Source organism: Nylanderia fulva, unplaced genomic scaffold (assembly GCF_048542155.1).
Source record: "Nylanderia fulva isolate GAGA-0341 unplaced genomic scaffold, ASM4854215v1 Scaffold12, whole genome shotgun sequence".
Taxonomy (NCBI): Eukaryota; Metazoa; Arthropoda; class Insecta; order Hymenoptera; family Formicidae; genus Nylanderia; species Nylanderia fulva.
Window position 1 is genome coordinate 3,007,737 of NW_028189409.1, and position 288,358 is coordinate 3,296,094.

Consider the following 288,358-nt stretch of genomic DNA (forward strand, 5'->3'; position numbering starts at 1 on the left):
TTTGCAAATGGAAGGAGAGCGATTGACTCGACGCGTCATAGACGCCATGAGAAAACTGAATGATTCTGTGTTCTCTGGTTACTGAACATTCCCCGGAATCGTTAAAAGGTAAATAATGCTCGTGTATAAGTTTATAAACTAACGCTAAAATCATTCCATCGGCAAAGTAATAAGGAGACAGATTATCATATTTCTGATCAATTTATTATAAATCAAGTCTTTATATTTATATATAAGTCTTTATAATAAGTCTTTATATTTATTATAATGTAAAATTTTGTTAACTTATATTAATTATAATTAATGCGAAAAACATTATGTTTTTGAATTCCTCATGTTCCACTGCATGAAAAAACAAAATTATATTAATTATAATTAATGAGAAAACAAATTCCTCATGTTTAAAACATTATGTTAATTATAATTAATTTGACAAAAATTACGTCTTTAACAAATTCCTCATGTACTGCATGAAAAAAACAAATGCAAATACAATCTGCAACATAAGGATTTTTTCTTATATATAAATTTACTTTTCCTCAAATGTAATGCAAATAGCAGACATTTTTGTTACTATGTTACAATGTATGTTTTAACAGAAATTGAAGGGCAATAAACGATATCGACAGTTTCCAAATCGCACTATCTCGATTCAATCTCATTAACAAGGATGCTTGATCGCTGAAAATATCTCTCGCGAATAATACTAGTTTAAATCATTATTCGAGGAGAATTACAGAAAGAAAGTGAAGAAGAGGTTTATCATTTTAAGTGGAACATCGATCGAAGAGAAACGTTCCGTCTGATTTCTGGAATTCCAATTCAATTACTTTAATTCCCCGCATTGACGAGACAGTTGACGCGACAGCAAAAAGAACAGACACGTGAATGGCGACGACCGCAATGGCACAGTCATATAAATATAAAATGGACAAAACGAGGGATCCGTATTTCACAATCGACACGTGTTCCGACACGTAAACCCGGAGACAGTCTATTATAGGAGCGGTCGTGAAACTACAGAATTATCGATGCCGCGGTAACATCAAGGGACCATGTCCATTAATTCAACGTTAGCCTAAGGGGTTTAAATAATTAATCTGGGAATCCCACCCATCGCGATTAAACGCTACAATTAAAGCCGAAAATTCGCCCAAGATATCCTTGCCGGTCACCGCATCGTCTTTCTATATTCCGGCTGCTCTAAGGAGATATCAGCGAATCAACGAACACTGCAACGCGAATCCTCTGTAGAATCCCCGTGATTACAGCTATATCTAAATTATATGTAAACAGAGAACCTGCAATCTGTATATTACATTTGTAAAATGCATTAATATTGTCTCTGGGATATATTTCAGAGTTTATATACAATTCGAGTTTATATACATATGTATATATATATGAATGATAAATTCGTATAAAAGTTGCACGTTCATTCATTCCATTTTTTTTTTTTTTTTTTGGAAATTATATTATATACTTGCGAGACGCATTCCTAACATTTATGATAATTAACAAAAGACTATGTACTCCGGGGCCTAACGCTTACACGAGCTAAACTGCATTACCTTGCTTGGGCTATCACACGTGCCGTAGTCAAAGGGCCGACCTGTTTATACTGACTGAGTGTCGCGATTGTTGGCAAATTGGCGGTGGACGGATCTGTCGACGATGGCCGGGGTTTGATGAAGTAATGGACGTTCTCTGTCGTCGTGTTGACTTAGCCAAGCCATATACATCGTAATGGTACGTACACAATTCCAACGGGCAACGTAGCGACTGCCAATACGGGTTCAGCTTTGTACAGTATAAGCCCTCGTGTATATACGTGCACACGTATCAGTACACAATGCGTTACGTATGTGAGATGTAACGTAAGCTATCGACTGTTCTTGCCGCGTCTCTCGTCGCCCATTTATACGAAGCACGCAATTCCTGTTAACGTTTTTCCGATACGCGACTCTCTCTTGCACGTCAAATATATGGTACATACTATATCTCGAATTCATAAATATTTCGCGACATATTTTATTTTGTAAAATTCGAATATCTCTCTCTCTCTCTCTCTCTCTCTCTCTTTCTACTTTCTTTGTGTATGCGCATACAGGGAACATCGATATGTATGTATAAGAATTATTAATCCATTATTAAACTCTTCTGTCAACGTAATTTTTCACCTTCTTATCAGTGGATACTCGGGTACCAACTGCGTGTCTTTTTTTTTCTTTTTTTTTTTTTAACACATTTCACTGCCACAATGGATATCGACATTTTTCCTGTTATATTTTAGGTTTTCAAGTATAAAGATTCTGCTTTGGCTACCCCATTCATTAAGGATTAGTTTCATTGTAAATAAAAGCTTGGCTTTATAAACTTCGTTTGATCTATGAAACTAATAAAAAATTACATTTAATGAATAATTACAATATAAATTTAGAACATTTTACATCACAGTATAGCTAAAAATATAACACGATGCAAATCTACGGAGAAGTTTGCAACACTTTTAACTTTTCAATCTAATTTGCATACACTTATACATATAGATTATATATATTATATTTTAATTAATATAGTTGAATATGGCTGTAACGAGAAAATAATGTATACACAGTTAAAAGTTTCGAGAAGAAAAAAGTTGCTAATCTTGAATTTTAAATAAGAGCTCAATTTAAGTACTTCTTAAATGAAACTGCTCCAATTTTTTATATATTTTATTTCGGGCGGAAAAACGTTCGATAATTGGATACCCGTTGATTGACAAGAAGAATTAATTTTTTCGACGCCTAGCAATATCGACAAAGAAATGATTAGGGCTGAAAATCAAAACAGGCAACGGCGGCGTGATTTTTATGAGCGAGCGTTCTCCGAGCGTGTTCCTTTTTTCGAACATGCGCAACTTGACTGCGTCGAGATGATGCATGGCGTGCACCGACAGTATGCACCGCAAGATTCCACGCGTCGCGTATCCACTACTACGTGCCGCCGCAGTGCGAAATTATGACAAAGGGTTTATGTCTTTCTCTGCTCTGCCACTTCGCAAAAAAGAGAAACGCACCACCAGTGTACGCGAACGGATAGGACAATGGCGGTGGTATGTGCAACAGCACGGCCTCGAGAGCTATCCCGAAATAAAGCGGTTTGTTTCGGCGACGTTGTTTTACGAATATCTGCATCAAGCCCGACCGGTTCCCTTAAACAAAGGTTATATCACTGCGAAAGTTGACAAAAGGCGGAGCAGCGTGTTTAACACTGTTATTTCGAAACCCGCGATTGTTTTACGAGTAATTACACAGCTTTTAATGTCACCTCTGCTCTGAAAATCAAAATCCAATTTCTGTAATTTCGTTACATATTGGCAAGATTTCATTACGACCGATTTATAGCTGATTGGTTTCTTTTCGACGATAGCTCATTAAATCTTAATCACCAGATATTGCTCTTACATATACTGAAAAAATTATATTCTCATTTTAGATCTTTTTATTTATTCTTAAAATATCTTGTTTTAAAATTGACGCCAAAAGGATCTTCTTACCTTTAAAAGGGAAATCCTTTTAAAATAAGTATTAGATATTCCTAATTATAAAATAAAACTAATGTCTTCTCTGCTCTAAAATTAATGTCTCCTCTGCTCTGAAAATCAAAATCAAATTTCTATAATTTTGTTACATATTGGCAAGATTTCATTACGACCGATTTATAGCTGATTGGTTTCTTTTCGACGATAGCTCATTAAATCTTAATCACCAGATATTGCTCTTACATATACTGAAAAAATTATATTCTCATTTTAGATCTTTTCATTTATTCTTAAAATATCTTGTTTTAAAATCGATGCCAAAAGGATCTTCTTACCTTTAAAAGGAAAACTTTTAAAACGAGTATCAGATATTCTTAATTATAAAATAAATAGTTGTTTCGACGACGTTGTTTACGATATTGCATCAAGCCCGCGGTTCCCTTAAACAAAGGTTATATCACTGCGAAGTTGACAAAGGCGGAGCATGTTTAACACTGTTATTTCAACCCGCGATTGTTTTTCGAGTAATTATACACAGTTTTTAATGTCACCTGTATTAAAATAAATAATTTTGTATTTCTTACATATTCAATTTATTACGAAGATTTATGCTGATTGTTTTCTTTTCAATACATTAAATCTTTAATCACCAAATGCTCTTACTTACTGAAAATATTCTCATTTTAGATTTTTTATTATTCTAAAATATCTTGTTAAAATACGCAAAGGATTTTACCTTAAAGGAATCCTTAAAATAGTATGATATCATTAAAAAATATGTCTTCTCGCCTAAATTAATGTTCCTCTCTAATCAATCAATTCTTATTTTGTACTATTGGCAGATTTCTTACGACGATTATAGCTGATTGGTTTCTTTCGACGATATCATAAATCTTAATCACCATATCTTACATATACTGAAAATTTATTATTTTAATCTTTTTATTCTAAATATCTTTTACGTGCAAAAGGACTTTTACCTTAAAAGAAAACTTTAAAAAGTATGTTTCTAATTTAAAATATTTGTCGACGACGTTGTTAAATTCATCCATCGACGTTCCAAATAAAGACTTTCTGCAATTGACAAGCGAGCAGGTTTAACGGTATTTTCGAACCCGATTGTTTACATAATTAACAGTTTAATTTACCTTTCTGAATAAAATTTTCTGTATTCTTAATTTGGCAAAAGTATAGACCTTTAGACTATTTTCTTTTCGAGATACTATTTAACTTAATATCAGATATTGCTCTTTAAAATGAAATAATTCATTTTAGACCTTTAGATTTTTAAAATATCTTGTTTTAAAATTACGAAAAGGATTTTTACTTTAAAAGAAAACTTTAAAGTACATTCTTAATTATAAATAAAATAGTTGTTTCGGGACGTGTTTTACGAATCTGATACTGACGTTCCCTTATAAGCTATACACTGAAGTTACAAAACGAACCAATTTAACTTTTTTAACATTGTTTTAAGTATTACACAGTTTTATGTCACTTTCCGAAAATCAATAATTTCTGTAATTTCTTACATATTGGAAATTTATTACGACCGATTTTAGCTGATTGGATTCTTTTAATACTCAAAATCTTATCACCAAATTGATCTTATATACAAATAATATTTTATTTTAATTTTTTTCATTTTTATAAATATCTGTTTAAATGACGCCAAAAATTTCTTACTTAAAAGGAATAGGAAAACTTTTAAAACGAGTATCAGATATTCTTAATTATAAAATAAAATAGTTTTGTTTCGGCGACGTTGTTTATTTTACGATATCTGCATCCAGCTCGACCGGTTTCCTTAAATAAAGGCTATATCACTGCGAAAGTTGACAAAGACGAGCAGCGTGGTTAACGCTGTTATTCGAAACCCGCGATTGTTTTACGAGTAATTACACAGCTTTTAATGTCACCTCTGCTCTGAAAATCAAAATCAAATTTCTGTAATTTTTGTTACATATTTCTTCGACTACCTAAATCTACACGATTTGCTTACTATACTAAAATATATTCATTTAATCTTTTATTATTTAAATATCTTGTTTAAATGACCAAGGATCTTCTTACCTTAAGAAACTTTTAACGAGATCAGATATTCTATATAAATAAGTTGTTCGGCACGTTGTTTACGAATACTGCATCCAGCCGACCGGTTCCTAATAAGGCTATACACTGCGAAAGTTACAAAGCGGACAGCGTTTACGCTGTATTTGAAACCCGCGATTTTTACGAGTAATAACACTTTTAAGTACCTTCTCTGAAATCAAATCAATTTTGTAATTTACATATGGCAAGATTCATACGACGATTATAGCTGATTGTTTTTCGACGATAGTCATAATCTATCCAGATATGCTCTTACATATCTAAAATTATATTTATTTAATTTTTTATTTAAATATCTGTTAATTGCGCCAAGATTCTACTTTAAGAACTTTAAAATTAGATATTCTATTATAAAGATTTCATTACGACCGATTTATAGCTGATTGGTTTCTTTTCGACGATAGCTCATTAAATCTTAATCACCAGATATTGCTCTTACATATACTGAAAAAATTATATTCTCATTTTAGATCTTTTCATTTATTCTTAAAATATCTTGTTTTAAAATCGATGCCAAAAGGATCTTCTTACCTTTAAAAGGAAAACTTTTAAAACGAGTATCAGATATTCTTAATTATAAAATAAAATAGTTTGTTTCGGCAACGTTGTTTTACGAATATCTGCATCCAGCTCGACCGGTTCCCTTAAATAAAGGCTATATCACTGCGAAAGTTGACAAAAGGCGGAGCAGCGTGTTTAACGCTGTTATTTCGAAACCCGCGATTGTTTTACGAGTAATTACACAGCTTTTAATGTCACCTCTGCTCTGAAAATCAAAATCAAATTTCTGTAATTTCGTTACATATTGGCAAGATTTCATTACGACCGATTTATAGCTGATTGGTTTCTTTTCGACGATAGCTCATTAAATCTTAATCACCAGATATTGCTCTTACATATACTAAAAAAATTATATTTTTATTTTTAATTTTTTTCATTTATTTATAAAATATCTTGTTTTGAAATTGACGCCAAAAGGATCTTCTTACCTTTAAAAGGGAAATCCCTTTAAAATAAGTATTAGATATTCCTAATTATAAAATAAAACGGTTTGTTTCGGCGACGTTGTTTTACGAATACCTGCATCAAGCCCGACCGGTTCCCTTAAATAAAGGCTATATCACTGCGAAAGTTGACAAAAGGCGGAGCAGCGTGTTTAACGCTGTTATTTCGAAACCCGCGATTGTTTTACGAGTAATTACACAGCTTTTAATGTCTCCTCTGCTCTGAAAATCAAAATCAAATTTTATTAATTTCGTTACATATTGACATGATTTCATTACGATCGATTTACAGCTGATCGTTTCTTTTCGACGATAGCTCATTAAATCTTAATCACCAGATATTGCTCTTACCTATACTAAAATAATTATATTCTTATTTTTAATTTTTTCATTTATTTTTAAAATATTTTGTTTTAAAATTAACGTCAAAATGATCTTCTTACCTTTAAAAGGAAAACTTTTAAAACGAGTATCAGATATTTCTAATTATAAAATTATAGAAATGTAGACGAATAGTAATTTATTTTTACATTAACAAAAAAGCACATCATACAATATGCAGATAAAGAAAGCATAAATATAGATTGATCATGAGACTTAAGTTTTGAACGATTAAATAAAATTATGTTATTTACTCATGACTATTTCTCTTAAATTGCTCAAGTCTTTTTTTTTGAGCCACTTATTAACTTCATCCATTCTTCTAATAAACTAAAATTATTTAATGACCAACATTGCATTGCATTGTAAATTGTGCGACTGTATAATTATGTACGTAGCTGCAACAATATGACCATATAACTCCAAATGAAAAATAGTCCGCGTAAAAAAAAACCTACGACCTATTGTGTTACGTCTAGACTCAATTAAAGTAAGAGTCGAAGGAAGGACGCAACAATACTTATTCCTCAAACAAGCTTGGCGATGCGTTTGTTTGAGCCGAGTGAACGTGCGAAAGCCCAAATAGGTCAGTGATCGGGAGTGTCACTTTACACTATTTAGAGGCTGTTCTCTCGGTAGTCCCTTTTTGGCAAGAGAATTAAATTTCTTTTGCTCAGGATGGGACCTAGTGCGATTATTGGGAGGAGAAGAATGAGAGAGGAGAGGATTAATTAAGTAAAAGTAGAAGGTTCATGAGATAATTAATTTATTTTAGAATAAAAAACGTTCTTAAATTCGCTAATCCTAGTAAATGGATGTGTGTGGGTGTGTGTGTGCGTGTGTGTTTCGCGGGTGATACATGTGTACAAAGGGCTTCAATTAGGACTAGTGGGGAGAGAGTTAGTGTTAAAAATGTATAAGGGTCCCGATTGGATATTACAAAAATAGATGCATTAAATAGCCTACTTCTCTACGTGTATGTGTGTGTGTGTGTTTGTGTGCGTCGGAGTCATGGGATGTTGGTGATTCTGGTGGAGGGGGAAGGAAGGAAAGCTTGAAGGATCTTCACAGGGAATCCTACCGGGTGTTCGTAGCCAGGAAGGAACATAGAGATAGCGCGAACAATAATAATAATGATAATAATAGTAATAAGAGTAATAATAATTCTTGGATTATCGGAACTAAAGGAAAGCTAGAAAATATATATATATGTATATTTTTGTAAAAGAGGGAAAAAGAGGATAGGGGGAGAAAATCGCGAGTCTCTTGCTAATGCGAGAAATTCTCATCGATTTTCAGAAGGGAGAAAATCGTGAATCTCTCGCTGGTGCGAGAAATTCTCACAGGTTTTCAAGGGAGAGAAAACCGCGAATCTCTTGCTGATGCGAGAAATTCTCACAGGTTTTCAAGGGAGAGAAAACCGCGAATCTCTTGCTGATGCGAGAAATTCTCACAGGTTTTCAAGGGAGAGAAAACCGCGAATCTCTTGCTGACGCGAGAAATTCTCACAGGTTTTCAGGGAAGAGGAGAAAAAGATACTGGCGTTATATATATATAATAAAAAAAGGCAAAAACACATTTGAGTGTCTAGATCCAAGAATTATTGAATTATTCAGATGTGACTTACTGTTTGTTGAGCTCGTTGTTGCTCGTAGCTCTAAGGACGTTGATTGGGACGGACTCGCACTGGTTTTTAAATAGCGTTCGTGGTCACTAGGTGTTGCGCAAATTTATATTTGAATCCGCACTCACCGAGCACTTTGCACAACTCTGAATAATTTTTCGTACCACTCCGAATAGGGTGACAATCTCTGCGTAACTCTCTTTGCCCGCTCGAGCGATGTCATGCTAATATAAACCTCCTCTCCATTGATTGTCGAATTTTTCCCACGAATAGGAAGATTTTTTAATGATGCCCTTTAGATCTCGAGCGCTTCTTTAAGTTGAAAATTACTCTGATTGATTAGGGCTTTTGTTTGAAGCTCTAAATTTCGGTCAATGGAGAGTTTGTTGCTATCGAGTGAGGTTCATATTTTTATTACCCTCGCGGGTTTTATCTAGAGCGGATGTCGCGTACCAACGATCTGACAGGCGCAGGTGGTTAGTTTCCAGAGATTTTATTATTTTTCAAATGGAGATTTCCTTTCAAATTTTATTACTTTCCGAGAGTAAGATGGCTCCGACTGTCAACTAGTTCTTTTTTCTTTCCCGAAGGACCGTAAGTTGTGACTCACGATTTATACATTGGTCGGTTTGTCCCTCGGGATTGTATATTTCTCCTAATTTTACAATTTAGACCTCTCGGGTTATCTTTACTTCGCCTGCTTACGCGAGCTTCTTTATCCGCCTGCGATATTTCAAATATTGCCTTGCGATTTCCGAAAGAAAAGAATCGTGGAGACCGCAGGACGTAACAGTTGTTGCACGGCAAAAAATATTATCTACCATAACTAAATTTAGGTACCTCTATATGACACTTGAAATTTAGTTACCAAATATTAAATTTTAGTTATGCTAATTATTTTTAACTGTAATATTTTTAACTAAATAATTTAACGGAGAATTTTCCTAAATCTCTAAATTATAGTTTAAAAATATTAGCTCTCATACCTAAATTTAGGCATGGTTAATTAATTAAATTTTAATTGTAACTATAGAGACACCTAAAATTTAACTGTGATAACTAATATTGTTTTCATGGGACAAAAATGTATTCTTAATTTTAGAATAGAGATTCTTAACCAAGGGAGAATAGAACCATGAAATAATTCTACAATTTTACCGGCACATTCTATTGATTTATTTATTGAAATAAAATCGATTGTAAAAATAATTTAAGTAAATGTAATTAATATACATAGAACAAATAAAATATTTTTAACTTTACATGCATATTATTAAATCAATATTATATAGAGAAGGGGAAGAATGATATTCTGATGAATGGTGAAAGGAGTTCATGTTATGTGTAAGGCAAATAGGTTGAAAAGCACTGTTTTAGATGATGTTCGAGGAACAACAAAAATATCTTAAGAGGGATTTTATGAGTATTTACTTTCATACTCCGAGAATACTTCGACAGTAATTTTTTTTCGATGTAGAAATCTACAAAAAGAAACTTATTTTCAGGGAAAAAGAGAGAGAGAGAGACAGAGAGGTATTTCGGGCGGAAAGAGATAGTCGCGCGGAAAGAAATTACGAGCAGATAAAATAACTTGTCTATTCGCATCCGAAAAACACACACACACACACACACATCCATGGTGTTGTGCCGTGTCGTTTACGTCAACAACGCGACGGGAATATACTTGTCCTCTCTCCCTCTTTCACAGCGGCGAACGTCAGTACCATCATTCTGATTTAGTATTTTTCCAGAACAGTGTATTGCTGGAAAGGGAGCTTTTAAAAACCGCGACGCTTAACGTACCCGGGATATGGGAACGGGTGTGCTCTTTTTTCTGTCGGGGCTCTCGGTCGTTTCGTTTTTTTCAATTTTTGCGCCCGAGCACTCGGCCGAAACCTCTTCCGGCCGGCTTTTATCGTGGCTCGACTCGTCCGGCAGAGTTTATCATTGTGTCGCTTCCCTGGACCATCATGAGATGGTTTTCGAATAAGTCGTCTCGACCGGCGCGTCGAAGGAAATAATTATCGCGCACTTTCATTTCTTTCTTCCTTTTATAAAAATCTCTCCTCAAAGTTAAAAGTCGACCAAACTGGCAATCATTTATTATAAATAATTAGTTGAAATACAACGTTTCGGCTGTCATTGCAGCCCTTTTCAAGTAAATCAAATTAATACATATAAATGCAAACTAAAAGGAAGAAAACAAATAATAATCCTTAAGGTTCGTCAGTAATAATTAATAAAAATCTCTTCTCAAAGTTAAAAGTCGACCAAACTGGCAATCCTTTATTATAAATAATACATATTGTATTAATTTGATTTACTTGAAAAGGGCTGCAATGACAGCCGAAACGTTGTAATTCTATTAATTATTTATAATAAAGGATTGCCAGTTTGGTCGACTTTTAACTTTGAGAATAGATTTTTATTAATTATTACTGGCGAACCTTAAGGATTATTATTTGTTTTCTTCCTTTTAGTTTGCATTTTTAGGGACGTTGCAAAGATGAAGAGTAAAGACGCGTCCCTCGTAAAGATCGATCAACTATGTACCGCGGTATCGATTTCCATGATGATAGCAGGGAATGTCCGTGCTTTTTTCGCCGAGGAGTTTCTCTTTTCGATGAATAAGATGGCTATAAAGAATGCAATGGGGTAGAATTAATGGGACATCTCTCCTGGTAATGGATGCTGAGTAACGTCCTCCCGATAATTTTTCTTCATCGGATTCCTCTCTGGAAACGTAATTCAAAACTAATAAAAGTTCATCAAATTTGCACAATGGAATTAACACGCACGGTAGAAGAACAGACTTATAGGGAGCCAATTAGGCTACTTGAATTCTCCTTGGAAACCAGTACACCTTCATTTCTTACTGAGAGGTATCATTATCGCTAAAGAGAAGGAAGATGAATAAAGAGGACAGACATGTTTCAATTTAAGTACTATATATATATTTTTTTTATTGTATCCTGCATTCGAGCCTTTATATAAATAATGAACAATGAATACCGACATATTAAATGAGCTTCTATTTCACTCTCTTTCTCTCTCTCTCTCTCTCTCTCTTTCTTTTTCTCCACCTGTTGTATTAACTGGACGACGATCGAGCATTATAAGTTCGCGTTTTCTCACTTTAATTGCATTAATGATGATATAATAGTACCAATAACTTACAGACTTGCTTACAGACTTGCTTTAACCATAATCGTGTATACATTAGTATGTGGATGCATGGGGGATGAAATATGATTAATGATGATAGAGTATATTGAAGAGAGCGTGCATTTATATATATATACACACACACACACACACATGCGAATAAACACACATGTACACCACGCATTCTCTGTCGCTCGTTCTGCAGTTTTTTTTTTTTTTTTTCAGAAATAACACTTTTCCCGCGCGGCTTAACTTCTAATTTCGAGTTATATTATCGAACACACGTAGATTATTTTGCTTGTAATCTCGCGCACTCTCTCTCTCTCTCTCTGTCTCTATTTCTCTCTCACGCACAAACACGTATACATACCCACGTGATATTATCCAGAGCGGTAATCGTCACGTCGCACGGTGGACAATAGCGGCATATTGCTTGGACAAAATAAAGAAAAAAAAACATAAGGCATTAAAAACGAAACGACGCTTTTATTCTCCGGAGGGCGGTTTTTAATTAGAGTTAATCTCCCCAAGATTAGCAAGGCCAAATGTAAAACTGTTCTAGAGCAAAAATTGTCGAAAAAAACTGCCGTACAGAGATAAACGTATATATATATATAAATTTGCTATATCAAAATCCAACAATTGTATCACAAATAAAAATTATCGAGTGTTGGGCAGTTTATATATTTAAATATATATATATATATATATATATATTGTATATTTTATATATATTATATATATAATATTTATAATATATATAATATATATATTATATAATTGCTTTACATTAATTTTTGATGTAATGAAATTTCCCACAATAGAAGTTTTACGAGCCTTAGCTCCATTAAAAAGATCATCTCTCTCGTAATAAATAAATTTCTTATTGAATCTTATTTTACTATCACTTCGATGACACATGAAATATTTTCGGGACTCGCTTGGGCCGATAGAAATTAACACGATCTAATTACTTTTATAGCTTACAGTTTGTAATTTCTTTCGTTATTTTTTAACTGAAAAATTAAATAAGAGAATAACTGAAAAAGTTGATTAAAGCAGATTAATTCTGTGATAAAAAAAAAAAAAGTCTTTTCTAATCTTATAAAATAACATATAAGCGATATTCGCCGTCTGTGCAGCGAGAATGCAGACGGAAAAACTTTTCCTATCTTTCTCGAAAATGAATTTCCCTGTGAGCGAAACCGTCGGGACAAGCAAACAATCGAAACTGATGACATTCGGGTTCTATTGCCTCCGGTCGGGACAAGCGAGAGAATATTCTGCGAGAGAAAATTTACGCTTACCTTATCCCGAGACGTAGTTATAAAACTGGCCGTTGAAGTTTGCGCGCGCTTGACATTAATTCGCAAATTGGCCTCTCGCGGATTAAAGCCACCTGAATCTTACGCCTTTTGCGAAACGAAACAAGAAAGGGAACGGCGTAGACGACGGACGTCTCCCTCGCGAAAACTTCTCTTCAAGAGAACAACGGAACGATAAACCTACCCCGAAGAAGCGAGAGAGTGAGGAGAAAAGCCCGATAGCGAATAAAGTTTACCCGCGAAACATCCGGAAAACGTCATTCGTTGCGATTCAATGCATTCCCGATGCACTCCCTCATCATCCCCAGCTCTCTCTCTCTCTCAATCTTTTTTTTCGCGCTCGGAATAATAATTAAATTTATCGCGGGCTACCAATTATACGGGCGCGGATGTGGTTTTTGCGTAACGCGGATCGCGCACGCGTCTCGTTGAAATATTTTGCACCTGCTCGTGCAATAATGCCTCTGTTAAATTATCACATTACGCAGTCGGTGAGCGCGAAGGGGTAGCATTGCCGCGCGAGTAGAAGCTACTGATTTACACCAAACTAACCGTACGTCATTGTCAGGGTAGGGTACTGCTTAACGGTTCATTTTCCATCGGTACGATCGGCAATTTGTTGCCCCCGATCGATCTCGTCGTCCGAATGTCGCGCTTTTACCCGGGATGTGTCGCACGGATGTGTATGGATCCCACCCTCTCTCTCTCTCTGCTTTGCCCGAGTACATCCCTAATGCAATCGTACACTCACCGCTACACATTGTGCGCGCGCTATAAAATTTCTAAAATGCAAATGCTAACTCGCATACGTTATTTCCGCGCACGCGGATTTAATTCGATATATTTTCGGGATTTATTTGGATCCTTGCGGCTCGATCTCATTTTCTCGACGATTTTCTCTCTCTCTCTCTCTCTTTTTTTTTTTTTTTTTTTTTTTTTTGAATAATTCTAGGTGATGTTTTATGTAAATCGATCTGTGATATATTTAAAACGTTTTTAAATTATAGAAATTATTACTTATTTTTATAAAGCTGCACATATAGTTTCGATAATCTAATTTAATTTTGCGATACCTTTATTTTTTTTCAGTTAAACTGAGAAATTATATTATTATTAATTGTATCAGTTGGTTTGAAAAACCCGTTGTAATATTCACATTTCAATAGTTTTAAAAGGAAATAATTTTATATAAAAATTGACTCTACTATATCTTTTAATTGCAAAAATCGTTATAATCAAATATGACGATATGCAGACACATATATGGCGTAATCGAAGAGTTTATTTCACTTTACAAAATCCATTATGATATTCACAATATTTCAATAATTTTACAAAAAAAAATTTTATAAAACTCGACTACTAGATCTTTTAATGCAATCAACGCGGATTCCATTTGGTATTCGTTAACGGCAGGCATATTTTAAACGGACGAACGAACGAACGAACGAACGAACAAATGAATCTTCATCGTCCGTGTTCATCGTGTATTGGTAGTCACCGGGCTCTATCGAGCATGAAGATTAACACTGAACATTGATGATACATCGTAATCATTGTTTCATGCTCGAATAATTTCTTCGTCCCATTACGAGCCTCGAAAATATTGCCTCTGCCAAATGAAATTAACAATGACACTTTTTTATGTGTCAGGAGAGAATCAATGTTTAACAGTTACTTTATCAATTTTTTTTTTATCAACAATGATTATCGTCGAGCGTTTCAATGTGTAAAATTGCTACGTAGCCAATCGTTTGTTAATAGCACGATAAATTTCGATTTGTTCACAGAGAATTGCGTTTTCAACGCAAACTGCTGGAGATGTAGGGGATGATATGTAGATCTGTGTGGACTTTGTATAGTCTGTAATTATCAAAAATCGATGAATATCAGACGGAGAGAATGGGAATGTTTTTATTATTATATGTATACAACAGAGAGAGTGTAATTGTATAATTGTATTGTAGACCGATCGAAATGAAACAGTTTTTTTTTTTTAGTAATAAACTGACAAATTTTCCGTTTTCCCGAATATCGAAAAAAGCTACTTGTTACATCGTCAACGATCAACCAAATTCTGTACACAGAAATTCTTTGGACGGTGTCATTCGAAACAAATTTACTACAAATTTAGTTTGACGTTTCGACATATACTTCTTTCATATAATATTAGAATTCTCATACTAAAAATACATAACAGTGTACAGACGTAAAGTTCAACAAACATATACATATATATGTACAAAAGTGAATATATATATATACAAAAGTATATATATATACACATTCCAAATTTTGCAACTTTACAAAAACTCGCAAGATTCGTCTTCTCCGATCGATAAAAAATTGTTCGTTGTTATACATTACATATATACCCTCCGTGAAGAATTATATATTATACAGAGTGTATCTAAATAAGTGCGAAAAATTTTAGATGACTCTTTGTCGAAAATTAAAAAAGGTTTCTTATATAGACATATACTCTTATATCTCTCCCTGAGAAGTTACACTTTTCTAAAGAGGGAGGTAAAAAGTAAGTTTTAATTTTTTCTAATTTCAGACAAATTTAAAAAATGAAACGGAAAATTCATCAAGTTTCATTTTTAATTTGGCTGAAATTTGAGAGAAAAAATGAAAACTTAATTAAGATATAAGAGTATATATGTTTATATAAAAAACCCCCCTTATAATTTTCAACAAAGAATCATTTCCTGAAATTTTTCGCTATTATTTAGAGATACACCCTGTATATTAAAATTTATATATATTGGTGAATTTTCAATTTGCTTTTAATTATGTTTCCGGAACAAAAGACTGTATTTTACGTCGGTATACCTTGAATACGCAGATAAAATGAAAAAAATAAAGAAATAAAATAAAAAAAAATGTCCATTATATAGTTAGTCACACCATTTCTCCGGCAACGATTTATACGAGCGTATATCATATAGTCGCGCATTATATATCACATGAACGGAATCTCTTAATTAACGGATCCGCATTTGAACATTGTGGGGAACGCGCAATAACAACGTGTCAACATGCCAGTACCAGGAGCTCGAACACACGCACACACACACACACACACACACACACACACACGAAGGGGAAGGAGAGATGAAAAGTTTTCTCTCCCTCTCTTCCAACCTCCCAGAAATTCGCGAAACACCATCCGACACTCGTCCGAATGCAAATCCCGCATCGATCGCCACCGGAAGCGATTAGTCAAGTTTCTCGTGAAATGTCTGTCGAAACTGATACGCGTCGTCGTCTCGCCGAATCCGCGAAGATCTCGAAGCTAGAGAGCTCGTTCGAGAGTTGAGTTCTCGAAATCGCGGATTCGCTCTTGATACCCATCCTCTAGTTGTCACGCGTATATATACATGTACATATATATATATATATATATATATATATAACCGCGACATTTCCCATGTGAGGCCAGATATCCCGTTTCGTATACGTACTTCGCACAACCAATTGCTGCATGTGGTTTCCTGCGAAAGTGGCAGAGTGGTAGGGAGCCTAATAATGCCTCCAAAGTTCTCGTCTCCGCTTCGTGAGAGAGGACATTCCGGACGCGCGAGAGGATCCTCCCGTGGGGAGAGAGAAAGTTAGCACCATTCGAATCGCAGGTTCAAAATGCACCGGGGTCATCACGGTCACCTTAAGAGCGACGATAGTGATATCACAACGGTGAAAATAAAGGTCGCCCTCGGGGTTGAGGAACCCCCGTGTTGCATAGCAGCTGGATTCTCCCCTGCAACAGTACGAAAAAGAGAGAATATTTGAATTAATTATACTCTATTTTTTTCTCATTTTTAATACTTTTTTATAATGTTGATTGTAAATTAAAATAACGATTAATTAATATTTTTATAAAATATTTTGTTAGATTTTTATTATATAATATTATTATATATTTTTATTTTTGCATCAAATTATCTTCAAACTTTATATTTGCTCTTTTTATTCAAGTCACATTTTTTATTCTTAATATTTTAACATCTTATTTCAATCAAAATTTTTATACTAAATTTAATATTTTCTTATACATCAAATATATCTTTATATATATCTATATATCTTTTAATTTCTCACTTACCTTAAAATAAAGATAATTAAAAACTTTTAGATTCATACATTATACATTTTTTAAATTAAGAGAGAAATTGTTTTAATTTCTTTTTACTTACTTATTATTTTTCTCTGTCATTTTTTATACAATAATATTCATATTTTTAACCAATTTCATCATTTATTATTATCTTATTTAAATTCTTATGGACCCCGTAGTATATTTATCTATATCAATTATCGAATACTATTAATTTCATGTGCACTTCTCTTCTCTTTTGAGATCTATTTTTGTGTTTACAATGCATCGAATATTTTCGAGAGACCGCAAGTTGAATTTTTGGAAAAATAACTTCGCCGGAGATGTTTACGAAAAATCGTCGCCCACATCCTGATATTTCGCTGATATTGCACCATAGACAAAACGTGACAGATTAAAGTCGAATATTATTTTTCCAACAAACACGATATTTTTACGAATATTGTATTTCACGCGAGAATTGCGGCCTAGAAATTAAATATTAAATGTTTGCAAAATTTACGTTTTTAAATTATTATTCTGTCGGATGAATCAAACATAAATCATGTTATATCTTATGATTACAATAATACCTTTAGTTTGAACGGCAAGAAAACGGAAGACGTGTTTCCGGTTTAAAAATTTAGTAGTAGAAAAGATATATTATTCTAAAGAATTGAGAAAGAAAGAGGGAGAGAAAGTAGATTTTAAAAGAAGTATATATGAGTTATATACGTGAAATCTCCGCTAATAATCGAGAGCGATATTTCTATCTTTGGAACTTGGTCGAAAGTAGAAATGTCTTGTTATTATAACGTTTCATTTATCCGTTTCTTATCATACCTTTTAATATAAATTACATTTCTATTTTTACGTTTATGTCTCGATATTATTGATCTATCGTTTCGCGATTTTATTGGCTCCTATAATATTTATTCGTCTAGTTATCAATGTCTCAATTTATTAACGCTGGATGAGGAAATCTAAGGAGAAACCTGGATGATAAATCATCTCTCGCTGAATTCAAAGCTGAATCAGAATAGGAAAGAAAAACTTGGCGTGTTATGTACACTATATATGTATGCGTTGTGTAATAAATAATCTGTTATACAACAAAGTACATAAAAAGCGAAACATATTCCGCATCTATCAAACGAAATGGCGTTTCAATCCTTCTATTTGATTCGTCACGGTACTCCCTGACAAAAGCGTAGGGATTGGTATAGTGATTGCGACCAGTATATTTGGCTTTTGAATCGTCCCCGAAAATTCAAGATATAAACGCAAATCCGACCATCCATAAAATTCGTGGCAAAATATCAAATTTGACGTGATTCCGCGGGCCACTGACTGTCGCATTCAAAAGTGACAAGAGACTGCGGCTTGCGCGAGTTTAGTAAATGGCCGATGGAAATCGCTTTTCGCACAATTGCGGAAAAAGTATCACTTTTATCGCTTAAAACGAGCCGATCGTGATTGAAAATAAGCTGTTTCATATATCAATTGATTAAACGCTGAAATGATTCCTAATGGATTGTAATGTATCATTTTGTGACGCTTCGTTTCCGATTGACCTTTCTGTCAATAAATATTCGAATAACCAGTTCCCAAAACAACTTTAATGATCGCGCGATTAATACAATATCAGTCGTCCACGTGCGCAAATCTGCAATTTTTTTTATTTTTCTTATGCGTTTCAATACCTAATCTTTTTAAAATTGTAGTTTAATGGTCAATCAAAAAAAATAATATACTCAGAACATGTCTTTATATTTTAATTCGTTTTTTAAAAATGTCATTTATGCGACTCTAACATTGTATTTAACAATCGAGGTTGTTAAATGTTAAAAATGTGTATACAGAATTTTTTTCCACCCGAAACAAAATACAAAGAGCTTTTATCCTCGAAAAACTCCTAAAATATAAAAGGAAAGAATATTTGATGCTATAAAGAAATTGTTGCAGTGCAATGTGTCAAAAACAGCTGATGTGTCAAATAATGTAAACTGTGATATGTCAAACGCAGTTGATACTCAAGTATCTACTATTATGTATATTGGAAAAGTGAAAAATTATGCATCGACGGAAAGGATTAAATGGAATGATTTATAATGGAAAGAAGCGTAATATTTATTTGTTTACGACGCTTCGTCCAGTTAATAAACTGATAGGCTTGTTTATAATTAGTTTTAACGTACTCTGCAATCTTCTATACACGCGTATGTAAACACTATATCGGCATGTAAATTTTCCAGAAATTCCGTAATTCGATGATGCGACTATAACTTTCTATATAAGCACGGATACAACGTTAAGTTAATAATATTTGTTTTAGCAAAGTCTCGATATTATATAATGCGTAATATTATATACTGCGTTTTGTTGACAATTACATAATACATGAAGCACATGTATTTGCCGATAGAATCATGTGAAATATAGATTTGAATTTTGCATTATTCGAATTAATCGCATTGTCGTACATTCGCGTTTTCACCTTCATTATTATATTTACACTCTCTAAGTCATCTTTACCCTTTCCTGGCACAATCAAACATTTAGCTCGATCGATTTGAAAGTTTTCCCGAAGTCGAAAACATGCTGTCCGCGTGGCGGACTTTTAGCGGCCAGTCGCAGAAAGGGTCAGGTCCTCTCCCCAGGGATTCAATTAAACGTTCTCGCTCTGAGAAAAATTTACAACTCTGTTTACGCCCTTCTGGTGAACCGGGCTCTTAATCCCGGATCTTCGTCCCGTTAATTGAATCGTCCGAATCCTCACCGGACTAAGACGTTCCGTCTTCTTATTGAAAATCCTTTCATTAATCCAGGAAACGGAAATGAAAGCTAGATTCTCTAACGCGAAAAATCGATCGACTGATTTAACGTTGTGTTGATTTTCCGGATAAAAGGAGTCACAAACCAGACACACGTCATTAGCTAAACATAAATTTTGTAATCGGATATATGTGCGGTATATTTAACGGGTTATCTAGTCGGCAGAAATTTGTTCATTTGACAAGAATTATACCGAGTATTTCCCCGTTCGACCTCCGCTTAATTACGAATTAATTGGCCGATCACTCATGCGCCGCTCCCATACATATGCGATGCCTTGTAATATCAAATGCAAATACGTCATAATTTCGTCGACTTCATTAATCACATAGTATCACCGTTAAAGCGTTAAAGGTGTTATACACTCGCTAAAGAGACTAGATATATTCGATCTTCCGAATAAATTTCTCCCAATTCCGAGTCCGCGTGTAAGTCTCATGTTTATTTCATCTCCCTAATTACGCCTAATCATCTACCCAATTATTCGATATCCCTCAAATTCCAACACCTCCAAACTGCATCCAAATTCCGGTCTGCCCAGAACGGAGCAAAATTGATCGCGTGGCTTATCCTATATAAGGCGAGAAACACGAGCGTGAATTTTAATTCTCCCGCTACACCGAGAGTTACACGGAAAATTGTATAATATTCCACGTAACCGCGCGATTAATCACACACTCGGCAACTCGGAGATACGATTTTCTTCTTACTTCCGCCGCTCTCTCTCTCTCTTTCGGAGAAAACCCGGACTCGGACTTAAAGAATCGCCGCAGTAGAAAAAGGCGGATGCGAAATGAGCTGTCAAGCGCTCTCCGGAGATTCTCTCTGTGTATTATACATGATCGTGTGCGCGCGAGCGGACCTGTTAACTACGTCTTGCGACGAGAGAGCTTTGCAAACTCCTCACGCCTGGCCTTACGTCGACAATCTAAGGAGACGAGAGAGAGAGAGAGAACAAGAGAAGAGAGGCTTCCCGACGCAGAGACAGAGAGAGAGAGAGCAGTGATGCCGAAGAGGCAGACTTCCACCGTGTCATAGAAGGGATAGAGGCGGGTCGACGTGTAGTCCTCCTGGAGCCTGCGGCTACGATTATTAATGGGCAGGGCGTGACACCCCGCGAAATAACCTCTCTAACCCCGGCTTCCATGCCAGGACCAAACCGGCCAACCAGCCACCCTCCGGGTGTTCCAACTCCCGTATAGTCGCTTGTCTCCTCATAGGCATTAACTAGGCCAAGAACCGCTCGTTTGCCCGAACGAATTCTTCCTTCCGCATTCCACGATTTTTTTTTTTGCCAGTGACTGACTAGACTTTCTGTTGTCGTTTTCTCTTTCTCATCAGGTTGATGAAGCTCTTCGCTCAATTTTTTAGCGATACATTTGTTTTAGTCTACGAGGCGAGACTCGTACTATACGAGGTGTTGAAAAAGAGGTAAAATATTTTAAGAGGATTTAGTAACAAGTCGAAAAGTTTTAATAAACGTGGGTAATAAATAAGCCGTTTTATTTGCAATATCTTCAAACTTATGCTGTCGTTTTGCTTGCATACGTTATAATAAATATAAAAATTTTAAACGAAATATAAAAATTATAAAAATAAAATATATTAAAAAGAAATAGAAATAAAAATTGCTTTTGATACAAAATGCGGTATTCGAGAATAAGCCCAGAATGAGAATATGGCAAAATCGCAAATTAAGAGCGCAAGGGAAATAAAAACGAAAATATGTAAGTGTCACGCGAGACAGCTTTTCAAGTCCCAAACACGTCAAGATAGTGTCGAGTAATATGCTTCGCCTCGAGCTAGGTACGCGCTTAATTAATAATCACAACATCTCAAGAATTAATTGCGCCAAGGGTTGTCCTCTAGTATATTGTTGGAGAATATTTTAATTGGGGGAAAAAAAATAACGAAAGTTGCATAACTACGTCACGCGCTTCGTTGAAGAAGAACTAAAATCGTATCACCTTTTTTTGTTTTTTTTTGTTTTCCTAGCTTTTACGTCGGAGGCAGTGGCTTCCACTGTTTTGTATATAACTGCGCGCATTTGCCAACAAGCGTGGTTTCTCATTTACATAATAAACTAGAGAACTTTAAAATATATTTAAATATTAACGAGTGTTGCAGAGCGCGATGCATTGTGTGATGTTTAGCTGAAATATTATTCTACTTGTTTTATGAAAGGTGTTCATATTTTTTATATCTATTTTATCTTTTACAGATATACATACACATATATACATATATATATATGTGTGTATATGCAGAGTGGTTCTTATAATGCTATGATTTTTAAAGCATTTACGATAATCTGATAAAAAAGTAATTAGAAATTTATTAATTTCTAATTGATAACAAACTGCAATGATAAAATTTGATCGAACTCTTTTTATTTAATTTAAAAAAAAGAAGATTATCTTGATTTTTTTAAATGGATTATTGTGTTTTTTTAATAATGTAGAGAACAGCAAAACAAATTCAATAATTATACATAATGTCATTTTAAATTACATTGCAACTCAATAAACCATGTTAAACTTGTTAAAGCATAATTCTACGTTATCGAGGAAGTTCAGTGGAAGCGTAAATAGTAAATAGATTCAAGAATTTGCTCTTATGTTGTCTATAATACAAAGTTTAGCTAATAACCTGATCAACAAACTTATCAGTTTATCGTGTGTCAGAGAGTGTCTAATATTAATGTGTGAATCGCTATTATACGAAAAGATAAGTATTATTAGTGTTTAGCGACAGGATCAAATTTATCAAAATAATTGAAATGTCAAAAGAATTTAAATATGAACAAAAAAATAATCAAATGACATAATATTATATTATAGTATATATAATGAAATTTTCTAATACCGTTGAGAAAAGAAAGCTGATTATACGTTTTCAAAATTATTAAAAATGAGGAGAGAATTTGAATCTTGGAATTGAACAATTCGAAGTAAAATATGGCGCTCTCGAGGATCGATTTTAAACTGGTCACGACATTAGAATGCGACTCAAGCCGCGATGGTCAAAGATGGTCACGAGTCCCGTTTTGCAAATTGCTCACTCCGACGGACGATCGTTAGCGTCCAATCTCATGCATAAACGGATAGACGAACTGAACGGAAGTACGAAACATTTCACGATGCATACAGCGCTAGACGAAATTTCAGGACGTGGATCGACTCCCACCGCGGCAAACTACTTTCGAATGCGGGCTTCGAGCGTCCGACTACTTGTCAAGCAAATTCGCATTACTTCCAGTATTATGATCGCTCTTGTAGTTACCGGCATACAACACCCGTGGTAATAACTCTCCGACTTGCGCATCTCGCATAGTCATCGCGACAATAACGGTAGCTCACTCTAATTCTCTCTCTGGCCCATATCTCGCGTACAAGATAATAAGATGCTCTTGTTTTGCAGATGATGTATGTTTTCGAAGGTGGAATTCATAGTCGTGAATTTCTCGTAGTTATCAACCTCGGTCGCGAGTATATTTTCGAATAAAGAATTAAACGTGCCAAAGAAATGCATAAGTGGAAATTTAATGCATAATTCTATCAGTGCATAATTATTTCATCTTTCTACAAATGTATGGATATCCGAGTGCCAACTGCGTTTGACATATCATTTGACATATATCAGCTGTTTTTGACATATCAGCTGGTTTTGACAATCAGCTGTTTGTGACACATTGCACTGCGACGATTTCTTTATAGCATCGAACATTCTTTCCAGTTATATTTTTGAAAGTTTCTTAATACAAAGGCTCTTTATATTTATATTTTGTTTTGAGAGAAGCAAAATTTTGTACATAATTTTAACTTTTAGCAATCTTAGAACTGTCAACGCTGTTAAGTAGAATGTTAAAAGTCGCATGAATGACATTTGTCAACCATTTTTAAAAGTCAAATTAAAATATAAAGACACACGCTCTGAGCATATTATTTATTCAAATACATGTATTAGCCATTAAACTAAAATTTTTTTAAAATTGTCGACACGAAAAAAATTTTTTAAATTGTACATTTTTAATATTACCCGCGCAATCATTTCAGGATTAAAGTTACATTAAATATCCGAATATCCGTTCATAGTCAGAAAGATTAAAGGATACATTCAACTATAAATTGCGAAAACTTAGTCTTCTGATAATCACGAATAATCATTGATACACACGCACAATAAAAAAGAGACTCGATTATACATTATATGAGCAAACATTTCGCCACTTCTTCGTCAAACTTTACCGGGAAGAGATCGAACTCTCGTATTGGACCGCCACGACTTAAGGTAATCCGCCGTAAATAATGCACATCACCTAGATGCGGCTCTGGCCTCGAGCGCGAAAAGCCGCCGTGAAAACTCGTTGAGCTCCTTCGCTATAAGTTCGAAAGACGTTCCCCAACCTACCATGATATCGACCGCATTTTGCAGCAGCATTACCCATCCACTGCTATAAAGCCTGCGTTTAGCGGTATTTCCCACAAGAGTACGCGTCATCGACTCAGCGTACGTGCTATTTTGTCGCGATACCAAAAGTTTCGCGGTTTACGTCATCCTGAGGATGAAGAAAGGGGAAAAAGCATTAGGGAGCAAAAGAACAAAAATGCCATCTTGCAATAGATCAAAAGAGAGAAACACGGACCGAAACACCGAGAGAATTGCTCATCGGGCGGGAAAACGGATCTCGAGCTAAACATATATATATATCTCGAACCGGAAGTTTTTCCCGCAGATACAAAATATATATCAATAGGAGCGTGACATATTCAGTCCGTTTTATCGAACTCGACTGAAATCACATCTATCATTATTCATGCTAATTTCAACTTGATATATTGAGTTTTATGTGACTACTGGGATATGAAATAAATTATCTATCAAGCCAGATTATAAATTAATTCTATTATTTCGTCTGTTTTTCATAATAAAACTTCCCTTTTCACTTACATTATTTCCCTAACAGAATTGAAAATATGAGAATTAACGTACTGTCTCTCTCTCTTTCTCTCAAAAAAGAAAGAGAGAATAACGTACATTTTCAACGTTAATTTGATTATGCAGTGAGAATGAGAAAAATTACAAAATGAAGAATAGTTTTACGACAGCTCGACTTGCTAAAGGAGAAAATGGGTCATGCACTGGCATTAAATGGCGATCCAAGTACAAAACACTGTTACCCGCAAAAAACATTCGAAAAAAGAAATTCGAATAAGTAACGATACAAAAATTCAAGCAGTAGCTTAATGAAAGAAAGGGAGTTTTAATGTATTATTTAACACATATATAAAATTACGTGCAACCATCGAAAACCATTCCCGTCTGATTTGTAGTATCCTACAAAACCGACTATTTTCCATCAATATCAAGAATATCTTAAAAATATATTTAGAGAGAAACTCGTTGACGAAACGGAAATGGAGAGCAGACAAAGATTACGAAGAACGATCGAGTGGCGACCCGTCAACGACAGCTTCGTCTCGGCTCCGGTTATTTACCCTTGATGAAATCACAGCTTTGTACTCCTAAACGATCGATTGGCTAGAAGATGCACGGAAGACAAGAGCGACTGACCTCTTGAGAAGTCGGAGGGAAGACGGAAAACGGTGAAGGAAAGAAAAAGCGGGACCCGGTAATAGGCATCGACGCGCCGTGTTGAAAAGCCATGGAAAATCAATTATCGATCGTGCAAAGGGGTGGAAAATTATATCGATAGGCGCCGAACGCCGAAGGTGGCTGGCATCCCTCTGGATCTCGCCTCCTTTGAGTCCTTCCAAATACCGTTATCAGTACCGAACAGAGGAGTGATCCTTTAACTGTGTGATTTCGAGCGTAGCTGATTCTCCTCAGAGAGCAAGTGAATGCCCTCTCCTATCTCTTCGATACATAATTAAGGAAATGACAAATTATCGCCTCAAAATGTTTAAACTGTGTATTAAAAATGATTTTAGTACGTCAGAAGAAAGGTAATATATTATATATAAAAATATATTAAATAATAAATATTGTATATAAAAATATATTATTTCCTAATTATTTTTTGTTCAATTAATAATGTTTATCAATTTGTTTTTAACTTTTCCGTGATTTTGAGAGAAATTCATTCTCCTAGAAGCAAAAAAAAAATAATCCAATGTTCAAACTGTGTTTCAGAAATTATTTTCGTATATCAAATTAAAAAATCGTAGTTTTGGGCATTTATTTATTTTTTTTTTTTTTCTATTAGAGTTCTCGTGAAAAATTTAATAAATAACATTTGTAGATTTTTGCAAAAAATTCCGCGGAAAATAAAGTTTCTCTTGTTTCTTGCTCGTGTGGAGCGCGAAGGATAAACGTATCGAAAAAATACGAAAGCGTATGTTGGCGGTGAAAACATACCATTTAACACGTGGACGGACACCATAGTGGCTGCTGCTACATTCGCCAGGGCGCAGCTGTAGTTCCCGCTATCTTTTTTATTCGCATTTGCTATGTAGAGCCTAGATACCGCACCGGCTGCACCCATGTCCGTCTTGACGCTAGAACAGAAAGCAGAAACTCCGTACAAATCTTGACAATGGCGACCATTATCGCGCGTGTTTCCGCGAAATAAAGAACGGACGCTCACTCGACAGTTATTTGTGCGAAAGGGATGGATAAAGGATTTTACTTCGCAAAAAACAGATACGAGAGCAACGATACAATTGTCTTGAACAAATAATGTAATGTCAGACAAAAGAGCGCATGGTTGAAGATAAAACTGTCTGACGCAAAAACGTATGACAATACACGAAAAAATACACGCTGTTGCCGACAATTGTGTATATGTCCTTGTATTTTATTTAATAAAATTGTAAATTCTTATTATTTCGCATGACGGATATGGCGTACTCAGAAGTTTGCAGCGCTAAAAAATAATGCTGCAATCTATGACGGATAACGTTAACTTATGACTTATGACGATAGCAGGTGGCTGCTGTAAGAATGCCCTTGAGGAGCCTTTCGAAGGAAGGGACGTGAAAACGAGAGCACTTTATATCCAAAATTTATCACCCATGCATGGATAAGACTTTTTTTTATGCCACTGGATAATAAACAGATTCGCTCCGCAGTTCGCAACCGCAAACAAAATAACCATCCATCCTAACCCTCTAAAAATTGTAAAACAAGCCCTAAAAAATTGTAAAACGCGCACACCTTTTCGTGAAAATAGATTTGTCAGAAACATATATCGAAAAAAATATCCCCTTAAACAATATATATGATAAATTTATATCACAAGTTTATTTATTATCTTGCGCATATATAAAGTAAAACAATATTAAAAGTATGTAAATATATAATATAAATATAACTCAAGAAAAAAAATATATATTTTTGAAAAAAAAATATATATATATATAATATGCTTCTTGAAAATGTAAAGATATACATATTTTAGTTTGTTAAAACACAATTTGCAGAGAAACTTTAAGATAATTAGTTTTTCTTGCCTTTACTCGAAATACCTTATAGTGAATTAACGAGTTTTGCAACTGGAAGCCTCGAATATAATCATTTCTGAAGAATTTTCTAAGAATTAGAAACTCATTAAGGCTTCGCACAGAGAAATATGTTTGAAAGGCGAAAGTTACACGAACAACGAATTAGTCGAGGTTTCCTTATTTCGAGTCGGATCTTATACTCTTACTTTAAAAATTAAATTGGTAAAAAATTACCAATCGACGATACGAACTGTCATATTTAAACTTGTTTATGAGCAAAAGTAAGAATATAGAAGCTAAGCTTAACACTTGAGACCACTCGCGTTTCTGGCGAATTAAGCTGATGAAATAGAGCATTCAAGAGAAGAATAAGAGAAAGGCGGGGAAAGGCGAGGAGGATGTTCTGCGAGCAGAAGATGGAAGAAAGGCGTAAATCAAGTAGTTCGCCCTCCAGCAGCTGCCCTTGACAGATCGAGCGCTCCTCCCAAGCTTTCTTACCCCTCGATCTCGGGCAAAAGGAAAGGGAATAGAACGTTAACGTAGGTTGCATACGTCTTCACGTATATGTATAGCATCGTATTAATTTCGCACATTATCTCATTCGTGTGTTACATTCGAAGCATCGCTTGCATACCTAATACATCCATATAGCGCGAAATTAAATTTTTACTCGGCGCAGCCGGCGAAGAATTTCCTATTCCGAGTTTTGTGTTATGTTAAAGAAAAATTGAATCTTAAAAATAATAAAAGAGACGAGGAAAACTAGCATGGTGAATATAAAGAAAATAGGCGAAAAAAGAAACGTGCTGTCTCGCTTGAAATTTTTGAAATTCTTGAATATTTAAATATGCGTGATGGTTTAGATATACTGTATGTTACGTAAGTCGGTTGTGTAGAAAGATCTCGTGAAGAAAATGGAATAAAAAGATATGTAGATATTTGACATATTTGACTTTTTTATCTCATTTTATATATTGCATACAATTTATTTTTTCCATCATGTATTATATGTATAAATATAAATAAATAAAAACAAATAAATTTTATATAAAAGAATGCGAAAGACGCCGAGTAAAAGAAGAAATAGAAGAAAGCTGGATTTTAAAATATCGAGCTCAAGAGAGAGACGACAAGCCGATGACGCCAAAAAAGATGGAAAAGAAAGATACGAAGAATAGGAAAATGTTACAGAGGTTAAAGAATTCACATTCGAATAACCCGGATGCCGCAAAAGACGCATCTCCTTGTCCCTTCCTGTCTCGCCGACGACCGCACGGATGCTTCATCATTCCGCCAAACCTTTGCGGCAAAGGTTCTTTGAGAGCAACACGTCGAGTACGCTTTCAAGAATGCGGCGAACGTTACTGTTACAACGTTAAAAGCACTTGTTGCCAACATCGTTATCGTTACCGTTGACGCCGCCCGTTGGTGTTTCCGGCTCTTTCGCGTTTGTCGTCACGGCACGTGTAAGCAGATACTCGAATTCCGCCCCTCGAATCGAGTATATATCTTTGCGTCGCGCGTGAAAGGCATCAATAACCCTTAACTCTGTCAACGAACGAGGTACGCGGTTACTCAGAACAACTTTTTAAATGTCCAAAAATTTGCGTGGCACTTTTCACCGCTCGAAAAACGAAACGCATAGCTGTTAATGTTCAGCGCAAGGACATCAGACAACGAATTCCGCGTAGCGTGAAATCGAAATAATGACTCTGGCACACCAATCGGTAAACTGGAACGAGCCAGAGTGGACTCTAATGGTGAATACATTTCATGGTCCGTGTTTTTAGTAAAATGCATTAACCTTTCTATCAATAAATGGTACCCCGATAACCAAGCACAACGAAGTGGTCGCTTAAATGACATTAATCATCCACGTGCACAAATACCTATGTATTTTTTTATTTTTTTTTTTTGTGTGTCAATAATCTTTTTAAAATTTAAAGTTTAATAGTTAATACATGTATAAGTATATAAATAAAAAAATTAATAAATGACAGATATGTTATTAGTCTCATTTAACCACTGGAATTAAATGTTATATACGAAATTTTTCTCTGCTCAAACCAAAATGCAAAGAAAAATGTTAATTATATTCAAAAACCTCTAAAATATAACGAGAAAAAATGTTTAAATGCTATAAAAAATTGTTGCAGTGCAATCTGTCAAAAACAGCTGATATATCTGTCAAATGATGTGTCAAACAGAATTGGTACCCATTGATGAAAAAGTGAAGAAAGTTAAGCATTGGCAGAAAGGTTAACGACATCAACGCAAACCTAGATCTTGAGTTTTCTCCATATTGAAAAAAATGGAATATTGAGACGCGGAAAAAAGTGGTGATCGTGGAGAAAAAAGAGCTCACGTTCACGTCGAAGCGAACGAGCGGAATGTCCAGGGCGACTCGTGTACTGCATGCGCAAGAGATTGCTTTATCCATCAGGAGGTCAATGCAGCAACTCGCGTAACATTGATCCGGCCGTTCTACCACGACCGAAATTTTCCGACGATTGGCATCCGGGGACAGATCACATGCCATTTGCCGTTCCAACAACCACTCGCGCACGCGGGGATAGACATCCGTCACGCATGTACATAGAGAAAGAGGGAGAGAGATAGTCGTATGAACACTTGTTTTATTATATTTCATTTAACCGGAAATGCGCGTTTTCGGATTTGTCCCCGATATCCGTTGACATGTCACCGTTTAATCCCCGACCGTTGAATCGCTCGCGGCGAGAATTTGTATGCGGAAAGGGCAAAATCTCGCTCTCTATCTATCTATCTCTCGCGGTGACACGGTAGATTAAATACGTATCGCGCGAAAATCAAAAGCTATACGCATCAACGTAAATTTTTCTAATTTTTAACGCACGCGTTGAATTTTCATACTTTACTTATCGCGCAAGAAAATAAAATCAAATGATATTCTCTCTCTCCGTTCTTAATCCGCGTTCGTATAGTGTATAATATCCGTTCTTCCATGCGCGAAAGAATTTAATTTCATGCATTGTTCTTAGTCTGTATTGCACGAGAAAATATCAGGATATATATGAAATATCCGTGAACGGGAAATCCCTTTAAAAATATGTATCTCAAATATACGACATCAATGCTTAATAAACGAATTTTCAGTACAATTGTTCCTTCTCTCCAGCTTCATTTTATGAAACTTCCTTTAACGCACTTTATGAAATTTTTTGCACGCGCGTAGCTAAATATATGAAAAATTATTAAAATATTCGCATATGTCTTGCGTGTGTTGCCGGTGCAACTCATTTGAATTTCAAGAAGCAATGAGGTTTTCTCGTTAAGCCGGTAAAGTTGAAGTATTATTTTGCGATATACGGACTAACAAGAAGAATGTATTACTTCGTGCGTACCTGTATGTGTGTGTCTGTACAACACATATAATTCATTTTCTCAATCAACGTATCTTTTCGACTCATTATTTTTAGTTCACACGCTCACAACCTAACGTACTTAACTATTCCGCTAGAAAACAATTCCGGCTTTCTCTATCTCTTTCTCTCAAATATAGCTTTTTTTTTACTACGCCGTGGAATTTAATTCGGACATAAAGCGCAAAATTTATCCTCAAATTTTTCCGCACGCAACTTCGTCCACTCGCGAGAGCTCCACCTCCTTCGCGTTCGACCTAGAAACTTTTTTTCCTCTTATGGATTCGCAGTGAATTTCGCGGCAGCGCGGCAGTGTGTAGAGAAATTTAAGAGAGCTTTCACAGTCCATTTTTTGTTTCCTCTCTTATTGATTATTCTCTTTTCTTCTCTTTTTCCCCATCTTTTTTTCTCCCACCAGAAACGGAGTTGTATGAGTGAAGCGATACGCATATGCGGTTCACACACTCCCGCGAGTACGTGCATCTTTTAACGTCAGAACCGAGAAACAGTTGGTAACGGCGTGGTTTTACGAAGATCGTAAAAGGATTGTGGCGTGAAATTTACCCATCGGAATGCGCACGAGATAGAAAAAAAAGAGAGACTCGGAACATGCACTTTTGCGAGCCATTACGCAAACATAAACGCTGTGTCATAATGATTCTATGATTATTCAGAGAAATTTTTTCATCTCTAACGAGGAAACCTAGAACGAACCACTTTTTACTTTTCTCCATGTATCTCAAAAAGCATTTCAAATGCCAAAAAACGTTTCATGGTAATAGAATACCTCTATTTAACCACGTCGACACATTATATTTAAAACAAATTATTTTTTTCTAAGATTAAAAAAACTTTTTTTTTTATTTTATATACAATTAAATAGAGATATTTTTATCATAAAACTTGTATAAAATATTTTTTAATAACTCGAATGCTTTTTGAGGAAAGCAAAAAGTCGCTCATGAAGGGTTTCACCTCTTAGAATCGTTTTTGGGCAGCAATAGAAAATTTCTGAATTCATCTATTTATCCTCCTTACACAGGTGTGTAAAGTTTCATCAAAATCTGAATTTTCGCGAAATTCCCTTGTAAGCATTATTTTCTCGTATGTAAAAAAAAGTACTACAGTATCGTACAAAATTTCTTACATTCAACGAGAAATTTTTATTGCCACAGAATCGTGAATTATATTTATTCAATCAAAATGGAAGAACAAAAGGAGCAACGTTTCTTGATGTACACATTACGGAAGTATCCTCAAACTGAATTCATTATACGACGAAAAGCTTTGTCTACTATTCCTCTTCTGTTCTTCATTCCAAGCAATAAGTACTCTTTTCATCAGCTTGCTTTTTATCGGAGAAAAGAGCTTGCTCCCAGATCCAACAGAATCGGGCAATTTTATCAAAGCTCAAAAGATTTTCGCCTTTGCGAATTTTACTTATTTCATTTGAGAACTTATATTCTGTCCACAAGTATATTTACAAGTTTCTGGTAAGAGAAGAACCGAGAGGAAAAGAGAGAGCAAGAGAGTACAGAGTTCGGTTATTAACTGTATAACAAAAAAATTTTTTGCTAATATTTCCTGCCTGCAAGAATATCCTACACATCGTATTTTTCATATTTCCCTGTAATAGCACGACAAAAGACTTCCTTAGACGCTTACATTTAAAAAAAGACCCCATTTCAATTGTATTCCGACTTGTCTTCTTGAACGGATCGCGTCATAGAAAAAAAGTTAAGCGTTTTCTATCTTTCTTTCGTGACTGGTGCATAAACGAAAGAAATCGCTTATGGCGAACAGATTTTTTGCACCTTCTTTTGTGAAAAATACGTCACTCGACGGACTTCTTAATGGTCAGAAATCTGAGCGGAGCTGTACTTTAGCCCGTAGATCTTGAGCAAGGAACCTTCGTCGCAGCTCCTCGTTTCCTGACTTAAAGGGAGTTGCGAAGTTTCTTTGTTATTCCCTTCCTGCCGACCTCCGTCGGGATTTTGCCGGCGAATCGGCCGGACAGACATCCAGCAAACTTTTGCTTGGAACTTTTCATCAGACTAGTCGAATGTAAAGCGCCGCCCGCTATAAACAGAGCTTTCACGATACCCGCAATGACAATGCACGGAGATGCGTCAACTTGTTAAATGGATTTATCAAAATTATTTGCACAAACTTGATAATATTTAGAAAAACTTTTGTAAAACATAAATATAAATCATATTATATTCAACCGATTTTTTATGCGATTTAATTATAAATATTAAATACGCGAATTAAAAAACTGAATGAAGAAGACGTTCTTGAAGGCTTCGATTAAAATATTTTTTAATCGGTATTTTGATTGAACTTATACGACAAATGCATTATTTTTTTAAAGGAATTAAAGAGATTACAGATTGAATTGTTATAGGGACTATAATTTTATACATCACTTCTCGCTATATTAAAAGTATTAGTGCGACTTCGCCGATTAATTCTCGGAGAGGTATAAAAGGCGAGGAGCATAAAATGAAGATTAAACGTGCCCTCGACGAGAGCTTTTTCATTATCTCCAAGATTTCGCATTCGGCCAACCCGGCGGTTTACGGTTCGTAAATTTAAACGCACTCAAGTTCTTCTCTTCACACGAGAAAGAAGAGAGGCGAACCGGTATATGGGTCCTCCTTTCTTTCCTTTTTTTTTCCACCGAGTTTAGCGGGTTTGTTGAGCAGGTTTTACGCGACGTAAACCTAAATACGAGACGAGGCCGAGGTGAGACTGTATAAGGAGAGAACCCCACGCGAATACGAGCGGCTACACATACTCCCCTAGAAACGAAACTATGTCTCCGGTTGTCTCCGCAAGAATTCTCCACGGATTATCCCGGATTTGCCGTACGACGCAATACCTTATCGTACCCGTGACTTCTTTTTCCGATTGAGGCGCGTAAAAAAAAAAAAAAAGATCGGAGAACATACTATCGGAGGAACTTTCTGACATAACATCGCAAAGATTCAGGTCAGATGATTTCCACGTCTCTCTTTTTTCTAACAAAAAAGAGAAGAGGCTTACTTTTTCCCGGAAATAAGTATCAATCTGTAATAATTTGTACTGCGCAACGTAAAAGTTTCTCTATACATCATGGAGAGAAAAATATTATTAAATGAGAATATAAGAGAGTAGTCAAACTAATACGTTTATTTCTCGGAAACTCACATCTCTCATACTATTTTTTGACGAAAGATTTTTTCGTTACTAATTGTAAATAATAAACTAGATGGAAGTTGTTGCGTAATTGCATTCAGAAATCCCGGATAATTAATTCCTTTGAAAAAAGAAATTACAAAGCGTAGCGATAGAAATTGAAAGCATACCACAGACGAAGAGAGAAAATGCGCGTTAAATTTAAGCTTGCAAAAAGTGCATATTCAACCGGCTACGCACGATTGTACATATATCGAGTCATTATAACACATGTAAAAATAATCATACACCAGAAATTTGCTGAAATAATTAATAAAAAATTATAATCGCCAAATTAAGACGACCACAAAATTTAAAAAATAATTGCCATAGCATAAGAACATAGCATCAGAATTTTTTTAAGTTTCGTGCATCATAGACATAAATAAGGCGCCGAAATAATCAATCTAGTGCTACATCTATAAAATATTATTAATAATATTAATCAACAATATAATATTATTTTAAACTCTTATACTATTATGTATACTTATAATATTAACATTTATTGATGATAAAAATATTCATAATAATGCAATTTTATATTATTATAAATATTATTAATTATATATATATATATAATTAAAATATTAAAATTATTATAATTAAAATATTTAGAACACTACTAATTTTGTAATAATTATAGATTATTTATAATTATTACTTATTTAGTGTAGATATAAACTGATTAGAGACGTCCGAGAACTCGCGTCGGAGACTTCGTTGACCTATACTACTTATGTTCCTTAACGTCACACGCTCTAATGAAATTTGACGAGTGTAATAGAGGACCACAAACGTGATAATCTTCAACAAGATTTCAAATGGAGAAAAAATCATAGAGTATCCTGTTGTTATCCTGTTGTCGGAGACATTCTGTTCTTTGTTTCACGGGACTCAATTTTCTTGTCGCGCGGGATTTAATTCCGCGTCTCCTTTTTAGCGTACCTAAGAATTCGAATTACAGAGCTCCTTTGTTACAGTCGACTCAGGGGTTACCCTAGCAATGGCATGCCTCGAAGTAGCAGTTCCAGCCAATTACAATCCGATACAAGAAGCACGAGGGAGAAGAGAAAGAGAGAGAGAGAGAGAGGAAGTAATCGCGGAATGCACGACAAACAGCCGAGCGAGCCCGGGCCTTTCATCCAACGTAATGTCGGAATCGAAAGGACCGAAATGGAAACGGAAAAGGGATCAGAGTCCGGTCTCGTACGTTGTGAGTGGTTCTGAGGGTGAGTGCTTCAGATGGCCCGGGTCAGGTGTGAGCCAATATGCGGCATCTGGCGTTACATGCTTCAAGCTTCGCATAACAAGCTCGGGGCTTGCTGTGCGCTGATGGGAAAAGTTGCAGGCTTGCAAGCTCAGATGTGTCGTTCTGCGGGAGGACGAAGAGAAAGCGGGGAAAGAAGGGGAGGAGGGTTGAGAGCGCATATTCTTCCTTCTTTCCTTCCTTCTGGATTCCTTATACCCTTATATCTCCATTCCCTCTCTACTCTCGCCCTCTTCTTCTTTCTCTATCTTTATTTTAGCGCGTTCGCCGATTATATAACGCACTTATACCGTATCTTGCGACAAAGATGAAACGTATTGTGCTAAGCCACGCTCATGCTCCGTCTCTATCTTGAAGCGTCTCGTCTTCTTTGATCTCTTTCTTCAATAACCGTAAACGTTGCGTTCGTATATCGCGTACCGCTCTCGTGTATAGCCAATTTTTGTAAAAAAGATGCAAGGTTTGCCGATACTGTTAGAATTTTTTTATAACACAAATCAAATAATTTATATATATTGCACTTTGAGATATTGAGAATAATTATACCAAATCAGATTTATTTTATATAAGCCATTATATAATCATATATAAATTAAATAAATATATATTTATTATATATTATATATTAATATATATATAACAATTTTATAATTTATATACTAATATATATGATAAATATATTTACAATTTATATATTAATTAATAATTTTATATATATTGTTTAAAAACCTCAGTTACACTTGTCAAATTTTATTAGAATAAACGTAAGTAATATAAATCAACAAAATCTCCAACGCAAGCTCTCAGATGGCTTTAATCAGTCCCTATTATAATTATACCTACACTAAATAAGTAATAATTATACATATTATACACACAAATATCACTTTTTGAATTTCTAGTCCTCTATTACACTCCCCAAACTGCATTAGAGCGAATATAAGTAGTATAGATCGACAAAATCTCCAACGCAAGCTCTCAGATGGCTTTAACCAATCATTATACCTACACTAAATAAGTAATAATTATATATATTATATATACAAATATCACTTTGTAGACTTCTAGTTTTCTATTACACACGCCAAACTGCATTAGAGCAAATGTAAGTAGTATAGATCAACGAAATCTTCAACGCGAGCTCTCAGATGGTTCTAATCAGATTATACCTACACTATATAAGTAATAATTGTACAAATTATATATATAAATATCACTTTTTGAACCTCTAGGCCTTTATTATACTCGTCAAATTTCACTAGAATAAACGTAAGTAGTATAGGTCGACAAAGTCTCCAATGCAAGCTCTCAGATTGCTTTAATCAGATTATACGTACGCTAAACAAGTACTAATTATACGTATTAAATATACAAATATCACTTTTTAGACTTCTAGTCCTCTATTACACTCGCCAAACTGCATTAGAGCGAATATAAGTAGTATAGATCAATAAAATCTACAACGCGAGCTCTCAGATGGTTATAATCAGATTATACCTACACTAAATAAATAATAATTGTACAAATTATATATACAAATATCACTTTTTGAATCTCTAGTTTTCTATTATACTTGTCAAATTTCATTACAATGAATATAAGTAGTATAGCACAACAAAATCTGCAACGCGAGCTCTCAGATGGTTCTAATCAGATTATACCTACACTAAATAAGTAATAATTATACAATTTATATATATAAATATCACTTTTTAAACCTCTATACCTTTATTATACTCGTCAAATTTCACTAGAATAAATGTAAGTAGTATAGATCAACGAAATCTCCAACGCGAGCTCTCAGATGATTCTAATCAAATTATACCTACACTAAATAAGTAATAATTGTACAATTTATATATATAAATATCACTTTTTGAACCTCTAGACCTTTATTATACTCGTCAAATTTCATTAGAATAAACTTAAGTAGTATAGATCAACGAAATCTCCAACTCGAGCTCTCAGATGTTTCTAATCAGATTATACCTACACTATATAAGTAATAATTGTACAAATTATATATATAAATATCACTTTTTGAACCTCTAGGCCTTTATTATACTCGTCAAATTTCACTAGAATGAACGTAAGTAGTATAGGTCGACAAAGTCTCCAATGCAAGCTCTCAGATTGCTTTAATCAGATTATACGTACGCTAAACAAGTACTAATTATACGTATTAAATATACAAATATCACTTTTTAGACTTCTAGTCCTCTATTACACTCGCCAAACTGCATTAGAGCGAATATAAGTAGTATAGCACAACAAAATCTGCAACGCGAGCTCTCAGATGGTTCTAATCAAATTATACCTACACTAAATAAATAATAATTGTACAAATTATATATACAAATATCACTTTTTGAATCTCTAGTTTTCTATTATACTTGTCAAATTTCATTACAATGAATATAAGTAGTATAGCACAACAAAATCTGCAACGCGAGCTCTCAGATGGTTCTAATCAGATTATACCTACACTAAATAAGTAATAATTATACAATTTATATATATAAATATCACTTTTTGAACCTGTAGGCCTTTATTATACTCGTCAAATTTCACTAAAATGAACGTAAGTAGTATAGGTCGACAAAGTCTCCAATGCAAGCTCTCAGATTGCTTTAATCAGATTATACGTACGCTAAACAAGTACTAATTATACGTATTAACTATACAAATATCACTTTTTAGACTTCTAGTCCTCTATTACACTCGCCAAACTGCATTAGAGCAAATATAAGTAGTATAGCACAACAAAATCTGCAACGCGAGCTCTCAGATGGTTCTAATCAAATTATACCTACACTAAATAAGTAATAATTGTACAATATATATATACAAATATCACTTTTTAAACCTCTATACCTTTATTATACTCGTCAAATTTCACTAGAATAAATGTAAGTAGTATAGATCAACAAAATCTCCAACGCGAGCTCTCAGATGATTCTAATCAGATTATACCTACACTAAATAAGTAATAATTATACAATTTATATATATAAATATCACTTTTTGAACCTCTAGACCTTTATTATACTCGTCAAATTTCATTAGAATAAACTTAAGTAGTATAGATCAACGAAATCTCCAACTCGAGCTCTCAGATGTTTCTAATCAGATTATACCTACACTAAATAAGTAATAATTATACAAATTATGTATACAAATATCACTTTTTAAACCTCTAGACCTTTATTATACTCGTCAACTTTCACTAGAATAAACTTAAGTAGTATAGATCAACAAACTCTCCAACTCGAGCTCTCAGATGGTTCATAATCAGATTATACCAGCACTAAATAAGTAATAACTATACAAAGTATATATACAAATATCACTTTTTGGACTTCCAGACCTTTATTATACTCGTCAAATTTCACTAGAATAAATGTAAGTAGTATAGATCAACAAAATCTCCAACGCGAGCTCTCAGATGATTCTAATCAGATTATACCTACACTAAATAAGTAATAATTGTACAAATCATATATATAAATATCACTTTTTGAACCTCTAGACCTTTATTATACTCGTCAAATTTCATTAGAATAAACTTAAGTAGTATAGATCAACGAAATCTCCAACTCGAGCTCTCAGATGATTCTAATCAGATTATACCTACACTAAATAAGTAATAATTGTACAAATTATATATATAAATATCACTTTTTGAACCTCTAGACCTTTATTATACTCGTCAAATTTCATTAGAATAAACTTAAGTAGTATAGATCAACGAAATCTCCAACTCGAGCTCTCAGATGGTTCTAATCAGATTATACCTACACTAAATAAGTAATAATTGTACAAATTATATATACAAATATCACTTTTTGAATCTCTAGTTTTCTATTATACTTGTCAAATTTCATTACAATGAATATAAGTAGTATAGCACAACAAAATCTGCAACGCGAGCTCTCATATGGTTCTAATCAGATTATACCTACACTAAATAAGTAATAATTGTACAAATTATATATACAAATATCACTTTTTAAACCTCTATACCTTTATTATACTCGTCAAATTTCACTAGAATAAACTTAAGTAGTATAGATCAACAAACTCTCCAACGCGAGCTCTCAAATAGTTCTAATCATATTATACCTGCACTAAATAAGTAATAACTATACAAAGTATATATACAAATATCACTTTTTGGACTTCCAGACCTTTATTATACTCGTCAAATTTCACTAGAATAAATGTAAGTAGTATAGATCAACGAAATCTCCAACGCGAGCTCTCAGATGATTCTAATCAGATTATACCTACACTAAATAAATAATAATTGTACAAATTATATATACAAATATCACTTTTTGAATCTCTAGTTTTCTATTATACTTGTCAAATTTCATTACAATGAATATAAGTAGTATAGGACTACGAAATCTGCAACGCGAGCTCTCAGATGGTTCTAATCAAATTATACCTACACTAAATAGGTAATAATTGTACAAATTATATATACAAATATCACTTTTTGAATCTCTAGTTTTCTATTATACTTGTCAAATTTCATTACAATGAATATAAGTAGTATAGCACAACAAAATCTGCAACGCGAGCTCTCAGATGGTTCTAATCAAATTATACCTACACTAAATAGGTAATAATTGTACAAATTATATATATAAATATCACTTTTTGAACCTCTAGACCTTTATTATACTCGTCAAATTTCACTAGAATAAACTTAAGTAGTATAGATCAACAAACTCTCCAACTCGAGCTCTCCGATGGTTCTAATCAGATTATACCTACACTAAATAAGTAATAATTGTACAATTTATATATACAAATATCACTTTTTGAACCTCTAGATCTTTATTATACTCGTCAAATTTCACTAGAATAAACTTAAGTAGTATAGATCAACGAAATCTCCAACTCGAGCTCTCAGATGGTTCTAATCAGATTATACCTACACTAAATAAATAATAATTATACAAATTATGTATACAAATATCACTTTTTAAACCTCTAGACCTTTATTATAATCGTCAAATTTCACTAGAATAAACGTAAGTAGTATAGATCAACAAACTCTCAACGCGAGCTCTCAGATTGCTTTAATCAGATTATACCTACACTAAATAAGTAATAATTATACATATTATAAATACAAATATCACTTTTTGGACTTCTAGTCCTCTATTACACTCGCCAAACTGCATTAGAGCAAATGTAAGTAGTATAGATCAACGAAATCTACAACGCGAGCTCTCAGATGGTTATAATCAGATTATTCCTACACTATATAAGTAATAATTGTACAAATTATATATACAAATAACACTTTTTGAATCTCTAGTTCTCTATTATACTTGTCAAATTTCATTACAATGAATATAAGTAGTATAGAACAACGAAATCTGCAACACGAGCTCTCAGATGATTCTAATCAGATTATACCTACACTAAATAAGTAATAATTGTAGAAATTATATATACAAATATCACTTTTTGGACTTCTAGACCTTTATTATACTCGTCAAATTTCACTAGAATGAACGTAAGTAGTATAGGTCAACAAAATCTCCAACGCGAGCTCTCAGATGATTCTAATCAGATTATACCTACACTAAATAAATAATAATTGTACAAATTATATATACAAATATCACTTTTTGAATCTCTAGTTTTCTATTATACTTGTCAAATTTCATTACAATAAATATAAGTAGTATAGCACAACGAAATCTGCAACGCGAGCTCTCAGATGGTTCTAATCAGATTATACCTACACTAAATAAATAATAATTGTACAATTTATATATACAAATATCACTTTTTGAACCTCTAAACCTTTATTATACTCGTCAAATTTTACTAGAATAAACTTAAGTAGTATAGGTCAACAAACTCTCAACGCGAGCTCTCAGATTGCTTTAATCAGATTATACCTACACTAAATAAGTAATAATTATACATATTATAAATACAAATATCACTTTTTGGACTTTTAGTCCTCTATTACACTCGCCAAACTGCATTAGAGCGAATATAAGTAGTATGGATCAACAAAATCTACAACGCGAGCTTTCAGATGGTTATAATCAGATTATACCTACACTAAATAAGTAATAATTGTACAAATTATATATACAAATATCACTTTTTGAATCTCTAGTTCACTATTATACTTGTCAAATTTTATTATAATGAATATAAGTAGTATAGGACTACGAAATCTGCAACGCGAGCTCTCAAATAGTTCTAATCAGATTATACCTATACTAAATAAGTAATAATTGTACAATATATATATACAAATATCACTTCTTGAACCTCTAGTCCTTTATTATACTCGTCAAATTTCACTAGAATGAACGTAAGTAGTATAGGTCAACAAAGTCTCCAATGCGAGCGCTCAGATTGCTTTAATCACATTATACCTACGCTAAATAAGTAATAATTATACATATTATATATACAAATATCACTTTTTGAATTTCTAGTTCTCTATTATACTTGTCAAATTTCATTACAATAAATATAAGTAGTATAGGTCAACGAAATCTTCAACATGAGCTCTCAGATGGTTCTAATCAGATTATACCTACACTAAATAAGTAATAATTGTATAAATTATATATACAAATATCACTTTTTGAACCTCTAGACCTTTATTATACTCGTCTAATTTCACTAGAATAAACGTAAGTAGTATAGATCAACGAAATCTCCAACGCGAATTCTTAGACGGCACTAATCAGATAATGCCTACACTGAGTAAGTAATAATTGTACATATTATATATACAAATATCACTCTTTGAATCTCTAGTCCTATATTATACTTGTCCAATTTTATTACAATCAATATAAGTAGTATAGCACTACGAAATCTGCAACGCGAGCTCTCAGTTGGTTCTAATCAGATTATATCTACACTAAATAGGTAATAATTGTACAAATTATATATACAAATATCACTTTTTGATCCTCTAGACTTTTATTATACTCGTCAAATTTCATTAGAATAAACGTTAGTAGTATAGATCAACAAAATCTCCAACGCGAATTCTTAGACGGCCCTAATCAGATAATGCCTATACTAAGGAAGTAATAATTATACATATTATATATACAAATATTACTTTTTAATTTTCTAATCTTTTATTATACTTGTCAAATTTCACTAGAATAAACATAAGTAATATAGGTCAACAAAGTGTCCAATGCGAGCTCTCAGATGGCTTTAATCAGATTATACCTACACTAAATAAATAATAATTATACATATTATATATATAAATATTACTTTTTCGACTTCTAATCTTCTATTACATTCGTCAAATTGCATTAGAGCGAACGTAAGTAGTATAGGTCAACGAGTCTCCGACGCGAGCTCCTAGACACCTTTAATCAGATTATACCTATACTGAATAAGTAATAATTAATACATAATCATTAATATATACATAATATTACATAATTATTATATTTATAATTATAAATAATAGTAATTATAAATATTTTAATTATAATTAGTAATAATTATAATAACATATAATAATATACTTTATATATTATATTTATATAATTGTTTATATATATGTGTGTATATATGTGTGTATACATACGTATATATATATATATAAATATTTTTGTAGTAAATTTTATATTTAACAAAAAATATATAATACAAAATTATTGATACAATGCAATATATTATAGTAAATTATATATGTATAACTACTTCCAAAAATCTATCAAAGTTTTTCGCACAAATGTGCCCTGTCAATATTCTGTCATTTTTTAACACGTTCAAAATCTACTTGTAGACGGAAATAGACTCTTGTGCGATCTCTCGGCACTTCTATTCCGAACGAGGAAAATTGACGTAACTGATTATCGGCGAGAAGCACTATAGAAACACGAAATATTGAGTACGCAGAATTTTATTTAGCTCACGTCCCCACCAAGTGATCTAAACTAAAAGCAAAATATTTCGTTTAACGTTTGACGATTACGGTTTGAACGAATTTGATTGAAATGCGGCTCAATATCAACAGGACCATGCACTCGTCCCAAAAACACGACGCGAATAATCCACCAAACCATTATCTCGAAGCCGATTGGCCGAACTTTTACCTCGTGGCTCTGCGCGATTTAATGCGCAAAACTTTTGAATGAGAACAAATGTACCGAATATATGATTACGACATTCCGCGAATTATTCCCGCAGGATGTGGTTTTAAATGAGTAACCCCCCCCCCCCCCATACGTTATACGAAAAATTCGTTCTCGCATACAAGAATTTTATAACAAATTAAAAACTGCGCATAGTTTACGAGTTTGAATCACATATTTAGACGCATTTAGCACATTTTTCAACTAAACTGAAATATATATATAAAACAAAAAAAGAGCAGTGGAAACGATAAATTTTGTAGGAAGTTAGAAAGTCACATTCGTTTGTATCATATGCTGGAGTACACAATTTTATAAATTTATTTTAAACATTAATTGATAATAATAATAATAATGTTATAAGTATATATTATGGAGTAAAATAATTTTATTTACCGCACAGAATCTTATTAACGCAGCAATTATTACAAAAATAATATCTTTTACAAGTTTTGAGAAAGCAAAAAGCTTTCGTTAATATGAAGCCTTCGAAATATCCTCTCGCTTTTATCGTTTTACACTTTTCCTCCCATCTCTTTGCAGCTTTCGTCATCAGAAAGCGATTCAGTGCATCTCTGTATGCCAATCTCTCCCCTGTCTGCTTATTTCTGTTTGCGCAAACGTCAAAATATAAGCACTAAAACTTTCTCATACCGACGGCGACCTCTTCATAAAGTCTTAACTACAGACGTAATCTCGTACCGCGCGCTTCTGATCCCAGCATTTATATTTTACCACTGCATTCGACATTTCTATCAAAATTACTCTTTGAATTCGTTGCGAAAATAGAGAGTCAACGCGGTCCCGACGGCACATTTCACTATCTTTAAATAGATCTGTCATATTTCAGTGATTAATTTAAACGTCAATGTTTCTTTAATAATAAAAAAATTATAATTCTCTATAAAGAGACCGAATAATTATATCTCGTTCTCGTGAGTCGTTTTGCTAAATAAACAAAAATTAGAAAATATTCATAGAAAGAAAGAGAGAGAGATATTATGTAATATTTTATGTAAAATTAAACTTGTTTATTGAAATATATTTACGATAATTGTATGTAATTAAAAGCATTGAAATGCTGTAAAATGTTTATTATAAAACATTTCGGTTTACATAATACTGTATAAGATAAATTAATACGAAAAATGTCAATATATCTTCAATGATAAAAAATGCATTTCTGTGCAAGAGTAAAGAGAATAATTATATCTCTCATTCCCCGTGACTTGTTTTGATAAATAAACGAAGATAAGAAAATGTTCAGAGAAGGAAAGAGAGAAATAATATTTTTTTTAATTTTATGCAAAATTAACTTATACGATAATCATATATATTTATGATAAAGAGCATTCGCTAAAATGTGTATGTATAAAATATTCCATTTTGCATGTAAACATATAATATTGCACGATATAAATAAATAAAATAAATGAACGATCGCGTTTATATAAACATGTAAACAACACTTGTCTGAATTCAAATGGTTAATGAGCAGGTGCAACGATCATTCATATATTCATTGAAGCTTTCTATATCTCCAAACACTTTATTCATAAAAAACTATATTTTCCCAACGGAGAAAACAGTGACTATGATATGACTGATTGAAATACGTCAGCGACGTGCAAATGCGCTCGCGAATCTGCGGGTACATTTTTCATGCAATTCCGAATTTCCGCTTTGACGTGCAAATAATGCCCGCATTGCGATTATTATTTTCTAATGCTAGTCTCGCCACATCTCGGCGATAAAGTGCGAACGCGAGGAGGGACGGAAATGAGCTTTAAATTGCGTTAAATCGTTTTATCGAAAATTCGCTCGGCGTTATGGCTCGCGTGTCTGTCGCACAAGCGTGGCCGGATAACGAGAACGCGCTTATGATATCCGCCTTCTCTCTCTCTCTCTCTAGCTGAGCGGTTTGGTCGGAATATTATGCATTCACAGAATTCGAATTAATTTAACGCGCATAACCCGTTGCACACGGGCGCACTAATAACGCAGTGGAGATCATGTCACGCGATGCCACGGCAGTCCCTGCCATGCCTGCCTAACCCTGCCTGCCTGCCTGGGCAGCTCGAGAATTAAGGGTATTGTTTAAAGTGGCGGCATCTGTTGTAGCCGTTATCTCGGCATACCAATTTGACAGGCGCCCGCAATTGCCGCGCCGCCCCAGAAATGTCGGGAGAAAAACGGGTTTCCGGTCGATTTTTCAGTCTGACAGCTCCACGGAGGGCGTCTCTTTCTCGTTTCTCGGACGCATCTCGCATCGCAATAAAGAGTCGAGAGGAGATCGCGAGAACGTTACTTGCCAGACCCCCATGCCTTCGTGATCTCCTTCTGCGAGCGTAAACAACCTCAGGCGCGATTAAGTAATCCGTTCTCGTCTCTCTTTAATTTCATAGGAACAAATTATTTTTTCTCAATTTTTCTGTCACTTTATAACATTAATTTCAATTTGTATTTATTTTATCAATAAATAAATATATTTGATATATTTATGCAATTATATTAATTATTATTATCTAAACTTGTTTTATAAAATCAATCCCTTTACGAAAAAATAAATAATTTATATGCAAAAATTAATCTACAATTAACCCTAATTACGAATAAGAATTTAATACTTTTAATTAATAATTCTCTTCTACAATTATCCAATCAATATCTCTTAACTGACGAAATTTTTGATTATTATTATTAAGAATAATCTTAATAATTCAGATTAGTAACGGATTTGTTTTAATCAATATATTTCTGTCCTAGTGTTAATTGCGCCTTTAATGGAATTATTCACATTATTCTCAAAATGTGAAATTGGGTTGATTAACACATAATGTTCATATGAGATGCAAAATTGGCGTCCGGCCATAATGAGAGATAAGGTATCGTGTAAAGCAACGTATATTCAGTTGTAATTTCACCGTGTGTATGGAGGAAAGTTTACACTAACGCGCTCGCTCTTCGTACTTGGAAGAATATTACTTGGTAAATCGCGTTCGAATGAATATTTCACGATGAATATCGTCCCGAGATGCTAATTCATTATTCTACTCCGCGTAGTCCCACTATATCGTTCCTTTAACGCATTATGCATCGAGTACAATCCGCTCTTTAAGAGAATTTACATTCTGAATAAATTACGAGAGAGAAGGGTATATAAGACCGTGATATTTTTACGTTACAACTTCTCCGGGCACAATTTTCCAAAAATTATGTGAGTTCTTGTTTATCTAAAGTCTACACGTCTAATAAACACGTCTAATAATAATGTTCATTCCTTCGCGTGAAATTCATTATTGCTTCCTTTCGTGTGTAATTCCGTGAAATACATCAGTCTCACTCTCTCTCTCTTTCTCAATGACTAACAGAAACATAATTTATAGGATTTAACGAGATTACGTAACGCAATAAACCGTAATAGCCCGCGGAGAAAGTACCGAGTCACGGATTCGTTCGTTGGCGTCGTAATCCTCCGCAACACGCGACAACAACAATTGTGAAGCAAAAAAAGGAGAGGGAGAAAGCTTACGAGACATCCGTCACTCTGTCAGTGCAACACAATACAATACATAGCTGCAGCACGCAAACAGCTCACTCGTTTACTTCCTTATTAAGGAGGGGGAAGCCCGAAGAGATTTATCAGGCTATTATTTTCCACCGAGGAATCATACATCTTTCTCAATGTCACTCAGCATATTCCGTCGAAAACGTGTCATTAAAGTGTCAACCGTATATAGCGAACTGTTACAAAATCCATGTAAAAAATCTGACGTTAACGTTCAAGTTATGTAAATATTATAATTTCAGATGGAGAGGATAATTGCTGGAGGGAACTTTTTCTCGTGGAAATTTAATCTTTTTTATTTCTCCCGAATCTTCAGGCAAAAGGTCAGAAGTAATCTTTATTGCGCGTTAAATCCTCCGCTTCAGCTTCAGCGAACTCGAGATGTATCGCTTATCTTGACTTAAAGGCACTGTGTCATCGTCGTCGCCTTTCAACGGACCATTAGACCGACGTAGACACGTAGACGCAATCTTCCTTACATTATTAGAGACCTCTGGTATACGTGACTGCTCACTTGAATGAATAATCTCGGGACGCATCATCATCATCTCCCGCGAACACATATAATGCGTTTTTTGTAGCGTCTCGCATTCTTAGATATGCCACTGATGCATGTACGCGAAATAAGCTGTAATGAACTCTTTGCGACTCTATTTCCATCTTCCCATCTTACTGCCGATCTCATTTTTTCCTATCTTCCAGTTAACGCTTCATTAACGCGTAACCTCTCTCTCTCTCTTTGTCTTCATGCGGTTTCTTAATTTCTCTCTTTCTCTCGATTTCTCCATGAAAATCAGAATGTCTTTCTCTGATATCGTTTTCGCGATATCTTATGACAAGTCGTAACTTTCGCCATCTGCAATTTCCACCAGTCGCGTTTATCTTCGTGTAATATAATATCTTCCTTTTTTTCAGTTAAAGCAATCTCCATCTCCGCTTCACCGACGATCTACGACTGCTATAATCTGCTTCCATTCTTCTAGAGATCCTCTAAAGAGAGTTGGATCAACGAATAGTTTGTTTCTGATCCGCTGCTATTAGTAGAACAACCGGAAATGAAGGAGACGGAAAAATGAAGGAAAAAGAGCTCGACATATGTGAGTTATTTTTATATAAAAAAATTATTTAATAAAACATTTAAAAAAATTATTTTCGTTTTTATAGAGTAATTGTAAGATGAGTTATAATTAAAAGAAATTTTTTTTATTTTAACGCACGAAGAAGATAATACTTGTATCTAAAATAATCTACAGAATTAATAATAATGTAACTTTATAATAAAGTTTATACATATTATTTTCAAAGAATGTTCTTGATCAATCTATGCTATAATACAATTATTTTCAATTCAAAATAGTATTTTATTATTATTTTTATATTCTTTGTTATTATAATTTTAAATCACATCTTATTATATTTTAACATTAAAAATGATACATTTCTATATTTTAAGCATATTTTTAATTTTCGCCGCGTAAAGTCTCCTATTTCCAGGTTTCATACTAATGGCGGATCGGTGCCTCTTTCTCTAGAGGATCTCTATTCTGTTCCTAGCGAAAGTTTTGTTTTATATTACCAAAATGATAGCGATCCTTTGTGAAACATTGTACTACTACATGGAATAAAGCCTTGTAAATTAGCACCCGCATAAAGGGATGCGAGCTTGTGAAGAAGAAACTGTTACATTGTTGCGTTACATCCCCTGCAAATAATTCGGTAAGCCGCTACACTAAACGCTATTTTTCAGTCCTTCGATGTATGCACAATTTTATTTATCATTATCTTTCAATTCGAATACATTGCGGAATATTTTGGATGTAAAATACAAAGCATATCGAAAATACACAAAAGCAAAAATCCTTGTATGGCTGAAAAATAGCTAGAATATTTGCGATCCATTTTGCTTAAATCTACGCAAAATCTATTCCCGCAGTTAACAAATAATCGCAAATAATGTCGGGCGACGATTCGGGACACGTAAACGCGCGATTCCGCAGCATCCACGTCGCATATCACTTTTATATGATAAGCAAAATTGTCAGATTTGTTTGCCGCGAATCCGCAATGACCGGCATCCCGAGGAAAATGGCAATTTACACGGAAACGGCATCCCAAATCCCGAATATGTATACAAGTATATACGCGACATACGTTGCAACTTGCGTTCCGAGGATGATATTAGAAGTCTTTTGTATGCAATTCGATACGTATGCTCCGTACCGCGGATATCGAAGTTTTCTCTCGTCTGTACCACCGTCTTTTTTCGAATCGATCGACGAACATCCATGGAAAACAGCCATGGCTCTCGAGAGATGGTCGCGACTGTAAATCGTTGCATACGCAGGATTATCTCTTCAACTCCAAGCATTTATGAGAGAGATAGAGAGAGAAAAAGAAAGAGAGGGCACATATATGCACATACTCATATGCACACACACACATTCCAACGGGAGCTGGAATTTTTCTGACCGCACGTGCGACGAATTATCCTTGCCCTTTTTTCGTTCCGAAACGCACCACCTCTGGCGCTTCCGTGTCGGACCGATAAAGTGGACGACGACAGCTTGGACGACCAGCGAAATTGAAATATCGCAGACAGCGGCCGGCTACGTGCAAGAATAATAATTAATGCCGCGACTTATCGCAGCAGCGGAGAGAATAATTGAATCGTTAAGTGCGATGGGGGCCACCGTACATGCGCTTCTCATCCGAAATTGCGATGAAAATAAGGGAACGATTTCTCCAAGTTCAAAGGGGGATGCCAATCATATTAAAAATTTACAACGCCTCGCTGTTATACTACAAAAAAATTGTATTCCCGTTTTAAGAATTTTTTTACTTATTTTGATACTGAAAAAAATATTAAATTAATAAATGTTTATTTCAATAATCATCTAATCGAGCATTTATTTGAAACAAATAAATATTTATCTGTTTTGAAAAAAAGATCTTATATTAAATAAAAAATAATGCATCTGCAAGAATCTTGACAAATGTCCGCAAAAATGAATGCATTCAATCATATTAAAAATTTACAACCCCTTGCTATTATACTTAAAAAAATTGTATTCCTGTTTTAAGAATTTTTTTACTTATTTATACACTGAAAAAAAATTATTAAACTAATATTTATTTTAATGCTGCCTAATCAATCATTTATTTGAAACAAATAAATATTTATCTGCTTTGGAAAGGATTTTCTCATATTAAATAAATATTTTTCCTATATTATTAGTTTCAAATAAATGATTTATTAGGCAGTACTAAAATAAATATTTATTCGAATTCAATACATTTTTTTTCAGTGTAGCAACGATTTTATAGATACAATCCTTCGAGACAACACAATTTTTTTAGTTTATTCTCTCTATAAAAATTTTATAAATAATGCATCTGCAAGAATCTTGACAAACGTTCGCAAAAAATGAATGCGTTCGGTTTCTCGCGGCGGTCATCCGGGAACAAGCAATTTTTTTCTTCTTTCTGTCTATACCCTGATTTGCAATCGCATCCTTTGATGCAAGGATACCACACATTGCGTCAGAAAAAAAGTACGAAAGGGAATAAATATATATATATATATATGTACATACCTATATAAGAAAATGGCGAGATATAACGCGGACTTCTCTCTGTCAAAGCAATAAACTCGTTCTCTTTTCGCGATGTCCATCCTTTGCCTTTGATCCCAACTTTTATTCTGCGCGAGAATTTCCACGATATTCGAACCGTTGGGTCAACTACAGTGCCTAAAGTAATGACGCCCGAGGAACCCTCGAAGAAATCGCGTCGTTATTCACGACGGAAAGTCGAGGAAACAGTTGAAACTTTCGCCAAGTAGAGATCCAGGTTTTCCTCCGGTGCACAAAAATGAAAAGGAATTTGATATCACCTCATTAAAAGTGGATAAAAAGAAGCCAGAGAGAGAGAGAGATGCATTGCAGTTTCGTTTTATCCCCCGGTCTGTGTCGGATATCCAATAATACGGATGCTTATCTTCGTAGCGATAAGAAATTGCGTGAGAGAATTTCTCGACCGTAAGTGGAAAATCTCGCGAGGTAGTTTCACGCACAAAATTAGATATACACGGCTTTTTCTTCCTTTCGAAAAATAAAATAACAAAATGTATGTATAAAGTAACGGGAAGCCTCGCGAAATGTATGTAAGGCCGAACCCGCGTTTTCTTATACATGTGGAAGAATATCCCGCGAAAACTTTGAGTTATGGCCCATAAAAACTTTGCGGAGCCCCGGACGATTAAGTCGCCGCATAATATAGCGGTCCAGGGAACCTCCGGTGTGCTATGCGAAACTACTATTGTGTAAGTTACACTCGTGTCCACTAAATGCTTCGCTCTTTCATATCTATATATCTACAATATACGCGGAATATCTTATTTAACCTCTGGCCGAAAAGGGAGATTAACGGTATTTTATTTCGGAATTAAAGGAACAAGAATTAAAAAGAAAGAATTTTTAAAAAACAATTTTTTTCATCTTTTTATATTTTTTTTATAAAGGAATCGGTTGTACTTTTTTTTTCATCGCAATTTTAGTCGCTGCAATTTTTATTACGCGGTGTCGTGCAAAAAAAATTGTGACAAAAATGTTCGTATTCCACTCACAGAAATGAGATAAAAAATTCATATAAACATATGATCAAAAATACGTCGTTTTTACATTACATTATCGTTTAGGTTGTAACTGAAAATAATCATTTTATTAAGCGTTTATTTCCAACAATGCGAAAAATTAAAAAAGAATTCTCATCTCTCCAAATAATTCATTCTCGTACAAAATAGAACAAATTATTTTCCAAAAATTATTCGTATAAGCAGGATCTGTCAAACGTCAGCTGACCGAGCGAATTAAAAAATAATTTTTCGACACATATGTCTATATAAACTTTTTCACTCACTTCTATGAGTGGAAAACGCTCGTGAAGTAACGACCCATTTTTCGTTACACCCTGCAATCGTAAAAAAAAAAATTATAGGTAACGGTTATGTGAATTATAACGTTACACGTGAATGATCCATAAAACAAGAAGCAGGCCGATAGCGCGGAAAGCAGCGCATTCATTGTTTACGAACGGCATTAACGTCAGGGTTGCAACGAGAAACAATTAAGATACAAGCTGACACAATCAGCCTCCTCGCGCTACCCCGTTTAGAAGAAGAAGAAGAGAAGAGTCAGCGTATTTTCTCCAATTTAATCCGTCCTGTCGCGGCAGAGGAAAGCTAGGCACGGAGGAAAATTGTCTCCAACAAGTACCGACAATTTCGATAAAGCACATCCCCGTGTCACAATTATGCGCGCGACCCTTTGTCGCGTTATCAGCGAGGAATCATCTCGCGCCAGAACCCATTTCAAATGAATTTGTTTGTTCAGGCGAGCGTAGTCGGATATTTATCGAGGAGACGGAACACAAAGCACCGGCGAACGAGGACCGGGAGAAGCAGTTGGAGAGTGTTTCTCTCGAATCCCCCTATCATATCTTTCGCTGTCCTTTCATTAAGGAGGCGCGCAAAAACATGGGTGATAGAGCGAATGAAGTTCCTGGATTTGAAGTCTCGTTAAAACGTCTCCGGCGCCGATGGCACCGCGCCAGCGGCTCTATCGCCCCAGGGTGATGGATGGCTTTCGTGTGTGTACCTCTCTCTCTCTCTACCTCCGCTCTTTTAATAACTCCGGCAGAGAACGGACCGCGGCTAAATTACGTAAATTAAAAGTCGCCGTAACTTGTTCCTCGCATTCATATAACCGCATTCGTATACCGTTGTAACTATTTTAACAAAGAGTTACAACGTACGCATTTTTTCATATATCATACATATATGTATATGCACATATACCGAGTGACCTAGTTTAAATTATGCACTGCTGGTTTTCGAAAACCGAGGCTTCCCTCGCAAATTGTTTTACGTAAAGTTATGTAAGATTTTGATGTCGTAAACGTAATCTTATATTAATATACGACTTTGGTATGAAACAATTTTTTATAAAAGCGTGGTCGATGTGTTATTTAAAAATTGGACACTCTGTGTACAAAACTGTATTAATTTATTGCGCAGTTCTGTTTTTCCCACGATTAACAAACGATCGCTGGAGCATGAATGAGAGTTATCGGGAGGAGATTTATATTTCGATTGCGGCTCGCGCTTTTTGTCCAATATTTTCCATCCCATTTTCGCACTGGTCTCGGAAAATATCTGCGGAAGCGACTTCCGCGATGCCGCAATTAAGTGTCGTCCGATGAAGTCGCATGCAAGACCGCTACCGAAGCCAAAAGACCACGGAAAAAAGGCGATCGAGAATCGGTGAATGCGAGGAGAGAAGCGAACCCCAGGGCTGGTGAAGATGGTGGAAAATCGACGATGAGGGGATAAATTGAGGAGGAAGGGGGAGGGTTGGGGGGGAGGAACGAGTATCGCTTTAAGAGCTTTTAAGCCCGGCGTTAAGCCGGGATTTATTTCTGACCTGTTTACACCGGGAAAACAATTGACCCACGGCACAGAGATACCTAGGCCGGTCTCAAGTGTCTACTCCAAGCAGTCCGGACGAGACTCATTCTATCTGACTAACGATCCCGGCATAGCGAACCACTCGCGAAAGAAACAGTTTATTCCCGCTAAATGGACCCACTCGATGTCATTTTGGTTTAAAGCACGATGGACGGATATATCGGTCCGTTCGATTAAACTATCGGCGATATTGCTGGAATGTGTAATGTTAAAGATACTGTTTCAATTCGAGTTAACTGCCTGTTAAATAAACTTTAAAGAAATTTCTTTCCTAATCCTTTTATCTATGAACGGATGCTCAAGTATCGAAAGCTATTTTAAAAATGTGTCGAAACATTTATCAGCCCGAAACAAAATAAAAGAGCTTTAGTATTCGGAAACCTCCGAAAATGTAACGAGAAAGAATATTCGATGCCCAGCAACTGATATAAAAAAATTGTCACAGGGCAATGTGTCAAAAAAAGAAAAAACGCAATTGGTATCCATATTGTTAGATTGGTGTAAAATTATACATCGACAAAAAAGCTTAAATTGCGCTTGATTTTTACTAAAAAAAATAACATACAATGTATATAAAATATTTTCTATTTATATAGAAAAATATGAATCTATTAATTTTCTATAATAAAAATACATTAAATCAATTTTGTCTATATAAATTCTATTAAAAAATTAATCTATATAAAAAACATTAATTTTGAAAAATTGCGAAAAAAAATAAAATTGTTAAACAATAAAATTACATGTAATATGCATTGACAGAAAAATTCAGAAGGGGTTTTCAAATTTCGCCCTAATCTAAATCTTTCGAGAGACTCGAACAGATCTCGAGTGAACAATAATTCAGATTTGTCATCTAAATTGTAACTCGTTTGCATCGCACAGTTAGTTTTTTTTAAATAAAATAAAAGTATGAGAAAAATAAAACGTAAAACAATTTCAAATAAAATTACATATAACACGCATTGACGGAAGATTTTTCCAAATTATTTCCTTATTCCAAATTTTTCAAGCGAATCGAACGATTCTTCAAATTCCCAAAAATATATAAAGTACAATGAATCGAAATATACGATTGAATCTCGACTGGAATAATAATTCAGACTTGCTATTTAAATTTCAAACTTAGTTGCAGGTCAGCCATATGTATGTATGCATGCATAACGTCGTAGATTACACAACTGAACGCTAGGAATTTTAACTACTCGACAGCTCGCATTCGGCATTTAATCTCATAGTTCATACTCGCCTAATCTCGCTGTTGTCGCAACCTCCCTAAACGCGAACTGCAATAAAACTTATCCCGCTGCAGCCACGTTGGCCGTAATGGCCGTTGAGTTCCCGGTCAAACTTTCTAATATAATGCAACACGATCGTGTTGTAAGTGCGATTACCTCTCCTGAAAATACCTCTCCGAGTTTTTATCGCGCTCGTACACACAAAGATGTTTGTTGCGGAATAAAAAAGGGAATAAAAAAAGAAAAATCTCCTACGTCGAGAGAGAGAGAGAATCCTCTTACTCCTCTATTATCAAATCCCACAATTCGTATAATCAGAATCATAGAGACTTTTATGAATATTTATGAACGCGTATAAAAAAAAAAGAAGAGCGAAGACGCGATTGTGAAAAAAGAGAGAGAGAGAGAGAGAGAGAGAAACAAATAAAATTGCGTACGACAAACGTAATAAAAAGATTACGGCGCGCCATAGAATATCATTTTTACTGACATTTATCGCATAATATTTATATCGCTTGACAATCCGAAAAGTAGTTCATGTTTTGACGCGCGAGAGAAGTAGGGAGAGAATCAAAAATCCAACGGGAGACTTTTTTTATTCGCGCGCGTTGTGAATTTATTTTGCTCTCGCTACGCGTCTCGGGGGCGCTGACATTTGTATTTATATATCATCGTGCCCTTTTCAGGGTGGGATGCAATAAACGGCCCGCGAGTAAAAATACTACTTCGCCACCGAAACGAAATTCCGCGAATGACCGCGTTAAACATTCTTGACAGGAAGCGTGCCCGACTCTGGAAAATTCCGAGGCCATTAATGGCTTAAAAGAACTATATGTTTCTATCCGCTCGACGCAATAATAGCCTCGATATCGTATCTCGGTGTAACGAGTTTAACCGTGGAATATATCCGTTACAATTTACGAAAAAGTTTTTTTGCTCGCTTCTGGGAGAAAGAGAAAAGTCCAAAACGATGCGTCTGTCGCGCGATTTCCTTCCCTCTCGCGAATTTATCGAGAGCGTTGTTCCCCAACTCTCTCTCTCTCTCTCGTCTCGCAAACTCGGCTATAAATCCCATCCTTACGGTTAGTGTACGCGTTTGTTACAGATCACGTAGCGTCCGTCCGACTACTACGTGTACGCCATTACGCGTTCTCGTATAAAGGGAAGACTTGTTCCTGCTTCTCTCGACGAGATAGAGAGAGAGAGAGAGAGAACTCCCTTTAAATCTATCAGCCGACGAGTCTCTTGAAAATCCTAAGCGAGACACGAGACGGTTTCCCGCGCCGGAGTCGAGCGAGTGCGGCTCTTCCTTGCGAGAAACTGCTACGTTGGTGTTGGTGGTAACGTGCTCGTCGTGCGTGTCGGGAGCCTCGCGTGGGGCACTTAACCCCTTCGAAGGGGCTGTCGAGGACCTGTTAGATTTGTCGACGTTCCCGAGTAATCGCGCGCATGTGTTAACTTCCCCGCAACTAACAACAGTGTAATTAATGAGAAACGTTAGCTCTATCCACGTAATAGAACTCGCGATTATTAAGCAAATTATTTGGGAAATGCGCAGGACAAAAAGAACTGTCGATCGCCGAGATGTATGACGCGATCGTCATTGATGTGATAAAAAGAAAAACCGCGATTCAATCGAAATAATTAGCGATTGAAAAAAAATAATACTTGACCAAAGCTTTATGATAAAAACCTAAACTTAAATACATTAATATTTTGACATTTTTTTTAATTTCTGGAAAAATTCCCTGCAACTAACAACAGTGTAATTAACGAGGAACGTTAGCTCTATCCACGTAATAGAACTCGCGATTATTAAGCAAATTGTTTGGGAAATGCGCAGGACAAAAAGAACTGTCGATCGCCGAGATGTATGACGCGATCGTCATTGATGTGATAAAAAGAAAAACCGCGATTCAATCGAAGGGATGGAAATAATTAGCGATGGAAAAAAAATAATACTCAACCAAAGCTTTATGATAAAAACCTAAACTTAAATACATTAATATTTTGACATTTTTTTTAATTTCTGGAAAAATTCCCCGCAACTAACAACAGTGTAATTAACGAGGAACGTTAGCTCTATCCACGTAATAGAACTCGCGATTATTAAGCAAATTATTTGGGAATTGCGCAGGACAAAAAGAACTGTCGATCGCCGAGATGTATGACGCGATCGTCATTGATGTGATAAAAAGAAAAACCGCGATTCAATCGAAGGGATAGAAATAATTAGCGATGGAAAAAAAATAATACTCGACCAAAGCTTTATGATAAAAACCTAAACTTAAATACATTAATATTTTGACATTTTTTTAATTTCTGGAAAAATTCCCCGCAACTAACAACAGTGTAATTAACGAGGAACGTTAGCTCTATCCACGTAATAGAACTCGCGATTATTAAGCAAATTATTTGGGAAATGCGCAGGACAAAAGAACTGTCGATCGCCGAGATGTATGACGCGATCGTCATTGATGTGATAAAAAGAAAAACCGCGATTCAATCGAAGGATGAATAATTAGCGATTGAAAAAAAATAATACTCGACCAAAGCTTTATGATAAAAACCTAAACTTAAATACATTAATATTTTGACATTTTTTTTAATTTCTGGAAAAATTCCCCGCAACTAACAACAGTGTAATTAACGAGGAACGTTAGCTCTATCCACGTAATAGAACTCGCGATTATTAAGCAAATTGTTTGGGAAATGCGCAGGACAAAAAGAACTGTCGATCGCCGAGATGTATGACGCGATCGTCATTGATGTGATAAAAAGAAAAACCGCGATTCAATCGAAGGGATGGAAATAATTAGCGATTAAAAAAAATAATACTCGACCAAAGCTTTATGATAAAAACCTAAACTTAAATACATTAATATTTTGACATTTTTTTTAATTTCTGGAAAAATTTACCTTTTCAAACTTTTATTAAATAATGGTTAAGTAGAAATGTTTTACCGTGAAACTTTTGCATGAAATATTTATTGATATCGCAAATGCTTTTCGAGATATATAAAAAAAATATAATAAAGTTTTCATCTCTTATTATTAGAAATTAAAATCCTTAATTAAGGCGCAATTAAAAATTTTTAAATTAATTCCCCTTATATATAAAGTTTCCTTAAAATCAGAATTTTCGAGTTCGCGATGTTCCCTTGTTAGGAGGAACTCCTCGAAAGATTTCTATATGTAAAAGTTAAAAACCAAATGGCCCTCCCGCCTGCCTCCCGTTTCTTCCCGGTCGATTCTCCTTTCTCAGGGGCTTTATTCAAGACTCTCCCGAAGACTCCGCGATGCAACATTCGTAAAGGAGAGGCAAGAAGTGGCGGAAACGTGTGCCTCCTTTCACTCAACGAACTCGAATGGGGTAGGAAACTGTGCCACGGTGGAAGAACGGATAAGAGAGGGATGTGCACAGGACGAAAGGTACGCAGGAAAGAAAAAGTCCAAAAGAGAAAGAGAGAGCGAAAGGGAGAGAATACTCGACGGTAGCGGAGTTTGCGCGTAAAGGGGTTTAGGTAAATTGAAAATGGAATTAAATTCCCTGGGCGCTACTCGAGAGAGGATACACACGGTATGCCCGGAAAGTCGAGAGAGGAAAGATGTACTTGTTGTTTCTTTTTTTTTTTTGTTTTTTCGTTCAAACCCTCCTCGTCTTTCGGAAGTCATCCACGAACGCGCGCCAACGCGAGCAGGTACAAACTCAACGTAGGCATACAACGAGCTCAACCGGTGTAAATGGGCGTGCGACGTGGAATACCGTGTTCTCTTTTCTCCCAGTAAATGTGCTCGCGTAAATATACATACATACATATATATGCTTTTAGCGCCGAAATATGCATGTAACTTACAACGATGGAACCGTTGCACGTGTGAAGAAAAAATAGACGTAAGAAATCCGCGTAAACAATGTTATCGCGAGGTTCTACACTCGAACGACATCAAATTCGCGATACGCGTCGACGTAAAAGGAAACAGTATTACATATATTTATGTTTCTAAAATGATATGATATTAATATTAAAATAAAATAAAATAATTTTATTTTATAGTTTATTTCGAGTTGAGAAAAATGTGCATTTTTCCACGATACCAACTTTTTAACCCTTCTGTTAAAATGTAACTTTTCACTTTTATAAATTATAATTTAATTTTACATTTATTATTTATTTTATCATGAATTTCGAAATGAAATATGTATTACGGAAAAATTTGCATTTTCGATGATACATATTTCAAAATTCAGAACTCATTACAAACTCTTTAACTCTTCTGCCAAAATGCATAGTTTTTCTTTAATTAATTTTATATTTATTAATTTATTAATTTTATCATGAATTTTTCGGAATAGAATATATATCATCCAAAATGCCATCCATGATACACATTCCATTCTGACGTTCATAACAAACTCTTTAATTAATTTATAATTAATTTATTAATAAGCAATAAAATAAATTTATTTAGAAATTTATTTATTTTTTATTTTGAGTTAGAAAAAATTGCATTTTTTATGATACATATTTCCATTTTGAAATTCATGACAAACTTTAATCTTTCATCACATGATGCACATATTTCATCTTTTCATCAATATAGGATACTCGAGGATCAACCGTGCGTTCTTTTTTTACATATTGCACTATGCTACAATTTTTTCTACAGAAATTACTGGGCATCAAACATTCTTTCCCTCCATTTTAGGAGATTTCCGAGAACAAAAATGCTCTTTGTGTTTTGTTTCGGGCGGAGAGAAAAATTCCGATACATTTTTAACATTTAAAGTTGCTTTGGGAAGCCGCTTTGGATATCCGTTCATCGACAGAAGGGTTAAGTTAAATGCAAAGAGGATTTTTTTGCACCCTCCGTTCCGTCGAAATATTCATCGAGTATATAATAAACTCTGTCTCTCTCTCTCGACTTAATATGCCAACGTAAAAGAAAATCGATGATGGCCGAGCGCTTTATTCCGACTACATCATGATTAAGTTGCGGTCCTGCATCATGCAACGTATCGATCCGCTAAAACCCGTTGAGTAACGATCAATCAAATGGATACGGAGCTGACTTACAGCTATAGAAGGTAACACGTTTCCCGTGGCAAATCCTCTGGCAATGTTGAACTCGAGTCCATAATTGAATGCTGCGTGCATATACAGTAATAGAAGATCTTACTGTGATCACATAAGCGAGATAGATACTTCACGTAAATGTATGCGTAACCCGTTTTCAAATCCCTTCGTTTCTCACATATATTTATTACGTTTCCTTCTACTTTTGTAAAATGATGATGCGTAGAGAAAAAAGTTTGAAAATTCGTTCATCGCATATCAATGAATTATATAAGAGGGAGCGAAGCTAGATGACTTGGGGTACTTTGTCGACAATTCGATAACACGATTACTCAATAGAGCTATGTAAATTTTGTTAATTACTACCGTCTTCTCGAGAATTTCGGAAGGCGATGGCAGTCTGACTTCTCGAGAAATTTCAGCTAATTCCATGGAGACACAAAGCGTTTAAAATTAGCTAGAAATGCAGCATGAATAATAATATTACGTGAATAAGGAGGTGAGACACCTTCGTTCGTTAAAGCTACAACTAATAACGTTTACAGAGCGGTTGAATATTTCATTAAATAGTGTTATAATAAATTATTTAATACGCGAAGGTCGAAGAATATCTTGTTCACAGCACAAACATCGACAAATTTCTCTGCTATACATAAAGTAGTCCATTTTAATATCCTATCATAAATATCTTTTTTTTCTACGCCTTTTACAAAAAAAAATGTCTCGCAGCGAAAGTTGTTTGACATTAAAGGGACACAAGCCAGGGATAATATAAATTTGTTCACTCGAGAAATTCATTAATTATTATTTTTAAAAAAAAATTTTAATTAAAAAATTATGTAACTTAGAAAAAAATCAAGAAATCTCCTTAACTATAATATGTACAGTTGAATCTATTTCGACAAAACCTACAACTTTTGTTTGAAAAAAATTCAGTTCTAATTTACAAATATCAAGATTAATGAATTTCTTAAAGCCACTTCTTAAAGTAACTTTTATGCAAAACTTTTTTTTGTAAAAGATGTAGGAAAAACGATATTAAAAGTAGGACACATTAAAATTACCCACCCTGTACAAAGAGCGCCGCGTAATAAAATTATGTAAAAATTAAAACACGAGAATCGATATATCACTCAGAGTGCGTTTATGTCATAATTATAATTAATTGTGAGAGTCACTTGCAATACACGCAACACAGAGTAAAAGTAAAGCCGTGAGTGCGCCATATGTTAATCATGTCGTTCGTAATGCCGCTCGTTAACACGATTATTACGCAGTACAATTTAACCGCACTGTAATTTGTTTATCGGAATTTGCTAATGTATGGAGTAAAATATGTTTCGATTGAATTTTATGCTCCTCATCACGCAACTTAATGTATCTCGATCGATTTGCTGACATGACACACCCGCATGCACTTCCAAAGATCATTTATTATGAAATGCGTTAACAAGTGAAAGATTAATCGCGAATCAAAACAAAAGTATCGTTGCTTCCGTAATAATTTGTACGCGTTAATTATTTTTACGTAATTTACTAATTACGCCGAAAAACCAATCAATCACACAATATTTGTAATTTACTTTACAAATTTAATTCCATTTTCCGTATTGATTATGAAATGATTGGAAAGGACTCGTATCACTTTATCATCCACGGTGCCAAAATTGGAAAGATAAACATAAAGAATATATTTGTGATGTTGTTGGAAATCATTTCTTGTGCGAAAATACTGCTAATTAGTTTGGTGTTCTGCCAAAACATTCTCAGTTACATTGAAAATGTTTTTGAGATCGTTTTACTTTATTATCATAACTATATATTAATATTTAAATTAGGACAATATTAAAATTTTCAGAAATTAAATTAAAGATTCAAGTTAAAGTTAGAGGAGTTTATTTTCGCGACAAAAATTGAGTGTAAGAAAACTCTCGGTTCAATTTAGCGAATTTCTCTAAAAAGCCGACTGCTTTGCATAATGATGCACCGATGCAAAGAGACAAAAAGGAAAGAATTCAATAACACAATGAAGTAACGTGACATACGTGCGTGTATGTGTTTGTGTTTTCGCCTACAACTATTTAAATCTATACTCACGTAGGCAATTTGCATATTACTACATATGCATTATATCCATCATAAATTAACTGATGTTATGAAGGGTTTTCGTTATCCATTCGATATGCATGCATCGTGCAGTACGCAGTATACCGCGTTATATAGGTAATTACTCACACACATACACACACACGTGGATAAAATTTATTACGTGATTACTTTATTACTGGACACAGTCGTCTAAATGAGAGATTCGCCCAGGAATACTTTTCCACATTTCCATCCGGCTGTGCCAAATGCAAAAAAAAAAACGTTAACGAAACAACGTTGCTTTTTCTTCTTCTATTTTTTCTTGAAAATATATAAAATTAAAATATTTACAAGCACCATGAATATTCATTCGTGTTTTCATTAATGGCTCATTGCGCTGCGAATGATCTGCCAACGTGAGGATACGATACCGCACGCGTTAAGGAGAGTAAGAAAAACAGACACACACAGGAACGATGTTACTACCGGGATTATCCATAAAAATGCAAAAGAGAATGCATAACAATTCCAATAAACACCGGCCTTAATGAGAAGCGGCTCTGACTTTAGAAAAGCGCCTGTTCCACCTTAATCGTACTTTGTAGAAAAGTTTTATAAAATTATGGAAAAGTTTCTCTCTCTCGCGCGACCGTAATTATCACCTGAGGACGAAGGCGTCGCCACTAACAACACGATAAATTCATTTTCTTTTCTTCTTTTTAGGCAGAGTCATAATCCATTTTTTCATATCAAATGTCATAATATTTGAACGTGTGTGCAATTTTCTCTAATTATATATATATATATCGATATTCTTAAAAAATTCGATATTTCTCTTTTTACCTTTATCTATCTCCATAGCTACTTTTTTTCAGGAAAAATTGTACCAGATAAGGAATGAGAGAAGAGTGCACACGTGCAATCGTCACTGGTCAGTAAGTTGGTATAACTTTTTTCATCATCATCTTTTTGTAGTTTAGAAATCGATAAGTTCGAACATATACACGTAAGATTTATTTTCATTTTCCAAGAGATTCTTCTTATATTTTCGAACGTAACGCGGAATATAGGATCGTGGAAAATAGGGGCAATTTAAAAGTTAAATCGCGCCATTGGACGCCAGCGGGGAAAAAACTTCGCGAACACACAAATACACACACACACACACACACACTTACACGTATGGCATTTATTTATAACGTATTCTATGCAGTCACCTCTGTGTTTCGTTGTAAAACCGCAACATCTCGCGCGATGCATATACAGTGAAGCACTTTAGAAAGAGAGAGGGGTCGAAGAAGTCATCTCGTAAGTTTCATAAAAGTTTACAGTGGGCGACAAACTTTTGACAAGAGCATCGTACGTTGCATCTCCTTCATTTCACTCTTATTCAATTTTCCGTGGACGAAACGATTATTACAATACGATTATACAAATTCTATTTGCACGTGATTTATACTAGATTCAGTCTATAGAAAAAAAAATTCTAATTAAACACTATTTTTTTTATTCGACAAAGGATAAGGGACATCACAAAATATTTTTTTACAAATAGAAAAATTTCTCTACATAGACACGGGATATAGTTGGGGCTTACACACCGCTTTTTCTTTAAATCTTTCAGGTATCGCGCAGAAGGCCTAGTAATAACGTCGACATTTCGGAAAGAGGATAACAAAAAAAAAAAAAGCCGTGACCGGAATAGAATTTTGAAATATGGGACCTATTTTATCGCGAACACTGATATAAAAAAAAAAAGAAGCATGTCCCCCTTGTTGCCCATGAAATATTTGCCGTCGTGGGTTCAGCGTGTACGGCCGATAAAACAAAATCCGATTAAATGCTTTGTTTTCGTCACGCTTTTTTCCCGCACTACGACGACGCTGGTCGCGCTTGTGTCCTAATTGATTTGCCGAGTAATGGATCAGAGCCCGCATGTTACGAGCAAGCATCAGGGCGCCGATCAGTAGTGTAATACGACACTTCTGTGTACAATCGAGCAATATATTTCACACTATATTTATCAGCGATCTTATTAACGCGCTAACTCGAAATGTCTATCAGTCCGATGGATGAGATCTTAGGAAATTCAGTCGCTCTCTTATTTTTACCGAAAACGAAATGATTGATTGATTTCACGAAACCTTTTAACTCTTCTGTCAATAAACGAATATCCAGGCAACGTTAAAAATCCATCGAAAATCTTCTTTGCCCGAAATAAAATGTATATACAAAAATTAGAGTGAGGCCACTAAAAGAAAATTGGGTTGGTTGATCTTCGAGAATGACCCAAAAAATAATCTTAGTAAAAATTCAAGATTATGTTAACTTTTTTCTCCCTCGAAACTTTTGTAGAAAATATTTTCCCATAACATTTCTATTTCAGCAATATTCGACTGTATTAATTAAAATGAAACCCCCTGTGTATATATGTATGACTGTATGTAAATTAGATTGAAAAGTTGCAAAAAATGTTAGTAGATTTGCATCGCGTTATAATATTTTTATGCAATGTAAGATGTTTTAAATTTTATGAAAAAATATTAAAAAATAACGAATGTAAATATAAATACATATTAATGTATCGATTTTCCCGGCCGATTCAGAAAGACTTATTTATTTGTTAATTTTATTGCCTACGAATTTAAAAATTAATGAATTAATGCATCTGCACTATACAAGCAATGATACTAATACTGGACGATATCAGTTGTGAGCATGTCAGTTACACATTAATTCCTTCGCGATCCTTTCGCACGTGGCGGATTAAAAGCTGATATATGCGAATGCTCCGCGGATTATTTTGCATCGCATTGATATGTCGTACAGGACAAACTAAGCATCTGGTAATATATTGCACTCTATCCAGTTACTATTATATCAGTATTACGGCTAAAACAAAAGGGTTGTTGAGGGACGAACTTGCTACAGAGCGTTTAAAAACTTTTCTAATTGCGTGCCGCGAGATGAAAGTCCGACGGTATTTCATTAGCATCGGCTTCCCTTTTATCAGAACTGCTTGATTATGTTAAGCCTAGCATCGGGTTGGTCGTGCACGCTCGAGGCATGCACTCATGGACTTGACCAACTTAAGGGTTAGTCTTCGTCCAAGATGAAGAGTAATAGACAGAGGGGTTGGCTACGTACGAGGTACTAGAGATAGTGAAGTGTAATACCGTGCATGGAGAGAATATAATAACATTATACCGCTAACTAACTTCTCGCCCGACGAACTGCCTACTATATCAACCTTGCATCCTTAGTCGTTTAACATGAAGCCAGTGAAAGTTTTCACATCAACAAGTAGATAGAAATGCATAATTCATAGAATTATGGATAAGAAATAATTAATACGTTTTGGCTTATATTAATAATGCTCGGTAATTGGGACCAATTTTATTTGAAAAATATACTGTAGGAAATTTCAACGCAGTTGACAAATTTGTTTTTTCTTGTGAAAATTTTTGTGTTAACTATTTAAATTTAACACATTCATATATTAATTTAACTTAATTGATTAAAAACAAGATTTAATCCGTTAAAATTTACAGAAAGAAGTGTTGATTTTCTATTTTACATAAGTGGGGATTGTTACACAAAATTTATTTTAAATTACTTGAAGTTTTGCATTTATTTTAATATGTTAAAAATATTAACACAGTTCGCGTGTCTCCATTTAACATATTATGTTAAATTAACACAAAAATTTTTGTGGACTGTTTAGGACATGCGATCAAATTTAAGACAAATTTGTCAACTATAAATATTCCAAACTATATTTCACGTAAAGTTTGATTAATTTTCCGGCTATAATATATTCTATGAAAAAAAAACTATATTGCCGGAGTCGATGACAAGGGTAATTTTCAAGTTGCAATAATGCAGTGTCTTTCCGAGATGGAATCGTCGAGAGAGAAAAGAGACAATGCGTAGCAGGTTGATAGAATCTGGTGAATCGGTAATCAGAGAGGAACGACGATAGCGCGATCGAACGCGTCCTTTATTTGCGACAACGCCGTGTTTGATGCGTTCGGTTAAACGATCTCGGCAAGACGCCTCGCGGGAGCAATCAAAGTGTAATAGAATGTTCTCTCTATAAATTGTGCGCGTATATCCTGCACATGTTGGCCTGATTCCCCACATAATGTCACGTCGCATAATATCAGTTCGAGCGAATAAAAAGTCGCTACGTCACGGTGTCGCTTCTAAGCATAAAAGCTTCATTAATTCATAAACGCATTTTTATGCAAAAATATCAGAATTTATATTATTATTCAAAATATTATATTAATTTTATATACCTATATAATATTATATACATATATAACTTTATGGAAAATGTTTAAATAATCGCGTTACGTATTTGCAAGATTTATAAATACAAGACAAGGTTCTACAAAAGAATTTAAATTTCGTTAATTAAATTAATTGAACAATTTAGCTTCTCAACGTATAGCTTGGATATCCTGTTGATATATTTATTTACAGCCGTCTATCGATCATTTTACTCGTAACGAAATCGGGCTTGTTAATATGGTTCGAAATAATAATTTCACAGCTAATCCGTACTAATCGGCCTTTAATCGTATACCTTCGATCCAGTTTGATTGAAAGTTTTATATATGTTTTATTCAAAACCCTGACTCTGCCTGCGCTTGGCACCAGCAACTCGCTCGTTCATCATGTGTCGGACCATTATAATCGAGCATTTTCGAGGGTGATTAAATTGTCAACAGTTCACCTGATACCTCGCCACATCCTTTCCCTCAACCTCAATATCGTTCAGCCTCGATATTGCTAATTTCCCGTAGATTTTTCAAGCACCACTATTATTTGGAACATTGTGGAAACTGTCAAGTACGTGAAAAGCGAAATAACCGAACGGGGCTAAAACGAGATAAAGCGGATACACATTTGAAATATAGAGAGCGAGGCGAAGAGAGAGAGAGAGAGAGTACGTCAGAAAAAGAAAAAAGTATACAAAATTATTTTATATCGATGGATCGCGCTTGATTGGAAAATTCGATAAAAAAGAAAGAAATAAAGAAAAAGTAAACCGAACAAAATCAAACACCGCGCTGTCCGAAATTCTGCTTGAGATTCACGAATACCGTATCATATCTATCTATAACCAATTAGGTCACAGAAAGCCGCCGCGAATGTTGACCGTCGACTGCCGGAGAGCTTTTAATGAAAGCCTTTCAAAATTCACGAGACGTATCCTTTATCGACGATCGTTCTTTATCGAAGCAATTAGAGTAACCTGCGGTTTGCATAAACCGTCCATCCAGTCAGTCCTCGACCAAAAATTATTAACGGAATGTTAATTGGCTATATTTAAGCCATATTGTGTTTTCCATTACATCGCGTTCAGGAATAGGCGATGCATAAAACAAAGGATATGAATTAAAACACGAAAACTCCTCTATGGTACTAATTAACGTATCGTGTATCGGTTATCGCATTACTTAAGATTCTCTCGCGGTATCTAGATAATTGCGTCGTCTATAGATAGCCTTACCTGATGCCACCACGAGTCGTGTCGTAATTCAACGTACGAGATCCGTGTCGCCACGTGACATAGCCGGTGGGTTGCGGTATATTGCTGACTACACACTTCAGCTCTATTGTGCTACCTGCTTTGTAGAACTTGTCGGCGGCCGTAGCACCATGCTCGTCGACTATTTCCACCCTCGGCACTGCACAAAAATCAATTGATATCGTTAGTTTCATGATACATCGAAAAAAAGATTGTGGTACACAAATACAAATGCAAGAGAAAATATTACGTACTGACAAAAGAGTCGATCGTGTATAGAATTGTATATATAATCGATGCTCTGTATTAATTCAACGCAAAATTAAATCTAACAATTTATATATATTGAAATATACACTTGAAATTATATACTGAATTTAAGATAGAGCGCAATTAGAGACAGAGAGAACAATCTTGTTTTCAAATACTATTATATTTAAATTGAGAAATTAATTATTTATTAAATATTACAATTTCAATAGATTTTTCAATGTACAGAAATGATTAAATTTAATTTTTTTTTTTTTTTTTTTTTTTTTTAATAAATATCGATTACAGACGAATACAATCAAGGCTTTTGTCAATGCATAATGTCATTCAATTTTTACAAGACGAATTAGAATATAAAGACATTTTATACGTCAAAATGATGATGAGAAAAATTAACAATATCGAGGAATGACAATGTTAGTTTAGGATTAAAGTTACTTCGTTCATCGACAGAAGGTTTAAGAATTGCAAAACTTCTTTAGATCGAATCTAATAAAATTGTCATAAGAGTGCTTTTTATCTCTAAGCAACGCGCATTCCGGCGAATCGATGGAAATAAATGTAAATCATAGATCGAGCGATCTCGCTAAGTGCTCGATCCGAGATCAAAGTGGCATGGTACGTCATTGGACGTGCGAGCAAATGAGGCTTCGGGATCGAATAGAGGCAAGCATTAGTTGCGGTTTCCGAAGCGAAGTCAAGCTTAATTACTATCGTAAAGCAACGGAAAATCGTTGCTTTTTCCTTTTAGTGGCCCGTCGCTCGTTTCTCGATCACGTAACGTTCAATTGAGAGCTGCGAAAGTTTTACCTCGTTTAAGAATTTTCGTATTCCATGCGAGATCTCTATTCTCGATTGTGAAGTAAGTGAAATGAAAAGCGAGTAATCGTTTCGTAATAATTTTTATATACATATAACGTTTAGAGCCATTTAAGAGCACGAATTGTTTTCGCTCTCGAATATCGTACAGTCGGATCTCCTTGCTCAGCAACTTTCCTCTAAATAGGTAACATGCAATATAGATGATAAGTACACGATTAATTGTACCTATCGTCTTAAGTGTGGCGTTACAAAGATAAGAGCTGCAGTGAGCAAACGGCGCGGCGCGTGACCTATCTACAATCAACAATAAACAACATAGCCGAACCAACACAGCGATTCTCACCTCGATGCAAACAAGGGGGAAAATTAGTAGAGAGCAACTTGCGAGAGAAAGAGACCGGGAGAAAAATAAAGAATCCAGAATGGAGAGAGGAATTTTTCGAACTTGTTTAGACCATCAACGAGTTTTTTAATGGAAATCGTAAGGTGACAGCGCCAAGTAATAAGATGGAATACTGTCTCATTACGTTTCACGCGCGCGAGGATAGCAGTGTCGCATTGCGAGACGCAGAAAGTGAAATAAAAGAAGAAAAATACGATGAAAATAGAGGAGGAAGAAGAACTACAATTGCCGGGTGAAGAACGAGAGCGCGGGAACCAACTATAAATACCACGGGCGAACAATCGGGCAGGATAGAAAGAAGCCTTTGCTTGGTGGCGCCAGCTAATCAAAGCCTTGGCGGACCGATTTCCTCGCGTCCTGCCCTTTCCCTTTCCTTTATTTTCCCGCGCTGGCGAACCGGCCAAACAATGCCTGACAGCGGCAAACTTTTGCAACGTCCATTTAGAAAAAAAAAAAAAAAAGAAAAACTCCATTTGCACCCAAATGAAGGTAACCGACTGCTCGGTGCTCCTGCCTGCATCTCTTGTGGGGGCATCTCTCTTTTCTTCTCCACGCTACAATTCAACGCTTCGCTTCCCGACCCCTGTCGTCGTCGCTATTCAATCTGTATCGCGACCGACAATGTTCGTCGTGTCGTCGTTATAGGACAAACCCGGCCCGCAGCCAACGCATCTACGTGTTAACTATCTGTTATTGTGTCGCCATGTCATTACTGACCGCTTTCCTATCGCTTTTCCCCAGTATGAAACTCGGAACAACGTCCACTGGGAACAGGGAAAAAAAAAACAACAACCCGTTAGAGTGGATCGAAACACAACCACTGGGCTTACAAAAAGCTTAGCGAGAAATTTTATTTTTTTTTTCCTCTCTCTTTCTCTCTTTTTATTTTTTTTTTTTTTTTTTTTGGATGACGGAGTCGTTTGGCTCCGACTCGCGCGTTCCGATTTATCCATTTTTGCTTCTTTATTTTATCGAGTTACCGGTTTGTGTCTCTCTCACTCTCTCGCCCCTTGCGGTCGGTATACTTCGGATACATCCTTTGAGGCTGTGACTTGTAGCGCACGTCCTTTGAGAGTTGCTTTCTTTTGCGTGCGACGTCGCCGTGTACCCTCGCTCTTTGCTCTTTCTCCGCGTTGTTTTTATGCGATGTACAAAGAGATATTCGTGGCGAATTCTCTTTCGCTACTTTTAACCCCAGCCCACGTACCATGTCAATATATAAAAGCGAAAAGAAGAAATCCGTCAAAGCGCAAGAAATATTTGAATACCTTCAGTTTTTATATACACAAACATATATATATATATATATATATATATATGTACTCTCGATATTTTTTAACGACCGCAATCTCCCTCTCTTGCCACTTTGTGCATATGCTTTGTTTAAAAAAAAAAAAGGATAATTACATCGCCAACAGTAAGTGTATTCTGTGGAAAATATGCGTCGGCGTGTAAAAGTTTTGTAGTTTAAGCCATATAATTGCGAGTCTGTGTTTAACTAGAAGGTTGATATAAACCGCGAGACTTGAATGTAAAAAATGAACATATTATAAACAAATAGAAAATGTTGCCGTATATATTTGTTCGCGGTTACGGAGAGAACTCTGTTTTCGCGGATGTAATTACTGCATTCGTTTCACGGCACTTTAACGTAGAACTAAATTCGAATTTTTATTCACGGAATGAGCATATAACTAGTGATAAAAATGAGATTGTGTATTTTTCACTTATTATTAAATATTATAAATAGATATTGAATATTATATGTTAAATATTATACTATATTACAATATTAAATATTACATATTTAAAAGGATATTCTCGAAATACTTTATGAAAAGAATGATTAAATATTATAACATTTTATAAATAATATAAAATTTTCGATATAAAAATAATTTACATCGTTTTAAGAAAATATTTTCAGATATACCATATAACAGATGTGTGTCAAATTTTTTACTTAAATATTACATAAAGGATATTCTCGAAATACTTTATGAAAAGAATTATTAAATATTATAATACTATATAAATAATATAAAACTTTTGATATGAAAATAATTCACATCGTATTAAGAAAATATTTGATCGAATATATAATAGGTGTGTGTTAAATTTTTTTAATAAAGTATTTCGAATAGCTTTTTTAGCACACTCAATAAATATTATATATAAGTAGGCGGTATCAATATTCTAAATTATATAAATACAAAATCAGGTATGAGAAGGGATAATAAGATCGAGATGCAGATATTAGACGCGACAAACTTGTTCTTACTTATTTGTGTTTTTCCAATTATTTTGCAAACTAAATTTAATGTTGTATTTATATATATAAATCTCTTCAATTTATTATTATAGTTGAAAATTATATATATTTTTGGTTATACATATTTAATACTATTAAACATTATATGAAGCTATTTTCAAGTTTATTTTATGAAAAAATTACACAGCTATACACAGAAAATATTCTCTTAAAACTCATTAAAATGATTTTCATATCGAAAGTTTACCGCGATAAACGAACACGAACAAATTGTATTACAGAACGTAATTAAGCAATGAGATTAACGCCGCGTTCCATGAACGTTTCGTCTAGGGGGTGTGTGTCCTCTGTATTTCGTATCCCGAGGGCTAGCGTATGTTCCCTTGTGCGCCCGCAAACGGCCGCGTGCAATTACAAGCAGACACTTTGAACACGAGAGCCATCGTTGATACGTGGTTTACTGCGAGTAACCCGTACGACATGCTCGACAAAATTACCACGAAGGATATACGAATGGCGACATGGAGTGGGAGCCGGAGCGAGAGAAACCGGAAAAAAAGGAAACGCAAAGGATACGCGAGAGCAAAATCAAATGGAATCGAAAAGTTCGACGTGAAACTCCGAGATGTATTAGGAATTCCTATATCGGGGGACCGCGGCAAGCTACCAATCTCAAGTTTACGCGTCTAACTTTTATCCTTCTCGCCGTGTATACATATATATTGCTCGCGTAACGTCGCAGAACATATATCAGAAATCACTGAAACATTAATGCGATTCAAAATACGGTGTTCGTAAAACGCGATCGAGAGTAGGCGGTATCAATATTCTAAATTATATAAATATAAAATTAGGTATGAGAAGGGATAATAAGGGCCAGATGCAGATATTAGACGCGACAAACTTGTTCTTACTTATTTGTGTTTTTCCAATTATTTTGCAAACTAAATTTAATGTTGTATTTATATATATAAATCTCCTCAATTTATTATTATAGTTGAAAATTATATATATTTTTAGTTATATTACATTATGTACATTTTATTATATAATGTTACTGCAAGTAATACATTTGGGGGAACGATTAATTAGACTTAATTAGACTTCTATCTCTTTCATACTTACACAAGATAAATTCTTGGAAAATCTCGAAAGGCTGTAACAGTCATGTTCTTATCGAGATCAAAGAGCAACCTAACCTTCTTTGAATATAATATTACTTTAATAAATCAAGTCGAGCTGATCTAAAGATAGATTTGACATTTCCGTTATCGTATAACATACAAAATTTGTCACATCCATAAATATATAAATCTGATTTATAATTTTAACCAATTTTGACAAATATTTGTCACAATCAAAAATAAAAGCAATCTCTTCTCTGACATAAATCAATAAAACAAAAAAAAACGCTCGGAATAAATAATAAGGAGCTAATAATAAAAGTTAAACGCAGAGAAAAACTCTTAATAAATAATTTAAGCAAATTACATCTAAAGTAATAAAAGTTCTTTATTCAAGCCCTTTAAATTAAATTATAATAAAATTAATTATCTACACACACACAGTGAAAAAAAGCTACCAATTTCAAATAAATATCTATTTCAATAGTGTCATTAACACCATTTGTTTGAAACTAATAATACTTATTTGCCGTGAAAAAATACTTATTTGACATAAGAAATCCTTTCTCAAAACAGAGAGATAAATATTTATTTGTTTCAAATAAATGGTGTTAATGGCACTATTGAAATACATATTTATTTGAAATCAATAGCTTTTTTTCAGTGTAGTAAAAAAATACTTAAATAACTTCGGGAATTATACTGTTCAATAAAAAAATAATTTTTTCAAACATCGAAAAGAGATTAATCGTTTCTTATAGTTTTTTGGATGCTGAATACGAATCCGATTTCCAAATTACTCCATCACGTCAATCGACATAAAAAAAATCCTTTTGAGAGTTGAAAGTCCTAACAATATACTTTATTTTGATTGCAATAAAAGTTCTCTATAAAACGTTCTGTAAAAAATTTCTTTAGAACTTCTCTATAGAACTTTCAAATAGAACGTCACACATATTGTAGCTATAATATAACACTTATAACATTCGTGAAAAATCCCTTCTTGTGACGTGATGAAATAACTTGGAAACCAGATTCGTATTCAGCATCCAAAAAACTATTCAGGCAAATAGTCTAAAATATTTAAAGTTCTTTATTCGTACCCTTTAAATTAAATAAATAAAATTAATTGTCTACACTGAAAACAGTTATCAACTTCAAATAAATATCTACTTCAATAGTGCCATTAACACCATTTGTTTGAAACTAATAAATACTGATTTGAAAAAATGGAAACGACTAATCTCGTTATGATTAATATTTTTATTAAACAGTGTAATTTAGATAATTTATTGTCGCGAATTATTTAAAACTGTCTCGCTCGTATCTCTTTTTTTACTTAACCTTCCGAATGACACATAGACGACGTAATGCCGACCTCGAACCTCGGAATTTAGGAGAGTGCACAAACACGTGCGTCCTGACAGAGGTTCGAGATTCGCGCACCCCTCTAGGCGAGAGAGAAACGATGAGCGTGCATGCACGCGTGTATACATATGCATCCCCGGGACTCAGGGCGATGCACAAGCGGCGAGATTGCGAAGCAGTATGCATGGGAATCACGTTGTTGTGATGTACGATTGGAGCGTCGCCATATGCCGCCTCTTTCCAACCCCCTGGCTCACCCTCAACCCCAGGATCTCGTCAGAGTCGTTTCGCCCATCGGCGCGACCGCGAGTATATGTATGTAGTCTTACGACCCTCTACTTTCGCATTTCGAGAGGAGAAGGAGGCGGAGAAAACGCATTTCCCGCCACATTTTACTACGAGGGGATAAACCGCCCCGTGTCGCTATTCCCGAAACGTGGTTCGGGGTTCAACCGCATTCACGGCAAGAATAATCCTCTCCGACGTTGTTTCCGATCTTTCGCTTTCCCTTTTTCCACCCATAACACACGCGCTTATCTCCTTCTCCCTTTCCAGAGCTATCTTTTTCTCTCCATTTTCTCTTCATTCACCTTTTTATTTCCTTCGTTCTCCCTCTCTCCCGATATACATATATATATACATCCCCTCGATTATACTGCATACCATCGCGTGCCCAAAGTTGACTCTGCTATCCGCCTTTGTGTTGCGCCGCGCGATAATGGACAGACAAATTGCTCTCTTTAGCCGCGAGATAGGGATGTGACTGCATGGCAGAGTTAACGGACCTTCGCGGATGGTAGAAAAGAGACACACATCTAGTTAAATGCATTTGTATGGACAAGGAACAAATGCATTAGCGGATGACCAGCGTGAGTACTACTGCGTGGATTAACGGTATAAAATAATGTTATTATATATTTTTTCGTACGAAAATGTAAATGTAAGCTTGCATTTTTTTAAATGATAGCATATACATCGTGTATAATACTATTTTAAGTTTGACTGACTAAAATAATTATTTCATACGTTATATAATGTAGATTTAGGTATACGTCATATAGACGTTATATAAGGAAGATTATGTTCGCCAGGGAGAGATATATTTTCGCGTAGCGTGCAACTATATTATGAATGTGATGATATCGCGAATTGACATCTAGACTGGCGAGACGTATACGTATCTAATGTCAAGAGCTTTTAATTAAAATATGGAGATCAGAGCGCGCAAAGCCGGCCATTGTGGCTTCGAGTGGAACTGCAATAATAACAGATAATATATCGTTCGTGAAAAGCCGCTGTAACTGGCTCTTTGAAACAATGAATTCAAATCCGAGACTCGTTACTGTTGGCGGAACAATAACGTCTCAAATCCAGGGTCCTCGGCGATTGCCAAAGCTATATTTATCGCAAATATTATCCTACACACCTTTTCTCCTCCGAAATGGCTAATGCGCTCATTGTATTTATGTATATTACCGTCCGCTCTTTTGGCTATTTTTGAAAAAAAAAAATGTCCGAATCTGCGCGATACATCTACGACATTCAATTCGTTTCCCGTCATCGTATACGTAATAAATCGCGCGCACGTGATCCTTCCCGGCGACGGCATTTTAATAGGGCCGTTAATCAAATAGATAATCTTAACCGTACTTTAGCCGTTAGAGCGCTATATCGGACTAGTCATTGTTCGATTTTTGCCAGAATTTTACGGCTCGCTTATTACAGATGGCCGTGTCACCGTTGAACGACGCACACACACATTCGCGTACACGCGAAAAAAGCCAGATGTAATAATAATTACACGCGAAAAATGTTTAGCGATCCTCGCTCTCCGACTCTCGTGGAATTCTCGCAATTTCAGCCGTGACTGTTTTTAATTTTTAATTTCTCTTAACCCTTCTGTCAATGCATATAAATTTCTTCATCTTACCACTTTAATGTATCGGTAACTGGATATCAACTGCGTTTGACAAATCAATTATTCACATCATTTGACAATCAGCTGTTTTTGACACATCAGCTGTTTTTGACATATCAGCTAATTTTGACATATTGCACTGCGACAATTTCTTTAAGTATTGAACATTCTTTCTCGTTATATTTTAGAAGGTTTTCAAATGCAAAGGTTTTTTAATATTTTGTTTCGAGCGGAGAAAAGTACCGTGCTTATACATTTTTTAACATTTGACTCTTAGAGTGATCCCGCTTTCAAATTAGAGATCGTATGAAGATTTGTCATTTATTTTTAAAATACAAATTAAAATACAAAGCCATATATTATGAGTAGATTATTTATTTAAATACATGCATTAAAACCCTTCAATTTAAAAAGATTATTGACGTATAAGAAAGAAATGAAAAAATTGCAAATTCGCGCACGTGGACCACAAATGTCATCCTAACGTTCATTGACAGAAAAGATAATGCATTTTACTAAAAGCGCGCACCGTGAGACGTGTCCGTTAAAGTCCATTCTGGCTCGTTCCAGTTTACTGATTGTGAGCCAGAGTCATTATCTCGATTTCACGCTACGCAGAATTCGGTGTCTGGTGTCCTTTCGCCGAACATTAACGGATATTGCAAATTCGATGCGTTTCGATGTAACCGCAAACACACAATTCCCTCGATTCGAGATTCGGCAACGTCTCAATCGTTGAAAATGTACGATCAGAGGCGAATCATATATACGTACGTATATGGACCATTCAGAGAACGCAGTTCCTTGGATCAAAGGGAGAAAGCGACAAGCTTTACTTAAACATGCTATTATTCAGTAAACCGCAGGGATTTCGCGGCTCAACTGTAATAACGCTTAACTGAGAACGACAGAATCGATTCTTCTGATCCTAATAGAGAAGTAAAAAAAAACCTCCCTTTATAGACTTATTTCTTGGATTTTTGAAATTTATTCGTCCCTCTCTTTCTACCTGCTCTACTTTTTCTTTCATATATACATATACGCGTTTTAGAATTATTTTTATCTTGTCAGTTTTTTCTTTGTCATATTTAATCATTTAATCTAGCGAGAAAGCAGTTAAATTATATACATTAGTAAAATTACAAATGTACCGTGATGAATATTATGACAATTTCATAATCCCATGTTATATCTATCATTATAATAATATCGCTACATTCTTTCTATAATATTAAACTTCGTACGGATGTCTCTCTGAATGTGGAGAAATGCACTTTAAGCACGTAGACAAAAGGAAAGTAGGAAATACAAAGAAGAAAGGAAAAGAAAAAAAACACAAAAGAATAAAACCGAGGGACAAGCCACAGAAGAAGAGAGGAAGGTTACGGTTTTATGAGAGAACGTATAAATTTCTATTCCGATGCTGAGAATCGGGCAAGGGGAGAAGATGACTTTATCGATCTCGCTTCTCTCTCTCTCTAAAACTTACTGTTATCTAGATACGGTCGGCTGATGTTTCAGCGAATGGAAAAAAAATCCGAATTTAACCGACTCGAAAAGAATCGAATAGCATCGAGCAAAGCCGCCAACTCTATCCAATAGAAGGATATTGGAGCTTAATCGGCAGCATCGCGAGCACGTATCTCCGATAAAAGTATTTCTCTTGTCGTCCACAAAACTAAATGTTATTAACATTTAACGTCATTAAATTCGTTCGATAGTTTGGAAGTCAACGCAAACAAAATTTCAAGAGAGCACGATCGGCGATTTATTTCTTTTTCTTCTTACGTATAATATAATTGACGACTTGTATCTTGAGAAATTTAGATTCGCAAAAGTGCATCTGTAAACGAGCAAACAATCTTTATGCAAAAATTAATGCATCACATTTCCACACATTTGAATTGATAATAACTATCGTGACTACGAGCTTAGCTCAATCGTATACGATGTAATAATCCATTGTTTATCGTTTCAATGTAGACATCCAACAATGCAATATGGTTAGAGCTAAACCAAACGCTACTATCTATCATATACTTGGATCAACATCTTAGGTATGCATTAAGTGATTTATCCAGGTGCGTGCTTATTGTGTGTGTAGTAATCGTGGGAGAGCGAATGAAATAATGCTAATTTAGATCACATCACAAATTAATAGCTTATATGTTCGAATAACGCGATATATATTATTGCGTGTTGTTATGTAAAATGAGAGTACAATTTTACCATTTTTTTAGGAAAAAAAATGATAAAACAAAATAGTATACATGTATTTTACATATGCATACACAAGAGATAATGGAGAAACGCATAAACGAACTATTTAATCCCGATCTTCCAATTATCGTGCTCAGTAGCGTTTCTCCATTTAATTAGACGCAAATCATACGGGAGACAACGAAATGCTGTTCATATAATCGATTGCTGATAACGTGACGAATAATCCACTGTATTGGAAGCTCGAGTAAATGAGAGCGTAAAATGCAATGTATGCGAAACCGAGGATTATTGGGAAATAAGCCAAGTGCGCTGCAATGGAATACCATTTATACTTGGAAATGATGCTTTGACCGGCCATGGGAATTACATTCATATGTATTGAACTTTTACTAATAAGATTAATATTATAATGAACGTTACAAGGTAAAATATCTCTAAAATCTCAAATTTATTTTATCAATTCTTAATAAATATATACAATATATAAATATATATTAAGACATTATGTATTTATATATTCCTACATGTATATGTTTATTAAAAAATTTAGTTATAAGAAATTCAATTCAAAAATTAATTTCAATAAATTTAACCAATGAGATAAAGTACTTTAGATATCACAAATATTTTTATCAATTTTTAATAAATATATATAATATATGTGTATATATATAAATTAAAAGATTATTTATATATATGTATATTAAAAAATTTAGTTATACTAAATTCAATTCAAAAATGAATTTCAATAAATTCAACCAATGAGACAAAATATCTCAAATATCTCGAATTTCTTTTGAACAATTTTTTAATAAATATTTATTAAAAAATATTTATTAAAAATTAATTAAATTAAATTCAAAATATTCAAAATATATATATATATATATGTATATAGCGCAATAATTTAACGACTGTTCATTAAACCCGAACGAAATTCATGATAATCAAATCAGACTTTAAGATAATTTTAAGTTGGCGTGCTATTTATCTACCGGTGAAAACATCGTCTGTTCGCGGAAATTGATCGGCCCATCTCGAATTAAATGAAAACGCAATTACTGCATTGGTTTAATCGCGCATCGTCGATCACCCTGACGTTGTACGAGTGACTAACGAACCAGTGGCAGACATTTCCCGACTCATGTTGATTAATACTTGCGCACTGGCCTTTCACGCGTTTATCGATTAAGTGCATCGACTAATTTACTACACAACACAAAGATAAATTTACGATCAAATAAAATAATGTATCGCTCGTCGGGGGGCTAATAAATGTACATTCGGACAAACTAGGCATTCGCGTTCAAATTAAACAAAAAATAAAAAAAGAATCGATAATAATTTATTTCACTAATCCGAGATAAAATAAACTGTCTCGCTGAATTGCCACTGAATTTCATGAAATTATTCTCGAATGAATGAATAAATGCGCGCTCGATCTGGAAATTTTCAAGTGTCCGCGCAAACTCCGATACGACTACTGGACGCGACGGACGTAAGTACGACGATTGGAGAACGCCTCATTAAAACTTAATCCCGCGATTCCGAAAGGTTTTCAGGGAAATGGAAACGCAATCTCATATACGGACGAAATCCCGACGAAATTATCTCGTCCTTTTCCGCGATAACTAGTAGTAGAGTCAACGTTTGATGACACTTTGTCGCGTACGCGCCGATCCAACAGGGAGAGAGAGAGAGAGCTTCTATATCCCCTGAGTTCTTCTCGACGATATTACACGGAGTAAGTTGCGCCGCAGCCTTACGTTACCTCTCTCGCCCTCGCTTCGCCTCGCCTCGGGATATAAATTCAAAATTATGCGAGTAATACATAGTTTCTGTCCTCGTACATACCAAGCGCCCAACGTGAAAGAATGGCCGGCCGGGATGAGCTGGCGATAATAGACCTTCAGTGATAAAACGCGGTCTTATATTGAAACGGCTTACGTCGGCGCGAAAACTATTACCGGACCGGTTGACGAGATATAACTCAGCCGTGTAAGGCTGCGCCGGCAGAAAAAAAAAAGAGAGAAAAAGAAAAACGAAAGCGCGACGATAATTTTCGATGGAATGAGGCGGCGGATAAACTGCTATGGAGGAGAGAATGAAACTTTTTAGCGTCACGGGGAAAATTTGTGCAGAGAAAAGCGTATCTGCATAATCTCTTTCCGTGTAAAAAGGTAAGAAGACACTTGTGATCAACTTTGCTGAAAGAGGGAGAGAAAGAGAGAATCGCTTTCACTCTGTTAATATGATATTATATGTATAACGATATTTTAACAAAATTCTTCAATAATGTTATTTGAATCGAATCAAATAATACATTGTTTAATTCTTTTGTCAATACAGAATTTTACCCTCAATCAAAGGGTGTGTTTTTTTCGACACATTGCACTCTGCAATTTTTTTATAATATATAAATGTATATGAAATAATGATTATATATAATAATATATTTAATTATAATAATAGATTGAATATATTATAAGTAAATTAAATTAAATTAATTAAAATATAATAATAATAATAACGAAAATAATCAATTGAAAAGGCTCTCATATATAAATCAGGTGTGAAAAGGGCTAATACAAGTTAGATACATAAAATAATTTTGTTACATCTGGCTCTTATTAATCCTTTCATACCTGATTTATAAATTTCTTTATAGTAATTGTTGAGCATTGAACATTTGTTCCTATTATATTTTAGGTTTCCGAATACAAATGCCCTTTGTATTTCATTTCGGGCGGAGAAAAATCCCGACACACATTTTGAACATTGAAATTATTGCTTTGTAATATTCAGGTACCCCAGGTTCATTGACAGAAGAGTTAAAAATACACAATATGATATTGGTATAGTAGAGAAATGTGTAACGCGAGAAAAATATCGCGGCAAAATTTGCGATGTAATACACGTCAACGTGGGAAAATACGCAATAAGAAGAGAGAAAACGCATTCGGACGTGTACTATATGTCGATGGATCGTAAAGGTATATTGAAGATGAGAATTCCACTTTATCCCTATCTCTTTCGCTCGCTAGAACGGGTCAGCACGCGAGTTTCGGAAAGAGGAAGGAAGGAATTTAGGTTTCCGTCTGCTGTGAAACAAGCTTCGCGAAACCACTTATTTGTTCAATAGCGGGCCGCAAGACGATACTTAAGGTATGACTCCTCGAGGGGTGATCTTGCCGCCGTCTGTGCGAGCCTTCGCTTGACTCCGCGTCGACAACTCACGGAAGGCGAGGGTAAATATTAGCAAAGAGAAGGGCGGGTTTGTTTATGGAGAGCGATTTAATAGCGCGGGCCCCCTCTTCGTGCAATTTGAATCACAAATTCCGGCACGCTTACACGGAATGCCGCACGGCTAGAAAATAATTAAGGATTTATGGTTTCCGTATAAATTTGCCTAATTCCGGTGCACCTTCCTTCGCGACGAAATCCGCGCGACGACGTATCTCGCGCATTTCATTATTGTCGAATGCATGTCGCGGCCGGGATCATTCCAACGCGTCGCTGCAACGTAGAGACTTAAAGTGCAGTATTTCAGGAGGATTCTAAACATCTCGTAAAACGTCGTCGGATTTCGCGAAATGTTCACGTTTCACGAGACACCATCAATCTTCTTCATGTAATGACATCATTCTTTTACTTTAAATAATCGACAAAACTTTTTCATAATTATGGATATTAAGACCGATCTCATAGATTTCAGTGATCTTGATGGTCTATATATTATTAAGAATCTGATGACATATATATTATATTAATATACATAACATACATATTATATATATTAATAATTTATTAATCATATGTATTTATATACAATAAATAATATTTTAAATACATATCACACGGATCTGAATAACTTTTAAAAATTTTAGCTATCACTCGTAGTTTAAAACATTATTAATAAAATTAATTTAATACAAATAAAACGTAATTTGTTGACATTAATATACTAAGAAGTATATACATACAATATAGTGTATATGTATATATGTATGTATTATAAAGTAAAAGCGTGGGCTTCTTCAAAAAAGTTCAAACTTAACCCAAACCTAATTTTAATTTAAAATTAGTAATAGATTTGGGTTAGATTAGAATTTTAAATTGAAATTTGGGTTAGATTAGAATTTTTTTTACGCGGCTAAAACTTTTTAAAAATTATTCAAGACCATGTTCGTGATAATATATATCAAGGCAATTGAAATCTGTAAGATTGGCCGTAATACACATAATTATTAAATTTTTATGTATCCGAAGAAATAATAAAAGAGGAGATTTCTGTATGAAATTCTCTCCTCTCTCTCTCTCTCTCTCTCTCTCTCTCGAGTGTGATATGTCTCAAAGATGAATCGCTAGTTGACAGCAACTTGTTTAGAACTTTTTACATAAATGTAAAATGTTAAAAAATGTTTTTATTAAATATGCAAAATCAAAGTTGAAACGTTCTCAGAGATTGCACAAAACTTTTTTTTCCAACTATAAAAATGCAATTATCGTAAACGTGAAATGATACCTATATAAAATAGTTGTTTGTTTCAACACTTATCTAGTTACACTGACGATAAAACGTTGATCGTCTCTGAAAGAGTGAGTAAGTGACGCGATACTTTGTAACTTCCGACGCGGAGGAAGTCATCAAGGTAGCGTACGGAAATAAGACATTATCGATCAGTGTATAAAGCTGGCACTTTATAGGCCCCGGCATAGCGTACCATGATATAACAAGTAGAAGTAGAAGTAGTTGAAGAAGGTAGAGAGATGCAATCGATCATTGTGACAGAGCTGATGTTAAAGAAAAATTATCGTATATATTTGAAAGTAAACTGGACACCAAGATGCATCGCAGAAAATAATTCAAATAGGACAAGCAAAAGAAATCGCTAATATCAATCTCAAAAATGTTAATTAAAAAAATTGCATATTATATTTCTAAATAAGAAAAATATTAATCGAGATCGTTAAACGACAGTTGGACTATTCCAGTGTTTGTAATTGCATTTGCAACCTTTCCTCAGATTAAGCTCCAAGCGTGTCGAGAGGAAATTGGCTTGTAACGCCACGAAGGCAGGGTAAACAAGTTTTGTGCTGTTTTGAGTAGTAACTTGTTATACGGCCGCTCTACATCGCGCGCGAGATCTGGGCCACGTTCCGTATGAAACCGAGCCTCTCAGCTATTTTTCTCCAGCACTGTTCTCGTCGCCTTCGTCTCTCTTTTTATGCACATCACACGCCTCGTTTCAGATCTTTCGCCGACAGCTTGCCGCTACCTCTCTTACAGGTCTGCGTTTCTCCTCTTATACGAGCGGTCTATCTCTCGCACAGCTGTGCGCGCATCTAGGATGCGAGCCGCCTCGCAATAGAGGAGACTAACACAGGGTTAGTTTACAAACCGAGGAGGGTAATAGAAAACACCCTCCGTGTCGTACCTGTCGATATAGCCCAACGTAAATGAGCCGCGCCAGTTCTTCTTGTGCATTTCATCTCCGCGACACATGTTCGAAAGAGAGAAACAGAGACAAAAGGAGAGATATTGAAATATTTTTAAACTTTCGTTCCTACGTATACAAACTTTTGTGTAAGAAGCATGTCGCGCGACAGATTGTCTTATAAGGAAACCTCGTGAGCTCTCTATTTCATCGCATTAATAAAGGAAAAATAATATTTTTAACACATTTTTTTTTTATAAAGTACCTTTTCAAAATTTTATCAACATGGATAAATGAAGATATTTTTATTATGAAATTTTTGTATAAAACATTTTTTGATATCTCAAATGCTTTTCGAAAAGAGCTAAATTTCACTTTACATATAAGGGCTTATTTTTCTTTAGTATCATTTTTGTGCAGCGACTGAGAATTTATAAATTCTATTTATCTATTTTTATTGTATATTAAAGCTTCATCAAAATTAGAATTTTCAAGTTTGCGAGGTTTTCTTTGTTAAAAATCCATTTTTACCAAATCCACTTTAATATTGCATTCCATTTAATCATCGATCATTAATTTGGTCTTCTGTCAGTAAACTGTCAATGATCCTTCTGTCCATGAACAGGTACTCAAAGTAATAATTCAAATGTTAAAAATGTGTTAAAACTCTTCTCGACCCTAAATACAATTTACGAAGGGCTTTTATATGTGGAAATCGCCTACAATATAACGAAGAAGAATTTTTGATGTCAAACAGCTATTACAGAGAAATTCATTAAATATAAAAAGAGCTAATAAAAGGCAGACCCCATTAGCAACAAAATAATTTTTAAATGTCTTTCTAGTTCAATGATTCAATTATTTAAAGAGAAATTAAAAAATAATTTTGTTACGCTCAATATTTGCGTTTGGCTCTTATTAGCTCTTTTATATTGGATTTTGCATTTATTTATCGGAGCCTTTTCAATTTATTAAAAAAAATTTCAATGTAATATATCAAACACACGCAACTAGTATTCGAAAACCCATACAATAAAAAATGAAAAATTATTTATATGAATAATAAAATTAATACATTTACACAGTAAAATTATACAGAAAATTATTAAATTGTGTAATCTGCGAAACTATGTATGTTATTCCATACATTTGTACCTTTTCGTTTCATACGAGCCATATAATTTAAAGCATGTAAGATAGAACAAAAGATAAACAAGAAAAAGATTATATATACAGGATATAAGTATGCAGAGAGAACTCGCAGATAACACTATGATTATCGTATGCGTTATACAGCTCCTTAACAAATTTTCCGAGCTCTCTTGGCTACCTGCATTTTTTCTGCTTTGTCTGCTCGTTAACGACGGTCCTAATTTTCGCAGTAAGGCGGATAACGCCGCGCAACTTATTGGACTTTTTCTCCACTCGAGAGAGAAGGTACGGAAAGAAGAAATGGAAAATACTGCAAGGGGCAGGAGACGGAAAGTTAGAAAAATAGAGAAGAGAGCGCCGGTAGATCGGCGGTAATTTTGAAGTCACGCACGATCGTTAATCTAAATTCCGGAGCTCTATTCCTGACGCTCTCGGGCGAACATACCGACGTCGGCACGACGAAAATGCATCTGCACCGAAGTCCGCGTACATCGACGAGGTGAACTGCTAATGCGAACTGCGAATTGATTTCGATACTAAAGATATTTCGCTTTAACCATCCTGCAGCTGTTCCATGTATTTTGTTTCACTGTAATATATTCGTTTTTCATAATTATTATAATCAAATTGATAAATATAATATATTTATAAATATATTATATTTATTAATACATCACATATTTATAAATGAAAACAATTATAAAGGTTATTCTGCATTGTTAAATCGAGATAAAAAAATGGCAAAAACAGCCAAGTGTAGTTAATAAAACGCGAATATTTTATTGTAAATATAAAATTATTATGTAAATATAAAATACGCATCAGCAATATATAAATAGCGTATATTTTGATCCCTTTTTCTAGCCATCTTCGACTCAATTAAAAAATAATTTTAAACGTGGATTACATTAAAAAAAATCTCAACGCGTAGTCAACAGATAAAATAGATAAAAAATAATAAATAAATAAATTGTCGTTAATATAAAATTCAAACAAGTTCTCTCGCATTATCCGAGCAGACAAATTCAAAATATAATATTTATCTTACGTTATGTGTGGGCAATATGCGTAAGAGAAAAAGAGATATATATATCAAATATAAATCAAGTTAATGTTTAAATATTTTGTTAAAACTAGTTTAAATCCGTTGCAAGCAAAGTTTATCGAAAAGTACTTGTAAATAATAAATTTTATCGACAATAGAATTAGAATAAGTAAGTGTACATGTATTATAAAATTAATCAGAACTTTAAACGCAATTGATATTTCGACAAATATTATATAGCGGCACTAATTAAAGCCCGTACTAAAGCCTCCAACAAAATCACAATATCCAAAATCCCTTTATCAATAATAACGTATCAACGATATTAATTACAATTTATTTATATTAAAAACGGATAATATTAGTAAAGCGAGAGTCTCATCCTCAATATAAATCCAATAATTTATATTATAATTTTTAATAAAAATGATGGGAATATTTGAAAAATATTTAACAGTCATTTATTTCACCTTTAATTTCGCGTATTTTTCAAGAATTAAAATTCTGAAATAAATAATCTGATACAGAGTCTCTGCAATACAGTCTCTTCTTGAAATTAATGACTCGGGAAAAGAAAACCGGAACTCTCTTTAAGTTTACAGACGGAATTCTTTAAAAACTGCTTTTATCCGTAATTCCGACTATCCTTCGAGAGATCGAAGTAAGCGCTTTTATTATTTAATTAATACGTGAAATCCCGCACGTGTGGACTTACACACACGAACGTCGCCGATTGACATTACGAAACGTCAGAGATAAATAATTGATTGTAACGTCGCTACGCGTTTATATATCGTATAGCTACAACTTTTAGCGAGCAATACGTACATCCACGTATGCCTCGTAGATGCTTAAAGTCACTTTGCTCGACGGTGGAAAGCGAACGAATGGAGTAAGAGAGATAAGGCGAGTCGCACAAAGGAAACTGTCAATGTCCCTTGTTTGAATCGCGCGAATGCCGCGCTATGCGCGAAACGTAACGATGCAAGAGAAACGATCATTCCCAATAGGGACATAAATTTCAGAGGCACTTGCACTCATACCCGGTTAAATGCGCAAGGGCGTATGTAGTACAGATCTGCAATGAAGTATCCATCGTCTGAACTCCGCACGCGAACAGACAGAATTATCAACCCCCGAAGGGTCGTAATTCCCGCAGCTGCCTCATACGATATATCGCCCGGATAAGGTATATGTACAGTTAGCATACAGAGCTGCGTTCGGTGTACCACGTACACCTGACGCACAGACCGCGTTATAATGTACAATACTTTCATTTCTTCCGCAAACAAAAATAATTCATCTTCACAATTAAAGGATTATCTTTGCAATGCTTTGCGCGCAAAAATGGCCTATTTACATTTTTTTCTCGCAATAAACAACAATGCAGAATTTTTTATTTTATTCGTTATATATACGAGTGCGTATATGTAACAAATTATTAAGTTTTATAAAAAATTGTAATTTTTATAGCAAGAGTACGTACCAGTGATGGTTTCAGTATTTGCAGTAATTTTATACCGTATTGTTAGTTTGAGCTAAAAAATAAAAATATTTTCTTTTAAAGAAATACTCTGAACTGTATAGTTATGGCTGTCGAGAGCTTTTTTCAATTTTCCATCTGGCTTCTGTTTTAAACAAAAAAGTTGAAGGCAAAATTGTAACTTTTTTTTTTAAAGTTACCTAGTTTTTTGGATTCTATAAATTAAAAAATCTTCGTCCAATAATTCATTTTATTTTTCAGATTGAATCAACTAATAGTACAAAATCGTGCAATGTATCATAAAACTTACAATTTTCAATCAAATTTAATAATTTTTTATGTATATATACACACTCAAATACATAATGAATAAAATTTTAAAAAACTGCATTGATTTTTTATACTGTGTTATTTACCGAAAGAAAATTGTCGAAAATATTTTTACAGCATTTTCGCAGAAGGAACATGTAACCCCTTAAACATATATGTATATGTAACCGGTCGCATATAATGCTCGCGTTTGCATTCGCGACGCATGAATTTCACCGATAACAAACGGAACAGTTCGATACGAAGCGATTCGTGCGAACTGAGACAAAGAGACACGTCTTGGTAGACTCCATTACCTCTGGAGACCGTATCTGTTTTTCATCCTCGTCTCGCACGGGACGTGGACGCGAGAAAAATGCCTCGGGATAAAATAAAAGTCGCGCTTAAGGGAGAAAGGGAGAGAAGAGTGACAGCGCTCACGAGGGATGCTCGATTTAACCTCGCTACGGTAAGGAAGAGGAATCGATGGCTCGCACACATTCAGAAGATAAATCCTCGATAACCAAGAGGACAACCTCCGTTTGAGCCAATAAGAGAGGAACGAAAATACGCTCTCTCGCCCTTAGCGATTTAACTCTTGTTTCCATTGTAGCGCACGTGATCGTGATAAGATCAGCATTTCATTCGGAAAACGACGCGTTTATCTCAATAGAGCGTAACGTTTATCACGTAACTAAAAGATGATCAATGTCGTGTTAAACACGAAATAACTCTATATTTCGAGAATTTATATTTCTCGATACAATTATGTGCTCAGCTATTGAAAGAAAAAAATTTAGAAAATGATTAATAGTGTCAAGAGTAACATCGATTATATATAAGAGTCTCTCTCTCTCTCGATTAAAAGTGCCAATATTTTTCAAAAGAATATAAATTTAAACTCTCGCATTCGCGTTATATACAGCAAATGAAATTGTGCAAAGATCGGAAAAGTCGTAAGAAGAAATACAAAGATTGAGAGTTGGAATAGACCGTTTCATCTCAAGAAGGGGTAAATCCACCGAAAAAGATTTTCTGTCCTCTATCCGGGGCACGCACAGCATCGCCAGACATTTTTCGTACGAATCACGTAGAAGCGTATATAAATGTTAACGGATAAAACTAAGCATGAAGCAAATACCCTACAGGTGCAATTCAATTTCGTTGGAATAAACCCCATGTTTGAGCCCGCATTTCAGGTCACTTCTATTTGCGTACACGTAGGTAATGTAACATTTTCCAGAATGTTGGACACAACTCACAATGTTTACCAAAAACTCTACTCTTTTCGAAGTATAAGTATAACACGAATATAATTTCAAAGTTTAATGCTCTCGGTTCTTAATGAAAATTTGATTTGAAATTGCATATATAATGCCATAAAGAGTGGCAGAAAATCCTCCTTTTGCGCAGAATTAAAAGAAAAGAGATTAAAAAAAAATAGCAGATTAGTGTTAGTTTTTCACTAATTATAAATATATATTATTTTATTATAAACCTTATGGACCAATAAAATAATAAAAATTTATTATTTCATGACTAAAAACTAGTGAAGCCCTTTGTATAATATTTTGTTTCAAGCAGAGAAAAAGTTTCGATATATTTTTAACAATTAAATTGCTTTGGATATTCGAATATTCGTTGATTGATTTGTAAAAGTTAAAGAGAGCTTTGATAAAAAATCGAATTAATAATCGATGATTAGGAATGTAATATAAAATTTGTGAATTTGCAAAAAAATTAAAATGTTTGTAAATTTATTAATTTGACAATTTAGAGAATAAATCAGTTTGAAACTAATTTTTTACTGATTACAAATATACTTTATTATGTTATCATAAATCTTATAAATAAAATAATAAAAGTCGACTATTTTATAACTAAAATCTATTCAATCCAATTGTAGATAGCAATAAAAAACGAGTCTTATTTCACTTCTGTTGAATTTTGCAAATAATGATCTACTTTTAAAAATCATTCCAGTGATACCTTACTCCATTTAAACAAAATTTTCATATTTTTGCTCAAAAGAAGCTTTCAAACGTCGCTCTTTTTAATGCTATAGATGTTTCAACAAACGTTGGTTGTCATGAGAAAGTAAAAAAAAAAAATAGCAAAAAAATTAAAATGTTTGTAAATTTATTAATTTGACAATTTAGAGAATAAATCAGTTTGAAGCTAATTTTTTACTGATTACAAATATACTTTATTATGTTATCATAAATCTTATAAATAAAATAATAAAAGTCGACTATTTTATAACTAAAGTCGACAGTGAAATTGATTATAAAATCCGTCTCTGAGTCTCGCGACTCGACAAAAATCAGTAGAGTTAAGGCGAGATGCTGTACCGAAACGATCTCATCCATTTGGCTACTGGATGCCGTACAACGACGAGGCCGAGACGGCCTCGGAAATGCGAGGAAGGCAGAAAGCGAAATGGATAGCGCTCCATCTTACACCGCGAAGACAATATTGCTCAAAGACGCTTTAAAAGTTCGGTAATAGGAGGCACTATCCTTTCGAACAACTGTGTGTGTGCGCGCCTCTTTTCTCCCATTTCTACCTCCTCTATCTTTTTTCGTTCGTTTTCTCTCTCTCTCTCTCTTTCCATCTCGAAAATCTCGTAAGCTCCGCTTTCTATCTCAAAGCATTCGCCGATTCGCGAATTCTCCTCGGCTCTCGTTCTAAAGATGCCAAATCGCCGATGCTCTACCACCCCGAGAGATGAATCTTAAAAATTGGCCGTAAGCGCATCGTTCCGTAATCAGTTTCTACGTCACGTACAATATGGATCGTCCCCTTTCCATATCCATTCCTCTTACTTTCGAATTTAATCGAATTATCTGACATGATCCTTTCATCTTTGACCTCGTGCAAAAAATATATTATGCAAAGTTACTGACGAAAAAATTTTCGAACGTTTGTAATTAATAAAATATCAAAGAAATAACTGGCGTATGATCGCATGCATCAAATGTATAAATTTGCATAAATAATTGGGAATATAATATCCTCTCCGTACAACGTACGTTGAAGCAGTATTAGGTCATACTATATATAAATAATAGGCATTAAATGCATAATATTGCTTGATCAAACATATGCACCAGCTAATAACGTAATTAACCCGATGTCATAATTATTCCATTAAATATGCTTCAAAATTTTAATAAAGGAGCGTCAAAAATAAATTATTTACCAAGAAAATAACGCGCTATCGGGTGTTGATATCAATAAATAATATTCGCATCTGTTCAGCGTTGCATATTAACGAACTCGACTCGAAGATATTTATATATAAAATTACGTATAAAATTTTAATTATCAGACATACATAAATATATACACATATACATATGCATATTGCATATATGCATACAGAATGTCCGCGATAATAATTGCTCCACCCATCAAGTAGAAAGTTAAACTGACAGTAGGAAAGTTCTCTACTATATTGCGATCTTCGCGATAATGAAAAATTGATTTAAAAAAGTCGGTCAATCCGCACGAGTACTATATAGTACATCGCGAAAAGAAAGAATCCAATGTTACGCAATTACTAGGCGAGTGACAAAGCGTTGAAATTAATAATCAAAGTTAATTATATATTACGCCTAGCGTGTGATATTGGAATCGTTCTGCGCTTATATTCGTGCGAATTGGCCGATTTTTTCTAATTAATTCTTTTTAATTATTGCGAAGATTGCAAAACGGATTTTCCTATTCGGTTTAATTCGCTCTATCTGCATACGAGAAGCGATATCTGGCAATTATCAGATATTTTCAACGTTGATGATTTCAAAATTAGCTAGATAAAGACGAGATAAAATATGCAAATGCATCTTTGATACATTGAAGATAATTTCGTTTTAAATATATCTAGAAAAATGATAAAATTATATGGCGACTCATCTAGATAATTTCTAAATAATATTATTTTTAAGACCGCTTATGTAAACACAGTTTAAAAAAAAATGTAAATTATAAAAGAGATATAAAAATATATTCATATTTTTATTTATAAGTTTTTTATCACTTACTGCTTAAGTTTTACTACTAAAGTATTTTTATGCCCTATAACTCTAAACCAAATTATTTGAACATTATTCTAGATAATTTAGTAAAGATAATACTTTTTTTCATCTAATTGTAAGATGCAGATATAGATAATACATATTTTTATTATCTATATGAAGATAAGATGACGCTAAAATTCCATCTAGATGATCATCTAAATAATTTTATTTAATCAGCAAACACCGAATATCTAGTATACAGAATATTAAATTATATTATGTATAATTAAGTATTTTAAGCTAAAGTTTAATGAGCGCCCTACTCTCGTATGTAGATAGAGCGAATTAAACTGAATAGGAAAGTCCGTTTTGCTTCGCAATTAAGAAGGAATTAATTTTTAAAAATCGGCCCAATTCGGACGAAAAGAGACATTCCAATATCACACAGTTGCTAGGCGTAATATATAATTAAATTTGATTATTAGTCCCAACGCTTTGTGTCACACGCCTAAAAATCGCATATAACATTGGATTCTCTCTTCTCGTGCACTAGTACTCGTTCAGATTGATCGGCATTTTTTAATTAATTTCTCATTCATTATTGCGAAGATCGCAATCTAGTAGAAAACTGTCCTACTTATTAATGTATCACGTTACTTATTTTCTATTTACTCTATTTACTATTTTCTATTCGAATACAATTCGAATTATATTTAGAAATTTATATTGTCAAAGAACAAACGATAAAGCATCGGACAAAATATATTCGACTTTCAATATTACGGAAATATTTTACGAAGCTATGCGTACACATACGCGAAATATTAAATTATACAGTCGTTTTAAAATTAACAATCACGCGAGCCGTTAATTATAATAATTATACGGGATGATTGCAATTTGCATTATACATTATGCACGATAATATGATAATATATAGAGCTCTTACTTTCTCGCTCGAGTCTCACTGTGCGAATGACAACAAGGCTACGTCGAAAATCAAATCGCAGAATCGAATAAATAAAGATAAGGATATAAGCTCTATCAAATATTTAATAAATAATTAATCTCTATAGTCTAAAATACTTGAATAATTTAATATTTCGTGTATACAGAGAGAATCCAGTAATATATATGTATAATCACCAAATCTCTCGTGTGAGCAATTATTATATACCCTGTATACTCTCTATGTATAAATAAAATACATATTTAAAATTTTAATAATCAGTATATAAATCAGATATATATATGGTAAAATTTTAATTATCACATATATATATATATAATTATTACATACATATATATCAATTAATTACATTGAAAATTTTAATTATCAGACATATACCTATATAAAAAATCAAATATATATATATACATACATACATTTAAAATTTTAATTATCAGACTTGGTTCGATGAACTTTGTTAATATCGAGGATGATTGCGTAATATGGCGCAGTTTGTTCGCGGTATGCAATAATGCCAATTCTAATTATTAAAAAGAAGCTTGGAGAGTCCTAGGCCTGGGGCGGCGTGGGCATTAATTTTTCTCGCCGCGCGGCCAAACCAATTCCGACGTTATTTACCGGAGCGAAACCCGAGAAAAACGAGGTAGCGGACCCCGTCGGTTGCTGCATCGTGAACAACCCCGGTCGGCCAACCGCGAGACGAGAGCGAGCCGTTGTTAGAAGAGGGGCCTTCTGCCATTTCGTAAATCAGTCCGGCGCGAGCTAAAAGCCTCGCCTGCAAGTCGCCGCACCGTGAAAAGATCTAATACACGTGTCGCCGTTTCAATAATACACCATCAGACTCGCACGAGGAGAACACGAGGATCTACGGGAGGTTGGAAAAACATTTTGGCGGATAGTTTTTAAGCCGATTTTTCCCTTTTTTTTTTTTTTACATGATAACGAGATACTCGCATTACAACGATGTGCGTACACAAGAGCACAAAGCGGATGCATTCGATATGGGCGTTAATATACGTACGAGAGAAAATTCGAATTTCCAATCTCTCTAATCTAAAATTGCGATTTCGCCGTGATATTATCGCGAATTTTTTCGCGCACTGCTTTCGCACTTAATTTTCGCGTCGGCGCATCTTCCTTGAGAATATTAATTGTCTGTGTGTCTCTCTCTCTCTCTCTCTCGCTTTCGAGGTGAAATAATAAAGAAAGTTGCCTTTTCTACTATCCTGTTATAGCCAACCAGGTGTGGCTAATAAGAGAGTTAAATAGAATTAAAACTCATATTAAATGTTGAAAGTTGGTTAACTTTTAATTTAACTGTATTAACCCCTTTTTATGCTTGTAACTTTCAATTTTATTTCGTTAGAATGTAAGAAACTTGGACCAAAGTCCGCGCTATTACGCGCAATTATTCACTTAAATTTACATATGTTACGGTAACCGCGAGCCGCGAATTTTATTTCAGAATTTTTCGCAGTAAATTGATTCGCGAATCTCTCTCTCTCTCTCAGTCAGCATTTCTCTCTCTCTTTCTCTATCTCTCGCCCGCCTAATTTATCTCGCATTCTCCCTCCCGATAACTTATCTATATTCGTGTTCTCGTTATTGAGAAACATAATCTTCCTCGCAACAAATAGCTAGAATATTTCCGCAAGCTTCACCAGCAGATCACGGCCGATTATTCTCCCCGACTATTGTTCTTCGCAGTTTCTCTGCATATTGTTTTCGTTTATACCTTGGAGAGTATTAACAATGCACTCGGTATATAGTTGCACATCCCCCACGAGAATCGATCGTAGTTTCAACGCTGTAAGCAAATACCGTACACACCCGTACAGTAGTATACTGATTGTTTCCACCGTGTTTAAATGAAATATTTCAAACGTACACACAGTTTAAGGGATACGATTCGTCGATTCTCATGTACCTGTGCCATTTGATATTTTAATAAAAAAACAGATTTCATTTGTGATCGAAAACAAATACGCATTATTTATTTTTCTATCGCTCGGCACTTTGTTATCAAGTTAAATTAAAGATTGAACTAAAACGCGCAAATCTGCGATTCTGTATATGTAACAACTCTCGACAAATCCGTTTTAAAAACAATGCACGCGAATGTTATTATGTGTGTGTGTGTGTGTGTGTATAAAAATATGAATACAAGGTGTAACAAAACTGCATCATTTTCACGTTTACAGTCATGTTTGGGTTGAAACTTAAGATAATTACTTTGTAATTAAAGCGTATTATTTTATTTCCAACAATACAGAACGGTGGAGAAAATAATTTTCACATCTCAAAGTAATTTATTCTCAAACGAAATTGTTTTCCACAAACTGTCTGTAAGCAGCATCTGTCAAACAGATCCTGGCAGGGCGAAGGGGTGCCAATTAAAAAATCATTTTCGGACACACGTTTATACAAACTTTTTTCCTCATTCCGATGAGTGGAAGTAGCGACCTATATTTTTTATACCCTATACATATATAACAACATATACATACATATATGACTCGATTCGAATTAATATACATATGCATGCGTATGTATACGCGGGCGCCTCTCGTATAATGTCGGAAAATAAAAAACAGAATATGAAACAAGAAGATACGAGTAATTGTTGTGGCAATTCGAAAATCAGTCCAGTAAAAACGTCCGCAACGAGCGATTGACGAACGAATAACCTCAGGTTACATCCGTATATATATGTATATGCACATGTACGAGTGACATTTCCGCGCCTTGTAACGCATGCATATATATACATACACACATATATATATATATATATATGTATGTATGTATATGTGCTCTCATGCATTTATTTATGGAAGATTCCGGAGAGTCGACAGACCAGATGCAACGTCATGACGAGATCGCGCGTTGGTTTCGCACGACACGGCTATCGCCACGGGAGAAGACTCTCACCTGATTTACATACGCAACTTTTGCAGTTTAACGGCAAATATACGCGCGAGCCACATATATAGTATGCGTATATGGTGAATTCTCTCTCTCTCTCACAGTCCTGCGGTTGCTGTTTGCATTTGAGGAAGTACCCTTCGTGCGACTCTCTCGGACCGCACTAACCCCTGCACTTATTGCATTACAAATCCTCAATTTTCTTCAAATTAATCCAAATAGAGGGAAAGCAAGAGAAATCCATCGCAATGCATATGTATGTGTGCATCATCGCATAGTGAGTTTGGAAATCTCATTAATGATATGAGGTCAAATTCAATATGTATTTAAAAGTTAAATCCAATAATCAAATTTGCTAAAGGATTCGAATAATAATTTTAAAAAACAATATTTCATACGCTTGAGAAAGAGTTTAGAACAGTTATTGTAACTGACTATATGTGATATATAAATTCAGGTATAAAAAAGCTAATAAAAACCCGACACAGATATTAGTGCAACAAAATTATTTTTATATTTATTTTGTATAAATGAAAGAATTATTTTTTAATTCCTCTATATTTATTTTGTAGTTTATACAAAATAAATGTAGAAAAATTTAAAAATAATTTTGTTGCGCCAGATAGGTACAATATATGTATTCGAGGTTATAGATTTGATCTGACAACACTGGCCTCAATTAAAATTGTTAATATATATTTATTTTGACGTTTCGACCATGTGGGTTGTGGTCCTTTTCAAAAATACAATTAGAACTTTCTAAAACATATAGATACAATCAGACACTTTAATTAAAACGAAACAGGAACTGCAAATTAGAGATTTACAACAAGTTTTTCATTCCTGGCGAACGAAATTAATTTTTATCGTTATATGTATTTGACTTCTACTCATTTTTATACATTCGAATTCGAGTCGATTCTATTTAAAATTTTTTCGTTTATTTAACGTAATTATAGAAAATTCGAAACTATGTGAACCTGCTTGCGAGATATTTAATCTCATCATTAAATTTAATGTACAATAATTACAATTTTTCAACTTAGTAGAAAGATCACTCCGTCATTACGTGAATAGCTTACTTTCATCTTTTTCCAACTATGTCACTGCTATAGAACGACAAATGGCAATCAATAAAGAAAAATTAATTAATAGTCATATAGTAATTACAGAGATGTCCGAGGAAAGCCCTCGAAATCGAAATCCAAAGTAACGCATCGGTAATATCGGAGTAAAATCCGTTCATCGCGCACATCTTGTTATTGTCAATTAATGGATGCTGAGAGAGAGAGAGAGGAGAGAGAGAAATGACTGATAATTCGTATTGCTGGAGCGAGCACTTGCAACACCGGTGCTCATAATCGGCGCCGCTAATGGATGGTTGTTATTTGGCGCGATGCGATCAAGCGCCTCCACGTGCGACAACGTTAACGAGATATCAAATGATAGCGGTCGCACGCAAAGCTGTCGCCGGTGTGAATGCGGTCATTACATCGATGTATTTCAACCGTCATAATTGCGATCGGTTTGTTTCCCTATCTGACATGTGTGTTGGCCACGTTCCTTACAATCCTTTAATCTTATTTCCAGGGATGGGAGTTCAAACTTCGATATGTACTACTTAAAATCCGACTTGAATTCGATAATCAAGCCAGATCATTTTCTAGAATTTAAGGGGTTAGGCCACTGTAGAAATTTCAAAAAATCGTTTTTTTTTTTTTTTGCTTAAATGATGCTTTAAGATCTTAGAAATAAGAAAAAAAAGGTTTTATAACGGAAACAAATTCCTAAGTGTCATTTTTGGAAGTTACATAAAACTTTAAACGCGTTTTTCTCGAAATCACTTTTTTCAAACTGGGACCTCATAACTCCCACAAATCTTGACCGATTTACTTCAAATTTAAACTGTAGCTTCTAAGATACATTTGTCAGCGAACTACGTACGGATTTTACGTTCCGTTGTAAACTTTTTTTTTTACAAACAATTTTGTGCAAAATTTTTCGTCAAAAAATGAAACTTTTTCTTCAAACTTGTGTCATTTTTACAAAAACAATTATTTTTTAATTTCCGTACGTAGTCCGCTAGCTAATGATATAAAGAATTAAAAAAAATTTGGTTTTTTGTTCTACAGCAAAAATTGGAGCAGCTAGTAGGTCGCCCGTAAGGCACTGTCCGAAACGAGTGGTCATCGTTGCAGAGCTCTGTCACCGCCATTTTGTAAAAAAAAAATGCAAAAAAATTTTTTTTATATATTTCGAAGTATGTAAGATTAAGTACTTAAAAAGGATTTTCTATCACTGTTTTTGTTTTATAGTAAAAAATTATCAAAAATAGGCCTTTTTTGGGCGCTCTACAGTGGCCTAACCCCTTAAATATTTATAAAAAATAACATTTCATAAAATAATATTTCGAAATAGTACTTGTAAGTACTATCTATCATTAAGAATCAAATCTTTTATATCTTTTATATCGATATGTACTACTTAAAAATCCGACTTAAGTTCGATAATCAAGCCAGATCATTTTCTAGAATTTAAATATTTATAAAAAATAATATTTCATAAAATAATATTTCGAAATAGTACTTGTAAGTACTTTCTGTCATTAAGAATCAAATCTTTTATATCTTTTCATCATATCTTTTATACCGATATGTACTACTTAAAAATCTGACTTAAATTCGATAATCAAGCCAGATCATTTTCTAGAATTTAAACATTTATCAAAAATAATATTTCGAAATAGTACTTGTAAGTACTTTCTATCGTTAAGAATCGAATCTTTTATAAGTTCTCTGAAAGATTTATTTATAATATTTATTACACATCCACTCTCTATTCTATCCCTACTTTATTTTTCTGCTAAGTACTTATAAAAAATTCGAACAAACTTAATCCAGATTTGAATGTACTTGGAAGTAATATTTTTTTTAATCCTATCTACTACTTATTTCCATTCCCAGTTGTTATTTTTAAAAAACTTGTCAAAACATTTTACATTGTAGAAAACTCTTCCATCCCGTTTTAAATCTCTTTGAGGGATAATCACACAATATGACGACTTTATTATACTAAAAAGCTTCGCAAAGCTCGGAATATAATATAAGACGAAAGAGAGAGAAGAGTAACTAGAGACGAAATCTCGTTTCAGTATCCACGAGTCAGCGAATTAGGGTGTATTTTAACGTTTGCCCCTGAGAAATTAGGATCCTCGGCACTGCTATAGGAATCCCTTCGAGGCAGCCAGTTCGATGTTAAACGCTTGCGCGCGATAATTATACGCTTCTGGGACGCTGCGTGTCCCGTGAATGCGATTAACTCCTGGTATTTCGGCGTCGGATTTAATCTGCACGTTATCATCCAGATTACGCAGCTCGAGGACCAGCCGTGCATTTCGAAGCTCGATCTTCCGTGATTTGCCACCTCGATTGCGAGTGATTCGAATATAGCTTGGACGCCTAATGCGACTTGCAAGAGATGAACGATTGAATTAACGAATCTTTCCAGGAAGGAAAATTAATTCAAGAGTCTTCCTTTCTCCGCCACAAATAAATTAATTCAATGCAAATCAAGCGCTTGAATATATAACACGTATGCAAAATTTTTATTTATCGGATACACATTCGTTATTTAACAATATCATTTATAAAGATATATACGTATACATATATATCTTTGAGTAATGCTATTAAATAATTTTTTTCATTGACAGATTCAGGTAGGTTTCATGCCTAGGATTTTTTATTTTTATTTTTATCTACTAGATACACAGATATATTTATTATACATTATAAATCCGGTACTTATATCCGATTTTCAAAATCCCAGGCATGTAACCTGATCCGCTAATAAAAAAAAAGTATTTAATAGCATTACTTAAAAGTATATATATAAAGTAATGCTGTTAAATGAATGTGGTATCTGATAAATAAAAATTATATATATATATATATATATATATATATATTTTATACATATATAAATATTTTAAAAAATATAAAAAATTATATATATATAATTGCCCTGCTTTTATTTTAATCTTTATGTGTATATATATATATATATATATATATACACACAAAGGATTGTGTAAAAGCAGGGCAATTTTTACGCACACAAAGAACCACGGCATGAAATGCTCGTCAACCGAAAAGGTACTCTGATAAAATTACGACGACACAAAAACTCCTCGAACTCGTCAGGACCACGTCTCGTCGCGCCACGTCCTTTCCAATGTTCTCGCATTGCTATTTCCGCCGGAACGCTGATGCACCTATAACCGTCTCCCACGGAGAATTACGGCGCAGTCGAACAAAATTTTCCACGGAAAATCGCAAGCTTGCGTGCTCGGCAGCAACGTTTGCCATTTTAATGGACGCTCGGCGTTAATAATGCCGCTCGGCGCTAGCACGATTTCGCGTAAGAATCCCTAACATCGAATACGATAAGAGGCAGAGAACGATAACGGCTATTAGCGAAGATAAAGCGTGGGCGTCGCGGTGTAACATCTAAGGCATCCGAAATTATACAGAGTAACAAGGGCGATTAAAACCATTACAGCGAACGCTATTTATTTCATCCGAATTTCTCTCTTCGCGAAAATCGTATATCAGCTGTTTAACTGTCAATGAACTCGAATAACCCAGGACCCAGGGTATGTACATATTAATTAAGTCATCCACGTACACAAGTCTGTAATTTTTTTTTATTTTTTCTTATCCGTCAATATTCTTCCTAAAATTTAAGTTTCTTTGTATTTTAATTCGTTTTTAAAAATGAATGACAGATGTCATCAATTTAACAGCGCGATCTCATTCCAGAGTTGAATATTAAAAATAGTGTACAAAATTTTTTTCTTCGTCCAAAATAAAATATAAAGAGTCTTTGTATTCGAAAACTTCCTCAAATATAATCGGAAAGAATACTTGATGCCAAAAAAATTATCGCAGTTTGATATGTCAAAAACAGCTGATATGTGTCAAACGCAATTGTTGCATGGATACCATACATTAACGGAAATTATGCATTGACGGAAGAGTTAAAACGTCTGATTTTATCTCTCACGATCGACCGAAGATGAAAATTTATCCCGTCCAATATATTTTCGCGGTTTAACTCGTTTTATGATTTACGAAGCATTAGTCATTTATATACACAAATCTGCAATTTTTTTATTTTTTTTCTTATGCATCAACAATAATTCTAAAATTTAAGATTAACAATTAATTCGTGTAAAGAATGTTCGATGCCAAAAAATTGTCGCAGTTTGATATGTCAAAAACAGCTGATATGTGTCAAACGCAATTGTTACCATACATTAATAGAAATTATGTATTGACAGAAGGATTAAAACGTCTGATCTTGTCTCTCGCAATCGACCGGGGATGGAAATTTCACTGTCCGATAAATTTTCGCGGTTCAACTCGTTTTATACATTACACCATTACAGCGTTACGAAGCATAATCTAATGCGAAACGCCATTACAAGGGAAGGAGTAAGAAAAACGTCGCGTTGCGCTTGATGCGAAGGAGGATCTCATTGTTTCATCAAGATAATGTCCTCGGTTTACCCCCGTCCTCTTCTTTTCCCTTCCGGCACACCCGGAGAGATCCTCCTTGCCAGGAATTTGTCGATGTAATTTCGCGCGAACGCGATAGAACGACACGTTGGAATTTACGTTCTTTTGTCGTCGGCAATATTACTATACGACGAACGATAAACGCAGCCGAGCTATTTCCCAGCGATAAGAGAACCTCGAGAGATGGTGTGATTGCTGCATGATCGATCACACTCGCCATTCAAACCTCACACGCGAATATAACATATATAATACTAAAAAATCGATATTATAATAATTCTCTAATATCTTCCGCACGCGATCGCATTTCTTCGGGTGCTCCAATGTACTTTTAACACCGATCAAAACTTGCCACGTCAGTTTTAAACATTCGTAACAATCTTACAATTCTCATTCGAAACGTGTCGCGAATTAAGAAACATGATGAAACATCGAAGTTCCTCCCCAACTCAAGCGCAATCAGCTGTCCAATCTAATAAAAGAGTTATAATATTTTTCATACATATAAGTATATATATATATATGTTTATATTTCCGAAGAATGAAAACTTGGGAGACGAAGAGAGAGAATAATCGACTGTATTGAGGAAGTAAACTTTCTCTTTATATAAATAAGCGTGACGAGGTTGCCTACAGATCGGTTGGGACTCCATAATAGGACTTCGCAAGTCCCTGATTTATTCCGACCGACCGAGACGGTAGCGTCAGAAGAGAGTGTAGGTATACGAGAGAGAAGGAAAGAAACGCCGGAATGGGGAAGAAAAGCGCGAGACTGTACTCGGGAGTACACATTTCCTCTTCTCGCTCTTTCTCTCTTCCTCTTCCGGATGGGATTGCATAAGACGCCGTTAGAGAGTTCCTATGTTCTCCACCCGAGTCTTTCGGCTTTATAACTGTGAACGAAACGGTTTGTCTGCGAATATGGCCATCCCCCTCCCTTTTTCTTTCGAAAAATTCCATCACACGTCGCGCATCGGAAGTGCGAAATTTTATCGATACTTCGTTCCCGACATCTGAGAATCGCTTGAATATTCTTCTCTCGACGATCTTCTGCTGTAGAGTGTGGAGTCGCGCGCAAAGTATTATATCGCATCCACGTGAAAATTTTGACATTCCTAAGCCGCCCTCGAAGGGTCGAAAAGGTGGCCTCCCTTCTTGAATATTAACTGAATATAAAATCGCGTCCTTTCTCCAAAAAGAAAAAAGTTATTCGGCGCAGATTTCTCGAGGGTCGGTTAGGTATAAATACAACAACTCATTTAATAATATATATATATATAATAAATAAAATATATACTAGAAATAAATACCTATATATAAATATATAAAAAAATAGCGCCAAAAAGAAGAAAGGAAAAACTTTGAAAGAGCTTTTTTCTTTTAAAAGCATTTTATTTTCGACGGGCCCGGTACCGAATATTCTACAATATATATCCATTATATAAAACAAGAATGGGGCGAAACTCGCGTTCGCGCTAATCCTGCATTCTTTTTGTACAGGGACCGACAACAATTGACGGGCCATTATGGTAACCCGATTAGAATCTGTCACGTAAAAATTCACGAAAACTCGGATATGAACTGGCGGTGGTGAAAACGAGAGACCGCGGCGCTCTAGCACAAAAGTAGTTTACACCGAAAAAGCCGCCGTCGCGCGCGGAATTTAAGTTCCTAACTATTTGAACGGCTGCCAGAAATAAAGTCCCCTGCGAAGTAGTGACGCCGACCGGAAATTATTTCTTAAGTTCCGCAACGCAACTTTATTTCGACGATAAACGGTCCGGTTCTCGCCGGCGCTTAAAACGCCGACGTTCAAAACCTGTAGCAATGAACAACGGACTGTTTAAAGTGTTCAAAGTGTAAAGCAATGAACAGTGTTGCGTCGTTTTTGGCGCACGATAACGTAAACAGTTTATGGAAGAACGAGCGACAGCCTCTTTTGATTAATGGAACGATAAGAGCGAAAAAATGTAAAGTCGTAATAATAAATGATGCTAGCAACTATCTATTGCAACTTTTACAGATCATAATAGAAATCTTTAACGCGCGATAAGGGCAAACGTGTTAGACAGTGCGAGAAAAGGCTAGGAAAAACAAGTAAAACTTGCGAATTCTCGACGTTAACAAATCCGATGTGTTTTCTCACAGGAAATCATTAATCAAGATTTTTTTTCGTTTTTCCAAAAATTGAATAATAAATTTCAAACAGACCCGAGATGTGCTATATGAATATACGTAATTTGGCACAAAGTGTGTTTTACAACGCGTATATATAATAATATATTATCAAAATTAAATACAAAAAATATATGCATATACTATACGCGAGTTATTAAATTGTGCGAGTATAGAGATTAGTTATTTATTAGACGATTGATGTATCATAGACTTTATCTCTATTATTCAATTCTGTAATTTGATTGTTTCATTGCAATATATGAAATGTATTAACTAATGAATAAATAAATTACATAAAAGACGTTTCGAAATCATTGTAATACATATTAATTACACATTAATTATATACAAATTAATTAATCATTAATTATATTATCGTAACAATCGAAATTCTTTTTTAAGCGATCGCAATTATCGAAAAATTATTTGCTATATACAATTAAAGTGTATATATATTTCCTAACGATAGATCTAGAAACGGATTTTTTGCGCAATTTATATTCATTTAATTAAGTAAGATTCGAAGAATAACAAGAATACAAATTAAATCGTTGCAATTTTTACAGACAATAATTATTTTGTTAAAAATATTTAGAATCAATTGATATAATATAATCTATCAATTGATAGAATATAATTATATTTCGTTCGATGCTCTATCGTTCGACTTTTCGACGATTTAAATATAATTCGAATTGAGAACACGCCCGTAAACAATAGAATCGCAAAATCCAGTTATGAAGATAAGCTTTGTGATACTTTCATAGTTTAATCAATAATGTTTTAAAATATTCACATAAAATTTAATATACGCACGTCAAATATTTCGAGCCAAAAATACTTAAAATCAAAAGCTTTATATTATTCAAGTTTTATCGGCGATCTAAATATAATTTACTAAAAATAAACGCGCAATAAAGCAATCGAATCGTATAATCGAATGAATAAAATAAAATGATATATTAATCGTTTAGTAAATAATTAAAATCTTTATATCTTAAAAATATTAATATATATCAGATATCCTGTATAAATAATACATATGTATTATAGACGCGTAATCAAATTTATTTGAAGAAATCATATATTAGCAAAAGGAGCCGAAATATTGTACATACCTCGGTCAAGCTGTTCCGGCGGATGTTCGTGTATCTCATTCCTAGAAATTTTTAATGTATAAGAAAGATCTCTTCACTAGCTGTATCGACATTCAGCTTCGAAGGGTTATGGAAAAATGATACGCTTGAACGGACTTTATAAGTTAAAACGAAAGTCGAATGATATGTAGGGGAATAATATACCACGATCGTTCGTTCCACCATTTGGATCCACGAAATATTCCGTTTATTTCACAGAGCATGGAATTTATCCCGACCTGTACCTCTCTCTGGTATTTCGGTCAGATATTTCATAACCCTCTATTGCAGCTACGGTGACTAAAAAATATTTCGATATCTGCATACTTATTGATTTTACTTCTTGAGCACTACTACTTTCTCCTCTGCTCTCTTTCTCTCTCTCTTATCTTCATTTATTCTCTTATTTTCTTTTCGTAATATCCTTTTAGTTTTCTTATCAAATTATGTTTTCTTTCCCTACGCGATGCAATTTCAACAGACCTGAATATCTGTATTCGTCAAATCGAGAAATCAGAAAGATTATGTAAACAGACTTGCGAGAAAAGTTTCATAAAAATAACATGTAAATTTTAGATTATATATGTGTTTTAAAAATTACAGAACTTCACACGAGAGAGAAAGAGAGAGAAATGATGTACATACATATCTCGTATCCAACTAGATACATTTTTTTGCATATGTCAGTGACTGCATCCGTCGTCCCGCGCGGAAAATAAATGAGTTCAAGTAACTCGAGAAAAAAAAGAAGAGTATATATATATATATATATGAGAAAGGAAAAGTTGAAAAAGAGTATCGTTTTCGTATCGACCAATAGCGATGCGAGACTTAACTATTTTCTCCAACGAGAAAGATTGCATCCTCTCGAAATGAAGTTTTGCTGCCTCTCTTTTTGAAGCCCTCGTCATCATCGTAAATTTATACTTCACTCGAAACACGTCACTCGTGCTCGCGGCACCGTGATTAATTCAGTTATCCTATGCGCATAATTATAATCGCTCGCCGTTCAAATATATACATACATATAAATTCCGAAACTGCAAGTGTTTCTCAGTTTCTCTTTTCGACGCCGGTCTCATTAATCTCGGACGGAATTATTTGCTCGAACACGAAGCCTATATGTATCTGTATATATTTATATATGTATAACTTACAGTGCCATTCGTTAATGGAAGATTTTTGAGGCAATTTAGAGATGATTTTTCCTCAGTGAAAGTGTCCAGGCACCAATAAATAATTTTCAAGTTATAAACGATTGAAAATAAAAGCCTTTTTGTAAACTGAGCCCTGTGAAAATAAATTATTAATAAGACTATATTTTTCAGTTAATTTCAGGTAAAGTTTACTTTAATAGAATTTTAATTTAAGGCTTAGTTACGAAGATGATTTCCAAAATTGGAAACATTAAAAAATGATGATTTTTCTCGACATTTTTGCCGAGGAAAAATCATCTCCAAATAACTTTAGGAGTCTCTCATAAACAATATATATATATATATATATATATATACCCTGTCAAACATCCTAGATGAAAGCTCGATTTTGATCTTCAAAGTGTCTATCAGTCTTACGTCTGTCATTAATCAAATATAATCGACAACTGCGATATTGCCGGCTATCAATCATTCATTTGGTAGCTCTGGCTAGGTCAGTCGCGAATTATCCGGCAGCGCATACCGGTTATGCATCGATGATAGATGCTAATGCGATTACTATGTGCGTTGGAACACGATAGATCCATCAAAGGTAAATATTGGTGCTATATATTAGAATTTTCTACGTCTTCCTCTCTATTTTCTCTGTTTGGCATGCATCTTTTAATTAGTGTACGGACATAGTGCAACTCATACGTCGGCCATGTATATCGTCCGCGACGAGGGAAACATCGCGCCGGAGAAAACATGAATAAGAAGAGACCGAAACGGGGACGGAGAGGCGAGAGAAACTGGGGGAAACTGCAATTAAGTGGCGTGGAACGCGAGTGTCACGAGAACATCGTTACGGCATCGAGATCGCCATTATGCCGCGAAGAGGACGATTCTAACGACGTTGGCGGCGACCAGCCGTGATTTATGGTTGAGCGAAAACACGCCGCGAGACACCGTGGATTATGTATCTCCGACGCGGAGAGCAAGTTTTCGAAAGTACTTTATACGAGAGAATAGATTAAGAGAATAATGCATGTGGCTTTTGTCATTAGCGAAATTAGCCTCATTTTCGCGTTAATACGCGAACGAACTAGGAAACTTCGGCGTAACACAAGACCGAAACAAGCACCGTGTGGTAATTACATGAAGAGAAGGAAGCAGCTCTTCAAAATTGATTGTACAGAGTGCCGCGGATTTATCTAGTTCGGGAAAGTTGATCGATGGCTCCGCCATCGAGAAAATTGTCCGACTTTGAATAATTCTCGCGCTTAAAGGTGAAATCCGCTGTCGAGATGTTAAGCACTGTCTCTCTTCCCTTCGACCATTAATAATATCCGCGGATCCCGATAATGACGACGATTCCGAGACACCCTATACAAACCCCGTTGATTTACGAGCCGCATTGCGGTCGTCAGATCAAAGTGCATATCGTTGGGTCGCTGGCGGTAGTGGGAAATAGCAGCTCTCTTGATTGCTTCGAGTTGCCAAGTCCCGGACGGTCAAATGAACATACGCGCAATGACGCGCTCACTTACCTGACACCGCTAGATGGACAGTTCTGATTAATGGTGGGTGGGCGCTGACTTGACACTCGTAAAGGCCGGCATCGCGTTCCGTGGCAGAGCGCAGGAGCAATCGCCAGTCATTAGGCTTCTCAAAGGCCAGGGAGAATCTGGAGTCGCTCGCGTACGTGTCCAAGCCGATGGTCAGCAAATGAAGCTCGTCTCCTCGTCTACGCACCCAGGATACCTGGAATGAGAGAATAATAGTGCGTGACATCTCCCGTTCGTTCTACAATTTTTCAATTTAAATCGAAAAGGTTCTGACATTACAAATATAATTAATATTTATATTATATTTATATATATATATATTATATAGACATGTGAATTATTAAAATTTATTCCTCTCTATACTTATTTTGAACTTTTCGGTCCTATCTTTGGATCTTCAGCACATCCATTAGTAAAGAAATCCACGTATATAATTTATATGCTGACGATGATCTAAAGGATCGAAACGTTCGAAATAAATTTAAAAATAATTCTGTTGCATCTAATATAAGCGTCTAGTTTTTATTAGAGCTCTTTTCAATTTTTAATTAATCAGGGAATTAAAAAAAGTAATAGAAAGAATATATATAAATAATAATAATCTCATAATTATAATATTAAATAAATAATAAAAATATATATCAATAAGTGAATATATACATATATAATAAAAATAATAATAGAGCATTTTATAATTAATAATAGATCCACGTATATAATTTATATGCTGACGATGATCTAAAGGATCGAAACGTTCAAAATAAATTTAAAAATAATTCTGTTGCATCTAATATAAGCGTCTAGTTTTTATTAGAGCTCTTTTCAATTTTTAATTAATCAGGGAATTAAAAAAAGTAATAGAGAGAATATATATAAATAATATAATAATCTCATAATTATAATATTAAATAAATAATAAAAATATATATCAATAAGTGAATATATACATATATAATAAAAATAATAATAGAGCATTTTATAATTAATAATAGAGGGATTGGAATGTCTCAACAATCACTTAAAACTGAGAAAAATGCACATATATTTCTCGTCTCCTTTCGGTCACCTGCTGATGATCTCCGAAAATTATTAGCTTTGGGGATTTTCTCAAAAGTCGCTATTCACCCCCTGAGACTTTACGTACAAGCGAGAGTGCAGACAGAGCACATTTATATGCGGTCGAGTTCTGAGTGGACGTGCAAGAATAGTCTTGTTCCTTTCGCGAAAGCGCCAAGAACACTTTGCATAAATCATGCTCATCGAAGCTAATGGAACAACGTGCCATAAAAATACGACCGTATTACCCGTAAATCACGCAAAGTTATACCGTTAACGGCTGTTATCCGACGCAAATATATACGTCCGCAATTTTAAAATCGATTGTATCGTCCCCATTTTTCTGTGAAGCGTTGCGCGTAAACAAAAAACTTCTGACAATTTCCGACAAATTTCACCGTAGGAGAGATAAATTCGCGGAGAATCATTTTCAGCATTAATTTCCCTCGCTCTTAATTTCTATCGCGTTAAGATGGGGAGGAACGGAAATCGATATATCACCGTTTCCGCAAGAAAAAACATTTTTTGAACTTTTTTGTTTGTAACGCATTCTCGAAATTCACCGCCACATTTTAATTAACACTACGAATTATGAAAAGATAATTTTTGCGTCGATGTTACAAGTTACGTCTTCCGCGAGTAGCAGCAAATTGAGGCCAGATGCGAATATCGTGAAACTTCTCTTCCGATAATATCATTGAAACAATTTATTCCGATACTTATGATCCGACACACAAAAGTTTAATAACGGAGAGAGAAGTTAAAGAATCGTTAGGCATCGCGTTGCAAGAGCTGCCATTACACCTGTCTCTCTCTCTCTCTCTCTCCCTTTTTCCTCCTTCTATTTCTCTCCCTTTCTCTCCTTCTCACTCTATTTCTCTGGAAGCGTATCCTCCAAATAGAGAACAGAGCGAGAACGGAAGGAATAGTCATTTGTCATTATTATAAAGGACTCAGGAGTGAATAATTACGTCTTAGTAAGTTTATGTCTAAGTCGTCTGCGCAACATTTAACTTGATTTCCATGTGACGCTCCGCAAGCATATCATTTACAACCGGGTACGTTGAATTACGCGTTATTAATTAGATCCTACAAAGACTCTCTCTCTCTCTCTCTCTCTATTTCTTTTTCCCTCTCGCGCGCCGCATAATTTTCAAGAATTATTTATATAAATTAAATACCGGGGCACGCGCGCGTACACCCAAACGCCATTCGCTCTCGCGTTCATAATTAGCATAGTTATACGTATCGTTTCGCATGTTAAGTGTAATAAGCGTGCTTACCCCGGTGTAAAATATGCGGTAAAGTTATGCCGCGAAACGGCCATCCGGCTTGACCATGGGGGGACCGAAGCCACCGCAAGGGGGTGAAAGGTCACCAAAGTTTCGATTTTGCATTTATGCGTGCAGAATACCGCGTTTCCTCTGTGCCAACCCCGCGAAAGCCGGGCGACGCGACAGGCCGCGCGCTCGCGCATTTATCACATGCAAATTGAGCCGCAAACCAAACGTCAAAGCAGCACGTGGGTCTGTCCACGTCACGACGAGTATACAAGGCCGCGTTATTTTAGAAACTCCTCTTGCCACACCCGGTTGTCGACCGATTTATTCGTTACAACTGCATTATTCCGTGCATCGAAAAAATGGTGCACTCTTAAAATGCATACTTTATTAGTCCTCTTATAACAGATACTCTTAATAAATATTTCCTTCTTTACTTCGTCATGCTTTTTAGAATATCCTCTTAAATCAAAAATATATTCTTCATCTTCTTTTTGCAACTGTAATTCAGCAATAAATAAATATAACAAATTTATAAGTTATCAATTAATATTAAAAATAATAATATAATATAAAATATGTGTATTTAATGTCAGTAAATATTGAATATTATATGTTTAACGATTTTAAATATCTATGTAATAAGTAAATAATAAATGTCCATTTGTAAGACTGTTTTTTTGTTATCACGATTAATAATTTTAAATAATACATTGATAAAAAAAACATCCTATTAAGTATATATTTTTGTTAAAAATATTTAATAAGAATATCTATATAGAGAATTTTCCTCTCTTAAATTAAGAGGATCCTTTCGGCGCTTATTTTAATGGAAGATATTAAGATAAGTGGCATATATTTAAGATATAAGAATACATTTTGTTCGGTGCATCAATATTCGATTACGTCAAGATTAATTGCTAAGATCGTCAAAATTGTAAATAATAATCTATTTCAAATGTACTTGATTTAATTTTGTGTCGCACGAATATTTTAGATTGACTTTACTTTTCGGATTAGAAAGTTCTTGCTCAGGCTCAATAATTTATGTGTGTTGAAATATAATATAATATATGAGTAGTAAATATTAACACTAAGCTTATATATGATACTTCAGATAATCTATTAATGTAAATGTTCAATACTTAACTAAAGTGTTATCGTATACACTCTGTGTTTGATGTATATAGATACAGATCGTATTTGATGATACAATGGATTATTCATAAAATATTTATAGATATGCGCACGCGAGCATACGCGGACATTCGTCAAATTAACGATTTATACATTCAATGTTTCGGTTGTTGATCAATACATGGCAATATGCTGTTTGTTTATTTACTTCATTTTAAGTAAACATTTATCCCGGATATACCACACACGGGCGACTTCCCCTTTTATATTCCATCAGCCAGTGTTCACATTTTACGTTTGGAAGTATATAAAAAAAATGTAATGGAAATGTTTATGCGTCAATCAATTCCCATTCAAGTTAAGCGCAAAACCGTCCAATAAATCTGCGAAAACACATGCTATATGTCTACGTAACTCGATGTATTATTAACTGTTTTCAAAATATTGGCAAACACAACCATTCAACGTTGATATTGGATATCTAAACGTTTCGTATCTTTTTACAATTCTATATTACCTACTATTGCCTGATGGGACAATTATTTTGTTATTAACAAAAATCAAAATTTTGCAAAAATATTTTAATTTGAAGTGGAAATCCATCGCCGCTTCTAAAAAATTTTCCAAAAGAAGTTACACCCTTAAAAATCCCCTTTCTCAGCAAAGAGAAAAAATTTGAATTGAATAAGGTACCAGTCGAAAGTAATCTTGCAAATTTGTGACGCACACACATACCGATAATGCTGAACAGCGCATAGTATTAAAATACTTAAAGTTCCGGAATCCTCTCTGGTTAAGTGCGAAGCCTCTTAAATCACCGCGAAACGCGCGAGAGTTACGTGGTTACAACTTCAACGGCGGGGATCTCGTTTCGGGCAACCGTGATCTCTAACGCTTGTCGAAATCCAGTAAAGTCAGTTCTAACTGGAATTCGGGACCGCCGGGCACAAAGGTAAGAAAATTGGATTCGCCGATAGTGGTTCATCGATAGAGACCGGCAAGATGGGAACCGCAATCGTGTCTATATCCGTGTCGTCGAACGATTGTGCGCGAGAAGATTTGAAAAGAAAAAAAAAAGGGAAAAAATCGTCGCGTAAACTCGCGCGCGCGAGTAGCTTGAAAACGACGGGAAACGAGGAGAAATAACTTCATTGTCCGACGCGACGGAAAAGCGTCGTCGAGAGGGAGTCACGTTTGCAAAACTTTAATTAGTCTTTGAACCTCTTATTTGACGAGCCGCGCGACAAAACTTCGGCCCTATGGCTGAAGAAAGCTGCTAAGGCTCATCAGTGATGACGCTAGGTGAACTAAATACTAAAGATAATAGACGGAGCAGACCGAAGCGAGCCGGAGAAGGTGAAGAATAATTAATTAAAAATAATTTAAACGCCAAATAGTACGAGATTATCTTTGAGGAAAGAGAAACAAAGTATATCATCAGGAGGGAGCTCTGACTGAAAACGCGCCGAGTAAAATTGCTGGCGTAATTGTACGTTTGTACTGGACTCGTAGATACATTTTTCTCGCGATCTCGTATTACATATAATGATGAAGCAATTGTTCAGATTGTTAATTAAAACGCAGCGACGCGAAAAACATAATGCATCACACATTTGCGCTCACAGACATATCCATACATAAACTCCATATAATTAAATGTTTAATTAATGTATTTAATATATTAAATTTATTGTATGTTAAATAAAATATACTAAATATATTAAATTATAAATTGCATAACTGCACTGAAAAAAAATGTATTAACGTGACTAAGTCTTTCAATTAAAATACTATTTTATTAATTGAATATATATTAGTATTGAAGTCAAATATACGCTTTGATAGATTTAATGTCTTATTATTATTAGGTATTTATTTAATGGAAATATGTTATTTTGTATGTTCAATTAACAAAATAATATTTAGTTGAAGGTTGGAAGGTTTAGTGAAGCTAACAAATTTTTTAATGTATAAATATTTAATATAAATGTATAATTATGAATATTAAATTCTTTATATAATATAAATAAAGAATTATTAACATTTATATATATTTTTAAAGGATGAGATATGTTAAAAGATTTTCGCCAGGCATTTCCTTTTCTCTCTTTTCCGTTCCTCTCGTTTCATAATTTTCATGTTATGGTAGACTATAACAATCTCGTACACAAGCGCGCAGCTGCGGCATTTATAGTATACGAAGGCACACATTCTCCTAACCACATGCGTATCGGCGCATGCAGCTGCAGATACCTGCAATCTTGAACTATGAGTCATAGCTCGAGACTCGCGTATATGGAGATTGTGATATAATAGCTCGTAACACTTAATAATTCAATCCTCTCAGCAAATCGAATTTACGATAATATGATGATTGTGTTATTTAACAGAAAAAGAGGAATATTTGAACATCGGGATATACAGTATTTCAGGTTTGAAGTTCTTTTTTACATAATAATAATAGTAGAAAGTTTTCACAATAAAAAGATGAATACAGCACCACAAAATAAAAACACGGTAAAATTCAATCAAATATTTTAATCAAACTGTTAAAAAATGTAAGATTTTATTTTGTTCGTTAATTATGACTACAGAATTACATGAATTGATTTTAATTAACTCGGTTAAATCAAAAATAAAGAGCAAAAAAACATGTAATTTATTTGGAGCATGCAATTTTAGTTAAAAATTTCAATTTCAAAATTCGTCATTGTTTTTTTTTGTTTTTTTTTTGTTTTTTTTTTAAGAAATATTATATTCTCAATAATTATTATCAATATTTATGTATTAATTATACATGAATATTTTAATTGCATGTTATATAAATTAATATGAGAAATTCATTTTTCTTATTTTTGTGTATAATATCTCTAACATTATTGGAAAAGCAGTTTATTTTGCTTCCAACATTATTTTAAGGCAAGTATCTCTCGATTAAACATAAAAAAAGCAATATCACAATATTGTACCACTAGAAAGACGATCTAGCATGCAATTCCCTTTGGAATTGATGCGCACAACGAATCAGTGCGGCTGGACAATCGAGAAGCACTTATACATCTATTCCATTTACATACTAATCCCATGCAACTTCTATCGAATGACACAGAAAAAAAGAAATAGAACATACGAAACCCGAGAGAGTTAGCTTTTAATCGTAAAGCAAGAATTCTATACTCTAATTAATTAAAAACATTCGCTAAAAAAACTACGCTTTCGAAAAAACAACATGTGTTAGAATCTTATTTAGAAAAAATAAAAAAAATAAATTATTTTATAAGTAACATTTAATTTTTTAGAATGTACACATTATTCTATAATGCAACAAGTTTTCTTTAATATTTCTTGACGTATTAAATGTACACAGCACTGTATATAGACTACCATTAATATATATTCAAAGTGACATGCGTATAATTTAATATTCGACTAAGTAAACACTGTAAAATGTATAAACAGTCATAAACTGTTGCCACATGAAACACGCCAGATGTCTTGACTCAAAGAGCGTGATATATTATTTGCATAATATATGACTGTAAGTAAATTATTTATATATATATATATATATATATATATAAATAATTTACTTACAGTCATATATATATAAAATTTACTTACATATTTAATTTATATATTGAATTTGATGTTTTTTTCCTACAACTCACATATTAAGCAATCCGTTAGTTTGTATAATATCATATATTAACCGCAGAGAAAGTCTTGGTTCGCTCATAATTAATGTAGTAGCAACCCTTCCGTCGAGCTAATTATAAACTTGAGTATAACGCGAGACGAGGATGCCGTTAAAAGTTTGGTCAACGCACGCGTTTATATGCGCAGAAAGTCGCGAAAATGGGAAGAAGTTCGAAACGACTTCGAGACAATTCACAAAGTATGGAAGTCCTCTGCTTATAGGAACCGCAGCTATTTGCATTGCAGCTAGTAACTTCAAGTTATATATAACCTTTTATTTTATTCTCTCTCCCTCTCTTGTTTGCAATTCTTATACACTTAATAATGTAAATCTCATTAACGACAAATATTGAAGTGATATTGTATGCAGCAGATTTATGAAGTATTATTAATTATGAATAAAAAAAATGTTGAAAATATCGTTTCAACTCGAGTACAGTTTTCCCTCTCGATCGTATACATGTGCGAATATAAAACTTTAAAACCAGAGTGAAATTGTAGTGGTAGTTTAAAATAACTATATTCATAATATGCCGATAAAATATGCACGCTGAAATATTTTACATAAATTGATTATTTCATCAGCCGAGGGAGATGGGAGCTTTACGAACGTGGGCTGTCTTTAAGTAGTTTTAGTCAATCATTCTTCGTACTTGCTCGACACTGGGCGACTGAGAATAAACAGCTGGAACAGCAAACTCATGGATCCTGCATTAGAGAGCAGCGACCGTCTTATTAACATTATTGATCGTAAGGGAAGAAACGCGTCTTTGTTACTATTAACGAACTTGCCGTTCCATATTTTTTCTCAGCATCAAACAGAATAAAATTAACAATTTACTGTTTTTTGTTATCACGCGGAAAAAAATGTTTTATCTACTATACACTTCAATTAATTATTAATATAAACAAATGTTTCTAAACTCTCTCGTTGTATTATTTAATATAATAATAAGGAATAATTAGCTTTTGTTAAGATGGGAAAGCCTCTATATACATGTAATGTTGATTTATAATAAATCTTCTATTAATGTTCATTTATAACACAATTTACATTATATAAAATTTATAATATTATATATATATAATTTTTCTATTTAATATTATAAATTTAAATTTAATATTATAAATCTTAAATAATATAAATTATACTATAAATAAACACATTATAGAGAAGAATTTTCCATCTTAACAAAAGCTAATTATTCTTAATATTTATGAGGCGGTAGTTTATATATATAAACTAAAACGCCTAGAATATATAATAACGCCTCATAAATATCAGGAATAATTAGCCATTGTTAAGATGGAAAATTTCCTATGACGAAGATACCGAATATTTCGATCATCGTAAATTCCTTCTAAGGCATGTTCTCGAAAATATTTGGCGAATATGATTTGATAAAGAAGAGCACAATTAAATCCATCTATCAAAGATACATATATGTGTATAGGAATTTTAATTTAATATTATTTATTTCGCAATCTTAATTGCATATTAGCGTATAAAATCGATATTTGACATGTTATCCAATTTATATTCTTAATATGTGTAAATTGAAAGAAACGACAAATCGATTCTTAAATAAATAAAAATTAAAAAATGCATTCGTAACGATGCAGATACAAATGCATACAATTCTCATCCCACTATATGAAACAACTTGCTTTACCCAACCCATCGCACTCTCACTTAGAAAGATTGAATTCCAAGCACTCGCAAACCAACGAGCGAGATGTTCCACTACACTATTTGTGAATGCTTCCTATGCGACTCGAGCTTTGCTCGAGAGATTGGTAAGTTCAGCAACGATTTATAGATCACGATACATCGTAAATGTAACGGTGCACTTACGCTATTCTTTTTTATGATAAACGATGTATCGACAATCGTGCATCTCCCATATAAAGTAGTTTGAAATAGATGGATGCGCGAGATAAATGTTTTCGTCTCGCGCGTTAATGTGAATTTTTAATAAGTATGTATATGTCACTTCTAAAGAAAAGAAGCAAAAATGAAGGGGCAACAAACTATTAATAATAATAATAGTTTTCAAAAAAAGTAGTGTATGCAAAAGTTCACGGATATACAAAGTTATAATAACAATAATAATTAATATTTTTTTCCTCCGAAAACCGAATCTGAAATTATCTATCACATTGTGTCAATATTGGTATTTGCTGACATCGAAGTGCTACTTGTTCTAAGAGCCTCGGCAATATCAAGTTTGAAACTGTTTCAAAGGTTCATGACTACCAGTTCCAGCTGAATGCTCTCGTTACGTCTATATGTCAGGGATTAGATAGCTTTAAGCTCGATGGGTATATACCGATTCGAAATAGTAGCATATGCGAAGAAACATTACGTGCAAATGTATTTGCCTTCTGGAATTAGTAAACCGCAGAGCTTCGAGTGAAAATTTGAAAACTATTCGTAGATATTACATACTGAAAGTTCTAAATCCATACTTTGATAAAATTGCTGTTTGTGCGTAAATCGTGCAATTTTCACAAGTAATGCTATTATAAATGCCAAGAAAGAGAGAGAATCTCCATTAAAATATATTTATAAATATATTTCGATCATTTTTATGCGCTTTTTTAATTTATTATAAATAATTACGAAATAAATTTTAAAAAATATTTAAATAAAGAAATTTGCTCATTTTTGAATATAACTGAATTTTCGATTATCTACATACAAAATTAAATTGATTTCAACTTGTTAGAGTATTAATAAAACATCACTGGAAATTTTACAAACGTAAAATCGTATGTGATCAAAAATCGTTCAATTTAAGAATCTCAATAATTGGTTTAGAAGAAATTGATTTTGTTATCTATTTATGCTCACAGATCGATTTATTAAGTTGATTTTTATTTTTTAAATAAAACTGACACTAAATAAAAACCATATAATCGCTTCGTTATTCTGTCAATCCCGAAAATATACTCGATTCTTTTTTAGTTTCTGATATCCCAAAAAATATAAATCTTTTTTTTCACAAATGTATCAACTTCTATCAAAATAGACTTCCTCTTTTATTTAATAACGAGTACATAAATAAAACATAGTATCATGTTTGCACTGTAAAATAACGTAATAAAACGGTGTAAAAGAGCAGATAAAATTAACCAACATATTATTGTATTTGTGAGAATTTTTTTCTGATACTTCGAATATACATTGTTTAATTTAGTACGATGCTATATATATGCGAATCATATTAATCTCTTTAAAACTGTTCGATTTCCCGATTTGAATGTTTTGCTTTAATTATATCTTATCATCATTTTCGGATTGAGAGCACGGAATAATAAACATATATGTAAATGCATAAAACAAATCGAATGATTCAAGTAACAACTAGACGTGATATTTTGATCGTTTAATAGTAAGTATATTTTGTGAAATTTTATGTATATATCTGATTTATCCGAAATCCGAAACCTATCTTGCGAATAGTAAATAACGTATATCAGAGTAATGATGTATTTTTAGATATTACATTTTGAATTTTAATTTTAATTTACATATTTATTTTTATGTATTATAATATAATATAATTATTTCAAAAAATGGAAAATATATATTATTTGCTCACGGTAGTTATAAAATCGTTGCGATCCGTAAATTTGGTCGTGCGATTTCCGAATATTGAGCGAATTTCGTAATGTTTGTGCAATCGTAGTTTCCGCCTAGTTTCCACGTCGTTCTCCCCATCGCAATATAATAAGATTTGTGTCGTATACGATCAATATTGAGAGTACTGTGTAAAGTGCCGCGCAACCATCGTATTCTGCTAATTAGTGTACGTGATAGGGTAATTAAGCATGTTTTCGCGAATGAATATGGTTTAAGTTTCGTGACGCAACAGCGAAGACGAACAAGTAAGAAGGAAAAGCTTTGAGGAAAGACATCAAGCAATAGCGGAATAATTACCATGATGTAATTTATAACTGTGCGTAATTTATAATTTATTTAATTTATTACACATTATTTGCAAAATTAATTAGTTTCAATATTTCCACGGAACCTTTTTTATTCATATTATATTAAATTTCATATAATCGAATTTTCTATTTTTTTTATAATCAATTTATATTCATCGATCATTATTTTTAGTATCTTCGCAAAATGGTTTATTAATATTAATATTAATATTAATATTAATATTAATATTATATTAAATTTCGCGTAATGCAGTTTTCTAAATTTTCATAGCCTATTCATAGTCATTGGTAACTAGAGCTTATGAAATTAATATTTAATTTATTACATTATAACTTAAAATTTAAAACGAATTAAAATGACATGAGAGTCAATAATATATTTAGTTAAAATATCTAAATTAAATGAAGTCTTTTCATATATTCCTTTTAATTTTTTATCTTAATGCGACATCCTAAAATATGCAATAAAAATTTGTTTTTAAATAAATAACTTCTCTTGTGGAAAAATTTAAATAAATACATACGAGATCTGTTTGTTGAAAAAATGGAAGATCGCGTGTATTATAACTGCCATTTATATCATAGTGATAGAGCAGCACTGTCACAAAATTGGGAGGAAAATATCCCACCGCTATCCGCGGAATTTCCTTTGGGAGAATTAGGATGAGCTAAGTGCCGCATAGTAGCTGCACATGAGAAAGGAGATGGGAAAACCAACAAGATCTCTTCATAAAACAATGTAGAAAGCTTAAATTTTAGAAAGCAACGTAACGTTCGCAAACGTTGAAAATACGTTGTTATGTTTATTCGTTTATGTATGTACACACACTCACACACACATCAAATTTATATTCGAACGTTATTACGAAAAAGAGAGCGTTTTTTGAATAGATTTTAATAAATAAAATATTTTATTTTTCTGCATATATTATTTTTTATGATATTATTCATAGAATAATATTATAAAAATTTATATGTGAAAAGGAGTTTTAGAATATCAATCAGAAAAATTTATATTTGATGTACGCGATAAAAACACGCATGAATCGAATTTATAGGCAAATTCATTACATTATGTTAAATATATTCTCGCAAAAGTATAAAAACATATAACTTACCTTAAGATTATTTTGTAAATTTTGTATCCTGCAGTGCATGTAAACTTGAGTACCAAGCTGTACGGTAATGTTACTTTCGGGATCCTCGAAAAATGGCCTCGGTTCAGGAGTGCCGCCTGTTTCAGTCACGAAACTCTCCACCTCATACACCTACGATAAAAAAAATATACACTGAAATCTGCATCCGCGTCTTCTATTATTTTACATGTTTGTAATATAATTAAGGAAACCACAGTTTGCTTTTAAAGCGACACAAACTATGTGTATATGCACAACCACTATGTAGTTAATCCTAAATACACATAATGCTGCATGTTAAATGCAGTAAACAGTAAATATGAACGTTCGCTGTTCGAGCGTAAAGTATAATTATTGTCATTTTAATGATATTTGTATTTATATAAAAATAATATATATAAAATACAAATATTTAATGCGGCAGAAATAAATGTATTTATAAATAAACACGCGATTTTGTACGGCAAAAATTATTCCAAAAATATATAATAATAAAGGCTGATATATTAAATATAAAAAAATACATATTAATATGGTATTATACCAGTCGCTTATTTTTTTAAATATAATTCCTCTCGACAATCTTATTAAAATCAGTGGATTATATTTATCTCTTATTGTGTGGATTATTTTAAAAAAAACTTACAGTATTTTAAAAAGTAGATAATATACACATTCAACATTGGAAATAAAATGAGATTTTCTTTAGAGAGGATTTAAATATTATACATTGTGAAACTAACTCAAGCAACTACAAAAGTCTGACTATAAATGCGACTTACCTCTGTGAAAGGTGAGCTAAGTTCATGCCAAATTGAGCGTGGTAAGTTCAAATCTTTTTCAAATCTTGGAAACGGTTTCGTATCTGCAACAAAATTTGCAGGAAAAAATTTAATATAAATTATTATATAACAACAAAATAATAATATCGTAAATTAAGTTAATTTCAAAATTAATGCCATATATTTTAGGTTGTAATTTTATAATCAGTTTATAAAATTAAATTTTGCATAAAATAAATAGATGCGTAACTTAATACGTATAAAATAAATAAAATATTTCCGCTTGTTTTCGTAAAAAGAGAAAAATTGGTGAAATCTGCGAAAAATAGGTAGTAAAAATCGAGATGGATATCGAGATGGAAGTTCAATCAAAAACAGACGAAGCGAAACGTCAAAAATGTCTGAAATCAGCAACTAGAGGAAATTTTTCTCCGATAAAAAGAGAGATTAGATTTCTGATAAAGGTTTTCCGGGCTATTTTTTTTTTTTTTTTCGTTTCGGGTACCAAACTGTAATTTCGTAATGTAAGGCGTCTCGCCCTTTAATACTAACGCGTATGTTTTCCTTTCAGGAACAGTTAAGTCTACGCTTTTTGCCTGCCGGATTGGTTCTTTGCGGGTATTTCTACCGTGTGCATTTTTCGCAGCATGAGCTAATAGAACGAACCCTTAGTATCTATTACATCCCTCGGTACCGGTCTGTACATTCTGAAGAAAAACAGGCCATAGCACATCGAGTGATCATCTTGGTGAAAAATCCCCTGATATCCATTAATTGCTCGATGTTGACACAGGGTTGCGCGTCTATTTCCCGCCACGTCAGAAATGAATCAGAGCGAAACAATGTTGGCTTTAATTATCGCGCTTACTAAATTATAATTTTGTTTTGGTTACATGCATGGAGATGTTTATTTCGCATTAACAGAAATTTACATTTTAATAAAAAAACAAAAAGAAAGAAAGAAAATAGACTATAAGAATATACAAAAATATATATATATATTTTTTTTTCTCTTATTCATTTTAATGTATAATTAATTAATTATTTTTTTCATTTTATATAAATACAATCTTTTTTATTAACAATTTCATTATAATAATATATATATTTTAGTATATGTATTATATACCTAAAATATATACATTAGATAGATAAATAAATAGATATTATATATATATCAAAAATATACATTAGATAGATATATATTATACATATATAGTATATACAATATATACGTTTGCGTTTTAAAAAATAATGTCTTTGAAAGATTCAGTTTACATTCGAAAAATAATAATAGTTTGTAGATGATATTGAAAAAGATTTCACTTTCCACTCTGATGCAACGCATGACGAAGCGAATCCCTTTACTTGCTGACACGTTGAATGGCCTTATCAGTGGGAAACACACGCGACTATATATAACTTCCTGAGATGGCACGCGCAAATATATTCCCTTATGAAGCTGCGTAATGGCAAATTTCTCAATAGACGCCACACGTTTCATAGAAACAAGAAGATTATATAATTCGTATATTAAAATAAATTCATATATATATATTTATAGAAAGAAATATTTATTTATAAGAAAAATTAAATGAGAGAAATATCATTTTATTAAAATATTTTATTTATAATATGCGGCAGAGAAAATAAAATAAATAAAATCGTATTTGCCAAAATCTAACATATTATAAATTCGCAACGGCACACATGTGTTTTCTCATTTAAATGCAAAAGCGCGAAATAATTTCGACGCGCTAGAACGCATACGGGACCATCTGTTTGTTTTTATTACATTGCACTGAATAAATATTTTCGTGAAAATTCAGACAGATGCATATAACAAAAGTAAACGTCCCGTTACGAGATATGTTGCAAACAATGGCCGTATTATGCGTGTATACCTATCGAAATAGGAATTACTCGTGATGCCAGAAAAAATAAAAAAAAATTATTCTCCAAGAGAAAAAAAAAATGTATTCCGAAAATCTTTTTTCCCGAAATTACTCGACAATTACGCGCACGCGAAAAAAAAAACCACAAAATTTATCGCAGAAAAATTAGCTGAAATTTAAATTGTATAAGCAATATGCCACAAAAATCAAGCGATAATATGATAATGTTACATGGTACATTTCAACGCTGTATTCTGCGGAGAGAATTTTCGCAGCCGCAGTCTCATCTTCCTCTATTCTCACCCGCGATCGAAGACACCGGGCGTCTCTTATAAGCATAGCTTTACATAGCTTGGCACGATATGCGCACGGATCGAACAGAAAGAGGTAATAAAGCCAGTTTCCCGGCGTGTCGTTTCTTTTTTTTTTTTTCCTTTTTTTCGTGAAACGATACCGGAAAACCGTGCAATCTCGTCTCTTATAAAGCTCGCGCCGCGCTGAAGGAGACACAAGCGCGAGGAGTGGTAGAAAAATAAAGAAAACCGCGATGGAGAATTCGCGGGGATAGGAAAAATGGCAATATATTCTCTCCATCAAACTCGACGATTCTCAAAATGGTTGCTTCCGCGCACAAACTCGGTTTGACAGTCGGAGAAAGAGAGAGAGAGCTTTTTCTCAATTTCCACGAAGATCGGAGAAATCTCGACTATGTGCAAAAGATGCACTTGGAAATTATTTTCTCAGCTGATCGCCCTCACACGCGACAAGCGAGCCTTCTTCCTCCGTCTTTCACCCTGCCTTGACGAATCGTTTCTCCCTCCTCGTTCCTCAAGGTCTCGACCTAACTATTTCTTGTAGAACGATGGGATAATCCTCGAGAGATATATCAGCCCCGGTAACTGCAAAAGGACCCTCTCTACCTCCCTCCCTCCCCACGCTTACACCAATCTAACAAGTTGAATTCTCTCGCTGCAGAGAGAGAGAGAGAGAGAGAGAGAGAGAGAGAGAAACGATCCCGGAAAAGGAATGAGGCGAACGGACTTCTAATATCCGCCAGAAAGACGGGGACACATAATCTCTACGGCAGAGATAAACTCTGAGAAAGGATTTCGAAATACGCTTTAGATACTTTCGCAGACGCGAAGAAAATAAAATGAATAAAATATAAAATAGCATGTGTTTTTTTTGGGGGACTCGTCGACGAATGATGGATATAAATCTTGAAAGAACAATGTGAAGAAAAGAAGTTACAGTCGAAATCAGATTGCAATAAAAAGTTACAAAAAATAGATTCATCAAACACAAAGTTTGACAAATGTTGACAATAAAATTGGCTCGGAGATGCGATATTTTTGTGCCGTATGTACATTAAAAATAAGGCATTTTTCGACGAGTTCTCTCAAGTCGCTCCTGTTGTAATATATTTTCGAGTTGCATGGAGAGAGAAAAAGAGAGAGAGAGAGAGACAACGAATACTCGCGCCCAGAGATATCCAATACATTCCGGAAGTGCCCTATATTATTTCTGCCAAAGGAAAACAGACCTTCCGTACCGTTTTCAGAAGTATCGCGACCAATTGCACGATTCTCGTCGTTCTTCTTTCCCTTCAATTTCAGCATTTCAACCAACCGTTGTAAGAGCCGCCACGAAAATCTAAAAGTACGTCGGTTCGAACCGTGGTTTGTCGCACGATGCGGCGTCAAATTTATGGAAGCCGTCCCTCCTCATGGATTTATGAGAATCCAATGCCTTAATTGGAAAATTATAGGACAATGTCTGGATATCGATCCCTCAGCCTTCGGCTCTCTCTCGTGGCTCTCGTTATTCAGCGAATATAATCTGATTTTCCCTTTTCCGCCAATTGCGTCTGGATATTTTTCACTGATCAAAAAAAATTGACTCGCCTCCTCCCAGGAGTAAAAGCAATCCGGTGTAAGGACATCGTGCACAAAATTTACTTTCCCATTTTATTCCATATCTTTTTATCCTTAATTCTAGTAGGTTTACTCGCTATTCGATATACAAGAATGATTATTGTCAACTCTCTCCGATATTATAATCAAATGGTTTTTTCCAACTCACCCAAAGTATTGGCGGCGCACAAGAAACGTATCTGGTGAACCAAAATGGAGGCCACCACGGCCGAGAGACAGCTCAACATCGTAGTCAATCCTCAACTCATCTCCATTCTCAAAGTTCTCACTGGTACTACTGCAATCAGAAGAAACAAATGTTCGCTTTGAATCTTCAATGAAAATGTTGCGGGACACAAATAAATCATTAACGCACGCAAGCAGTGTCTAATGTTAACCGAGTTACATGTCGACTCTCTTTGTGTTATACGTATATTTGAAGAAAAAGCATGGGTAAATACGCTCGAGCATGTGGTAATTAACATCGTGACACAGAGTAAGATTGTCAAACATCAGTAAATATCGGTTTGCTTGAACGAGAAATGCTCCTGCCAAATCAAACGATTCCCCCCGGATGCCTTGTGAAGTCAACTTCCCGTTTTCTGCCTCCGTTCTCTACCTGAGTTTGCGGTACACAGAACATTCCACGATAGGGAAATCAATGCCATACAAGTGTAGACTGTATGTGCCAGAGAATCGCGCCTTTTCAAGCGAGCTATGATATGAAACTTCCACGACGTGTGTACCACGAAATGTCTGAAATTTCAAGTCGCACAAAAGGCACACGACGGTAAATTTGAGCGAAATGTATGTAAATTTTTTTTAATCGGACTGTACAAACACACGAAAGTAGGACAAATTGAAAAATCCACATGAATGCTTTAACTAGGGGACGTTTTCGCGAAGAGACGTCTGACAAATCCTAAGGTAATTTAATCCAAAAATATGCACCGTCGTGCACTTGTGAATAATTCATTCGTGCATTGTTATTTATAACGTCATATATGCATCGCGTGGATTACATGATGATAGTTTTTTATTATTCAATTAACAAAACAATTTTACTTCGAAAGAAGCAATCCAGAACAATAACTCCCATTGTTTATACTATAGATATTATAAATTAATATTCTAAAATAAATGCAAAAAGAGCTTGTAAAAGTCAAGCACAAAAATATCAGGTGCAACAAAATTGTTTTTAAATTCCTCTTACGTGTTTGTTTGAAAAATAAATATAAGGAAATTTAAGGATAATTTTGTTATTTATAACATCATAAATGCGTTGCGTAGATCACACCATTGACGTTTTCTTAACAATTCTTCAATTAACAAAACAATCTAATAAAACCTCGCATTATTATATCATATTATATACAAATCATAAATTAATATTCTAGAACAAAAAATGCAAAAGACTTTTCTATACAAATACAAATTCAGGTATAAAACGGATTAATTAAGAATCTGGCCGAAAATTAATTTTAAACTCCTCCATCCTCGTTTTGTATAAATAACTTATTGTTGATTGAAATGAATATTCCTCCGCAGTCTAGACAAAGATATTTCGCACGTATAAAGAAACTCAATTATTTGAGGAAATGGCGTCAATAGCGCACTCGCGAAAATTCACTAACAAGAAGTTATCCCCCGGGCATTGAAATGGCCTCTGCGATCTTCACGATCCAGCCAGGTGATCGAGTTACTTCGCCGAAGAAGCTCGAACCTGTTCACAATGAGAGGAATGAAATCGCCAGGCTTGAGGATCTCACGCGGTTCCTGAGTACGAAGTAAATCAACCGGTCGCTCTCGAAGTCAAACAGAAGATTGTTACCGCGAAATTCCGCGTGATTCAATTTGGCCGGAAATTCTGGGTGGAAAACATGGGGCGGGAACGCGCATCTTCGATTCTCCACCCGGAGAAACGAACCATCCCCCCCAGGGTTTCGCCCTAACGAATCTATCGACACAAGTTTTGGAGTTTCCACCCTCCGCAATCCCCGTGGCAGCTCTATCACCAAGCTGTCACCTACCATCGCGTATATATATATATATATATATAGGGTTTTCTCCTTCTTCCTTTCGATCCGCTTCACGCGCGCCGGCAAAGGGTGCCTTTGTGCTTTCCTCCTCCTTTTCCCGCTTCTCTTCGTGGAACTTAAGAAGGGACAAGCAATTTTCAGTTTTCCTACGCGATAACCGAAGACCTGTCGTTTACCCGCAAGTTTCAAATTATTTCACCATCTGGCGCAGACGGTGGCGTTGATAACGAGTTGCGGCTTCGAATAAAAGTCTCTCGTATCTCTCCCGCCGTTGTTTGAACTGAACAAACTGCGCGAAGCTAGGTACAAATCAACGAGACAGAGCGAGAATCGGGGAGAGATGACCGTGTGGGTGAGATTCGGTAACCGGAAAACCGAAAGGTAAATGCTGTCGCGTAGCTGAAAAACGAAGTAGACGGAAAAGTCAGCAAAAATGGCCAGGCAGATATTTTCCCTTCCCAATTCGATTATTCAATCGAATTTTAAAATATTCTTTATACATATATTACTTTTCGCGTATTTCATCCACATTGACTGTATAGACACTAATTTATTTTCAAATTTTGTTTAAATCAATCTTTAACAGTGTGCTGAAAAAAGAGCCGCGAAAATTGTCCCGTTTGTTTTAATTTTCAAGTTAAATTTTCGCATTATTTTTAATAAATTTATATGCGCGCGTTATTTACTGCATCGCGACTCTTTTTGCCGTTTATTCCTATATTTGAAAATATTCTCTTTATCGCGTAACTTTTATTTTTCTCGATAATAGTCAATTACTGCTGAAAAATCGCGCGCACTCGTGCGATATCGGCAACAATCATAAATTGCAATTCGCAAGGCTCATACATGGGTATATATGCGAAAATTCGATCACAGTCGAAACCGGGTCTCTATTCCGAGATACGGTTCTGTTCAGCATCCTCTTGTCCGCGGGCCGATAAACAAATCCTCACCTAGGCCGGGTGAGGTTTGCACAAATTGTATGGTGTGACGTGTACTTTATGGTTGTGTAGAACATGCCCTCGGTACGTTGTAACGTACTTGTTCCGAGTGCTTGTTACCGATAACTAATGTTCCATCCGCCCATTCGATAACGCGATCGGGGGCCGATTGGCAGAGGAAGACTACCGGGCCGGAAAGAGATCGAACGATTGAGCAAATTACGACACGTAGATTGCGAGCCACCACCGGCGGGAGGGAAGCTAAAAACGATCAGTATCCGCTTTCGCGGGTATCGCTATATATGTGGTATACGAAATGCGAACGAGGCGGACTGAAAATTTTCTCGTTTTCCGCTCGGCGTGGACGAGTGTGCAATCGAGATGATCGCGACAAACCAATCGACCAAAACGGAAGTAACGCGACACGTTGTAAACACTTCAAGTTCTTTCAATCTGCGCATTCGATGGAATTTCTTGTACTAATATTTTCGTATCGCATGCAGATATAAAGTTACGAGAATTCCAATACTAATAAAGAACAGCGATGAGTTTTCCATATCTTGATAAATATTTCGTCCAATAGTAATCGTATAAGTTATAAATAACATGATATATATATATGTATAATGTATTATACTAAATATAAATTGTATAAATAATATAATACAAGTATATATTAAATTAATAATATAATTTGTAACAGCTCTTTAAAAATTAATATACATATAAAAGGCAATAAGAGCTAATTAAGTTCTGTTATTAATATTTATTTGTGGAACAAAATTTTTAACATAAAATATTAGACAAAAAATTAAATTAATAAATTATATAAAATAATTTCATATTAGTTTGAATAATTTTCTTGCACTCGTATTCTATTTTATTAATTATATAACAGTATATATAACTTTCATATTTGCGTCTATATTACAATTTAATTTTATGAAGAGTACACAAGTTTCGAACTTTATTAAGGCATGCAAGTAATCAATCGATCGCGAGAATTATCTGATAACATCGATGCTACGAGGTAACTTGGCAAACAAGAGTTCGCGAGTGTTTCCTTGGATCATCCTAAACTAACGGTAACCAACTTCCTACGCTTAACTTTTCAATGTAATCTGTCGTATATACGTACATAAAACACTTGTTTCGCAAATAGAATAAAACATTGATTAATATTTCACGCGCTAGCTTCGCGTATAAAAAACATTCGAGGAAGAATCAAATAAGAAAAATCAAAAAGTGCGACCTACAATCATATATGTATGTGTGTATTATCATATTGACTATTCCCTTTTCAGCAGCCTGTCGTAAAGCGATCGATTTTGGCAATACGACGTTCCGCAATCGCAACTTCAGCCAATGTTTGCTCAATAAACCTCGCGAAAGCCGACGAACCAACTACCCAGTTAACCCGTTAGCCCTCGATCTGGAAGTTATTAATCGTGCTGATTGCAGAAGTTTGGTAGAAACCGACAAATTCGATTTGCGAATTGCATTTTTTAAATAAAAAAACATGTGGAAAATAAAATACACTTTAGCGATTTGATATCAAAACATAAAGCGTCAAAATACATATTTTGATATAATATTATATTTATCATATATTACATAAATAAATTATATATACTAATATTTATATAAATAAGTCATATATAAATAATTAATTAATATACATCACATCTCATACATCAAAATTAATTTCGACGCAGAAAAACAAAAATCTAACTTTCTCGCGAATTTATTTTATTTGTACAAACAATCATTCAAACATATATTGTAATAGCATCGAGTTCCGATCAAAGGAGAAAGGTAGATGAAAAATAAGGGGCGCGTTTGATCGATAGGGCGAGGAGTTTGACGGCAGATAAAAGTTTCCTCAGATCGCAACATGCTGTTTACTGCTGACGCTTTGATGTCGAAATGACAACAATCAAGTAGCTGCGGCTACAATGACCATGATAAAGGCGACAGTTGCATGTCGTGGTTTAGGACAACAGCGGCCACGTTTGTAGCACACAACCACACTCGCACCAACAATGGCATAGCGAAGAGATTTATACAATCGCACAGATTTGTACAAAATTCATAGAGAAACATTATTAACCCTTCTGCCAATGAACATATACCCGAGTATACAAAGCAAATTAAAAATATGTCGAAATAAAATACAAAGCGCCTTTATATTCGAGAATCTAAAATTTAACAGAAAAAATATTCGATCCCAACAACTGCTATAAAAAAAAATTGTTGCAATGCAATATATAAAAAAATGCAGTTGATTTCTATAAAAAAGATAAAATTGATAAAAAAAAATTAAAAAGAATTTAAAAAAAAAAAATTAAAAAGAACAAGTTCTCATTTTACTGCTCCGCTGCATACGAAAGATCTTCGCAAAAATTATAAATAGCGATTATAATTTTATAATTATAATTTTTTATAAAACTTATTTTTGTTAAGACGCTCATGCAAATTTATAGCGGTATAAACTTACCGCTACTTTGTATCTCAAAAATTTTTACAATGATCGCTTCTAACGCGACTCTGACAATACATTGCAGGGGGTAGCGTGTAACACTATAATCAACAAAATGCATATACGCGTATTATGTACTACGGCAATATCCTATCGTTGAGCGCGTTCGCAAAAGCGGGTCCCGTCTCTCCATTTGGCTACCGACCATCGCGTTTCGAATGCACAAACTGTACTCTAGCTCGACAAATGCCCGTTACCGCCGTTATGCCATAAAGGCATCCTAACGACAGTTTGATGGAACACGGTAGAATTTTTATATCCTCTTCGCGCCAGCTATATATATTTATTATACGCATTTTTGCTCTACGAGTATATAAAGTCCCTCGTGCGTGTTTTAGGAAGCAACTATAATAACATACAATAAAATAACAATATATATTTATCTATTTATATTTATATATATTTATATGTGTGATCTGTATTAAAGCTACGCTAAAATCATGGAAGTTCTCAATATCGATTTCTTGCGCCGTTCTTTTTATGTGCTATGAGATCAGAATATATTGTTAATCCTTCTGTCGATACACGGGTATTCAAAGCAACTTTAATCCTAAAATGGTCGCGCGAATAGCATTAGTCATCCACATGCATAAATCTGCAATTTTTCATTTTTTTCATGTGTCAACAGTCTTTTTAAAAAATTAAAGTTTGACGTCTATACATGTATTTAAATAAATAATACGTTCATAACGTGTCTTTATATTTTTGACAGATTATATTGACAGATGTCATCCGCATGTAATTTCTAACGTCCCATTTTACAGCGCAATGACTCTAAGATTAGATGTTAAAACAAAAATGGCCTTTATATTCAAAAAAAATCGAAAAATAATGAAAAAATGTACTATGCTCTAAAAATATTGTCGCAATATTTAACATGCCAAAAAACAGCTGGTATGTCAAATAATATGATGCAGTTAATATCTACGCGTTGATGTAAAGATGAGAAATGACGGCTTGACAGAAGGATTAAAGATATATTCTATTAATAAAAATCTATGAGACCGTACACAGGATCGTATATATATTATTAACGCGGATCACAGTTCATTACATGTACAGAGGTATGGTTGAACAGTGTAAGACCCAAGCACCCTGAAGGAAGCTTAAATTCATTAAACGCGCCATTGAACCGGCAGCTACTCAACAAGAAGACTCCGTGCAACAGCACTCTCTCTCTCCTTCCTCTCTCTCTCTCTCTCTCTGTCGTCTAATACCGAAATGGAATTGTCAATTTACAATTCCATTGATGCGTTTACGTTGCGCGTGTACGGTTGGCGCCCCTTTAACACCAATGTGTTAACGACCGCGATAACAATTACCGTTCCGATTACCTCCGGTTGCATTGTCTCTCGATATAGATTAGCGTTCGGGGGAAGAAGAGAAGAGAGAGGATGGTTTTGCGGTGAAAGAATTAAAATTCATAAAACGCGATACCCCGTTGCCCTGTCAATTCTCCGGATCTGTTCATCCATAACGGTGTGCAATTAACATTTGCGAAGCGGTTTGTCGCGAAAATGAGGAAAACCGCAGAGCTTTCTCTCTTGATATTTCTTGGAAAATTTCGCGTGAATAATTTCGAGACTCTTATACGCGTCTCCTCGCAAAAGTTCAATTCCCGTCCCTTTGAGTCGCGCACGAGCTCTTCCTGCAACATCTTATTATTATGCATCCGCGTTTCTAACGCACAGTCTCCATCCCTTATGCACAATGCGTCAGCCATAGCTGGGTAAACTGCGCCGGAAACACGTGGGATACGCATCTCCGTATATGCATATCCGTGTGTATACACACGTACTCGTGTGTATACACACGTATACATCCTTGTGTAAAACAGATATACGTGATACACCTATATATACGATGCCTCTATACTCACGTTTACTTCTATTAAACTGACGCGCGTGTCGTTCAATTCGTACTTGCGATTACCTAGCTGATCCGCGCTGCGTGTTTGCGACAGAAATGGGGAGACATTTCGCTTTAGCCCGCAATCGTTTACACGTATATTATACAGAACGACGCACACATATACACACTTTTAACACCTGCCAGAGATTTTGCGCGAATTATTTCGTTACGCGACGTCGTTTTACGCACGTGTTTGATCACGAATTTTACTTAATGCAATGATAAACACTCAATTCCACTGCATTTACCGCATTTACTCATCTCTTCCTCGATGAATTCGATAATCAATTTGCCGGAGAGAGCGAAAGGGAGAGAGAGAGAAGAGTTCATATTTCGAAAATGAAAATTTTATTGGACATTGGTATTGCGAAAGCGCTTGTCAAAGAGAAAATTATATATGTTTTGGATGCGCACAGAGAGAAAGAGAGAGCGAGCGAGCAGCAGCAGCAGCAGCAGCAGCAAATGTTGTTACTCGATTATCAGGCCGACTGTAATTTTCGACCGTATAATTTAATGCCCATAAACGCTACGCATGCAAAATCTATTGATACAATTGATAAATAAATATTTTCAACGGTGACGCATAGCGAATATATATATACTATATATATATATATATATATATATATATATATATATATATGAGAGTACAAGCAATTACGCATTAGACTGCAATTTAATTTGCCAATTATACGTGCGCAAAAATATAAACTACAATATAATTTTATATCTCTTTTAGCTCGCTTTCTCTCGTGTGTTATTTCTCTTTTCTGATCAAACATACAGACGAATGTTTTCTCTTGTAAACGTACTAGTCAATTGCATTGGTCCATCCGGACATGTTTCAAGCAAGGAAAATAAATGTATATGCTATCTTTTTATATCGATATTATATCAATACAGTTTGAACAGATTGTTCTCATTTCCATGATGCAAAAAAGAAAATGATCAGAATACATGCGTGTGCATTGCTAGATATACACTTTAGCATACAAAACCAGTTTTCAAGATACAGTCGTTGTAAAAATATCTTTCCTTCTATTATATATTCTGTACAATATTATTCAAGGTGTATCTAAATAAGTGCAAAAATTTTGGGAGATAATTCTTTGTCGAAAAGTTTTTATTTTTTTCTCAAATTTCAGACAAATTAAAAAAATAAAACTTGGTGGATATTTTCCACTCATAAAAAGGATATTTATTATATTAAAAATTAAAAACTTAATTTTTATCTCCCTCTTTAAAAAAGTGCAACTCCTCAGGGAGAGATATAAAAGTATATGTATGTTTATATATATAAGAAGCCTCCCTTAATTTTCGACAAAGAATCATCCCCTAAAATTATTCGCACTTATTTAGATGCACCCTGTATATGTACAATATACACATTTATATTTATATGTACATATTTATAAATACAATCTGCGTATATATAAATGTAAAATATATGCATATGTATAATTCTCTTCACATGAAACGTAATTATTTTGGTTTGCATTTTTTGTCCAACGATCGAGTTAACGAAAAAAAGTACACAATGTATAACTGCAAGCAGTAATTATCCGAGATAAGCAAGATTATAATGGTACGCGCATTGCATTCATAGATACGCATTATTCGAATACAATGTGACCGCCGTCCGATTACCTTACGTTCATTAACGTAACGAAGAAAGGAGAATATAGGTATGCGCATGTTGTTTCGCGAGAAACTACGTAATCGCCATCGAGTTTCCGAATTTCTAGAGACCTCCAGTCCTCTTGATTCCGAGTTTCGACTTAGCCAAGCATTTCCTCGGATGCTAATGCGATTTCGCATTACGTGTGTAATGGAAGAACTCATTAAGTGATGTATATATTATATATGTATGTCGCGAGAAACTATGCACAAGATTTTCCCTCGATAGAGAATATCTTCAGCATCGACCTGAGAATCCGCGCGCGATTTATTACTTTTTTTTCCACGTCCCCAAAATCGTGCGAAATCGTTCGATTTTAAAAACCGCGGAAGAAAGTAAGGAACGAAAAGAAGGAGGCGACTCCAACAAAAGTTTTGCGGCCCGTAAATTCGTCTCCTAGAAATATTGTTTGGTCCATAGACAGCATGACTAATGTACACCGAGTAGGGGATCAATAATTTCATTATGTATTCAACGTCGATACATGCCGGCAATAAATCGCTTTCCACCGAACTACGGTGAATCTGTAAATCTTGTCCGGACTTCCATATTCTCTAAACGTGCGCGATGCAAAAAGTCACGTCAGTGCAGGGAATCAGAAGGCATTACATTGCCATATTTTGTTGTCGTATCACGAAATTCGTCGATTAATCATCGTACTTGTCCTATGACGGCCAACAATATCGCGATATTCCGCTCGCGATAACGAACGAACGGGATGAGCGATCATTTTTCTTTACGATGCGCGTCTAAAAATGCTTAAATATAATAGATTATCGACATTTTTACTGATTCCGATAGCAACAAGTGTCTCCACATTACTCCAAAATTGCCGATACTTTGCCGTATATTGCTTGTAATAAAACAAAATCAGATGCCATTATTGCACGCGAAATTAGCAAGACTTAACCAAAATTGAAAGTCAATAATACGTATAATTTAAGAAATATTATAATTAAATAACAAGTATTGGAAGAGAATATATATTCTAGAATTATCGTATTATCTGCAAGATATCTGCAAGATATTATCGACATCTAGTTTGTTATATATTAAATAGCACTATCCACATAATTATATTATTACCTATTTAATTAAGTATGAATATCTAGCCCTTGCAATATCGGAGCTTAAACGTGGATGTAAAAATAGAATGGCAGAATAATGGAAAGCATATTACCAGTGCTTCGATATTATCGGAATATCGCGATATTGCTCAACGTGCATCATGTGAATACTGAGCACAGCATCCAATAATATTCAATAAGAGAGAGAGAAAAAGAGAGCGAGAAAAGCGAAGAAAGAAGTACTTTTATACGTGTTACATGAAATGCATTACATTCGATCCGATAAGTGGTAAAACAGGCAAAGAAGTTTGTCACATCTCGCAAAAACTATATTCCACATGACAGTAAATAATACAACACGCTGATATTTCTCACGACTTTGCAGATTATATCCGCGGATGTGTGTACATGTGAATGTATGTGTATACATATGTATATACGTGTGTTTTGTACGTTGACTAAATAAAATTTATGCGTGGCGTGTTCCGTCAATATTTACAATTGTTGAAAATATAACAGACGCAAATACGCCGAATAAAATATCGTCGACGTATAATCAACTGATAAAAATTATGCAAAGTGATTGAAGAAAAATTGCGTAAATTTAATAAATCAAAGAAATATGAAATTAAATCCCCACCATTTCTTACGACTTATTTAATCTCACCTTTGGATTTATTAAAAAGAATCACAAGAATTATCGATTTTATTGAAAACCACACAATTTTATTCCTCTCGAGACGTGGAAAAAACTTGGAAAAGTATGGTAATAATGGTATAAGAAGTTAATTTATTATCTAACTTATTTTACGTATTTTTTTACTCGATTATACACCACGAAAGTAAATTTTTAATCTTCAGGAAAACGTTGAAATTAAACATGTTACAGCTTATTCATCGAAGGGTTAATTTAAAATGCATATAAAATATTCAACTGTTCTATATTACAAGGCGATCTACAACGAATATAAGAAACTTCGATAGCTTCTTCGAGAAGTCGTTTTAAATAAAAATTGGTATATGCACATAAGCCCTATTTTAAAGTTATACAAAGAACTACAAGAAATTAAAGTTTTATTAAACTAAATCTAATAATGAATAATATCTTTAATATCTAATTACAATTAAAAAAGAAACAAAAAATATATTTATAAATTAACAATTATTATTGGAAAATAACAATCTAGTGCATAAGCTAGAACAAGTGCTCCTTGACCTATACTATATACATATAATCATTTTTACTTAAAAGTATCTTCCAAAAAAATGTTTTCTCGAAATTTTTATACTCGTAAAATATCATCACTTTATATTGTAGAACAATTACATATTAAATATTTGAAATATTTCGTAGCATCACATATACTCACACAAAACGTATACGTAATTATCTGCGCAAAAGCTAAATTGCGCGCACCCTTATTTTTTGTGCATCATAGCGCATCTTACAAAGTAAACACACACGTCAAAGCAGTTTTATCATTCACGTGGCGAGAGTCGAGTCGAGTTGACAAGTAGCAGTACGTTTCATCGTATATTACCTCTCGTTATTATCTCTCTCAAAATACGATCCTTACAAATGATTATAATCATTATTACTCAACGGTGATTAATTATTTCTCAATTAGCAACCTATAAGCACAGGCGATAATTATTTTACTGACAGTTATTTTCGTGCGTTTTATTCGTCGCAAGTAGAAATCGAAGCAATAAAGCACAGAATTATACAAATCGTTTCTCAATAATTTACAGTTAATAATTATGTTTATTGTTATTTTATATAAAATATTATATATTTATATAGATACAAATACATCGCGCTTTCGAACTTGTCGTTAATGTAAATGATAAATTATTGGTAAGTTTAGATTGAGAGAGTAAAATAATTGGCGAATCGAATTAAATAATAAAAATAGTGATATTATAAATATGTTTATTAATAATATGTATGTTCAAAAAATATACCGTGTGTATTACATGGAATTCTTATAGATATCTTTTTGGACGAGTCATCATGTAAGTAGCTTTTAATTCAACTTAATCAGTGAAATAAAAATGCGCGTTATATCGCATAATATCTCATAATCAAATTATCGATACTGTTTCCAAATATTTAATTTTAAGGAAGATCGCGACTATGAAACTGATGGATCCAAGATAAGTAAGTGTTGCGATGTATTTAATTAGTAAATACGATCGTCATATTAAATCTGTAATTTTAGTATTAGTAGACGTTTTTTTAGTAGACGTCAATCGCGTCGAATAAATACACGGTATTTATATATCATAGATTTGTTGAAAAGCATATTTTATAAAATTTATTCGAAATTTATCACGCGTGAAACACAGCCGACAAAGTGACCACCATATTTTTGCATCACGCAAAGATCGTATTTTCTCTGTTATTCGAGAATCAGTCATTGATTTGTAAAATATCGTTACTTGTAACTTCACATAATTGCATTCTTTCGCGCATTATATTCTCGCCGCGCGATAATCAATAAAGTGCGCATCGCGTGTGATAATATTGGATATTTCGCGCAAAGTATCATTCAATATTTTGATCAGTGCATGTTCAATTGTAATTAATCGGTGTTTTCATGAGTGAATACTGGATGAATGCTAAAAAGAGGGAATAATGAAAAAACAAGAGAGAAGGAGACTCGGAAAAACATTCAAACGCTGACAAAGCAACCGTGGGGCAGGAAATTAAATAATTTATTTTCTTTGATTGTGTGCCATTTAATTAATCGTCTATTTCTATTTTAATACGCCATTTTATGTATCAATAGCGCGTGATAGATAATGAGTATGAAATATTTTAGATTTTATTTCGTGATACTAAAAATTAATTGTCTATAAAAATAATTATAAAATATATGTATTCGTGTGTGCAATAGTTGGCTAAAATTATATTATTATATAATTTGTATTTTTACAATTTTTTATTTTATAAATTAACGATGTAGTCCTGCTGCTGCGCATCGTGCCGATGAGTTAAATTACTTATGTTAATCTTGAGATAATGGACTTTTAAAAACTAGATCAAAGAATTTGTAAGATTTCGTTAAAATAAAGAATCAAATAATTTTTTTCAAAGAAGATAAAAATATACAAAATTATACGTAACATAAATAGAACTTTAGAATAATAATGAAACAATGTATTACTTAAAAAGTTAGCGGCTTAAAAAATTAAAATATGAAAGAAATGTCGAAAAAAGAAACGAAAAGAAGAGAGAAGAAAAAGAAAAAAAGGAAAGAATAATCGAGCAAAAATATAGAAGGAAGGGAAGGCTACGCTTTATTAATTTTAAATTATTAGAGTTCAGAAACAGATCACAGTTTCGCAAAACAATGCCAAAAAACTTTTCAACATATTAATTATAGAAGTAATATTAATCTTGAAATAATGGACTTTTAAAAACAAGATCAAAGAATTTTTAACATTTCGTTAAAATAAAGAATCAAATAATTTTTTTTAGAAGAAGATAAAAATACGTTAAATATACACATAAAGAAATATGCAAAATTATACGTCACATAAATAAAATTTTAGAATAATAATAAAATATTGTTAAAAAGCTAGGGGTTTAAAAAATTAAAATAAATATGAAAGAAACGTGGAAAAGAGAAAAGAAGAGAAGGGAGAAACAGAAAAAGAAGAGAAAATATGTAATCAAACAAGAATTTAGAAAGATAAAAAGGCCATTTAATTTTCTATTAATGTTAAATTATTAAAGAGTCGAAAAATTACAATTTCTCGTAAAACAATATCGAGAAAAAGTTTTTCAACATTATTATATATTCAAAAATAAAATATATATATATATATATATATTCAGAAATTATTATATATAATTATTCTTTTTAAAAGCGTTAAAAGCACACATATATGTTTTTTGTTTTTCCTTATCTTATCCAAGTCTGAAAGACTTACGAAAGACGCGAATACATAATAAATAATTGCGCGTCTCTCAGTGTAATTATTTTATAAAGTTGACGAGTTTCTCTCTCAACGATTTCGTCATCCGTAACGTAAAAGTTCACATACAGGGGAAAGGCTAGCTTAATTAAAGTTCGATACTAAAACAAACAGGTAAGTCAACTGCGGCATCGCCGCTTCTCTGTTATGTATTTCGTAAGAGAAAGAGAGCGCGAAATCCGTGAGTGACACGAAATTGGCCTTTGGCACTGTTTTCGAAGCGCTTCTAAAACTTTATAACGCTGATGATACTTTAACTCCAGATTTAACTTTCCGCGTTAATTTATCGTATTTTTCGAGCGTTCAACAGGAAGTGTACAATTGACATTTGTACTTATGAGGTAAAAATACGTTTTTTCGCATAACAAAAACCAATTATTATTATTTTCTTCTAATACAATCGTCTTATCCTCGATATTATTCAACGATGAAGCCGAAAATATCCGACTGATTTTCTGCCGGAGAGCGAATGGCGTCCAGTAATATCCGAAAGATTACCTAAACGAGTGACAAAAAGGGAACGTCGTTAACGTTAATTAGTAAGATTTCACTTAGAAATTTAACTTTCGTAATTACACGATAATGACATCGTGTTATCAAGCGCCTACACACGTACACCTCTTTAATGCCGTCTCTCGACACAATCTCCTTTAGTTTATAAAGTAAATTCAAAGGAAACCGATATCTTCCTCCTCTCTCTCTCTCTCTCTCTCTCTCTCTCTCTCGCACAGACACATAGACAGATACTTGGATCTTTACGATAACTCGGATTTACGTTTATACCCCTATTTTGATGACAATGCAAATGTCAGACAGTAGTATAGCTCGTAAGATGCATCGAATCACCACCGTAACAGTAAATAGCCACATCCTCTGTTGTTACGAGCAATACTATTTTATTTGTTCGGTCGAGAGTACCTCCAAGAAATCCCGCACGCATTTCTTTTTTTTTTTTTTTTTTTTTTTTTTGACAAATATAATTTTATTTCATGACATAAGCCTTGTTTTATACTCTGTCTTATTTTTGAAAAAATATAATTGCATTGTTTTACGCAAACAAAGATAGAAGCGTGTCCTTTTATATAAACGTAGAAAAAAAGAGATAGAAATAAATGCGGTAACTTTTCAAATGTTTTATAACGGGAAAATGTCAGCGAAAGAAATCACGCTATATTGTCCGTATTATAACAAGCTCGTTATGTCAACTAGCGATTACAAACACAGCGGGTACCCAGCCATTGCCTCCGTTGCCGTCGAAACATGCAGAGAAGAAACTAGGCTAACAAAAAGAAGAGGAGACAGTGATAGATACGGGATGAAGGATGCAGTAACGAATCATATGACCGCGAGAAAAAGAGAAGGACAGGGACAAAAAGAGGGAGGACGCGAAAGAGTTATGTCTCCGGTATAGATTAGGGATATTTATGGACCGGTAAATCAGATATATCACGTCTCCTCTACTCACGCAATGCAAAAGTAAATCTTCGTTCGAGAATTTTTTAATATTTTTTAAGTATTTTTTTTTTTTTAATTTTTTTAAGTATAAGAAGAAAGATTCGGGGAAGGAAGTTAATTGCAATAAAATAGCCAATAAAAACTCTAGCGCAACGGAAGATGAAGCTAATAAAACGAGTCATCAGGATCGCTAATGTCTTACAGGTATTAGCGGATCCTATTCCGTAAAATGTCCGCGTTCCTCTCGAAGCAAAAGATTTTAATTACGCGCGTAAGGATCGCGTCTCCGTCTTCCTATTTTTTCTTTTTTTTTTTTATATTCGACTTCGTTCTTCTCGGAAAAGTTCCGCTCACGCGCGCGACATCCTTTCTCTCTCTCTTTCCTTCTCGACTGCAAATTCCTATTTCACAGATAACTTCCATAACGTCACGCGCTATCGTGCGCCCTTTCTCTTACTTTACCTCTCTCTCGCTGTCAGGACGAACGAAGAAATCGAAAAAGAAAGGAAGAAAGTCGAGGTGGAGGGAGAAAAATAAACGCAGAGAAGAGAGAAGAAGTCCAAGAAAAAACCGAGGGGATGAAAAAGAAGAACGCGATGGGGAAGAAAAGAAATTTTTCTGTGCGGCAGACGCGGGTTGACAGGAGCGGCAGATATAGAGAGCGACGAAGAAAGCGATAGGGGAGGACTTTAGGGGAGAAAAAAAGCGAGCGGTTCGCTTATTATGTAAAGAGAACGCAGTTTTTTCTTCTCCCTCTCTCTCGCGCGCGCGCGCGCGCGTTCTCTTCGCTTTATGTCGCCCATTCAAAAAGCTCTTTGAATTAATATTGCATAATGCGATAACACCGCGAGAGCCGACCGGTAACATTCGGCTTATTGCGCTCGTTTTGCAAAATGTCCGCTAATAAAGGAACGCGCGTTGTTAATTCGTACGCGCGTTGCGCATTAAAGTTAATATGCGTATCGTCGGTCCGACACGCACTCGCGGCTTTATAACGCGATATAAATTCTACCCTCCCTCACTGTTTGACTTTTATAGAAATTAGTACGAAATCGGGTATGAAAAGAATTGATAAGAACCGGGCTGCAAATTTAAAAAAAAAATTTTTTCTAATTATTTTGAACGTTTCCGTTTGTGAAAAAAAAATATAATTACATTTTATACACGCGGGCTTATACTGCCTCATTTTTAAAAAAAAATAATTGCATTGTTTCATACAAATATTAAAAAAGAGATAGAAATGCATTATTTTATATATTTAGCATAGAAAACGAGATAGAAATATTATGAATAACTTTTCAAATATTTTATAACAGAAAAATATGCGAAAGAAAACGTGTTACATTGTCCGTACTTATAACAAGCTCGTTATGTCAACGAGCGAATCAAAATAAAATTGGAAAAGAATTGAAAAAAAGAAAAAAAAACAAGATTGCTGCACCTGACTCTATTAATTCTTTTCATACCTTTTTTTATATTTATATATATCGGTGCCTTTTCGAATTTATTATTATAAAAGTTAATACACACACAAAGCTACAAATACAATTCTACATACATATAACTTTACAAAACATTTATAATATAATAGCCGTATATCATCTCAAACTAATTGATTTGGTGCATAGGTTAGAAAAAAAAAAAGACAAAGAGGGAAATAAAAGTTGCGGAAAAAAACGAGAACATTCGACAATAGCGCAAAACACGAACCGAATACACGAGAGAACTCTTTAAACAATATCATTCAGTACGCAATATCTACGCTTGCGGCGAAATCGTATAATCTGCATGCGTGCAAACGGAAAGGCAAAATAACGCCGCAACAATGGCGTATAAATATAGACGACAGCCTCACGTAAATTGTCCGGAATTTGAGAGCATACGCGCAATTAAAATTTAATCCGCGCAAGTTCGATCTCGAAAGCCACATCCACGTGAAGCCGTACCCACGCATAATCCACCCCCGGAAAGGAGGACAGAGAGAGAGAGAGAGAGAGAGAGAGAGAGAGAGAGAGAGAGAGAGAGAGAGAGATTCATCGTCGAACACAATAAAAAGAATATCGTGCTGCGATATGAATAAATGATATATCCAGATTCGCTTGAAACTCTTTTTCCTTGAAACATCGAAGAGAGTCGGGGGCGAAACGAAAAGACAGGAAACAATATCGAAGCTACTTTTTCTTCCGTTACAAACAAGGAGGATGTATAAAAAAAAGATGAGAAAAGAAAAGAGAAAAAATAGAGAGAAAAGTCTTGTCTAATATTACTACAAATATATACATATATAAATAATATAATATAGTAAATAAAATAAACATGCGCATACTTATTTGCAGTAATTATTCCCTTCATGTCAACCGTGATTTTACGAAAAACTTGATTACAAGACTCAAGTTGATTTAGGCTGAATTCCGTTAGCTAATATGATAAGAGATTGCTGTCTCTCAATGGCAGATGATTAAATGGAACCTAATTCGAGTGTCTGTGCTATTGAAGAGTGACGTCTATCAATCGATTCTCGACATCGCTTCAAATGCAATTCCTGTGTGACAAGCAGATAATTGACGTATTATCTTTTCGTGCTTGTCTTGAATTCTGTTTGCGATGCATATAATCGTCGCATACAATAATACGACAAAGTTCTTATACGATGGAGAGATGTTTGTGTACGCTTAATTTCATTTTCGTGATCTATTACGATCAATTTACATTAGGAAATCTCGGGAACAAACACGCGCACATGTTTCGCGCGTCAGCTTGTTTCAGAACAATTTGTTACATCGCGTTGAGTAATATTATGTCAGATTCATGGTTCTCTGCCCCTAAGAACCGATCCATATAGAAACTAACGACACTTCAGGCTCAGACATCCAATCATCGCGGGAACAATGCACGGCACGAAAGGATAATTTTCTCAAGTTATATATGTATATATGGTATAATGCATAGTATTTTCTCTTAAATTGAATCAATGAAAACACCATTTTCCTGCTCCCTCTTTTATATATGCGCGTTTCATTAGTTATGGCAGCAAGATTTCACTGATAATTTAAATTCTGATTCTCAAATGCTGAATTATATTATACTTTATTATTCTTAAGATTAATATATGTTAAACTTACAAAAAATGAACAAGATTTTTATAAAACTGTCAGATATTTACAAAATATTTTGCTGTGAAAAATTCATCTCATATACATATATTATATAACATAAGATGCATTTAAAAATATCACTGATTAAGACAACCATTAAATGAAATTTCATCGCTTTACAGTGCTACACTTATATAATTTAAGTCATTACTTATCAACGATAATATACTGATTCCATTCAAGAGGGTATAAAATAAAAAGCAAGAGAGGATAAAGAAGATTCGTTTCCCTTATGATGGCTCTTTACCCGGTTATTTTCTCTTACTGAATTTCCCGAAATAAAAAAAAATATTACCTCTAAATCCTGCTAAAAAAATTATCAAAAATACTCTCCTGCTTCCCGGTCTCTTATTCTTTAGTAAAAATTTATTTGTTTTAGAGTGCTTATAATTGAAATCACTGCTTATGAATAATAATATATCAATTCTATATTTAAAAAATAAAATGGAAAACAAGCGCGAAATATGTTTTTTCTCCCTTGTGCCAGCTCTTTACTCGATTTTCTCTCCCTAAAATTCCCGAAATATAAAAAATATATTAACTCTAAATCCCGGTAAAAAAATGATCGAAATACTCTCCCAGGATTTCGCATGACAAACAAAATCCGGCATTAATCTAACAATAATCCTCGCGTTTTCGCCGTGTTCGCCGCCATTGTCGTCGTTGGCAGCAACCACCGACGACGACATCGTCGTGCAACGTCAAAGGGAACCCTTCTAACGGCCTCCGTTCATCGATCTGTTCATTAACGACCTAATTAGCCACACGGCCTGATTACTCAACCTCGAACCATCAGCCGAAGTTTGCCGACTAAGCAGCCGCGTGACACGACGCGGTGCTGGGCGTCGTTAAGGTACGCGGATGACTAAGCTTCGTGAAAAGAAGGCAGTCGGTCGACTCGGATTGTCACCCAGACGGAGATATCATTATCGGGAATGCAGACTATCCGATATTTCAATTCTTCCTCTCATCATCCTCTTTCCCTTTCTACCCTTTCTCTCTCCTTTATTACTGCTAGGATATTTCATTATTGTAAGATCTGTCTGACATTCGAGCTCTCTCTCCTCTCTCTCGTTCCTCGAAAACATTTCATTATTTAGAATCTCTTTCTCCTTCTCGTCTTTCTTTCTCCCCCGATGTTCGGATAACTTTTAGAAAATTCGCCGTTTACGTGATGCAAATTTAATCATCTTTGATAGATCCATTTTAATCGCTGAAAGACTTTGAAATCGGAAAAGCAGTAAATCGTATTTTTTAAATTATTTTCCTATCCGGGAAGATCGGGAATAAATAGTAATCGACATCACACACCACGCATTATTTTCTATATAAATGTATCGGATTTATTGTTACATTTTAACCTTATATTTGAGATATAAACGGTATTATATGAAATAATATCCTTTTAGCGTGCCCGCTGATACGGAATACGGGACTATATTTGTTCCTCAACAAAAGGAATCAATAAAAGTATCGGAGAAACGTACCGATAATGTCGCACCATTGCTTACACAAACGCTCTTTCTCCACATTTTCTCATATTATCCGACCGAAGTTTTACATCGACCGAAAGCAACAACATGTATTTCTCATAACGGATAAAAATCCCGCGAGACTGTTAATACCACTTGTGGACTTCCTGAACAGAGTCAATTCTGCTTTTCTCTCTCTCTCTCTCTTTCGCTCTGTCTCTCTCTACATTTAAATTTTAATATCGATAACTTCCCCATAAAAATTTCATAGATATTTATAAGAATCCTCTCCTTCTTCAAATATTTCATGATTGCATTTTAAAAAAGTCTGTATAATTTCACAGCAGTCGCTCTCATTATAATTTCGTTATACTGACATCAAGGAATCTTGTGAATCCGAAAATTATAATTTTGATGAAACTTTACACACTTAGGAGGGATAAATAAATGAATTCAAGAATTTTTAGTTGCAAAGATTTAAACAAATTTTATTTTAAAAAATTCTTTCACAATATTATTGTTGCAATGAAATGGAGATGCTTTTATTGTGAAACTATTGTATAAAACATTTTTTATTTAATATTTCAAATACTTTGCAATAATTAACAATAGGCCTATTGTTGTATGTATATCGAAAAAAACTACATAGGAGTAAGTGGTTACACCTTAATATTTCGTTTTTGACAGCAACTGAAAATTTCTAAATTCACCTAAATTTAACCCCACTACACGTGGCTAGAGTTTCACTAAAATCAAAATTTTCGGGTTCGCGTGATTCACTTGTGAATTTTGTAAGCGAAGTAACTCCATTAATCGCGTCATGGGAACATGAAATATGAGTTGACCGAAATGAAATCGACGTCAGACACTGAAACAAGTCACGATCAGCGTCGAGAATACGTATGTATAGTAATACCTTCATTTTTATAAGGCTGAAAAAATTTCATCCCGCGATTCAGCGTTAAAGATTCGAAAGTTTGTTAGATAGAGACGCTAATTTCGTGCTACGATGTTAATTTACTATGATGCAGCTACCACACCAGGTTGTTACCCGTCATTGTTGTGCCGGAGATACGGCACGAAAGCTTTTAGAAAATGCTCCGCTTGCAACACGACACAGTTTCTAGGGGGTTGATTCTCATGAACCGCAAGTGCTTTGTCAGAGATCGATAGTAATATTCTACGGTTATGTTATCTCTGAATAAAAAAAAAAAATCCGATTTAATTTTCTCGTTGTGCATGCAAGCCAACAACAAAATTGCAACGTACGTATAAAAAAGTTGGAAACAAGTGTCTTCGCATATTAGCTTTGAGCTCCTTCTAAATTATTTTTTTTTAACCAACTGTTTCCGCAAGGAAGAAAGAATCGTAGCCCTTTCTCTCTTTTTTCCCCGAGAGCGTTGATATAAATATGCCAAGCAAAGGTTTAATTATATTTGTGCTGAAAAAAATATCAAAAGAGTAGAAAATGAGAGATTTTTAATCGGTCGAAAAGCACATTTTAATTGCGTAACCTGGAATATTTCTCTCACCTTTCATTTTTATCTGCCAGCATATTTATAGATCAATGATGGAGCGATATTTACAACGTTTTTCGCTCGTGCAAATATCGCTTGCAATGGCTAACCATCGTCTATCGTTTTTCGAGGCGAAATATTACTACCGCGAAAACAAAACGCTCGTAAATATTAGTTTTATATATATATCAAACTACTCGTCGAGAGAGGCGCGCACACAAAAATCAAAAAATTTCCTAATATTAATACTGCAAATTTTTGAAGACTGTTATCTAAACAATCGGCCCAACTGAAGTATCAAGCATTAATGCCTCTCGATTTATTGCGCAAAATTTTTTTCACATCTTTCCCGTCTTTGCATTTATTCTTTTTTTTCCGAACATAATTATTATAGATGATCGCTCTTGCTATAAAAGTGCTGATTCGATTATGAGTAGAGCCGCGACACAAGCGATGTATTTTGCGGCTAAAATTAAAAGCGCTCCGAAAATTAGTAAAGTGAAATATTGAGGTCAATCGCGAGGCGCAGCCTATAATTTCCCGCATAAAAAATAATTTATGGTCCAACGAAAAGAAAAAAAATAATAATAGAAGAATCGAACTATCGCCTTGACATGAACAAATGTTCTGATGAGATCTGAAATGATCGTTATTTCGCAGGTTTTTTTTCTCGTTCTAGAACAATTCTCCATTTTTAATGCGACTCGCAAATATAATTAATGTTGGCGATTTGTCATGCATCACCTCGCTAACGTTTTTCCTGTCGCGATACAACAATCCCATTACACTTGTATATATCAGCGAAATAATATCCCGATTCTCGTCTCTTTTCTATTATGATGATTGTAAATCATAATGATACTTAATATTAGGTTTGGCAAATTTGTACGCGATTTCGTGCGCGTAAAATATATATGCATAAATTATGATGCGTTATATATCGTCGTTTAATAATAATTCGCGCTGCGCGGTAAAAGTAATCCAGCGCAAGAGCAGGATATAAAATATATATATATATATATATATATATATATATATATATATATATATTTTCCAGTTTATAAACGCAGAATATAAAATATATTTTCTACTGTATAAAACCAGGTATATGTGTATTGAAAAATGTGTAAAAAAATCGCGCGGTGAACAATGTGTACATGCGTCGTGCTACATGTGGAACTGTATATTCAGAAATAAATCCTATATAATATGCGTGCGCCTGTGCCGCAGAATCTAACGTAACATTATTTTAAACGCAAAACGTTCTATGATAAAATGCGTATGTGTCCGCACGCATAGCAAAAAAAAGAGGTCAAAAGCGAAAGAAATCTGTCAGAGTTGACAGCATTCTAATTAGTCAGAGATGTGACATACAGCTGCTGCGCGTGATGTAACAGGAAAAAAATAAAATGATATTTGATATATTACGAGGAAGAGAGCATTTGTAACTGAATCTTCTTTTTTTCGTTAAAAAAAAGCAATCTCATGAAGCATTACGACAGCTGTTTCGAATCTAGCGATTCGCGTTACGCTAATTTTTTTTTCCGGAATTAATTAAGCAGCGCCAGCGACCGCATGGAAATAACTCCGCGTTATCTACACGAACCGGTGATTTTATAATTAAGGTACATTATACATATCCAAGTGTTCGCGGAAGTCAACAAAACGATATGCATACGTCGCGTATGCATTAATAGAAAATTGAAAATATATTGATTGGCACTTTTGTCCGGAAATTTATACATCACGCGCGCACAAATAAATTTACATTATTCATATTCCAGAAATGGAAGAAAAATGAGGGAGAAATTACAACGTCAAGTAAGAAAGAGAGAGAGAGAGAGAGAACCGTCTCGCGCGATAGCTGATACATTTGTGAATAGGCGGCAGTTCCGCTTTCAAAGTGGATTTCACGCGTTCCTACTCGCATTTAATGTAAACGGATTAAGTCGTTTCGGTCGCGAGGTCGGACTTTCGTGCGAACGATTAAATCTCGCACGAAAGGAGTGGAAAATGAAGGGGAGCCGGGGAGAGGCAGGGGAGAAAGCAAGTGTGCCAGCAAGGGGGATGAAGAAGAACGAAGTGTTGCGAGATAGAGAGACTGCTGGTTACAAGACTTGCGAGAGGGTGGCAAGAGGGAGAGAGAGCAAAGACTCGAGCGGAAGGAGAGACAAAGTGCGACGCGCGACTACCTTCGGGCGTTTCGAGGATAATTTGCATTATTCGCGTGGAAAGTTTCTCCCTTGGCGCGTTAATGGGTCTCCGGGACCCCGAGATTCGGATATACTATTTTCTTTTTTCTTTTTCTTTTTACCTTTTCTTTCTTTCTATCTCTCTTCCACCGAACCGCCCGCGAACGAGCGGAAAGGAACTGAAAATACGAATCGCCGCGAGTATCCTTTATTTTGTCATTAACGACGCTATAGACTAATGGATAATGACTCTTCGCTCGTCGAAAGACAGTATCGAAGGGTGGAAACTTGGGGAAATTTATATCGTCTGTTCATTAATTTTTATCTGACCGTGTAAGCGTTAACGCGCACGAACGTAATAAAGTGCTTAGCTGCCGATTTTAAGCAAAGTCTAACGTTGGATTTGATTACGAGGGAACTTTCGGAAGATTTGTGAGAATAAAAATTTAAAAAAAAATTTTTTTCATTAAAATTTCTTTGTTATAATTCTATTTAATATATAATTTTTATTATAATTATACTCGAAATTAGTTGTAATACGATAATTAACATGGTTGCTCGGTTTTACTTGACACGCCACGAAAAAGAGGCTGTCGAGCGATTATCTCTCTTTCATGGAGATCTAGAAAAATGCAAGAAATCTACATCCGTCTTTGCAGCTATTCGAGAAATGTACGCACGCTGACGTATCGGTTAGCAGTTAATCTCGGGTTAAAAGTTAAGCTCCGACTCCTTAATCTGACAGCATAAAGCCGTATTCTGAGATAAACTCCGCCTCTCTTCGACCTCGCGCCCGCACCGAATGGTCGGATCTCAAGGGGGCACATTTTTATGTAAATTTAATGGCTTTACCAGTGTAACGAGGGAGTCAACTCGCGCTTTTGTACGAGCGCGAATGTAATACAACCAAGGACATTGCTAATATATACTCCCTGCTTCAACTTCTTCGCGTAAAGTTTCCACGATATAAGAAATCAAGCATAAAATGTACTTGGTAATAAGCTTCTTGTTCCGATTTTTTTCACAGAGATTTTTCCACCATTTTTCCCTTGTTCTTCTTTGCTTTGCGGATTTATTTTGAATTTTTTCTCGCACACATGTAAAGTTGGTAAAATAAAATCTTTTTTTATATTAAAAATGTATCGCGTAACATTTTGATTGATAAATGGATTATGCGCGAAGTTGTAAAAAAAACGTGTTCCATCTCCTGTTTCCGGGGATGAAATTTTATATTATTCAATTCTTATCTGATACATCGCAAAATAATTCAATCGCAAGAGCGATTCTATGGAAAACACGTCGGCTATGCAGATATCAGAGATGCAAATGAAAGGAAGAATTCCGTTCCATTACTGCGCCCTTCCTTCAAACACATCGACAACTAGACCTAATAACATTAAACGACTAGAAATCAGGGAGTTGATTGCGACGCATTCTAAAACGCCTTCTGATCTTTTTAGAACGAGCATTCAGGAGAAACGTCGGAGAGATCGTAAAACGAACCCCGCCAAGAAACGAACATAATCGAATCGGTACGATGGGAATAAGCTATTCGGAACGGCTCCTACAGTCAATATATCGATCGGTGCAACTGATTTCTATCAGAAAGAAACGCGGAAGAGATTCTCGAGGAGCGAAAACTCGAAAGAAGCAAAACTAATGGAACAAGAATTATCGTGAGGATATAGCTGATTAACTTTGCGAGTGTACTACTTCAAGACTGATGACAGGATTTTCTGTTGGAACTACATTATCCCAAGCGATGGGATGCGATCGATTCCGAATTCAAATATCGAAACAATATCGCGGCAATATTTTTAAATTGCTGTCAAAAGCAAGTAACAGTCGTGACGAGAGGAAAGGAAGTAGAAATAATCGCGAGAGAATAAGAGTGTACAACCACTTCGGGATTTTGCGTTGGAATTTCCTTCTTTATTGTGATGCTTTCTGGAATATCTTCCTAAAAGTATATTCTTAATCTTTTTTTGGCAATTTTAATTCCGCAATAAATAAATGCAATAAATTAATAAAACAAAATAATTGAAATTATTTAAATTTATAATAAATTTATAAGTTTATCAAATTAATATTAATATATGTTCAAATATCTATGTAATAATGAGTAAATAATAAATGTCCTTCTTTTTTCAACGAGGGAAAATAATGTTTGATGAAAAACGCTCATTTAAGCTTGAGTACTCATCATGTTGCAATTTTAAACGCACAATCACTTGACGTCATATTGACATCATTTTGACTTTCTACATATTTCCATACCCCTTCTCTCGATAATGTAAAACCAGTCCAATAGGTGATTTAAGCCCTAAGCTTTAAGAAATTGACTAATCACAGTCGACTATTCTTCTCATACTTGATTGTAATTGATCAATTTCTTAAGGCTTATCAAAGGTTATTAAAAAAAAAGGTTATTTGAAATGCTTGTCTTTTGCACCCCTGATATGTATTTTTCCAAGTTGGTGCCACTGGTTATATCAGGATTAATAATTTCAAATAATACATTACCCTATTAAATATATATTGTATATTTTAAATATCTAATAAAAACATCAGTTTAGAGAATTTTCCTCTCTCTTAAATTAAGAGGATCCTTTTGGCGCCTACTTTAGTGGAATTATAAAGATAAGTGACTTAAGATGAGAATACATTTTTCTCGATGACGGGATGCAATCGATTCCGCATTCAAACATCGAAACAATATCGCGGCAATATTGATAAATTGCTGTGAAAAGCAAAAAGGTAACAGTCGTGACGAGAGCAAGGAAGCGAAAATAATCGCGAGAAAATGATGAGAGAAAAAAAAGTGGATCGACCTTTCACGGAGACGCGAGAGCGTAAAATCGAATTTCTTCCAAATTGTGTTACTGACAACCCCGTACACCATCCATCACGCTATGGAAAATACGACGATATGCGTCGCTTGTGTGTCGCGTCCCATTATCCCGCCTTGTTGCAGTATCATTTCCTATACCTCTGTATCACGATGAGCCGCGCGATTTGCTGGAACATAAGTAGGCTACACACGAGGAATATATACATATCGCATATCCACGAGAGAGTGAGAGAGAGAGAGAGAAAGAGGAAATCACTCTCAAAGGTATAACGTGGCAATCCTGGATCTCGTGGTCGATAACTGCGCGCGATATGGCGGCTCAATTACGGCGACTGCGAACTTTCGCCCCCAAGACGACATTTCGCGGCAACTTACGAGCGTATCGAGGGATGAGACGTTGCTGCAATACGGGAGACAGAGAGGGGACGAGAATTCGCTTAACGCTTGTGCAATGTAGAATATGGGATGTATGAAGTACAAGGGGGTGGAGAGAGCAACAACGGGGGCGGAAAAGCAGCAGGATGATGAAGAGACGAAGACGCTCCCGCCCTCTGCAGGACGAATCGTGAAAATCAGACGCATAGGCGCGCGTACACAGCCCCCTCTATTGTGCCACTCCATTAAACATCCGTCGCAGTTACAGCGTTATACAGCAAAATATAATATTACTCGCAATGCAGTAAACACGCCAAGCGAGTTAAACGAATGCGCGGATTGCGTCTTCTAGGGGATGCTTTAGGGGATGGTGGGAGTGAGAGGGAAGAGAGACAAGTATAAACGTTTCGCCGCCACGAGCAATGCTCGCGGGCGTGGAAAGTAATTTAAGGAGCGATCAAGCTGTCGTCGGCAATGCGGCTTACATCCAAGCTTCGGCCCCTAACCTCTCCCTCGCCACCCTCCCCTCGTGTTACGGCCACGCGGGAGAAGAGACGAAGATCATGTACATATTTCTTCCCGGCGAATAAATCGACGGTACACTGAGGGTAATAAGCCTCTCTTAGCGCGAGAGGTAGGATTTTTTGCGGGAATATCCGCTGCGAGCTCTATAAATATATATCGGAAAAAAGTCGCGTATTGTTCGACTGTATAATTCCGACAAACCTGAATATTAAATCCCACGTTTGAGAGCATCCGTGCATATTTCCCGAGTGTTTGAGGTAGTTAAAATGAGGAGAGACAAAGCAAATGGAAAATAAGGAGAAAAGTGAGAGAGAGAGAATTCTGGGAAAATCAAAATTGTACGATTAAATCGACGATAATAACAGATACTAGAGAAGAGATCCAGACATAGGATGAAGATCCCTCTCGAGTGTTTCGTAACTGTAACCTTCTGGCGCCAAGCGCAGCTCGAGAGAGATAGCTCTTTCTCTCTCTCTCTCTCTCTCTCTCTCCGCGCACTTTACAATTTATATTACACAGCCTTGTAACGCAAGCCCTTCCTCGCAAGCCATGAGATTTCTCTCCCCGCAAGATTTACTGGTAAAGTTGTTACTGCTACGCTATAAAATATTTAATTAGTTGTCTTAATGTCACTTATTTCTCGCGCGCTCTACTTGCTATTTATTTCTCTCTGTCTCGCGGAATACAAGAAGATTATGCCGGAATTTTTATATATATCAAATAATAACGAAATAATTGTAGTGATTAATGTATGATGAAGATGTATGAATTATTTCTTATATAAACAGGGTGTCCGGTAACTAACGAATGGATTCTTTGGTCAATTTGGGAACAATTTTTCCTCAGCGAAAATGTCGAAAAAGTTCATCATTTTTTACAAGTTTCCAATATTTGTCATTATGTATCTTTATAACTAAGCCTCAAATTAAAATTTTATTATAGTAAATTCTACCTGAAATTAACTGAAGAATGTAATTATGTTAGACTTTTAACTCCAAAACGTTTAGTTTTCAAAAAACCCATTTTTTTCAATCGCTTATAACTCGAAAATTATTGACTTCTCAATATTTTTGCTAAGGAAAAATCGTCTCCAAATTGGCCAGAGAATCCGCCCTTAATCATTGGTCCGTTAGTTACCGGACACCCTGTATATACATATATATATGTATATAAAAGAAATAATGTATACTTCTACATCGTACATTATACCATATATATATGGCGTGCTAAAAAGAAATAATTTATATTTCCTACATCATACATTATTATCCCACTGCAATTATTTCGGCATTATTTCATCGTAAATCATTTTTTACATCCATAAGAATTATTCCTTCACGTCAGCCGTAATTAATCGAGCGTATCGAGGTAATTAAATCAAATAGTCGATTAATTTTGTTGATATTTCGAGAATTGTAATTTCCTGTCGTAGACACTTTTACCGATAACGTCGCGATGCAATTATTCTAATCGCGTTCTACTTGCTATTTATTTCTCTACGCCGGAATATAGATAGCGTGCTAAAAAGAAATAATTTATATTTCCTCGGTCATACATTAATATCTCACTGCAATTATTTCGTTATTATAATATCGTAAATCTTTTTTTACAATCCATGATAACTTTACTTCACGTCAGCCGTAATTAATCGAGCGTATCTAGTTAATTAAATCAAACGTTCAATTAATTTTATTGATATTTGTCCTTTCTAGAATTATAATTTCCTGTCGTAGACGCACACTTTTGCCGATAACGTCGCAATACAATTACTATAATCCTCCGGAACGTTAAAGTGCGGATATCGCCGCAAGCTATACGATATCGTGACATGTATATCATGTTTAGCAAAATATCAACGATACGTATTCACGCGTTTAACGCGAACGTGCAATATTGCAGAATGTAAAATGCAAAGCTTACTACAAGGAATAATTTCTTATTCCGTTACCAGAAATAGGAGATTGATTATAGAATCAAATATCGCAAATAACTCCGCATCGAAAAAATTACTTTCTTGAAATGCATATTTTATAAATCCTCTTAATAGATATCCTTAATAAATAAGGATATTTCTCTCTTTACGTAATGCTTTATGGAATGTCCTCTAAAAATATATTCTTAATTTTCTTATTGCAACTTTAGTTCCGCAATAAATGAATATAATAAATTAATAATAAATTAATAGAATTAAATTATTTAAATTATTTTTTATAATAAATTTATTAGTTTTAATTAATATTAAAAATAATAATACACTGATAAAAAAACATCCCATCCCATTAATATATATATATATATATCCTATTATATATACTTGCATGTTAAAAATATCTAATAAAAATATCTTTTTAGAGAATTTTCCACTTAAACGAAAAGGATCCTTTTGGCGCTTATTTTAATGATAGAGATTATAGATATAAGCATATACTTGAGATAAGAATACAATTTTTTCTGTGCGTGAGAGAATGTCATCGCGATTAAAACTTATTTAAAATGATAGAGAAACGCGTCTCTTCGACTTTTCCAATTAAACCTGGATGTAAATCGGGTTAAAGGAATCATACAGTCGTGCGACGAAGCGAATTCATTTGTGTAGGGGAAACACAAACGACAATTCATTGTTGAAAGAGGGAGAGAGCCGTTAATATCAGTAAGAGACCTTTAAATTAAAGTCACATCTGGTAGACGTTTTGCTGGAAACGTAACATTAACTGAAATGTATCATAGCAGCGGAATTGTTAGCGCACGTATTAAATGAATTTCTCTCCTCGTACTGAGCAACCCCTAATATACAAGAGGCATATATATATATATATATCGGTATTAACAAAGATTGGATGCGTCGCAAAAAAATTGAGCGTGACAAAGATTAAACCTGTCAGGATTAAGGGCGCGCGTAAGACGCGCGAGACCCTTCCTTTTCCACCCCTTCGTTTCACCTGAGAAGGGGTGTAGACGACGCCGCATGGCGGATAAAAACTCATCAAAGTTCGCGCCAGCCAGCAAACTGACGCCATTAGAAGTAATTTATCATTTAAAAGTGGCCCCTTCTTGCCGACACTCTCAGCAAGCTGCGACATATGCGGTATTAACTTTCTTATGACGGTAGAGGGATCCTCTTGACCCGTTTTCACCCTTACGTGGGATGTGCATAGCGCGGCATCCTGTGCAAGCCCGCGCATCACGTACATAGGTAACGACCATATTATAATACAGGCATTTATCTGACACCTCATCTCGTCGCAAATAAGCTATATATGTGTGCATGTGTGTGTGTACGATATAATTCTCATCTAATCACCCGAAAATGCAGTCACGGTAGCGTTAATGTTCGCGGAAAGCCGCTGAATAATTGATCGCTTAAAATTTATCATTTAATTTAACAATATGCCGTGTCAGCCGATTATCCACCGATGCGATTCCATCCCCCGCCTTCTCCCTCCCCGTCAAAGTGCATAAAGAAACAATTGCGCGAGCGGTTACACGCAATGAATAAATTCAATCCGAATTCGCGATATAGAGTGTGCTCGCAACCGGTTATTACACGCTCGGTTCTCGCCGAAACGAATGGCTCTCACAAATCTCGTTTATTAATGCAGATAGAAAAGTGTTCTCCCCTCTCTAATGTGGGTGGGCAAAACGTGAAAATGCAAATCACGGGGATATAATACGGGATATCCGCGCGCGCGTCTTACGTTTCCCGCACTTAAAATATTTTCACGAGTAAGAGAGATGTAATGAAAATCGGAAGATGAGCGATAAAACTACGAGTATGCTAAAGCGCGAACTTATTCTTCCTCCTCCCGGATGCCATATTGCGGAATCGCGATTACAGATTTTATATCTCAATTGACGACGAATATTCCATTGTTAGTGATAATTCGAATAAATGTCAGTATATCGAGTTGTAATTTTTACGAAATAGGTGTTCGCACAATTTTCGTCATTCAATTTTTATGCATAATTTATATCCTGAACGAAATAAAATAATTTTAGCATATTAATAGAATTTTCTTTAACAACCTGCAATTATAATATATGTCATTATTAGAGTATAGTGTATTTTTGTGCAATAATATAATACAATTAATTTCAATTGAAATAAAATAACTAGAATGTTAATAAAATTTTTTTAACAATTAATAATTATATATGTAACAATAGGTTGAAAATTAGACTATTAATGATACGAATAAATATCAGTATCGAGTTGTAATTTTTACGAAACAGGTGTTCGCACAATTTTCGTCATTCAATTTTTATGCATAATTTATATCCTGAACGAAATAAAATAATTTTAGCATATTAATAGAATTTTTTTAACAAGCTATAATTACATATGTAACAATGTATTTAAAGACAAGACTAGTAATGAAATGTCATTCTTGAATCGTGATTTTTATGAAATAAATGTTCTTGCACAAAGAGTTTTTGCCATCCAATTTTTGCGCATAATTTAATACTATTTATTCTGAACGAAATAAAATAATTAGAATGTTAATAAAATTTTTTAACAATCTATAATTGTATATGTAACAGTAGATTGAAAGCAAAACTATTAATGATGCGAATAAATGTCACTATTGAATTATAGTTATATAATTTTCACGAAATAGATATTCGCACATACAATTTATTCTGAACGAAATAAAATAACTATAGAATATTGGAAAAATTTTTTGAACAATATGTAATTACATATGTAACAATAGATTGAAAGAGAGACTGCTATAATAATACAAACTACAATAATACGAATAAACGTTACTATATTGAGTTCTACTTTTTAGAAATAAATGTTCGTACAATATACACCAAATTTTATTATTTAATTCTTATAATAATTGAACAAAATTTATATTCTAAATAAAGTAGAAAAAACTAAAATATTAATAGAATATTTTTTTTTTAAACACGGCATATAATTACATATGCAACAGTGTATTCGAATAAGGCAGGCGCAGTATAAGCAGCGTAATAAAATATTCACGCCTATGGATTTAATTAACGCGAAACGTACGCGCGGTTCTCATCAGATGATATGTACTGACGAGTAATTGCACGCTCGTTCGCCGGTGAAATTAACGTGTCGAAATGCTGTGCCTTAAATCGGAGGAGGGGAGCAGCAGGAAGAGCAAATTAAAAGCATTGAAATTGTGAATCAGGTAGCGATCCCCCGAGCTTGTTACACGCATGCAGGATAATTACATGCGATTACGGAGCTCTAACGCGCCATGCGCTGAAGTATGCGGCGTTATCGGAAAATATGTAAATCACGGTGTTATCGATTACGCGCGGACGAGGGAAACGCAAACGTGCTAATAAAGAGTGCGCGCAGATAATTATATATCGATCAATGCGTTATCGATATACTTACTCGTCTCCCTTTCCGTTCTCTTTCTCTCTCTCTCTAGCGGGACTAGAAATTTCTTCTCCGATTTTCCACCTCTTTAATTTTCACCCCTCGATTTCTCTCTCTTTCTCTCTCTTTTTCTGCCGTTTTATCACTCGTTCATTCGTTCGTCTTCATGCGATTTCACTGTAAAACTCTCCGACTCGGTCGAAAAAAAATTATCACAACCTTCTCCCTTGTATTGACACTTATTTTCCTTCCGCTACGGAGAGAAGACTCCTCGATTTAGAGACTATTAACGCGACTGCTCTTCTCCCACCCTCTTCATCATCGCTTAACCGGCTAAATCGTACAATTATTTACTTCCTCCGTCATCGTCACTTATGATTCGTCCGCTGTCATCGCTGTGAAATAGAATCTGTCCCGCGGCATTACGTGAAATCGCTTCAAGTGGATATCCAGGAGGCGTATCCTGTATCAGACATCACGGGATACATCAAGGATATCGTCATCCATAACCGAGAATAATCGGGCGAAACCACGGTCCGATCTGTCGAAACAATTCCCGACGCATCATCGATTTACAATTTCGCGAACGGATCAGGCATTTGCGAAAATTCCTTGGAATTTTTCGAACAAATATATTATTCTTATCTACAAAAATATTGTATAAAATAGAGACAGAATATTGCATTCATACGTCTCGTGTTTCATTTTTTTTTTTTTTACGTGCAAATATTCTTGGAACTTAGAGAGGAGAAAGACTGTATATACGATTGTATGTAAACGCGTTTCGAATATTTACAAAAAAGTAACGATCAAAGTGGAAAATATAAATAGAGAGGAAGGAAATTTCTCCATCTATCTATCCAATTGCGCGAATAGAAGCCTTCGTTCACGTTCGAGGCGGAACACGTTAAATATACCGAAAGCTGATGTTTGCAACATCAACGTTTTGCAAACTAACTGTAATCGAATTTGGCTTACAATTAAATCAATATAAGCAAATCAAATAGCAGTGAAAACATTGTAAAAAACATAAAAAAATACCGGTACACTCGCCCGTTAATTTATTTATTTAAATTCCAATTTCCGATATATAAATAATTTCGTTATCAATAATAATAATTGCACGCGGGATCTAAATAACAACCCCATAAATTCGGGCTCTTTGGCATTTTTGCTCGTCCCAAAAAAAAAAAAAAAAAAAAAAAAAAAAACAAGGTTCTCGATGAAAGTCATAAAAAAATCTATCGCCGTCTGGCGCAGAAAATTTCTGCATTCGTAATGTCAATCCCATTGCACAATCGACATGGTGCGAGTCATGTCACGGAGCTCACATATGATCTCTCTCCGCGTAATTTCATGTGCATTTTTTTCGAATTTTTTTTCTTTATTTCTTTTTTTTCTATCCATCTCCTCTCTTGGCTCCTCGACCAAACCAGATAATGCCACGTAGGGCGGGACCGGACGTGTCCTACTTTTGCGATGACCGGTATACAGTTTTTAATCCGCGACTAACAACGTGACGCGGGTTAATCGTGCGGTAAGATTATGTGACACGCCGAAAAGAGGACTCACGTACGTACGTGGTGCATCCGTCATCGCAGAAATTTCAAACGCGCGACGCTTTCGATCGTCTTTTATACCGCAGTTTTATTTCTCGCGAGCAAATATTTACGCGAGACATCGTTAATTATTTCGCGCATTTTAATCTAGCGATTTTCCGCATCGATGACGCGCCATCGGGCTTTACGTAAAGAATATAAAATTCATTGGGCATTAAAAGTTGAGAGTGCGCGAGCACCAAGTAACAAATTCATCGAAATTACGAAGTTTAAGATTGTCTTTTGAAAAGATAATTCTTTCGAATTTATTTTTAATACTTGCCTATTATTATTATTATTTTTTTTAATATAATAATTCTTACGTTTACGTAATGAAGGGAGAAGAGAGAAACGGAAGAGCGACATCCAACTGAGCTATCCAATTTTTACACGATCACTCCGCGAAATCACGACGATCGATAATACGAAAAGGGATTAGTTTCGAAATCGGGCGTGCAAATCACGCGCGATTTATCTTCCTTTCTCTCGTATACGTATCACATGTCGTCGACAGACGACGATTTCGTGGTCCAGAAGCACTAAAATTTCACGATGCTCGTACGTCAAAAAGAGGAGAGAGAACACGCTTTTTTTTCTTTTTTTTTTTCAAATTTTCCGTCCAAATGACATACAGAAATCACGCGAATCACTTTTTCACAAGCGCTGTCTCTCAAGAATCCCCCTGTGTTTACGTACTTCGGCTGCTACGCTTTATTTATATCACGACGCGACGCGAAAATATATCGAAAGCACACCGGGATGGCTCGTCGCCGGGGAACTGGAGCGGGCGATGTATCGAAAAAAAAAAAAGAAAGAGAGCGAGGAAAAGAAAAAAAGAACGGATCGAGGCGCGCGCGCGAGAAAGAGGGAAAAAAAAGTCCACACGTTCACACTTTCGCTCGCTCGAGTTCTTATGAATCCTTCCGTGGGAATGCTCCGATCTCGCCCGCTGCTCGTTAGGGCTTCGCCAATGGACTGCCAGGCGCCGCGGCAAAAGCTACGGCGCAACACGCCGACGCATCCACCCCCTTGCAACCCCCGAGAGCGGGACTACCCTCTCTTTCGCCCCGATTTTGCGGCACCGACACCAACCCATATACCGACGAGTTTTCTACTCGTTCTCCACGCGCGAGAGGCCTTTCACGACTCCGTAAAAAACACGAACGAACGCTTCTACGACACACACACACACACATATATATATATACACATGGATACAGACGCGCGAAGGTACGTATGCATTTCTGTGCGGATGTGCACGCGGTTTTCGCGATCATTTCACACAACGGATCGGCGCGCGATTAATTTTTCTCTATCGGTTGAACGCGAAGAAAATGCATAATATAAATCGATTAAGTTTTTAGTTAATTATTTATTTTTTAATTTATAATAACAGAAAAATGCCGATAGGAAATGTCAAATTGCGACGAGAGAAAATATTTGTCGTCGCACCGCGAATCCAATTTTTTTTGCTCGTAAAAGTTTCTGTTTTTCCTCTTATTAATTAATACAAAAAGAGACAAAAAGAGAGAGAGAGAGAGAGAGAGAGAGAGATGATATTGATTTTGTGAAAATCGATTAAAAATCGAGATCGCCATTGTCAAATTTTGAATTGCTCATATGTAAAATATTTAGAACAAGGTTTGGCCATTTGTAAAAAAACCGAAAAGAGCAACGGGATCAAGCAAGGGCTTTGAAGCCGAAATTAAATGCCGACCAAATGTTCTGACACTCGATAGCCTATCGCTGTATGAATATGACGCATTTTGATTCGAGCCCTTGCAAAACTGGCGCGGCATGCCACAGACTCGGGATATGACAGGTAATGTTGCAGCACAGAGGGAGAAGAGAATAAATTTGATTTAACCCGTTTCATATATATTTTTCCCGATATTCAAATATATATCGAATACTTTTGCGCCAATCGAAATACATCCGTATACGATTGTCGAGCGGTGGGGGATTTTGTAATTTGCATAATTATGCAATAACGGCGATGTCAGGTATCCTTCATTCAGCCACATCGATGGCAGATTCCAAGCATCGGCGAACAAATGAACGTATCGGGATACAAAATTCGGCCAAACCAAAATTATACGGCAACACCATTACAGAATCCTTCCGATATTTTCAGAATCCTGTCTCTCTCTTTCCGCGTGTCTTTTAAACGATTCGTTTTATTTTAAAAGCGACTACAATTTTACAGCGACAGAAAGTGATAAAATTTCACCGGATTTACGTTTATTCGTGACAATCGTGGCATAAAACTTTTCTTGTATTTTTTCGCACAAGTTTTATTGATAATTTTATACGATTGTATATTGATATAATTCTAAAGCAGCAGTTTGTTTTTTTATATTTGCATGTTGCACCTCAAAAAGTTGTGAAACACAGTGTGGGATCAATGACTGCACATTTGCCCAAGATATAGAGCTGATTGATGACCAGCATCGATCAAGTCTTCCGTCCTCGTGAGCTACATTAACTTTATATTAAATACTTCATCATTTTTCCACGACACGTCACGCTTCACCGATTTACTATCGATTCTCCGACCGAACGAGCTGCGAACGTGTTAGAGATCTTTTCTTATTCGATATGAATTTTCACGTACTGTGATTCGTTTTTCCCTGTTTCTGTATCTTGTTCCTTTTCAGTCTAAAGTACAATATTTACAATGTAATATTCTTTTTATACTTATATCATACATAATTACGTATATATTTTGACGTATTTCTAATAATAGACCGATCGCAATAAAATATCTAATAAAAAGTAAATCCGATAAAAAAATATATTCACGAAAAATATGAAGAGTAGAACCGATAAATAATATCAAAAAGATTAAACTTAGAGGGAATCTCGCAAATCCGAGAATTCTGATTTTGCGTGAAACTTTACGCATACACACATGAAGATAAATAGAAAGAATTAGACATTTTTAATTCCATTTTTAATTTTAAATCCCAGAAACGATTCTCGAATAGTATTCGAGATATCAAAAAATATTTTATACTAAAGTTTTATGATGAAAAATGTTTCTATTTAATCACATTAATAATATTTGTAAAAAATAATTTTAAAAAATTCTTTTAAAAATCTTTGAAAAGTTATTTTGTCAAAATTGTATTAATATAGTTAAACAGAGGTAACATTTTTATATCAAACATTTTTTGATATCACAAATACTATTCGAGATATATAAAAAAAAAAATAAACAATTGCTCTATATTTATTAGATGGTCCTTTCGGTCGCAACCAATTTCTAAATTTATCTGTTTATTCCCTCTACATGGTTGTAAAGTATACTCAAAATCTAAATTTTCAGGTTTGCGAAGTTTCTCTTGTTATTAGACCCTTCGCATAAAGGTGCACGTGACCGAAGGAGTTTAATATCTGCATTAATTCAGAATGCTTGGCGAGACAATAAATCGATGCAAATGTTAATGGAATAGGCCGCGAGCGTATACAACTTGGTGCACAATGTCGGAACAATGTCGAGTATACTCGCGATGAAGTTCAACTTGATTTTGAAAGTACAATACAATTATAACAGAGCGGGGGCAGCGTGCTGTTTTACATGCCAATTGTCTCTCTGAAATACATAAACCGTGCGATAATCCCCGTCTCTTCCACCCCTCTCTGTACATTACTATATCATCAGCCACTGCTGTCGGCAATGAGACCATCAACATATCGTTACCTGTCTGTCGATAATCATCCCGGCGTTGCACGTGTTGGGCGGCCCGGCTCGGACTTCCGTAATAATTGCGTAATGTGCTAATAGCGCTCGTAAAATGATTACGCGTCATATGAAATGATTATACTTTGGCACTAGTGGCAATCGGTCCGGCAAAACGATATAGGGATGCGCGCATATTACACGTTAATATATAGATAATACGTCGTAAGTATATCATACATTATTATTATTATTATTATTATATCTCGCGTGTAATAGCTTTCTGTATTTCCGTCATTTCGGTCAGAAAGGGGGTTGGGAGGGTGCGTGCCATTTTCATGCCCGACATAACGCTCAAGCGACTGCAATTTTACCAACATATTACGTTCTTTCTCTCTCCTCGCGCGCGAAACTATGCTGGACACGTAGTGGTGAAAAGCACGAATCGGAACTACGAATGCCTCACGAATCATCGGGAAGATGTAATGGACTGCAGGTGTGAGAAAACGTGACAGCGGCAAGCTGCAATAGCATAGCATGGCATATCTGCAGCGCGATGTAAGATAGAGAAACGCTCTCTCTCTCTCTCTCTTTCTCACTCTCGGCAAATCCACCCTCTTCGCCCTTTTCCGCCATCCCTTTTGCCGCGTGGAAATGAGAAATATTCATGAGAGGACTCTCCTCTCACGGAGAACTAAATGAGAAACTCCCCGACGATATTTGCGATAATATAATATAACGATATAACGCGGTAATATATCTCGGAGGGCTTTTTTTCTCTTTTCCTTCCTAATTACCTCTTCATATATTTTTGCACGCATCTCGTTGTTAAATAACGTGCGCGCGTATTTATTCTTATTACAATGCGAGATACGAGCGGAAAATCGAGCGATTGCATTTCGAAAGAATAAACCTGGGGTGGCGTGGAGACCATCGCGAACCAACAGGACGCAGCCTGTTTAATTAGCAAGCAAATTAAATGTCCGGACAGCCACATCCGACATGGCCCCGCGCAATTAGAGGTATTATAAATTAATTATAACACTGTGACGCAGTCAGTTTTGCGGGATTCAATCTCAGAATGAGCTTGGCGTTGGCAAACGGAATGAATGCCAAACTTATCTCGTTGCCGACCGCGCTTACGACGCGTTTTATTACTGTTTCACTTCGTGGAGAGACATGTCTTCAATTACATGTGAATCAAGTGGTATAAAATTGGTTGGGGCGCAGAAAAAAATGGACCGAATTGACGCTTTAGGAAAAAAAAACTAAAAAGCAGAACTCACGATCTCTCTATATTACAAGCAGAATCGTTGAAGTTTTCATTTCGAAGGGAAAAAAAGCAAGATATAAAAATTTTTTAAATATAAACTTTTAAAAAAAATGTTTTTCATCTAAAATATAATATTCCTGAAATATATATAAATTGCAAAATATCGCTCTCGAACGTTAAATTACACCGGTGTGACAATTATATATTATTGCACTCGAATTCGTCTACAAATTCTCTAAAATTACTTCTTGTTATCGCGTTATTTGTAGTTTTAACAAGCTGCATGATCGGATTCTACATAAATTGACGTAAAAAGTCTAACAAGGGAACCTCATAAACCTGATAATTCTGATTTTGATGCAATTTTACACAATATATGTAAATAAATGAATTTAGAATTTTTTAATTGTGGTCCAAAAAAACACTTCTTATATATGAAACGATTTTTCTTGATACATCTCAAAAAATATGCGTGATATCAAAAATGTTTTACACAAAAGTTTCACAGTAAGAATATCTCTATTTAATCATATTAATAAAAGTTTTTAAAATAATTTTCTCTAAAGATTAAAAGAATTATTTTTTAATCATCATTAATGTAGCTGTTTTTACTATATATAAAACTTTTGTATAAAATATTTTTCGAAATATATCCAAGTAAAAAGCCATTCTACATATGAAGAGTGATTTCACCCCTTTTAAAGCCTCAACTAAAAATGTCTAAATTATCTATTTATTCCCTCTATATATATAATATATAAAGTTTCATTAAAATCAGAATTGCGAGGTTTGCTCATAAGATCCTCCCAGGGGAGTGTCACGAATTGCCAAACGGAGCTTAGAAGTCTCGAGTAGAATAGAAACCGATTAAGCGAAACAACGACTGACAGCACCTGTTGATACTTGGCCTAGCTCGTGGCGAAGGTGTAGATTCACCGACACATACGAACGCGCGTATCACGTACGTGTGAGAGTCCCGACGTACACATATATATACGGACTTGTTTGCGCACCCGCGGCCGATGTCCGGTGTCGCAAACGCGGCTCCGTGAAACGGAAGGTGCCGTTGAGAACGAGAATCAGTAGAACGATCGGGGATCAACGAGTCAGCATTGGACTATCCTATTTTAGGTAATGCACCCGCCCACCCACCCACCAATAAATTGAATCGCGCCAAAGGCCCTGTTAATATTCGAGTTACAAGCGCCGCTCTATTACCCTCTGCTCGTGATTCACCGTATTATCCGCGTTTAAATGCATCTCTCGCATGCATTCGCAAAATTGTTTACGGCCGGTCGAATACGAGGCGCTGTCTCCTGATAGTTTCTCTGAATAGGCTCGCATTTCTTCGGAATCACACTCGTATCCGTTTATCTATTCTATATAGAATTTACGAATGATATAATTTACAAATTTGCAAAAGAATTTACAAGAGATGAACTAAATTTGCAATAAACATTTTAATTTTTTCAATTAATTTTTTAATTACTTTTAATTTTTTAGGTAATCATATTTGGCAATAAAAACGCGTTTAATTCACATCTTTTCATCAAAAATAAAATTGTTCTCTCAAACAAATAAATCTTTTATCAATGTTTAATTATACATAGTATCCCAGAACTGGCGAAAAAGTTTTTAATGGCAGATTCCTGATATCATTTGGAGACGATTTTTTCTTAGTGAAAATGTTGAGGGAGGACATCATTTTTACCATGTTCAAATTTTTTTTTATTATGTATCTTTATAACTAAGCCTTATATTGTAAAATTCTATTAAAGCAAAATCTATCTAAAATTAACTGAAAAATGTAGTCTTGTATAGTAATATTTTATTTTCATAAGACTTAGTTTTCAAAGAAGCTTTATTTTCAACTGCTTATAATTCGAAAATTATTGGTGTCTCGACATTTTTGCTGAGGAAAAATCGTCTCCGAATGATACCTCAGAAATCTACCATTAAAAACTTTTCCGCCAATTCTGGAACACCCTGTATAGTATTTTAGCTATAAACGATTAAAAAAGGAAAGAATGGTTTCGAGATGTAAATTTCAATGACAAGTTCTTTCGCCAATTAATCTAATTCAATCTAATGTAATCTCCGATCCAACTAATTATAAACGAACTTTACTTGGATGAAATCTTAACTTGACGTTCTTACACTCACTCAGGGATATTTCAATATTGAAAACTTTTGAGATTTCCTTTTGTAGATCGTCGAGCTAATTAATTCCACATAAAGCGATTCGTGGCAAATTAATCCGAACGACCGTGGCAGCCACGATTACCGCGATAACCGAAAATGTTCGTTCTCCGTTTCAGAGAGAATTAGAGCAGAGGAAATTAGCTTGATCAAATTACTTAAACGTATGTGAATCTTTCAATGCACGCGCGTGCGTAACAATATAATGTCATAAACAATGCGGGCAATAGAAAGCAATATCAATGAATTCTATCGAAACTAATCGCGTGAACCAAATGCACATCGCGTCGCATTTCTGAAATACTCTTTGTGCAATCACGAGTGCATATAGGATATTTTTCTCGGCAGATGAATTCGTTATTTAATTTAAATATAACATATTATTCTCTATGAAATATATGTATATATGCGTATATCAATTTGATGTGAATATCAATTCTGATACGCGCAATCAATTTTCAAGTCTAAATTTTCAGCGTTCGTGTATTATATAATATACAATATATACATATGCAATGCACACGTGGAAAATTTGAACTTGAAAATTAACTTGGTGTATCAGAATTGATATTCATATATCGAAACGTTATATGAATATAAAAATGTTTCATGCAGAATATGTTACATTTAAATTATATATTAATTATTTTCTGACTTTGAACTAGTACGACTTTATTTTCTTGTAATATTCATAATGCATTTAAAAAATTAGTTTTTTCGTCATTTTTATTAATTATCTTTTAAAAACCAATACGTTCTTTTAAATTAATACTTGTACAAACTTTTGCACAAAATCTTTGTTAACATAAAATCATAAAATTAGACCAATTAAAGCTAAAAAAGAGATCGGTTATTATATTCGGAACATAAAGCTTTTTAGAAAATTTATCTTTTATATAAAATATATAAATATATTAAAAATACATATATATAATTTCAATATATTTATATATACTTTTATATAAAAGAATAACGTTCTAAAAAGCTTTATATATTCTGAATATAATTTTTTTACTTTATCAGATTAATCTTGTGTTAACCATTTTATACAAGTATTAATCTGAAAAAATATTGTTTTCAATAAAACAATTAATAAATAAAAATATGACCAAAAAATTATCTTTTTAATACGTTGTTAATATTACAATATAAAAAAATGCTAAATAAAACCGTACTAATATTTATTTATATGCTTCAAAATATTTTAATACTTTTATATACTTTTATATAAAAGAGAAATGTTCTAAAAAGCTTTATGCTCTGAATATAATTTATTGCTTTTTGACTTCAAGCAGATTAATCTTGTGTTAAAAATGATTTTAATCAAGTTACTTTATACGAGTATTTATCTGAAAGAACTTATTGGTTTTTGATGATAATTAATAAAAAAACAACAAAAAAAGCAATCTTTTTTAATATGTTGTTAATACAAGTAAATTGCTACATAAAGTCGTACCAGCTCAAAGCCAGAAAATAAGTAAAATTCAATCAGCATGTTTCATGATTCTCGTAAACAGAACGTTGTGCGAATCTCGCAAAAACTCAATAGTCAGAATTAAATATTATTTTCGCTTCTCTTTCTTTCCTCTACAGGAAAATGTTTGTAATTTTATTTACCTCTCACCTCTCGCAGAGGTAAAACCAGAAATAAATTTGTATTTTCACGATAACGAAAATTCCAGATAAGATGCAATTGCATGCACCTGCGTGCGCAGATAAAGCGCAAAATCGGTACAAAATTTTATGAGCGAAAAAAATTATTCGCTCATATCGACATTGAAATCGAGATCATTGGAAAAATATAGGATTCATTTATATGAAAAGCTTTCTTACCTTGCATATCAGAGAAAGAGACGACAATCGTCTCTCACAAAATTCAATAAATATTTCGAACGGTCTTAAACCATCGCAAGCGAAATTTCGCTCGTAATATATAACAAATAATTAGACTCACTAATTGTTGTACACCGCCATGTCCAAATAATGTGCCCGCTCAATCCGATTGTGTCGATACTTCTGCGACTCTCCATGAACGAAGACACGTTGCATTCAGCAATGCTCGTCAGGAAGTAGGATCTCGCGAGAAGAATCTGCGAGAAAAAAACGCGGGAATTAACATCCACGAAATACGCGCAGCGACACCTAACGTGACCGATTGGTACGACTTTGTTCTTTATATGTATGCGCGGCAACTTCGTACTGATGCTCGAGCTATCGCGTCACTATGACGGCACGGCAGCGAAACGATCATACATGGCAAATACATTGTTATACATAATTAATTCTTTCGCTTACACATGCGGTATATTACTTGTTTCAAATTGTCCATCATCACTGCGATTAACATGAATACACATTACACGCGACATCAATGTCACGTTAGCATAATAATATAAATATTCCTATATATGCAGGGGCGTCAGATATGAAACAATATACATATTAACCATCTGCCGACATTTTACATTCACGTTTGACATTGACGTTTCGTATAATGTGCGTTATACAATGATTTATACATGCATTACATTTTTTACTTTAAAGCTTCATACGTACATGATTTACGCGGCGAAAGGATTTGTCCTGCTCCAACAATCCGCATCCCGCGAAGGCCTCGATGATACTATACTTTCGTGCCGTGAGTCTCGCTGCATGTTGAATATAGTCGCGAGTTCGAGCGCTCGATTCATTGATCGATCGATCGATCGATCGATTCTTCTCTTGTGGATTTCGTCACTTTAAGTCTAATGGCGCGCAATTTGATTTTTCATGCTACATCGTACGCGATATAACAATTAAATTATTATATAATAAATAAGAAATTATTAAAAATTCAACACATTGTGTACAATATTATTATCGTTCGGTAATTTCTTAATAGTTCGCATGTGATTTGGAATAAAAATCGTGTTATATACACTAATTTTCTATAATCTTCATAATAAACAATTCAAAATTCGCAATAATTAAAAGAAAAAAAGAAGAAAAACAATTCGCACATTTAATTAGTCATTAGATGGCACACATTTTCGATTTCTCATGCTAAATAGTACGTGATGTAATAAATTATTATACAATAAGTAAAAAATTATTAAAAATTAATTATATAATGCGCAATATTAATCAATAATTTATTAATTCACATGCGATTTAGAATAAAAAATTGTATTAGTGACTTTATACACAATATAATTATCTGTAATCCTTATAATAAATAATACAAAATTCGCAATAATCAAAAGAAAAAAAGAAGAAACGAATCGCACATTTAATTAGCCATATTAGATTGCACATATTTTTTTATAATTACAATACGTGCAGGTGTGATTTCATCATATTGGGAGTTATGGGAGACGCAATAATATGTAAAAGCATTCTTCATTATGCTTATAAATAAGAAACAAGGGACGCATTTGTACAATCCTCAGATCATTTTTTTTTATTAAAATCTTTTATTTTCTGCATTTTTCGTAGCGTTTTCCTAAACAATAATTAACGTAACTTAACATGAAATTGTGTGTGTGAGAAAGAAAAAAGATAAAGGAAAGAAAGAGAAAAAGAAAGAGAAAGAGAGATAAAGAAAAGAAAGAAAAAGAAAAAATATAATGATATATTAGAATTATAGAGAAATTTTCACTCAAATCATAATGGTACGATATACAAGTGGAGCAGATTTAAGATACGTAGAGTAATCTTAAGATTATAGAGATATTGACAATGAGACGACCCGACCGATTAACAAAAATTAATCGATCTTTCTCGATTGACCGATGAGTTAATTACGCAAATAGGTACGCGGACAGAGTAGAGACATAAGTTAACTTATGGGTTTAGACTGGACGAACATCGTCCACGTCGAGAAGGTACAATAAGAACGCCATATGTACGAGAGAGAAAAGAAAAAAAGCGCATTTCGTAAAAGCTACGATAGAACCTAACAAAAAAATGTGAAGAATTTCAATTTCTCTCTCGACGTGCACGACACACGCTGCTTCGATCCGAAAGTCTATACCCTCGTCAGAAAATGTTACAATATGAGAGTTAAGTTATACCATATACTTAACATGATACACAAAGTCAGTTTATATCCCGAGTATCAAATGGATACGATCAAAAAATACCACGGTTCAGGCGAAACGTAGATTATTACTTCTCGTGCTATCTTGATTAGAATGCGGAACCAGGTACACGTGGATGTTAATGATTTCCATATCATGCTTGTATCATACTTTATATATCAGGCTTCGGTCACCTTATTTATGTTCCGCGTGAACCGGGTGCTCTCCCTTTAAACAAAAAGAAACAATTCGTCAATTACATCAATCGATCATTGATATTTACTTAATGCATAATAAACAAATATATATCCACATTAATAACAATGTGGAAAGTAGAACAAATCAGTTGGAAGAGACTTTAGAGACGATTATTTTTGCCACAAATACATTTCGGAAAATCAGATATATATATATATAATATATATATATATATAATATATATATTTTAATATTTTATAATATATTATAATATATATTTTTATGTAAATTATATAAATTATGTAAGTAATGTATATAATTATATATAAATTATATATATATACATATATCAATCTTCCCAATTGGCACTAATGCCTTGATACGAAAATCTTAAGAATCAATTTCATATATGTTCCACATTCACAAATATATATATATGTATATATAAAGTTCCATTCAATCCCATACAATGCGGACAAATTGCTCGAGTGCCTTTTATTCTTATGCTCTTACGAATCGAAGTCCCGCGCGTGAAAGACACATTTTATAAATATAACGTGGAAGAAAAAGAACGTTCAAGTTCTACTTTTATCAGTCTTTAAATAGAAAGATCACTTCGAATATTAACGAAAATTTATCAACTATATCACTGCGCATAATCTAAAAATTTGAGAAATGCATTTCATTCAGTGTGTGATATCCGGCTAAAATTCAAACTTCCACTTGTGGTTTTTTCTTCTTTTTTTCTTTTTTAGGCGCATATTTTCTTTTTTTCTTTTTTCATCAGAATGTTCAGTCTGGAACGAATCCCGAGACACGTTGCGCAGAATTATTTTTACTTCTTATCTTATTACGCACCTCTCACCCGTTAAATCGTATATGTATATAGTATCTCGTTTATCGTAAATGTAATTAATTAATTTAAACTAATCGCATGTAGCATCGATCTTACGTCGAGGCTCTGAAATTTCTGAAATTGTTTTACGAATGTCAGCGAAAGTCGAATGTTATTAGACATAAACGAAGAGAGGATCTTAACGATATTTGTAGCAAAAATATACATTGTCACATTGCTCCCCGCGATTATACACGACGTTACATTAGACGAAGAAAAAAAGAGAGAAAGGAAAGAAACTTAACGACGATAAAGAGAGTTTTGGCAAAGAAACATAACGTTTAACGACGTCGAACAATCAATCAGTAACTCGGTGTGTCAAAATGGGCACGGCTGTACAAATAGTGGTTTGCCCGTGTTGACAGCGAGTTCGATGGATCGCACCTTATACTTAAGAATTAATCTATTATTTATAATGACGATACTGTGCGCGCGCTCTCATATGATCTGCTCACAAATGAAATTTAAATTGAACCACAAACGCAAACTAGTGAATCCCCCTCTTTACCACGCTACACGATTCTGTTATATCAATAATCATGTGTACTGATTACATTGTACATGCGTTATTGCCAATAACATATGTACTGCTCCATCTCCATACGATTAATAGGCATTCTCATATGTCCCATTCATCCTAATGAAAGTAAACAAACGCGGTAAATTACTAAAGAGACACATAACTCTAACAAATTATTATCATTATTATCAAAGTATGTGATATTCGAAATAAAAATCCCTGAAATATAATAGTGTACTCGTTACGATCGATATTTACAACAAAAGTTATAGATTTTTTTTATTCTTACTGGAAATATAGCATAATTGCTCACAATTATGAAAATATGATGGTTGTGCAGAGAGATTACGTATTTGAAATTACGTAGGAAGATGAAGCATGAAGAGGAACAGAATGCATGTGTATGTACATATGTGTATGTATGTATGTACGTATATATATGCATGTATATGAATCCAGGACATTTTGTATGTATGTATGTACGAAACAAATTGTATGCTCAAAAATTATAATACAAATCTAAAGAATATTAGAAGGCAATTACCAATTAATGATTGTAATTTTTCACAATTTTAGTGACTTCACTTCGATGCCGTATGCAAAAATGCATTTAACAATAACAAATTTAATACGATTTTTATGAAAACGGACATTCGATCATTTTTCACGTAATAATTTATAGCAAAAATTAAATTCACGAAAGTTACAAACATTCACATTACTCCTATTAATTCTAATGGACAAATTTGCTTTAGAAATGAATATGTAATACCTTTGACTATTTACTGCATTAGGCAAATGATAATTGATTATTACCATAATGCATAAAATTGTCCAAGGTTTTCTATTACGACTGTTACTAGATACTAATGTTTGTACAAAACCGACAAATTTTCAAAAACAAATTTGTACATAAGAATTAATCCTCTTGCAAATAATATGTAGTTCGTACATCTCTTATTAAAAAATTGTAGCTTGCATATATATATATATATATATATATATATATATATATATATATAAAATATATATATGTAAATACAATGTATCATTGTTTTTATATATTCATGCGAATTGAGTTGCATTGAATACAAAAGATAATAAAAAATGAAATTTACGGGATTTAGATGAAACACACAATCAAAACCTTTAAGCTTCTATTGCATTTATGTCTTCTGATAAAAAGACCCTAAAGAGTACTTATATTATTATATACATCTATACAACTTTTAAACTCTTATATTCACATATTACAATGAAGGGATATATATATATATATATATATATGTGTGTGTGTATATATTTATATGTTATAAAAAGTTATAAGTCACATTCCGCGATAATATTGTAGAAAGAAAACACTAACGCAAAATCTTGCAATATTTACTATTTAATAAAAAAAAATGTATTTCTATTAGCATCTATATATTAGATATCTGCCTCATTCTTACTTTCTATGCAAAAGATAAATATTTATATTAATTATACTGTGCTGTATATAATATATAAGATTCTACATTTTACCTAAGCTATTAATGCTACAAAATATGCTATATTTGCCGAATGTAAAAAAATATCATTTCTCGTGTCAAAAATCTGACTTGATTAATGTGGATAAAATTAGTTGTACGAAACACATTTAATTGCAAAGTTTAAAGTTTACAGAAACTTTTGTCATTTCTGTGATTGTACTCTCTAGAGCCTCCTAATGAAAAGCTACACTTATACTCTATACATTTAGTCATTTTATTTCCAAATAGTTTGCCGAGAAATGCTTTGGTTGTGTGTTTGCATAATTTAGATATAATTTAGATATAATTTATGGAATATTTGATAAAAAATCTCAAAGATGAGAAAAAGAAACAGTATCCGTTTTCCTTGGAGATGCATTTTTACTACCATTATTTTTACTTGCTTACGGCGTACATTAACAAAATAAAAAAAAGAAAAAAAAAGAAAAAAGTATATCTATAGTTATATCAATCTAATTGCACAGGAAATAATCATTGTTTCATAAGAAATAAAGAGAACGATGTTTACAAAATGATAAAACGCTAAAAGAAACACATAAAAATCTCCAGTATTACATTAATTTAAAATGCTAATCACACATAATCTCCTCCCGTTAAAAAGACAGGAAGCACGATTGCGCCAACACAATTTTCAAAAAATTTATCCTGTTTCGCACGTACAACATATGTATCTTCAAGGAGTAACTAAGTTTACTATATAGTAATTACTATATAGTATAATATAATTGGGATTCTCTCGAAATATAAGAATCACAATTTCAAATAAAATGATACCTTATATTCATTGATACAATTCGCGACCTAACAGCTAGTGACCGAAAATATATGGATACGCAACCAAAGTGTATACGGCAGCTTTTTTAGCCATCAAAGGAATTATACGATAGATTAATTCAGTATCTTAAGTTACCTAGTTACTGTTGTGTTTGTGTATCAAATCATTATCATAACAATTACTTGTTGGGCACACACCGAATTAAAGTCTCAGTTGTAAGCATGTGTCATATTTTCGGTACTTTGTAATCGCTGTTCATTAGCCATCCTCTTTCGGGGGTGTGAACCAACCTTTCACAGAACAGAAAACAATTACTCCATATGCAATATATGAAAATCAAATGTAGCAAGAAAAATTAGTAAATTCTTACCATTTTTTTCATGTATTTGTACAAGAGATTTGAATGACTGTTGGGCACGTGCCAAACTATATTGGCCTTGTCCACTACACACTTTTCCAGCACCACCTGATCCTTGGAACTGTATACGTGCTTTTCCCTTGACTAATGTTGCTGAAATCTGCATTATAACAGCTTCAACCGTATATGCCGAACTCCATCCCTGTTTTGTGAGAAGTTCCATACAAATAGCACCTCCCACAAGAACGTATCCACCAGAAATGATAGGATGTACAACTCTTACAAATGGAGGTTCAAATGGGTAGGTTTCCTGTGAAAAAAAAATTATAATATATTTAACATAGTTGAAAGATTTAAAGTTGCTCCAAAAATTATATACTCTCTAACATATACAAGTTTAAGCTTATTGTCATAAGCTTTATAAAAAAATACCTTAAAAAGCATGTTGAGAAGAATACTGTCTTTGCCTTCTTTCTCTTTCAAAAGAATGAGATCGCTATGAAGTGGCGAATCAGGATCTACACACATCAACCTGATATTCCATTCATATAAACTGTCATTTACTAGTTCTATGCTATACATTCCTGGAAAAAAGTGGAAAAATGTTTATATAAATACATATGTTCAATAGGCATAACACTTATAAAACTTTGTTTAATTATGTGTGTATTTACATAAAATTCTCCCAAAATCTTAAAAAATTATACCTTTCTTAAAGCTGTCACTTCGATATATATCACGTAGTTCCTTCATGAGTCTGTCAGTAGCTTGCACACTCCCACAAACAGATCCTTTTAAATAGTCTTGTCTTTGATTCTGTCTCAACCTTTCCAATGTTGCAAGATGTTCCAAATCCATTTCTTCGCTCTGTACCATTAAATAAGAGATTAAGATCGTAACAACAGTAATAATTTTGTATTAGACCAGTGTCACAAGCTTATCTTTCTTTACCTTACTCTTAGCGTTAGCATCTCCTTCATCCATATCCAAATGTAAGTCTTCTTCAGTCTCACTTTCTTCGTCCTCGTCGATATCATCTATATCTTCGGCGTCCATCCTTTGCGCCACAGCTTCGTTTGGCCCTCCTAAACGTAAGGGATCCAAAGCAGTTCTGAGTCTTTCGACATCTGGCGGTTCTGGTAACGAATGTAATCTGCATAATTCTTTTAAGAGAATTCCAACTTGATTGATTACATGGTTGTCGCGGCCCGTTGTATTACTTAAAATTTGTACAGCGTTTGTAACACTAGTCTCCTCGGATTCAGCAAACCAGACTGGTGGTGTCGAAGGATAAGTTTCCTGCATAAACATTGTTGATAATTAGTACAGCTCAATATATTAATAATATCTATATATAATATATTAAACAGAATTGATAATATATTATATAGACTTCAGAATACATTAAATATATATTAAATGTACGTTAAATATATTAAGTACATTAAAAATTAAATTGTATAAAAATAAAAAAAATATAATATACTGTTTTACACACATATTCACGCAAGTGCGCACGCATACGGCCATTTAAAATACACATACACACAAAGAAATTTCCACACACCGACCTCTACCGTATAATGAGTAAATGATGCACGAAAGATGCTGAAATATCTGCACGAGTAATCATAAGGAAGGACAATATACAAAATTACAAAAGGATTGCGCTCGATTGCAATATTCGTCGTGCTGACATCGCGCACACATACATATACATACACACACACACACACACGTACAAGTCGCTCTTGCGTAGCAAGAAAAAATCAAACTCTCGTTGCTATTCCCTGCCTCGTGATTAAATTGCATTCGACATATGCGGGATCGATGAAATGCGAAACATCGTATATACGACGCGAGATTTGAAAATGAATCTCCTTTGTCTGTCCTCTCCCTCTCTTTCACCCTTCGTCATCCTTTCTCTTTCTTTCTTTCTCTCTCTTTCTCCTTCGCCTGACGTCGTGTCAAAACAATTTTGATAAGACCGAAAAAACGATAGCTACTGTTTCTTTCCGCGAAGAAGGCGTCCTGTTACCCACCAACGTCAACCTTCATCCGCGAGTTCTCAGAGACCCTAAAGAAGTACAATGTTTAGAAAAGAAAATCGATCGCAGCAGCGTCGAAATGATCCAAGCAATCACGTGAGAAAGAAGGAAAGAGGAAAATAATAAAAAGCGCCCCATCTTCATCCGCGAATCTCTCCAAGTTCACTCGCATCCCCGAGGAGTATCATACCCTGACGAGGGTCCTTCCTTTGTCCAGATCCGTCCGGAGCAGACGCATCAAGCGTGTGTCTACTCGGACGAAATGAACGCACGCACTCACGCAACGAAGAGCCTAATGATCGTCGAAAGCGCACGCACACGTACACACACAGAGACACGTATATGAGTTACACTTACTGTGATATTGGCGTGTATTTCGTACTTCTTCCCATTTTTACCGACGAATCTGCAGCTGAGCTCGTCGACGCTCGCAGACATTATCTGAAACCTCTCATGGCTCTTAGGGAAGACGGATTCGAGCGTTTTGATTTCCTGCTTGAGGGTGTTCAGACAAGCCATTTGCGGGGGGAGGAGGGGGGGAATTGAACGGCGTTCGACGGTGCGGAGTGCCTGTGTACGGGTGTCCGGAAAAATTCTGCGGCACGCGGGTCTTTTTATTTTATTTTATTTTTTTTCTTTTTTTTTTACTCTCGCCCGAAACGGAAATAAATCGGACGAAAACGCGCCCGACGTGAGTGCGAACGACACACGGCGAGTCTGATGACTACCCGACAAAATGGCGACTGCGACTGAGGCGCGCTTCGGCCAGTCTCGTGCGGGCTCGTTCAACTCCGCCGCCGGTCGCGCCATCGCGCCGCCGTTCGCCGAAACGTTCGCGCGGTAGGCACGTACTTCCGGTCGCGGGCGAGTGTCGCGTATAATCGTTTCCAATCCGATGAGATCTCGCTTTCTTTGAATAAACGTCTAACAGTTACTGACAACACTCGACGTAAATAATTTACTTAAATAATTTCGTATACGATTAGTGAGTGAATTGAATGCGTGAATTCCTTTGGACGAGTCGAAATAACACTGGAAATATGGAGGGAAAAAACGTGAGACGTAAAGGTAAGAGATATGTGGAAGTAAGAAACCTATATTTCTTGATCAAAATGTTGAGAATAAAATATGAAAAAATATATAAAATATTTAAAAAAACATATAAAAAAGATAAAAATAGAAAATAAAATGCGAGGAACGTGATACTTCCGGTCGCCAGAAGTCGCATAGCAGGAGTCGACGAACAACCGATTCAAATAACGAGATTTCTTTTTTAAATAAACGTGTGTATTAGTCGTTAACAACGTTCTCTCAATATAAATAATATAGTTCAATAATTTCGTATACGTTAGTGAATTGAATTCCTTTCGACGAGTCAGCAGAGATGGAAGAAAAAAACGTCGGAGATATAAAGGTAAGAGATAGAAATAAAAAACGTACCTTTCTTGATCAAAACTTCGAGAGTAAAATATAAAAAAAATGAAAATAGAAAATAAAATGCGAAAAATGTACTGTCTGTCAAAACATCGTTTTATGTGTACTTCCGGTTGTGAGTGCTCCGGAAATCACACGGCAGATCGACGAGTAACTGATTTAAACATTTTTTTTTAAACATCACTACCCTAATTTTTATTCACAACGCTCTACATAATATAATCAAATAATTTCATATGCATTATTAAATTGTATTGAATTTCTTTCGAAAAGTTAAAATAAAAAAACGTAGGAGAGATAAATAAGGTAAGATAAAAATAAAAAAAGCATATCTTTCCTTAATCAATTCTCGAGAATAAAATATAAAAAAAGTAAAAATAAAAGATGAAGTATAAGGAGCGCGTAAGAAAACTCGTTGATTTGATTGTATCATGAATTTATTTGAAATATCTAGTATAGCTCTATTTCTCTTATGTTCTATATGTACAAACGATAGCGTAATAAAGTATAATACATATTATTTTAACAGATGTTAACAAAGAAAGATGCTAATCTAATATATTAAAAATAATTATATTATTCTAAACGCGGGGACATGGATTCATCTCTTGTGATTTTTTCCTTTTTATCTTTTAAGAAAGAATATGCAATGCATACAACATAGTTATGTAAAATAAAATAAAATTGGTACGTGTGTTCTTGTTAAAATAATTCAAGAAACTCTACAAACATTTCTTGCTGCACTAAAGAATTAATTACGATGTATAAAATCAACATGTACTATTCTTTGCTAAATATGTACATGCAGTCCTAATCTCCTTCTGCAAAACATAGTATTGTTTGATAATCGCATCAAATTTACTCACATCTGTAAAAAAATGAGGTAAAAGATATAAAAATCTATATATGTGGTATTTTTGATAATTATAAATCTCGTGTTGTATGTACATATAATATCAAATAATACCAAACTAAATATAAAGTTATGTAACAAAATTAAATGAGATATTTTATCGCTGAAATGTTTTTTATTTAAATAATAACTGAATTGCGTTTTTGTCATCATTTAAATTTTTCTTCTACAATCTTTCGAATAGCTTATAACGATAGACGATACTGGGAGATCCAGAATGAATCTCAATAGCAATAATAAGATCTTTCAAAAATTATAATGCAACAAAAATATTACAAATAATGAAATATATTTATATTACGAGAGGATTATACGAACAATTTCTGCTTTGTGTAGAAGATTCACGTTCGACGTGAATCAGTCGTTATAATTATCTCTTTATATACACTTGTGTTTTTGCCATGTACATCTTTTTTAGAGCTTTCTTAATGCTAAAGTTAGTGAGTGATGAAAGTATATATAGCCAGTCGATAATAACTATTTAAATCTCTGTCCCACATCGAGAAGAGATAAAATAGCATCTTATACACGTTGTCCCGAAACATAGGGCACTATTGAATCCTGCATTCTATCATTATAAGTGAAAATAAACCGACAATTATCGAAGACTCATTTAATAATGTGTGCATTGAAAATGTTATAAAATAATTTAAATTAAACAAAATTCGATTCGTAACGCATTATATCGATCAAGATGGAAGACTATTTCAATGTGTTTTTGAAAATGTGTTATTTAATAGATCTTTTCATCGCTTGAATGTCAATTGCATTTCCCTTCACAATTACGCTCTACATACGTTTTTAATAGCCTTCTATATACATTATCTGGACATTTTCAAATGCATAAATAAACGTATATGTGAAATGGGTTAAGCGTGAAGCGGTCACAACTGAATCTGGAATTAACTTTGAGAGTGCAATTGCATCGGTCTTTACTCAATATGCCATATTGTCTAAAATCTTGATCGGATAAGATTCGTCATTACATTTTCGATGCACGTGATACATTTGACGTGAATAAATATTGTTTCTCTTTCTATCTCTCGCAAAATTTATATATATATATATTTTTTTTTATATTTCTATATTTTAATCACATGTGACAAATTTCACGCTAACCCCCATCATGGGATATTTATCTTTAACAAATGTTGAGTATAGGTACAAAAATGTAAGTATAACTGGGTAACAAATTTCAAACAACTCGCCGTATTAAATTGTCTTAAAGCAAAAGTTTACAATATGAATGTAAAGATGCAGCAGCAATATTTTGATAGAGGGAGAGACACTATATTTTAAATATAAATATTAAAATAGTAGAAACAAAAAATTTGTCAATTTTACTTTTGAACTTTAATTTTGTGAACATGTCAGTTTTTATACATTAGTTATCTTTCATAAGTTCACGAGATATTGCTTACTGCAATCTTTTCACATTAAGTAGGCATTTGTTGTTTCGCTTTATCATTTCATTTGATACATCACACTCTCCTGTATACAGTGTATTTGTTAAACAATTGAAACGAAAAGAATTGTTCGATATTATATACCGTAACACTTTTTTATTAAACAAAATTTTATGAAAATGGTATAAAAACTCACAATGAACGAATGGATTAACATTTTTAAATTAGCTTGCAGCTAGTTATCGGAATACGTACTAGTAATAGCTAGGAACTTGAAGAAGCATTACTTCCATTTTTCGCTTTTTATTGATATACATTTAATATGCAAAATAGGTTATTCATTTTGAATAACTCCATAGTCATGTCCATCTTAACAGCATTTTCTTTCTCCGAATTTCTATTTTTAAACACAGAACTTTTATATATAAGTAAACACAAAATATTGACATGTAACAAGAACACTATGAAAAATGAAGAGTCTAAAAGATTATTTTTTTCAGTGTTTCAAAGAGGTAGAAATAAAATAATGTGTATATCATATATTGCACGCGCACATTTATATGCATGTGTATTTATATGTATACATATTTGTGTATATGTATATGGAATGATGGGAGATAATTTGAAAATAAGAATGCTCTTTCTCTCTTAACTCTTTTATCCTGCAGCAATGTAGTAATTTCTCCCATTATAGCAGGTGTTGAATAAAATGAAATAAAATAAAAAAAAGCAGATTTTAATCGTCAATTATAATCTTCTAAATTTACATGTTTCAGTTTTATTTACAGTCATATTCTTTTCGGTAAATACACTTTGGAGAAAGAAATAGCTCTGTGGTGTCACTGTACATAAACTTGTATATATCGTCGGTCGTGTGTACTTTGTTGCGTATCACACACGAGATATGATTAGTTAAATATCTCGCGTGCGTCTCACAACGATGTTACGCACGCAAATCGACGCATTATTATTTATCGGCTTATTTAAAACGCCGAATGGTAGTAATCGTAAGTAGGCCAGTAAGGCTGTAGCCAATCCTAGCTGGTACGTTGGCGCTTTTTGGCAGGGTGCTCTTCAGACGAATGAGCCGGGGAAGGCATAACCATATCTCCTCTATTAAACATATATTTGAATTGTGGCATGTATTTCATTACACTTCTAACTTGGATTAAAGGTAGTTCTTCAGTTAGCGAAGAACATTTGCCTGCTTTCATTAACATCTCCATTTGTAGACTGTAAAGTAAATAAGTTTATTGATATAAAGTAAATAGTTTATTTTATATGCGTGAGAACATTTCATAGAATATATTTAGCTTACCTATTTCCTTGATATAAGTCTATATGTAGAACATCTGTCAGGACTTGTCTACAATTTTCAATGTTGCAGGTAGGAAAAAAGTTTTTAATAAAGTCAGGAAGTGTTATTAACAATTCACTGTAGATGTAAGGTTTGAAGTTGATGCAGGGTACCATTTTTTCTTCAACCAATGCTTTCTGTATTTGGTAAGGTTGTACATGGCAAGTTGACATATGTGTTTCTGATATCGGTATTAATGGTTTTCTCCCTCGAGTATCCCTAAAAAATTACTTACGATATGATAATGTGTTAATCCAATTGAGCGCAACAAAATATTGCAACAAAAATGTCCTGTTTATTAACCATAAGTCTGCTTATTCAATTCCTCTAAAATAATGATAAACTCTAATATATACTATACATAAACTTTAATACATAATATATACTATAAACATAATATAAACTCTAATATATACATACATATGATATATAAACTTTAATGATATATAAACTTTAATACATACCTGGAACTGCTACTGCTACCGCTGCTACCGTTGACTGGTATTAGGGGAGGTGGATACTTCATATGAGATGTGTTATGTACAGATGGTGTATGTCTTGATTGATGTAATAAAGTCGATGCTGATGTAGGTACTGGCATCAAAGCTTGGACTTGTTCGCTCAAGCCAAGCATCTGTGGATATGTACTTGTGACTGCATTAGATACACCTAATGTAGGTGTTGCATATGTAGTGGTCACCCTGAAATAGAAAATTACATTATTTTTGACTATTTTGTAGACTAATTTTTATTATTTTCATTTTATTGCTATTTATTTATTCTATTGTTATAGTCTTTAGCCTCTTTAGCAATGCATAATAATGAAAATAAATGCATAATTTTTTATGTTGTTTTATCTTTTCTATTCATTTAAAGCAAAGTGCTCAATACATCACAGCATTAGGAACAATATAAAACCTGTATATACACATGATAGGAATAATAATATATAAAATTTGTATATACAAGTGATAATTATGCGTGATTAAATTACATAATTACATGACATTTGTGCTTAGATATGTTACAACACATTTAAACAAGAATAATTAAATTTATAAACATACTTTTTTTGTGTACTCTCAAATTATGAAAAATTTCAAAATATTATTAGAATCAATTTATACAAAAGCAATTTATGTAGTATATAAATATATTTATTAATTTTACAAACAAATTTATGATAGTGCTGTCAACACTCGATTATTTCAGGTAAATTGACCAGGCAATTTTGGAAAATTATAAAATAATGTATAATATATATTGGAATATATATATAATATTATAAATTAATAATATATAATATTATAAAATTAATAATATAAATTAAAGTTTAATAACATGTAGTGATATTATTTCTCATAAAATTATCGATTGAAATATAACACTACTGTTTTGCTTACTTTATGGATAATATAATTTATTATCTACACTATATATAAAAAAATATAGTATAGATATTAAATTATATTATCCATAAAGTAAGCAAAAAAGGCCAATAAAATTGTATGGAAACTTGTTTAATCTTTGAAAACTCAATTGAAAACTCAATATTAGAAATTTGATCACTAAATCATTTTAAATAAGCAGCAAACGTCTTGGTCTGATTACTTGCATATTTGGATGCTAAGATTATTCGTATTGACAGCACTATGATACAAGACTATGATAAACATTGTAAATACCGTTGTAAGCGTTGTAATAAAAATATGTGTATCACATAAGTATATGCATCAAGTAACCGAGAAAGTTTGCGCAGCTTTCTGCTCCTCCATCATGAAAACTGCACAAATTTTATCTCAATTACCTGACAATCTTTAATAAATATATTAATATATTAATATATAAAAAGCAGAAATTTTACAATTGAGTAAATGTATTTATCACGCAAATAACCTTTAAAGACAGTCATATAGATTAATTATAAGTATTAATTTTAATTTTATCTCTAAAATGAATCAACTTGATATAAACTTGCATGCTATTTTATTCCTTATGATAATCTATACGACTATAAGTATATTTTACAAGGACTCACCAGTCATCCTTCCCATAGGTGGGATAACTATATAAAAAAAAAAAAATACATTGTATGTACAAATGCAGAAAGCTATAGTGCAGATACTCTACATATAATAAATAATTATACTTTATATATAAAATCATTTTCAAGCTAGAATAAACATATATATGGCAGTAATGAAAGATCGATATTTCATGCTTAAATGTGCTGTATACAAAAAAGTGAAAATTATCTTTTTCATAAATTCATAAATTTTTTCATAAATTTTTTTATAAATTTATATATTTTAATATATTAATTTATTGGATTAGGAAAATTGGAGGAAAGGGATACTCTCTTATTCTCTTCTCTAAAACAAAAACTTATTTTTTGCAGTATATTTGTAACTAATATTTTTATACTCAAAAAACGAGAGATTTAAGTGATTAAAATTTAAATAATATAACGCACATTACAGTGTGAAATAGGTGCAATTATTTTTATAAGATATAGTATATACAATCATACTACTGTGCTAATTGATTCCATATATCGTAAGCAAGCATATACTCTGTAGGTGAAAATACTATATAGTTGCCATAAAAATAGCCAAAGAAATCTGTATTAACTTAACACATAATTTTTAATGAATAAAATTTTCAATATAGCAAATGTGATAATATTTCATTTATAGTTGTTTCAAAGTATCTATTAAAAGGCTTGTAAAAAAATTGTCCGAGAATACTCTGATTTTTCAAATATTTTTTATTCAAAATTCCAGATGAAAATTACAAAACTTTTAAATGCTAATTAAACTTATTTACTGTCTGCATTGTTTAACGTTTTCTACTCATATAATCAAGAGAGAAAAATGCAGAGCCATTTAAATTTCAAATATGATAAATGATCTTCATAAACATTTTTTATTTAAATAATACCTTCATGTTTTATAAAAAATTACGATTAAGATTATACATTATACATTAAAAATTTTGATGTTGTATTTTTTTACTTGTAAACAACTAAAAATGAGGTAGCATTTTTTCTACTAAAAAATTTAATTAAAGATGAAGGTGCCAAGGTTCGATAGGTAGAAAACTAGGAAAAAAATAAAGACAAATTTTGAAATTAATTAAAGCTTCGTGAACTTGATACATATAGACATACACATACATATGCACATATAGATACATACGTATGTATAATGTATGTATATATGTGAGTATATATGTATATATATGTAATAAGTAAGATCATCACTTTTATATAACTATTAATGCTTACCCAAGATTTGGTTGATTGGAGTGAACAGTTGCTCGTACGAGAGGTGGTGGTGGTTGGGCTTGAGCAACTGGAGCTTGCATAGTTGTAGTCGGATATACAGGATATTGAGTCGTTGTCCCGCTGCTGCCTGTTCTACTTCTCGATTGTTGAGGATAGCTTTTAGAGGCAGCTGACATTTGCTGAAAATTAAAGACTGTGCATTTGATGCAATCTAACTATGCGAAAATTTAACACTAAAGGGTAAATAGAGATGTGGCGTGTAAAGAATACGGCACTGAAATTAAATGAAAAAAAAAATTAAACAATTTGCTATTATACGATTGAAATACGCTTAGGAGATTAGCTTACATTCTGCATATTCAGAGTACGTATGAGGGAACTAGCTTGAGAACTGAGCGCCGGTTGATAGGTAGGTTGACCGCCGACGAGGCCCGACCAGCCGTTAACTTGCACGTTATTCAACATAGGTTGCGATACTATGTTCGATCTACCGGCGGGAATTCCCGATGGAGAAGAATGGGCAGGATGTGTCGTCACTACAGGCCTGGACTGGCCTAGTCGTGCCATCTGCGGCGCCGTACTCACGACAGTACCCCGTGGCATTATATTAGGCATCGGTGTGGCACGCGTGTTTAAAGGCGGTACAATTTTATTTGCACTTTGCACAGATGCAGGCTTGGTCGCAGGCGGTGTGGGTGGCTGTTTCGTCCATCCACCGCCGCTACCGTTGCCATTGCTGTTGACCAATAACTGCGAGTCCATCACCTTGGTCGGCCAATAGTCCTCGAAGCCGGTACCCGGTGGAAAGTAACTCTTAATATCACTCAAACTGATCACCGAACACGTTTCACTGGCGAACAATTCGTTACGTATACCCTGTACCTTGCAACAGAACTTCAAGTACGATAGATCCCAGCCCTCGAGCTTTTCCGCCTTCAGCTTAAGGTTCTCCGTCTCGCCCTCGAAATAAAATAACGGCACGTACTGCAGACCGTCCTTTACAGTGTAAGGTACCACAGACTCTTTGTTTATTCGTATGAAACCGCATTTATCCGCCTTGCGTCCGCTCGTTACATTCGGATTGCTACCCGCTGTCAATTTCGTGTAACACACATCGAGAAACGTATAAAACTCCTTGGCGTCCGAGAGACGAACCACTAAATCCTTGCACGTGAACGTGTCCCTCCCGAATTGATTCTCACAGTGCTTAGTGTTAATATCATTGAATAATTTGCTTTCAGCCTCCGTGATATAATAACTCCTTATACACGTGCAGCTGTAGATGTCCGCGTGAAGATAACTCAGGTACTTGTTGAGAAGCTTAGATTCTAGGATGCGTACGGCGCAATACTTTTCGCCGGACCGAAATATATAAGGTATGTGACACTCGTCGAAGCTTGTCCAGCCGAATCGTCCTCTCTGACTGTCGTCGTCGGGCGCTGGTGCTTTAATCTCCATAACCGGCGACGGTTTCGGACAGGCTCCATCGGTCGGCCGTTTGTTCAGATATCCAAGAATACTGGGAAGATTAGGCTGCTGCGGTACCAGGCATTGCGGCCTTTGTTGTTGTTGCACCGCCGGCATGTTTAACATTTTCGTCTTGTTCGCTTCCACCATTTTGGCAGCCAATTCACGGATCTCCGCTTCATCTGGACGTTCTTGTTTGACAACTACTTTATCGAAACCTGAAAACGAAACACACATTAGAATCTTGTCTTTGGATTTAATGATGTTTAATTCTTAAAGTTAATTATACATGCTGCATCAAGAAGATATGATTTATCTATACTGAGACTGATGATGAGATGTTTACGCTGCACGGAATAAAATATTTATACAATGTGTATAGAAAGCTTGCGATTTTTATTATATCATGAAAGTCAAGTAACTGATTACGAGAGAAAGCATCACTAAAAATTTTGCTGATATATGTATATATAGCCATCTTCAACATTGTCTGTTGCCTCTATGATGAATTACGCAAAAAATGTATATCTTTATATATCTTTATACCCGAATAAATCTTATTTTCTCGATCGCTTTACAAACTTAATTATCTTCCGAAAGTATTTACGTTATATATCATGTGTGTGTGTGTGTGTATACACATATGTATGTGTGTGTATCCTTAGAAATACGTTCGATAAAGCGATTTTTTTTTATATAGCGATAATCATTGAGCCTTGCCAAATTAATGAACCAATTCTACACAAATGTTCCAACTTTTCACACATATATATATATATATATATATATATATATGTAAACTTAAGATATTTTTAAATCAAATTAGATTTTGATAATGCTAAAATTAAGTTTAAAAAAAAAGAAAAAAACATATTATACAATTTATTTCATTGAATATAAATTTAATGAAATTTTTGCTAGACAACACAATCATTGTACATTAAAAATACAGATAAAAAATTTCTTTAGTTTAAAAGATGGTCGAATTAATCCTCTTTATAAGCTTTGTTCTATTCAAGTCGCGACAATTTTCGCACAGCGTAAATAAAGGAGTAAACAAGTGTCTCGTGTAAAGTCAAGATAGATAAGTATATTATATATAAAATCCAATCGCCGCGCACGTGACGATTCTTAATTAAAGATTCTCAATCGATTTTGCACACTCAAAAGATGGAGAGAGAGAGAAAGAGAGAGAGAGAGATGACACGACGCGTCTCATGATGGCGCATCGCGTCGCGATTATCAAAACATAAACCTCAGCGTAAACAATCTTTAATAGTAATGAGAATCTTATAACTTATACATCAATTTTACAATTTTATCAGAAACTACACGTTCATTCAGACACTTCAATCTGTCATTCGTTCGAGAAATCGGTATACAACAAATTTTCCTCTTTCTCTACATCTATTATACGAGAAGACGCATCAGAGCCTCATTCTACTTCCATCATCGATGTCAAACGCGAGATGTCATTGTCCTATGTTACGGATCTATGAAAGAAAACGTGGAGCAAACGTGACACCGGTCTGAATCCCCGAAGCGAGCTTAAACAAGCCTCGATCGCGATTCAGGCGAGTAGGACATGCACCAAGAAGAGACATACTGAGTGACATTCGCTCAGGTGCCATCCGCGATGGACTGCTTTTCTCGAGCCATATGGCGTCGGTGCTGCTGTCGGCACTCGCGACCGGTATATCCGTGAAGCCGTTCCTCATCCTCGAGACAGTAAGAGAGGATTTCCCTTGATTCAGTCGCAAAATCACATCGCGAGGCGCAGCTGAAGCCGACAGATCCAGCAGAGACACCACCAAGTGCTTCCCCTTTCGTTGAGGTTATAACATGAAGCAGTGGCACGTCCACCTCCTACAGGTACCGCCGACGATATCGCGCGCGATCCATGTTACATGACGGAGAGCAAAATGATGAGAAAGAGGAGGAGGAGGAAGAGGAGAAGGAGGAGGAGGAGAAGAGGACGAGAGAGACCGAGGATGACGTATCAACACGGTGGACGTTCAAGTGTACAATCCACAGGCGAGAAAGTCGTTTCTCTAAACGGTGCTCCCGATTCTCGCAGTTTTCACGCTTTCCCTTGACGGTGAGGACGATGAGGACGACGTTTCACTTTGTGCGCCGATTTACGATTATACCAGGTGGCGCGAAAGATTCTCATCGTCGCCGCACTACACCACCGTCGTCGTCTTCGTCGTCGTCGCCGCCACCGCTGCCACCACCATCACCGTATTCACCACTACCAGCGCGCTCGATATACGGGGTATAGGCAAAACAGGGGAACGGGGTATGTAGACGGTGTCCTTCCTCCGTCGACTACGTACATGCTCCGGGCGTAGCTCCGCGAGCTGCTGGAGGTTCCACGAAGATCACGGCACCCTCGTATGAGGACAACACCATACTTTGTTCGTGCGTTTCCCTGGTCCTTCTCTCTTTTGTGCGAACCCTCGATTTTCAGGCCGTCCGATCGTAGGCCGCGTCGTAACGTCGAGCTGTCCGCCCGCGGCTCCACGGGGACACTAGGCGCATTTCCGTATAGTCTAGTCCGCGTATATACCTCTAGAACCGCGGCTTCTCCCGCGACTCTCTGCGCGGACTGTACCGGGTATTAGGTATATGTGCTCGCCAGTGTCGTCCTCGACGGATTGCATTCGAACCGGCCTCGGCATTCTTGGGATATCCGCGAGCCAGCGCGGAGGATCGGGATCTGTCATGCAACAGTGACAGCTCGTCGTGATGACGCGAACATGTCATTGTCCGCGACGACTGGTGTCTGAAAATGTGTTTTAATTATAATTGGTGTTACAAGTACACTTGGCAGACATCACGATTTGATAAGTATCGTATTTTGAAATCAAGTGATCCGCTGATTCTGCAACGTCCTGTAGACACCCGCGAATTTTTTCATCGGACGTAAAGTGACGTCTAATAACGTCATTCGACGCCAAAATGACGTAGGCTTGCTATTTGGGGTGTCTGATAAAGATAATTCGTCATTCTCGATATGGGTACGATCACCTCAAAGACATCAAGAGAGATATAAAAAAAAGATATATTTTCACATTGCATAGGATAAGGCAGAATCATCAATCTCACGCAAGTCCAATTAATTTTCCCGATTAATACGCAAACTCTGTGTTCCAAGATGACTGATATACATATTAATTCCTCCCCAATAATATTATCAATATATATCTCACCCTAAATAAAGAAATCTTGAATTATAAATAAAACTGAACATTTGATATAATTAACTTCAGCTAATAATATAAGACTGTAAACAATCTCTATATTAGAAAAATGAAATTTAGCCACATTCTATTTCAATCAAACAAATAAAAGAGTCTAATCCTATATATTACATATATCAAATCAATATCACTAGAAATAGTTATTAAATCTAAATTTAAAAAAATAGATTGCTATGTAACTGTTACTATATACTACACTTCATGTGGGAACTTTAGAAGAGTTTTGGGTCCCCCGATATCTCTGAATTTTTTTCTCCTAATAATGCCATATCTATCCATATCTATTTGTGACTCATCTAGCAGTCTACACATTGACTTGAAAATAGTTAATAATCAATCCATTTAAATTGTGTTCAGTTATGCATTTGTCTAGATATATCCTCTAGTTTTATCTCTCCCAGAACGATTTCATAGAAATAATCTTACATTTTTGAATTCAGATATATCAGGAATTTTCGGTTGGTACGATTGAAAGCCAACTTCAGTATGGTTTTTGATCGTCTATACCACTCGCTCGGATAAGCCGCAAGTAGGATTATCCTTAGATGTAGATCCAGATGAGGTGCGATAGCGAGATGCGTGGATAGTTAAACAAATGGCCGCCCATCTCGGATCGCGCTCATCGTGTGACATGGAGCAGTCGCAGGCTCTAGGTACATACCGCTCAAAGAGTAGCCAGGACTGGCGCGTAAGATCGCGCGGACGATGTGACAACGTCGCACGGTCGATATGCTCTTTCAGGCAAAGTGCCAAGATTGGTAAACGCACGCGGGAGTATATAGCCGTTTCAGATACCTAAAACCCTCCTCCCTCTCTTCCCTCTAACACCCCCGCTTGATTCGCCACCCCTCATCGCTCCTGGAACTCAACCCCCTTCCTCCCCCCGTGGGGTTCGCCCCAACAATGGTGGGGGTACCAAGTACAGGAGTAGGAGTATCGAAGTTGCGCAGAACCCAGCCAGACGTTAGCTCCCGTTCGCGCTATTGCGCAGCTCTTTATATACCATATATAAAAGCCGTCGGCCGCCTATGTACTACATATGTATTATACTTATTATTTTAATCATGATTTACGAGCGCGCTGTTGCCGCTTCTCCGCGTTCTCCGGGCACGCCCATTCCCTCTCTTTTTAACCATATATGTATACGAATACATAGAAACGCGCGCGCGGAAAAGCAACGTCGCTTGATCGATACTTGAGAAACTTGCAATAAAAAAAATGACTATCACGAATACGTTTCTTCGATAGCCCGCGAGATCTGTATATACATGTATATGTTAAGGATTTTTTTACGCACATTTTATCTTAGACTCTCTCTCTCTCTCTAAACAGGCTTTCCTCCCAAGTACATATTTCCGAAATTTGTCGCAATATAGATATATACATCTATTATATACCATATATATCCCTATTTATAGAATCCCTTATATAAAAACAATAGTACATCGAAAATGTATAAGCTCTTGGGTCACATGATTAGATTATATCGTATCGCAACGTTGCGGCCTTGATGGTATCTAGTTTTACCGCGCATGACGGTTGGGCCAGTTGTTGTGGCAACACTGGAAAGTCATAGTGATCTATTTATAGTAGCCCTCTAACGCCGCTGTTGCTATGCCAAGCGAAGGCATATTTGGCCCAAGAGTGGGGTGAAAATAGGTGGGGGATGTGGCTAGAGTGAAGGGAGAAAGAAGGACGAAGTGTAGGTGGCGCGAAGAGAACGAGGGGAAGGAAGAGGAGAAATTGCTAAAAAGAACAATATGGCGGCCGGATATATGTATATATTCTGCCCCAATCTATCCGCGTATTCTCTGCTATAACTCGACTTTCTCTCTATCTCTTTGCTTTATATTCGTTTCCTCTCTCCCTCTCTCTCTCGCGCGCGCGATGCTTCTCTATCTCGACATGATAATAGCCTCCTACATTTCCTGCTACTTCGCGAAAGTACGACGAACGCAACGTTACGCAATGCGTAAGGAACTCTAGTATAAGGATAGAACGTTAATAAGACGCATTTCCTCTCCTCCCGGCATATAGAATCAACAACGACGAAGGTCATTTCTTCTGCCCGCCCCTCCCTTCCCCGCTTAAATCCCTCCTCTGGACGACGAAAAATAAAATAGAGCGTAAAAAGAGAGCAACAAAGGAAGGGTCGTCGAAGTCGAAAATCGTCCTTCATACGCAAGCGTAATTCTTTTTCCCTTCTTTTTTTCCTTCTTTTGCGCGACTCGCGCAAAATTGCATATGGCGGCGTTCGCTTGTAGCAGCTGACGAGGTTCGCGCGCGTTATTACGTCGCTCCTATCGTAAGCACGCGCGCAACTCGCGCGAGCTCGGCAAAGTTCGGCAGTCTTCGGCCTCAGCCTGCCTCTTTGTTACATCACCTCCTCGTTCCTTATGTAGTACATAAGGGCGGATACATTATGTATATCGCGGGGCCGCACACATGTCTCTCTTTCTCTCTCTTTTTTTTCTCTCTCTCTCTCTCTCTTTTCCCCTTCTTATTCCAGAACGCCTAATAAATGTAGCTTTCTCTATCTCTCTCCCGACTCTCTCGCTCGCTCGTTGTACATAAGGCGCACATAACGCAGCGCGCGCAGCCCAAGCAAGCCGGTCGCGCGCACTTGTGGCAAGTAAAGCCCCCTGGCTCCAAGTTACACGATGCGCTTTCGCGGAAAGCACACGGGCATCGCGCGCGCGTTTCAACGTATTGCATTATTATTACATACGGTGCGCCGAAGCGATTTAATGGCAAATATACGACGCACAGAAAATTCATACTTTTTGCAATAATAGCGCGGGAAATGTAACGCGAGGTTTTCAGGGAAATTTAAGGGCGCGATGACGTCCCTCGATTTATGCACCGAATATCCAAAATATATTTCGAGACCCTGTGCCGTACCTTTTACACTTTGCCTTAAGCAAATTTATTCTGTGTGTGTGTGTGTGTGTGTATGTGTGTACGTGACGTCATATTAATATAAATGTTGCGCAACTTTGTAATATTGCAACTCGAATATTTCAGAGATTGCACAACATTTGTTAGTTCTGATTACTCGGAGTTTTTTCTCGTGTCCTGGCAATATTTTTAATAACTAGAAATGTAGGAAATTCTTGAATCTACAAAACGAATGGATATCCAAATGAAATTAAATGACGCAAATATTGAAACTTGTTAGTAATCCAACTGACATACTCATCCTGACTGTAATAAATGTGCACAGAAAAACGCGAATTATAATTAATTAAATGAAAAATCGATGTCTTGTTTCCCGAATATAAACTCCTCTTGTGTCTATAATATATGTCATAGGAGTCTCTGATATTTAAAAAATATCTGTCATAAAATTATTTTATAATGATATATTAATCTAATATTTATATTGGCTTTTTCTAAATTAAAATTAATATACATTTAAAGAATATAATCACTAACCAAAAATATTCATTAAGTATATCACTGACAGCCTAATAAGTATTATTTTCATTAATATCAACTTTAGTTTCTGTAATATATAATTCAATAATCTTATATTTAAAAACTGCCTGTCATAAATTATGCAAACAATTCTGACGAGCAAATAGCCACGAATAATGAAAAATCATAAACATTGTCCAACATTTCGACAATGATTATCTGTTTACATTTAATATTTGTATCGGACGCTTCTCTAAAAAATTTATATATATATATAAGAGATAACATCACTAAACATTCATTAAAGCACAGCACATTGCAAATAAAAAAAATATCCCGAATTTTCTTCACACATCCAAGATAACAAGTTATGCTCTCTTATCAACATCATCATCATCATCATCATCATCATCATCATCATCATCAGTGGTGTCCACATTACATTCTAGTTTAATGAAATCATCGAACGACACAGATGACTCTCATATCTCATTACCGGCACGTTTATGCCGGCTCGCGATACAGACAGACGTACACATTCACGAGAGCATGATATTCATGCACGAGAGCACGATCTGTTCCGACGGAGGAATAAAAGAGATAAATAAATCAAGGGTTACCGATCGCCTTCACGGCGGCCCGATGATGTTGCCTACCAGGATCCCGAATACGTCATCGCCATCGCCATATATATATATATATGTATAAGCGCGGCAAGGCAACCTAACCTCTTAAGTTTAGCCGCTAACCTCAAAACCTTTACCTTTCTTGATGTATGCCTCGACGATCTCAACTTCCTCATCGACTCTCTTGTCGCCCATCTTCTTCTCGTTAGGCTGGATGTCTATGCACATAATTCCACGTCGTGGACCTTCCTCGCGACACGGCCACAATGCCGCCGCGCGCCCCTGACATTTACCAAGTTGCCCGACTGCCGGACGCGCGCGAAAATTCGTATACCGCCGCGTCGATGCAACCACCGGAAGGAAGACACTCTCTCCCTCTCGCTCTTGATCGCGATCAAGTCACACGGCGCACTCTCAGAGAGCACTCTCGACGTAAAATGCATTCATCGAGAACTCCTGGTCGCGTTGTTGCACTCGTACATAGACTGAAGGAACAATGATAAGACGTATATATTAGGGGAAGAAGAGAGAGGAAGGGAAGGAAGGGTGGAGGGAGGGAGAGAGAGAGAGAGAATACGCTTGAAACACGTTGAAACAAGCCTAAACAAGCACGTCCAAGTCAACTGAACACGGTCACATTGCGCGTGTAACCGGTATCGCGACACACATACATACACACATATACACACGCGAAAAATATATATATGTATATTGATATATATATATTTTTTTGGCTTCCTTTCGTCGCGTTCCTGCGTTTTCCACTGTTTTACTAAGAAACCGGGACTGGGTTTCAGACACTTTCAGATCAGATTTGAATGTCGTACACGTTGCCAGTTCTTTCTCGTTACTTCCTCTCCTAACCCCGAGCCGCCTAGTCCCCCTTTATCTCCCTTTCCCCCTTTTCCGCCTCGCGCGCGCTCTCTCGCTCTCTCCCCTATCATTCCCCCCGTTCTTCTCCTCCGCCCCTTTCAAAACCTTATGTACTTAACGGTTTGCGACGTTGCCACATCCGGTATATCGTATGACCGCGTGGTGGGGGGAGGAGAATTTCGCGGAAGTGGGGGGTTTGTACATAGGCGCGGACATGGCGGATTGGCTGTAGGGGGGTTTACATGGCGAGCGGAGAGAAGAGGGAGGGGGGAGTACATATATACACGGAGGGAAGGAGAGGTTATAGCTCAGAAATGGGAATTTTCCATGACGTGTGTGTTGGAACAACAGTGACCGTTATTTGGTCACGTGATATCTGGAAATCGCTAAGGGCGCCATGCGACGCGCGCGCCCTCTAGTCTTTCGAAAAATTTTATGTCACCTCTGCGACTCGTGCATATTGATCTTTTTCGAAATTGATCCACTAGGGGAGAACATTATAATCGCGCGATCAATTAATTAGCGTTAAAAATTAATTGGATATCAATTATAATCGATTAATATTTATTAACAAAATATCTATTCATAATTGCCCGGGAAAATTAATTATTCATTATTGTGTCTCTGCGCATTATATATATGACACATGGAGAGAATTATTTACATAAATTAATTTCATTTAAAGAATAATAAAACATGATGTGTAAATTATTAACATTCACATGATGCGTGAATAATTGAAAATATCACAAATTTATAAATTAAAAGAATGTAGAGAATCAGGGCCGGATTAACCAATAAGCAAACTAGGCACTGCCTATGGGCCCCCACCAACCAGTGAAGACAAATTTTATTTATAACCAAAAAAATTATTTTGTATTATATTAATTGCAGTTCCTTAAACATATAAGCACTAGCTTATATGTTTAATTAATTTTCCAAAAATTCTCGCCTTACATAGGCCCACCAAAATTTACCTAGAACCGCATATTAATATGTTAATCCGGCACTGTAGAGAATTGGAATTAAATAATTATTATGGCCTCCCAATCCTATGATACATTACTGTAGTATACATTGTTCGTCGGATGTTCGTGGCGAGGAATCTATGTCCTTTGTAGCTAGAAGTCCTTTGGTACTTTCAGCTTCCTTCATCCAAATTTGTATCTGTTGATAGAAATCGATAACACATTTCAATATTTCGCAAAAAATTATATGCACACATAATCGATTCGATGAAGACTAATATATAAAGTAAATATCTTTCGGATTATATTCTCTATGTAAGACACACGTTCGATAAATATCTCATTTTAGTTTACTTTAATACAATAATGAAATGATAGAACACAATTACAGTGTTCCTTTAGAAGCTCACAAAATTAGTCACCTTGTATAACAAGTACCGATATAAGTAAATGATAAAATTGTGATATTTCCACGTTAAGTTAAAATAATTCACATTTCATTTATATTGTTTTATTTTTATATCCACGAATCGATCGCATCGTATAATACACGGTTTTCGGAAGGTTTATTTTCAACTTTTTTTTTCATCCTCGTTTTATATCAATTGAAATTAGTTTACAAGATAAGATTTTCTCTATTACTTTTCTTATTACTTTTCTCTCTTATTATTCTTATTATCTTTCGTTCAGACTATTAAAGTTAATGGGCTATATGAGATGATAGCCTTAAAAATGAAAATAAGCAAGAAACAGCGATAAATGTTCATCTATTTTTATATCAATATTTTATCATCGATATCATTAGTTATTAATAATTTATCATTTTATCATCAAATTATGAACTTGGAGACATTGACTTCATAATAGAATAATTTTAAAAATTATTAATTATTTGCTAGTACATCTATCGAATTACTCAAGAATCTTTGCATATTTTTAAATTTAAAATAATTCAAAATATATATATTGAATAACGCAATAGATCAATTAGTCAAACGATAGAAATAAATAATTGAAAAAAAGAAAATTATATTGATGCATATAACAGTTTAATAAATTTTTTATATTTGTTATACTTTATTATATTTTTTTATAATATATTTCTATATTTTTTTTGCATTTTATTTTGTACATTTATTTTTACAGTAAAAATGATAAAAAAGTATACAAAGATTTTTTAAATAATCTGATACTTTAAAAAATAGAGTAAAAAATCGTGTGTGTAATATTCTGATTCATTCAATCACCTGCTTATACAGCAAATCTCTTCTTCGGCCAAATGGTTCCTTACCCAATAAAGGCACAAGTACACCCAGACAAGATTGAAATTTTTCTAGAGCCAAGGCATAACTACCCTCAGCAAGATATTGTTCAGCAGCTTCTCCTATTTCAAGTGCAGCTGTCATACCAGAGGTACTTTTACTGATAATTCCTAACAACAAAAATAAATTATATCACGATTATCGTTTATAATTTATATGAAGGATTTTTATTTTTAATTTTATGAAGAATTTTTATTTTTGAAATGTTTTTAGTATTCTTAATTTTTCGCTTTTACGTAGGTAACCAGAAACAATATAATATCGATTATATGAAATTCCACTTGAAGTATATATTGCATTTTATTCTGGAAGATTCGATATGATACTAACGTAATTCGTTGTATGCGAATGCCGAATTTCTCTCTAAAGACGATATCCTCTGCAAGGATGAAGCGTTTCCTTTTTCAGATGGTGCACATGTTTCATTGTTTCGTCTACAAATGCCACTTTAAGCGTTTCTGCTCTCCTTATATAATCATTCACGCGATGCCGTAACATTTCCTTTCGCTTTAGATCACTTTCATCTAATCAAATAATATTTAATTATAATAATATTCTATAATATTGTAATATATATAATACAATATATATATATATATATATATATATATATCTTTTTTTATTATTAATATCGTATAAAAATTAAACGAGAAATTTAAAGCGAGAAAAATGATATTTAAAGATTGTTTACTTCGAATTTAAAAAAATATTCATGAGAAGTATCGATCGTTACTTGTTAAGATTGGAATGAAATATCTAAGAGCCTCGCAGTAAAGATAAAATGCTTCTTTCACATTCTTTTCAGCATCCATTTCAACAGCTTGATGCACTAATGCCACTGCCTTATCGTAATTTTCTTTTGTCGGCGCGTGTTCTAAGTCCAGAAATTCATGCGCGAAAAATTCATTATACGTTATTCGATCGTCAGGATTGTGTTTTAATAGAGCCATAAGTAAATCCTTACACGTCGCCGACACATGAGCCGCCTTTGGTATCTATAACGAATAATAACGAATATAATAACGTTCACAGATGCGATTCGTGATTAAAAATTATGCATGAATCCCCTTAATGAGATTCAATGTGTATGTTTTATTTATACCGAATCGATCGATTTAATTATCTTTGCGTATCATTTATTATCTTATTTCATAATGTTGCGTTAAGAAAAGAATTTCAAGACAATTCGTGCACCTAAGTTTTTAATATATACATTTTTGTATAAAAGCTAAGTGAAGTTAGAAAATTCTTCGAATTCTTTGACTAGTCTCAACAGAGATTTTCTATTTGGAATGGTCAGTACTTTTCAAGTCAAATTCTTTTAAGTATTTATAATCTTGGGTTTCCTAAAAATAACATAAATAAACTGAGAACAAAAGGCTCGAAGTCTAAAGGACCAAAAAAAGAGAGTCGATAGTAGGACAAATCTTTGTGTTTCTTCATAGACGAATGAGAAAGAAAAAGGAATTCATATTTTTTTTCCTTTACCTGAAAAAAAAAAATTGTTTTTTTAGAACAACTGAGAACAAAAGGCTCGAAGTCTAAAGAACCAAAAAAAGAGAGAGACGATAGTGGGACAAATCTTTGTGTTCCTTTATAGACGAATGAGAAAGAAAAAGGAATTCATTTTTTTTTTCCTTTACCTTGAAAAAAAAAATTATTTTTTTTTGCTTTATCTGAGCTTTAAAGTTATAAACAAAAAACATTACGGAACTTTATATTTGCACATAATACAAGTAAAATAAGATCTCAATCACCTCAATAGGTTGGCTGTCCTTGATCTTTTCTGCAAGCTCCTGAAAGCTGCTGCTAGAATAGGGAGCTTTCCCGAAAAGACACTCATACATGATCACGCCGACACTCCACAGATCGACACGAGCGTCGTATTTATGTTTCAACAGCATTTCGGGTGCCATGTAAAGGGGCGAACCACGTATCGCGAATTTGTGCTCCGAATTTGAGAGATATTGCGCGAAACCAAAATCTGAAATGGCGAGGAATGAAACAAGTAATGATTCGCCGCTGAGTATCGTCCTGTTAAAACAAAACACAAATATTTCTCTCCAATTTTTCTAGAAAATATATAGTAAGTATACAAAGTGTGTCTAAATAAGTGCGAGAAATTTTAGGAGATGATTCTTTATCAAAAATTAAGGGAGATTTCTTATATAAACATATATGCTCTTATATCCCTTCCTGAAGAGTTACACTTTTCTAAAGAGAGAGGTAAAATTAAGTTTTTATTTTTTTTTCTCAAATTTCAGACACACATTAAAAAAATAAAACTTGGTGGATATTTTTCGCCATTTAAAAAAAATAAAAATTTATTTTTCTCTTTAGAAAAGTGTAATTTTTTAGAGAAGGATATAACAAAAAGAGTATATATTTATATAAGAACCCCTCCTTAATTTTCAACGAAGAATCATCTAAAATTTTTCACACTTATTTAGATATACTCTTTGTACAGATGAAAGAAAAAAAAATTAATTGATTAATATATACCGACCTCCAACTTTGAGTGTTAATTGAGGTTTTCTCGTTAAGAGTAAATTTTGCGGTTTGAGATCCATGTGGCAAACATTATGATCGCGCAAATATCTCAACGCTAATGCGAGCTGTTGCAGAAATCTGCGACAAATGTTTTCGGGTAGCTTGTGCTTTTTCTTTATAAAGCTCGACAAGTCTCCACCGTCACAGTACTCCATGACGATATATATATGCCTGTTCGTACATATATATATACACGTGTATTTTTTTATATATTTTTTTTTTAGAAGAAAAAAAAATACGTGCTAACACACAGTGATTTATTATTTACAAAAAATTGTCTACGATTAATCTAATAATTCATCGACATTAAAAAAATAATTTATGTTACAATATATCTCGTAAAGTCTCAGATATAACGAACCCTTCATCCCAGAAAAAATCTTTCATCTCTACGATATACTCGTGCTTGAGGACATTTAACAGCCTGATCTCCGTCACGAGATTGTCGATTGCTGATTTTGAAAGCGTGCCTTTATCCACGCACTTGATAGCGACTATCTCTCGACTCCCACCCTAAGGATGATTATAAAAAAAGTGATAATGATTTTAAAGATTTCATAACTTGTATTCAAATGCAATATCTTAAATTTCTATCAAAAAAAATTAGAGAGAGAAATATATTTTTTTAAACAAAAACACAGCCGCATTGCGTGATATATTTTACGCTCAAAATTAATATACTCTGTAATCTTTTCTCTGAAAAATTTCATCGTGAGATATTATTTTGAAAGTCGAGTGCCGGTGGTGCCGAAGAAAGCAAGTCCGGCACTGTGTTCATAAATGCTATCGGCATTTCGAGCAACTTATCTTTTTGTGAAATATATCTTATGTATTATGCATACAGGAAAACCAGGAAATCTTTGTACATATAACACATAGATAAGAAGTAAACACACATATATATGTATGTACATTTATACCATAATAACTACAATATTAAATCTATTCGTTCCGCTTGCACTTTCTCTATTTTCTTCGCTTTCTCTCTCTCTCTCTCTCTCTCTCTCTCTCTCTCTCTCTCTCTCTCTCTCTCCTCTCTCTCTATTTCTACAAATATATTATTTACTTTATTTAATTTTATTTTATTATGCAGAAAATTTAAGAAAACGCAAAAGCAACGAACAGATAATTTTGTAACTATATTCGGTTTTAACACATATATTTATTTTTTTAAGATAAAAAATTCACACGTACCTTCTTAAATGCTTTGTATACAGTCGCATAACTTCCAGTGCCAATCTTTTCCAGCATGGAATAATCACTCACGGTGGGTAGACTCATTTTTCTTGAAAAGTAGATTAATTTATCGCGACATTTCTAATGAAACATCGTAAAAGCTACTGTAGATGACAGTATACAATTCTTGCTTTAATAACACACGCGTGTTGCTCATGCGCATTACTTTGTGTCACACACATATTATATCTCAACGAATATATAAGATTAATATCGCAATGCTGTTCGTAACAAAAATTGAAAGATAAATCATTAGACTAACGAGAAAAAAAAACTGTGTCAAACACACAATCCTCAACGCAGAGCAAAAGTTTCTCCTCTTCTCTCAACACACAAAACCGGAAACGCAACTATTATATATACTATTGTATTATATATAGACCGCGAAATTATAATAAATCTCTCTTTTCATTCGAATGCATATATATTAAACGAAAAGTGTATAATAAAAAATAACTCACGCGACAGTGCTTGAAAAAACTGATGTATATACAATTTGTAGGTTAACGTATTTATTAGCGCCGATTATGCTATACGAAGACGTACGCGAAAATAAAAACAACAATAACGACCGTCGCGATCTTTACGGACGCGAGAAAGCACGAGGAATCATTCTGGCGTGTCGGTTCGTGGCATTAAAGCGTAATTGCGCCCAGATTTAAAACGCTCGCAAGTAAACAATGCACGGTCGGAACGCGGCGAGCAGTGAACTAGCGCGAAGGCGGTCGCGTGCGCATCAGCTGTGCATGGCGAGACGGCGGGGTCACGTGACGCGACGCGCGGCCAACTTCACGGTGCGCGCGCGCGCCGGGAATTGGAGGGGGAGGGGGGACTAGTTGGCGAGACGGCCGCGCGGAGCGCAGCAGTCCGCGAGCGTTCGTCGACAAGTACCGACGTTTCGTAGGAACGCGTCCCGCCGTTTCTCACGAAACAATCCGTCTTTCTCTCTCTCTTTATCGTTCTCGAAATTCCCCGTGCGATATTCACATCTCGTGTTTATTACGAAATACGTGAATCGATTGATTTGACAACAATTTGTCGAAAGTTCCGATTACGCGCGTCGTCGTCATCGTGGACGTGGCAGCAGTATTCGCGCTATAGACTCGATTCAACGCTTTCGTTCTTTCTCTATCTTTTTTCTCTCTTTTTTCACGCGTTCCTCGAGGTTGCATTATCGTGGTTTATTTTCCGCGGGACGGGAAAAGGGACGCATAAGCGTGGATCGTTTGTTCGTAGCTGTGCTATGGTGATATTTATATTCGCAGTGTGACATTTTCAAGTCGACATCGCACAATAACCTTGTCGTTCAACGCTGAAAGAGAAAAATTACTCCGACTGTTCTTCAAATAAAAACGCACAATACACAGGAATGTAATACAGGTTTGGATAATTATTTTCGTGCATCTCTTTGTTCATCCCGTGAATCATCCCGCAAGAAACTCGACGAGATTTTTTTTTCAACATGACTTGTTTACAAAGGAAAAACATCGGAGTCTCTCGTCCATTTTAAACGGAGGTGTTTTTTTCTCAATAACGCGAGGTCGAATCTCAACGATCGCCAGCCTTGAATCATAATACGCCTGTCATCGCGCTTTATTATTATAACGCGCACTAATTAGCGAAGCCGAAATTGCGACACGCTCGCGTCCTTCGCGCATGTATTATTTTTGTCGGACGGCGAATATCGGAATCGACTCTTCCGATGGCCTCTGATCGTTTTTAGAAGCGTATTTTCTCTCGCGACATCTCGGCGTAATGTGACGCGTGACAACCCGTCATATTCCTAGAGACATTTGTAAGATTGGCCTCGACGAAAACTAACAGCACGGAATATCAATTTCGCGTGCCTATTGTTAATCGTCCCCGTGTGTCTGTTGTAATAAATGTTGCAATTGGCTGGCCGTGTTCGTTTTCGCCGTGAGATTAGCCGTTAGTGCGATCAGCCACCGGAGTTCATGTTCGGATGTTTTGGCAGCTGATTTCGCTCCCCCTTTCTCTCTCTTGTAACAGAGAAACGTTTGAAAAAAATTTTTTCCCTTTCATACTCGGCCGAAAAGGCTTGAAATCTCGTCGCGTGCCTCGGTTTTTTCGCGCGTATTAAGTGACCACGTGTTCCTTCGAAGTGGCTACCTCTCTTTCTGGGATGCTTTATTGGGAAAGCATCAAGGAACGATGACGTCATATCCTGAAACATAAGCTATTTTTCTCGTGGCAGTTGCGCGTATCGAATTTTCGGAGTAGCGAATTTTTTTGCACCTCGTCGAGGTTTATATCGACCACGTGATGGACAAAGATCGATTTTCTACGATTTAATTTCACCCAGCTACACGTGAAAACGTAATTAATTTAATGAAAATTCGTGCGTTATCCTATTAATACAGTAGTTATTTTTTACATCTATTGTTTATTTAAATGAATATTTGTACGATTGTGTTTTCATATAAAATGTACTAAATGAAACATATTATGATGTAGACTTCCCCCAAGATACTCTTACAACTTTTTTGTATCCAATTCTGTGTGTGTAGGTGCAGCATATATTGTTCTATCAAGAGAAAAAGCTTTAGAGAGATTGCTTGTTGATTTCTCACAACGATGGATTCAGAAGAGGAAACACTTTACGATGACGTTGATTCTGGTAATGAATCAAGTGGAGATGATGTTGACTTTGCTATGGAAATAGAATCTGGTAACCCACGTGAACGAGCTACTGATGTTGATGAATATCCTTTTGATGTGCTTTCTACGGAAGAGATTGTACAGGACATGGTTGATTCAATAAAGGAAGTCAACACTGTTGTCGAAGTAAGCTTTTACAGCTTATAGTAATTTATGAGTATAAACATTTCGAGATAAAGAAAGAGATATACATATTTTATGTATTTATGTTAATCTACCAGATACCAGCAACAACTACGCGTATTTTATTAAATCACTTCAAGTGGGATAAAGAAAAATTAATGGAGCGTTTTTATGACGGTGATCAAGAAAAGTTATTTGCCGAAGCACGTGTCATTAATCCATTTAGAAAAGGTCCTTTAATAAGTAGAAGTCGATCTTCTCAAAGTTCTTTGGTAATTGTGCATAATTTATTCTAATTATATCTTTTATTGTTAACAAATTGCAATGAAATTAATTTTTGTTTCTGATGTTCAACAGTCCAAAAGAACGACAAATGGGACAGAAGAATGTGGAATCTGTTTTATGATTCTACCATCTTCGGTAAATTTATTGTAACAAAAAACTTTAAAAAATAGATTTATTAATAAAGAACGAGATTTAATTGTAAAACTGTAAAAAATTTTAGATGATGACTGGTCTTGAATGTGGACATCGTTTCTGTACTGGTTGCTGGGGAGAATATTTGACTACTAAAATTATGGAAGAAGGAGTTGGACAAACAATTGCATGTGCTGCTCATGCTTGTGACATTTTAGTAGATGACGCCAGTGTTATGCGGCTTGTCAAAGATTCCAAAGTTAAATTAAAATATCAACATTTAATCACAAACAGCTTTGTCGAAGTAAATATTTTAATGCATATAGTTGAATTTTTATTGAATACATTTTATTGGATTATAAATCTAAATGTCTTATGTGTGTTCTTTTTTCTTTTAGTGCAATAGGTTATTGAGATGGTGTCCTTCTCCCGATTGCAATAATGCTGTTAAAGTACAGTATGTAGAAGCAAGACCAGTAACTTGTAAATGTGGACATATTTTCTGTTTCCATTGTGGTGAAAATTGGCACGATCCTGTAAAGTGTCATTTACTCCGAAAATGGATCAAAAAGTGCGACGACGATTCCGAAACGTCAAATTGGATTGCTGCGAATACAAAGGAATGTCCTAAATGCAATGTTACGATCGAGAAGGATGGTGGATGTAATCACATGGTTTGCAAAAATCAGAATTGTAAAACTGAATTCTGCTGGGTGTGTCTTGGTCCCTGGGAACCACATGGTTCTAGTTGGTATAATTGTAATCGCTACGATGAAGAAGAAGCTAAAGTAGCTAGAAATGCACAAGAAAAATCCAGATCAGCTTTACAGAGATATTTATTTTATTGCAATAGATATATGAATCATATGCAATCACTAAAATTTGAGAGTAAATTGTATGCCAGTGTAAAGGAAAAGATGGAAGAAATGCAACAGCACAATATGTCATGGATTGAGGTATATCAATATTAACATAATATAAATGTTATAATATAATATAAATTTATGTAAATTAATCTCTTTTTCATGTTTCAGGTACAATTTTTGAAAAAAGCAGTCGACATTTTGTGTTCCTGTAGACAGACTCTCATGTATACTTATGTCTTTGCTTATTACGTGAAAAAGAATAATCAATCTGTGATTTTTGAAGATAACCAAAAGGATTTAGAGAGTGCCACAGAATGCCTCTCTGAATATCTTGAGAGGGATATCACGAGTGAAAATCTTGCAGACATTAAACAAAAGGTTCAGGATAAATATAGGTAAGGATTATACTGTTCTTTAAAAAAAAAAAAATGAGATATCTTGTTTACAATTGTAACAATGTTAAGATAACATTATTTGCTTTTGAAGATACTGCGATAGTCGAAGGAAAGTGCTTTTAGAACATGTACATGAAGGGTATGAGAAAGAATGGTGGGATTACAAGGAATAGAGAATCTTTATTTAGTTTCATTTCTTGGGGTGTGACACACGAGTTCTCTTCCTTCCCACCTCTGCCCCAGCTGTGATAAACTGAAAAAGAAAGAACTAATGACAAGAGACAGAAATAGAGTATGTTGTGTTACAAAGTGATAAATGTACAGTATGCACTTTATACATAATATGCTCTGTGGTCACACACATATATTATCATTTATGATAAATATTGAACTCGAAATATTAAAATTCAAATCCAATTACCAACAAGTTAGTTGGTCAATATTTTAATTTGCGCTTGCTGTGTGTTGTACATCATTATAGATTCTTAATCTTTGATGAAAATGCCCCCATTGTTTTAGATAATGGTAAGAATATTAATTATATTCGTTAAGACGAACAACATTGCGCATCATTATTGGTCAAATATTATTAATATATGTTTAGTGATATCTTAAAATAACTCGGCTAAAAAATTTAATATTTTAATGTATTTTACTGATGTTAATCAATTGAAATTTTTGAATACCGATTGATTTTCTTCCCTATTTTAAGAATAGTTGTTTAAAATATAAAAGTCAGGTATGTATACAATTAAGATGGATCACATCTCAACTGTTTTGCTCTTTTTGGACCACAATACGTCCAGGCTATAACTGCCAATCTTTAAGGGACACTAAATTATTAGACGCGTATCGTCAGTGCTATGTATAATTTTATTGATAAAAATTGAAATAATTCCTTGTTTGTATTATTAACAATTTTTTTTTTAATATAAAATATAGTTAAAAAAAATTTTTCTATTTATACTTATTTTTCATTTATTTTTTATTTCTTTACATATAAATTATATATTTCTGTATGTTGATCATACTGACGTTGCGCAGTTTAAAGGGGGCCAAGTTTGTGATAACTTCACGCGTATCATATTGCATCTCTATATAAAACACTATGTGCAGGGTGCAGGTTAGAACATATAAAATACCAAATTTTAATAAAATACTCGTATTATTATAATAGTTTCTCTAAATAATTGTTTTTATATAAAATTTGATAATTTAAATGATAAATTATACAATATATTTTTATCTTAACTTGCATAATTACATTTTGATTTTTTAAAATTAGATATTAACCTCTGAATATATATATATATATATATATATATATATATATATATATATTATATTATATATATATAATTTCTACATTAAATGTTCACTTGATATAGAATTTATAATTTATATAATACACATCTCTTTGTTGAAATGATATTTTAGATATTTTGTATATTACTATACTTCAATTAAAATATTCATAGAAATTTTACATAAATTTTAACGAGATTTTTTAATCTAAATAATTGTTTCAGAGTTATACTTTACTTATTATTTTCTTGTTTTAGTATTATTTTTTTACTTAATTTAATTGTTATCTATTTGCATAACGCTGACGATATGTTTTATGTACCATTAGCTAACTAAAGGTTGATGACTATAATAAAGTATTCATTATCGACTTATTATCGTCAATATAAGTGGCAGACGAAATGAGTTCCATTTGTACAGTTAATGTATGTGTATATTATATATATATTTTATATATTTATTATATAAATATATATAATATATCATATATTATATAAATATATTATATATTTTTTCAATATATATGTATATATATAAATATTCACATACATAAAAGTGCATATTTAAATATAGTAATACTGATAATAGCAAAAGTAAATGTAGAAAATTTTGAAGATTTATTAAATGGAATTTGTGTGTTGGTTCTTGCTATCATACATATTAGAATCTGAAATAAAAGTTAAAATGCAGTTGTTTTCTGTACAGTTGCAAAATTTGATTAGATGTAAGAAAATTAATTGTTAGATATACTTCCGCCAGCAAAAAAATTCTCTAGTTTGTCATTTTATAATTTATATTCACTTAATTCGTAAATTAATACAATAGCATGAATTAAGTAAGAGAGCTCTGATATGATCCTGTATGAAAATAAAATTCATAAATGTTCAAAATTTATTGTGACATGACCCGAACTTGTGCTTTTTGGGCCGACAGTTTTCGTATTCACGAAAATATAATGTGTGGCATATATATGAAGTTGAAACATTTAGCTGTCAAACTATCAAACAAATATCTGAGAAAGCACTATTGTCGATGATGCAAATGTTTGATTGTATTTTAATTTATATAGATTGCAAACTTTTATGTTATAAAAATTTCAATATTTACTCATTTTTATGAGTATTTCATAAACATTGCAAAACTTGCATATTTAAAAAAACTATTTTATTAGTGAATTGTAATATAGAAGAAAATTACGCGGCTTTACTTTCATAGTTATATAAATCAGCATGATACTATCATATAATATGATACTATCATCTTTATCAGATATCTCCTTAAATAGGAATAGATTTCTCATCATTGTTCGATGTTGCCTTTTGTTAACATAATTACAAATACATGATGTATATTGTAAATATTACATATATATATATTCATATACATACACTGTAAATCTTAAATGATTTAGATCTCAGTAGTCTCATGAATATGAAAATATGTATGAGATTTAATGATGCTGAAAATGACAGTTAATATATTTCCTTGGCAGAAATGTATCCTCCTCTTTGATTAAGAAATAAAGAGGCAAATTATTATCCCACAGCATCCTATTATAACAATATATTTATTATATTATCAAAATGCTTATAATTGAAATGATTTAGTCATCTACAGATAACTCGATAAGTTCGAGAATATATATTTCTATATAATATACCTAGAGCATAATCTTCTGTAAATAATATTTTAAACTAAATTATCCAAATCATGTGTGAAAATTTAATGGTGATTGAAAAATGATTAGTTTTTTCTACACATTACAATACATTTTTACAGAAAATAATGTGTTGTTTTAAAAATGCTATTAACATTAAATGAAACGCGTGAAATGCGTTAATGTATTTTTCATTAATTAATATTTTAGATTATATAATTAGGAGGATTATGTTTATTGTAATAGGAATAACGATTATTTCACATATATGAAGTTATTATTTTTGATTATTTGCAAACATATATACATTAGAAATATGTCGTTTACAGTATTTTGTAGTAATTAAGACTGATCCCCCCTTTTGACATGACATAATGCAACAGTATATATATATATATATATATATATATATACATATATGTGTATTATGTGTATATATATATTATAAAACTTATTTTACTTATAATTTATAATGATACATTAAAAATGCTCTCTACAAAGTTGATTCAATGTGTTTTTCAAGAAAACAAATGAACTTACATCGTATCAAGTAAGTCTTTGTATAGTTTCATGTGTGAGCGCAGTTTTTATTTCTAGTAGCATAAAATTATATTAAAATTTTGATAGCAACAGCAGTTTGTATGTGTTCTACCCTGTAAATTTCCATTGATAATAGTATTTGATATTATATAAAAAATTTTTACATTTTAACAGATACGAATAATGCATATGTGCAAATATCTCACGCACACATACACACACACACACACACACACGCACGCAGATGGAAAAATAAGAAATTAAATTTTCTATTTCACTGTGAAATTAATTGTCTTATCAACTAAGTTTATCTTTGCAATAGATATTTGTTTAAATTTTTTCTTTCCTGTTTCTTTATTTTCAATAATTATAGAAAAAAGATCTTTGTTTTATAAAAGTATTTATTCTGAATATAAAATTTTTGCAAGAGTATAATAATAGAATATATCGACATGTAAAAAAAGTAGCCGTTATTGAATATATGTATCACGGGGTATAATTCTTAGCTATTTCTTGTGTTTCCTTTTCATCGCTTACATATATTTCTTAGTATTTTTTTATATATGTAAAATTGTGTTGAATGCAACCAGTTCTACAACCAAAGATATTCGAAAAATTTATTATTTAATATATTCTCTACCTAAAATAAATTATAAATAAATAGATTGCGTCTACCTAAATTGAATAAAATTTCGAGAAAGAGATTCATTCTTATGTTATATAAATTTCTAACATAATTTCTTCAATTTTGAGTATTATTGTTAAAAATTACTTTAATATTTTAAAATAAATTATATTTAAAAAATGTCTATTATAGTATTAAATAAGATATATTCTGTTTACTATACATATATAATTTCACTAGTTTGTGTATTATAAGGTATTGTAATAGGAAACTAGCGTCATTGTCTGTCGCTCATGCTATATATGCTGGCTGGAGTTATATAAAAAGTAGGACGATTCTAAGCAGAGTGACGTTGATATGAAAATTATGTGTGTCAACGCGTTGAATTATCTTTTGTTAATCTTGTATGTTTCTCATATAGATGTAGCAAACTCTCCATTTCAATCGAATCGTTCCAATGTTCGTGTGAAATGTTGCAATATTGTACGTACGTTATAATTAAAAAATTTGTTCACATTTCTTTTTTGCACGTGTTTTCATAGAACGTAAGTACGCCGTGATTTCGTGGACAAAACATACTCAAACCACAAGATTTCTGAGGCTCCATCAGGAAGTCACCGACAAGATTGTAGCGATCAAACCAAGAGTGGCTCCTGTCATTAAGAGACTCCTCCAAATTGCACCACCAATTTCTTCAGCCACAGGATATTCTACGCACAATTGCTCCTGTACAAAAAAAACCAGGTATGTGTATCACAGGTAAAAGAGTTTGAACATGTTTTTCTTCTACAGAACGATAAATACTTACCCACCCACCGTATCCTTTAATGAAATGCGTTATATTTTCGCCAACGTATCTAGAAACATACAGTGGCAACTTCCTCTTAAGACTGTGCATTCTTCTGTCTCTAGCCCATAAGGCTAATCTGCCCATGAAAGCGTACAAGCAAACAATTCTAGCCCATGTAATAACGCCGTGTAAGAACAGTTCGTTGGCAATTCCCATAAATGTTTCATAGGCAGTGTCAGGAACGACGTTCAAACGGTTCACCATACTCGTGAAGAGAATGCTATGCTTGTTGAGCATTTGATATACATTGTGCCTCATACTACGGGACACTGGATCCTGGGATATGAGATATATATCCTCCTTCAACAAGTACCGTATTACATCGTTTGCTACACTCTCCGCGGTCGTTTCTATGCAATCGTCATGAATGTTGTATCGCGGTGTCGAGCCCAATTGTGGAAAGAGATGCTGAAGTCGAAGCTGAAAGATACAAGACATCTTGTCTAGAAATGCGAAACGAGATTTTACGACGATTTGTTGGGAAAGTTACTTGCGCGCTGATCTACCGGTACCGAAAATAAACGCGACGAGCGCAAATAGCCGATACCTGACACATTTCGAAGAAAGACATAGCGCGGTTGGCAGCGCCAACCGCATATCGGCAGACACCGTCCTCGTCGTCGTCGGCGGCTGCTCGCTCGTTCGACGAATTCCTGTTACCGGGGGGATCGCATTCCAGAATGCCGCCCACTCTGGAATGCAGCTCCCCTCGCGTTGACGTACTCTGCCCCTCCTCCGCGCCGTCCTGTGCGCCAAGAATGTCATTGTTCATGGTTGTCCCGTCGTCGCCGGCCATCCTCTGTCTGTCTGTCGCACAAGCAGAGAGAGGAATCATTAGATTTTCTCTTCTTATTCCGGCCCGCACCAACTTATCGCCAAGTTGTTCGCGTTATACACGGTTCCCGTTCTGTCTCTTCTCGGGTTGTCGTGAGACACACACATATACACACTTACATGTACTCTTACATACCGTTCTTACATCTCTCGCACTCTGGAGCCTCCAAGATCGTCCAGTCCGTGAATCGATCTCGCGCGCGCGCGCGATGATGATGACGACGATGAGCCGGGATGGTGAAGCGAGCGATGGCTTCGCTCCAAAAACTGTTCTCTTCGAGCTTCACCGGCCGACAACCGCTCGACGAAACGCTATGCCGCTCTCTACTTTCCCGCGGCCATTTCCGAAGCCGAAACCGCGCCGTTTCCTCCGCTCTCGCTCCGCGCGTTGCACCTCGAACTTCTCTCTCTCTCCCTTTTTCCCTCTCTCTCTCTCTCTCTCCCGTACCGCTCCCTTGGCCAGCCCGACTCACGAATGTTTCACATCACTATATACCACCACCGCTTATCTCGGAGAGACTCTACCCCACCAAGCAGTGTATGACGTAGCCCAGTGTCTTTCAGCCTCGCCAAACGTCAAAGTCTGATCTGACACGTGAGAATGACATTTGACGTTTGACGTTTGACAGCTCGAAAAATGTCATTCGCGCGAACGGCTACACCGATTCTGCAATATAATATATAATATTTTTTATTGTATAATGGGGGATATTTACGAATATTTAATTTATCAATAAAAATATTAAACTGTTGAAATGTTTATTAAAATAAAATTTTGAATAAATAAATTAATATAAGGATAAAATTAGAGAAATAAAAAAGTAAAAAATATGAATATTATATATTATATATTAATTAATATATATAATTAATTATTCCTTTAGTTTATAATTAAAAATATAAAAATTCGTAAAACACTTATTACATCGACCGGTCTCGTATCGAAGCGAATGGAGGGCGCGCAGAACGGAATTGAGAAACCCTGAGGAACACACGGAGCGGTCTCTCGGCAAGCGAGCGGCCACTCTCACACCTTTACACACCATCGCGACGACTCTCTATGGATCATTCACGTTTTCTCCCCACCATCGCGCTGCCTCGACACGTGCACCGTGTGCATACACTCGGCGGCGTCGTCGTAGTGGTAAAGTCCCGTCTCTGTCTTTATCTCGCGCGGCCGCTCGCGTCTCCTTCTCGGCCAGGCCAAGCCAGGCGCCGCCGCCGATAACCTCAACCCTTTCTAGCGTGCGCTCTCACGCACGTGCGCGCGAGAGCGGGTTATACCTGGAGCGGTATACCTGTGTGTGGGAAGCTGGCGCAGGAATTTTCGTTGGAACGCGCGCGCGGAGCTCCTTCTTTCTCTTCCTCTCTCCTACTATATGCGTATGACTATTATAAGTGTACGATCTTTGTCGCGAAGGGAGATTTTTTTTAAACGAGGGAGATCCTCTTTGTTCGTTCATGTATGCAACTTTGAGAGAAACGATGACAGTTTAAGACATTGGTATTTCTTCTCGAACGCTGCGCTTACGCCACCGGTGACAGATTAGTATTCATTCAGCTTTCCAGCGTCTCTCTCCCCTCTCTTTCTTTCTCTCTCGAATTCCTGAGAGAATTGCAGTGCACGCGTGGATACTCGCAAAGGGAAATGCATTATTCGCCGTAGCAACACGAGAACCGGTGAAAGTCTCGCGGCTGAACTTACATAGTAACACACAAAACACGCACACACACGAGACTGAAATCATCCACAATGAAATTGACTAATTAAATCGCTCGAGAATTCACAATTTGGCTCAGTAGTGTTTAAAGGAGAAAAGCGGTATTTAACTCTTCTGTCAATGAATGAAACCTTTCCCTCTCAGGGTCTCCAGAGCAGCTTGACATGTCAAAAATGTGTAACTTTCCTTCGGCCGAAACATAAAGCACAAAGGACCTTTATACTCGGAAACCTTTTAAAATATATAATGAAAAACACACTGTTCGGTGCTCACCAGCTGTTATAAAGAAATTGTCACAGTGTAGTATAAAAAAACACAGCTGGAGTATTCGGGTACTCATTGATGAAAAGATGTAAAAATTATATTACATATATACATTGACAGAAGGGTTGAATCTCATTGACAACATAGAAATGACTTTCTCCAACTGCATTTGATCTGATTAATATGAATTAATAAATGATAAAATATTTATATGCACATTCAGTTTGACATTTCGGGATTTATAAGACACATCCATGCGCTCTCGGATCTAAATCTAAAGACAATGAGACAACTCGGGGTATATTCAGTGAATGCATCGCATACACCACGGTGGTCCAGCGGTGGTTCTACAGTGCGTTTCCACGAAAGGATTATGCTGAAACTGGTCCGCGCCGATTGGTCCCGCAGGGTCGTAATCAGCTGATCACGCGCCCGCGATGACATATGCATATATGCATACAAATAACACGTGTAGCATTGCACTTGCAAATTAAATTCTCACAATTATCTTTTGAAATATATATATATTTTATGCAACTACATTCTGTCAAGTAAGAGAAATTATTACCCTAACAGCACACATATCCCGAAGACGTTCAGAGAACATCTTGAGGATGTCCTCTGGATATTTTTCGGATATGTTGCATGCTATTAGGGTTTAGGTCCGCGAATTCATTCATATATACGTATTTGTGATCTATGCATTATATGTAATATAGCCGCACAGCATCTCTTCTGCGAGGAGCAAGTTTCCCTCCCTGAGTCACACGGTCCTGTAGCCGACCTCTCCCTCTTCCCGACCCCTCCTTACCGCGACACGCGCGACCCGGAGCCTACCACTCCTTTCTGCCGGCGGTGCAACCTTCAAAGGCCACTGAATGCGTCCATGAATGAAGTAGGAAAGTTGCCGGAGTACAGATCGACCGGATGTATGCATACTAGGTGGATAAGAAAACAAGAGCCGACGCGCTACGTCAGCGTGTGCACGATTGTCGATCAGAACCAGTTCCAGATCGCTGCCGGTGATACTAATAATGTACCGTATAATATATATATATATATATATATATATATATATCCGCAATCGTGTCTTACGTCTCTTTACATAGATATATACATGTATAGTTTAACTATTTAGAATAGGTAACGGTCGCGCGTGCCGGTCTATTTTAATTATTTATCGATATCAACTCGATTCCGGAACTAGTCTAGAGAGAACGAAAGACAGAAATGGAAATCTTTGCACTCTAGTAACATCTTTTCCATTGTATTTTAGGTTTCTGGACATTTGGAAAATTTGTGTTAAAATTAGATCATGTGTCCCAAACGGTCCATAGAATTTTTTGTGTTAATTTAACATAATATGGATATGTTAAATGGAGACACAAATATTCTGTTAATATTTTAACACAAAGTAAATGCAAAACTGCAAGTAATTTAAAATCAATTTTGAGTAAAAGTAACATAGTTTTAATGTAAAGATTAACTAAAAATATGTTATATATAATTTTAGATTTTATCATCTTCACTTATATTATAAAATAAAAAATCAACATTTTATTCTGTAAATTTTAACAGATAAATCACTAATAAAACACTGTTATTTTTTATATCTTTTTTCAGTTGTTTTAATAATTTAACAAACAGCAATATGTTAAATTAACACATAACACAAAGATTTTAACGGGGACCGTTTTTAACAAGAAAACAAATTTTTTTACTGTGCGAATACAAAGAAAATTCTTTTTTTTTGTTTCGAGCGGAGAAAAATCCCGATACATTTTTGACAAAAAAATTAATTTATATAGATCATCTTTGATATCTGTTTATTGACAGAAGAGGGGAACATCTTGCCTTTCACGTCGGAGTAAGATATAGTTACATGCGAAGACGTTGAAATATCTCGGAAAATAAAATGAGTCATATGTAAATGAAATTTGATGAGGTCTAAATTATTTCTTCTCCTCGTGTCGCTTCTTAGAGGAAATTAGGACAAGAGGAGATAATAATGTAATGAGGAGAACGTTACTATCTACGTCTCGTACGTGTCATCGAATTATTAAATTAATATTGCATTAATTATTTTTCTTTTTTTAATTGTCGCATACATACACAGAAAGAATGTTCTCTTAGAATTTGCCCCAAAATCATGATGAGATAATACGTTAATTAATTATTATATTAATTATATAATATTATAATATTTAGCATAATAAAAATATTAATATCTACCAAAATATGTTGGATTAATTTTACTATGTACATATTAATATTTTTTATTGTGATAAATATATTAATCAAAGAAGCTCTTATAACATTCTTCCAATACCATAATATTGTTCTACGATTAGCATGATTTTCAGGGTAAATTCTATGAGAAAATTCTCTCCGTGTAGACATTACGATTCAAACGAGGATGATTTTTGTCTCTCGATTTGGACCGTGGGAAGATAAACCATGGCGCGAGTAAACAGCGCGCAATATTTCAGGGGAACTCGTGACAATCGCCTGCTTCTCAGTAGCATTTTCTTACTGTCATTCATGACACTACAGTACGGCAATAGGATGATTGCTTGACGGTCGGTGACTAAAGTGGATAAAGCCTTCTACAGTAATCTAACACGAGCCAGGGCACAGGAGAGTGCAGAGACTGGGCCCAACCCTCTCTCTCTCTCTCTCTCTTTTTCTATCACAAATTTGTCGCTTTCTTTATATTAATCGCCCGCATAAATTGTTCCAAAAATATGGCAGATTAAACCCACATGAGAGATCGAATGTACAGGACTTTATTCGTTCAACGTTTCCTCGGTTTTGTCCCAAAGGACGTCGCGAAATATATTTATTCGTCACGATAAATCGTCAAGTCCAGAGAAAATGTGTTTGTATTTAGTTGCCATTTTTTATGGACGATAAAGAATGCGAAGAAAAATCCCAGCCGATCGGGAGAGACTTAGAATTTAGAGTTCACCCGATTTCGACGTCCCTGAAACGGTACCAGTAGTACTAACCCTGCTAACAGATTGACAGACATACTCGTCGCGAACTGACCCCTCCGTGATTTAGTTATGTCTCTATGGATGTGTCGCCAAGTCACGCGTGTTTGATATTACATATCGTATGATAGAAAATAAAAGTAACAGATCCGCGACGTGGATAAGGGTGTTTAGAAGGTTCGAGTCGTGTCGATTTGTTGATCGTTTCCTGGTTGAATGAGCTTCCGCTGGTTCGACATCAACCCGTTTCGAGATATTATGATTAGGTGAGTCCGCATCTATACGTCGTATTGTAGATACTTTGAATTAAAATTTCGAATAATTCGAAATCATGGAAATATATTTTAGAAACGTATTCTTGAACTTTACCATCGATTTTTGATTGAAAAACGTATCGATATTACACTATTATTAATCAAAATAATTTTAGATTGTACTAATATTTTATTTAAATTAAATAAAATATTAGTACAATCGAGATAATTTTATAAATTTTATTTCAATAAAATTTAATTTGATATTTCTCAAAGAAACGTCTTTCATATATCTCAGATTTCATTTTTAAAATATGTCGTTCATTAATAATGATAGTTCTAATTATACTTTTGATATTCTTTGATATTTGGTCGATTTAATTTTATTATTTATTAATAGTATATTTAAATTTTAATTTGAACATTTTTTTTCTCGGTGATAAAAAGATGATTTAAAGTAAGAAACATTTAACTTTACATCTGTTCCTCTAAAGCTAAAATAATTAGAATATCAAATCCAGATTTCTAAGTCTATTAATTCAGATTAATTTAGATAATTGACAATTTGGAGACAATCACTTAATCTACGAATTTTTAATTAAATGGTCCAAATATTGGCAATATGTAGACCATTACTTAATCTACAAAAGGAGCATAAAATTGAGAAAAAAACGAAAGAAAGAGAGAAAACGAAGATTGATGATGCTGGGTGAGCTTAATGAGCCAGCGAACGCATCCTCTTCCGAGTCCTTTAGATTCCGCGAGACGATCATCGTTCGCGATTGCGCTTCTTCTCGCGGAGAGTCGGGGATTTCCTCTCTCTTTCTTCTTCTTCTTCTTCTCTCTCTCTTTCTGCATCTACTCTCTCGGATAATGTTAATACCTACGCGATGGTACGGTCGGGCACTACTTGGCGCTCGCTCAATCCGCAACACGTTTTTACATTGCTTGCCGGTTGATTGCCCCTCGAGCACGCCGATGATGACGTCAGCATTCTGGATGAGTCACTGTGCACAGCACGAGCTACGTGCGTATCGCGTATGCACGCATAATTTATTCACATTCATGCGCGTATACATGCATACAGCATTGCACAGATATATATATATATATATATATATATATATATATATATGTATGTATGTATTAAAATAATTATACAAAGGATTAATTATATAACAAATTTATATAATTAATCCTTTGTATAATTAAATATAAAGAAAAATAAATATATATAAACAAATAAATATTATATATAATATTTCAAGGATTATATAGTTTCCTTTTCGCAGTCTCCTGAGAATTTGTACTAGAACATTTGAGATACTGATATCGCATCCTGTCACCGGAGGCGAACTCTGATAGATATACGGCCGCTTTATCGGCCACGTGATTTTTTTATTTACGGCATCAGGGTGGAAGGTACATCTATAACGACCCACTTATTTATATTTTAGAATAAATAGTTTAATCAAGAAAGAGACACAGTTACATATGTAACTTCTGTCATCTTCAGCTAAATATCTTGCATTAATTAATTCAGATAATTATAATTGATTATAACCATTGATTAATTAATTATATACTAACACTTGTATCGCATATAGAGACGAAATATTATCTCACACGGATGTTTTATGATAAATTCATTTACACGTGACAGATTCATGTATTTTTGCACAAATTTTCAGATAGGAAAACGATATCAGTTCATGCGTTACATCCGTAAGTGTATACAACGACAAGGACAAACGTTGTTGATTGCACGTATGCATAATAAATCACCTATTATATAACGTCATGATAGTCTGTGTGCGTGTGTCTTTATATTGCGAATTTAAATCTATACGAGCATTATATTGATATAATATTTCTGTCGAGGTTTTACAACGAGATACATATTTATAGGAAAAAATATCGCATAAAAAATTAAGAGTAGAAAAATAAGATGCGCGTTAGATTTAAAAAAAGATAAGTGCAGTTGATAATCCAATGATAATAATTAATATATGCATGCGTTCTATAATATTTTCTGATTACCGAGAAACGACACGTGTGCAAATTATTACGTCATCATCATATATCAATTGTACGTCAACAATAAATAGTGCAATGTCGTTGATTTTTCGGAGCATTGTGCAAATCGGACTGTGCTATATTTAATTCTGATCACGCATTTTCTTGTTGTCCTTGTTTGTTGTACTCCAATACGAGTTAAAAATATCGTATCAATTTGAGATCAAAATTTAAATTTTTTAATTAAAAATTAATTTTTTTATTAGATAAAATCCTTTAAAAAGTAATTTCTTACTTAATAAAATTCCTTAAAAGGTAATTCTTTTATTGGCTAAAATTTCTTAAAATTTTGAAAAGGAAAAACGATCTTTGTGTGATACCTTTATTTTAAATTTTAATCACAGTTATAAAAGAATGATTCATGGCAGTGCAAAGAGTAAGCTGAGAAGCTGTGTTCCTTCGTTTGGCGCCCGTTTATAAATTCTGTGATAAAATTTACGCGCAATTATCACTCATTTCCTTCAAAAGCATACACGAATCTTGCGTGCAATCACCACACATCTTTTTAAACTTGGTAAACATAAATGATTAATATCGCCGCTGCGCAATTAATGACTATATATTTTCCTTCGAGTCTCAGCTCGAGTTTTTCTCATTTTTTAATTGAACCTCTATAAATCAATTGCGGCATTTATGTTTCGAACATTTTATATAAGAGCGGTGAACAAGATTTGCAACACGAAACAGGAAAAGATCAACGGAAGAATATTACATGATCGATGTGAAATGTTGTAAACTCGTGTAACACAAAGATCGGGGGATACATTTGTTCTTCTTAAATTAAATATAAAGTGAATATATGTGAAAATTTATAATGCACAATATATGACATCGCAAATGTCAAATATAATCAATTGAAACTCTCTCATATTTAAAGTAAATACGAGATACAATTGCTTATTATTGATTTATTTTTGTCTTGCTATTATTAGCAAGTTAACTGACAGTGCAGCTTACGTTGAGATTCAACAAAAGCAAAAACAGTATTGTATTATCATGCATATATATGATGTGCATCATAATAACATCGAACATAATCCATGGCTAATTTACATCACAGTCAAATGAATCCGTGAGAAGTTGTGCGTAAAATCTTCGACGTAAAACAGCTTCTGTATACATACCTATTATATCATATATATATTGTTTTTCCATTAATTCTCAATTAATTGTGACGAATGCTATTGAAATGAAATTTTAGGCAATATCTCGTAAGAACTGATATGACAGCACCAATTTTATTGGAAGCTCGTAAAGAAAATTCGATAAAACAAACAAAAACATTAATTTCTTAATTATTTATTAATACGAGGATGATTATCTTAATTAAATATACACATTAAATATATCATTGATGCTTACATTATGTGCAGCAATATAATGTCGAATGGAAGAAACGCGTGAACATGAGATGCCTTCGCGAGATGCAAAGATTGCGCAACAAGAAGATAAACGCGAATGGAAACGCGAAATTAGGCGTTAATATGAACTGTCACGCACCGAGACATACATATATGTATGTTGTCAACCAGATCGGGACAAGACAGGACGAAATGATGCTGCACAGGGTAGCGAACATGCAAAAAAAATATAGTTATAGCTTTTTATATATAGGTATCCTTATAATGCATCTAAAATTCATGTCTAAATTTTTTCTCTCTATGATAACCAATATTTTTAATTATAATTTAACGGAGAATTTCCTACTAAACCACAGCTTAAAAATATTAATTAGGGATGATAAAATTTAGGTATGGTAATTAATATTTTTTCGTGAATAATTCACATTAAATTTAGTGTTTGATGACTTTAGAATTTGGTTTCTTTTCTTACCGAAGATTAGCGAATTATTACCCTTTACGTGATGCATCGTCGATGTCGGAAGATCAGTAGAGTTCTTTCACTTCTTTTACCCTTAATTATTTCCGATATGACTGACGCTACGCGTCATAGAAATCACTTTGCTATATATCTTCCATGATAACAGAGTGGGGGATCTCGATGTGTCTTAGTATCACCCTATATAAGCTTTGTGATTTCTCGTCTTACTTTGGTAGTTCCCCAATTCGGGCGAACACGTGAAGGAAGCTTGGCAACCCGCAAACTGTAAGTTATATCTTGTTTCACAAAATCGTTTATTAATCCATTAGTTTATTATTAATCTTAAAAATCTAACAAATTTAGATGCATCTGTAAAATTAATGAATATTAAGTAACTGAATTTTAAAAGAAAATATTTCATTAAATATAATTGCTGAGAGAATTTTATAGTTAAATCGATCAATAAAAATTTTAATATATATTTTCTTGTAATACACTCTTCTCATTGCAATTATAAATGAACAAATAAAAGAATTAAAGATATATAAAATTATTCACACATAAACTTGAATGTTTCAATATCCAATTTTTCTTCTAAAAAAGAGAAATACAAATTCTTTTTCTTTGAATTTTAAATTCTCAGCGCATATGCAATTAGACTTTCAAGAAGTCTATGATAGAGAGAAAAGCACAGCCGAGACCATTGGTGCAAACTTTTCCAAAGAAAAATTTTATTGGTAAAATAAATAGGTAATAAAGAAACGTTTGATAGATTGGGTAGAAAATCTTGAAATATTGACAACATGTGTCATCCTAGCTACTTGTAATTTTAAAGGCCGGAGTCGAAGGCTGTGTTTGCATTTATCGCTAATTTGTGACGAGAAATTCTAACTAAAAATCCCTCCTATTAGCATAAAAATCTAAAAATATACAGCAAACAGTTGCAGAGTTCCGCAAAGAATCAAGTCATGTGACTGGGGCGACAATGCGTCGGGGACATCTTTTTTTTTCCTTTGTAACCGGTTGAAACCGCTGTCTCAGTTTATTCGTTTACGTTTACGCAACCGGTTGAAACTGCTTCGAGAATTTCATATCTTTAATTTCGCTCGTTGTCAAGGGATGGATAATAATTTGATGAATCATATGTACGCATCCGACAACACTTATGTGGCGCACACATTTCACTCACGTGCTGGGCTCGCTTGTCGTTTCTCCTTTATCTCAAGATTTTGCATTTTTTTTATACTTCCGTCCTGTAAATATCGTTGCAACATTTTTACATCGACCTTTATACCTTCTTTATCGAGAAATGATCCTTGCTCCAGTCGCGATGGCGAGACCGGCATATATTTATGTCGATTAATCGTAGTTTCTCAATAGCCATCGATTATGTATATTAGTAATATTATACATAATTTCTAGATAATATACTTTGCTGTTAATCTATGATAATCGTGCAAAAAATAAAAAAATTTTCAAGCTTTGAATTTATACACTTGCAGAAGAATATGTTCATCCTTGCGCGTATATACACCCATCTTGCCCCTCCAAGTGCAATTCACACAGTTGAAATCATGCACACAGGCGGGTCACTGAAGAGTATATTGGTTCATATTAGTAGGAGGTGGCAGGTAGACTCTCTTTTAACGTTTCAATGCCCAGACACTCATTTCGTCCGCAAGTATCGTGGATCAAGCATCATTAAATGCCATACTTGGTACAGCCATAAGAATTGGTGGAAGAAACGCGACGAGTTAGAATCAAAATCTTGATCTCACGTTTTTCTTTTTTTTACGCGGAATTACATCCGAAGTGCATCCTAAGATCTAGGGCGAGAATATCATATATACCCGATATTTGCTCAAATTATTGTCCATGTTGTCGCTAGACAATTTTTGTAAACACAACACGTCACAGAAAGCAAACGTGCTGTATGATGCATTGCCGAGGACCGAGATGTGTTTCACGATCGACCCTAATAATAATTTTTCACGAGATAGTTGAGTGAGAAAAATAAGATTGTGATTGTAATAATTATTATCAAGAATCCAGCATCCACGCAGAAAGAATCATCCGAGGGATTTAAGAAAGCATTCTTCGCATAAAAAAAGAGCAGAATTTTATTAAGAAGAAACGCGTGTCAAAGTAAGTGTCAAAAATACTCGAATCAATCGCGCTTGTCTGTAAAATCGAAATATAAAAACCTTTCATTGAGATTAATATTCATCTCAATATTTAATTTCAAACATGCATTTTTTCAAGATCATTGGCAATGTTAGACCGATTATGACATTTTCAACATTGAAGCTCATAATTATAATTCAAAACGCTTGACCTTTCAGTGAACAACCCTTTAACAAGCGCGCCAATTCGAGCTCTCTTTAGAACGACTCGACCTCGTATCCTCTTCGCGTATCATTAGCATCATCTCTTCAACATTGCATGTAATCTTCCGAATGGCTCTCTCATCGCGAAGACGCGCGTATGAAATTGTTTTATTTGTGTTTTTATCAAGACGGACGTTTGTCCACGGAGAGAATTTTCTCTTAGAGTTTACCCTGAAAATCATAGTAATCGTGGGATAATATGATGTTGGAAGAATTTTATGAGTTTTTTCTCTGATTAATATTTACCACAATAAAAAATATTAATAAGTACATAGTAAATTACAAAATTAATCGAGTATATTTTATATCTTATTGTGGTAAATATTAATCAGAAAAAATATTAATCTTATAAAATTCTTTCAATTCCACATTGTCCCACGATTACCATGATTTTCAGGGTAAATTTTAAGAGAAAATTCTCTCTGTGTACAAGCGTTAACACTTGTCACACGTAAAAATATTTTCAGTACTATATTGCAGGAAATGTACTTCTTGGTTTTGTTTTTGGCAATATAAATACAAGGCATCAAAGTGGAAAAAGTTTTTAAAAAAAAACGAAACCTGTATTATTTAATTAAATTTTTAAATATTCAGAAAAAATTGTAATTAAAAGCTCTACAGATAGATTAAAAGAATGTTTGAATCTTGCCGATTGTTATTTTCTATAAGAATTAAAATATAATTACAATAATTTATCATTTCATAATTAAGAAATAAACAACATCAATATGTCATTTTGATACACAAATATTAATGTTGCTTAAATAATTATGCTTTATCTATACATTTCATTTTTGATTGATACGATGATGTTTTAATGTGAATTACAGAAGATATCTCAAAGTTTCATGAAATATAATTTTAATGATAGGTTTTTAGAAATGGAGTTTTCTTCAATTAAGTATAAAAAAATAAACACTTAAAATTATATAGGTAATTAAAAAAGAAAATTTCTCATAAACTATATATTTTATAAAGAGTCTAATGAATATAAAATATATTCTTTTACTAGGTAATAGCATCTTATTTTGTTTAAATTAAAGATGTGTGATGCAAAAAAATGGAAAGTTGCAATAAAATTTATTTCCTTGATATTTTTAATATGGAAAAAATTAACAAGTTAATCAAGTATTTGTCATTAAAATATTCGATAGATAACTCGTATATACATTTTTGCAATCAAATATAAATTATACATCTCGATTGCGTCGACACATGCCACTTCACTGTCCTTTTAATTATACATGTATATCTTATTGCAATTATTGTAAAAAAAATAATTCCTAGAATTTCTCATGTATTAAATATTAAATAGTTTATTGAAAGATAATTGATTTTAATTTAAAAGTTTTTGGAAAAAAATTTCCGGCTAGAACTTAATAACCAAGTTTACAAATTTAATCGTGACTTTAATGATTATAAATGTAATTGTAACCGATTTTGTATTGCGTCGTAAAGGAAGACGCGTGATGTTCGTTCATTAGCCAGTATTTAATACAGGATGTGGTGTCATTTTACTAGAGTGATGTTAAACCGTGAAACGTCCCCCTCGCAATTATATCATTGAGTTTCTCTCCTTTTCAGAATCAGCAAAATAAACTAGTTAAGCTTCTTAATATAAAGTACTCTCTAAACGATCTATACGATATTACTAAAAAATAAAAATTGTTAAATACGGATGTATTTATTTATAGGATTATATGCACTAAAATAATAACAATCTACAATAATAAATAATATCAATAAATAACATATACATGTATAATTATAAAGATTATGTCTCATGTTCTCTTATTTTGATCAATAGAAACGCTTTTAAATATGCAGTTTATTACATGTTTAAAAGCGTTTTTATCGATAACATGGTTTGAGAATATTAGCCTAAATTACATCATTATCATTAAACTGATATATCATTATCAGCATTTTTATCTGTTACGTACTTGACAGATTATTTCTATGTTGAATACTTGGTAATTTGTTAATTTTAATGTATAGAATTAAAAAAAATTGAACATTAATTTCTATTAAATCTCCGAGCTAAATCGATAATAACCGAGGGTAAATTGTCTCTCGAGTAGTGAAATACCTCCCTTGAGAAACTACCCTTCAATAAGACCGTGTGGCCTAACGGATAAGGCGTCGGACTTCGGATCCGAAGATTGCAGGTTCGAGTCCTGTCACGGTCGAAAATTCTTTTTTGCCCTCACAAAATTTGAGTATCATCGGTACTGCATAATGCGTAATCTATCTTTCAAATCATTCCCCTAGCTGACAGATATATTATGTATATACGACATATTATAACAAATTAATTTTTATCATTCCTCTGATGATATGTGTCAAGATTAAGTATTTTGTTTCTTTAAAATAATTATTTTATTTTATTTTATTGTGTAATATATTATCATAAGCATTTTTAATGTTAATTGACTCAAATTGCATATTGCAATATTTATTCTTTCAACGATAAAATTTACAACATTCGACTTACAACAATTATTTCGTCGATAGCTAATGATTATCATTGAGCGAGAATTAGAACGTAAGAAAGAGAAATAGATATTACGTACAGCAGCTTGTAACGTTGTTCATAATAGAATTGTGGGAACTGGTAATAATTAAAATGATCGCGAAAACACAGTACCAAGTTAAAACGTGTTCGATGTTTTTCCGAGTACTGTATATCAAGGACATCCCCGAAGTACGCTTCCGAGGTGATAATTGCGAATAATATATCCGATGTAACATATTGTTTGATTAGCGTAGAACAAGGAATAATACAAATTATTTTTATTTTTATATTTTTATTTTCAATACAAATTATTTTGTATAATGTGTGGATTTTATATATTTCGTATTTCGAAAAATATTTAAAAAATATAAATTATATTATATTAAAATTACCTACACATATAAATTGTAATATTAAAACATTATTAATATTTAATAAAATAAATTAATATAATATCGTATTATAAACAATTATTTATAGAAAAAAACTGCATAATATTATTTAATGTTGAATGGAATATACATATATCTGACATATATTGTTCTTGAAGAGAGGGAAAAAGGCTATCTCTATATAGAGATGTGCGTGTGGGATGAAGACAACCAATGGTCCCGAGATGTGTGTTAAAAGATCTACGCTAGGTCACTGTTCAGATTGCAAGAGAGAGCTGTTCTATTCCATTATTAATCCAATTACAGACTAATCTCGCTCGCGAATTCGCATTAACGACAACACGCGATAACGCGTTAACATCGCGAAATTATAGGTTCGCACACGGGGAAATGTCGGCCCACTGTGTCGAACTGACGACTATAGTACTTTAGGAACATCAGGTCATTAGATGAATTCGTATAATTTCGTCACAACTTCTCCGAACTCCATGAATGAATCGTCGAGTGACACGTATAGAAGAGAAAAAAAGATAATAAAAAAATCTCGATGCGAATTATATCGCGGAGCGATGCACACGTAAATCGATAAAATGAAATTTTATCGCCCACACCTCAATAAGCTCTACAACAGTTCCTATTCGATCTGTTTTAGTTTACGAGCGAGCGCGAAACCCAGCCCCGCCGACGAGCAGCAGCAGATCAGCGCAGATTCAGCAGGAAGACCTCGCCTGGACTCACTGATCAACATCAGCTACAACAACAGCGGCTTGATATTCGACCAAGTTTCCTGTCGAACGCGAGGGTTCAACATCTGATTTTTTTTTAACCAAGGCAGCTTCACCCACACGTGCCGACATCGTAGAATGGTAGAAGGTGAACCCGACACAAAGCGCAATATTAGTACGTATAACTCTTACAATTTAAATTAAATTAAACTTAAATTTAATTATAAAATTCCTGCTGTGGTTATTCATGTCGATCTCGTCTCACAAATTTCAATTTGAATAATATTTAACACTATTTAATATTATTTTAATTTAATTTTAATTTATTTAATTTTAATATTAATTTTAATTTTAATAACAGAGTGTGATGTAAAAGACGAGCGGCTAAACGGTTGCGGTTCTAAAGACTTCGAACTTGCCCGTAAGTTATATATTCACATCAAAGACCATAAATAAATTTTTCTATTTATAGATATGAGTTTGCGATGTATTAATTAACTCCATTATAGGTATCGGATTAAAAGGCAAAACTCTCGATCCAGAGAAGGGATCCTATGTTCAAGCTGACTTCGAGAAGGCCATCGAACTAAGCGGTGAGTTTATTTCGAGAGATTAAAGAATATATATTATAAAAAACCATTAAAATAATAAAAATCAAAAAAGATATATAAAAGAGCTAGGCACCGAATTTTTTTACTAATTAATATGCTGAGGATGGTCCTAAGAGAAGGACCGAAACGTTCGAAATAAGTATAGAATTTTAAAAAAATGTTATCGTGTTTAGCATCTATGCCTGATTCTTATTAGGGTTTTTCATACTTGAATTCGCGATTAATTATTATCTCTTTGTAGAATATGGCAAGTTTCATTACTTCCTGCTCGCGGTATGCGGCTTCGTCAGCACCAGCGAGGAGATGGACGTGATCTCCATGTCCTTCATCCTGCCGAGTGCGCAATGTGACCTGAAACTTGACACCCAAGCAAAGGGATGGCTCAACTCGATCATCTTCATCGGGATGATGGCCGGGGCGTACGCGTGGGGTTCCGTAGCGGACGCCCTCGGTCGTCGGAAGGTCCTGATCGCCATTTCGTTCATGAACGCCCTGTGCATCGTCGCCTCTAGCTTCAGTCAAACGTACGAACTCTTCATGTTGTTCCGTTTCCTGAACGGCGCGGCGTAAGTATCAAGAACCCCATCCGCGTGTGATCGTCGATGACAAGTCGCCGGCCAGCGAGCACGACGTATAGCTCGATCTGATCACGCAGGCTCTGAAATTCCTCAGCAGCGAAAAGATTTAATAATTTAGTAACGTTCCAGGCTGGGAGGTAGCGGACCGGTCATCTGGTCGTACTTTGCCGAATTTCAGCCAAAGTCCAAACGCGGCTCCATGCTGTCTTTCATGGCCGCGTTCTGGACGCTGGGGAATCTCTTTGTGGCCGGTAAATTTTTTTTGACAATTAATTTATTCTCTCACTCTCACATATATATATGTATATACACCATATATATAGTATATATATATATATATATATATATATATATATATATATATGAATATTGCTTCGCACTCGCATAGGTTTGGCGTGGTTGATCATCCCTAGAGAGATGGGTTTCACGAGTTTGACGTTCACCTACAACTCTTGGCGAATCTTCCTGCTGATCTGCGCTATTCCGTCGTTCGTCGTGACGGGGTTGCTTCTGTTGCTCCCAGAATCCCCCAAGTATCTCCTGTCCTCCGGAAAGTATGAGGAGGCACTCGAGATCTTTCGCAAGATATATGTCATTAACACCGGCAAACCACATGAGACCTACATGGTAATTAGACTTTGAACCATTTAAGGCCATTTAACGTAATTAAGATGAATAGAAAATCATTTTATAATTTTTCAAAACGCAGGTAAAAGAGCTGATTCTCGATGATTTTCAAGAATCGAATCCGGTGAAGGACGAAGTCGAGGAGAAGAGCAAATGCAAAACCATGCTAGGTGATATCGTGGAGAACAGCAGACAGCTATTTATAACGCCTATTCTTCGCTTTACCATAATATCGATCGTTATCAATTTCACCTTTCACATCGGTTATTACGGTCTCATGATGTGGTTCCCGGAACTGTTCAATCGTTTCGACGAATTCCATCGTGATCAGCCGGGGATGGTGGCCTCGATATGCCAGGTCACCGATTACGTCGTTAATAAGGGTTCGCATAGCATCGAGAATGTCTGCACCGATAAAATCGGTGCGTCCGTCTTTATGGAATCCCTTATCACGGTGGCATCCGCTATACCTGCCAACATCATCGCCGTCCTGGGGATGGATCGTCTGGGGCGTAAATTTTTTCTAGGTATATTCTACAGCTGTAAAAAATATAAGCAATAAAAATATTTTATATATTTATTATATATTTAATTATAATATATAAAATATATTAATATACATAATTTATATAAAATATATATTTTATATATTATATTTTTATTATATATTTATATTATTATTTATATCATGATATTTCTTATCGAGTATTTTTGTAAATAATTGTTTTAGATAAAAAACGTGTACATTTAAGTCTTATGCTTCTTTGCAGTGTTCAGCACATTCTCATCAGGGCTGTGCTCAATCGGTTTGTATTTCGTGTCCAACAAGTATCAGAATTTGACGGTGTCGGCTATCTTTAGCGGGGCGATAAGTTGCGGTAACGCGGCTCTGGATTGTCTCATCACCGAGGTATTCCCTACGCAGTTGCGTGCAACCGGAATCGCGATATCAATGGTTGCCGCCCGCCTTGGCGGGATAATTGGTAATATAGTTATAGCCCAGCTCTTGGACATGTATTGTCCGGCACCGACCTTCATAGTGGCCGCTCTCCTGATTGGTAAGCACGTCTACAATTCTTTGCATTCATTACTTTTACATCTTTAATTTTTATTTTTTAATTTTGTTTTTCGATTCTATATGTATTCTTTTTTTGCAGGAGGAGGCTTACTATGTTTATTCCTACCAAACACAACGCGCGAACCACTTTCCTGACCCTAACAGAAGTCCATCCACATCGATCTACAATCATTTATGCATTTTTTTCAAGTACAAGTGTCGCGTTTAAATTTTATGGAAGCCTGGCGATTAAATTACAACATTGTTAAGTAAAATTTAAAGTTTGAAAATATCTCCATTTTGTAAGAAAAGTCTAAAGAATCTCTATTGTTTATAATTATCCTTATTAGATAAAAAAAAAGATTTGTAAGCCACACACACACAAATACACAAAACACACATATTACAGTGGAGTAGTAAAGAAAATATGAATGTAGCATCTAAGATGCTAATCAGTACGAGAGATGTAACACAATTAGATACTTTAGTAGAATTTTCTATATATATAGTATATATATATATATATGATATTATAATCACACAGAATTTATAGTAAAGTAATTAAAATATGAATTAAATATATATATATAATAAACAAATATATCGTATAAATCTTTGTGTCCCTATTGAAAATAACTTATAATATAAATATTCAGTGTAAACGATATACATTTATCACTTATTAAATATTTATATTATAAATTATATTTGCGTCAAACAAAACTTGATATATTAAACGTACTATTAAAATAAATAAATAAATAAATAAAAATAAAGCATAAGAGAAAATTTAAAGATATCTTTGATATGCTTTATATATATATATACTTTTTTTCCTATATCATTACTGAAAACTATAGCAGCTACATACATACAGTACAATCCATGTTGAGGATGTTGATTTTTAGAATAGGAAGTAAATAAAAAAACGAAGTATGAAGTAACATCTTCATTTTTTCTGATACATTTAACGTGTCCACATAAAGTATGAAATTATTCCCTCATCATTTTCTCCTTTTGTCTAGCAAGCTTTTTCTTGCTAAGTTTCTTTTTTGATGGCTCCTCTTCTGTGGCTTTCGCAACAACATCTTCCTTTTCAGTCAATATTACTTCAATATGACAAGGTGAGCTCATGTAAGCTATAAAAATATCACAAATCATGAAAATAATATGAATTTGTGTGAAATAAATTTTTGAAGAATCAGATTCTTTTATATATAATGCACTTACGATTTATACGACCATGAGCTCTGTATGTCCTTCTGCGAAGGCAAGGAGCATGATTAACCTGAATATGCTCAACTACAAGACGATCCACATCGAGTCCCTTATAATCTGCATTGCTTTCTGCATTTTTCAGAAGTTGCAGCAGAAACTCTGCAGACTTCTTGGGCCAACGACCTAAAATAATGACAAAATTGCTATAAATAAATATATTTTGAAATTATGTATTACAAAGGCTCTGATATATAAAAAATTAAGTGTGAAAAGAACTAATAACAGTCAGGTACAAATATTTAGGCTCCACAAACTTGTTTTCAAGTTTCTCTCCAATTATTTTGGATAAACATAATCATTTTTATTCTTCAATTTATCTCTATTTTGTTCATCTATCATTTTTATTTTGGTTTATTTATTATCATTTATTCATTATATATTTATTATTTATTATAAAATAATTAGAAAATAATTTAAGAACAAGTTTGCTGTACCTGGTTCTTATTAAATCCTTTCTATACCAATTTTTGTAAATATATTTTAGTTTAAGATTAAACTAGCTCTCAAGCATTTAATCTTACATGTTAATTTAATAATGTTATATGCAGAAACTATACATGCCTTGCGTAGTGCCAAATTGTTTGGCTTGGGCACACCTGCCAACACCACCATTGAACCTACGAAAAGGAACACACTCCTTATGCTCGATGACGTTCTTCAAGTATTTCTGCGCCCTCCGCAGAGCCATAGTTTTAATAGCACGTGCAGTCTCATGAGTGTTCTGTAACGATGGAAAAATACAGACTGTAAACATCAAAATCTTTTATTTTTTAGTTTTATAAGGTGCTCCCAAACTCATACAGGGACTGTACATCAAAATAACAATATAAACTAAAGAAAAATAAAATAAAATAAACATCAAAATCTCTCAAAGGTTATGTTTCTTTGATAGAGAGCAAACATTTACCTTGAAATGCACGCGAAGATTGGAGCCGCGCGCCTTGCAGGACTTGGTCTGGTTGACCGGTTCGTGGGAATAACGACCCATTGCGTCCTGAAATCACAGATAAAGATCGATCACAATGCTGTCTTCCTGAAATACGACGGTCACGTCACGCCGTATTTCTCTCGCGATTTTCGCGCTTGTCGCAAACGGACGCGACATATTTCGCGTCCAAATCGCAGCTCGGGATTTTTCATTCGAAAAACGATCTCTTCCAGGATGCGGATTTCAACGCTGAGCCAGATGCCAACAGATTCGAAAAACGTGACATCGTAAGGCGATACGTACCTCTTTACGCCACGATTTTTAAGGGAAGGTTCGCGATCCGAAAGTCGGCGACTTCCTATCTTCCAGGAGCGCCAACTGAAAATGATGCATTTCTCAAGTTGGTACTCTACAATCGCAATCGTCGATTATCGATTATTATCGAGTCGAATCGAATGAGGTCGATGTCGACATGACATGACCAATCAGGACGATGACAAACAAAGATATTTATGTGTTTGTAATTATTGGTAAGTGATAGTATTTGATTAATTAGTAAGTTAGTTATGTAATATAAATATGAACGCATACATATATAAATTGATTTTTTCTTATTTGATATTTGACATTTTCTCAGTTTGACATTTGACATTTGACGTTACGAGAGAGAGAGAACAGATGCTCGCATTATTTAGATTAATTAATTTTTCAAAATTAATTCAGGCAGCTTTTAAAGGTAAGATAAGATGCAAGAAAGTGATCTTATATTTGTAGATAAATTTAAAATATATTTGGTCGCATTTGCGATTTACAAAAGTTTCAAATCTACAAATGTTTACATATTTATATACTGATATCAATTATATTATTATATACATATATATATTATTCTTTTATTTCAGAATTTTAACTGAAAGGATCAGGCACATTCTATCCATAAAATGCTCCGGAATAATAAAATAGTAGTGTTATGTAAAGGATTGTCTGAAATAAGTGACAAACAGGAATTGTATATAAAGTCGTTGGAATTTGCTGGTTACACTTGCGAATGTTTACAAACTTTGCAATTCGAATTTGTGAATATTTCAGAATTGCGAGCATACCTGTCAACAGCTGATAAATATAGTGGTATTACATATTATTAGTTGTATATATATTATCTTTGGTTATATCATTACCAATTTTATATATTTCTATATTTATTTATATTTCAGGTCTAATATTAACTAGTCCTCGTGTAATTGAAGCTATTTCACTGGCGGCAAAAGAAGATCCAAATATTCTACATCATTGGCAACAGACACCGGCATATTGTGTAGGACCTGCAACTGATTCTCTCGCGAGAAATCGACTTAACTTACAGTATTGCATTGGTAGCGAGTCTGGTAATTCAAAGAAGCTGGCTGAAAGAATTATTCTTGATATAAAAAAAGGTACAAAACCATTGTTGTATCCATGTAGCGAGATTGCACGAGAAACTGTGGCGTGCATGCTTAACGATAATGAAATTACAATACAAAAGATTGTGGTCTACAGAACATTAGCAAGTGAGTTGTTAGAGCAAGATTTATCAAAAGTACTTGAAAAATCTCCCAGCATATTTGTTTTTTTCAGTCCATCCACAGTAGAATACATTACAACAGAACTTAAAAGAAATTCTTATAATATAAAAAATATAAAAGCAGTAGCGATAGGTCCTGTGACAAAACAAGCATTAATTAATTCTGGTTTCGATGTTTATACTACTGCGAATAAACCAGAACCAGAAGCTTTGATGCATGCTATCACGACTGCTGAATGTATGGAAAATTTAACTGAAAATCTCTGATGATATATATATAATATAATATTTATTTATTTGTTAATAATCTTAATATATCGAATATATCTTTTTTTCTATACATCATTGTCCATTTATATAAACAATAGAACAGATGCAGATAGACGGATAGAACTTTTTAAAATCGTCAAAAATTATTTTACATCTAATTAAAAATTCAATATCTGTTACGATTTACAACATTACCAAGAAGGCACGAAATATCCGAACCAACTATCGCGGATTGATTCGCGTAATAAGGCTGAGGAGCATTTCCTCCGTTATTGTATTTCATTTGAACCGCCGTTTCGTAATCGGGCGCTGGTCTGTACGATGGTAATAATGCACGTAAAGTATTTATATCCGTTGACGAAACAGATACGACAGGATACGGCGATGTCGAGAGATCGTTGTAACTCGTCCACCGCATGTAACTGTCCGTAGTCCTGTTATCCAGATTCACGGACGCTGTTTGTTCACTCGAATCGTTCGTATCATTTTCCTGAAGAGATATATCGTTTTTAATCATATGATTAAAGTGATACATTGTATAGACAAATGGCCAATTACGCACGAAGTAGCTATTGGATCTTTCCAAAGGACGATGCTCCTGGCAATACATGTAAAATGTGTGCTGAGCTATGCATAATCTCCATATATATTTCGCGTTACGCGGTTCAGTAAATACAAATTGCTTCGCTTCCTCACCCTCCAATTGGCATTCTATTCTAAACGTTTTCTTATGATTTATGACATTACTAATGTCGCTCCATCTGCAAAATATAAAATGCATTTAACGTTGTAACATTTTCAACATGTATCCACAAAGCCACACACACAACACACACACACACACACACATATATATATATATATATATATATATATATATATAGAGGAAGTAAATTAACCTATAAAATTGTGTTGTTTCTGCAGTAGGTTGTGCATTAGGTTGCGTACTAGGATATGCCACCATAATCCCATCGATAGAAATTCCAAGAATAACTTTAGTGTTACTGTTATCCTGAAATATATACACTTTTTGTAGTTATTTGAAACAACAAAAACTAGAATAATTGAGGGAAAATATGAAGTATTTTTACTTTGGCAATAAATGTTTCATTGCCATATCCTTCCACCTGCATCACAATTGAGATATACAGCTCCTCTGCGGTAGCTTGTGTAAGATCGGTTAGACTCTTGTACTGACATATCACTGTATGTAAGAGAGAGTCTTGTCCACCTGAGTCAATCTTACTCATCTCCTGAACATAAAAATACAGTATGTCAAGTATATGAAATTGTGCTGGGAATAAACTCTTCAGCCATGAAAATTGAATGTTACATTTGGAAAGAAAGTGCAGTGCTGGAGACACTCGACTGTATGTCTTTCGGGACTATAATTTCCAAACTCAGCTTGCATAGAATAGCTTGCTAATAAACAAGCTTGTCTAGGAGTACAATGTATTCTGTCTTCTAATACATCACTCTTCAATTGAAGATAATAATGATATCTAAAAAAGAAAGAAAAGGAAGAGAATTATTTAAAATTATACTTATTTATAGATTTATCTCGTTTAGAGAGCCGATAAATACCTTGTCATATCATCTTGAATATATTGCACATCAGAGACATAATACATGACTCTTAAGTAAAGCGTAAAGTTCTTGGCATCCTTTTCAAGCTGCCTTTTTAAAGGTTTATCCATGTCCACCCAGCGCAATGCTGGGCTGCCATGACAGTAAACATAACGTAAGCCAAAAAACTCTGGTTGTCCTAATCCTAAACGCTGTGTCACGTTGTTCAGGCATTCTTGACCAACACTGTCAATACTGAGGGTACATTCGATAGAAGTAGCGTCTAACAATTCAACACAAATCACATACTGATTCTTGGACACAACATTGTATTGTCTGCTCTTTTTTAGATGAAACTTAAATGGCATGTTTACAGTTGCAAAATAACTGAAAGATAAATAAATACATATTGTAACGAGCGATTTAAGATCAAGAAGCTTAAAATAAGTGTAATAAAATGCCAAATGGAGGTTAAGACAAATTTTGATATTTATATATTAAATGTTACTATATATTATATAACGAAAAACAGCTATATAGGCTTCAATTATAGTGTAATATCATAAGACTAAATTAATAATGTAATAATTGTTAAAAAGTAACAGTAACAAGAAATTTCTAGCGAAGTCTAATGTTGTACATATATATATATACACAACTCACCCAGTGTCTTAAAATATCACATACACTCATCACTTTCCTGTGTAAGTATTAGGTATACCTAATATATTCGAGCGTCATATATATATATAAGATAAACATAGTATTTGACAGCTTTGTTTGACACTTTGTTATTTGTCAATACCAGTTCGCGGACATGGAATTTTCCTTTCGAGCTACAAAATTGAAATATTTTTTTCACGTAGGTCCACAACTTTGTAATGCGATATCACTATTTATTATTTCATTTTTCATTATTAATGAAAAAAGAGCATTATCTGCTTTTCTCATCTATGTCAATATGTATGCGTACGTTCTCTCATTCATTCCGTATAAACACTGAACATCGTGAGAAAGCTTGTCGAGTGAACGAGTATCAGTGCCGAGATATCGAGAAATTGAGAGAAAGGTATATATCGATACTCTCCCTCTCTCTCTCTCTCTCTCTCTCTCTTTGTCGGAGTAATGTCAGCTAATGTCAGTGACCATCGTGTGACACAGCTGGCGATGACAATTATTGCGCGTGTCGATCTGACAATTCGCTATCAATAATGAGAAAGACGGATATCTCCCATACCCGCCTACCGAATGCCGATAAGAGACAGTGAATCCGCGAACGGAGACTCTCCCCAGCCTCGTGTCACATGTTCCTGCATGTTCTTCGCGCGCAAGGAAAATGAGTATTTTGCGAAAGAGGTAAGGCATCGCGAAACAGATTTAAAAAAGTCCGTATTTTCTCAGCAAAAAGGAAATATATATTTTGCAGATTGAGCGAATTCGACGATGTTCTTAACGCAGACGAAATAGACACCGTCAATCTTAGTAAAATATGCTTCCATGGTATGTATGATTAGGGATAGGTACTTTATGCTTTGAGCATAATAGTATAATGTGTCAAAAATTGTTTTTAACCATTAATTTTAATAGTTATGCATAGTACACACTTAATATTAATATTAATATTAAAATAATTTTTGACACATTATGCTATTATGCTCAAAGCATAAATCCCTACGTATGATTTCAATCTGTTTGTTGTCACATATTTGATATGCGAGTTTTCTCTAATAATCTGATTTTTTGAAATCCAATTGTAGGTATACCTGACGAACCTGGTGGTCTGAGGCCTCTGTGTTGGAAGCTACTGCTGAATTATTTGCCATCGAAGAGGTCCAGTTGGCTGGAGACTCTCAAGCGCAAGAGAGAGTTGTATGACACTTTTATTGGTGAGGAAGAGAAATATGATACTTGCATAAAAATAATTTGTAATGGAACTTTTATACATTTCATATTTATCATTGCAGAAGATCTCATTGTTATGCCGGGAGAATCTAATGCGGATGACAAAGAAAGAGTCGATGTGACGTTACACGATCATCCTCTCAACTTAAATCCGGATAGTAAATGGCAAATGTACTTTAAGGATAATGAAGTTCTCCTCCAGATCGATAAAGATGTTAGGTGAATATTGAGTCATATGACTATGAGTGTATAAAAAGCAGTTCTGTTAAAAAAATTAATGTTAAATTATATTTTTTTACAGACGACTATGTCCAGACATATCATTTTTTCAACAAGGCACTGATTATCCATGTCAGAAAATAGTCAGTGCTAATGGCCAGCAACGTTTACATAATAGAGTTCAACACACTGTACTGAAAAGCGCAAACGTTGAGAGAAAAGGATTAGGAGTGACCAAGGTAACAAACTATGAACAATTAAAGTTTCCATCGCCGACTTTTTATTAAATTTATTAATAGACTCTACTTTTGCTTACCTTTACATTAATGAATGGAAAACAGCAGGTATTATAAATGGAGTATAATATATTCTACTAAAATATATTCTCAGAAAAAAATAGCAGTCTCAGAAAAAAAGCTTTTTTATTATATTTTTGTACACGTTGTATACAGAGTATATCAATGAGGTAGTTCCATAACATTCTGCAAATATGGCTGTGTTATCATACTACATTATACTTTATCTATTAGATAGCGGTCTCGGTTAGAAAGGCTGCGGAAGATTACGCGCCATTGGCTGAAGGCGGTGAAGCGCATTGGGAAGTTTTAGAGAGAATACTCTTTTTATACGCCAAGTTGAATCCTGGTCAAGGTTACGTGCAGGGTATGAATGAAATAGTCGGACCTATATATCACGCATTTGCTTGTGATCCAGATCCAACATGGAGAAGTATGTATATCAACAACAAAAACATTGCCTAAATGGTCTGAAACAACATTTGCTGATGATAACGAGTACTTTTCGTTTTACAGAACACGCCGAAGCAGACACTTTCTTCTGTTTTACCAATCTAATGGCTGAAATACGTGATTTTTTTATAAAGACATTGGATGAAGCTGAATTTGGAATTAATTCAATGATGAGTAAATTGACAAATCAAGTTAGAGCTAATGATCCTGACGTTTGGCTGCGTCTGCATCAACAGGAATTGTGTCCGCAATATTACAGCTTTAGGTATTATATATTGATGATTTTATCTTATTTACTCACTTTTATTTTATTAATCTTATTGTGTTATTATTTTTCTGTTTGGAACTAGATGGTTGACGCTTCTTCTTTCGCAAGAATTTCCTCTTCCGGATGTTATAAGGATATGGGATTCCTTGTTTGCTGATGAGAATAGATTCAGTTTCCTTATACATATCTGCTGTGCCATGATTCTGTGAGTACAAAAATTTGTATCGTGTCTATAACAATAATTTTTGTCTTTAATATGCATATTTATTTAAAAAAAATTTTTGTTTCAGATTATTAAGGGACCAGTTGCTGGTTGGCGATTTTGCTACGAATGTTAAACTCCTACAGGTAAGAAAGGTGTATATATATATATATATATATGCATTTTTAAATATATTATATAGGATAATTCTATATTGTATAGGATAATCTGTAAAAAAATAATATATTCTATATATTTAGAATTTTCCATCGATGGACATCCAAATCGTGCTCTCTAAAGCGGCTGCTTTGGCGGGCAAGACTTTATAGTTTTTGTAATAATTATTTTTCTTGATTAAGTCGTAAATGAGCTGCAGTGATTTTTCGGCATGTCGAATATTGTGATCTTTGCCTCTCCTCTTTCTGTGCTGTCCGCGATATATCGTAAAGTACACATAAATTTATACATTATCATAAATTAATCTAGAGGAGAGGTGCAATCAAAATATCAATTGAGATATAACATAATCATGTATATATAAAGCTTACCGGTAGCTTGATAAAAGATATAATTTGGCATTTATGTTATATGAAATAGTTAACACAACTGTATATATGGCACACGCTCAACGAATATTGAGATTTACAAAAAAGCAGCATTTTTAGTGCCACATGTCAAACTTTTGATACATTTAAAATGATGGTTTTGTACATACATCACGTTATACATTAGCGAGTAAAAAGATGGCTGAAGACTTCGAAAGATAAATTTATACAATCAATAATGTATAATCATTTCGTAAACGGTAGGTAATAATAAGTAATTATAAGTAGTGGATTAAGTCAAAGAGGGAATCTGATTTATGAGATTTTCTCGATTGTCCGACTTGACATGAATTTTGCAATAATCGTATCACAAGTATAGTAGATTAGTATCATTTGTACGCGCCATAATATTAAATTACACAGTACATTTAAGCGCGAAGATATATATATATATATATATTAAATTTTATAATCTTATTTTTATAATAAAAAATGCATCGTCTTCGAATCCCGTTTATAAAATAAATGGAAATGTTATTAGTTTTCCTCTGAACATGTGTCGGGACATGTTTCTTCCACCATATTCCGTCCTATACGTATCTCTCCGCAATTAAATTACTGTGCAAATAATCGGCGACACTCGGACATCCTAGAAGGATATAGGAAATCAAATATGCGATATTCTTCATTTTACTCGCAGCGCGCGCTTGATCATTATTGGATTAATAAAGCTGCCGCGCGCGTTCCCGAGCAGAATAAACCGAATTTCTGGATTTTATTTCATCTCGTCTCACTTTGCACAGAGTAGAATGATTGACCCGAACGACGGCGGGAATATTAATCAGGAAACGTTTCAGTTATTCATGCGTCGAAGCCGCTCGGGCACATTTCTATCGCGGTAATGCAATAGAGACGTACGCTGAAATTGTTATCAAAAAATGACACGGGAAAAAAATTAGCTACTATAGCTAAATTTTAGCTGTCCTTATATTACACACTAAAAAATTGTCAAATCTTTCACCAAAATATTATTTTGTTAATTGAACGTATAAAAATATTTAAATTAAATATAGCATATTAAAACTAACAAAACGTATATTTCACTTAAATATTAATATATAATCAATTAACAAAATAGTAATTTAGTTGAAAGGTTTAGTCAAGTTAATAAATTTTTTTTAGTGCACATGAAATTTAGTTATCATGCCTAAATTTCAGCTATGATAGTTAATATTTTTTAGCTATACACGGAGATAATTTTCTCTTAGAATTTACTCTGAAAATCATAGTAATCGTGAAGCAATATGATATTGGAAGAATTTTTTAAGAGTTTCTCTGATTAATATCTATTACAATAAAAAATATTAATATGTACACATAGTAAAATTAATCGAACATATTTTATATTTTATTGTAGTAGATATTAATATTTTCATTTGTGATAAATATTAATCAGAGAAACTCTTATCCACAATTACCATGATTTTCAGGGTAAATTCTAAGAAAATTCTCTCTGTGTAGTATTCCCCTTTTAACTATAGCTAAAAAATATTAGTTACCATAGCCAAAATTTAGACACGATAATTAAATTTCAAATTGCAATATAGAGACAGCTAAAATTTAGTCACGGTGGTTAATTTTTTTTCGGTGGCTGGAAAAAAAATTAGTCACCATAGATAAATTTTAGCTATCTCTATATTACAACTTGAAATTTAATTATTTATCATACTTAAATTTTAACTATAATAACTTATATTTTTTTAGCTATAGCTTAACGGAGAATTCTATAGCTAAAAATATTAGCTGTCATAGCTAAAATTTAGACATGATAACTAAATTTCATATGTAATATAGCATAACTAAGAGTTGTGGCAACTAATTTTTTTTTCGTGTACTGAAAAAAATTAGAGATATACATATAATTAAGAGAGAACTCCATATCCTATTTATATAGCGAAATTAAAAATATATTGAAATCAAAAATAGCGGTAAATAATATTTCTGCATATAAATAGCGTAGAAAATTAAACAAGAGCCAGCTGATCTCCTTCGTCATTGATGTATTTTGTTCGGGGCAAATTCGCAGGACCCATACACAGAGAATCATTAATAAAAATATTTAAAATATAATTAATAAAATATGTTCGAATTATTTTACTATGTACATAGTAAAATTTACTATGTACATTATAATAATTCTGATTAATATATTAATCAGAAAGAAACTCTTATAAAATTCTTCGAATACCATATTGTTCCACGATTACCACATGATTTTCAGGGTAAATTCTAAAAGAAAATTCTCTCCATGTAATTGTCACAGGCCTCTGCGTGGCGAATCACTGTCGTATCCCGAGATTTCGAGGACACACCCGGGCTTAAAAAGTGCAAGGTCCCAAGAAAAAAATACACGCCCGCTCGGGTGGGTGGACTTTTATAGCGGTTGATTGCCTGATTTATAATCTCAATTCGTGTCCGAGGCGCGGCGAATATTTTTTTTTCACTCGAGTCTAACTTACTGGGTACTTTTTTAGCGAAAATCCGAAATCAAATGTATATCTTTGTGCGCTAATATCTCTGTTTAGTTTTTTTCTTCGGGGTAAGCACGAGTGTGTGCGACGACAAGTCAAGCGCCAGGCCGTAATAATGACCTGTCGGCAATCAGGATTTAATGAAGAATAAGAGGGTCGTATCTCCGGGAGCCCCCGCGGGTTCTAAAAACTGTACAGAAATTAGACGCATACAGTAGACTATCTATCTGCCTACCGTAACACGCCCCTGTCGTTAGGGTCGAAGCTCGAAATTTATCTCGGCCATCTCTCCCTCTTTGCCGCCGCTTTTCGTCTAATCAGAGATCGCGAATTTTATGATCGTTGATGCGATCGTTAAAAGATCACTGCCGAGACGACTTCCCATAGCCAGGGATTCATCAGACTCTACATATCGCCCGAGGACTCCAATTTTTTTTGTTAAAAAAATTGCGGTATCTTTTGTCCGTGAAGAGAGAGACATTGTAAGAGAGAAATCAAGTCTTGACGATTTTCGCTGATTACGTCCTATTCTGTCTGCGAGGAAAAAAAGTAATTAGGAAAATATTTTCCATATTTTCCATATTAATATATATAATCCACAATATTTCCCAGACAGCAATATATTCAAAATCGAAACATAAGACATCTTTAAGACATCTTAAAAACGTCTTATGACCTGATTTTGGACATGTTTCGATTTTGCTGTCTGGGTTATTATTTGTAATAAATTTTATTTTTAATATAAAAAATGAAGGATTAATTGTTTGCGAAATTCTGCGCGAAGGGGAAAAATACTAAAAATACTTGCTACGCGTGAGATTTGATTTCTGTCGAATTCGACATGGGTTTACCAGATATTTCCCACGTCAGCCCGGAGGAGGTGACATACGAAGCCACGAAGTTGACGAATGTGCCAAGATCGGTCGGGGATGACTTGGCGGATTGTACGCCAAGCATTCCCAGCGGTGGTCCCTGCACACGGGCTCGGATTGATGGATCTTGACCTCTCAAAGGAGTGCTTCGGCACGCCTTTCGAGACATGATAGATTCGTGCGCGACCTAATACGGACTTGGGAATCTCGCGAAAGGATACCGATCGACCCTATTGTGTATCTCTCTCTTTCGTTTTTCGAAACATTACAAACTATCGACTTTTCTACGATTTTTCTGATAAGCTTCAAGTTTAATCTCTTCTATCAATGCATACCTTTTCACCTTTATGAATATATATTAGCTATCACATAGCTAAATTTTAGCTGATATTACAACCTGCAATTTAATTATCATGCCTAAATTTTAACTATGATAACTAATATTTTTAGCTATAGTTTAATGGAGAAATTCGGAATTTAAAATTATGTACGTATAATAAAAATTCAGGAATTAAAATTATTTATTAGTTAAAATTTAGGCATGTTAATTCAATTTCTTTATATTGTATAAGGACAGATAAAATTTTGTTATAAGCTAATCTTTTTTGTGATGGGTACCTGGATATTAACTGCATTTAACACATCAATTGTTCATTGTGACATCATTTGACATATGTCAGCTGTTTTTGACAGATTGATTTGCGACAATTTTTCTGCGTTATATTTTAAAAGGTTTCCAAATGAAAAGGCTCTTTCGCGCGGAGAAAAGTTCTGAAATTTTCCAAATATCTTCGAGTACCCGGTATCATTCATTGACAGAAGGGTTAAATAATTTTTGCACGTTGCAAAAAAATTTCTATTTTATGACGATGGTTCGTGTCTCTATCAAACTCTTTTTAAATCCAATTGCGAGGCGATATAAAGATGCTATATCAAGGGGGTGAAGAGGAGGGGTGCGATACACACATGCACAGAAATGTTTACAGTTAATTCACCGTGCTGTGCCACGTGACGTGCTATCTCCTATTCGTTGGTGGTCCAAGGTATCAAGGATCTCAATCGTTTATCTGTGTCGGTGGATACAGTCGGCGTTCGCGTCGTCTCTAACTGTCATTTCGTGCATTGTACGCGGATCTTATACCTCTCTCGCGCGGGAGAAGACGCGTCACGACGTTACAAGTCGATTTTATATCGCCGCATACGTCGTCCCATTACATAATAACACGCTGCTATCCGCCGAGAGCCAAGAGATCCGTAGATTATCGGTATTCGATCGATAGACGCCGACAACCTTCGGGGAGGACCCTTTGGTCTCGCCGCCATTCATCCCTCCTCTCATGTGTACGTATATACGAATCTCATTTCCGTTCGCGAATGTCCGGTGATGCGACACAGATATTGATAGAGGGAAATATACGCGTCTCTAATCAAAAGTCTTTCGCGAATTTTAATGACGTATATGGGGATGCGGCAGAATTTATACCATGGCTCTCTCTCTCTCAGAGAAAATTCAATGAGAGACTATCCTTTTCTCAAACGGAACGCATATCGAGAAATAACGAAATCCTTATCCCCTGCTCCCGTTACGAGCCACCCTAGAGTTTAGCGATCTCTAATGAACTGCTAGCCCGTTAGTTAGTTCAGTCTCTCTCTCTCTCTCTCTGTCTCTGTCTCTCTTCTATCACTATATGTACGTTGCGTGTGGTCGTACAGTAGCAGATATATAGTGTATGTATACCCACCACGTATACGTCAATTCAATCCTGCGCGGATGCAGAGAGAGAGAAAGAGAGAGAGAGAAGGGCTTTGAAATGCGGAACGCGCGGTACGTACACGTAGATACAAATAAATCCTGTTAGCTGGTACGCCGGCACACGAGTGTTGCAAAGCCGAATTTTCGTTGCTCGGCTCACATCTGCGAATATTTGCCCGTGGGTGGGTAGCGCATTACACCGACCCGTTGCAACCCGCGCTTGTAACTATCCGACTACTCCGACCCACACGCCATAGCTAAATCCGACAGTACACACACGCGATTGTACGATTCCAGTTGATACGTGTGCCATTTCTCATCCGAGAAAGAGAAATAAGGGGGAAGAGAAGAAAGAAATTTACATCTTTTACGGGATTACACTATGGGGGATGAGGGTTGGCCACGAATTAAGTTCGACGCCTACAACTGTAATAACAGTTGTAACTCTCCCGAACGAATCAATATGTACTTAAAAATTTGGGTCGAATTCAACGATCAAGAAATTTATTTCTTTTTAGGGTTTTAATAATATTCATGAGGAATAATATTTCAAAAAACATATTTTGCACTCTTGCAAATTTAGAATAATTATATTTGAATTTTTTGTATTGAATAATACCTGCCAAGCTTCAAATAATAGTTATCAATTCTATTACTAAAATAATTAAATCTTTTATAAATGGTTATTCGAATTCTGAGATGAAAGAAATCACGGAAAAGAATTAGCTACCATTAGCTAAATTTTAGCTGTCCTTATATTACACATGAAATTTAGTTATCATGCCTAAATAATTATGATAGCTATTTACCTATAGAATTCTTTTATATATTTTAGCTATAGTTAAACTATAGCTAAAAAATATTATATAATTATCATAATTAAAATTTAGACATGATAATTTCAGGTGCGCAATATAGGGACAGCTAAAATTTAGCTATGCGGTAATTAATTTTTGTATAATCTTTGTTAGACATTCACACATATATTATACACAGACAAATAAAATTTCTCGTAAAAAAGCTAGAAAGCTAGCTTGGAAAAATTCTTCCTCTTTCTTTAATTGTCCCTATAACGATCGCGTATTTTTATAACATAACGTCAATGAATCTGTCAAACGATCGTCGAGGACAAGTCTTGCGATCAGCTGATTGTCAAAGCGCGCGCGGGTTTCTTTAACGCGAACAATCAATCATCCATTCTGCCGTTTCACTTGACTTTATTTTTCTGCGTCACTCGCGTTTCTTAATTAGGCATTTGCGAGATTTCAATCTTATACTGCGCGACATCTTGCCCGCGGTGTAATTTACGCGTAATTAACACGTATTTTGATCGCTGACGATAAGAAAAGACGAAGATTGGCGTCGCAGGGGGTTCTTTGTATATATTGTCACGTTTCGTATAGATTATACGATTAATCGCGCATAGGTAATCGCGGACTCATGACGAATCGTCGATTGGCTTGAAAAGCCCTATGTTATCCTGCAGATTATTTTTGATATCCAGAAATGTCTGACGAATATTTGACATTACGATAAATTCGCGCACTTACATCTAATTTCAACCAACGAAATGAAAATAGTGACACATTCGAGGGAGAAATTCTAGGATTCTGAAATTTCGCGAGGAGGTGAAGCCTCACCTTTCTCTCGGAATGCTAAAAACAAGGAGGAAAGGCAGGGCGAAGGGGTTGTCGAGGGAGGCAAGAACCCTCTTTTAATTTTCTTTTAGCCGCCGCGTGAGCAGCTAATTTGCGGCTACGAGCTCGGTTTGACAGGAAGGAAGGAAGGAGAGAAGGGCAAGAAAAGAAACGATTGAGAAGCGGTGGATCACTCGGAGAGATGTATAAAGGAAGAAAATAAATTCCTCTCTCTTTCCTTGCGATTTGCATGCAATGAATTTCCAATTTGATCGGACCCCCTTTGATGATGCCTCGCGCCGATCGCGAGGCTTGATTAACGCACGATTGCGCGTGCGTGTATCTTTCTGTTTTTTCTGTCGCATCGACGGTCTATCAGTCGCCATTATTGCGGTCTCGTGAGAGAGATTACCTATTGTACACGTAAATAACTATTTTATTTTTAGTCGTCAGAAACATTGGATTTCTAAAAAGAAAAATCGAGAGAGAAACCTTAAATAAGAATTTATAAAAAAATTATTTTTACGAAAAGAAATATATACAATACAAGTGAACATATATAGGTATTCTTCGAATTTCTTCGAAAACTCATTAAAGAATTTATTCTATACAATATTTATAATAATTTTACACTGAAAAAATTGGTAATTTGATCAAACCTTTCAACTAAATTACTATTTTGTTAATCGAACATAAATTAGTATTTAAGTCAAATATATACGTTTTATTAGATTTAATATGTTACATGTTAATTCAAATACTTTGATATGTTCAATTAATAAAATAATAAGATGAAAGGTTTAGTTAATTTAACAAATTCTTTTTCAGTGTATAATTTCAATGGGTGTGTGCGTGTGTGTATAATTATATTAAATTAAATTAAACATTCTCTTCTCTTTTATTTATAAAATTGAGAAAAAATATTGAAAAATTTATTTAAAACAAAATTTTTTTAAATTTTTATGAAAAGGAATACATACTACATTAAAAACAGGTGTTTCTTTAATTCCTTCGAAAACTCAGAATGTATTCTATACAATTAGCATGAAATTAATTATTATATTAGATATGATTTCTTTTTTTTTATTTATAAAATAGAAAGAGGGAGAGAGGCGTCGATCTTTATCACCCCGTTGTTTCGTGAATACACATACGCGAGCAAAGTTCGCATTCGCAAAGGCACACTATTTTTTTGGTGCACAAAGCGTGTGTGGGGAGAGCAGGGGGAAAACATGCGTAGGTGCGTGAAGGTCGGTAACAGGATTACGAGGGGTGGCTTGCGCGGAGAAACTTGCATAGGGGCCAAGCAACCCCGAACCGAGGGGTGCCGACAAGTGGACCGAATAATATTGCACGATGAGAGGGAACCGCGTGTAAAAGGAGAATCCGTTGCGGGATTCTGAGCCTGAGGTCACTCGGTATCCGCCTAACTCGATCGTCGATAGTTCATTTAACATCGCGCGAGGATTAGAGAGAAGTTTCGGAAGTAGAGTTTCGCAGAGTTTAGGTAAATTGCGGAAATGACGATGAGATATATATGCATGTATATGTATATATATGCACATATAGTATAGCAAAGTTTATTGTAGAAGCGATGAAGATAAAAATCGACAAATATAATAAATATTTATTTCAACACTGTCGTATAAATAATTTATTTGAAACTAATATAATATTGATTTGAGGTGAAGAAATATTTATTTGATATAAGAAAATCCTTTTAAAGACAGATAAATATTTATTTGTTTCAAATAAATGATTTATTTGACAGTATTGGAATAAATATTAATTAATTCAATAATTTTTTTAGTGTACACATGAAATTTAGTTATCACGTTTAATTTTAGCTATGATAAATATTATTAGCTATAGAATTCTCCGTTAAATTATAGCTTAAATGATAACTAAATTTGAAATTGTAATATAAGAATATTATTTTTCGTGTAAACAGAAGAAAAAGTCTCGAATTTTGAATTCTTTTATTGTCTAGTCCATTGGGATCAATGATTGTAATGTCATCGTTCGTATAATCATCGTCAATGACTGAAATTATCTTTTTTAGAAATTACTAGGGGCCGCGCACTTTTCTCCCATTAATCCACCCGAGGTCGATATACTCCGTCCAATTGGTCAGTCATTTGGAGGGTGTCGAGGGTGCATATTTAGCGGATATAAAGGACGATGTGAGGTAGATCTGTGTCGTTAACCATTTACCTTATATATGTATACACGATCATATAGAAATTCGGACAGAAACGCGTCGTAAGAAAATCTTTAGCTAGATGTTTACGCGAGGACACTCCCTGAGCGAATTGTACATCTTCGACAAGGATTTTACACACAGATATACACACAATCTCTGCCGAAAAATATTCCGCTCGCGTATACAGTACAGCTTCGCTCAGAGAGATGTTTGGGATTTGGGATTTGGAATTCTCGATTTTCTCCGTTCAGGATAGAAGGATACGACTCGGAGGAGAGATACTGAAGGCGAGGGTGAAGTCGTCTCCGGCTACTGCCGGATGTTGGTGTACGTGTGTTCGCGCGAGCATCGCGAACTGTCGTAACGCGACGACGACGAAGGGAGAAAAGGTACGGAAGAATGAAATGATCGAGTTATGCCTGATTGCCGCTTGTTGTTCCAGCTCGATAAACCGGACCCCGGACTCGAACCGAATTCACCCTCTCCTTCCTCTGAGTTCTCCCCAATTTTGCCGAATCTTGCCTATACTGTCCTTCGGAGTGTAATTGTCGTCTTCGAGAGAGGAGGCTTCTCCAATTCGAAAACAATTTTTCGTAACTCGCCTCAATCTTCTCGATCTGTGATCGGTGCAAATTTTTCCCCCCATAATCGAGCCTTCATTAATTTTGAAGGCGCAATTTTGCTGGCCGTAAAATTACTTACAATTATTAATAATTATAATTATAATATTAATTATTATATATAATATTAATATAATTACATAATATATTTTTTATATTGTTAATTATTATTAATATAATAAATAATAATTATTATAAATTTGACGAATGCAATTTATTTTTTAAATATTATAAATTTAAGGCTGTGATAGTATATAAATATATAAGTTAAAAGAGTAAGGGCTAAATAAGATTTAGTTCTTAAATAAAATTGTGTTTTGAGGATAAGATATTTTGGATACTTGTGACATGTGATATTGACACACGTGCCGCTTGTCGGCCACGTATCCTGTTAAAGGATTCGCGAGGAATATTTTTCAGCCAAAAAGTTCAACGGTTGTCAACGACGGTTAATTCAGCGTGTAACCGTACGCGGGATCGAGTTAACATTAAGATCAAATTGGATTTGGCGCCGGCGCTGGTCTGGCTAAAACTTAGTCATCCGGCAGGACCCTCTTAATCCGTTTATGCTCCTTCGTTCTGGATCTCCTACGGTCTGCATCTCCGCGAACTACGTTGACAGAGAAATAAAGAGAATCGAGGACGCGGGGCAGGAGAGAGGAAACAAAAAAAAAAGATCGCTTCATCGAGACGGGGGTTGGGGGTGAAAGAGGGTAACATCTACGAATATCGGTTCAATAGAAACGAAATTAAATGCGGGCGAAAGAGAATGATATCCGCTTTCCAGAAAGTGCCGACGCTGTGGAATTTATCGTGGGATAAATTTTTTTTTGTTAGTATTGGACTTTAAGAACGAGACGGATTTACTCCAAAAAGCAACGCCTTCGCGAAGTAGTTATAGCTATGAAGCTAAATAAATGTCAAATTAATTAATATGGTTTTTAGATAATTTAATATCTGTATACGTCTATAATATTTTATATTTTTATATGTTTACAAGATTATATATATATTTTTATACATACTATATGCGAAATTGTATAGATACATAAGTGCGACGCTTTTTATTAATTTACGTTGAAACATTCATTTGGCAGCTTCTTCTCGGCTACGAAAAGACAGGCAACAGTATCTAGTCTTCTTGCCCCGAGGCCACTTATCCGTAAAATTTCCGGGAGATTCGCGACGATTCGCGGAACGCTTTGCGGAGGCGGCATGGAACGGACACGCCCAGCGTCGCGACGCTTTTATCGATCAACAAGACCGACACGGCCGAATGTACGCGAACGGCCATTTTACTTTTCTGTCGGCTGATACGAGAGAGGATTGAGGAAGCGGAATCGCGCGCACAAGTATAATTCCGCACAATTTCTTTTTTTTCTTTTTATTATCTCAGACATACATAATAATCTTCTCTCTCTTCATCCTCTACGCGATCCTTTTATTTTACTATTCTGTATCTTAATATCTGGACAGAGGCATCGCTCAATCCTCTTGATAAATTAACAAACCGGGGTTCAAGTTTTCATTAGTCCGGTTCAGCTCGAATTTGTCATCCGGGTTAATGAATTTTAACGCGCAATCTTCGATATTTTTTTTACAAGCAGAGTACGCGTGATCGTTATCGTCCACGGGGTACGATCGGTATTAGACCCTTAAGTGGGGCTACTAAGAATTATAGATTCTCTGGTACGTATCTCCGTACCGGGAGAGCCTTATCTCATATTTATGGGAGGTGCTGAGAGCGCGCGACACGGAAACCGCATCTATCGGCACGCATATTTTTAAATACTAATTCAGTATAAATTTTGTATGCGCTTCTCTCTCTCTCTCTTCGTTTCGATGTGCTTTCGACGACGTGGCGAAAAAAACGAGCGATGCGCCCGGATCAAAGTAATCGGTGATTCCCTATCCATGCAAATGACTTAATAAGGAGACCGCGATTATTTGGGAGGGAAGCCTGCATATGTACATATAAAAAAATTTATTTTTTCCTTTTCCGTTTTCTTTTCTCTTACATTACCATTCTATTTTTTTATATTATTATTTTTTAAATATTACTTATTTTTTATTTATTAGAAATTTGCTTAATTTATTACTACATATTTTTTCACTCCTTTATTAGTAGACTTTTTTTAATTACTATACATTTTTTTTTTATTTATTGTTAGACGTACTCGCTTTTGACTTTATGGCGCGAGGAAGGGATTCAACGATCTTTCGCGATGCATCTCTCGTGGTGGCAATTATATAGCGTTATAAGAGCTTATCGAGACGCGAAGCGGAAGTGGGCTCGCGGTGTGGGTTTTGTGTTCGCTGGTTCGAAAGGAATAATCGGATTATAACTCGGTACCTTCTCTCTCCCCCATGCGGGGGGTGCGGTTCATTGTGAACATTGACTCGAGAGGGATGAAACCCACGTAGCTATACTCGGGCGTTTCTCGTCGAGTCCCCTGTCTACCCAGCATCCGACGATCGAAAGATCCGGGTGCCTCCCCGAATGAATTTTATTCCGGGGCTCCGAACGCCGGCACGTGACCTTACGCTATTACATTATGTAATATTGGTCCTTTTGCACGCTCCTGTCCACGATGTCCTGCGATCGTTCCGATTTCGTCGACGGGACGATCCCACGCGAGGACGTCGACTGTGATCTTATCGACCATCGTCCGCGGTAAGGGTCAAACGTATTATAGTAAGGGAATCGAGCCGAATATCGTACCTTCCTAATATCGTACACTTGTAATTAACTAACTGATAAATGTTGTAATCTCGTGGAAATTCTCTTTAGCTTCTCCTTTATGTAGTATAACGTTAGTCTAGTTGTGGAAGTAAACAAAGTATGTCAGTTTGTTGGTATAAATTTTTTTTCAATTTTAATTGAACTAGACAAATTTTTACATACGTATGTTTAGATATTTTAAATGAAAAAGTACATGAAGGTACTTTTTTTAACATATGTAGTTTGTAGATTATATACTCTATTTACAAAAGTCTATAGACTTTTTTAAACATTCGTGAGTTTACAAACATTCGTTTGATTCTGAAAAAATGTCGCTGTTTTTCTGTCAATGCATAATTTTTCACTAGTTTTCAATCAATGCATATAGGTATCCAGGATAAGCTCTTAAAATATAACAAAAAAAAAAGATTTATAATACTATAAAAAAATTGTCGCAGTTTAATATGTCAAAAACAGCTGATATATGTCAAATTGTGTATCAACTGCGTTTGACATATATCAGCTGTTTTTGACATATTAAACTGCGACAATTTTTTTATAGTATCAAATCTTTTTTCTCGTTATATTTTAGTAGGTTTCCGAACACAAAAGGCTTTTGTATTTTATTTCGGACGAAGAAAAGATCCATACACATTTTTAACATTTAATCTTGAGAGTGGTTGCGCTATTAAATGGGATGTTCAAAGTCACATGGATGACATCTGTCATTTATTTAAAAAAAACGAATTAAGATATAAAGACATATGTTACAAGCATATTATTTATTTAAATACATGTATTAACGGTTAAACTTCAATTTTAAGAATATTGTTGACCCATAAGAAAAATTGCAGATTTATGCACGCGGATGATTAATGTCATCTGCGTGGTTACTCCAGGATTAAAGTTACTTTCGGTACCCGGATAACTGTTCATTGACAAAAGGATAAACTCGCGTTATCGCGAACAGATACGGAGATGTTTTTCGTACATCTTTCGATGGCATGACTCGATTTTCAGAGCTATATAGCGGTCCCACGATGGGAAACTGACAATCGACAATCGACGAAAGACGATTTTATCGGCGTGGCATCTCGCGCGTCGCTAATTATCGCGAATATTATCGGCATACGCGAGTCGGCTCGACTCGCAATCATTTCGCTGAATCATCATCGGTGCTTTTATCCGATCCTTAAGGCTGCGATGCACCTGCGATGCACCGCGAAGCGGAAGTGATGCATTCCCATGGAGAGAAATCCCGCCACCCGCAGGAAACACTGTCACATTGTCATGGCCGGAAATGAACGGGGATGTTCAGGGATCAACTACATATACAGATTGAAAAGAAATATATCATAGAAAAAATAATTAGTTATTAAGTATAGTTAAATTTCAGTTGTTCCTATATTAGCTAATATTTTTTAGCTATATAATTCTCCGTTTAATTATAGCTAAACAATATTAGTTGCCATAGATAAAATTTAGTATCACGATTAAATTTCAAGTTATAATATAGGGACAGCTAAGCTATAGTGACGAATTTTTTGTTCATGCGTACATTTGACAGTTCTGATGACAGTTAAATTACGTGTCGGTCTTAATCTGTTTATCGTGTCGCTAATTTTTTGTATCTTCCGTGCTAAACTAATAAAATTCTTGATGTAATCGCGTGGAATGTCCTCGATCGATCAATCCTAAGGAAAGAAGAGTAGGGTGACTAAAGGTCACACTTAGATCGCAGCATTCTCGTTCGATGACGAAACGATCTGTGCTATTACAGGTGGGAGAAAGAATCGTCGGCATGCGCTATCAAAACTCGTCCATTATTGTATCTCGAAATCCTTTTATTATCAACCATCCTCAAATATCGAGAGTGGTGATCCTTGTAGCGTACACGGTGAAAAAATATGTAATATATTACATAAAAATATGTAAAATTACATAAATAATCAATGTAAAATCACACGATAAATAATGAAAATGTATACAATTTCATTATTTATAATGTAATTTAACACTTATCATTTATGTAATTTTATATATTTTTTTACAGTGTATTTGACCTTAGAAGAATCTGAAAAAGCAAGTAAAAAAATCATATGGGGACTCACGAATCCTCATATGATTTTTTATGTGTCAAACGTACATTCTTTTACACGTTAAATTTAATATTACTCTCTCGATTGATTACGGACTACTAGATGTGTCAAGTGCGTCGAGGAAGTTATATGTTTCGATATTTCGCCGATATAACGATATTCGGAGGAGAGATAATTTCACGGGTACGTCGCACCGAGAGATCGATCTCCTCGCACCTGTGCAATCATCGGAATGTTTCCCCGGGTAATATTTGATCGCTCTCACTGACAGAAATGTGTTTCGATCTGCACCGGTACACATACACATACACATTCTGTCTTCTTTTTATTTTGTGCAAATATATGTGCTATTTATTGATTCGCGCAATTATTGACTCGGCCGAACACATGATGCGTACAGCCGTTTTTTAATTGCGCATCCACTTTGTTGTCATTTCTCAGAGATAAATAACTTGTATTCTTCCATTAGGTTTCAATTATAATTCAAATTGCGTTGTCTAGTTAGCTCAAAAATCTTTTTTTTTTCAAATTTATATATATACATATGCGAGTGTGTAGGAATAAACCAAGTCCTTTACTCTTTTCTTACCTTTCTCGAGCATTTCCACGTGTTTTTTTTGCGACGCCAAATAGATGATGATTATTAAAAAAAAATATTCGAATACGACAACAAAATTCTTTTATTTCGTCAAAGAAATTACGATGTGTTGCGATAGAAAGACAGAGAGATAGGAGAGCGGGGGCTGGTTTTCGTAAGGTCGAGCACAGTTTTGACGATAACGAGCGGATTTGCAATCACGACTATATTGTGCAGGATCCTGCTGTTAGCTAACTTCAAGAGGGATGAAACACAGGCGCCCTGAGATCACAGAGCAGGAAGCTTGAATGTAGAATGCGAACGGAGGATGGGAGAAACGCGTCGCGTCGGCTCTCTGTTGCCGTCGCAATTGCTCGTCGTCGTGGTAAGGTACAAACTGGAAATTCCAAATTTGCAAAATTATTTGTCAAATTATTTTCTCTTGTCTCTCATATTTTCCGAAATTTCATTCGCGAAAAACGTTCACTCGCTAGAAATTTATTTTCACGTTTCGGTAATCTTTTCTTTTTCGAAAAAAATTTGATTTCGCATTTTAATCGAAGAATTCGTAGATGAAAATTTCTATTTCCTTCCACTTTGTGTGTTTTGACTTTTTTGAAACATTTATTTTGCCGACGAAAATGAAAGAATGCGATTTGCGCAATGTTGTGACGCATCAGCTGTCAAATGAAATATTTATCAGGCCAAGGCCGGCGTTACAATTTTTCTCCTTATCGCGACTGTTTCGTATGGTCCACGTAAACGCGGAGGCGAGACAGATATAGTACGTTTGTTAAACAAAGTTGAGGCAGCGAACCGGATTTTTATAACGTTCCTGTTGTGTTTGCACAGCAGGCGCGCGCTAGCCTGCTATCTCGAATTTGTATATTCTTTTACGGGAGCACTCGGGAACCCGGCGACAATAGAGAGCCACGTCTTCTGGCGGATCCCAAGCCCGACATCGAACACGAACAGGTTCGTAGGTGATCATTCTAATGATAATAATAGAGGTGCCATATACTCGAAAACTCCTCTCTCCCTCTTTCTTTCTCTCTGCGTTTTTAGGAAACCCGCAAGGTAAAAGCCTCTTTAACACGGCGTGTTAAAAATACGGGCAGCGAAGGGCGATGATCAATAGGGATAAAAAAGGGAAGGGAGTATCCATGCAGGATCAAGGCTAAATGTTCGATATAAATAATAATCACGCCTTTATCGCAGTCACCTAGCTGCTTCAGAGTGTTTGGAATATCTTTAATAGAACTTATTAGTACACTAGAAAAAATTATTAAATTAATAAATATTTATTTCAACACTGCCTTATAAATCATTTATTTGAAACAAATATATTTACCCCTTTTGAGAAAAGGATTTTCTTATATCAAATACATATCTTTTCAAATCAATGTTATTAGTTTTTTAAATAAATTATTTATAAGGCAGTATTGTGAAATAAGTATTTATTCGAATTCAATAAACTTTTTTTCAGTGTAGAATGATAAAAATTAATAAGTATAAGACAAAAATGATTTGTTACCATAACATAAATTTTAGGTAATTAATATTTTCAAGTTATAGTTTGGCGGGGAATTTCCCGTTAAATTATCGTTAAAAATCTTAGTATAATAAATGAAAATAGCTAATATTTTTTTTATTTGTGGAGTACTTTCGGTATTCTTAAATACTCGCGATTGCGGAGTGAAAGCCTTTTAGGGCGCGTTATTAATTATCCAATTTCTTCCCTCGTTAAAAGATACGGATGATCGCTGTGCCGCTATACACAAAGTATATTTCTCGTTGATCGTCGACGGGTTTGGGCCTTCGATCGCATCGATTAATGGGTCCTCTATACGAACGGGCTCGCGCAACCAGAGTCCCCAAGTCCGTCGCGTTGTCGTCTTCGATTTGTTCGGCACCGACGGGGTGGAACCCCGCGGGTTTGCGTCGCGAGAGGATTCACCTGGGGCTCCTCGCGCGCGAGGAAGGATCTTTGTTCACAGTTGGCTCCGCCACCGGAATAATTCGACCGCCATTTTTCTCGCTTTATGCCGGATAAGCGTTACTAATGGCTCGTTCTCGAAGCGGCGACGATCCTTACGAGGAGAGACCGGAGTACGAAGGTGAATTTACGCGGTTACACGCTTATTTTAAGTCAATAAATTAAGGCGCCGCGCGTGTCCCTCTGAAATATACGAAACATTCGCCGAAGATACAATTTTTTGTGCTTAGAATTACGTAATGATTATAACAGAGCGCGAGGAAATAATCCTTCCTATACAGAGTGATAATTTATCGATCTATTTTCCTAGAGGCGTCGAGCATTTAAGAATAAGTGAGGTGTTTTATTTTTATTTACTTTTTTTATGGAGTCGGTGATATAAAACATGCGGCAACAGAGAACCGAAGATCAGTTTGACAGTTTCCGTGATGCGAGAAATTCATATTCATTTTGGGCGTGGACATGTGCATCGTGCTTTAAACGCGCATAGAAAGAGTACATATATATATAAATAAGAAAGAAGCAGAAATATAATATATAAGGCTAGATATATACAGGAGAGCAGTGATAAAAGCGGCCAGTCCATTCTGGGGATGATTTACGACTCGGGCTCTTTGGCGCGGTGAAAATACAAACAGGTGTTCTTCGAACTTCTTCGAAAACTGAGAAAGAATTTATTTTATTCTATATAATTAGCATGAAATTATATTAAACGCGTTCTCTCTTCTTTTCTATATTTATACAGTATAGGAGGAGAACGGAGCAAGAAAAATATTCAGGAATTTATTTAAACAATTATTTAGACGAAAAAGGGAGTATAGTATGATATGAGTATAAAAATACAAACAGCTGTTTTTCGAATTTCTTTGACAGGTCAGAAAGAATTAATTTTTTATTCTATAAAATTAACATAAAGCCTTTCCTTTGAAAAAATTCATTTCAAAAATCATTTTCGCGAAAGGGAACATAATCCAAAAATAATGCAGCCTAGTAATTTTGATAAATATAAAATGCAGTATTTCTCAGTGCAGGGGATGCACGGTTTGATAAATGCAAGAGTGCAAGAATGCGCTGTTTTTTCCGCCGAATCGGACAGCGAGAAGAGGAGGGGAGTCGATATCCGGATTTTGCGCGCCCGGACTTGCAAACGAAGTTTGCGCGAAGACTCTCGGGGCTCTCGGGTAGGAGTTTGCGAATCACCGTTGAAATTCTATTCGGCCCCAGTTTGGCCGCCGACAATAAGGTACCCTCTACTCGTGGCGCGCGCGATCCCCTCTATTCCTCTCAGTCCCTGGTCCATCCTCTCTCTACTGGAGAGAGAGAGAGAGAGAGAGTGTATCCTTTTTCACTCACACATACACACACACACACATATATATACATTACCTTCTCCTACGAGGACCATCATGGGCGGGTATGTTGGGCGGAGCTTATTTCCATAAGAGAGATGCTCACCCCAACTCGAGGGACCCCGATTCTCTCCCCGTACCGTCTATTATCACCTACCTATCTTGCAACCCCCTCGAACACACACATATGCACACATCGCGAATTCGTGTGTTGTCGCATCGCTATGATAGCGCTGATATACCCCATTTCTGTCCTTCTCCAGGTATATCGCACCCTGGAAACGAATATCTGTCATTGTTGTAGCAACCATTGTTATGGGGATACCAATTTTTACCATAAGGTACCATTAACAGATGTTAATAACGTCACAACTCGCGATATTAATTAGTATACGTCTCTAATATATTTTTTAGGCCTAAAATTCAGGCTGCGAAAAAAAACAGATATAATTTGCTGTCATTAATATACGCGCTAGCTCTGTCGGTCGAGCTATCACTAATGTACGAGTGTTGCGTGTTGGATCATCCCCACGCACGGGTGAGTATGCGAGTCGGTCCCATCGCGCCCATCGAGCAACGTGGTAGGGGAAGTATCCGAGTACACCAGTCTTCTCTTAGCATCGATCCGAGCAGGATGCTGTTCGATTCTTTGCGAACCGTGCATCCTGGACACCCGCGCATCTGCGTAAACGAATGACGAATGATCGCGGGACGCACGATCAGATCATCGTCGGATCACTGAAAAACATCGCGGCGCATCTGTGGGGCAAAAGTTAGTAGGGTATTTTTGCGATAGGTATATATATATAGATATATACTTGATGCGACGAAAAACGCGAAGGAAGACTGAAGGATTACGCAAGAGTAAGATGTAACGCGGATGGATGCGAATCGACTCCTGATGATCGTCTCGAAATGAAGAAGAGAAAAAGCATGTAATTTCGTATCTCTGGATTATCACAGCGGTGTAAATATGAAGGTATGTCTCTGTTTTTTATATTTTTGAAAAGAAAGATTCTAGATATCAACTATCATATTTTTATTATTTCTTGATATTTCTTTTGTTTTTATCGCTCTTCCTTCCCTTTTTCCCTTTCAATAATAAGTTATAAAAATTTTTGGAAGACATATTTATTTCGCGAGAGGAAATGTCATCAAAAGAAATATCATTGACATGCGTGGAAAAAAATATTAGTTACCATAGCTAAATTTTAATTTCCCTATTACACCTGAAATTTAATTATCGTGCTTAAATTTTAGCAATAATTTTAACTAATATTTTTAAGCTATAATTTAATAAGAAATTTCTTGTTAAATTATGGTTAAAAATATTAGTCACCGCAGTTATAATAAAATTTGATAACTTAATTTTAGACCAGCAATATAGAAATACTCCTATTTAGCTACGGTAATTAATATTATTATCTTTCGCGTGTAATTTATTTTTTTACAGCTTAAATTTAAGAGGGATATATTTATCACTATTTGATTAATATCCCGGAGTAATTTAAGTTGAAAGAGAGATGTTCTATTATATAAATATCGAAACAGCGATGACTGACAGGACGGAAGTCAGGTGGTTCACTGATGTATATCCGGTAGTCTTCGCGTCGCGACGGACCGAAGAACCCGGCTTCGTTTCCCTCGCATTTCTCACTTTGTCAGCTCATCTACATTCTCGACCCCGACTCGTTGACGAATAAAAAATGGGGCCTATTATTCTTTCTTACCGTTCGCTGATTGCAGAAGGCGGATTCCAAAACGAACAACGAACACGGAACGAAAAAACGAACTCGTCAGTTCGAATTCGCACGTGGGGAGGAGTTTTGTCAGATCTTAATCTTTTCTTACAGTTTCTCTTAAAAATTATAGAGAAAGAAAGGAACCGTATGCACGTGGCGCGAATTATGCATCTTCGTGGATGCAATATGTACTTTACGAATGATAAGCGCGCGAAAATTATTTTTATTAAATTATTTAATTAATTTTATTTATTTATCTTGATAACACATTTATTATTTTAATTGAAAAATTAAAATGATTTCTTATATATTAATAAAATTGATCCGTCATGCTTTTAATCGAATCAAATAAACGCGATATTGTTTTCTTAATATATTTACGAACGATCGTAGAAAAATCGGGCATTTTCAAAGGGTCAGATTAAATTCGAGGCTGCCGTAAATTATCGCTTGGCGTGCAGGATTGGTTTGGTTTTGGTCGAACGATCATAAATTTGAGCAGGCACAATAAAATCCCACGGGTCAAGCCTGTTCCAGAGAGGACTTTCATAATATAATATAAAAATTCTTGTGTAATAATCGGCGTTGCCCTGTTATTCGTTCATTAACATCTCGGAAAAATATGCGTATACGTATATATGCGTGTAATAATCTATTCCTTCATTCTTTACTTCTACTAAATCGTACATATATTTATACGCGTATAATCATTCATGCGTTAATTCGTACGCTTGAAATTCGCGTAGATCTATCTTGATCAACGTTCGTTTGAACGTTATGTTTAACGCATCGCCTGCCGTTACTCGCGTGTAACTCGTTTCGATGATTTTTTTTTTTTCACCAATCACCTCTCGACCAAGTCTATGTCCTTTCGCGCGCAGGAGAGCTCCCGCGAGAGCTCTCGAGAGCTTTTGCACGAGACACTTAAAACTCATCACCTCGTATATGCGCGCGACGGTATTAATAAATCGAGGTAAATCGCGATACGCGAAGGTGCATGCACGAAGGTATGGTTTCCACACGCGAAAGAAGAGACAGAGAAAAGTCACGAGGCATAAATCACGGAGTGGGAAGTTCAGCTTTGCCTTCGGCGGAGTCATAAATCAATAGCTGTCCAGTTGTGCACATGAAATGATTACACTGGTACGTAGGTAACACCGAGTGTAGAACACGAAGAGGTCTCTCTAACTGGTAACAGAAGACGAGGAAGGAGACGGAAGAAGGCGGAAGAATCCTCGAAATTGGCCGTCGTTGTCGAGTTTTCCCAGATGTCAGATGGCTGATGACCTACGATGATTTTCCGCGCACCTTGAAAGACCATCTATTTGTCACTCCTCCTACAGTTTTTGATGAAATATCATCTGAATATATCTCTCTTTTACACTTGCATCGGCATCGGATTTCGCCGGAATAAGAACGCCGCTTAATCGCTGGAGATAATTAATCCGATCGAGCATCTCCCGCGGGGCGAGAGTGCACAATATGATCCTCGTACATTACTCGCGTGCCAATTAATATTATCGAGTATTACATATGGAAGATCTGCATAAACGGCCGCGTGCGACAGGAGACACGGCGAGAAAAATCGCGCGCGGATCTGATAAAAGCGATATCTTCGTGTTTTATCTCAGGATACAATGAGCGCCGTCGCGCTATCGGCCCTCTGGCATCGATATCGGAAAAAGAGTATCATTGACGAAGAAGAGTACACCGCTTTAGAGTATAGAGATTATTGTTATTAATCGCAGCGGGATGTATCTATGCGATTTTAATACGGCCGAGACTCTTATATGTACGAATATACGATTCGATACGCAGCATCTTACACATCTCTCGTTTTCAATGAAATTGAATAATATTTAAGCTGTAAAAAAATAAATTTTGATCGCGCGTAAAACCATGCAGTCTTAGGATTGTCCGTCGGCTCGAATATAAATATTATACTAAATAATTATATTTATATATATCTAATTTATAATTATATTTTTAATTTTAATCCAATTAATTTTAATTTTAATTTAGAATTATTTTTATAATTTTATTTTACAATTATAAATAGAAATAGAATTATTTTATAATTATACATAATTATACAATAATATTATACAACATATTTTCTATAAAAATATGTTGTATAATAATACTTAATAATAAGATAAAATTATAATTATATACAAATTCTAAATATTATTGTTACAGACCGAGATGGAGACGGAATCTGAATGCGCAGATGACGTTCTGTGCTCGAACAACAATAACAACAATAATAATAATAATAATAATACCAGCAATAACAACAATGTCGTGAAGAAGGGCGGCAACGATAATGGATACGACACTATCGAGATGGATTGCGGCGGCTGCGGAGAGAGTGTACGCGAACGCACCGTTTTATGCGTAGGTGGTCGTAGCTGGCACTCCAGATGCCTAAAGTGTTGCGCCTGTGCCAGGCCCCTGCACGATCAGCATTCGTGTTTCCTGCGCGGCATGCGGCTCTACTGCAGACACGATTACGCCTTGTAAGTGCAAACATTTACGCAGAATTTACATTCGGACGCCTCGCGAAACAGAGGGGGAAGGGAAGGTTATCGCGTTTATCGCGAAAGCGATGGAATTCCACCCTCCTGTCAATGCATAATTTTCTATCAGCGTTTCCGTCAGTGTATGGTATCCGGGTACCAATTGCGTTTGACACATCGACGGTTCGCATATTTGACACATATCAGCTGTTTTTGACACATGGAACTGAAATAATTTTTTTATAATATTGAACATACTTTTTCGTTATATTTTAGGAAGTTTCATGAATATTATAAGGCCTTTTGTATTTTGCAATCTATAATACATTGAAAAAAAAAGTTCTGATATATACAATAAATGCAAAATCAAGTGAAAAAAGCTAGTAAAAGTCAGACGCAGATATTAGGCGCAACGAACTTGTTTTTAAATGCCTTTCTAATTATTTAAAATGTTTTGGTCTTTCCTTTTAGAACACGTGGATTTTCTTACTAATTGATATGCCGAGGACGATATGAAAAATGGATCAAAATGCTCAAATTAATTAGAGAGAACTTTAAAAACAGGTCGCGTCTAATATCTGCGTCTGACTCTTATTAGTTTTTTTCACTTTTGTCCTGACTTCTGTATTTCATTTCGCTCGGAGACAAATTCCCACATACTTTTTGACGTTCAAGTTGCTTTCTGGGTATCCATTCATTGACAGAAAGGTTATCGCGTTCGAGGTCCGCTCGGTATTCTTAACATCGCGTTTAACCGGCGACGGTGACTGTTCGAGATCGGGCTACTTGCTCCTCCGATCATGGGATTACGAGTCCGAGTGTGTTATCGATGAGCCCAATAATATCCGGCTTCGACGCCCCGCTGATACGAGATTCGAGATCAAGCCGGCCTAAAGTTTCGACGTTAAGACGACGTTTCCCGGCTACCGCGGCCGCACGTGGAGGATCCGTAGAAAGAATTGTCATGCGTCGCACTTATGATGAATAGACGCGTCACGTTGCTATACACGTTGGATATGCGAGTTAAGCCATTAGAGATCTTTTGTTCTTCGAATAAAATATACAAGCGCACACACAGGATCGTCGATTGCGAATCGTCTCTGCCGCGGAGTCACGTGGCTCGGCCGCGCGTGGGTTAAAGATAGATATTTCTACAGATAGATATCCACATAAGAGAGCGTATATTGGATGTCCGAGAAGAAGAGAGAGAGGGAGTCGCCATTGGGTGATTAATGTCTTCCAATGTAGTCTGCATCTTCGTCTTCTTTCTCCTCTTCCTCCTGCACGGACCTCACGTATAGCCACGGCTATTCACGTCACCATGCATTCGTGTATCACGCATGCTCACGCACAGCACGAGCTGCGAGTCACGTTGACGTCTCGACGTCTCACTGTCTCGCGATCAACGCGCGGGGAAAAAAATAAATATTAAGTTCCGACTTATACATATATTCGCGAGATCTTCTCTAAGGAGCTCTTTCGGTCCCTCTATCGCTATTTTGTCCTTAGTAAATAATCAGCTAAATTATTTTTTACATATGTATAACTCTTCATCATGCTTGCGAAAAATTGTTCAAGCTGTCTTGGAAGCGAAAGTCGATTCTTACAATTTGAAAAAAAAAAAAAAAAAAAAAAAAATTCTAGGGTCGCGCGCGATAGTTAATATTTCATCGGCCGTGAAAGACTATCGCATACACACACAGGCCATCGTTAATTTATCAATGTCCCGAAAAGCGGGTTACTTCGCGCTTCGTATACCAAATATACCCGTACGTGTATGTGGGTGCCGAGTCACTCGAGATGGGACTGCCTAGTGTCAGTGTTCCGGAGGACTGAGGAATTCGCCTCGTAAGGCACCGAAGCCAGCTGCGATCCTCGAGCCTCCTCGTTCTTCCTCTCCTTCTTCGTCCTGAGCGCGAGTCGCGCGGTGCTTCCTTTCAGGTGGACGAGGAGAGAAAAGGGGGAGGGCGCAGTCTTTGAAATTAATAAATATTCACCCGACCTCTCGGCGGGGTCTACCTTCGACGCCGAGGTCCCCCAATCCTTTTCCCGCTTTCGTCGCTTTCGACCGAAAAAAGAAGAGCCCGGACGTCAAAGTGATTCGTGGTCCGGCGCGGCAAAAATCGCTCTATTAGCGGTTTCCTTCTCCTCGAGAGATTCCTCGGATTCGGATGATGCAAAATAAAGAATCGCCGTGGGGACCACCTGTCGGTCCTCTCCTCTTTTTCTACCCCGCTGCGTTATCTCTCTTCCACCTATGCTTAATTTAATATATAATTGCAATCCTCTGATAATTCAGCTGCAAAGTTGAAGTCCTGTCAAAGGATAATTTTTCAATGCAGAGACACCCGGGTACCAATTGTATGTTTTATTACAATCAACTTCATCCTTGGAATTAGTAAAAAGAATTAAGCATTTGATCTCCTTTTGACTCTTACGCACTGGAATTTATTTACATATTTAATGTAAAAAAAAATGAAAATTAAGTAACAAAAAAATGAAGAAAGAACAAAAATGATATAAGAAACACAATAAATTTGCCCACCTCCCTGGAAAAAATCCTGCGGACACCCATGCCTGCTGATAATACTGTACACGTCGATCCTCGATCGTGATCAGAGGGTTCCGGGCAGAAGCTTCTTCTTCGCAGCTCTTCGTATCGCGCTCGCGGGTTCAGCGAGCGCCTAACTTAATCCCCCGTTGACTTATAGGGCCCGCCTATGTGGAAGAACAAATGAATAAATTAGGGCGGGGCCGTTTGGTAGCCGACGCGCGCGTACGGCCCTGAAGATTTATTGATACCCAATACCAGTTCTCGTCTCGCCGCCGGATATATACAGGAGATTCCCCCAGTCGTTCTTCTTTCTATCCTCTACGATATGTGTTAAACTCCCCTTCGTTCTCCTGGGTCGCGAATAAGATGGAAAGGGATGGGAAAGGACGGCGCTACTATTTACCTGAAATGACACTCGTTCGGAGATCGGTGAGAAAATCCTTTTTTTTTCACGTCGCGAAATTTTTATTTTTCTCTGGGAAAATAATATCTCGTTGAACGCGAAATTAGGGAAAAATTCTAATCGGGGAAATCGTATGCAGACGGAAGAATAATGCACCAGCTGGAAATGACGAGATCCTTGTCTTTATTTCGACGCTTCAACCCTTCTGTCAACGATATCCTTTGTATTTTATTTTATTTTAGACGAAAAAAGTTCCGATATGTTTTTTAATATTTATAATTATATAATTACAATATTTAATTATATTTAATATTGTAGTTATGTATAATTATTATAATATTTATTTATATATTTATATAATCATATAATTGAATTGAATTTTAATTATTAATTAATAATTAATTATATAATTTATATTAATTAAATAATTATAATATTTCTTTATTTATATATTTTTTGTATTTAAAATTGCTTTGCATATTCGAGTATCCATTGATGAAAAGGTGAAAAATTATGCATTGACAGAAGGATTAAAGAGTTGTCGGTCAAGCCAGATCATAGAAAAGTCGTTCGAGATCGAGGTATGAACTAGCTTCTAGGCGTGCCCTTTATACACGCGATCACCATAACCAGTAATATCCCCCCAAAAACATCGCGTCATGCGACGATGACTATGCAGACGCGAAGACTAATCCCTCCACACGAGCTTACCATATTTTTCCATACAATAACGCCGTGGTCGATCGGTCGTTGATGCATTCTTCTATGCTCTTCTTCTCGCTTCTCGTTTCCTTCTTCTTCTTCTTCTTCGTCTTCTCTCTTTCACCTTTTTTCCTTTATTTTTATATTCCTATGCCCTCCTCTTATTTATCTTCTTCCCCTTTTGCTCTCTTCGTGGTTCTCCCTCTTCATTTTTCTCTCTTCTGCTTCACCCTCTCGCATGATACGATAAAACCTCATCCGCTAAATTCTACGTTCCTTTTATTTCTGCTTTTTACCGATGTGATTATTTCCTCTTCGAGACGTCTTTTCCTAGAGATCTTCCGCTTATTTTCCGTCGGCATAAATTCAAAAGAAACCGAGTCATTTGTACGGGAGAGCACGGAAGCCGAATAACTGAGACATCGAAGTAATCTCGGTTACTAATCTACCTCTCGTATCGCGATACGAGATCCTTAAATCGTGGAGGGGACTCCGCGCCTTGTCGAGGAAACATTGGGTGGCTCAAATGGTAGTATATGTTAATGAGGACAGAGATTCCGAATCCGATCTCGCTCTCTCTCTCTCTCTCTATCTATCTATCTATCTCTCGGTGAGGTCTCCCGGATAAACCTGTGCCGTTAGCGAGCTAAAAATAGATATTTTTTCGCCCGTGTCTCCGCGCGATTAAAAAATGCCCGAGACCCGCGAGCATCTATTAGCATCTATTCTAGCGGCCCCGAAAGGTTTACTCGGCCCGAAAAGAGAGAATGCCCCGCGTGAACCGATGAATGATGGGTGACTCGGGTGATAAATGGCATTCCGCTATCGGGCCGGAACACACTTTCTGATCGATGATTACGTCAATTAATTTTCCCAACACTCGATGTTCGGAGAGACAGAGAAAGAGAGAGAGAGAGAAAAGAGTTAAGGGGATGCTGACTAGGTTTCTTTTATCGACAAATCTTATTTTCATTTAACTCTTTATTAGCTATACAGAATGAAAAATCCTTTACTAGAATTAAAGCATTCATAATAACAAATCTGGGCTACTATACATATGCATATAAAAAGAAAACAAGAAAACTACATAATAAATTATAGTTTTTCTGTCGGTCTTTTGTATTGAGTCAACCTGACCTAAACGATAAGAAAACTGTAATTATTTAACTTTCTTGGCATATAATAGCCCAGATTTGTTATTATGAACACTTTAATTCTAGTAAAAGATTTTTCATTCTGTATAGCTTATAAAGAGTTAAATAAAAATAATAATTATTGATAAAACAGACCTAATCAACATTCCCTTAACTCTTCGACGGACCTCCTTCGCAGAACTTTCGGGGCAAAATGCGCCAAGTGCGGGCGCAGCATGGGCGCCGGAGATTGGGTGAGAAGAGCCAAAGACCGAGTCTACCACTTGGCCTGCTTCGCCTGCGACGCTTGTTCCCGCCAGCTGTCCACCGGCGAGCAGTTCGCCCTTCTGGACGCCCGACTGCTCTGCAAGGCCCACTATCTCGACGTGGTCGAGGGTAACAACACGTCCTCGTCCGAGGACTGCGACTCCGAGCACGGAGGTAAGGGTAGCAAGACGAAACGGGTGAGGACGACCTTCACCGAGGAACAGCTGGCGGTCCTACAGGCCAACTTCCAGCTGGACAGCAACCCGGACGGCCAGGACCTCGAGAGGATAGCTCAGGTCACCGGTCTCAGCAAGAGGGTCACGCAGGTCTGGTTCCAAAACTCTCGAGCGAGGCAGAAGAAGCACAGCGGCAAGATCAAGACTCAGAGTAAGTTTCTTCTTTTTCCTCCTCTGGAAGATCTGTATTCTTCCAGATTTAGATGTCTACGTATTTCTCGCGCGTGTTTGCAGTGCATCATTCGCCACCGATGCAACATCATCCCGTCGATTTATATCCCGGGGGAGTGAACGTCGTGGGCGCTTATCTCGGTGGTTATCAGGCGAGCAATGGCAGCGAGAGTCCTGGTAGTCCATTAACTCCGCTCACACCATTAACCCCACTCACACCGACGACGCCGAATCACTTGCAGGCCCAATTCTGTCATCAAGCAGGTTAATTTGGCATGCAAACAATTTTTTTTAATCGAGAGAGCACTATGCGATCTAGCATTCTGTGTTCTCGAGCTTGTGTATATACCGAGGAAGTGTAAAGTAAACGCGATAATATTAGATAATATATGATATATAAAAGGTACAATTTTTCGTATTTAGATTAGACTTATTTATTCTACAAAAACTTGTAACAATTTATATGTATTTATGACGGTAGATTGAATTTTCTTAGACGAGACAATTCAATCCAGAACGATGCTATTGCGTCCTTTTTGAATCTTCGACGTGAATACTCTTAAATCCATATATATATATATATATATATATATATATATATAGCACGAATCTTGTATATAAAAATAAATTGTAGCTTTTGTACATATATATATTTCCTCTAGTAGGAATGGATATGGAAACATTTAAGAGAAATGTGCGTGACTGAGTATTTAATATCGCACATTCGTCGCTGCAATATTAAACCGTACTGTTATTAATAAAGACGCTTTTTATTGTTGACCCGTTGCTGCAATTATTCCTCCTTCGACTATTATTCATCTTTTCCATTTTTTCTAGAAATTTTTTAAATAATTAGATTTATTGATATTTAATTATATAGCTAATAAAAACAATTAGGAACTGTATGGGGAAAATTTCGCAGGAGAGAGATGATCTGGGGAGATAAAGAGCTTCTTTCCTTTTTTTTTTGTTCAACGTGTGCAATCGTATATATATTTATATATTTAGAGTTTATAGTTTACAATATTTACATCACAGTACATTCATATTAAATGTTCCTTTTTTTTTTACGCGTGACTATCGAGATATACTACGAAAGATACTTTCATTTCAAGCATTGCTACAGGATAACGCGAACGTCGGATTCCATCAACGCGAATCCGCGTCTCCGATGACGTATCAAAATGCGCATCCGTCTCTCTCTCTTGTACGCCTACGTTCGTCTTATCGTCCATGGAAGCGGTCGCCTTCCTGGTTGCATCATCAGGCACCAACGCGAGAGGAAAAAATAGAAGGCGGAGGGGAAGAAAGAGAAATATTGGACAAGTTATTTGGAAAAATTATTTTTACGAAAAGGAATATATAACAAAAATAAATAAATAAAAATATAAACAGAACTGTTCTTCGAACTTATTCGAAAACTCGAAAAGAGTTTTTTATTTTATATTCCATATACCTAATTAGCATGGAATTATATTAAACGCCTTCTCTTTTATTCTATTAATAAATTATAGAGAGGGAAGGAGAAAGGAGGAGAGAGATCAAGTACAAAAAATTATCAAACACAACCAAGAGGTAGACAGAGAGATCGATTCATAACATATAGGACGAAATCATAACACACACACATACGCACACCCGCGCACATACACACCTCTATTTATGTTCGCCGATTTCTTGTTCGCGTTGTAACACGGAATATTCATTCTTCGATAGAATTAACACCGAGAGATACAATATGCGCTGCGAGTAAACTTCCACTTTTGACTTAAGTGAAACGGATATCAAGACTTGAGCTTGTGCGAGATGCTTCTCCGCGAGTTATGTATCACTTTGACACTTTTAAAACAAAGTACGTGCTTATTTACAACACGTTTCGAATGCTTTCGGCGTTCATTAAACCTCGTTCGGCATGGACAGCAGCATCGAATCTTGGGAGAGTTCGTCCATCGACTGTTCCGAGCCTGAAGAATAAAAAGAAAGAGAGAGAGAGTCAAATCGCGTGAATTACGTAACGTGAAAATCTCCTAATCGAATGGATTAGTCGTCAATCGTGGCGACAGAGTTTCTTGAAAAAGCGCGAATGAGCTTCTCAGACACTTTGTAAGAGGTTGCAAAACACCTAGAGCTCTCTTACCGTGATTGTGATAAATGGAGCCCGTGGGACTCTTACACGTGGCCGGGCTAAGCTGCGGCTGTTGTTGCTGCTGATGCTGCTGCTGATGTTGAAACGAGTACGTTAGATGTAAGTTGATGTGACGACTGAAATCGTTGGGCGACGCGGTGGAGTTTGGCGGCGACTGATGCACTGGAAAAATTCCTGTCTTCGACGCTCTTGTAATTACTTTATAATTACAATTATCATCGATAAACGATAGACGTGTTCAGATATTATATTTTTATTGCTTTAATAATTTTTATAATCTAATATAATTAATTAATATAATATAATTCATATATCATTTTTCTTCTAATTAATCTCAAAATTTTTTGAACACGTTTGTATTTTTGAAGGGAAAGAGGGAGTAGGAGGAAGGTGAGATAAGGAGAAATGCGTTTTAGCACGCGATAAACAATGGCTTACCGTGCTGCCCCTTCATCTTGCCCGTGTGAAGGTGTTTCTTCTGCCTCGCCCTCGAATTTTGGAACCACACTTGCGTCACCCTCTTGCTGAGCCCGGTTACGTGCGCTATCCTTTCGAGGTCCTGGCCGTCGGGATTGCTGTCCAATTGAAAATTCGCTTGTAGAACGGAGAGCTGCTCCTCGGTAAAGGTCGTCCTGACCCTCTTCGCCTTGTTACCACCCTTATGACCACTCTCGGAGTCACCGCCTTCTGCGAAAGTAGCGATTAACCGTACCTCTTTTCTCCTTCTCGTCATTCGCGATCCGTCTCGTTCGAAGCTTAATCAACCTCGTTCAATTCGCGCAAAGGAGGATCGTTATATGAATGTGACACATTTATATTTATTTAATAATATTGACAAATCGCGATTATTTTAAACCTAGAGTGCGGTCACGCTATTAAACAGAAAGTCACATGGATGACATCTGTCATCTATTTTTAAAAGAATTAAAATATAAAAACACATATGTTTGATGAGAATATTATTTAAATTTATATTCATTAAAATTGCAAATTTTTGTGCACATGGATGATTAATGTCATCTGTCATCCATTCCAGGGTCAAAGAATGTTTAACATGCAAGTTTGATAAGACAAATTATTTTTAATTACAGAAGGAACGCAATAAAACTTCTGTTTTCATAATTTTAGATTATTATACATGATTTTGAAGAATTGATTTTATTTAAAATTGATTAATCCTTCTGTCAATGAACGGATACATGAGTATAAAATATTGTAACAGAAAATTATTATAAATTTGTAAAAAAGTTTATAAAATAATCCATAAGTCTCAATTTTTAAACAAAGAAAATTATTTTTTTGTGTGAAAAATGAAGTGATAAAAAGAGAAAGAAAGGAACTTGAATGTTAAAAATCTCTCAAACTTTTCTTTGTCCGAAACAGAATGCAAAGGTCAGATATGAAAAGGGTTAATAAGAGCCAGGCGCAGATATTAGGCGTAACAAACTTGTTTGTAAATTCCTCTCTAATTATTTTGACCGTTTCGGTCCTTCCTTTGGACCATCCTCAGCATATCAATTAGTAAGAAAATCCGTGTGTTGTGAAAGGAAGGACCGAAACATTCGAAATAATTGAAGGGGCATTTAAAAACAAGTTTGTTGCACCTGGCTCTTATTAGTCCTTTTCATGTCTGATTTTCTATTTATATATCAGAGCCTTTTCAATTTACTATAATACAAATTACAGATTACAAGGGTATTAAATATTCATAAAAACCTCCTAAAACATAACAGAAAAATATTCAGTGCTATAAAAATATCGTTGCAGTTCAATATGTCAAAAACAGCTGATATGTGTCAAAAACAGCTGATATGTGTCAAACACAATTGGTATCCAAATATCGATCTATTGAAAGATGAAAAAATTTCGCATCGACAGAAGGGTTAAAGGGAAAACCTCGGACGTATTCGCGCGACATTTCTCACCATCGGAGGAGGTATTGTTGCCCTCGACGACGTCGAGATAGTGCGCTTTGCAGAGCAATCGGGCGTCCACAAGGGCAAACTGCTCGCCGGTCGACAGCTGACGCGAGCAAGCGTCGCACGCGAAGCAAGCCAGATGATAAACCCTTTCTCTGGCCCTTCTCACCCAATCTCCGGCGCCCACGCTGCGTCCGCATTTTGCGCACTTTGCGCCGAAAGCTCTACAAACACGAGAAGTGGAACCACTCACGTGTTATAAGTGTAAACTGCAGAGGTATGAATATTATTTGTAAGCGTAGTCAGAGTATATGTATCGTGACGTTTCGATATTTATTCCGCCCTACGTTAGCCAATATAGTCGACTCGATGAGCGAGTACGAGGCGTAATGATAACTGCTGCGAAATATAACTCGTGGATGAGCGCGGAGAGAGAAGACAGAAGATGCGGCGAAGGTCGAAGCAAAGATAGTCAGAAAGAGAGAAATAGAGAGCGAAAGAAGGAAGGAAGGCAAGGGACTAGAAAAGAGAGACATTCGTGTCGAGGAGCAAGTGGTCTCCAGTGTGGCGCGTGTTTCGCGGCCGTTTATTTCTTCGGCTCTCGATTACCCTTCCCTTTTCTCTTCCCGCCCTTCCACGAGCTTCGGGAAAGATGTGCGCGAGAGAACGCGAGATATCGTTTCTTCAGATACGCACCTTCACGACTCTGTGCTTTCCTTCTGTATCTGTTATAAGTATTAACCCGTACACGCTTAGCACGTCACGTAAAATTCAAGACCCTTGCATTTTAATTAACCCCGGTTTGCGCGTGCACGGCTAGAAAATTATATACAATATCCCCTTAAGTTAATTAGTTGATTGCATCGTATATCGATATTCCACGTAGGAAGTCAACTCTTTTGTGCACGATCCTTAATAAAGAGTATCCTTCATAAAGACTGTCCTTAATAAAGGGTATCCTTAATAAAGAGTGCTCGTAAAAATAAAATCTCCCTAGAGATCGGTTCTCGAATAATACATACGCGCAGTTAATGTACGCGAGTTTATGTGCGAGCGATCCCAGTAAACAGTAGCCGTGTACCAGCAGCCTACGAACACGGACATTACGCACGCACGCACGCATGCACGCCCGGATGAATGGCCCGACCCGAGGTTTGCACCTACGGGAGAACGTGGCGAAGGATGGCAACAGCTTGTTCCTCCTCGGCCGAGAGAGTGTCGCGGCCGATAATTAAACAACGACTAGACGGCTCATTAGTTCATTATCATATTCATGAACACGGAAAGTGCATCCGATCCGATACCCTCGATCTCTCTTACCGCGGAACGGATGCGCCTCCGGGATACATCGCGCGATTTGAATATCTTGCGGGTCGCCACGCGACTACCCCGGTGGTCATCTCCCGCCGCCACCCTCTGTCTCCGCGAATGTTGTCGCCGAAAAAATATTGTGCCTCGCTCGGAATAATAAGTTCGTAAATAAATCGCATCTTTCACTCGGAGTCTAATTTTCTATGAAAAATAATTTTTTTTATTTAATAAAACGATTAAATAAAATAATTAAATAAAATTACTTTATTTAATAAAGTGTAATTGAATAAAGAAATTTTATTTTTTATAATGAAATAATTAAATAAAATCATTTTATTTTTATTCTATATTTTTTCTTATCTTGAAGAGGATGTCTATAAATCGTTATTCTCCATCTCTTGTACATTTTCTTAAATGCAGACTTTGAAAACAAAGACGAGGAGCAGAGTAGACGGATTCGATCCTCGCGACACTTCTCCGGCGAGATGAAACTTCGATCTGGCGATCCGATACCGTCTTAATCCTATTGTCCTTTAAGAAGAAGAGGTGGCTAATTCCTTGTTCCGGTGCTAAAGGTGCCCACGCCTCGGAAGCCTAAAGAAGGATTTGAATTTCGAGTGACTCGTCCGCGATTATGACACCGTCGATTCTCGAAGTAGTCACAATAGAGAAGACTACATGTCGATGCGAGACAAGGAACGACGACACGAGGGCGATCTTAAGTGATCATCTTTACACGCTATACTTTGCTTCCGCAAATTCCGCTTATTTTCTTTTTTTGCGCTTCGTCCATTATGTCGCGCGCGAGAGAAGACAAGGATGATTCCCCGATTCTTTCGGAGTTCCTTGTCGGCGGCGGTTCCTTGTTGACGGGTATTCGGGATCCTGCCGACGACCGGGTCATGGTATATGGCAGCATTACCAGGCAGAAAGCACGTCAAAAAAATTACGCGGCAGATTCCTTCGGACCTCCCGCACACTCCGTTCCAAGAGAGTCCGGTTATGTGTGTCCAAGTTATCCGATTTTAAAAAAATAATACTTGATTTTAGAGACTCGCTCTTATATAATTAACCTACGGTACACCTACATCTCCTTTGATTCCGCGATGATAGAAAAATCTCGATAAATGATTTGCTCTCCCGCTTATACAATTGCGCGAGGGATATATGTTGTTGAATATAAATGCAACATAATGTGCATGGATTTGTGGTATACTTGAAAGACACTCTTCAGAGACGCACATCGCCAGATGCGTAGCCGATCGGATATCGCGACGTCCGACGTCAGACGGTTCGGTTGGTGCAATACCCAGGTGACTGAGGTAACTGATTGACAGTTGGATAAACACATTGGGCAGACTTCGCCCGAAGCCTTCCGTACAATCGACGAGTCACCGCGGGTTCTCCGTCTACTTTGATCTCCACGACTGTATACGTCTTACATCGCTATCGATGCGCATCTCGCGCGCAACAAAAATATCCCACTTATTCATTCGCGCGGCAGCGCGAACAAAAAGAGGCACAGGCTATATTTTCTCTCCCTCGCGCTCTCTCTCTCTGTCTCTTCTTCGACACACATCGAACACACCGATCGTATACTGATGTAATCGTCATGCAATTAAAAAAATTATGCGAGTAATATTATTTCAAGCTAAGGTGTCGATCGAACGGTAGAAACTTACAGGGCGTAGTCGTGCCTGCAGTAGAGCCGCATGCCTCTCAGGAAGCAAGAGTGCTGATCGTGCAACGGCCTGGCACAGGCGCAACACCTCAGGCACCTGGAGTGCCACGAACGTCCGCCCACGCACAGGACTGTCCGCTCGCGTACGCGTTCGCCGCATCCACCACACTCCATTACGCTGGGCGACGTTTCCGGGCCGACGACCAGGCCGCTGGTGCCCTCGGGACAGGCGAGATTGGATCCGCCGATGCTGCCGTCGCACGCTCCGTCGCCGCTCGTGTCCTCGACTTCCGTCTGCACACATAACGAGAGAAATAACGTGCTTCAGATGCATGACAGATTTGATGGTTTTTTTTGGGGGAATTTTTTTCTCTGAAGTTTCACGTAAGAAAATAATGAGAATCTCGGTGCAAGAGATGTCTGTAAATTGTGCAATTGTATGATAGTTCGTAGCGCGAAAATAATTAGAAACTGTGTATATTTTTTATTCAGATTTACAATAGATCAATTTTTTTTATTTTTTATGGAATTTTCTTCTCTTAAATTTCACGTAAGAATCTCGATGCAAGATATTCGTAAATTGTCAAAATGATAATTTGTAATGATTTGTCATAAAAAAAACGAGCAAAAAATTGATTTCTTCATTCAGCTTTACGATAGATTAATTCATGTTTTTAAAGAATATTTTAGAAATTCCACATAACAAACTAATACACTGAAAAAAAAATTTTGTTGGATTAACAAAAATTCTGTTCGAAAATGGATGAAACGGAATTCTGGTTGAATCTACCAGAATTCCTTTTAATACAACAAATATCTTGTTTGCACCAACAAACTGATTTGTTGTACAAACAAGATGCTTGCTACATTAAAAGGAATTCTGGTAGATTCTTGTTGCATTAAAAGGAAATCTGATAGATTCAACTAGTAATTCCGTTTCGTCCATTTTCGAACAGAATTTTTGTTAATCCAACAAAATTTTTTTTCCACTGTAAGAATCTCGATATGAGTTATCCATAAATTATGATTCAATTGTCAAAATAATAATTTGTCTCAAAATAAAATAACAGAAAAATGTATATATATATTTTTATTCAGAGTCACGATAGATCAATTTGACATTTTCTAAAGAATTATCTTCCCTAAAATTCCACATAAAAGAATAATAAATCATAAATCATAATTCAGTCGTCATTAATAATTTGTCGCAAAAGAAAGGACAAGCGAAAAATGTAGATTTTTCATTCAGGTAGATCACTTTGACATATTTTTAAAAGAATTCCTCTAGAAATTCCTGAGAAAATAATAAGGATATCGATGCAAGATATCCATGAATAGTGACAATTCATCACAAAAAAACATGCAAAAATGTATAAAACCGATTTGTTCGCCCGCATGAAAATTTCGCGCGAGAATGTCAAAAGAATATTCCGAAAACAGATTCACCGAGACACGCCTCCCTCGTTCGAGAGTCATTTCGCCGATGACGCTGCACGAGGGGCTGCGAGGCCGACGTTAACACAACCGGAGTTTACCCGTAACAAGGCCGGTAACATAATGACCGAGAGACTGGTTGCTCTTGGACGGCCATTATACGCGTCCCATCGGCGTTACCCGGCCTCCGTGGAACCCTTATTTGGGGGAATGTTGTGGGGTGTTATATGTGGACGCGCGCGCGCACAGAGGGTGCGCGTACACATCTGTATGTATATATATATATATATATATATATATGCGTTACCTAGGATCGTGAGAGGTTGTCGAGGCGAGAACACGCATTTACACACGAGCTACGTGTATCAACCACTTGGGTGAGAGACACGGGACACGCGTGTCACCATATTGAAAAGGAGGTGTTATGGGGTGCGCGCGTACATATCCCTCTTTCTCTCTCTGTCTCTATGGGGAACTCTCTGAAGGAAAAGGCGAGTGCCGTTGGTGCACGGTGGGGTGCCTTTTCGCTTGACCAGCTGCCTACCGGATCATTTACCGGACGACTTCTCAAACTGAAACTACGCCCTGCTTCCAGTATCTCGCAGAAGAAGAAGGGATGTGCGCGCGTGAGATATCGGTCGGAATATGAGCTATACGAGATGAATATTAATGCAGGAGTCCGTCATATCTCTCGCGAGCTGATGCAGATAATGATTTGTAAAATATTGTAATTTTGTACATTTATATATATAATATTCAATTGCAATAGTTGAATTAATTTATTGCAATTTTCTCCGATAAACGTCGCTTTTTGTACAAAAGTTGCGAGGAGATAAGTGAAAGCGAGATACGATATCGATATTGCTATACGCGATTTATATGGACGTACGTAAAACTGCTGTACATCAATCCGGATGAGAAGACGTTATTCCCGCGTTCGCATTTTATTTTATTAGAATAGCAAGAGAATAGTAAGAAGATATCAGGCGTTCTTATATGTGCACTTGTATATACGTTCATGTACAGCATTTGCGAGCTGAGAGAGTCATAGAGATGACAATAATAACTCCGAGACTCCGAGTCTCTCACAGGCGGCATCGTAAAACGCGGGATTAGATCCTTTAGCCTAATGTAATGCGCCTTCGAATAAGAAAATTTTGCAGCGATGCAAAAAGTGAAGAGAGAGAGAGAGAAAGGGAGATCTCAGATACTTCCATAATTATAAATTTTCGAATAGAGGCACGCTATACTTAAATTAAAATTATCTTCTTTCATTTTAATATAATTGAATATTTGATTATATATATACAATAATAAATATTATATATAAAATTATATATAAAAAATATTACATTTTGTAAATATACATAAAATTATATATTTTGTATATTTAATGTGCAATATTTTTATATATAATCTTTATAATATAATTCCATTTATATATAATATAGAGATACATAGTCTCAAGAAATATATACACAAATTTTAATTTCTTAATCATCCCGATCGTAAAAAATTATCTTTTTAAAGTGACAGGATAATAATTTTCGCATCAGCTGAGTCGGCTACCTAATAAGCAGTTCCTCATAATCGGATCTAAAGATTCGTCTATTCTAGTAATCCCACTTTTACCATGTTATTGACTCTTTATTGGAGGAAGGCGTCTCTCACTCGAGCACCTTTGCCACAACCTCGTAGGACCCCGTGGTAAACTTATATATTCCATATACTTGTATTGAGTCCTCGTACACGCCTCTATTTAGAATGGCCGTGAGGCCTTCATTTTTATACATATATAGTTCTCGAGTGGTTTCGGTTTCGATTTCGGTCCCTTTTCCGACCGATAGACAACTACCATGGGGTATGACTTTCAAAGCTGAAAGCCTGTCGGCAGGGGGGCCCATAGGGGTCCCCCAACAGGCTTTTCGCCTTTATCGGCCCTTGCGACTCCGTGTCAATTTCAGCCCGGGTCACGTTTGTATCCATTGAAACCGATATTTCTTTTCCTAGCGAAACTATTCTTCTAGGTATGCATTCGTCCATATAATAATCATAATGCGATCTACCACGAAAACCGAAATATCAACCGACGCGATTGATATCGTGTGATATGTGTATACCTTTTTTTATTTCTTACAATTTATTCGACTTTTCGTATGAATTTTAGATTTAAAATTTCGCGCGTTCACTAACTTTATCATAGTTAATTTTATACTGTAATTTGTTAAATAATGTTCTATAGATTTAAATAAATTTTTAAATAATTATTAATCAAAATAAATACCTCTAAAATCATTAATTATTTTTTCAAAACATTTCTCTCATTATTTAATTATTCGTAAAAATATTTTAAAAATTATTTATATAGATCATCTAAAAATTTATTATGTTTATTATTCCAAATGTAGACAATTATTTTCAAATAATTGACAAGAAAAAATTAAATCATTTTAACACGAACGGAATAAACGATTCGCGAAATACAGAGAGATCTGCGTGATCGAACGCTGTAATGTTTGAATCGATCACCGGGTGCGTATTCGATGAATTTGAAATTACACGTCACAGGGAATTTCCGGCGCACGGAACGCAAATTCGTTTTCGGTTCGCTAATGAACACGAGCGTTAATTAGAAACGAACACTTTGTAGTAGACTGCCCGAGATGCGAGAAATGGCGTTATTATCTAATAGAATTTGCTCGCGCGCGCACACACACACATACATACATGGACTTTCATTAGAGGAATTTATTAAAGAGAAAGGGAGAGAGACATAGAACGCGAGAGTTATGAAGTTATGGACGAATATTCGAGGTACGCAAACTGTGCAAATTCTCCAGCGAATATCCTGTTTTTTTTTCTCTCTGTCAAAAATGTGCGCTAACTTTTTTTTCACGCAAAATTTAACTTGATCTATTTATCCGCCATCGATTAGAGGGATGTTAAACACGAAAAAAAAAAACGAAATATGCGCGGAGACATTCCAGCGTGAAGAAAGAACGCGGAGGCATCCCCGATTTCGATCTTTCTCGAGATCGGCAGAAGAGAAGGAGGAAAACCTTTCGACCGTTTCTTTCGCCCGTTTCTTTCGCATCTCTACGGTATATCCAGGTGACAAGTTGACAAAGTGGCCGACATTTGGGGTATATATCTTGAAGAGCAGGAGAGAGCGATCGGAGAAAATAAATGGTTTAAGGGACTTTTTGTATATCTCGTGCTTTCCCGAAACGCAACAGAGAGGGCACGAGCCTGAGCTCTTCACGCCTTCGTAAGAAAAGGAACAATGGAAAAAGCTCCGTTTGCCGAATATACAATCGAGAAGGCGCCGATGATCCACTGGTCGGGTACCACTCGAAATCCATTTAAATCGCTATCCAATTTTTAGTTTTCGCATGCCACATTGTCGCCACTGTGCCGTCTCTCCGTCGCCGTTTGTTGCCGAGGCATTGTCCCGCCGAGGAGATAGGGGAAAAAGAAGAGATTCGTTTCACGATTAACTCGGACCGCTTATTACTTGCGAGAATGACCTCCGAAGTCGACGACTGCCCGAGAAAAACGGTCGAGCAGCCGTGACAATGGCGCTCGCGCGCGTTCTGACAGTGAATAGTTGGCAGTTTGCGCCCACGTGTGCGCGAGTCCGTACTACTCTCGCGTGATGTCATCTCGTGCACCCCCGATATCCATATATCATTATTTTTGTTATTATATATGCATATAAGTTTATTTTAAAAACATTCCCCAGCAAACACCGATATATAATTGTTACATTGCTATAATAAAACGGAATATATGACAGGTAATATAACGTGTACGTTACATGTAACATCTGTTGTTACATGTAAAAAAACATGTTATCATTAATTTTGTTATCATTATAAATGTAGTGATCATTATGATGATTATCTTCAAATTTAAGAATAATATATATAATTTGCAGAAGATTATATTATTCTAACATAAGCAAATAAAAATTTTTAAACATACAGAAATATACGGAGAATAAATACAACGTTTTAATTGTGTAGATGAAAAATTAAAAGTATGATTCAGAGTTTCTTTATATAGATAATTTATTTATAAAAAAATATTCTATCATAGCTTAATTTTAGATGTTCTTATATTCACTTGAAATTTAGTTATCGCATGTCTAAATTTTAGCTCTATGGTAACTAAATATTTTTAATTATAATTTAACGGGGAGTTCTGTATTAAATTATAGTTTAAATATATTAGTTACCTTGTATAGCTACAATTTAGGCATGACAACTAAATTTCAAGTGTATCTAAAAATTTAACTATATACCTATAGTAATTAATTGTTTCCTTGATGCGTTAATATTAAAAAAGCAGGAACAAATTTAAATTATATAAAGTTTCTGGATCAAAATTCTGCCCACGCTCGCATTATCACGTTTTATCGCCTTATTCACGGAGTTATATATACTTGTCAAATATGCATAAACAACATCGGCGATTTATCGCTCCAATAATTTATAAATTTTTAAATCTATATTGATTATGAAATTAAATAAATTTATATTAATCTTTCTGAATGTCTTCTAAATAAATGTTGCATGTCGACAAAAGAGAAAATGCGGGAATAGAAGGGGTAGAAGCCTATAGGTGTAAAATGAGAAATATCAATTACGTTACGCTATATATGAATTATACTACGCGCGTAACTTTAGCTAAGTGATAAATCCGCTCTTGAGCGAGGCGTGTCTCGCGATTTGCGCCTCGCATTTTTCTCTCTTCCTCTCCTCCGCGTCTCCCTTATTCATCTCGTTCGAGTCTTGCACAGGCGAGAAAGAAGCGAGGGAGAGAGAGAGAGAGAGAGAGCAGCGAGACTTGAAAAGAAAACGGAGCTATATAACTCCGGATCAGGCTGATGCGGCATTTTGCGCGCTTTACGCCGACAATTTACTGGACCACACGCGCCGCGGATGACGCGCTATCCCGTGAAAGGTCGCCTTATTTTCGCGCAACAATTCACGCGACCCTCTTCCCGGCGTGGGACGTCATCGCGACGTGATCTTACGCGAATTTACGGTTTCGCTCGCGCGTAGGCATGCTTTACATTTGCATACACGCGTCTGCCTACAGCCGGATGCGTAATTCATCCCCGGTGTGTGTACGTCGCGAGTTAGTGTACAGGGAATGTAACAAGGATCTCTCTCGCGATCCTTCTCGCAAATCAGGATGATGTGTCGTTTATCCATTTAATACATTTTATTTTTCTTCCCTTGCGGCTATAATCATTTTTCAACATTTTTATACGTAGCTTATTCTATTACGTAAACGTCAGTGTTATTATTGATTTTTTCCCTTATTTAAATTTCTTGACTTGCCTGCATTTTTTTTTCTTCGTTAAATAATGTCGAATCGCGATTGTATGAAAGATTCGAGAAATATCTATCAATTTATTCCTAATTTAAATTACACAATTGATAAAAAATCTACAAATTACAGAAGCACTTATAAATATATTCTCGAATCCTATCATCATTCTTTCCTCGATTCTGCAACCGGTCTCACTGAATTAAGTAGGTACTTTGAAAGCAATCATCCGTGATTTTCTGCGAAAATCATTATATTTGCATTATATACACACGTACCTTCATAATTTCTCCTCGGCAGATGAGACGAGAGGACCGACTCCGTAGATCCCTGGACCGCGCACAGTTCGCGGGAGATATCGGCTCCGATATCAGTTCACGGTTGCCGTCGACCTCTCGACATCGCGGACGATCGAAAGAGGCGCAAGTAGACGATTCGAGATACGTAATAACAACGCCGCGATGCCTCAGTTAATCGCCATGCGAGGAGACGACAGAGACGCGCACCATGACACCGCGTATACGGGAAGAGAGAAGAGAGTTTGTATCCGCGCGATCCTCGGCTACAATAACGTAACTCCCGGCCGGGATGCTGCATCGCACAGAGACTCACTCGCACAAACACAGGTACACGAGCACACGTACACACGCGAAGAGAAGGGCGGTGCAAACGCTGATGGGCGGTGCGGTTCTCAGAAGCTGCGATTCGTCCGAGCTCGGGTATGGTCCATCATCCCGAGCAGGGTGAGAGAAGAGAAGGAGGGAGAGAGAGAGAGAGAGAGAGAGGACACAATTTGCGCGCGCGTGTTTCTCTTCCCCACTTTGATGTCGAGCCGTCCGCACGGATGTGTAATAGGAAACACGGCGCTGATTGGCCGCGATCTCATCTCGAACCACGGAAGAGAGCTATCTCTCTCGCCGACGACGTCGGAGGGAGGAAAGCTGGAGCTTGGGGTAGTTTTACTCCATACCGATGCCAAGGGAAAAAAAATTTAAAAATGACATGTATATATATGTATTAGGTATGCGTGTATCAGCTGATTTGCGCGCGCGCGCACAAGATACGTTGTTATATTAATCCGTAAGCGTAAAATATTTTCTTGTCTCTTTCGTGTGGAGGCTTGTGTGATGCATAGAAGGCGAATGAAAATTTAGCCGCAGTCTCATCTCGATCCACGAAAGAGGGATCTGATGTCATCTAATGTGAGACGACTTCGCAGAGAGAGAAGATAGGGTTTAGGGTGGTTTTACTCCAATTTAATTTTAAAAAATATTCTATTGTCTGCTTGATGTAGAATTTCTTGTGTGATGCAGGTAAATTAAAATTTAGCCCTGGTCTCATCTCGATCCACGAAAGAGGGATCTGTTGTCATCTAATGTGAGACGACTTCGCAGAGAGAGAAGATAGGGTTTAGGGTGGTTTTACTCCAATTTAATTTTAAAAATATTCTATTGTCTGCTTGATGTAGAATTTCTTGTGTGATGCAGGTAAATTAAAATTTAGCCCTGATCTCATCTCGATCCACGAAAGAGGGATCTAATGTCATCTAATGTGATACGTCAGAGAGAGAGAGAGAGAAGATAGGGTTTAGGGTGGTTTTACTCCAATTTAATTTAAAAACAATTAATATATTGTCTGCTTGATGCAGAATTTCTCGTGTGATACAGAAGGTGAATTAAAATTTAGCTCCGATTTAATCTTGATTCGAAAGAGAATTAGTCATCTAATGTAAAACTATATCGGAGAAAAAAGAAAGGGTAGTTTTAAGGTAGTTTTACTTTAATTCAATTTAAAAAAATATTCTTAGCTTCTTAGATGTAGAATTTCTCGCGTGAGAAGGTGAACTAAAATTTAACAAATAATTCGGGACGATAAGGGATGATTCTGATCTTCGAGCGCTTCCGCTATCTTCAAATTTCGCAAAGATAACGTGAATTCCATATTGACATGTGATGCAGAGAGAATAAGATGAACTAAAATTGAAGAAATAATTAGGGATGCTCCTGATCTTAAGGGATGATTCTGACCTCCAAAGACAACGCGAGCTCCAGATTGGCGACGAGATGTAGAATTTCTCGCGTGAGAAGGTGAACTAAAATTTAACAGGGGGTATTGAAATTAAATCTCAAATATGAGATTATTTCATATTTTAAAATCTTGGCCGTGTCCAAGTAAAATTTGGTGCCTTGTGCACCGGTATTTAATTCTAACGGAAAATTATTTAGTTTCGTTAGGATAACGCATTGTCATCCGCGATTTGGCTCTTGTTGCCCGTCTTATACGTTAAATTTATATTTATATTACAGAGCCTTGTTAAAACTCTTATATAAAATTTAACAAATGATTCGGGACGATAAGGGATGATTCTGATCTTCGAGCGCTTCCGCTATCTTCAAATTTCGCAAAGATAACGTGAATTCCATATTGACATGTGATGCAGAGAGAATAAGATGAACTAAAATTGAAGAAATAATTAGGAATGCTCCTGATCTTAAGGGATGATTCTGACCTCCAAAGACAACGCGAGTTCCAGATTGGCGACGAGATGTAGAATTTCTCGCGTGAGAAGGTGAACTAAAATTTAACAAATGATTCGGGACGATAAGGGATGATTCTGATCTTCGAGCGCTTCCGCTATCTTCAAATTCCGCAAAGATAACGTGAATTCCAGATTGACATGTGATGCAGAGAGAATAAGATGAACTAGAATTGAAGGAATCATTAGGGATGCTCCTGATCTTAAGGAATAATTCTGACCTCCAAAGACAACGCGAGCTCCAGATTGGCGACGACACGCGAACGAACGTGTTTCGTGGACGGGCGAGGTATGTGTAAAATCTACAAACCGCGGGCGCGCAAATTACACCGGACATGGTGCGCAGAGGGTTCTCTGAGAGGAACGTTGATATGAAAAATGGTCGGTCGGGCACTCCCGCGTGCGCGCGCGGTCCGGCACGACGAACATAATAAATAACAATACGGAGTCTGCCTACGGATACCGGGGGATATATGTACATGCATATAGGTCCCGGGCCTTATACCTGAACTGCCGCGGCGCGTCATTAAAATTATTTATGAGGAAATAAGAATCCGAAGCGGGGGCCCCCGAGGATCGCGCGAACGTACCTCTCTCGCACCCTTATATTCTTACGAAGGCGCGCGCTTATCCCCTCGATCCTCTTTAATGTCGGCTAACGTCTGTGTGTCCTCTGCGGTGTTGTAGGTGGATCAGTAGATTAAACTCGGACGCTTTCGCTCTCGTTTCCCTCTTTTTAGCCAACCGCGTTGCTGCGATTATTCGGATAAATCATTAATTTATATTTAGATTAATTTATATTTACATTAATCATTAATTTATATTTAAAATCAAACAATTTATATTTATATATTTATATTATAATAAAATAAATCATTAATTTATATTTACATTAATTTATATTTACATTAATCATTAATTTATATTTAAAATCAAATAATTTATATTTATATATTTATATTAAAATAATAAATTGGTAAAAAATTATAACGCTCTTATATATTAAAATAAAATTGTAAAATTAATGTAAGAACAGGCCAACTTAGGAGCATAAATTATTAGGATGTTAGTGAATATTATAAATTTTTATTACTTCCTAATTATACTATATTAAATCAATTAAAACATATTAATACAATTAAATCAAACGTTTCGACTGTACGCAGTCTTCATCAGTGGTGTCATATAGTATTAGTCAGTTATAAAATTTTTAAAAACATTTCGACGATTGCAATTCGTACTATTAATTATAAACATATAAAATAACTTGGATGATGCGAACGATTACAACTTTTGATGATGTGTAGCATGTATAATTTTGAGGCTGAATACATCACTACATTGTTCTTGGATCATTTCAAGATGTTAATGCGGATTATTTCCAATGATGATTTTAAAGGTGGAAAATAAAAGAAGAAACAAAAAAAAGAATTATAATTATTCCCTATATCAACAAGATTTCAGAAATGTTTGTCTCTTCGATCAATAAATCTAATACAATGATAAGATATCAATTTAATTGTATTAATATATTTTAATTGTTTTAATATGGTATAATTGGGAAGTAATAAAAATTTATAATATTCACTAATATCCTAATAATTTATGCTCTTGAGTTCGCTTGTTCTTACATTAATTTTACAATTTTATTTATATTAATGTATATATTTATATTAATTCTAGTTATATAATATTACTTAATTCTTCATCAAGTATTGCGATATGTCGAAATAAAAAATCGTAACGCGTCATTATCAAAGCGATCTCGTAGCCAACATTTCTCGGTCTATTTTCAGGTTTTCCATTATTTGTGAAGAAATTCGCATTATTCTCGCCTGTTTGCTCTGCCTGTCCTCCTTCGCGCCCGTGTAACGCAACAATTAGCTACGCGCGTCTGTTTATTTACATAATCGGGGCATTTAACGTATCGATCAGGTAATTATCGGGGCGCGAGGATAGCACCGGAGGCACGAAGCTTCATTTGGGAACCAGAGGTGTAAACTCTCGGCGAGGGAGACAGAAGAAAGAGAAGGAGAGAGCGCGAGAGAATGAAGAGGTAACGCCGTAGGAGGTGAGAAATAAAAATAAGAAGCTCAAGGAGGATTTCTCAGCTGGGGGTCATTCCTGACGGAAAAGATTTTCGTTTCGGGCGCTTCTTCGTTCGACGATCGACCACCTGGCCGTACATAGTTACACCTTGTAAACGGTCACTGTCTACCGCCGTAGTATAGACCGGGCAATAAACGCGACCGGGGCCGACTCGTGCTGGCTCTTGCGGCGCTGGATATATATATACACGGAAAGGTATTCAACCGAGATTAATCGCCGCAGATTTGTCACGGACATCGTTGCGGGAACGGTCGCTTATCTCTTTCTGCTTTTTTGCCCTCTCTCGCTCTTTCTCTCTTTTTTCCTCTCTCGCTCGCTCGCGGTGATCGGCGTCGACAGCCGATCGCGGGTCGAGAAGACAATTTTCAGCGACAATTAATCTTACTCCATTGCAATCTTGTCCATTGATCCCGTCACGGATCACGGCACTTTAACGAGCTCGTGTATATTTGGACAGTTACTTCAGGAAGTGCCTTTTAAATCGTACGCGATGTCGAGCGACGTGCCGATTTCGCATGAAATCAAATATTGTTGTATCAGGGTCTCTATATTACACCTAGAATTTAGTTATCATGTCTACATTTTAAATAAGACAACTAATATTTTTAAGCTGTAGTTTAGTATATAGCTAAAATTTCTCTAATAAATTCTAAATAACTAAATGAAGTAAAGAAATTAAATTTCAGGTGTACCTAATATAGGAATACCTAAAATTTAGCTAATATTTTTTTCCAATTACTATAGCTAAATGTTAGGTGTCCTTATATTACACGTAAAATTTATTTATCGGGTCTAAATTTTAGGTATGATAGCTAATCTTGTTAAGCTATAATTTAGCAGGAAACTCCCTGTTAAAAAAATATTAGTTATATCATAGCTAAAATTTCGAAATAACTGTATAAACTAAATAAATTAAATTTTACATGTAGCATAGGAATAAGTAAGGGATGCGTAATAGTTAACAAAAATTAAATAATTTCTAAACATGTGTTTATAAGAACGAGGGAGGAAGAAGACATAACAATTATGATCCTTTTTTACGCGTTCAATCAGTTCATTTACTATCGAGTCGCAATTAGTATCCCGCTGATTTTCAAGAAGTAGGTTCCCGCCGCAAAAAGGGAGAGATCCTGAAGTGCCTCTCCTTTTTTTCTCTCTCTCTCTTGTCTATTGTCCAGGCCGCGGCAATTTTGCAAAACGACCCATCGAGTAACGAGCACTCGTCCGACCGAAAATCGCCACTCGTCAAGTGACACAAGAGAGAGAAGCGGATCCGCGAAACGATTCTCTCGCGGGTGCGGACGGGAATCGAACACACGTACTTACATTGTACAAAAGACAGGCACCGACCAGGCGCGGTTATTAATGCCTCCCCGACACTCCGATACCATAGAGCTAACGATTATTTACTTCGAAATATTTATCCCGTATCTCACCGCGTGCACGCCCATTATCGCCACCGCATGATAAATATGCCTCGTGTGAAAAATCGATTTTATTGTCGGTACACACACACATATATATAAATATATATATATATATATATATATATATATGTATGTATGTCTATACATGAGAATGTGCAGACGTGTTCTCGCACTCGCGCGGTTAACTCTTGCGCGAGAGAATAACTCGTATGTAACGTTTCGACGAGCGCGAGCGCGGTTCATCGATGGACCACGGATGATGGATACGCCTACTCTTGATATTTCGGTGATCAATAACGCGCCTCTCTCTCTCTCTCACCCGGTGCCATTCGCGCTTCGAAGGCGGGGGAACCATTATTCACCCGTACAGTCGCCGGTGAATAAATAATTTACCTCGTCATACCAGCGCCATCAGAATATAACCGACTTCGCGGCGAACTCTCTCTCTCTGAACACGCTGGACCCTTTCCCCGATCCTTTGTGTTACCGATAATAATAAAGGTATGCGCGCGATTCGGTCTCTTCTTGGATACATCATCGAAAACGATACGCCGCGCGTTGAGACGCGAGCGAGACTCTGTATATCCATCCATATCCCTCTCTTTTTCTCTCGATATGTGTCGAGGGCCCCGGGCTTTGCCGCGACTTTGAATGGCACGGTCGATTTATCTCCTTTACGCGAGACCGAACCATCAACGCAATCGGAAAGGCTTCTATATGTATGTATATATGCATATGTGTATGCGTGAATGCGTCGTTTGCTTATATGTATATATGCCTACGAAAGGTGGCCGTGCGGTGGTCACTATTTGGGAGCATGATCGGTAGTTTCGATTCACTTAGGGACCCGATACATTATTATTTCCGACGACGATAATTAGTGCCCACTTAACGCGCGGGATCCATCTCGATTGGGATTTCTTTCGACACGGGGAGAAAAATATGTTACCGCACCATAGCTCAATTTTAGGTGTGGTAACTGAGATTTTCAAGCTATATTTTAGTAGAAAGTTCCGCGTTAAATTATAGCAGGAAAAATATTAGCTGCCACGGCCAAAATTTAGACATGGCAATTAAATTTCAGGTGTAATATTGAGACACTTTTAAAATTTAGCTATGGTATAGCTAATCATTTTTTTTCCGTGAAGATGTATCATCCTCACGAAATTATTCATTGTCGAATTATATGCAATAGAGAGTACATTATATTTCAATTCTTTTATGTATTATTTCGAGTCTTTACGAAGAAGAAAATATTAGTTACGTAGCTAAATTTTAGGTATCTCTATATTGCATCTAAAATTTAATTACCATACCTAAAAATTTAAGCAATGATACGGTACCATTATATAATATCTATATAATTATTAAAAATATTAAACGTTAAAGTTTTCAAATTTTATAGGTGTACTATAAAAAGACTTATTTAGTTAATAATAATTTTGTATGCAAGAGCATCTTATCTCGGGTGCATTCAAAGAGAAAGAGAGAAATAAAGAGAAAGAGACGGATCTATAAAATTTAAAGCAGCCACATAAAAAACAAGTCTCCGAGGTGGCCTTGTCTTGATCTTAGATTTACGCGTATTAAAAGGGAATTACAATATTAATAAGGCCTTTTTAATGGGCCTTCGCGGCCTTCATGTAGGAGAAACGTCCGCCTTCGGCTAGAGAGATCCTTCCTTTTGAAACTCGTTACGATTTTCGGGGCTCCAAAACGCCGACAAGAAACGAGACAGCCGTAAATATCGATGGAAATATCGCTTATATTGTTATTCACACGCATTATTACCTCGCCTGCGATATATCATTTCGCTCGTGTCCACACTTTGGAAAACTTCTCGATCGCTTTTATTCTCTCTTTCCATCTTTCATCAGTATCGGATAGTCTCTATCTCTCGAATAGCACTAAAAATCGTGAGATATATATACTCTTTCGAAAATTTTGATTCATACTTATCTCGACACGCCGTGATACTTTAAGATTTCTTACGTATAAAAAAAATTTTAAATATAGGCGGACGTTTCTTTAATCGAATTCGTCAATTTTTATAGTAATTTTACGTTTCAAGATTCCAAACTCTGGACGAACGGAAGAGTTTTATATCGACTATTAAGCGAGTGCGGACATCAGCTGTGTGACGTTTTAAATTTTAATCTGGCAATTAAAATATGTTAAGCAGCTACTTAATATCGTATGCGTATACATACATACATACATATATATATATATATGTATATGCACATGATATACTATATAGGGCCGGGCTCGCAGTATTTCATATTTAACGCGAAACCGTAACTCGCCGCGGCTGCCGCATCTCGCTCTCTTTCTCTCTCCCTCTGCTCTCATCCTTTTTCTCTCTTTTTGATTTATAGGTAATTTATTGCGGCTCTCTCGTAGTCGCCGCGCTTCTTCGAATGCACATGTGCGAGTAGATAGACCGGTGTATATTAC

General features: G+C 35.0%; 13 protein-coding genes and 1 non-coding gene across 38 annotated transcripts; 6 read left to right on the forward strand and 8 right to left on the reverse strand.

The window, feature by feature from the left end:
* Positions 1 to 11,578: 11,578 nt before the first annotated feature.
* Positions 11,579 to 169,141, reverse strand: LOC114942634 (zwei Ig domain protein zig-8). Of its 4 annotated transcripts, none has more exons than XM_085490314.1 (9): positions 168,170 to 169,141; positions 167,568 to 167,703; positions 123,968 to 124,096; positions 119,991 to 120,073; positions 119,191 to 119,340; positions 106,932 to 107,145; positions 67,594 to 67,771; positions 26,447 to 26,586; positions 11,579 to 16,897 (listed from the first exon to the last, which is right to left on the reverse strand). In XM_085490314.1, the coding sequence occupies exons 3-9, from the start codon at positions 124,044 to 124,046 to the stop codon at positions 16,800 to 16,802; spliced, it is 942 nt and encodes a 313-aa protein (XP_085346440.1). In that variant the 5' UTR covers positions 124,047 to 124,096; positions 167,568 to 167,703; positions 168,170 to 169,141; the 3' UTR covers positions 11,579 to 16,799. The 4 variants fall into 4 exon arrangements, with proteins under 4 accessions (XP_085346440.1, XP_085346441.1, XP_085346442.1 ...); XM_085490315.1 differs by lacking the exons at positions 167,568 to 167,703; positions 168,170 to 169,141 and adding exons at positions 156,877 to 157,324; positions 158,783 to 159,463; XM_085490316.1 differs by lacking the exons at positions 167,568 to 167,703; positions 168,170 to 169,141 and adding exons at positions 156,877 to 157,402; positions 158,783 to 159,463.
* Positions 169,142 to 169,207: 66 nt separating this feature from the next.
* On the reverse strand, positions 169,208 to 176,745 carry LOC114942606 (ubiquitin-conjugating enzyme E2 Q1). Of its 5 annotated transcripts, none has more exons than XR_003821834.2 (7): positions 176,355 to 176,745; positions 174,901 to 175,248; positions 174,657 to 174,816; positions 174,382 to 174,533; positions 173,962 to 174,259; positions 173,789 to 173,881; positions 169,208 to 169,899 (listed from the first exon to the last, which is right to left on the reverse strand). XR_003821834.2 is itself a non-coding variant. In XM_029318010.2 (6 exons), exons 1-6 carry the CDS (start codon positions 176,514 to 176,516, stop codon positions 173,850 to 173,852), a joined length of 1,152 nt encoding a protein of 383 aa, XP_029173843.1. In that variant the 5' UTR covers positions 176,517 to 176,745; the 3' UTR covers positions 169,208 to 173,849. The 5 variants fall into 5 exon arrangements, 3 of the variants coding, with proteins under 3 accessions (XP_029173843.1, XP_085346438.1, XP_085346439.1); XR_003821833.2 differs by having other exon boundaries at positions 173,727 to 173,881; XM_029318010.2 differs by having other exon boundaries at positions 169,208 to 173,881.
* Positions 176,746 to 177,850: 1,105 nt separating this feature from the next.
* Positions 177,851 to 194,026, reverse strand: LOC114942631 (uncharacterized). 4 transcript variants are annotated; one of them, XM_085490320.1, is made up of 8 exons: positions 189,785 to 189,849; positions 188,197 to 188,645; positions 184,742 to 186,078; positions 184,394 to 184,572; positions 183,146 to 183,172; positions 181,572 to 181,808; positions 181,069 to 181,326; positions 177,851 to 180,983 (listed from the first exon to the last, which is right to left on the reverse strand). In XM_085490320.1, exons 2-8 carry the CDS (start codon positions 188,270 to 188,272, stop codon positions 180,788 to 180,790), a joined length of 2,310 nt encoding a protein of 769 aa, XP_085346446.1. In that variant the 5' UTR covers positions 188,273 to 188,645; positions 189,785 to 189,849; the 3' UTR covers positions 177,851 to 180,787. The 4 variants fall into 4 exon arrangements, with proteins under 4 accessions (XP_085346446.1, XP_085346444.1, XP_029173865.2 ...); XM_085490318.1 differs by lacking the exons at positions 188,197 to 188,645; positions 189,785 to 189,849 and adding an exon at positions 193,304 to 194,026; XM_029318032.2 differs by lacking the exon at positions 189,785 to 189,849 and having other exon boundaries at positions 187,467 to 188,264.
* Positions 194,027 to 194,586: 560 nt separating this feature from the next.
* Aduk (unc-51 like kinase 3 homolog Aduk) lies at positions 194,587 to 200,866 on the reverse strand. The gene is given in 9 exon segments (XM_085490321.1): positions 194,587 to 195,206; positions 196,255 to 196,439; positions 196,660 to 196,758; positions 196,761 to 196,853; positions 197,063 to 197,324; positions 198,087 to 198,313; positions 198,836 to 199,050; positions 199,241 to 199,392; positions 200,074 to 200,866. Coding segments are annotated over 9 exon segments (1,425 nt in total). The 5' UTR covers positions 200,161 to 200,866; the 3' UTR covers positions 194,587 to 195,101.
* A 99-nt stretch (positions 200,867 to 200,965) lies between these two features.
* On the forward strand, positions 200,966 to 207,448 carry ari-1 (E3 ubiquitin-protein ligase ariadne-1). Of its 2 annotated transcripts, none has more exons than XM_029318034.2 (8): positions 200,966 to 201,495; positions 202,644 to 202,920; positions 203,016 to 203,189; positions 203,275 to 203,337; positions 203,423 to 203,638; positions 203,733 to 204,290; positions 204,369 to 204,595; positions 204,687 to 207,448. In XM_029318034.2, the coding sequence occupies exons 2-8, from the start codon at positions 202,711 to 202,713 to the stop codon at positions 204,766 to 204,768; spliced, it is 1,530 nt and encodes a 509-aa protein (XP_029173867.1). In that variant the 5' UTR covers positions 200,966 to 201,495; positions 202,644 to 202,710; the 3' UTR covers positions 204,769 to 207,448. The 2 variants fall into 2 exon arrangements, with proteins under 2 accessions (XP_029173867.1, XP_029173868.1); XM_029318035.2 differs by lacking the exon at positions 200,966 to 201,495 and adding an exon at positions 201,520 to 202,452.
* A 378-nt stretch (positions 207,449 to 207,826) lies between these two features.
* On the reverse strand, positions 207,827 to 210,963 carry LOC114942635 (uncharacterized). 3 transcript variants are annotated; one of them, XM_029318040.2, is made up of 4 exons: positions 210,527 to 210,963; positions 210,120 to 210,379; positions 209,531 to 209,992; positions 207,827 to 209,448 (listed from the first exon to the last, which is right to left on the reverse strand). In XM_029318040.2, exons 2-4 carry the CDS (start codon positions 210,366 to 210,368, stop codon positions 209,329 to 209,331), a joined length of 831 nt encoding a protein of 276 aa, XP_029173873.1. In that variant the 5' UTR covers positions 210,369 to 210,379; positions 210,527 to 210,963; the 3' UTR covers positions 207,827 to 209,328. The 3 variants fall into 3 exon arrangements, with proteins under 3 accessions (XP_029173873.1, XP_029173871.1, XP_029173872.1); XM_029318038.2 differs by having other exon boundaries at positions 210,120 to 210,375; positions 210,543 to 210,960; XM_029318039.2 differs by having other exon boundaries at positions 210,543 to 210,958.
* Positions 210,964 to 215,451: 4,488 nt separating this feature from the next.
* On the forward strand, positions 215,452 to 229,371 carry LOC114942640 (synaptic vesicle glycoprotein 2B). 3 transcript variants are annotated; one of them, XM_029318054.2, is made up of 10 exons: positions 215,452 to 215,650; positions 225,482 to 225,729; positions 225,916 to 225,975; positions 226,064 to 226,147; positions 226,407 to 226,731; positions 226,873 to 226,994; positions 227,132 to 227,370; positions 227,453 to 227,897; positions 228,141 to 228,428; positions 228,528 to 229,371. In XM_029318054.2, exons 2-10 carry the CDS (start codon positions 225,693 to 225,695, stop codon positions 228,581 to 228,583), a joined length of 1,656 nt encoding a protein of 551 aa, XP_029173887.1. In that variant the 5' UTR covers positions 215,452 to 215,650; positions 225,482 to 225,692; the 3' UTR covers positions 228,584 to 229,371. The 3 variants fall into 3 exon arrangements, with proteins under 3 accessions (XP_029173887.1, XP_029173886.1, XP_029173888.1); XM_029318053.2 differs by lacking the exon at positions 215,452 to 215,650 and adding an exon at positions 219,739 to 219,820; XM_029318055.2 differs by lacking the exon at positions 215,452 to 215,650 and adding an exon at positions 221,194 to 221,680.
* TRNAR-UCG (transfer RNA arginine (anticodon UCG)) lies at positions 224,039 to 224,111 on the forward strand. Its single transcript has one exon. It is a non-coding gene; the product is annotated as a tRNA-Arg (tRNA).
* On the reverse strand, positions 229,362 to 231,019 carry RpL17 (ribosomal protein L17). Its single transcript, XM_029318064.2, has 5 exons — positions 230,937 to 231,019; positions 230,613 to 230,699; positions 230,267 to 230,426; positions 229,658 to 229,828; positions 229,362 to 229,566 (listed from the first exon to the last, which is right to left on the reverse strand). The coding sequence occupies exons 2-5, from the start codon at positions 230,691 to 230,693 to the stop codon at positions 229,421 to 229,423; spliced, it is 558 nt and encodes a 185-aa protein (XP_029173897.1). The 5' UTR covers positions 230,694 to 230,699; positions 230,937 to 231,019; the 3' UTR covers positions 229,362 to 229,420.
* A 61-nt stretch (positions 231,020 to 231,080) lies between these two features.
* On the forward strand, positions 231,081 to 232,534 carry Uros1 (Uroporphyrinogen III synthase 1). 3 transcript variants are annotated; one of them, XM_085490324.1, is made up of 5 exons: positions 231,082 to 231,163; positions 231,271 to 231,369; positions 231,536 to 231,761; positions 231,848 to 232,180; positions 232,248 to 232,313. In XM_085490324.1, the coding sequence occupies exons 3-5, from the start codon at positions 231,575 to 231,577 to the stop codon at positions 232,259 to 232,261; spliced, it is 534 nt and encodes a 177-aa protein (XP_085346450.1). In that variant the 5' UTR covers positions 231,082 to 231,163; positions 231,271 to 231,369; positions 231,536 to 231,574; the 3' UTR covers positions 232,262 to 232,313. The 3 variants fall into 3 exon arrangements, with proteins under 3 accessions (XP_085346449.1, XP_085346450.1, XP_085346451.1); XM_085490325.1 differs by having other exon boundaries at positions 231,848 to 232,066; positions 232,248 to 232,308; XM_085490323.1 differs by having other exon boundaries at positions 231,081 to 231,163; positions 231,848 to 232,534.
* Pez (protein tyrosine phosphatase non-receptor pez) lies at positions 232,467 to 235,226 on the reverse strand. Of its 5 annotated transcripts, XM_029318059.2 has the most exons (7): positions 234,694 to 235,223; positions 234,049 to 234,417; positions 233,798 to 233,966; positions 233,556 to 233,717; positions 233,364 to 233,476; positions 233,027 to 233,225; positions 232,467 to 232,954 (listed from the first exon to the last, which is right to left on the reverse strand). In XM_029318059.2, exons 2-7 carry the CDS (start codon positions 234,396 to 234,398, stop codon positions 232,631 to 232,633), a joined length of 1,317 nt encoding a protein of 438 aa, XP_029173892.1. In that variant the 5' UTR covers positions 234,399 to 234,417; positions 234,694 to 235,223; the 3' UTR covers positions 232,467 to 232,630. The 5 variants fall into 5 exon arrangements, with proteins under 5 accessions (XP_029173892.1, XP_029173889.1, XP_029173891.1 ...); XM_029318056.2 differs by having other exon boundaries at positions 232,467 to 233,225; positions 234,694 to 235,226; XM_029318058.2 differs by lacking the exon at positions 234,694 to 235,223 and adding an exon at positions 234,640 to 234,683 and having other exon boundaries at positions 232,467 to 233,225.
* On the forward strand, positions 235,142 to 238,441 carry LOC114942643 (TBC1 domain family member 13). Its single transcript, XM_029318061.2, has 10 exons — positions 235,142 to 235,386; positions 235,457 to 235,530; positions 235,788 to 235,916; positions 235,995 to 236,151; positions 236,234 to 236,390; positions 236,682 to 236,880; positions 236,964 to 237,165; positions 237,251 to 237,373; positions 237,459 to 237,516; positions 237,631 to 238,441. The coding sequence occupies exons 1-10, from the start codon at positions 235,367 to 235,369 to the stop codon at positions 237,697 to 237,699; spliced, it is 1,188 nt and encodes a 395-aa protein (XP_029173894.1). The 5' UTR covers positions 235,142 to 235,366; the 3' UTR covers positions 237,700 to 238,441.
* An 18,213-nt stretch (positions 238,442 to 256,654) lies between these two features.
* Positions 256,655 to 266,781, forward strand: LOC114942646 (LIM/homeobox protein Awh). Its single transcript, XM_029318065.2, has 4 exons — positions 256,655 to 257,253; positions 260,216 to 260,535; positions 265,527 to 265,981; positions 266,065 to 266,781. The coding sequence occupies exons 1-4, from the start codon at positions 257,248 to 257,250 to the stop codon at positions 266,268 to 266,270; spliced, it is 987 nt and encodes a 328-aa protein (XP_029173898.1). The 5' UTR covers positions 256,655 to 257,247; the 3' UTR covers positions 266,271 to 266,781.
* A 176-nt stretch (positions 266,782 to 266,957) lies between these two features.
* On the reverse strand, positions 266,958 to 280,429 carry Awh (LIM/homeobox protein arrowhead). 4 transcript variants are annotated; one of them, XM_029318043.2, is made up of 6 exons: positions 280,108 to 280,429; positions 273,060 to 273,352; positions 270,073 to 270,290; positions 268,586 to 268,831; positions 268,139 to 268,345; positions 266,958 to 267,965 (listed from the first exon to the last, which is right to left on the reverse strand). In XM_029318043.2, exons 1-6 carry the CDS (start codon positions 280,111 to 280,113, stop codon positions 267,898 to 267,900), a joined length of 1,038 nt encoding a protein of 345 aa, XP_029173876.1. In that variant the 5' UTR covers positions 280,114 to 280,429; the 3' UTR covers positions 266,958 to 267,897. The 4 variants fall into 4 exon arrangements, with proteins under 4 accessions (XP_029173876.1, XP_029173878.1, XP_029173877.1 ...); XM_029318045.2 differs by having other exon boundaries at positions 268,139 to 268,309; positions 268,586 to 268,834; XM_029318044.2 differs by having other exon boundaries at positions 268,139 to 268,321; positions 268,586 to 268,834.
* Positions 280,430 to 288,358: the final 7,929 nt, after the last annotated feature.

Excerpts from the sequence above, each read along its gene's own strand:
- LOC114942634 (XM_085490314.1), bottom strand. The coding sequence starts at position 124,046 with ATGTTGAGCTGTCTCTCGGCCGTGGTGGCCTCCATTTTGGTTCACCAG. Across the intron at positions 120,074-123,967 it reads GTGCGCCGCCAATACTTTGG|ATACGAAACCGTTTCCAAGA; the intron begins GTGAGTTGGAAA and ends ATTTTGTTGCAG. Across the intron at positions 67,772-106,931 it reads TGTCCATCTAGCGGTGTCAG|TGCCGAGGGTGGAAATAGTC; the intron begins GTAAGTGAGCGC and ends ATTTTTGTGCAG.
- LOC114942606 (XM_029318010.2), bottom strand. The coding sequence starts at position 176,516 with ATGGCTTGTCTGAACACCCTCAAGCAGGAAATCAAAACGCTCGAATCC. Across the intron at positions 174,817-174,900 it reads ATGCTAACGCTAAGAGTAAG|AGCGAAGAAATGGATTTGGA; the intron begins GTAAAGAAAGAT and ends TTAATGGTACAG. Across the intron at positions 173,882-173,961 it reads ACAAATACATGAAAAAAATG|GTTGGTTCACACCCCCGAAA; the intron begins GTAAGAATTTAC and ends GTTCTGTGAAAG.
- LOC114942631 (XM_029318032.2), bottom strand. The coding sequence starts at position 187,578 with ATGAGGAACGGCTTCACGGATATACCGGTCGCGAGTGCCGACAGCAGC. Across the intron at positions 183,173-184,393 it reads TCCAATCAACCAAATCTTGG|TTATCCCACCTATGGGAAGG; the intron begins GTAAGCATTAAT and ends TTTTTTATATAG. Across the intron at positions 181,327-181,571 it reads GGTAGCAGTAGCAGTTCCAG|GGATACTCGAGGGAGAAAAC; the intron begins GTATGTATTAAA and ends GTAATTTTTTAG.
- ari-1 (XM_029318034.2), top strand. The coding sequence starts at position 202,711 with ATGGATTCAGAAGAGGAAACACTTTACGATGACGTTGATTCTGGTAAT. Across the intron at positions 203,338-203,422 it reads TTATGATTCTACCATCTTCG|ATGATGACTGGTCTTGAATG; the intron begins GTAAATTTATTG and ends AAAAAATTTTAG. Across the intron at positions 204,596-204,686 it reads AAGGTTCAGGATAAATATAG|ATACTGCGATAGTCGAAGGA; the intron begins GTAAGGATTATA and ends TTGCTTTTGAAG.
- LOC114942635 (XM_029318040.2), bottom strand. The coding sequence starts at position 210,368 with ATGGCCGGCGACGACGGGACAACCATGAACAATGACATTCTTGGCGCA. Across the intron at positions 209,993-210,119 it reads CTTTCTTCGAAATGTGTCAG|CTTCGACTTCAGCATCTCTT; the intron begins GTATCGGCTATT and ends TGTATCTTTCAG. Across the intron at positions 209,449-209,530 it reads TTAAAGGATACGGTGGGTGG|GAGCAATTGTGCGTAGAATA; the intron begins GTAAGTATTTAT and ends TTTTTTGTACAG.
- LOC114942640 (XM_029318054.2), top strand. The coding sequence starts at position 225,693 with ATGGTAGAAGGTGAACCCGACACAAAGCGCAATATTA. Across the intron at positions 226,148-226,406 it reads GAAGGCCATCGAACTAAGCG|AATATGGCAAGTTTCATTAC; the intron begins GTGAGTTTATTT and ends ATCTCTTTGTAG. Across the intron at positions 226,732-226,872 it reads CGTTTCCTGAACGGCGCGGC|GCTGGGAGGTAGCGGACCGG; the intron begins GTAAGTATCAAG and ends GTAACGTTCCAG.
- RpL17 (XM_029318064.2), bottom strand. The coding sequence starts at position 230,693 with ATGGGTCGTTATTCCCACGAACCGGTCAACCAGACCAAGTCCTGCAAG. Across the intron at positions 229,829-230,266 it reads ACAATTTGGCACTACGCAAG|GTCGTTGGCCCAAGAAGTCT; the intron begins GCATGTATAGTT and ends TCATTATTTTAG. Across the intron at positions 229,567-229,657 it reads AGCTCATGGTCGTATAAATC|CTTACATGAGCTCACCTTGT; the intron begins GTAAGTGCATTA and ends ATATTTTTATAG.
- Uros1 (XM_085490323.1), top strand. The coding sequence starts at position 231,575 with ATGCTCCGGAATAATAAAATAGTAGTGTTATGTAAAGGATTGTCTGAA. Across the intron at positions 231,762-231,847 it reads AACAGCTGATAAATATAGTG|GTCTAATATTAACTAGTCCT; the intron begins GTATTACATATT and ends TTTATATTTCAG.
- Pez (XM_029318056.2), bottom strand. The coding sequence starts at position 234,398 with ATGCCATTTAAGTTTCATCTAAAAAAGAGCAGACAATACAATGTTGTG. Across the intron at positions 233,718-233,797 it reads ACTGCACTTTCTTTCCAAAT|GAGATGAGTAAGATTGACTC; the intron begins GTAACATTCAAT and ends TTTTATGTTCAG. Across the intron at positions 233,226-233,363 it reads GAAACAACACAATTTTATAG|ATGGAGCGACATTAGTAATG; the intron begins GTTAATTTACTT and ends TATATTTTGCAG.
- LOC114942643 (XM_029318061.2), top strand. The coding sequence starts at position 235,367 with ATGAGTATTTTGCGAAAGAG. Across the intron at positions 235,387-235,456 it reads ATGAGTATTTTGCGAAAGAG|ATTGAGCGAATTCGACGATG; the intron begins GTAAGGCATCGC and ends TATATTTTGCAG. Across the intron at positions 236,391-236,681 it reads AAGGATTAGGAGTGACCAAG|ATAGCGGTCTCGGTTAGAAA; the intron begins GTAACAAACTAT and ends TTTATCTATTAG.
- LOC114942646 (XM_029318065.2), top strand. Across the intron at positions 260,536-265,526 it reads TGCAGACACGATTACGCCTT|AACTTTCGGGGCAAAATGCG; the intron begins GTAAGTGCAAAC and ends CCTCCTTCGCAG. Across the intron at positions 265,982-266,064 it reads CGGCAAGATCAAGACTCAGA|TGCATCATTCGCCACCGATG; the intron begins GTAAGTTTCTTC and ends GCGTGTTTGCAG.
- Awh (XM_029318042.2), bottom strand. Across the intron at positions 268,835-270,072 it reads CAACAATACCTCCTCCGATG|AAGGCGGTGACTCCGAGAGT; the intron begins GTGAGAAATGTC and ends CTACTTTCGCAG. Across the intron at positions 267,966-268,138 it reads CTCCATTTATCACAATCACG|GCTCGGAACAGTCGATGGAC; the intron begins GTAAGAGAGCTC and ends TTTATTCTTCAG.